At 42.6% G+C, this 277,029-nt stretch overlaps 3 protein-coding genes and 1 long non-coding RNA gene across 14 annotated transcripts; 1 reads left to right on the plus strand and 3 right to left on the minus strand.

Annotated features, from left to right (window-relative positions):
- Positions 1-426: 426 nt before the first annotated feature.
- Positions 427-32,895, minus strand: NAP1L1 (nucleosome assembly protein 1 like 1). 6 transcript variants are annotated; one of them, XM_053255769.1, is made up of 15 exons: positions 32,598-32,895; positions 24,024-24,058; positions 20,260-20,348; positions 19,596-19,698; positions 9,164-9,305; positions 8,856-8,936; positions 8,342-8,467; positions 6,668-6,739; positions 5,137-5,276; positions 4,342-4,487; positions 4,231-4,250; positions 3,214-3,336; positions 1,742-1,774; positions 1,301-1,351; positions 427-1,181 (listed from the first exon to the last, which is right to left on the minus strand). In XM_053255769.1, the coding sequence occupies exons 2-15, from the start codon at positions 24,038-24,040 to the stop codon at positions 1,146-1,148; spliced, it is 1,179 nt and encodes a 392-aa protein (XP_053111744.1). In that variant the 5' UTR covers positions 24,041-24,058; positions 32,598-32,895; the 3' UTR covers positions 427-1,145. The 6 variants fall into 6 exon arrangements, with proteins under 6 accessions (XP_053111744.1, XP_053111739.1, XP_053111741.1 ...); XM_053255764.1 differs by having other exon boundaries at positions 8,342-8,470; XM_053255766.1 differs by lacking the exon at positions 32,598-32,895 and adding an exon at positions 32,372-32,547 and having other exon boundaries at positions 8,342-8,470.
- Positions 32,896-108,547: 75,652 nt separating this feature from the next.
- OSBPL8 (oxysterol binding protein like 8) lies at positions 108,548-230,280 on the minus strand. Of its 6 annotated transcripts, none has more exons than XM_053253241.1 (24): positions 230,134-230,280; positions 209,582-209,674; positions 197,070-197,106; positions 183,676-183,813; positions 161,529-161,599; positions 159,006-159,119; positions 157,209-157,310; positions 156,171-156,374; positions 155,244-155,328; positions 152,875-153,046; positions 150,103-150,328; positions 147,521-147,705; positions 145,090-145,171; positions 144,756-144,854; positions 131,256-131,352; positions 130,851-130,949; positions 127,712-127,809; positions 122,943-123,032; positions 121,284-121,420; positions 120,139-120,324; positions 119,198-119,285; positions 117,897-117,996; positions 117,543-117,645; positions 108,548-112,694 (listed from the first exon to the last, which is right to left on the minus strand). In XM_053253241.1, exons 2-24 carry the CDS (start codon positions 209,621-209,623, stop codon positions 112,559-112,561), a joined length of 2,691 nt encoding a protein of 896 aa, XP_053109216.1. In that variant the 5' UTR covers positions 209,624-209,674; positions 230,134-230,280; the 3' UTR covers positions 108,548-112,558. The 6 variants fall into 6 exon arrangements, with proteins under 6 accessions (XP_053109216.1, XP_053109218.1, XP_053109215.1 ...); XM_053253243.1 differs by lacking the exon at positions 197,070-197,106 and adding an exon at positions 169,454-169,601 and having other exon boundaries at positions 229,933-230,275; XM_053253240.1 differs by having other exon boundaries at positions 229,933-230,272.
- Positions 230,281-233,248: 2,968 nt separating this feature from the next.
- LOC128326246 (uncharacterized) lies at positions 233,249-237,294 on the minus strand. Its single transcript, XR_008307905.1, has 3 exons — positions 237,078-237,294; positions 235,939-235,958; positions 233,249-233,905 (listed from the first exon to the last, which is right to left on the minus strand). It is a non-coding gene; the product is annotated as an uncharacterized LOC128326246 (long non-coding RNA).
- Positions 237,295-260,077: 22,783 nt separating this feature from the next.
- Positions 260,078-260,971, plus strand: LOC128327432 (mRNA turnover protein 4 homolog). Its single transcript, XM_053256232.1, has one exon. The coding sequence runs from the start codon at positions 260,078-260,080 to the stop codon at positions 260,825-260,827; it is 750 nt and encodes a 249-aa protein (XP_053112207.1). The 3' UTR covers positions 260,828-260,971.
- Positions 260,972-277,029: the final 16,058 nt, after the last annotated feature.

Genomic DNA, 277,029 nt, shown 5'->3' on the forward strand with positions numbered 1-277,029 from the left:
CAAGAGGGCTAGTGCCAGCCCAGATTACACAGCAGTGGGGGAGTGACTGGGGCCTTGGCAGGGCAGTGGGTGGGCAGCCCCCCCCAATCAGCAGCACCTCTGGCAGCAACCAAAGAAGGGGGGACCACACCCCGGGCAACTCAGTGGTGGCAGTGACCCCTCACTTCAAAAATAGTTAAGACCACTGGTCTAGCTCAAAAAAGAGACTAGAGGGAGCAGTGAAATGCTGCAATTTATGTAACATCTACTGAAATGAATGAGAGTTGTGCAACAGCATCATCATTGGAGGCATTTAGAGTAAAATAGTGCCTGTGTGGGTATTCCTGATGGACTGGGCCTCTGCTTAGAAAATATTTCCCACAGCAATTATGTCTTGCTATGATAAATTGTATAAAGGAAAGTGTGTTCACACAGGTACACAACTAATTTCTGAAAATACTAGGTTTATTCACACCCCAGTGGTAAACAACCTTAATATGTTGTGTCTGGTTTTTTTGTAGGTCACCATCACAAAATACAAAAACCTAGAGCATAAACAAGCAGACAGTAATGAACGTTCAATGTGATCTTGATGGAAATGTAACAGATTATATGGAAATAGTCAAATTCAAAAATGCATTCATCTCCTAATTAGTACGAGTCACTGCCATTTCTATAACAAAGTAATGAAGGCACAGCTAGTGCAAGCAGACGTAAACCCATTTAAACTACTGGGCTGAAATACTTTGGTTGGTTCTTCAGGAAAGGATCTTCTCTAAACAAATATTGGTCTCCATCAACAGTTCTGGTATCTTCACAGCTGCAGTCTAAGCTACATGACAACATACTTCACAAGAACCAAACTATATATTATTTTTATTTTTATTTATATATATATATATATATATATATATATATATATATATACGCGCGCAATGAATCAACTATTCATGCTTTAGGAACTTACTGCATTCTACATATTGGCAAAAAAGTACTATTAAAATGCTAGGTACAAGGAACCTACATTTTAAACTGGTTCTGTCAGTTTGTTTTAACAAAATGTTTATTAATTCTACCAAGATACAAAACATAAGGCTGTAAGTAACTAATAATTGTGTTTAGGCTATTACAGTGCAGATAATCCTCAAGGCCACATACACACTGTTTCACTGCTGCTTGCATTCTGCTGGGTTTTGATCCTTCTGTTGGGAAAGGAAAAAAAGACTCATCAGTGTGAAGGCAGCAGGTGTGCTACAAGAAACTGAAGATTACAAATAGTTTCTCTATGCATTGTCAGAGAACACACACATTGATTACTGACCTTGGGGTCATAATCGGGATCATTTTCTTCATCTGCTTCCTCTTCCCCTTCCTGAAACACACACAAAATATACAGGCAAACCTTGTTACTCACAGGGGTTCCATTCCTCACCTACTGCCATGAGAAACGAAACTGCTAGTAACAAGGCATTGAGAAAAGCAGATACATGTGTTTTAACTCTTTAGTATCCACCGAGTGTCAATTAGACACCTGCGAATACATGGAACCACAAATAGTGGTGCCACAAACAACGAGGTTCTAATGTAAAGAAAGTCTACTTCTGAATGTGCTTTATGTTGTCTAGAGGAAAGTTCTACTGATACTCCATTATCCAGGAGTATTATGTTGTTTTTACCAAAAACAAGGAACACAGCTCCCCACATCCCAAAACAATTAAGAATCTTTATTATTATTATTATTTTAAACCAGTTTTCATCTTACCTCATCGTCAGCCTCCTCACCTTCTTCATCATACTGAAAGGGGAAGAGGGAAAAAGTCATCAGTGGTACAACATCATCTAGAACCCCAGCCAACTGAGTATAGACACACCTTTCAAAGTGGTGATTCTCTTTATTTAGCAGGGCGAGAGAAACTGGTCCAATCCAGCCCCAGCACAATATCCCTCCAGTGGCTGTTGATGGTGTCTAACTTATGTTTTTGGTTTTTTTAGATCAGCTCAACTTATACCCCCCAGCTGTTTTTGGATTATAACTTCCATAATCCCCAACCACACTGGCCACAGGGATAATCCCCAGCCACAGGGATGATGGGAGTTGTCGGCCAACATTTGGAGGAGTGCCAAAGTTGAACAACCCTGTTTTAGATTGTGAGCCATTTGGGGACAGGGATCCATCTTATTTGTTTAGTTCCCTATGTAAACTGCTTTGGAAACTTTTGTAGTAAAGCGGTATATACATATTCATAGTAGTAGTAGTAGTACAGTACCCAGCAAATTAGAATTTTTATATCACAGCTGTTGCCATATGTTAATTTTCATAGACAAAGGCACTTTGTAAAGTGTAGCAATAGCAATAGCACTTACATTTTTATACCGCTTTATAGCCTGGGCTCTCTAAGCGGTTTACAATGATTTAGCATATTGCCCCCAACATTCTGGGTACTCATTTTACCGACCTCGGAAGGATGGTAGGCTGAGTCAACCTTGAGCCCCTGGTCAGGATCGAACTTGTAACCTTCTAGTTACAGGGCGGCAGTTTTACCACTGCGCCACCAGGGGCTCTTAACTTTTTAAAACATGTGTAGGAGCTTTTAACTTTTTAAAACAAGCCTTATAAGAGTTTCCTGTGCAAAACTGATCTCACTCTCCCAAAGTTTTAACCTGGAATTGAAGAGTGCTGAGTGCAGGGTGGCTGAAAAGCAATTTGGTATTTATATTTCTTTCTCACTCAGTCACTTTTGCCACTCCAGCCCTCACTATGCTTCAATCCAAATACAACTAAAACTGGCCGACACAAATCTGGTTGCATATACAAATGTTTTGAGAAGTTCCAAATCTTAAAAATGAAGTGCTGCCCATGCACTTGGTATAACATTAAGTGAAGGGCATCAGAGCACAAATCTGCTTGAAATGTGTGTTTTAACACTGCAGCTCTTTTTACTTCTAACCATTATGTTTGTTAAGAGAGAAATGCACTTTGGACATGTCATAGTCCTGGTTCCATATGTTCTAGAAATATGTCCTTCACACTGATAACTTGAAGCTAACCCCAAGCACAAATGTAACCTTATATGTGATGTGTATATAATCTAGCATTGTCAATTGCACTTCAATTCCATTATAATTAATTAATCTTAAATGCATGCAACTATGGCTTAATTTAATCCTGTAGATATGACACCACACTACAAATTCAAGACAATTTTTGAGACAGCTAACAGAAGCACAGCTTACATCATCATCATCATCTTCAATGGCTTCTCCTGTGAAATACAATACTGCTCGTGGAACTATGCGCTCCCGTAGAAAGTGACCAATTTCAAAATCTGCTGCAAGAATTGCTTCAGCATCATCATCCTGCATAAGTATATGAATTAGAAGATTTATGAATGTGTCTTTAACAACTGTTCTACCTGATTAAGAGCCAGATTTCCATAATTCGTCTGTATATTTGACACAAAGTGAGTTTGTCATCTGCAAAAAACCTTTGCCTTCCAAATATAGTGCTGAATTCTGAAGTTTTGGAGCTAGAAACAATACATTTGATTTTGGCCTGAAGACATGCAAGAATTCAAGCAACATTGTAATACAATACAAAAGGTGCATGTTTAGGAATTTTGCATATTCTACTTTCTTACATTTAACAATCAAAACCTCTTTATACTTTCTCAATCTATGAATATCTACGACTTTGTAGCTTGATTTCTCAAAGTACCTATCAGTTATTTTTGCCATAGTATCAGCCCACCATTATTATCTTATTGATCACCATAACACACTACTATAAAAATTCTGGTCACATGGAGGTAGATACCACCAATGTACACAATGATAAGCAGTAATCTCCAAGGCTGTAGTTGGTTAATTTTCATTTTTATTTACACAACTGGCCCGGCTGTTCAAGCATGATCACTTATATCTTGTTTATGTGTGGCAAACAAGATTACATTTACTGCTGAGAAGCAACCTGGTTGACCGGAGGCACATTTTAATGGAAGTACATACATAGACAGCTGAAGCCATCATGTTGACTAGTATTTAAGCTCATTTTAGCAAGATTAAAGAATTTGTGGCCTCTAGCAAACTGTTAGTTTGCTTGTTTTAATCACTGAATTCATCTCCCTCAATGAAAGCTAGACATGTATCATTTGTTACTACCTTTATTAAACATCTAGAATTTAAAATGTACAATTTATACTTTTTACGGGGTGGAGTGGGGGGAGGAGAGAAATACAAACAAAAGAAACTTACCAAGTCTCCACTTTCAGGAACTGTAAGGAAAGAATTAAGATGTTGGATTATATACTTTTGAAATTCATATTGCTATTTTACTACAATTTTAAAAAATCAAGCAACATTTACCTTCAGGAGGACTGAAAAAATTGAAGAAAGAGTCGTTGGAAACTGTTTTTGTCACTGTTCTAACTGTCCCACGCCCCTTGTGTTTTTGTTTCTTTTTGATGGTTTTCAAAGTCACATTCTTCCCCTTTTTCCAATCTATTTGGCACCTATGAGAGAACTTGAATTACTACTGAGCATGTTTTTAAACACATTGTATTTCAAAACAATATTTATAGCTTTGAGTGAAATACCCTGCTGTACAGTTAGTTTGAAATCTTCCATTACATTCAGTCCTCTGACTCCATCTTAAGCCCTCTCTATTTGGAGAAACATCCCAAAGCATCCCTTGGCTGTGCCTGCAAGTGGTGGTGTAGCAATCCTTGGCAATGCTATAACTTCTGCTGCTTATCCTGCATGCAATGTTTAACTTTTAAGATGTTTTTACTGCCCCTATTCCCAGCACAGAGAAGGTCCAAAGGAAGTCTCAAGGGTCTTCTCCTGACATACAGCTGGCCCATAGGAAAGTGTTAAGGGTAGTCTGTCACTGACGGAGGAATGACGAATAGACAAGAGGCAAATTTTATTTAATTGATTTATATATCACCTTTCCAAAGGTGGCTCAGGCTGCTTCCAGAAGCCAGGTTTACCGCTTACACATTTTAATTCCCTGCTTCAGACATCAAGAATAAGATAATCTGGTTCCAAAGCAATGTAAAAAGCCTGAGGGCTACAAATGAATTTTCAAACTAAGCACAACACCCCTTCTGTATGCAGATATCCCATTAAGGAAAGCAGTCAATCATTTTTTAAACTTACCCTGTACAACCCATAATTTCTGGTCCATCAAAGGAGAAAGGGTCTGAGTCATCAGGTTCTGATCTCATTCTATATGTTTTTGTCAGTATTTCGTTTGTGAAATATTCGTTAGGTTCAAAGTGGAATTCTAACGTGAAAGTCTTTTAAAAATGGAAAACTAAAATTAGGATTAATGATAATGATGCATCATTCAGTTATTTCTAACAGCTCAGACATCACTCTTGCCAGTAAAACACCCAAAAGTGCTCCTACATTCCTCTTCAGAATTTTATTTGTTACTTGTATGGATACTAGAAATTAAAGTTTGCCTAGACAAACATTTATTATACCTCAAAGTACAATTAACCTGTTTTGCCAGAAGAAATGTCATTTTCTGTACATCAGTTCAGTAGTCTTGGGCCCAGTTCTGACATCACACAGAATGATAGCTTAATCCAGGTTAATGGTCAACATCCAGAGCAGTGTATCACTTGCAAAAGGACATTGCACTATTACAAAATGGTTGCGCAAGCATGCTTACAGTTACATAACAGTGGCACACCTAATTTGCTTTAATGGGGACATCTACAATTCTACAACTCCCCACTGTTTAGTACAACTAAGTAACATCTTGTGCCAGTGCACATTTGCTTCCTCTGCCAACAGTTCCTTTTTTCTGGACATCAGCCGATATTCCCTAGCACTGGGCATGCAATGGGAGGTGGGGGTGAGGGGAGGATTCTATTTCCAGTTCTGACTTGGAATGTGACAGGATTTGCTGCAACGGCTGAACCTGCCAAATCATGGTTTCTTCTAAACAGAGCTCAGTAGCTGATTGTTTGTTTGCAATCTCCCTAGGACTCGCCAAGTTCTGATGTCAGGGGCAAATCTTGGCTGTTCCATGCCTGGATTCTTCCCATCCATTGTACAGGGGGAGAGGGAAAAACATCTGAGACTGGGGATGTTGCAGAGAACCAAGATTGAACCATTGTTTCCCATGGTTCCTGATCCAGCCTTGGACTACTTAATTTTTTAGAAAACCTGCACTGGTAGGATCCTCTCCACTTCAATAGAGCAATTAGCACAAGCCATATGACAATGATCAACTGCAAAGTAATGTTTCATGAGTACTTGTTCTTCACTCAGTGCTAGTGCAGCATTCATTTGAGCTTGTGGGATTGAATGACGTTAAGAATCCCAATTAATTTTAATCAAAATATTTCTGCTAAATGATGATCAACATAAAATGAACCAACTGCTACAGTCCATCGGGTATTTCTGTTTTAATAAAAATTCTATACTTCTCAATAGAAGCATTTCACATATTCAACTGGGAGTCAGAAAGGCTAGTCCTCAAATGAGAACTACATGGACATTCAATCCAACAACAAAAATTACAAAGCATATGGCTACCATAATAGTAGAGCAGACTATCAAATTTTTATATACAATTAATGCAATGAAAAGTATGTAGTGCAATGAAATGTATTCAGAAAGCATCCTTTAGCCATCTCTGTATTATTAATTTTATTCTCATCAAGGTAGAACCTACCATAGGCTGCCCAGCCTCTGAAAACTTCACTTTGATATCTTTCAAGTGTTTTAAAATAGGTTCGTCATGTTCCTTTAAAATAAAAGTACAATTAGCTTTAGTCAATGCCTTCTATGACATGTTTATTTAATACAAGTTCAAAGTAGTGTAGTACAGCAAAGAAGAGAAATACACCAGTAACCTAGAGAGCATTTGTAATTCTGTTCATATATAGATTATCAGGTGGTGACAACAATTATATATTTATTGTGAAAGTCAACATATACTTATGTAAATATAAAAAGCAGCTTATATCTAGTCTCTTGCCTAGGGTTGTAATATTTCGTGTAAATGAAGAATGGACTATAGGATATAGAGTTCAGCTCACTGAGTACTCAAGTTCTCATTTTACAGTATAATTTTTATTCCTTTTGGTTCCAAATGCAGGGTACGTAATCTGTAAGCAATGGCAGCTAAATTTAAGTCATCGAGGTTCCTTTTCCCTTGCTATGGCTTGCAGACACAAATTAAGGAAAATACATGAGTTGATTTGCATAATTACACAGAACCAAACTTTTTAGTTTAGAAAGAGTAATGAATGAGGGGACATGACAGAAGTTTATATAATTATGAACAGTACAGAGAAAGTAGAAATGAGACACAGATAAATGTCTCCCATAACAATAGGAAGAGGGCACCCAATGAAATTGATTGGAAGTAGGTAAGCAACTAGTTCACACAATGCATAGATAACCTATGGAATGAACTGCTGTGGGAAGTGATAATAGCCACTAACTTAGATAGCTTTAAATAAAGGACCAGATAAATTCAAGAAGGGTAACTTTATAAACTACTGACACAATAGCACTGGAATCACAACTACAATCTGTGAAAGAAGAGCCAATTCTATTGAGCCCTCTCTTCTGTGGATTCTAATTGTCATAAAACCAGCTGCCTGGGACATTGTGTGTGGCAGAAGTAACCTGACCCAGACATCATCATTGGCTCCACTCCTGGACTGGTTTTAGGAACAATCGTTTTTGGGGAGAGCTTGCTTTTACCTGCTGCCAAGGCCAAGGCAACAAGAACCAATATGGAGGCTGGACAACACGAGAGTGCTGGCGACATGAGATCTAGGGCAGGGGTTCCCAACCTGTGGTCTTCCAGATGTTACTAAACTATAACCATCATCCTCAGCAACAATAAATGTATCTGGGGATGATGGCAGTTGTAGCTCAGCAACATCTGGAGGACCACAGGTCGGGAACCCCTGATCTACAGTAAAAGTTATTGGCTCACTTGCTCTAAGATGGAAAATCTACATGTGCAAACTGACCAACTCTCCAACTGAAAACCACTTAATTCATATATGTTTGTAAACTGCCTTAAAAGGCCTAAATAGTGGAGACACAAGATGTAATTTACCACTGCTGGAAACAGGATGTGGGACTACATGTCTGATCCAGGAGAGCTCTTCTGTCCTCATGGTGCAGAATTTTAATACTTAGGCATGCGGAGCTGTGTGTGCCTAGTGCTAACAGGCAAGACAAGCAATCCATTATTTATGGATGCATTTCAGGAAGTGGATCATTGGGGAAACATTATGGAAATTTCAGCAGAAACATCTTAATAGTGACTAGCAGCCTTTCGATTCAGAAATATTTAACAATCATAAAAAAGGAGTTCTAACTTTACCTGAACCATATCACTGAGCAAGTCAACATTCTTGAATACAGTTAGCCAAAATTCAGGAATTCCTTTAGGGTCATCTTTTTCTTCATCCTTTTTCTCCTCTTCAAGCTTGGCCTTCTCTTTCATTTCCTCCTTGTTAAAATTAACAAGTTACTCCTAAAATTTGAGCACTGCATACTAACCAAGAGATCTGGTGCTATACTAACATTCACAATGAACAGGAAAGCCTTAAATTATATACTTCCAGATAAACTGCTGTATAGTCCTATATGTAGCTTATGCACCTTACCACTGAGAGCTACCGAGAATCCCTCCAAAGATCCAATTATTTACAACATCTGAGAAAGCTGATCCTCATAATAGGCAAAATGATATTACTCAGTAACAAATTTAGTTCTGTAAATTGCATGTTTTGTCTGCATTTGTTACTAGAATAAGTCTACTTCAGGCTATTAAAATACAGCTACACAAGCGAGTCTCTCTCTCACTGGTACTCACTGATGGTTTAGGTACTCACTGAGATTTCTTCTTCAGCATCTGTTTTCCATTCACATTCTTCTTCAGTGGGTTCATAGACTGCATTGATGATTTCACTCCTCTAGAATATTAAACAATTACTCTTTTAGGTTATCATGACTTACAAGTCAGACCTGAGCCATGTACCCATCATAAAGCAACAAAGCCCAATGATTACCAACTTATGTTTCCCAAATGCAAGTTACAGAACTGATCCGTCAAGAGATTTGTTTGTTATCTTCCACTTGTACAATACCCAATATCTGAAATTAAGCTTTCAAATATAAACAATTTAAGCACATTGATTACCTTGCCAAACAATGGCTGATAAAGAGCAGCATATTTTCTTTCCAGTTCATGAACTTCTTCATAGAACTTTGCTTCTATCTGTGCACACTTAACTTGGAGATTCTTGAGTGCATTTACACGTCTCTTAACTACTTTAGGCAAGCTGGAAAAAATTATATTGCAGTTATAAAAACAATCATATGTTATATCATTCTGAATTGAAACAGTCTCTTAAATTTATTGGATTGCACTGCTTATTTTGATTATTTAATCCAACTTCAAAGCCTAGATTGTGTCATTCACTGATCAAGAAAAAAGTGTTACTAACATTACTTATTCTTAACTAAAATTTCAGCAGTTTTAGAAGCATATACTTTATCATTCAATTTAGAACCTTAAAAGGCTAAACAATAACTTATCTTTATATAGTAGTGTATTAAGTGCACTCCGTGAATAACAACAGTTTAAGTGAATGACATGCCAGGGTACTAACTGGACTGAAAAGAGGAGTTTAAAGACAGTATGTTCTACTGAATCATTTTCCTAGAAATTAGCTGACTTTAGTGATACAATTACAGATTGTCAGACTGTTAGCACAGTTTGCTTCTGAATTCTTAGATGTTCTCTTAACTACCTAATTATTTACCCATATAGAAAACGACTCTGAATTTAAGATCTTTAAAAATAAGAGCCGAATACAGATTATGCCTGTATTTACCCAAAACAACGTTACTCTGAATTTAAGACGACCCCCACCTATGACTATATTTGAAAGTGAGTGGAATAAATTTAGAAGGTTTTGGAATAATAAGTATAGCTAGGAAAATTGGAGTGAAATTATAATATCAATAGTATAAGAAATATTATGGCTATTTTAAAGATGGTCACCTGATCAATTTTAATTGGCCCTATCTAGAAGCATGCAGTGGCTGATAACCCAATGTTAAGAGAACAACCTCCCTATACTAAGGAAAAATGGGAGTGAAATGATAATATCAATAGTATATGAAATAGTATGGCTATTTTAAAAATGATCACTTCAGCTAGCCAAGAGAAAATGACAACCAAGTAGGCTGAATAATCCTACCCCATGTATAATCCCCACCCCCACCCCACAACACTGGCTTTATAAATGGAAGCTTGGTTGGCACATTTTTAAAAATTTTTTACACAGTTTGTGTATGCTAAATATCAGGAATGATATGGTCCTGCAGTGTTATGTATTCCAAGGTGTGTATTAATGTATATTTTTTCTTAATAAAAGTTTTTTTTAGAAAAATAATAATCCCCAATTTGTAACACAAAAGAACTTGGAAAAAATGTAGTCTTTTTTCAGTAAATACATTAAGTCACCACATGGCAAAACTGAAGTAGTATTTTAGTGAGTGATGTGCAGCAATACTGATTTCAATTTGTGATATAAGGACAAATATTAAGAAGGTCAATCCTAGATGTCGGAGCATCCTTAGTGTAGCCTGGACTTTGCTTCTTTTCGTACCCGTAACCTACTAGTGGATCCTATAACAATTAAGCGACTGCAGATGTGCTGTCTATATGCCCAATTTTTAAAAGCAATTTGTTGCTTGTGGCATCTCATTCTACTCATGCAACAGAGAAGTAGTTCAGAGCAATTAGTTTTTTAGCTTTCCCAACACTGCTTTCCCCACCAATAACCGAGTGCTCAAAAGCCAGTTGCTTAAGACCTCCAGAAGCACCAATATTTGGGGAAAGCCTTTGAATTACTCCAGTGAATAGGATAATCTCATTTTAAAAAAACAAAGCATGCACATGACAGTATTACTCACTAAAAAACAACAAGTTTTACTGTGAAGATTATTTTAGATGAGCAAAGGTCCTCTGTCAACAAAGGGGTGGGGAGAAGCAATGCTTCTTGTACATAGCAACATCACTGTACATACTAGATTACATCAAAGGCAACAATCTAAGCATGCCAATTGGAAATCAATTATTTATCATGTATGGCATTTTTTATCGCATTTTTTCCATAAAAACACCTTAGGCAATGAACAAATCAATACAAGACAAAAAGGGAAACAAATCAGACAGCATAATAATTTAAAACTAATATGCAGCACTGTAATAGAACCAATTACAACAGCCACATTAAGAATGCCTTGTGGAAACACCTTTTCAGCAATAAAACAGCAAGAGGGGTTTTTTAAATCTCCTTGGAGAGAACATTTCCCAACTGTAGTTCTGCTACCAAAAAGGCCCTTAAACCCCACTGAAATCAGTGGGATACTCTATCAAACATGTTAGAATGTAATGTTTAAACTTTATCATTTCTCCTCACAGCCCTCAACAAGATTATTATTATTTATTCAATTTAGTCTGCAAGAGGCAGAATTTGCTGCTCACTTTGGTTGGTCGACATGGTCTAACCTAAGTAGTTAATGCAGGAAGGAGTCAAGAAAAACTCATTGATATCAAAACAGCTAACCACCAGAGCTAAAAAAAACCCCAAACCTCACCTTTAGGTTAAACAGATTAGGTATAGTTTGTGTTTCTAAAAGCATTTGTAACTTCTATAGCCACTGCATTTCTCACACAAAATCACACAGGACTGTACTGATAACTATTAGTCATGAATACTGAATGGATATGCAATATCCAGTCAGTTTCCAGCAATTCAATATCAGTTTTAACTCGAGTTGAGACACTATGAAGCAACGATAATCTATCAAGCAATTTCTTTACAACAGTAATTTGAGGCAGGGGTTTGCAGGCTGGGGTTAGGGTCGCATTTGTGTGCCAGGCCAAAACTGCCATTTTACACAAACTATAAACACCATTCCATTTATATTAAAAAAAGTTAAAACACAAGAAACTTTAAAAACCAAGTATTTTAATGAGACAAGAGTACTTCTTTGGCATTAGTCACTTTCTTCTTGAGTTGAAGAAATACACAGTAGCTAATTCCCCAAAGATGTGTCTCATTGATTTCTTAAGGAAACACCGATCCAAGGTGGTTGAGAACCACAGTGTTACAACGCACACAACTTAAAAGGTATGGTCTATATTCTGACCACATTGGTTCAAAAGTATGGCATTGCAATTTTTACCAGAAAAGCATGTCACAGTTGTCTGAACTTCAGTATAAGCTTTATCACCACAAAACGCCAAACACCAGAACAAGGTAACTAGTAAAATTGTATTTATTGTTCAATTTATATACTGCCTTTCATTAAAACAATCACAAGGTATCACTTACTGCAGATTTATCATGCATATGTTATTTAAGATTTTAAACAGAAAAACTGTATTTAGAGCACAAACACCTGCAGTTATTGAAAGCAGTCATATCAAATGTAGTCTAGCCCTGTGTTTCTCAACATTTTTCGAGTCATGGACTGGTACATTATTCATGTGCAGGTCCCTGGACCAGCAGTTAGTAAGCGGGTCACCCCCTTGCCCCCACCCCCAGGCACCTCCCCCCGAAAAAACCCCAATTTCAGGCAGGTCTCCGGAGCTCATTTCCAGGCAGCCCTTGCTGCTGGATATTGTTCATTGCGAGGAAGTGAAATGAATGTTATCCAGCAGCGAGGGCTGCCTAGAAATGAGCTCCAGAGAGCTCTCGGTGGTCCCCTCCCACCCAAAATGTTTTTTTGGGGGGGGGTATTAGTGATGCCTCACGGACTGGTACCCAATGCCTCGTGGACTGGCACCGGTCCACAGACCAGTGGTTGAGAAACACTGGTCTAGTCCATACCACATAATCCAAAAGATATACATTTGTCTCAGAGTACATATGAATTCAAGCAGAACAATTCAAAAATGTGTGTCAAGAAATTTATTCAAGCAAAATCCACTTCACTTCCCAAAGTTGTCTAACAGAATGCCAATATTGTAGTTAGCTCTGCAAATATTTAATAGGATGACTATGCATCTCCCAATGCACTTGCCTGAGAATCCCCTCCTCACAAACATCGCAGAATCCTACTCAGTCATTTAAAGGCTAGTTAACATACCCAAGCGCTCATTAATGGCTGCATATCAATCTGGAGGGAGGTATCGTGAAGTTCCACAAGCAGAAGTGTTAAGGTTTCAAAGAAGAAGCCACTGAAAGAGTCAGAAAACTGTTGCCCAACCCCAAGGCCAGAAATGAAAAAATGTTTCAATTTTTCAAACATCACCATTTTTTAAAGAATGATGCACAGAATGCTTTACAAGGCATAGTTTTAAATTATCACTCCGTCCACTGCTTTTAAAATGCTAACAACTATGTAATATGAAGATGTTTTAAGTAAGACAATGAAAATTATATAATTACAGTTCTAATAAGTCACCTAATGGGGCAGTGGGGAAATGACTTAATTAGTAAGCCAGAGATTGCTGGTTCAAATCCCCGCTGGTATGTTTCCCAGACTATGGGAAATGCCTATATCAAGCAGCAGCGATATAGGAAGATGCTGAATGGCATCATCTCATACTGTGTGGAAGATGGCAATGGTAAATCCCTCCTGTATTCTACCAAAGACAAAAACAGGACTCTGTGGTCGCCAGGTGTTGACACCGACTCAACAGCACACTTTACGTTACAATTCTAATCCTGTACAATGGAGTTCTATATAACTCTCAAACTCCAGGTGCATTTTGGCCTTTGCCCTTCACAGGATTCACAGTCTTCTTTACTAGAGGACCTCAGATACCAAGGCCGTTCTATGACTCCTCCTCACTTGGGAATTGTTGCCTGCTTTCCTCTGGTCTGCTGCCTCTTGAACTGGAGAGGGGAGGATATACTATCTTCATGATTCAGCCCCTGTTAATCTTGAAGATATTCTCCCACCTCAAAGTACTGCAACCACCATGTTTCACCCCTCCTACAGGGAAGCAAGCAGCTAACTGCCCTGCCTTTTCATGTGGAGTCAAAGGAAGCAGATGCTGAAAGAGGGTTGAGGAGAAACTTGAACATTTAAACTGGGTAGCTTGGAATCTGCTTCTCCTTGGTCCCTTCCCATCTTGACATTAGGATCCATACAAGTACATAAACTGCATCTTACAGACTGATCTCTAGCACTACATATACTTGTAATTATTTTCAGTATACTTATGAAATTTAAAAGTATAAATGAGATTTAATTTTTTAAAATATACGGTTATGTGTACTGTTGCACATAGTTCACTTTTTGTCTTTTAACTATGATATAAAAATAAAGTATTGCGTATATACTCATCTGGATTACTGTAATGCACTTTACCTGGGTTGCCTTTGAAGACGATCCAGAAGCTTCAGTTGGTCCAGAATGCGGCGACCCGCCTGCTTATTGGCGCTAGGAGATATTATATGACAACTCTCTTGTGGTTGCAGCACTGGTTTGCTTCCGGGTCCAATTCAAAGTGCTGCTTCTCACCTTTAAAACCCTTCAGGGCTTAACACCTGCCTACCTTCAGGACCGCCTTTCCCGGTGAATCCTGTCTCATCCTGTGAGATCTTCTCAGGTTGCCCTTCTTTCAGTCCCTGGTCTCAGAGAGGCCCATAGTACTAGGGCTAGTGGAAGGGCTTTCTCTGTTGCTGCCCATTCGCTTTGGAATTCTCTTCCCCCTCCCAGATTCAGTCTGCCTCCTCCCTTTCAGCCCTTAAAACCTCATTGAACACCTCTTTTCTGCCAGGCATTTTCACTTTAATTTTTAATTTATTTTTTAGATCTCAGATGCTGTTCTTGTTTGTACACCACCCTGAGTCTGTGGATTGGGTGGTATATTAAATCTTTTAATATATAAATATATAAAGTTTTCACCAAATCTCTCTCCTCCCCTCAATCCCTCCCCCAAAACCTACTTGTTTTCCATGGCTTCAAAATTTTCTAAAGTTGTGTCTCTAGATCAGTCCTCCTCAACTTAGCCTCCACAGCTGTTCTGGGACTACAACTCCCATAATCCCCAATCACACTGGCTAATAGCCAGGGATTATGAGAACTGAAGGCCAACATCTGCAAGAGGGCTGAAGTTGAGCAGCCCTCCCTGCTCTAGACAGAAGGCTCTGTTCTCAGCCATGAGCTGTTCAACATTTGTATAAGTGACTTAAAGACAGGAATAGAGGGGATGCTTCTCAAATTTGCTGATGACACAAAACTGGGGGATACCCAACACCTCAGAAGACAGATTGAAGATTTGAACCAATCTGGACAGGCTCCAAAACTGGGCCAAAGCCAATAAGATGAAGTTCAACAGAGACAAATCTAAAGTCCTGCACTCAGATTAGAAAAATCAGATGCACAAGACAGCTGGCTTGGCAGCAGTACACATGAAAGGGACCTACATGTTTTAATGGACAAGAAGTTGAACATGAGTCACAACAGTGCAATGCAGCAGCCAAAAGAGCCAAGGCAATCTTAGGATGCATTAACAAAGGCTGAGTGTCCCAGTGGAAAGGAATGCCCTTCATTAGAGATTTTCAATCAGAGGCTTGATGGCCATTTATCAGGCATGCTGTGGCAGTTTCCCACTTTAAGCAAGGAGGGAATTGGACTAGAAGACCTCCTAGGTTCCTTCCAAGCCTACTACTACAAATATTTATATACCACTTTCCAACAAAAGTTCCCAGTGCAGTTTACACTGAGAAATATAAATAAACAGGGTGGCTCCCTGCCCCCAAAGGGCTTTCATTATAAAAAGAATCATAAGACAGACACTAGCAACAGTCACTGGAGGGTTACTGTGCTGGGGATGGATAGAACCAGTTGTTCTCCAACTGCTAAATAAAGAGAATCACCACCTCACCATAAATAAAGAGAATCACCAAGCCTATGATTCTAATAGTATTTTAAGGCAACTTTTTAAAAAAGCATTCAACATGGTATTGTGCTATATTTTTGCTTTGGTAACTGTAGGCTTCACATTCTGAGGACAAGTCACGTAACAGCAGATAGGTCAACCAGTTGCACTCTCCAACTGCTTGCGAAGGGGCAATGACTGGCCACTAGCAAGCAGAAAGTTGCACATCTGAACAAGATTGTTTTAATTTGATAAACACAAACCTCTCATAACAAAATCCTCATGACTAGAGATAACAGTATATTTGCTCCAGAGCAAACAGTTTAAAGAACAACAAAGGGATGAAAGTGGTAAAGATAAGCCAAGCTACAGTAACAAAATCTTAGATAACTGAGAAGAAATGAGTTATACTCTGCATAGCTGCTTAAGAGACTGTTAGCAAATGCCTAGCTTATGTGAGTAAGCTAGCATGGGGGGGGGAGCAGGGGGAAGAAATGAGAGTTCTCTCAAACCAACTTAGCTGAGATGCATGTACATTCCATGCTTAAATAATCTTGCACCAAATTCAATAAAGAACTATAAGGGCAAAATATAAAGAACAAGACACAAAGGTCATCTGCAAAATATTTCAAATCAAGCAAGAATGCAAGCATTAGACCAAATTCAAACTGTTACACCCATTAATTTATCTTGCTTAGCAATGCTTCAGCTAGCATGCTAAATGAGCTTAGGGCTTGTTACTGTTCTTAAAGCAAAGATCTGACTTTTGACAACTCTCTCAAAAGATCTCTCAGTTAAAACATCATGAAACTCAGTAAGGACTTACTGATCTTGAATCAAGGACCTTGTAGATTAGCAGAGTTACTTAAATATGCTGCGAGAGAAGAGAAAGCAAGTTCACAGCAGATCCAAAGTCAACTGTGGCCTACAATTAGAAGGTGAAAAGCAAGCCACACATTGTGCGCAAGTGTGTGCAACAATACTCAATTGACTTTTTGTTCACAAAGCAGCAGGAAGAAGAAAGTGCTTAACTCTTTTCTCACCCATCATTTGTTCCAAATGACTATTATTACATTTATATCCCGCTCTTCCTCCAAGGAGCCCAGAGCGGTGTACTACATACTTGAGTTTCTCTTTCACAACAACCCTGTGAAGTAGGTTAGGCTGAGAGAGAAGTGACTGGCCCAGAGTCACCCAGCTAGTATCACGGCTGAATGGGGATTTGAACTCAGGTCTCCCCGGTCCTAGTCCAGCACTCTAACAACTACACCACGCTGGCTCTTCCTCCCCACCCCCGTTTCTTTTCCCTCTGTGGGGTACCACATGGGGGACAAAGTAGCAGTTAAGGGGCTATCTGGAGGTAGGGGTGTGCACGGAACCATATGGCCCGGTTTGAGGTCGGACCAGCCTCGAACGGAACTGGGTCAGTTCGGTCCGGCCCCCATCGAACCCCTCCCCCCGGTCCGGTCTGCGAACCTTTTTTGAAAAAATTTAAACCAAAAGTAACTTCCTGTAGCCCCTTCAAGGGGCTTGCTGCAGCCACAGAGAGGGGTGTGTGTCCGCGAAGGTTCCCTCTCCCCCCACCGGCCTCCCTCATCACCGCCGCGGCCGAGTAAACATAGTCTTTTTGGCCCTTTTGGGCCTCTGTAAAGGCGAGCCCTCGGAGAGGGCATTTGTGCATGTGTGGCGGCAGCCAAAATGGCCGTTGCTCACCTTTATGGAGGCCCGAAAGGGCCAAAATGACTACATTTACCCGGCTGATGGAGGCCGGTGGGGGGAGAGGGAACCCTTGCGGACCCTCCCCCTGCAGCTACAGCAAGCCCCCCGAAGGGGCTACAGGTAGTTACTTTTGATTTAAAATTGGAGGGGGAAATTCACGGACCTTCTGGACCGGACTGGCGGTTCGGTTCCAGTTCGGACGGACCGGGGTGTGTGTGTGTTCAATTCGATCACAAACCCCCGGACCGAACAGTCAGACCGGTTCTGCACATCCCTATCTGGAGGAGAAAAACAGCACATAGGGAAAGGATCAAGAGCACACATGTATATGTAATCACTACTACTTTACTTAAAAGTCACAGCCCTCCCAAAACTATTTCCTGAACAAAAATTCCGTCACAGCATTATCTAACATATAGTTTGTAGGGGTGTGCAGAACTGGTTCGAACTGAACAAGGTTTGATTTGAACCAGACTGGTTTAGGCTCAAACTGGACCAGAACTCCAAAAAGGGGGTCAGTTCGAGTCTGAACCAAACCTGGCCTGGTTTGAACCAGTTTGGCCTGGTTCAAGAGCTATTATGCGAAGGGGAAACTGGTGATGATCCCCCTTCACAAGCAAAGGGGATTCCTACCTCTAAAGGGGCAGGGGGTGGGCAAGAGGGTACCTTGCCGGCCCCAGCAGCCCCTCTAGTCCTGCGGGCGCCCCCCCACTAGTAAGGTATCCTCTCATAAACCCTCACCGCCCACCCTTTGAACCCCTTTAGAAGTAGGAATCCCCTTTGCTTGTAAAGGGGAATCCTCACCAGATTCCCCTTTACAAGGATAGTCCCTCGAATCATGTCAGACTGGTTCGACCACATGAACTGAACTGCCAGCCGGTTCTAACTAACCAGTTCGCAGATCAGCAGTTTGGTTTGAATGCAAACTGAACCACCAAGAACGGTTCAGTGCACACCCCTAGTAGTTTGGTTCTTGACCATGTATGCTTCTGGGGCATTAGATTTTAATTTTAATTCCATGATAATCTAGCATTTTTTCAGCATACCCATTATCCCAAGTAGTAAGACCTTTGCTCTACAGAAGTTCTATTCAAATACAAAGTGGCTTTTTTTGTTCTCCATTTTTTATATTTGTAGATGCATTTGAAAACCCATTTCTTATTTTCCATCTAAGATCAGTACACTCTAGCCAACATCCATTAGCTTCTAAATCCACTACTTACGACTGAAGCTAGTGTTACAAAAATGCTCTCCTGAAGCACTCTGTGCCATGTTAGTAATGAAGGTGCCTGCTAGAACAGCCATGACAATGTTTAGAACTCAGGCTAGGATTTACACACTGCATCGTCAACAATTTGAACTTGTAGCTGTGCACTGGCTGGAATATAAGCTAAGCCTGAACAAGGGCACTACCATACTGTGACCCAGTTAGACAACTGGATAATGACTGCATGGAGAGTGCATTTTCAGCAATATGGCCAGTTTTTGCAGCCTTCATCCCACACTACCCTTATAAAATTAATCTTAGCTGATTTAAAAGGGTTTTTTTAGGACTGTGTAGCTGCCCATCGCAAAAATCAAGAGATAAGCAAGTGTAGCAAGATAGAATGAATAATGACTGCATGGAGAGTGTTCTGCAAAGTTCAAAAGGGCAAGGAGAAAACAAGCACTCTATGATAATATGGTGTATCTCAAATACAAAAGCCATGTATAAATTCTGCAAACATGAAACAAAAAAATTCCTGGTGTCTAGACTCATTAGGCAACTTCCCTGTGATTTTATGTTCTACCCCTTTCCAATACTTAACTATATTGTGAAACATCATTTAGTTCTCTGAAGCAGATAGCTTTGCTCTGATATACCAAACTTCATTAATTTTTACCCTAAGGATCAAACCCTCTAACACAATATTCAAACACAACCACTAACTGACATAATGCAAACATTTTTAGCAAGAGGCAATATACAGCAAAAGCCCACATGCAGAGCTCACTATACCTTTCTATATATCCTGTAGGTGTTCCAACCAAGCCATCAAGTCTTTCTTGCAGGGCTGCAAGAATTTGAGGATTCTGCATCATTTGTACAGTCAGCTGACGTGCTAAATGAAACAGGAGAGTTATTTCTAACAGTATACCACCAACCTGGCATGAAACTGTTTTAGACCCAACAATGGACAAACAGATTTTTTCACCAAAATACATAGCACTGCTTGCCTAGAACACTGAAAGCAAGTTCCTAGCATAAGTCTAATGTCAGTTCTATACAACAGCACAATATGCTAGGCATTAAAAGTTTTAAGTCACCTACAGAGACAGCTCAATATACTAATTTGTTTAACATTACATTTAAAGCCAGTTTATTTGGCTGGAGTTGGGGCGGGGGGCAGGATCAATAAAATAACCAAAATCCAAGCAAGTTTACTGAAATGTTAGGTAGCAGGACTGCATTAGAATTTAACATGTGGACAATTTTGTCTAAAAATTTAAGCCAAGCAAGCATTGCATAGGGCAATCAATTTGCTGTTCTCGTTGAACTGGCTCAAGGTTAGCAATAACTTGGAAAGGCAAGTTACACCAGCAGGATTCAAGTTAAACTGAGAAAGGCACATCTTACAGAGCACAGCTTTATGAACTCAAGTCTCTGCTCACTTTGCAATTACCTTTGCTGTTGGCATCCTCTCCAGTTTCTTCATCATCTACTTCTTCAACATCTTCCATATCTTGTTGGTCAAGTTCAGCTTGTTCTTTGCTATTAAAATCCAAGCCAAACCAAGACTGAATCTCTTCAAACAAACAGTTTTAGCATGCAAGTTTAACAAGTTAACACTTTAAATATGACTTGGTAACATTCTAATTAGAAATATGACCAGAAGCTACATCTTTGAAACCAATTTCCTAACGCACAGCCCTCTTTCCCCATTGCAATGGTAGTATTATGGATATACTGATTTTTTAAGGCTCTCACAGTATAAACACATTTGCAAAAAAACAAAAGCCAGTACAATCAGAGACAAATATTCAAGATGGATAAGGCATCAGCTATGATCAGTATAGATAATACACTGAATTCTCCAGATTTCCTGTAGCCTCCTTTCCCTCCTGCTTCTGCTTAAACAGCAAGAAGTATCATTTTGGGTGGGCTAGGTACATACCTGTGATAATATTATGCAGGGAAATTGGGACAATTTTGCAATCATGTAAATGGAGGATATGTAAGTGCTATAAAGGGAAGTGTGTGTGTGGCGGGGGTGGGGGAGGATCTGCAGCTTTAAGAAAAAATTACATTTAACCAAGAAGGGAAGGGGATCTTTAGATCTCTTTTATACTGAGCCAACAGGAATGACTGGCAAGCAACAGAGATGAGACAACCTGTCAGATGTCATGGCATCAGAAGATACAACATATCTGTACTCCAACATTGCACTGCATGATGCAAATTTATAATATACAATAATATAACTGAGGACCACAGCACTACTTCTTTGGTTGGCAAGAGAGCAATACAAACATTTCAAGTGTCAGGACACACTCCAAGAATGATAAGTTATTTTGGAACCTGAAAGCTTGGACTAGTACCAAGAAGTCCAAGTTCAAATCCCCATTCAGTGACAAAACCCACCGGGTGACTCTGGGCTTATTTCTCAGCCTAACCTGCCTCACAGGGTTGTTGTGAGGATAAATATAAAGATGTACACTGCTCTGGGCTCCTTGGAGGAAGAGCAGGATGTAAATGTAAAAATAAAGATAATAATACATTTACACTTGCAAAGCTGTTTTATACTGAATCAGACCATTGGCCCACCTAGCTCAGTCTTGTCTCCATCGACTGACAGTGGCTCTCTAGAGTTTCAGACAGGGGTCTTTTCCAGCCCTACCTGGAGACGCCTGCAACCTTCTGCATGGAACAGATGTTTTCAACCCCTGAGCTAGTGTCTCTATTGTGATTTTTTTTTTTAATAGAGAATACTTCCCTTAAATACATTTCCCCACATCTTCTTTGTATTTAAAAGCCTTAGGACGTATGGAGCGAATCCCGTGGTACGTGGCACATCACACAAGATTTCCTGGCAGAGCAGAGCACAGCAGGGGAGCCAGTCTGCTGAGGAGGGAGGGAGGTCAAGGAGGAGGCGGCAGCAGCAGTGCCACTGCTAGTCGGGCGGGAGAGCGCTCGTCAGCTCCAACCGCCCGTCTCCTCACGAGGACAGCCAAGCAAGCGGCGACACGGGCAGTGAAACTAGTGCTGAGGGTGAGAATGAACTGGCCGAAAGAATGGGGGAGAACGGCTGAGGGGATGAAGACGGGGCAGGGAGAACTAGCAGCACAGATGCTCTGCACCAGGTCAGCTAGTACTTTTTAAAGTGTGTACTACCTTGCCTTTAGCATTAAAAGCAATTAACTGACATTTTTAGAAAGAGGTAAGACAACACTGTCTTCCCAATTTAGCACTATTGACCAAAACGAAAAAGGGAAGAGACAGATTCAAATGCAAGTGTACTGGCTTTAGACATATTAAGCAGCATCTCAGATGTACACTGGAACTGAAATCTGACTTATATTCTCACTGTGATAGAACAAGGGCACAAGTTCCTTGGTTTGCACTTTGTTTGCATGTCTGGGTGAACAACATGCTTTTACTTAACACCTACACTCTTTTTCACAACCAGATATGGCCAATGTTTTCCTCCTCCCACAACAACTTTTTATTATGAGTCCTTTAAGAGACAAGGACCCATATAAACAATTAAACTAATATTAGCCCAGATCTTGACAACTCCTAAGTACCAGCTCATCGTGGTGCCTAAAATTTAAGGGTGGCAACAGAGCCAGGCAAGGGGTGGACACAATCAGGTGGTCACCTTGACCCACTGGCTGCCTGAGTCAAAACAGATGCGACCAGCTTCGGCCCTCCAGCTGTTTTGTACTGCAACTCCCATCAGTCCCAGCTACAGTGGCCAAGACAGGGGCGATGGGAGTTGTACTCCAGCATCTGCAGGGGGGTGAGGGTGGGACCAAGGTTGTACAGCTCCGAGTAATAGTGATTTGTCCATGCCTCACTTGCATGCTCCACCTTCTGGTTATGTCAGTCTGGCTCAAACAGGTGAGGAGGAACAAACCACCGGCCCCCACTTTGCATACTCACTCCTCCTACTGATTGAGTCCATTCATCAGGTGCCTGAGCCAGACAGACATGGCCAGGAGAAAAGTCCACTTCCTCATGAAGTGGAGGGCATTGCTGTGGGTAAGCAGTGGAGCAGAGAGGAGTCTGGCTCTAAGAGTGAAAGGGTATTTGTCAAGGCCTGTACTGAACCCTAGGGTGGCATACAAATTTAAACAAACAGCACACGCACACATCTATGCATGCTATAAGATTCAGTATTGTTGCCACAGCATTAAGCTATGTGCAGGAGGAAAAACAGAACAACGTGTCTAATGTTTAGATTTAGATGATTTCCTTTTAGATGTGTAAAGCCAAGTCTGACTGTTGTTCCATCTAATCTACTTCAGATGACTTGGTCCTGCAGTATTAAAATCAAATATGGACAACCATAAGAACCACATACAAAACTTCTGTTCACATTACAGAAAAGGTTTCTATGGCTAGAATTAGAGTTATGCATACTCTGATTTAACATGCTGAAATTCAGGATTATTTCCCCAGACAGAGTCACACCAGGCTACCAATCACAGAAGTGCCCACCATCATGATTTGCCTCATTATTATTATTTACATTTTATATCTCGCTTTTTCTCCAAAGAGCCCAGAGCGGTGTACTACATACTTAAGTTTCTCCTCACAACAACCTTGTGAAGTAGGTTAGGCTGACAGAGAAGTGACTGGCCCAGAGTCACCCAGCAAGTTTCATGGTTGAATGGGGATTTGAACTCGGGTCTCCCCGGTCCTAGTCCAGCACTCTAACGACTACACCATGCTGGCTCTAGATTCTTAGACTAATGCTGCCGTAACCATGAGGTGTTCAGTGAGGGAGGTGAGTGATGCCCCTGGCCAGGACTTCAGGCATGCTTTGGGATGGCTGCCATCATGTACAGCCTTTGAATAGGGCTTATATGTATAGGTCCTGACATGAAGCGTACATATTTGCTCCTCCACCACATGAATACTCTTTGCTGCTCCGATTTTAGAGTGTGTTCCAGCTTTCAGACCGTAATGTACTGCCCACAAACTTACAAGCTGTTTTCATAACCATGATAGCAGGAAACCCCGCCCACCCACCCCTTTAAAGGAAAGGCAAGATTCTCAGGACACTGAAGCACATACAGGCCTGGTTATGGTTTGGGGCAGTGCTCGCAAGGTTGTGGAACAACTTTTGCTTAGCTATGACTCTTTGCAAGGCAGCACAACAGATTGTATATCACGGCAATTTTGAAAGATCCACTACTTTAGCCAAAGTTAAAACAGACTTACTTGTCAATGTCTGCCATTTTCAGACCTCAGAAAACCTTTTAAGGAAAAAAGTTATGTTTAATTAATGCTTAAGCAATAAAATGATTGTTCCAGAAAGAAGATTGCACCCTTTTGCAATGCATCTAAGAAACAGTTATGCTTTTGCTACAGCAGCAGTTCTTCAACTGCATCGTACTGTAGGCCACCTCATTTTCTTACATTACAACATGTGAGATGCGGTTTGGAAAAGCTAGTAATTTAAAATGTTGCTACACTTGCATGTTGATGCATCTCTATAATGTACTTTAATGAACACACAAGGTGAAGCATTGCTAAGTAGCGCTTAGCTCTTCCTAGGCTTGCATACAGTCTTCACTACAAGGCCATGTCATTCAAGGTACCATTATTCAGCGCTGATTCTTCCATCACAGCATCACATGCCAGACAGCTAGAATGGCTTCTGCTCAACACGGTGAGTTTAACATTCCGCTTACTCCTTACCTGGATCACTCATGTTGTGAAAATAATCACCATGCTGCCAGCAGCCTCCCCAATGATCAGTGATATGGTTGGTTTCACTTCCCCCTCTACTGTCACAAGCATGGTTATTTCCTGAGCCTCTTTGCTTTTACAGAATATTCTGGTTGTCACCTATCATGGTTGCACATTAAGGAAACCTATACCTAAAGTGCCACAGACCTAAGATTCACCATATGTACAAACAAAGTGACACGCAAGATTTTTAGGCTTTTAAGACAAAATAAACCCACCAAAGATTCTTGTATAGCAGCCATGTTACATCGAACTGAAAGGACAGAATTAAGATTAACTGTTTACATGTCCATATATCCTAGTCTGTCTGTCTAAGGCAGACTTAGGCTTTTTAACTTTTAGATGGTTATTGATTTGTTTTAAACTGTTTTTAGCATTTAATTGATTTTAATGTTTTGTTTAGCGTTTTGTTGTTGTGAAACGCCCTGAGACTTTGGTTTGAGGCGGTATAAAAATATGTTAAATAAATAAATAAATACTCGGTGAGTATTACCATTCAAGCAAGATCATGCAAAATAAAATTACTAAAGAAACCCTTTGGAAAGTATGGAAGAGGTTGTTTGAGGAACTGTGCCAAACAGATGCATTATTTTACATGTCAACTAAAAGAGTTTTCACATTATAGGCATGCTGGTGATGTATGACACACTTGGGGAAAGTTTGTGCTAGACTGAAAGGTTGTGACAAGGGGGATTAATGTGGTTTTAGAATGACATACTTAAGGAGAGTCCCTAATTGGAAAAAGTCTTCATTTAAGAGGTGCCAGCAATGGCTGACTTACTAATGCGTATTAACTATACTACATGCAGTTAATTTGAATTCATAACCTTGAAGCTTTCCTTGTTTCTTCTCGTTTAATCAAATATGTATTTTGGTAAATTCTTCTATATCTTTTTATATTATCAGTACAAGAAAAAACATCTAGGAAACCAGTACTATGATGCTAGTATCCAGACTACTGTTGCACAAGTTGTGATCTAAACATTATAATAGAGATTTCAAATATTATTCCAAACCTGTACTGTGTGCTTTGAAAGATTCCTTTCACTTGTCACTACATTTGTAATCTTCACAAGAGTATTTGTCCATTACTACTCTGCAAATTGAGATCCTAGTCAGTGCATAGCAATAGAAAAATCAATTTCCCAAATATTTTTGAATGCATTCAAAAACAAAGCTACAAATATATATCTAAGATGCATCATATATTAAAATGCAAGTGTGATATAGATTAATCAGTTACAGTGATTGTGACTATGTTAGTTGGAGAAATACTGCTATAATCTAAAAGTTCCTGTTGACAATTTGTGTGCCACCCCCATATTCCCACTGTTCAACATCAACATAGCAAGAATTATGGGAACCTCAGCTTCTTGCTTCAGCCTGGGCTGAGGAGTATGGTGGTTGTCTCAGCTATTGCACTAAGCTTTAGAGTGGGGTGTGCACAAGCCAGTGCACTTTGAACCGGGCCTGCTCAACGTGACTGTTCAATCGCAAACTGGACCAGACAGTCTGCGATCAAACCGAACCGAGCTCACGGACTGGTTTGGCAGTTCAAGGGGCAATGCTTGTATCTGGTGAGTCCTCTTTACAAGAATCTGGAACTCTCTTTATAAGAAAGGGAGTGGAAGAATCCTTGAAAAGTCTTCTAAAGGGTGGCCGGCGGGGGGGAGCAAGAGGGCACCTTTAAAAGTAGATTAAGATCCTTACCAATCTGGCAGCCACTCCCCCCTCAAACCCACCCCCTTATTCAGCCCAAGTGCGCTGCACTCCTTCCAGCAACTCACCCACATGGCATTGCAATTTTGGAATCCGTACATCCACTGGACCAGTTTACAAGCCTGCCAAACCGGTTTGACTTGGTTCAGTCAAATGGATCGGACCACCCAGTTGGTTCAACCAAACTGTTGCAGAACCACAGTCCAGTTTGAATTTGAATGGAACTGCAGAAACCAGTTCCGTGCACACCCCTATCGGAGAGTGTAGCATAACTATGACTTTCCTGATCCAGAAAGGGTCAGAAAAGAGGAAGGTGGGACTGCCAGCCCAGTTTCAAGCTGGCAGAGACCATCACAGGAATTACATGAAGCATCTAAGCTTCTCCAAAATGTGATGTACTTTCAGGGGTGACCCTTATTCCCATTTACAGCTCCAAACTTAGAGCTGCGGAAGCAAAGCAGGAGATTGATGTGAAAGGAGTGTATCTGGTTAGAAGTAGTTGAATACAACTGAGTGTAGTAATTTGAATAGTTTGTGATTTTGTAAACTTTTGAATTTTCTTATTAATGCTATTAATTGTTATTGTTTGTTAATCTGGTCTGTGACCACAATAAACATACTACTGCACCTACAACTGAGTATATAACAAATGATTGCTTATTTTTGACAGATCTATGCATTCATTAGGAACAGTGGCTTTTTTACTACTTTACTGCTATAGAAATAGTCCTTGAAGAATGCTACACCACTCCACGAAATCAACTTCCATGATTCTTTCAAAACCAGTTTCCCTGTTGTATCTATTCTACTTTTCTTTACTTAAGATCAAATCCCTCAATTTTGCATTAGAATTCTCTATGAAGTGCCTACATCCCAACACAGTAACAGCAGTGATAGTCAAGAGACCTTCATCTAAGATTCGAGAACAGCCCCCTGCTTTGCAAGAGTGGCTGGCACCAACTAGTAAGACATGCTGACAATGCCAGGCTTCACTTTGAAGTATTAATTAGTAGTGCCATCAGGCTTCACCAAGACTGTTTATGTGCAGATCCACAAATGTCAATCCCAAATTTCAAACTCAAATTTCTTAAGCAATTAAGTCTGGACAAGTAAAATATTGATATTAAAAAGATGCAGAAATGCTCTCTACTAGTGAGAATATGGGTGACAACAGATGCAATATAAGAGGCGCTCACAGTGGGTCCCTCAGGCACAGGTTCAGCACAGCTTCTCAACTGACTTGAGAGCTATGAATATCAGCTAGCTTGCATATTAGTGTTGCCACTTCCTTTATATGGGCTAGATGTCCACATTTATTATCCATTTTCTATGTAGGCATTAAATGTATATGCAGTTTTTAAAAATATAACATATGCTCTTCACTATTTATATGAAAAATGAAGATGTAACAGGGGCAAAACTGTTGCTGGAGAGTGAATGGGGAGGGGAGAAGAGGGATTTTTGGTTACATCAATCTGTCAGAAAGGCAGGACTCAGGATGAACACAAGTGACACTTCAAAAGCAGCTCTATTTTTTTTTTAAGTCGTCTGTCTTCACCCCAAATCTCTGCAAACCTCACTCACTGAAAATACAAGGCTGGCATATAAAACTGATCCTAGTAAAAGTTAATTCTTTACTCTCTGTAGTTTCCCAGTGTCAAACGGGTATGAACCAAAGTCAAACAAGATTACCGAGACTTTGGTATTGCTGGTAGCTTCATCTTGGTACAAAAGATCAGATAATTAATATAAACATGATGTTTATATTATAATATAAACAAGAGCCATTTTCATCTGACCACCTTCTTATGTAGAGGACAGAAAGAAGGCTTTTACTATGTGTTCTGTAGGTTGCAGTCAAAAAGCAGTTTAAGACAAGCCAGCCAGCTAAACAGAGAAGTGACCAAACATTTGGCACAGGATCACTAGATCCAGTTATTCAGGAAGCCTGTTCAGACATAAAATAGAGACAGAATTAAATCCTGGTTCCAGATTTCCCCAAGCCTTGGGAGAACACCCCCCCACCCCTTCCCATTCAAGTGCAAGGCTCAGAAGCATTTTATATCAGATTCTGGTTAAGATCAAGCCAGGATTGCTAGTTACATCTAACTGGCTTCTTCTTCTAACCAGAGTTAGTCAACACACCAGGATCTAGATAACATTACAGTACATCTGAACAGGCCCAAATCTATTAATGCAGCTCTTTAATACATCAAGGTTGCAGCTCTTTAATACATCAAGAATTTATAATAGCACAATAGAATGCTAAGTTGTATACAGCTTAGCCAGTGTCCCACACATTTAGTGCACTTTCCCCTGTTATTAAATTCCTGTTTTATTCTGTAGTTCCAAAATACAGTCTCTTTTCTATGCAAAGGCCTAATGATTCAGAGCTAATTAGGAACTTGCTTCATTTAAGGGTGTCCAGTTCTCCAATGGAAGACACACATAGCTTTTCAAATCAACAAAGTAGTGTGGCCTGAAGGTACCATATAGGCAGGGCAAGTTGCAAGTCGGGGTGTGCACGGAACTGGGCCAGTTCGGTCCGGCACCCCCTTAAATCCCCCTCCCGGTTCGGTGGGGATTTGCGAATTTTTAAAAAAATGTTTTTAGTAAGAAAACATACCTCCTCTGGGAGTGTTCTCCAAGAAAGCGGGGAGGGGGTGTCCGCGGAGGTTCCCTCCCACCAGCCTCCCTTTTGTCCAAAACCAGTCAGTTCCCCCCACCCACCCAGCGTGGCAGCCATTTTGGAGGCCGCTGCGCCTGTGCAACGGGTCTCTGAGTGGCCTGGGTCATGCTAGGCCATGCAGAGGCCCATTGCACAGGCGCAGCAGCCTCCAAAATGGCTGCCACGCTGGGTGGGTGGGGGGAACTGACTGGTTTTGGGCAAAAAACCGTGGTGGTACGCGGACCACAACCCCCACCTTGGAGAACACCCCCAGAAGGATAAGGTTTTTTTAAAAAGTTAAAATTTTAACAAACCTCGCAACCCCTCCCCGAATGGGCCGGGGGGCAGATCTGGTCCGGTGTCAGACCAAACAGGGGGTGGTTCAGTTCGACCCCAAACCGTCGAACCTGCTTGCACACTCCTAGTTGCAAGCACACAGAAAAAGACTTAAACAGCTCACCACAGGAACAGCGATCCGCCCAGAGTATCCCGTTTTCTCTGTCATCTCTTTAAGGCAAATGTGCATGGAAATACCCACAAGCACTTTGCCAAGCCATTACAGGAAATGGCCTTTACCCCTCCCTATACCCCAATGTACCCCCTTCCCTTGCTTTGTTATAGGGGAACTGGAGGGGGAAAATGGGAGGCACATAGGGGCTTCCCATTCCCCATTATGGTCAGGCACACTGAGAACCTGTTAACATGTGCTGGGGTGGGAAAAGGAGAGAATATTTTCTGAAGACTTATGGAGAGAGAGAGAGTTTATTCATTCGGTCATTGACCAGCAAATGACCTATGGAGATCTTTGCATTCACAGAACCTGTACCCACAGCAGAATTTCAAGCCCCAAATACTGTTAATATACACAGCATTATTTAAATACAAATTTCACCCCACAGACATCCTTAAAGACAGTGATATGTCTAATCTGAACACTAGTACTTTCAACATAGCCTCTTGACTGCTCCTGCCCTCAGAACACAGAAAAGAAGTGGTGTTTGTTTATTTATTAGATTTATGAGCCACCTTTCATAAAATTAACAAAATTAACAGCAAACACTTTCTTAGTATTTAAACCTTATATTGCTCTAACCACTCATGACCAGAAACACACATATCAAGTACATCTGCACTATCAAACCATCTCCCTGGTTGCTTAAAACTTGCAACGGGTCAAGATATTCCTCAAAGACTAGCTATACATAAGGCTGCTCAACTTTGGCCCTCCTACAAACATGGGCTTACAGCCCCCATAATCCTTGACTACTGTGGCTGGAGGTTATGGTAGTCCAAAAACAGCCAGAGGGCCAAAGCTGAACAACCCTGTGTACTGATCCAAGTTTCTGGAATGATAAAGACATGTATTCAGGTGTAACTAAACAGAAAGTAATGAATAAGGAAACTTTAAAAAAAAAAAAACACCATAAGTATACCCTTGGGGACCAGCCACAGGCGCAGCAGGGAAGCAACCTGCCTAGAGAGCAGGAGGCTGGTGGTTCAAATCCCCACTGGTCTGTTTCCCAGAATATGGAAAACTCCTATATTGGGCGGCAGCAATATAGGAAGGTGCTGAAAGCTATTATCTCACACTGCGTGGGAGAAGGCAATGGTAAACCCTTCCTGTATTCTACCAAGAAAACCACATCGCTATGTGGTCGCCAGGAGTCAACACCGACTCGAAGGCACAATCTTTCCTTTCCTTTATACCCTTGGGGAGAAGCCTGAAGTTACAAGCAGCACCCTAAATGTTAGCCCTGTGATACTTTTGCTCATTATTTGAATTGTAAAACTGTAAGCAAGATCAATTGCGTACACCTTCAAGTTCAGAGACTTAAAAATATGTGTTCAATGAGAACCCTAAGTAAACCCACATAGGACAGGCTGCAAGATAAACACAGTGGTAGCATTCAGATGCAATGTTTAACCTTGATTCTTGCATGCACAGATCCTGGCCTGCGTACTCCCTTCTCTTCCCTTTCTTCCTCCTATTACACACAATAATTGAGAATTTCTGTTCCTGGTTTAGCAGGAACATGTTGCCATGTTGTCTAAATCCAGCAAACTATGGTTTGCTGTGTTTGGGGCGAAAGTGAACTCTAGTTTGCTACCAAGCCAAAAATGAAAGATTCTAATTGTAACATGTGAGGGAGGTGAACATAAGAACAGCCCTGCTGATTGACACCCAAGGCCCATCTGATCATCTGCACCTTTGCTGGATGTTAAGCAATGTGTGCAGAAAGCAACAATGCCTTGAAGAATCTAATTGACAGAAAGCCTTTCATCTTATCATTATATTGCAGGGGTCAATAGTCTTCTATTGTCTTTTCAGACCAGATGCCCATAACACCTTTATCCCAACTTGCAACCTCCTTTTAATCTATTACTAGGTATCTCTCCCCTCCAAATACAAATTAAAAATGGTGGTATGTGCGCAACCTTCGGTCGGACACAACCCCCTCTGGCTGAAAACCCAATATTCAAAGCCGCGCTTAATTTACCACTTAAACCCCTTGCCTTGAAAACCTCTGGCTAACATAATCAAACATACTCTTCCATTTATAAAGTACAACCCACCCCAGCATCTGTAACCTAGTGTTTTTAAAGCACATTTGGAATTATTTAAAGTCACTACAACAACCCCAATGAGCAGAAGACGGTCAAGATTTGTTCTGCTTACTGAACCCTCCAAAGGAGTAACGCGTTCATTTTTATTCTCCAGAAATGCCGCTGCTATTCGCCGCCCAGCCTTTAACTCTCCGAGAGCTGTATTAACACCACGCAAAGCGAGGGAAATGGAGGCCAGCGATTGTTTATTACCTGGCAAAGGCAGCCCGAGTCCAGGGGAGGGGCGGAAAGAGCCTTTCATAAAGCTGCAGCATCAAGTCCTCGCCAAACCCATTTAGTAGATCTTGCCCCTTAACGAGAGACCCTCCCAGAGCATTTAGAGAGAGAGAAGGAGCAGCCTGAATGGACCATAAACCTTCCCGCCACAACAGCCACCTCCCAAGCCCTGCCCAGATCCAGCCCCTCCCGCGGTGTGGGGCCCTCCACGAGAGAGCCTGTCCCGAGTCCCCTCTCCTCCCCCACACCCACCCACGGCGACGTGGCTCACATATTTATCTTTCTCACAGCCTGACCGTGTTGTCGTGTCGCTCGCTGTCCTTCATGCAGCCCCAGCGGTTTATATTACACTCGAACTTGGGGGCGGCGGCGGCGGGGTAGAAAGAAGGCGGAGGCCGCCCAGCCCCACGTGCTTGTCTCTGCTTCAGCCAGCTCGAGTAGGCCAGGCCAGGCCGAGCCAGAACGGGCCGCCTGGCCAGTCTCGCCCCCAGGCAAGCGTGACTGGTGGGAGCCGGAAGCGGCCTTCTTCCCCACCTCACGCGACAACAACTCTGAGATGGGGCGGGGGGGGGGGGGCGTCAATACCCACCAGCGGAGGAGGAGCGGCCGGGGCACCGCCGGGCACTGCCTCTGCGCGCTTTCTCCGCCAGCCCGCGTCCCATGCCGACGGGGCGCAGGGATTTCCTAACCCAAAGGGCGGGGATCTCCTCCCCTCCCCCTGGACATATCAACTTATCAGCCCCAATTCACCGCCCGCCCGCCTGCCTGCCGGCCTTCCTCCTCCACCCCCTCCCCGATTCACGCGCCCCCAGTACCTGCGCGAGGCCGGGTCTCGCAGGAAGTCAGGAGGAGCGAGGCAGAAACGCCGGGCGGCTGGCGGCAAAAAGACCCAAGCTCCCGCCGCTCGCGCTCATATAGAATTAACGTCACCACGTAACACCCCACTTCTTTTCCTTCGCCCTCCTCCTCCTCGCGCGCCCCCGTTTCCAGGCAACTCCGTGCGTGCACGCTCGCGCGCGCCTTGGAAGGGTGCGCTTGCTGCCTAGTGACAAGGAACGGTCTCTCTCTTCCTCCCTTGCCGCCGCCCTAGCCCGCCAAGCAAGCGCTAGCCAACCATCAAGCCGGACTGGCAAGGCCAGGCGCGGCACGGGCAAGCCACGTGCACCTGGATTCTCGGGGACAAACCACCGCGCGCGCGCGTGTGGTGGTCGGGGAGGCGGTGGGGAAGGATGACAGTCCCGCCGCGGGTTGGAGTGGAAGAAGGCGGGCTGGCAGGTAGGGGCCGCAGGGCACCGAGCCAGGCTGGCTAATCCTGGCCTCCGACTGAGCCTCAGCACGTCCTGATCAGGGTGTGGGTGGGTGTCCACCACGAATTTGCTTATATATTAGTCTGTGCGTAAGAGACAGACGGACAGAAGGGAGAGCCAATCTCCCTTGTGCTCTCTGTTGATTGCATTACATTATTATAATATCTGAATATTCTATCAGTCATCAAATCCAAACCCTTAGATTGGGTGAGCTGCACCTGTTGAATTTCTGGTTGGGCTCATCTCTGCATAACTCAATGCCTAGCTCAAAGACCAAGGCAAAGTGTGGATGTATGGACCCTAATTTGTAAGCATAATATGCAAGACTGTACAAAGTCTTTACTATGTACATGACAGTAAAGTTAAGGTGACCACCTTAGCTCATAATTTCAATGGTTTTTAGAGCATGCATAAAAATTTTAAGTACCTTCACTTTCGTCTTAGACAAGAGGTTCTTGTTATATGTTTATACAGTACTTAGGCATGGTTACAATAACACATGCAAACTAAAGTTGTTGTGCCAAAGACTTCATGGTAAAGATAGATTTTGAGGAGAGATCTCAAGGAGGTAAGAGAGAAGGCATCACTAGGTATACTGGGAGGCAGTTCCAGGCATAAGCCACAGCATGACAAAAAGGGGTTGCTAGACAGAGCAGGAGATCCTTGATTTCTGGTGTGATAGAATTGAAAGCACAAAAGGGGGGGTGCAGTTTGGTGGCTTATATAGGGCTAGAGAAGCAGAGCAAAAAGAAGAAACAAGGCTTTGACGGACAAAGGGGTGGACGAGAGCCATCCAGAACAAGATTTCAAAGAGCTGTATGTAGTCAGAGTGACGCGAGAAAGTTGATTTATTTTGGTAACAAAATTCTTAAAAGAGTGAGGGGGCCAAGGTGAGACAGCAGAAGACAAGAGAGAAGAAAACTGTGGCAATCAAATGTTCTTACAATTAAGCCTTTTGGAAGGGCGGTATAAAAGTTTTAATAATAAATAAATAATAAATAAATAAAATTAAGTATAGCAAAATGTCTCATTTCAGACTTCTCCTAATAACCAGTAGTCTTGACCTATATGTGTAGTAAATTTCAGCCATCTGTTGCAGAAGCACGGTAACAATTTTGATATCCTTATCAGCGAGTATCTTTGAGCATATAAAGAGTGCTTTCCTTTCAAACAAGATGAAAGTGCTTATTGTAAGGGGTTGTAACTCAGGAGACATGATAGATCTTCCTATTCTAGAGGAGTTTACACTCCCCTAGAAGGATGAAGTACACAGTTTAAGGGTATTTCTGCTGCACCCAAGCCTCTCTCTGGTTTTGGAGGCAATGACCAGTAGTGCTTCCTATCAGCTTTGGTTGATACACCGACTATCTGTTTCTGGAAGAGAACCACTTCAAAACGGTATTGCGCATGCGGGTAACCTCTAGGCTTGACTATTGCAATTCACTCTTCTATAGAGTTGCCTCTTTTGTAGTTTGGAAGCTTCACAGTGCAAAATGCAGCAGCCAGGCTGGTCTCTGGAACAACCTGGGGAGACCATATTACACCCATTTTGAGAGCATTGCATTGGCTGTGGATATGTTTCTGGGCAGAATACACAGTGCTGTTAATTACCCCAAAAGCTCTAAATTGCTTAGGCCCCAGGTTCTTAAGAGAAGCCTCCTTTATACACCCCACCAATCATTAAGGTCAGCAGGGGAGGTCTGCTTACAACTACCACTGGTTTGGTCAGTGGTGACTCACTGGATCAGACCCAGCTTCCCCAGAGCTTTAGAATGCACTCCCTGCTGATGTTAGGCTTGGCTTCTTTGTTAGCTTTTAAGAGGGCCTTAAAAGCACATTTGTGCTTTAATTTATGGTAGGGCTCAACATCAGAACTAGCCTTAAATTTTAGAGCCCAGTCCTGCAATTTGTGAAGTAGTAATTACTAGTTACCATGACCATCTCTAGTAGTCATAATGATAAAAGTACTTCTGAACTGTGTTGAGTACCTTTCTGCCAACACTGAGTAATCCTGGCCAGCCTATACAAACTTGAACTTTGAGTGAAGAGTTTATAGGAAAGACAGTTGCCTTCAAGACTTCAGCTCTATAAACTCCTATTTTAGAATGTTGACTCCCTAATAGCATTTCCAGCCAAATTCAGAGAAAGGAGTTACAATCAATTCTGCATAAGAGGAATACAAAATATTTACTCTCCAAGTACACTTTTGTAACAATACAGCATATCTTATTCCTTTAAAATAATTTCATACTATTACATTTAATATTTTTCCCAACTTCCACATTTGTTTTCCACACAGTGGCTGAAATGCAGACTTACAGTGCACACACCAAATAAAATGTTGCACATGCAACAGGGAAGGAGAAATTTTTGCCTATCCTCCCTTCCCTCTTCAGCTTTCTGTCTCTCCCAAAAATATGTCCCTGAAGGTTTTGGGATCCTCAGGAAGTACGTGCTGATTTGCACACGGGTTACTTGCACACGCTAAATAAAATGTTGCACATGCAACAGAGAAGGAGCAGTTTTTGCCTATCCTCCCTTCCCTCTGCAGCCTTCTGTCTCTCCCAAAAATATATCCCTGAAGGTTTTGGGATCCTCAGGAAGTACATGCAGATGTGTACATGGATTACTTCTGGTCACTTCCAGTCTGAGGAGAGGGGGGGCAGGGAGGTACACTGACACCCCACCAGACTGGTTTTACAGAGAGTGCTGGTGGGGGAAATGTGGGGGTGGAGGTGGTAAATGCACCCTCCCCCGCCCTTAAAGTTATCCCCTCTGCCTTCGAACTGGCCCCTGCCGGTTACATGCACATCCCTAATACAAAGTATGGGAGGCCAAGTCCCTGCCCCGAGAGGCTTAGAATCCAGAAATCAGTACAGAAAGGAGAGAGAAGCGGAGGCAGGGTAACAACATATTCTGGGAAACACATCAGCGGGGATTCGAACCAACAGCCTCCTGCTCTCTAGGCTTCCCCGTTGTGCCATTAGGGGCTCTGCCGTAGCCTCACAATAAAAACCACCAGTCAAGTAATCTTGCCGTGGTTACCATTTGTGTCCACAGGGTTGCAAGTGCCTGTCCCTGTCAGGGAGAAGGAAGGATGACCAGCAGCTCTATGGGGTAGGGAATCAGTGTGGTGGGGGGTCTAGACCCAAACAATTATTCATAACCCGCACAAGTGTATTAGTTTGTTTACATAATACAAGTTGCCTTGGGAGAGACATCCCGCTGGACTGAACTGGGACTGACTAAGATATGAGTTTCAGTTCTAGATGATAAAATATTGATTGGGGGAAATGGTTGTGCAAATTTGTTTTTTCAATGTCTAGAGCACTCTGACTGAGTAAAATGGAATCAACTAAATCATACTGTGAGAAATAATGTTTACTTTGTAACAGGATCAGTAACTATATCATCTTAGTTCTGTCTGTCTGACTGCTGCTGGAACTGCAGATATTACACCACCATTATATTGAAAATAATTCATTTTAAAATCAGGTCAGTGCTGGTGAAGGAAACATAATTCAGAAACTGACAGAGTGAGTTCTTATGCACAGTTTAAATTCTGTCAAGTGACTGGAATAACTCCTCACATCTCAACTTCAATTGTTAAGCAACTGAATTTACTATTCGTTAAAAAACCTGTGTGTGTATTATAAACAAAAAGGGGGGGGCAAGGAAAAAAACATGGGTGTGACAAAAAAAATGTGTGTGACAAAAAAAAGCCCACCTAGGTTTCAGATTTGCTGTTTCATCCCAATCCTTGAACTGGAATTGGGATGCAGATAGCTTGTTTGCTCATTCAACAGCAGCAATTCCAGCTCTGGCCGTCCACCACCAATGTTCTATCAGCAAGAAAGGAAGGAAGTTGGGCAATTATTTTTTCCAAAGGAGGCCCTTGTCCCTTGCTAGTGCTGCCTGTGGAACAAGTTGTATAAACTGAGATCCAGGGTTTGAATGTTTACTAGCAGATACACAATAAACTAGGCAACTTTGGCTACATTGAAAGGAATAGCTGCTTTTCATACACTCCTATGGAGTGAAGAATATAAGAAGCTCAGTTTGAGTAGTGGGCTCTACCTGCTAACTCTGTCTTTTCCTTGGACACTTTCTACCTTCTGGGATGTGTGCTGTAAGAAGCTGCTGGATGCACAGTCTGGTAAATCAAAGATTGCATCATTTGCCTGAGGAAGGAAAAAGGACACTGCAGAAGTGAGCTTGCTTTTGTAGTTCTTATTCAGGAAAAATTCCCGTTTGATTGTGTGGAAAGTTCACCTTTTAAAACTTGCTGGATCAGTTTCTATCTTTATCCATAGCTTATCAAATGCCTCTTTTCTTTTTTGCTTGCTCTCTCGCTCTCTCTCTCTCTCTCTCTGATGTGGGAACTCTTATCGGATCATGTGCTGCTGGCATAAATTATTAATTGCTATTATAATCAAGCAGACTCTATTTTTGAAATTTGATGAATTCTCTTGCCTTTTGCTGCATTATTTTAACGATGAACTACCATGCCCAGATGAATTCTTAATACTGTAATCTCAACCTTCCAGCATCACATCTTTTGCAGGGATGGTAGAGATTGTTACGCTATTAGTCCTATTTAGATTTGTATTCTATTTACTTCTCCAGTGTAGTAAGACTATTTGCTTAGCCTGGATCTGTGGATTTATAATATACAAGCTTAGCTAAAAATATCCCTATTGCATCTTGCAGGAAGGCTCATAAATTAAAGCCAATATGAAGGTTTGATTAAAAACTCATCTTGAATAATTTTTATGCTCTGTTTCACCTAGTAAGCTACTGGTAAAGCATTTAGTCTGAAATACTGGAACTTTTCATATTTAAAAAATACTCTCAAATGGAGCTTCCTATTAAAGTGGAATTTAATTTGCCAAAGATGATAGGAAGACAAGATTACACTCTATGCTCATCCCTCCCTCTAATCTTTTACATTAAATGTAATGCTGAGCACTGTGTGCTTCCCCACTCCCAGCTTCATATCATTGGCTGCTGAGAACAGCAGGGTGCATAGCACAATGGTGCAAGTTGCACATCTTTATATATATTTATCTTAGGCATACCCATTGCTAATCCCATGTGTGGCAGCTCACGTGAAAGTTCGTGAGCAGCTAGTGATGGGGACAGGTGAGAGGGAAGAAGATGGCAGTGGTAGCTGGCCGGCAGAGAAACAAAATGGCGGTGAACAGCGGCGGCCAACTGACAGGAGAGTGGGCAGAAAACACTGGCAGTAGCGGGTGGGCGGGGGAAGTAGTGGCTGAAGATCAGGCAGGGAAAACACGGGGGGAAACGGCAGCGGAGGCTGGCTGGCTGGGGGGGATTGGTGGTGGAGGTGGGTGGGCATGGAAGGAGACCGTGATGGCAGTAGCGGGGCGGGGCGACAAACTAGAGGCGCAGATGCTTTGCCCCCAACCCAGCTAGTTGTTTTGTATTAGAGGTTCCAAGGAATAGAGTTGAAATGGGCAAACTCCCCTCAGATTTGAAACTGGCTTGGGAATTATGAACTCCTCAAAAGACGCATGCAACTAAATGGCATCCCAGAGCACAAGCTAAAAGTACTAAAGGTTGGATTTGTTTACATTACCCAAATCAGTTATTTTTAGAAGAATGAAATGCTACCAACTTTACATAAATTATATGGCCTCCACAAACTGGAAAGAGATCATTCCCTGGAGACCTGGAACCTAGTGTAAAGGACTGACAGTAGCAAACAGTATGTGAGCATCATGCCATATAGGATGTTCTCATCCTATGCCCACACAAAGGCCCATAAAGCAAAAAGTGCAAGGGGATGCTGGCACAACAATTCAACCATCCAGAGTGACACGCCAGCTCATGCAGCTGAACAGGGACTGCACCTTACTCGTGTATGCTGTACATTCCCACCGAAAGCAGTGACGTTTCCCCCCTCCGTGTTATGCTTGAATGAAATTGCTGTTATATGAAGAAATATCTTGTGCCCTGTTGAATTGTTAGAGCTTCTAGTCTGGACTGGCAGTAATATAGCTGACTGGGTGTTACTCAGCAGCCCTATCCAATGTGTCAGAAATGTCAAGGAAAGCATTTATTTCTGACTTACTGTGGCTATCAGATGCCTGTGCTGATAGCAAATACCTAGCAGAAATCTATTTTTATAGCTATGGAGAGAAGCAAAATAAGCTGGAAGCAGCCAAGCTGGTAAACACCATAGACCAATAGTTTGTCAGATTATTTGCTGGTAGCTTATCAGGTTGTTTTAAATCAAGCATACCTGCCCCTTCAACTGATAGACAGAAGAATGAGAATGAAAATATTCTCCCATATCCTGAAAGAATTTTCTTGGAGGTAATAACCATGGATTTTGATGGACATTGTTTTCTTGTAATTCTTCTACAATAGGAAGCACATACAAATAGCTGCAAGAATCATTGCACCAGTGCAACATCACAACCTGTGAGCCAATCTAGAGCTGTCAGGATGTTGTGGATGGAGCCTACTGCTAGTCATCATCTGAGGTGGTAGAGAGGCAGTGAGTTAAATTGACACCAACATGAACTACAGACATGACTAATGTTGGGGGAAATGGGAACCACAGGATAGGGGTAGGATAACGGTTGATTTACTGAACTTCTAAAGGGCTATTTGGGCATTGCAGAATCAGCTCCAGCACACACATCTGTGCACCTCATAATGTAATAAATTGGGATAATGTTCACACCTGCAACTGCAGAAGTGAGTGGAAGGTCACTTTGGCCTCTGTCACCAGCCAGAGGAATTAGGACACTCGGTAACTGCACTTCTTCTCTCCAGGCAAGAATACTAGCAAGAGGGAAATCAGCCTGATCCCAGGTGGAAATAAATACCAGTTCCAAACTCGCCAAGGAGTTATTTGCACATGGCATCATGCTTCGGGTTTAAATGTTGAGCGAAGCCACTTCGAACTACACTCATGGCATTGAGGGAAGCAGCCCCTCCCCTCTGCTCTAGGTTTTTGTTTTGAAACAAGTTCACATGGCTTGTGTGTGTATTTTCCTTCTAGCCAATGGGGCAGGGAGAAAGAGAGAGAGGTTCCTAAAAGCGATATCTGCACTCTTTAGAATGCATCCCTCTTATAATACTTATTCTACATCAGTGCCTCTCCCTATTTGCTCCAGCATTTTCAGAAAAAGTAGCTTAAAACCAGCATTTTAAAAATCCAGAAATCCATCGAGATAAGCTAGAATTCGCATCACAAAGCCCAATTTTTGTGTGGAGTGGGTCCAAGAATCTCGAAGGGACTTTTAGGTAAGTTTGGCTGGTTTGTGAACACACACACTTCTTTCTTCTGAAGGAGATTCGGGTAGAAGCCCTGTGTGTAAAGCCTCCAGGAGCATTTCCAGATGGGACTTTTAGTTTGCTTCTCCTCTGGAATGGAAGGTGTGCATTCACAAATCAGCCAGATTTACTCCAAAGTCCCTGTGAGCTAATGGGGAGTGCTCCAGACATGATTTAGGTTTTTCATTGCGCATTAGAGCGTAGCCCGATTTACGTCCGGGTTAAAGAAATCCACTTCTGGTGTCAGTTTTTTGGGGTGAACTCACAGTAAACTCATGGTAAAGCCTGCTGTCTGGAAATGCTCCAGTTCATTCTGCCATTGTCAAACTAATCTCCCTCCCCCACTACCCTTTTCTTGTATGTCTTGTCTTTTTTGTTTGCAAGCCTGAGAATAGGGCCCACTTCTCATGTGTTTATTAATATGTGTCACTGGGAGATAATATTTGCTTGGAAAATGTGGCACAATACAAGTTACTGAATATGGGATGCTATTGTAATGTTTGGGTCAGCACTTTTTGTGCTGTTGGATCACACATACACACCCCGCAGTGGATCAGATTCCTGTTTGGCAGGGCAAAACAAATAAGACTTAGCTTTCAATTAACACAATATATGCAATGCAAACATATCACTGAGGGATGGGCAAATCCCACTGGTTCCAGTATAGAAGCAATTTGGATTTACAGTACTGGGTTCTTCTTCTAGAGTTCTGCTAGCTTCTGGCTTGCTATTCTGCATCTGCAAACACATTCTGAAGAGGTGAACAATGCAATAAAGAGAAACCAAGATCACTATCTGCCTCTATTGACCCATATGATTAAAATGGCAACCTACAGTTCCCAGTATAAGTGCTTCGATTTTTCAGAATTCACCAAAGAGACAAAACAAACTATGACATCACTGACACAGGGAAGGAGATTCTGTTTTGTTTGCATCTAATGATCTTGGAGGAAGAGTTCTGTTTGCAATGAGATCCTTGATCCATCATTTAAATAAATCCCTGGTTGTGCTAGGTCTTAACCAGACTGTATCTTTCTTTGCTTCCAGTTGAGTGCTTTAGTATCAATCAGGAATCTAGCAAGCAGTCTAGGGAAAGGCATGCATTTTTTTCTCTTGGGGCCCTTTTGAGGGAAAGAGCCTGGACTATGTCATCCATTTCAGAACTAAATTAATTCAGAAGGCAAAACCCCTTGCAATTCCATTTTTCCAGCAGGAAATGATGACCAGTACAGGAGACAGAGGACATTATACATCTCGTGCTTCCTGGCAAGAAGTTATAATCCTGACCCCTGACCAGAGCACTTTCCAGACTAGACCCTGCAACAGGCTCACAACACATCTCTGAAGTGTGCTTCCACACTTACTGTGTTATGACATCGTAGTCCCGACGAAAGTGCCAGGGTGCCATTCATATGTCGGATTCCTTGTTTTGATTTAATCGCTGCGACGTAGTGCTATGATGTTGTTTATCCAGCGTAAAAAAGGTGTTGTTTTTTCAGGTTGTTAGTTTTCGCGAGACTGCTCCCCCTTCAGGTTTTACATTTTGAAAACGATTTGCCTGGACAGAGCATTTTGCCGCTTTTGAGCGGCTAGTCTGGAAAGCACCCAGGAACATCTTTTCAAGTAGAAACGAAGCCACCAGAACTGTCTCTAGCAAATCCTTTGTGTTACCACCTCTTCCTTCTAAAAGATTGTTTATTTTGCTTGGGAAGCTAATAGCTTTCTCACAAGGGAAGAATTTCTGCTCCATTGAACTCAACAAGGGAGGGGTTGGGGGACTGGGCAAGGGAGAGAGAGCATGCAGTTCACCCATTGGGTTTTTTTTAAGCTGTCTTAAAAAAATAAATAAAGGCAGAGGTTTTTTGAGAATTTCAAGAAAGCTTAAGAGAGAGGGTGGGAGGTTCAAATTGCAGCAAGGGGAGTTTACCATAATGATTAATGTAACCCAAGAATCATGTACAGTGTTTCTTTCCTATGAATGTTCCGTGATGGAGAGGAAGAAGAAATTTTCTGGTACAACATTTAGTTCAGAACTGTACTGGGACAAATCTCAAATGGTATGTACAAGAATTCATAGGGCTGCTGAGAAAAGCTGGATGGATCCAATGCTGCAAGGAGAACCATGCATATAATCCCAAGTGCATGAAAGGGAAACAGTGCCTCCGATGAAAATGCCATCCACATATGAAGAGTCTGAGTTTGGGAAGAGTTGGTGATATCCCAAATTGGACTGACCACCAGGCCTGGCTGTGGGGCGGCCATGGGGAAAATGCCTTGGGATCCTACAAGGCTGTGAGCCACCAACACACTATCACTATTATTATCTCCTGACAGCACTGGAGTAGGGGATGCAGGAGGAAGTCCCAAAGACTGTAAGGCCTGGAGGCCAATGGCAGTCCTGATCAACCCTAAGTGCACGCCCCTGACTAATTTAGTTTATTAGGCCTGTGTGAAGCTTTGGCTGAAGCGTCATACTCTATAGAGTCATCCTGGCACCATACGGAGACGACCATTCTCACCTTGCCATGCTACACTGTTGCCCGGGGCGGGGGGGGGGGACTCCATTAAGGGAAATAGAGCTATCTTGGGCCCCTGCACCATTTTTGAAAGCATGCTCAGAATGCAGGGAAATATAACCCTACCCAGCACTTTCTCTACAGCGCTCTTAAGAGAGGGCTTTGCCTCTCTTAAAGGGCCTTCTCCGTACTGAGAAAAGTGCAGTACTGCATAGAGAGTTAGCACAGTGGGAAGTAGCCCTCATATTTTTGCCAAAGTGGCCTCCAATTGAAAAATAGTGAAAATCACTGGCACAGGATTTTCTTATGTCATATCAATATGACAGAAGAATGACCAGTTAAATAACTTCAGTAAACTATATGCTTTTATCATGCTTGACACTATCAGATGACCTAAAAAGGAAACCTAGCATGTCAGATGGCCTTAAAAAAGAGATGTATATCCTTACAATTGAACTTAAATATAATAAGTAAAAAAGATGGGAACCTTGATTTTCCTCTACAGTTGTATTATAAAAAGCTCTAAGTCATAGGAACCATAGTAGGTATATTTACATTTAGCCGAGACTTTGAGCCTCAATATGAGAATGGTGATCCCATACTAATACATTGCTATCCAGCTGTGCTATTACTGCGCTAAAATGAATTCATAGTTCAGTTGCAGGTTTCTGTGTTCTTCTTTAGTGCATTAGTAATCATTATAAGAGACAAGATCTTACAATTATTATCTTGTACAATGCATTTTATTTAAAAAATAATGCAAGCCTTTCATTATAGCTGGAGTTTTCCAGCAGCTATTTGCTCATTGCCATTTCTTCCAGTAATAATATACTTACCCCCTTTTACTTATATAGTACACTCATTTCTTAAACTGTTTTTAGGCAAAAGAATATACAGAATATATTATTTTAGAATACCTCTTTCATAGGCTAATGAACAGCAATAGTAATAGTGGCTACCCTTGTTTCCAGAACCGTTCTTTGCACCTAAGCATTCTGGGAACTGGGATAAATAAGCAGAGTACAGTACAGCAAGTGCAGTCTCGCAACCAATTCTATTCTTGAATATAAAGAAAGGTAGTAAGGAAAACACACAATAATCTGAAGGAGTTCAGGAAAAAAATCATAAACGCATCACATAAATTACACATGCAGTTGTTCTAGGTGAGTAACAGGGTCCACAGCATGAAATACTTTGCAAACAGGTCTTTACAGAGTTTGTCAGTAGTTTGGCCAAGCAGCACGGACTAACCAAGAGTCCCTTTCCCTTCTAATACAACCTTACCGCACAGTAGCTGTTGCAGCCTGTTCTTTTCCTGCCACAATCCTTTAAGTTCAGAAATCTGAGACCCACCCAAAAACTGGGGAAACAGCAACATGGATAAGAGCCTTATCATTTGACCTGGGCATCCAACACTACTGGAGCAGTGTAGATAGATGTATAGGACCACAGCTCCCCTAAAAGTAATGTCAGAAGGGGCCCCAGGAAAGCCTATGGAACCTCTTAGTCATTTCAGCAGATAAATCACTTTTTCAAAGCCTCAGAATCTAAATAGGAAATAGCTTCTGATTTAGGGATCTGTTTACATACTGATGAGGTGAAACTGGCTATTTTGTTTTGGCAATGGGCTTCTGAGATCCTGAGAAGTCCTTCAAAAGTAGTGAGCAAAGAGGCTCATCAAATACAACAATTTACTAACCCTTCACGTAGTGCATTTGCACAGAAATTAACAATGAAATCATGCTCCCACAGTTTCCTGTGTCAGAAGCTTAAATGCTATGAAGAGTTTTGTGGTGTGTGTAAGACTGATAAAGTCAGGAAGGTATTATATAAGGCTAGAAACAGGGAAGCATGCTTGGGATTCTGGCAACTAGTCGCTCTGGCAGTGAACCAGGAAGGAACCAGACACAAATAGGTGTGTAGTGAAGTAGCAGGTGAATGCAAGTGACCGATGAATTTGCTCCAACAGACCTCAATTTGCAGCTGAAAGTAGAATATGCCTTGTTTATGACCTGCACCTATCCACCCTACAGAGTGTCTGGGTTTTTTATACTTCTTCTTGGTGAGTTCAAGAGCTATTTATTCCATGTGATATCTGCCTAGTTGGAGGGCAGACTAGAAATGTGAAAGGCAGGGGGCTGGAGAAAATAGTTTCCCCCTTTTTTTCTGGAAAAAGTCTGGGTTTTGCCATGGGGAAAAGAAGGGGGGGCTGTTTTTTCCCTGTCCCCCGCCCCCAGACCTTCACACAGACTCTTCTTTGTATATAACAACCCATTCTGGAGCAACAAAGCATAAGCTGCATTTTTAAAAGTAGTAGTTTCCCTCATTTATGGAAGGGCATTGTCATTTTAAAAATGAAAAAGCTTCTTGTTACTCAGTATAACATTTCTTGATCATATAGCAATATCCCTTGTTGCTTAGAGTGTCAGCACAATCAATGTTTCAATTAGGGCTGCCCCCTAATTAATGATATCTTAATCAATTAATCAAATGAGTTTTAATAACATGTCCCTGAATTTCCATACAACTAAAACAGTTTTGAAGAAAAAGGCATACTTCATTGTTTGAGATGGTGCGTGTATAGGTCACAGAAGGTACCATCTTGGATGATGCATTCCACCTTGTATAAGGGGGAAATTAATATCTCTTCAAAGACGGTACCATCAGCAGTTTTTAAGTACTTGTATTGAGAAAATTAACGTTTTAAAAGTGTGTGCCCAGTTAATTGGGGGTGTCCTTTCTAGTTGATTAGAGAAGAGTTCTAATAGATTAATCTGCTGTATGTGAGTAATTGATTAAAAGTTGCTGTATTAAATTAAATGGCTGGCATGATCTGCAGTACTGCACCACAGTAACACTCCACACTGGGCTGCTGCAGATTTTTAAGAAACCCCAACACTGTTTAGAACTAGTAATTACACAGTTTTTCCTATTGCAGCAAATGGGGGAAAGCGCAGTATTGCCATTTCCACAACTAGTTTTGAGTAGTGTTGGGCCTGCTTAGAGTCTACAGCAGCCCTGGGATGGAATGTTACAACAACATAACTGTGCATCATGTCATCCAATATCTTTAAGAAACTTATATTATGACCCTATCCATGAATAATACCTGTTGGCTGAAGACAGACAGCCTACTAAATCCGTTTCCACTGGTGGAGCCTGCAGCTATGCCAGTATAGTGAATGTACATGGCATGACACCATGATTTGCTGGCAATGGCATAACTGTTACACTGGCATAACACTGCCAACACAAAGGTAAACAATTGGCGGCATTAGGGGTATGGTGGAGAAAAGCAGTGTTTAATCAGAATCTTAGGCTCACTCAAAGGTTGGTTCTAACCCTCAAGCCAGAGTAACATTGCACTGAAAAAAAGTGGTGTACGTTAAAACACTTCCATGGAACTCAACAGAGAGTACCAGAAACTGCCTCCCTTTCCTACATAGTAGAGGATTTGAACTCATTCTGTACTCAATCATGGCACATCATATAGGTGTACTCCAACCAGGAACACATTTCTTATATCTAGACAAGTGGCATAAAGCTTCATTGATATGTCCTCATGTCTAGAGAATTTAGAGCACAGAAGTGAGAAATCTCTCTCTCTCTCTCTCTCGTCAGATTTATATACCTTATCCCAAGGTGGTTTACCAAAGCTAATACAATAAAATTTGATAAAATCACATTAAAATATTAAAATCAGTTGCACCTCACATAGGTAAGCAAGGGAGGGGGCTCGCTAGAGGGGGAGGCCATGTTTCAAAGCAAGACCTATGGCACTCATGCTTCCAAGCCCCCAAGAAAAGAAAAAGGGTTTGCAGATTACTCAAACAGCTGTGGTCACAGACTCCCCGTTTTCTTCTATGTGATTAGGAGAAATTGTATAAGACTGTTGTACAGACTGAACAATAACCCTGCACTGCCATAGGCCTCCTGAGTGCTCAGGCAACAAATGAGGTGATATAGATTACAATGATTGTTGATTAATCTATTTGTCCATATTTATTTGCACAAAGAAAAACTGGCCTGTTTCATCACTGAAAAGTTGTGTCGTTATGTCAAAGCAATCTTTGCTTTCTAATTTTTGTTAGTTTTCACAGATCCCTTACTATATGAATATGAAACCTCCAACCACTAAAGGAATGTTGTAAGGACATGCCCTTACATGTGTGTGCTTGGCTGGGCCAGTGCTCCTGCACAGATGGCAATCTGGGAATCAAAAGTCACCAAAAGGGTAACTTGACTACTAAAAACCCTCTTGATTGTGAAATATTTTTGCTGGCAAGGACTTTTAAATACAAACTTAAAGAGCTGGTCTTGTGGTAGCAAGCATGACTTGTCCCTTTACCTAAGCAGGGTCTGCCCTGGTTGTATATGAAAGGGAGACTAGAAGTGTGAGCACTGTAAGATATTCCCCTTAGGGGATGGTGCTGCTCTGGGAAGAGCAGGAGGTTTCAAGTTCCCTCCCTGGCTTCTCCAAGATAGGGCTGAGAGAGATTCCTGGCTGCAACCTTGGAGAAGCTGCTGCTAGTCTGAAGATAATACTAAGCTAGATGGACCAATGGTCCAACTCAGTATATGGTGCTTCCTATGTTCCTATGGTTTCTCTTGTTGTTCCCCAAAACCTACACCAATAGTGGATTTTTAAACCCTGATTACAAATCGGGCTACATTCTAAGGCACAGTGAAAAACCCGAATTAGCAATAGCAATAGCACTTACATTTATATACCGCTCTATAGCTGGAAGCTCTCTAAGCGGTTTACAATGATTTAGCATATTGCCCCCCAACATTCTGGGTACTCATTTTACCGACCTCGGAAGGATGGAAGGCTGAGTCAACCTTGAGCCCCTGGTCAGCATCGAACTTGTAACCTTCTGGTTACAGGGCGGCAGTTTTACCACTGCGCCACCAGGGGCTCAGGGAATTGTGTGAGAACTGCTCCCCGATAACTCTCAGGGACTCTCTAGCCGATATGAGAATGCAATCCCTCCACTCCGGAGGAGATGGAAGTTAAAGGGCTTTAAAACCACCCAACTTCCTCTGGAGGACCTGAATCATAGCTAATCAGAATCTGATTGCCTTTCCCCCCAACATACATATCTTGACTACTGAAATAAAACCACTGTCTCACCCCACCCTTGTTCAATTCCACTAGGTTAGAAATGATTACCTTCTACCTGTACCTTTTCCACCTGAAACTTTATTTTCCTGTTTTTCGGGATGTGTTTCTGAGTTAATTAATTCGTGTTCTTGTTCCTCCAACATAAAGATTAGTGAAGGGATTTAAATCTACATGAAAGGGGTTAATTATAAATCTGTGTTAGAGTAACAACAGCTCAAAGAAGAAGGAGCAAACAAGTTATACAGGACAGTGAGTTTTCCGTTAGGAGAAGTCTGGAATGCCGACATATTTCTCCACGTTACAATTTTTTGTAGTCATGTAAAATTTTATGATTAAAAAATGTAGATGGATGTTTAGGTTGCTTCTTAGCATCTCACTGACTCTTTGGGCAATTTGTCAGTATGGCTATGACACTTGTACTAACAATTCTTGAAATAACATTTCACGTAAAGCTCTGTGTAATCAATTCCATTTTGATATTTGATGTCTTGTGCTTTGTCCATGTTTTAAGATCTAAATATGATATAGGAGAAGCTATATAAGTAAACTAGTATTTTTATAGAAGCTTTATCTCTCAAGGTCTCATATATCTTTAGAACAGTATCGCTGCAGTGTTCTGATACAGCTTTTGGCTAGTCTAAATATTCAGGTGTTTGACACTCAAAGTCATCTAATTAGGGGCAATTCCCAAAGCACATGCACCTCTTATAGGGAGATGAGTTCCTGTGATTTCCTTTCAGAAGGCGTTCAGTGCATCTCAAAAACTGTATCCTGCCTTCTAGTGGTTCTAAAAAGTCCCTCTCCAAAGCACACGGAAGGTTTGATCAAAGGTCTGACCTGTGGCAAGCACAAATGAATACCAAAAACAAAAGGACAGGCTTTTGTCAACTGTAGGCACATCCCTACTAGGAACCTTCTGCAGACAAGCATGCAAACAGATGTTCTTCCCAAAGCGGCCCCATCCCCTAAGGGGAATATCTTACAGGGCCCACACATCTCCCATTCAAATGCAAACCAGGGGGGTTCCAGCTTAGCAAAGGGGGATAATTCATGCTTGCTCTGGTGCCAGCTCAGTGAGGGCCCCAGAAAGAGGGGGGGAAACCTCTCCTACCCTTCCATGCTGCTGCCCTTTTCACTGCACAAGCAACCAAAGTGTCCTATCAATTTAATGCTTCTCCGCTTATTGTTGTTGTCTACTGCTAATTTGATCAAAGTGCTTTATTGCTTCCTGCTATTTCCCTGCTTGACCCCCACCTTTGTATTTCCCAAATAAACATTTAGTTGATTATTTGCACCAGATTTTTTTGTTTGTTTATCATATTTCTATACCACCTGTTATGTACATCTCTAGGCGGTGTACACAATTTAAAATATTTAAAAGTCACAAATTAAAATACATGTCACAAATTAAAATACATGACAATAAAAACAATAGAATAAAATAGTTATTACAACAAGTTTGTAAAATTATTAAAAATTAATTCTAATTAAAAGCCTGCAAAAACAGGAGAGTCTTGAGGTTCTTCCTGAAAACAAACAGAGAAGGAGATACTCGTATTTCAGTAGGGAGCAGATTCCAAAGCCCTGGGACAGCCACAGAGAAAGCCCAGTCATAGGTTGCCACCAAACGAGGCAGTGGCATCCATAACCGGATCTCTCCAGAAGATCATAACAGGTGGGAGGGTTTATGACAAAGAAGGCACTCTCTTAACTAGCCTGGACCTAAGCCATTAAGGACTTTATAGGTAAGAACCAGCACTTTGTATTTCACCCAGAAGCATATTGGCAGCCAGTGCAGTTCTTTAAAAACAGGTGTTTTCCCAGAGACCTATCTGGCTGCCGCATTCTGTACCAATTGTAGTTTCTCAACTACGTACAAAGGCAGCCCCATGTAGAGTGCATTACAGTAGTCAAGCCTGGAGGCTACCAGCACACGTACCACTGTTTTTAGGTCATTCACCTCTAGAAATGGATGTAGCCGACATATCAGCCGAAGCTGATAAAAAGCGCTCCTGGCCACCGCCAGCCTGATAAACCAGGGAGAGCTTTGGGTCCAGGAGCACTCCCAAGCTACATACCTGATATTTCAAGTGGAGTGTAACCCCATCTAGAACAGGCAGATCTAAAACATCTCTCGGGTCCTGACCCCACACAGTCAGTACCTGCATCTTATTTGAATTCAACTTCAGTTTGGTATCCCTCATCCAGCCCATTACTGCCCCAGGCAGGCATTGAGGGAAGCTATGCCATTTCCTGATGAGGTTGGCATGGAGAAATAGATCTGGGTGTCATCAGCATATTGATAACATCGAGCACCAAACCTCCTGATGATCTCTCCCAGTGGTTTCATGTAGATATTAAAAAGGATTGGAGACAGTATGGAGCCTTGTGGAACTCCATACTTCAGCAATCACTTAGCGGAACAATAGTCTCCAATCAACACCTGTCCGAGAGGTAGGAGCAGAACCACTGTAAAACAGTGCCACCCAATCCCACCTCCCTCAGGCAGTCCAGAAGGATACCATGGTCAATGAGATCAAAAGTCGCAGAGAGATCCAAAAGAATCAGCAGAGTCACACTTCCTCTGTCGATAGCCAGTTGGAGATAATGCATCAGGAAGACCAAGGCAGTCTCAACCCCATAGCCCACACAGAAACCAGTTTGAAATGGGTCTAGATAATCTGCATCATCCAAAACTGCCTGGAGCTGAGAGGCCACCACCTGCTCAACCACCTTGCCCAGACTTGGCAAATTAGAAACAGGTCTGTAATTAGCTAACTCTGAGAGATCCAGTGTAGCTTTCTTCAAAAGCAGTCTAATAAAAGTGGTCTAATAATCCTTAAAACAAGGAGGCATCCTGCCCTCCCTCAGAGAAGCATTTATATTTACGGGACCCTCTCTGATAATATGATTATCACATGAGATAAGCCAAGTTGGGCAAGGGTCAAGAGAACAGGTTGTAGTACGCACAGTCCAAAGCAGTTTGTTCACTTCCTCAGGAGTCACAAAATGAAAATGATCCAATCAAATTCCACAATACCTCCAGGATACCTCCACAATAGATTCTGCAGAAAGGTAGAATCCAGCTCGGCCCGAATATGAAATGTTTTATCTGCAAAAAAGTTATTTAAAATGTCACAGCGAGTGACTGATGGTTCCAGGTTTAAATGGCGGGGGCGGGGGGATATGCTATTCCCCTCACAACCCTAGACAACTCAGCTGGATATGAATTTGCGGAAGCAATGTAGACAGAAAAGAATCACTTCTTTGCCACCCACACTGCCAGAGCATAGATCTTCAAATGTGCTCTGTGTTGTACCCGATCAGATTCACACCAATTCTTCCTCCACTTGCACTCTGATCATCTGCCTCGCTGTTTCAGCTCCCGTAGTTCATCCAAATACTACAGAGCTGTCTTTAAAGCTGGTCATAGGGGACACTTAGGAACTATTGTATCTACTGCTCTAGTGAGTTAATTATTCCATATTTGTACAAGAGCATCGACAGAATGATTAGCAGAGCCAACCCTAAACCCTTCCAAGGCTTCTTGGAATCCTATTGGATACAATAACCTCCTGGACAGACCAATCAAATAGGTCCTTCACCCCGGCAGAGGTGGATTGTGGCTGTAAGTTCTGCCTTAACCAGATGGTGATCCGTCCATGACAATGGGGAGATGACAGGAGTCCCCACTCTAGGAACACCTCCCTGATCAGAGCAAAAGACCAAACTGAGTGTGTGACCAGCATCATGTGTCGATCAGAGAACAATTGGGATAGGCCCACAGTCATCATAGTTGCTAAGAACTATTTATTTATTTATTTATTTGATTGATTGATTGATTGATTGATATACCGCCCTTCCAAAATGGCTCAGGGCGGTTTACAATTAAAACAAACCACTAAAACAATAAAGAGCTAAAACAAATTAAAAACAATATAACAACAATTAACAATTTAAAAACATTTTAAAACAACAATTAAACAATTACAGTGATTAAAAGCCTCAAAATTGGGTTAGAATATTAAAACAGATTTAAAAACCCTGGAAAGCCAGGCCAAACAAATACAGGCCGAACAAAAACAAAAACAGGCCAAACAACTCTTGAGGCGCCCCCGATAACCCAGTCCCAAAATGGACATTAGAGTCCCACACCACCAACCTGGGCGACTCCAATGCCAACTCAGCAAGCAGGTCCGTCAGCTCAATTAAGGACTCCTCTAATCAGTGGGGTGATTGATACACCACCAGAAGTCTCAATCTATCCCTGGTCCCTAGGCTTAGGTACACACACTCAGTATAGGCTTCATAGGGATCCTGGTAAGAGAGATTGTATTCTTATAGACCACATCCTCTCACCTGCTCTACCACAGAGTAACCCTCTGGAAGAAGCTGGGACCAAACTGGACCACTAGCCTTTCCTGATCAGGTCTCCATAATACATACCATGTCGGCTCCTTCATCCATATGTCATGGAGGGACTAAATAAATTAGTTCAATTTATTTAATAAATAAATCTATTTTGAACCAAACTGGCATTACAAAGTAATAAGATGAGGTTCGGTGGGTGGGTGGCAGGCATTGCTCTCCAAAATCCAAGAGGTGGTAGGCCAGCTGGAAGGGAAAACAGCAATTAAATTTCTGAATTCCCTTCCCCTATAATGGCCCACTGGCCCACCAACACCATATCTTCCTCGATTCCCCACAACCACTGGTATAGCCGCCCCAGGGTCATCCCCCACCTCCCCATCTCTGTTCAACCCAAAACACATACCTGTACCAGGCCTAACTTAGTTCTAGGCAAGAATGAAACATATCCCATCGAATACAAGAAAGAAGTCAATATGTGCCTTATTGACTACAGAAAAGCCTTTGATTGCATCGACCATGTCAAGTTGTGGAATATAATTAGGAAAATGGGAGTCCCAGAACATCTCATTGTTCTCAGGAGAAACCTATACATAGGACAAGAAGCCACAGTCCAGGCAGAACATGGTGAAACAGACTGTTTCCTGATTGTTGAAGGAGTAAGACAAGGCTGTATACTTTCTCCTTATTTATTCAAGTTATATGCTGAACATATACTGATGGAAGTTGGATTGGAAGATGAGTTTTTAAGTTGGTGGTTTTTAAGTTGGAGGAAGTTGAAACATCAATAACCTGCACTATGCTGATGACACCACTCTGATAGCTGAGAATGTGAATGATTTGAAAGCTCTGGTAATGAAAGTCAAGGAACACAGTGAAAAAATAGGACTATGACTAAATGTAAAGAAGACTAAACTGATGACAACAGGTAAAGCAAACAGCCTTAGACCTTAAAGGCCAAGTTGAAGACAGATAATCCTGGAGAGAATCTATGTGGTTACTAAGAGTCGATACCGACTTGACAGCACTTAATGATATCAATCATCCCATTTCCTGTCTTTGTTCTAGTGTGCACTTTCAAACATTTGAAGGGTCCTGACTACTATCTCTTATGGGCAGGAAGGACACATAGTAACGATATGAATGAATTGAAATTCTACTTGGTACGTGCTGCAGGCTCTTTAGTCCAAGAGGACTAATGAAAACTAGCTTAACGTGCACAGAGCATCTGCGTGCTAGTACTTGATTTCTCCCCTCACCCCCTGCTACAGCCCCCCTCATCTCAGAGAGATCTCCATCCTCACCTGAGCCACACTTCTCCTCCTCCTCCATCCCATTGCTTCCACTCCCCTCACCCCTATTGGTAACTCCTCCATGCTTTTACTCCATTCCCCTCACCGGCTGCAGTGTTGCTGGCACCTATTGGCCAAGCTGCAGCCCCCTATCCCTAGAGACCTCCCCACCTTCACCCAAGCCTTGCTCCTGCTCCTCCCCATAGGAGCAGCAGCAGCGGTTGACCAGGCCCTTCCTCACTACCACCATTGCTATGGCCGCTCATTTCTCTCAGGCCACTGACAGGCCCAGGCCCATCCCTTGCCTGCCTGCCTGCCTCCCTCCGCCAGTGGATTCGATAGCCCCAAACAGCAGCAGTGGTTGACTGGGCCCTTCCTTGCTGCCGCCACTGCCATGGCCACTCGGCCCCCTCAGGCCACTGATAGGCTCGGGCCCGTCTCTCACCCTTCCTTCTTTCTATCTTCCCCTCCCTTCTTTCTCTCTCTTTCTCTGTCCTCCACTCGCTCTTGTCCTCTGTCTTTCTTCCCCTCCCTTCTTTCTCTCTCTCTTTGTCTCTTTCTCTCTCCCTTCCTGAGTTAACAGATCTTGTTCATCTTGTTTCCTCATCTAATTCACACAACGGCAGCCTCCTTCTCCTGAAGGGGCTCTTTCTTCACTCACAACCCCTCTCTTCACACACTCCTGCCCATTATCCTTTTATATAGAGAGCGCCCTCTACAATCAAGAACATCTTCCGACTGGTAACAGTTGCATTCCAACTGACCTTAACCATCACAAGATCCTCCTCTCTATCTGCATATGGAATCCCCACTGCCCAATCAGGTGCTTCTGCTCATGAACTCTCGTGAGAGCTGCCACACACAGGATTAGCCACAGGTACAGCTTAGAGAATTATATATAGAGATAGATTAGTTTATGAACAACCTATGAACAACCCTATGTTGTTCAGGAGATCTGGACAGCAAACACTTATTATAGGACATCCACATTGTGATTGTGAACACAGGCAACTTGAAAAAAGAAGTAGCATCAGGTGTTCTGGTAGGCAGCAAAACCGTGTGTGCACACATACAAGCAGACAAGAGAACATAGAGAAATAGTGGACTGGAAAGTGGGGAAAGAGAGCAGTGGATACAGGAGGAGGATGTGGGGTGGAAAGAGTCAAGATTGTTGAAGAGCAGTGGATACTTAATTTTTCAGTAACTGAAAAATCATTTATGGGAGATGGAGGGAGGGAGGGAGGGAGGGAGGGAGGGAGACTTTGTCCATTATTCTGAAGGAATATTAACTGAAGGGCGAAGGATATGCTATTTCAACCCCTATGAAGGGACAGAAGTTTACAAGTGAAAGTTAAGAATTTTTAAACACTGAAGAAGACTGATTCACAGTCAAAATGTGTTTGCCAAATGATACAAGACTGATTGGACCCCTTTTGGATTTCATCTTCCATTTTGATTTCACATTGGCAATTGCATGGTGATATTTATCCACACTTGTTCCACGAGTTTATAGCATAATACTTCGGATATGAACTATTGGATATATTCTTGGATTTGATCTCTTCAGCTAGTCACACAGTGGACATTTTTATGAGACTTTTGTTGCCAGCTCTGCTGTTTTGCGGGCTCCCAGAAGCCTCACTGCTTGTGTCTGGGACCACAGGCTTGTAGTTCCCACTCTTAAGATGCTCAGGAGCCTCATGGGATCATGGGCTCCCCACTTGTTGGCATATGGGGACAGCTCACTTAGCAGGCAGTGGGATGATCGCCCACAGATTCACCAGCTACCAAGTGAATTGAAAGGGGATTAGCCTCACGTCTCCCTATGTTGGGAATGTCTAAGCAGACCTGGAGTTAGCTTTTGAGTTAACTCCAAGGTCTCTCTGTCCAAAGATTGACCCTTCTACTTCCCCCTCCTCTGTGGTTGCCTCAAACAAGCTAACATTAATCACCTCAGCAGGAAAGCAGATAAGGCATTGTGAAGGCTACTCTGTTTCCCATCACAAAAGAGTTAAGTGGGCAATAGGAACTCAGGAGATGCACTCATTAAAATTACTGATTGGTTTGACAGATACCATCCTTGCATGTCCATTCAGTCAATTTACATACAGGTTGTTCTTGACCATTCACACCATTGTGTTATACACAAGCACAGCAAACAAAGACAATGGATCCTTTTGAGATCCACCAGATTCCCTTCTCAGGAAGGAGGATCAGCTGGTATTTTGCCTCAGGGTATATTTTGGGCTATAATTGGTCCTGGTTTCATGAACCAGTGTGCTTCATTTGGTCTTTACACCATGGAGCCACGCACTGTTTCAGCGATTGACCTAACACCAGCCATGATACCAGGCCGCGTCTTGCTTTTCATGCCATTCCCGCTCTCGGCCTCCAGATCAGCCTTCTCTGCTGGCCCAATCTGTCCAGCACACTGTGCTGCTACAAGAAGCTGCATTTGGTTCTCTGCTGCTGCCTCCTAGTTCCATCTCTGAGGAAAGAGATCCTTTGATTGTGCCTGAGCCATGCGGGTCCAATCGCCACTAAATGGAAGGACAAAGGTTGTATGATAACCACTGCACCCCTCTGGGCTCTTCCTATCTCTGCTTCTTCTTAAATCCCACACCCGTTTCTCTGAACCTTCTTTCTCTAGCCAGCCTGGAGTTCATTTAATTCAGACACCAAGCTAAATTGCCTCTTTGCAAGTATCTGATTAATCTTTATAACATATGTTTATAACATATCTTTATAACATATGTTTAGTAGTAATATTGCTTTAATCAACTCTCCTATTCCACTGTACCCCTAAACCCTCAAATAAAACCTTACTTTATTTTGAACTTCAACCCTTCTGTCAGTTCATTTCCCCGGGACCAGAATTTTGCACAAATTTATTCTGATGTGGGACTGCTCCACTTTAGCTCTCTAATTCCCCCACACAAGCCCCAATGCATTTAGGGGTGTTCGCCAATCACCCCGAAGCAGTTCCATTAACACTTTATTTACCTTGCATGAAACCAGTCATATTATATGGACATATTACATTAATTTAGAAAAATCATATTTAATGGAGTCAGGACACTTCTTTATTGTATGATACATTGTTTTTATCACTATTATATTACATATCAGTAATATATTATTGGGTTCTTATTGGCATTCTTATTTGTCCTGAGCCACAGGTTTAGATTCCCCCCTCCCCTCATAACCCACTAGACTTTTTAATAACTGTAATGGGAGAGGTGTTCACCAAAAACACGAGCCAGCTTTTTCTGTCTCTTAACACTTCAGTGTTTAGTGAGGTGGGCAGATCATTGTGGGATTTGTAGAAAATGTTCAATAAATGCTTCAGGTAAATCCCACAAAAGCACCATTTAATTAAGTGATTTAAGCCAGTCATATCATTAAAAGAAGTTTGCTTTATATTTTAAGCAGATATTAAATATTTAATGCTTAAGACCCAAACATGTAATCCCTCATTACACAAACACTGCCTTTAGTTACTCAGATATTAAAATTTAATTTTAGTATAAAATCCTTCATTATTCATCTGCAAAGAGATATTTGCTTAATTAGAGAGAGCTGGTGCAGTCACAGCAAGTTTTAAAAATTCATCTGAACCAAAGATTTTCAGAATATCTAACATTAAAGGTCTTCACACGATCTACTGGGCGTGTGGGCGGGCGGGCAGGAGGCGGAGGGGAAGGCAGGGTTCCACCTACCTTCCCCCCAGACGATAAGACAAAAGTTGCCTGGAGCACAGACTGTGCCAAGCTGCGTGGATCTCCAGAGGTCGAGATGACGTGTCTCGGCCTCTGGGAATCCCATAATGCACTGTGCACTGAGTGTGGTGCATTGGGGGATTCCCCCATCAGACAGGTGCTCTAGGTGACTGTCTCTGTGTGATTCACTCGCACACAGCAAGCAGCAAGCGATGCAAGCAGCCCAGGCACACACACAATCCCAGCAGCCGGATTAAGGGTGCACACTCGTGCTCTTAACCTCGGCCAAGAGCTGGGCTATGGAGCCAGGTTTGGTGTTGTGGCAGAGCCAGGATCTGCATGGATCCCAGCGGTTCTCACGGGATCCACGTGGATCCCTGGGCTTAGCTGTTCATGAGAACAGTCATTATTACTTCCATTTATAAGCAACACAGCGAGATCAGGGTTCAGACTGTGTCTGAAGCCTGAGCCCTACATGAGGGATTATGAGGAGCCCATGGCTCCTTTCTTGGTTCCTTAGCATTACTTCCTTGGTCAAGGCAGTTGAAGGGAGCACCACTGGCACACGATGGCAGCTGGGGGTGGGTGGGGGGCAGACCGCGCCAAAACAGGAAGTTGTGGTGAGCGGTGGAGGAGCAGGTATGGACCTGCTCTCCTCCCTTTTAAAGGTGCCCGGGCTGTGCTGCGGCTCACTAATCAAAGCATGATTCATGCACATCCCTAACTACAATTACCTCATATATTCATACAACATCAACAGTGCTTGGGAGGACCAAAGAGTGAGTTGTTGCCCAACTGGTGAGCTCCCCTCCCTCAGGGGCCCAGGGACATTTGTCCCCTCCCCCCGTTCATTATAACTGTGCCCTTGATCACACTCAGAGCTTCCCCACACAAATGATAGCCAATTAAGTGGACTGGCATGTGAAGAAGCTTTGAGTGTGATGCCACATATTACAACTAAATGTCACTAGGAAAACATGGAGAGGAAATGTGGCATTGTAGTGGTCACACATTTGTCATAATGTGTAGTTTGTACTTGATCAACATGAGAAAAGAGAGTTGAATGTGCCACTTTTCTGTCTCATGCAGGAGCCCTGCACAGGCGCACTGCTGGCACCTTCCAGGATTTGGACAACCCTTCTTACCAAGGGAAGCCACCAAATGGTGCAGTAGGGACGCATCTTTTCTAGGGAGCAAGAGGCTGACAGTTTGAATCCCCACTGGTATGTTTCCCAGACTATGGGAAACACCTATATTGGGCAGCAGCGATACAGGAAGGTGTTGAAAGGCATCATCTCATACTGCGTGGGAGGAGGCAATGGTAAAACCCTCCTTTATTCTACCAAGAAAACCACATGGCTCTGTGGTCACCAGGAGTCGACACCGACTCGACAGCACAATCTTTCCTTTCCTTGCCAAGGGAATAGAGAGACAGAATCAAGGGTAGCTCAAAACATTCACAGTATTGCCTTGGATGTCACTGGGTACTTCCAAATGACAACCAAAAAAGCAACCTAGAAAGAAATCCAATTTAACATAAATGGCACATCTGTGATGTATTGTGTATTAGAAGCCACCAGTTATGATGACTTTTCTTTTGCTGCCCCGAGACTCTGGAATGCACTCCCTGCTGAAATAATAGACTCCCCATCTCTGACAACATTTTAAAAGTCCTTAAAGACTTGTTTCTTCACCCAAGCTTTTTAACTTGATTGTGGTTTTAAATTATTTTAAGGCTTTCATTTCTGATGGTCTACAAATTTAATAAACAAGCAGACAAATAAAAATAATGATCTAAGTGGGAAGAGCTCTTTGAGGCTTTTTTTTTGGGGGGGGGGAGGCTTTGCTTCTACCCATCAGCCCAAGTCCTAAACAACCAGTGGCTTTATTAGGGCAACCTGGTCAACTCCTCCTTAAGTTTATATGGATGGAATAAAGTAAGGTGGTGGTGGTTGGCGGGGGGAGATCCTCACGGTTTCAGTGTGAATTAGGTGTGTCCAAAAAAATACTACACATTATCCTTGCAAATGCAAACATGACATGAAGTTCCCCACTAATTTGCTTTGAACTGCTGCCACTATTATTTCCATTTGTATGTTTTGTTGCCATGCCTAGTACCTGGCTAGCTTAATTGCATTATCTGTCAACTGTGGTGCTACGCACATGCCACCACAGAGACAGCAAATTTCAAAAGCTACTGGACTCTTGTGCTCAGATTACTGAAGAAAGTGGACAGGGCAGCTTTCCTTTCATAGAAAGGTGCTAGAAAAGTCAAAACAGAAACAAACTACCCCCACCCCAAATAACGTCCTCCATAAACAAAACATTTCTATAACTTACTGCATGAAATGCAAAATGTCCCCTATCTTCTCTCCACCTCTCTTTTCTGTCAAAAGCAATAAGAAGAGTAGAAATTATATGGACACCAGAAACTACTATATCAAGTGTGATATGAAAAAGCAAACAAGACAACAGTGTATTTGACTAGACTATAATAAAGAGAAGGGCTGACACATGTTATACATCATAGATTTAGCAAATACACCTTATTTAGCATATACCTGCTTGTACCTTGTAATGTGAAACAGACACAAGATTCAGTACACATACCATTGGCCTTGGGTTCCTGCAGCGAGTTTTCATGTGTTTTTCTGTGGTGAAATTAGCATGCTATTACTTGCTATACAAAAGGTCAGACTGCACATGATGCAAGAGTGCTAGGGTCAAAGCTTCCAACCTCTTTTCCTTCCATTGTGGTAAGCCATGGAGAGAGAGAGAGAGAGAGAGAGAGAGAGAGAGAGAGAGAGAGAATTGCATCCGTGGAGTGATGCAGGGACTAACACCTTTGCCCTGGGCCATTTCCCTAACTTAAGTCCTTCCTCGTGCTCTACTTGTCCTTGTTCCCCTCCACAGCTGATTGCAGCTCCTGGGGGGTGGGGGCAGAATCCATGCATGAGTGGGGAGATGGAAGCATTCCTTCCTTCCTCATCTTTCCCACCAGAAGTAGCTTCCCCCCATCTAAATGGGCTGTGAGGCTACCATTACACGCACGCACCTGCATGTCACATATAATTTGGGACATGGTCATGGTGATACAGCATACATCTGTAAAATGTCCATGCATCTGCTGAAGAACTATTTCCTAGCAGTCTAAAGGTGAAAGAGATTCTGATATGAATGAGATAATTGGTCCTACCCTGTGCTTCTATGCTTTACTGACAAGTAAACTGTGCCATCAAGTCGATTTCAACTCCTGGCGCCCACAGAGCCCTGTGGTTTTCTTTTGGTAGAATACAGGAGGGGTTTACCATTGCCTCCTCCCGTGCAGTATGAGATGATGCCTTTCAGCATCTTCCTATATCACTGCTGCCCAATATAGTACCAGTGGGGATTCGAACCGGCAACATTCTGCTTGTTAGTCAAGCATTTCCCCACAGTTTTATTTACATATTTTTTTAAGTTGAGGAGGGAGTGTCAAGGCTGCACTGTTGGCTGCAGTTGCTAGATGGTGCAAGGTTTAAAGCCAGGACCAGGAGATTCAGGCACTCAGTTGGGGATCAGGCAGTAAACCTGTAGCCAAAAGTCCAGAACTCACCAGAGGTCAAATAAGCCAAGGCAGACCAATGCACCAGAAACAAGGAGACATCGAGGCAAGGCGCCTGCCTCAGGGAGAATGCTTCTTATACTCTTCCTGCTGTAGGTGTAGCCAGTGGTTGAGCCTACAGTGTGGAGCTTACCTAGAGCAACAAACAGCAGCAACATGCCAGCTAGAAAATGAGACAGGGAGAGGGTTGAGGAGGTCTGGAGAGCTCTGCATTCCCAGGAAACCATGAACAAGGCAATTGAGCATTTTGGACAGACTATTGTGTACATGGTGATATGAAGCATCTTTTTGCCATCCACTCTTAATTCCTGGGGTTTTCGAAAAGATAAATGTTATTAATGTTTAGAGACAGTATACCACACTGGTTTGGGAAAGAAATGTGTCACAAGTTCAACTGATTCTTCTGGAAAGCCCGAAGTCTCTGGCGAGCACCTTTCCAGGTTGGTGATTCTCTTTATTTAGCAGGGGGAGAGCAACTGGCCCTATCCATCCCCAGCACAGCATCCCTGCAGTGGCTGTTGCTGGTGTCTATCTTATGTTTCTTGTTTAGACTGTGAGCCCTTTGGGGACAGGGGGCCATTATATATATATATATATATATATATATATATATATATATATATATATATATATATATATACACACACACATACATACACACATATATACATATATATACATATATACACACACACACACACTACTTTGGGAACTTGTTGAAAAGTGGTAGATAAATATTTGTTATTTCATTAACTATTCATTAAATGGGCTTCCATAGCCATCTCTATATGTCATGAGTTTGGGAGTTGAGTTGGTGAAAAGAGAAACGAGCCTAGCTCCTCTGCTAGAAACTGAAGTCTGCAGCCCCACAGTTTGAGAATCATGGTGACTCTGTAATGGATGTCAAAGGGGAAGCCAAGCCCTCATTCCTTTTATTAGGGCTACTCTGCTGAGGTTTCTGAAATAGTCCTTGTACCATACAGAAAACTGCTGGGTTTTATATGTTTTAAAAGGCCTCTTGTATCACCAGAATTATGAAGAGCTCTGCAAAATCATTACGCGTTAATCTTACTTTTATCTCCTTGAAAATGCATTTAGCATGAAAGGCTGTACCAGCTGCACAGTTCCTCTTCCAACTGTTAACATTAAAAGATTCTGACAGGGCCCTGTCATGGTCGCAGTTCAGCCTGCAGCATTTTCAGCAGCCACTTCCTCTGTGGATTCTTGTGAAAAATACGCAAAGCTTTTTTGGTACAGAAAATCGGAGTTGCTCCATTAACAGTGGAAGTCTTATGCCAATATTGCACAATGCAGATTTGGCTTCATGGAGCTAAGTACATCAAAAGAAGTTCTTATTCTCAACCCCCCCCCCCTTATTCAGAAGTCTATAAATAGTGTAGTGTATCAGGTGTGAGCAACAGAATACAGCATGTGATGGGCACACTTTCTCTTTTTTACAAGTCGGGGTTTGGGTTTTGTTGGTAGGCAGAAGGGCGGGGGGGGGGGGGCGGGGAAGGAAAGCTTTTTCCTCACATTTGTTAATCGGAAGAACTGCAGTGTCAATGAATGTCTCTTTATGGTCAATAACCACAACTGAGCTATATTGAGAATTTCCCTAAGCTGTTTATTTTCCATTTTTAAATTTAGTAATAGTAACAAAGAGGAGCTCTTTCTAATATATACTACAATTCTGATAGTATTTATTCCTAATGTTTACTTCTTATGAGGTCCTGCAGAATCATAGATGAGAGGTCGAGAAAAAGAGATTTCTAATATGCCGAGCGTGCATGAAAAGCAGATTATGCTCTGTTCATGTTATTGCAGCTGCCAAGGAAATATCCCAGTTTTATTCCTTTTAATTTTAACCTCACATATTGCAAATAAAGCCAACAGCTTGTTACTCAGCCTATCATACGCTGCAGTCCCTCTTGTTTTAAGTGACAGGACTTATGTAATAATTGAAACAAATTCACAAAGGCAAATAGCAAAATAGCAAAGAGAAGGTTTTTATTTGCTTGAATTATCATATTTAATTGAATCACATTGTTAGGATCTGCCATAGACTTCAGAATCTCACAAGACAGCACATTCTCATATAACATTTCTACAGATGTAAAAGTGTGTGACTGCCCTGCAGAATAAATTCCAGATGGGCCAGAGTGCCCATGCATTGTCTGATTATAGTGCAATCAGAAGTTGAAATTTCTTGCTACCTCTGTGTCCACTGTAAGGCTAGACTGAAACATTTAGAGAAGGAGAGCGTGCTTACATATTGCATAAGCAACCTCTGCTGCACAGCAATAGCTCTGGAAATTAATGTTCAGTGTGGGTGGCGTGTCATGACAACAGCTCCACAGATCACCAGGTCTCTCCTCCTGTATTAGCATTTCCTCAAATCTCAGGAGCAAACACCCCATTGGCCAGCTTTTATTTGAAAAGCAGCTTCAGCAGGGTGCAATTTTGAGCACAGGATAAGCAGAGAGGAATAGAGTTTAACCCTTTCCCACCAGCAACATCACGAAAGAAGAAGCATTCCAAGACAGAACAGAGGATTACGTAAAGCAAAATCATCACATGGCAGACATGTTCCTTTACTATCTCAGCAAAGCTCTAGATGGAGGCATAGCTGATCTGAGTCGCAGCTGCTCTGGCTGACAGTGGCACACACATTCCAAAAAATAATTGGCACACCGTAAAATAAAGTGTGTAAAACATTTCAAGTGTGAGTGTGCAGGTGTCTGTTTTGCCATTACTACATGCATTGAGAAGCTGATCTGGTGTTGACTTCCCTAACCATGTTAACTGTGGCAAAATGGAAATTATTCATGCTTTTTGCTAAATGGAGTTATCCAAAGAGTCTTGAAATCACACCCACATCATCAATATGTACTTTTGATACATTTCTTCTTAAGGATTTCACTTTAGGGTGTGTCTGTATAGGAAATTTCTAGGCCTGCCTTACTTATTGTGATTTTAAGTGGTCAGGATAATACTTCTTGTCACAGGAAGACAAGATAACAAGGATGGAGAAGCAACGGAAATACGATTTGAAGACTACACTCACAGAGTGTGTGTGACTGAATCGCTTCTCTTAGGTCAAAGGAAAGAAACGTTCTCAATATGAGATAATGCACACTGTTCCGTTCTCAGCACTGGATTAATGGTCACCTTGAAATCACCACAGATGCAAATAGCTCAATTTTTCTTCATTGCAGGAACAGTAGGTGTCTCTCATTCACTCAGATCAATCTTTGCAACTGATCCAGTTCCTGAGTCACTGTTTCTGATACCAAGTGGCATCTATACGGCTTTCAAAAACTTTTGCTTTGTTTGTCAAAATAATGCTGGCCAACTATCCTTCAGCTGGTCAATCCCTTTTGAAAACCTGGTGCAACTCAAGATAAAAATGCTTCTGGCTTCCTGATGAACTGAGGTACAGTGTTAGTCAGTCAGTCAGTCAGTCAAAAAGATAATTTAATTGGCTTTGTCCAAGCAGTAGCAATCTCTTTGCAGATACAACATAGGGATCTAAGTTAGGAACATAGGAACATAGGAAACTGCCATATACTGAGTCAGACCATTGGTCTATCTAGCTCAGTATTGTCTTCACAGACTGGCTGCAGCTTCTTCAGGGTTACAGGTGGGAATCTCTCTCAGCCCTATCTTGGAGAAGCCAGGGAGGGAACTTGAAACCTTCTGCATTTCCTAGAGCGGCTCCATCCCCTGAGAGCAATATCTTACAGTGCTCACATAACACATCTAGTCTCCCATTCAGATGCAACCAGGGCAGACCCTGCTTAGCTATGGGGACAAGTCATGCTTGCTACCACAAGACCAGCTCTCCTCTCAAATGTCAAGTTGTGACCTTGACCATTATATTTTCATTCCAAAGTGTTTCTGCCAACTGGGTGATCTTTATTTTCAAGTATGATTTCAGTATTGTAATGAATTTGGAATTATGATTATGAATATTAGCTAGCCAACCTTTTTCTTAGAAAAATCACTGGCTGATAGTCTAGAAGGTCTGTGGATTTCAGTATAGTAATGAATGTGGGATTATGATTATGAATGCTAACTGGCCAATTTTTTCCCCCCTTAGTAAGATCACTGGCTGATCGCCCAGAAGGTATGTGGATGTCTGAACTGTGAGTGGCTCAGAAATATCCTGACTGAGGGCTGGGGCAGATCTTATCTATGGGCAAAATGGACGGTGCTCATCTTTAATCTCTCAGTCATATTGTCTCTGCCTCCATTTTGTGTGTCTACTGCCTCCCTCTGTTGTTCCCTGCTGCTCTTGCCTGCAGCCTGCTGCTTCGTTAAGAGTTGTGAGTTGGACAATGGTAGAACCAACCTCAAAGAACAAATGAAAAGCTCCAGATCTTCTAAAATATTAATATAAATAAGGCAGGAGCCAATAAGCATGCTTACTTTTGTTTTGTTTGTAAAGTGTGTGGTCCTAGGACAGCCCTATAAACCAGTCAGAAAGGGACTATGCTGATTGGCTCCTCAGGCAGCCAATCAGAATGTCTAGAGGGTGGGGAAGTATTTTTCTTTTAGCTACTCAGAAGAATCCAATCACCATTCTGGTCAGAGAGCAGGTAGCCAGGTTGGCTCCTGGTAAGTCTGATCTTTTGCTGGCTTCTTTGTGTTTGTAGAGGAGGAGTGCAACCTCTGTTTTCTCTCCCTTGTTCTCTAATCTGATGTGTATGCAAAGCACTATGGCCCATTCCCAAAATGACATGCCATAAAACACTGGAAGGAACAGCTAACTATAAGACTGGGCTAATTAGATTAGAAGCCGTCATAAGAAGACGTTATTTTAGTGCATATGAATGGATTTCTGAGTCCAAACTGCTTTTCAAATAATTGCAGAAGTGGCTTTCCATGTGGATGTGGTTAGAGAAGGAATGGATATTCTGTCGGAAGAAAAATAATTTTAAAAATGCATTTGCTCTGCAGAGAGCTAACCAGGTTTTTCTCTGGTTTGTGACCAGTATCTGCAAAGTTAATATGTCTACTGGGGGTTATGGTTCATTGGGAAAGGATTAAGGAAGTTATCTCTATTTTTTTAAAAAAACAAAAACCCACAACATTTGTTGCTTGCTAGGATGAACACCCAGGCTAAGTGGTGGGCACCCAAGACAGGCAGAGAGTGGCACCCAGCTGTTCAGCAGGCATGGCATAGCGAGAGGGTGTCCCTATGCATCTTTGCTTCCCATGGTGTCCTCTAAGTTACAAGAGATGGTTCATAGCTGCAGCAAGCATCATTGAAAAACCTGTGGTTTTTCTCTCATTTGTGTATGCATTTTTTTAAATAGGCAGGCAGAGCTGACCTTGTAACTTCAGAATGCATTTGTTCTCCAATTTTGTAACTGGTCTCTGCTTTACCCGTGGCTTATATAGATTTATATACTTTTACATGTATAACCTGTGCTTTCTCCAAGAAGCCAAGGGTGGTGCACATGGTTACATTTATCCTCCCAACAGCCCTATGAGGAACATTATGCTGAGAGTTAAATGACTGTCCCAGAGTCACCTGGTGAATTTCATGACTGAATGAGGATTTGAAGTTGGATTTCCCCCATCTAGTCAAGCACACTAACCACTGTACCACTCTAGTTCAGAGTTTGTTTGTCGTTTGTAATATTCATTTTTAAAATAATCATGCAGACGGAGCTGCCCTGGTGAGTTCAAAATGCATTTACTCTCCACAGAAGCAGCCTTTTGTAGCTGATCTGGGCTTTTCTTGTGGCTTGTACAGTTCTTTTCCTGTGTGTATGTATGCTTGTGTTTTGATCTTGCTGCTTTAGTTACAAATTTACACACTACTGTAGCCCTGTTAATCATTATAAAGAAACTGATGTTTTCCATATTTCTCTGTATCTCTGCTGATGAAAAATATTGAGATTTGTATACGTGTGTGTGTTCATTACACACTCAATAGCTAAAAATTTACACATTGCCAGTTATTGCTAAGGCACCTGCCTAGACTTGGCTCCACCTCTGCAGCTACCCACAGTTGGCTCCACCTCTCACTACCTGTGGCTCCACCCATCACCTGCCCTGCCTTTATTGTTGTTGTTGTTGTTATTAATTCGATTTCTATATCGCCCTTCCAAAAATGGCTCAGGGCAGCTTACACAGAAAAATAATAAATGAATAAGATGGATCCCTGTCCCCAAAAGGCCCACAATCGAAAAAGAAACACAAGATAGACACCTGTCCCCAAAGGGCCCACAATCTAAAAAGAAACACAAGATAGATACCAGTAACAGTCACTGGAAGTACTATGCTGGGGGTGGATAGGGCCAGTTACTCTCCCCCTGCTAAATAAAGAGAATCACCATGTTAAAAGGTGCCTCTTTGCCAAGTTAGCAGGGGTGTCCCCCTGCCTTGTGTCCCCTTCCCCCACACCCAGTCCCAGGAAACATCAGCCACCACTGGCAGTGGGAGCTCCATACAAAACTGGTAAAATGGCACATATCCATGTCCACTTGAGGGGAGAAGTTGATGGAAGATGATTCCCTTCCACACATGTGTGGGTAAATGAAAAAAAGCAGAAGTTTGGAAAACAGGCACTTCTACACAGAGGCTGTTTTGGAGAGGCTGGAATAAGAAGCTGGTCAGAGATCTGTAGCACTTTAGAGTGTAGGTGTTTTCCTCTGGGGATCTTGTGTAACTTGTTGCTGCTTATAAGAGTGCTTGCTTTATACAGTAAAGGTAAAGTGTGCTGTCAAGTTAATTTCGACTCCTGGCATCCACAGAGCCCTGTGGTTTTCTTTGGTAGAATACAGGAGGGGTTTACCATTGCCGCCTCCTGTTCAGTGTGAGGTGATGCCTTTCAGCATCTTCCTATAGCACTGTTGCCCGGTATAGGTGTATCCCATAGTCTAGAAAACATACCAATGGAGAACAGGCAACCTTCTGCTTGTTAGTCAAGCATTTCCCCACTGCGCCACTTAAGGTGGTCACTTTGTACAGTGCCTCCAACTAATGCTCAGCCTTTACATTTGCAGATAAATCAATATTACACAGAACCCATAAGCCTCCACTGACTTCTCCATCAAAGGAAGCCAGAATTATTTAATATTTTATTTGTTTGATTTATATCCTCTTTTTTCTATAAGAAAGGCATACACATGTTTTTAGTAGTCCTCCTGCTCTCAATGGGTCCACAATCTTTCAAACAAAGTTCTTCTCAAAGGGCCAAATGGGAAATGGTCCTCCTCAGGCTGATAGAGGTGTCTATGAGGTCTGTCGGACTGCACCCCCCTGCTGCAGTCTGGTGTCTAGCTGCAGGAGCACACAGTTCTTCTTCAGGGGGTGGGGGGCAGATGGCAGTTGGTGGCATAGCAGCCATGAAACTTCTCACCTCTCGGAGAAGCAGGGAGTGCATGCAATAGTATAAAACCCATTTCATTCAATTGCACATTTTGGTAAACCCTTTGAAAAGGATGTCAAATCTGCTGTGGCTGACTCTAATTCCAACTTGACCATTTCTTCCTCTGCTATAAACATTGCCCAGGTGGCTTCCTTATCTCCATCCTTTACACAAGACATGCAATACATAATGTTCTGTTGTTCATTAATCTCTATTCCTGTTTCTGCTGCATGTACTTTAATGTGGCTGTCCAGGCTCTTTTTTCTTTTACATTTTATTCTGTCTGGCAGACTTATACACTGCTTATCTATCTATATATATAATTCTCCTGGGTGTGCCTTGGAATGTGCGTCCCAGCACCCAGCTGATTGGCTGGACAGCAGATGGGCCTGATTGGCTGAGGTGCACCCAGGAGGATTGGTCACCGTGGCAGCGGCAGGCCTGGCCACAGAGGCCAGAGGCAGCGCCAGGCCCAGCCCAGCTGCAGAGGCAAGGCCCCGGGGGGGGGGAGTGAGGGGGGGGGAGAAGTGGTGGTGGGGAGGAGAGGCGGCTGGGCCTGGAAGTGGAGACTGGGGCAGAAGGTGGGGGGGGAGAGGTAACCGCCAGCCCCAAAGAGCACACAGATGCTCTGTGCGGGGTCGGCTAGTATATACTATTTTTTGTTACAGCACTAAGCACTCTTGGGTTGTTTGAGTGATAAGGGCAGCAATTTAACTACAGGGCTTCATTTCCTTTGGATGAAAGAGAGAGCACTGGAGACTGACAGTGCCTTGTCATCAGATCTTTACAAATGAACAAGCAGAACGTATTGGAATAAGCTAAGCAGGGGCATAGCTAGGGGAGCTTGGTCCCGTGTTCACCCCTCTCCCTCGCAGCCCCTCGGAGTGGAGGAGATGATGAAGAAAATAGGGAGGGGTGGAGCTGGGGGCCCTCAGGAGCTCGGGGGCCCAGGTTCTTTGAACCCATCTACTCAATTATAGCTACACCCCTGGAATAAAGCTCTTAAAAGCAGGGAGTGCAATCACAAATCCCACATCAAGTTCGCAAAGCGATCAACTGTATCCCAACTGTGTTTCAGTTTGAACGAACTCCAGCTATAAACTCCTAACCTCCAGACATCAAATTCAAACTACAACAAAACTGTTTCTCTCCTCCTCCTCACACTAGGTGGAAGGTGTTACCTTCCAGTGGCTGGGAAAGGATTCCCAGCCATCAAGGAACATTAATATTATTTTGTTAAAGATCATCTATTAGTTGCACCATGATTGGCTATCATGCTCACTGTGAATGGTCTAAAGTCATAAAAATATTTTGGAAATGGCAGTCCATTATTTTATACCCTCTTTTGCCACAGTGACAACACTTTTCTTTTGATTGCTTTGTTTCTTTGACGTGGAGCGAAGAATATCTTGTGTGTAGGGTTTTCAATCCTGCCATTGCTTAAAACTCCAGTGACTCATGGATGGCAGTTTCCATGGGCATAACGATCTCTGTGACTTCCTTAAAGATGAGAATAAATTGTATCTGAAGGCATTTCTGAAACGTTTCACATCCAAGACCACAAACCAGATCATTTGTATGGTTACCTACCACTGCAGCATTCTGTCAGTCTCTGGAGTGCAGTCAGCTCCTTATACCATGCAGCAAGAGTTGTTGGAGCCAGAACAACATCTGTGCACAGTTGACCTGCAGTAGTGGTTGTTGTTATTATTATTATTTTACATTTATATCCCACTCTTCCTCCAAGGAGCCCAGAGCGGAGTACTACATACTTCGGTTTCTCCTCACAACAACCCTGTGAAGTAGGTTAGGCTGAGAGAGAAGTGACTGGCCCAGAGTCATCCAGCTAGTATCATGGCTGAATGGGGATTTGAACTCAGGTCTCCCTGGTCCTAGTCCAGCACTCTAGCCACTACACCACGCTGGCTCTCTCTAGGGCTTCACCTTTTTATCTTCAGGAGGTTAATATCTGGTCATTTCATGTGCCCTACAAATTGTTCCGGTTTCTATACCACCTGAGGCTTGTGAGCTGAGGTCCAGCTTTTATAGCCTATTCCTTTCCAAGCCTGCAACACTGCACCCAACTCAACCATTTGCACTGAGCAGCTCCATTTACTAAGATCTTTTAATAAAGCAACGGCACTGCAACAGTGTGTGAGCCAAAAAACACAATACACTAAATGTGTAGTTTGGTCCTGAATGTTTATACCAACCACGAGGAATCAGATTCAGGACTGTAGTTCGTAGGGAGAGCGTATTTAACCCTTTTCTGCCATACCACAGTCCGAATATGAGCCCTAGGAGGAAAGCTTCCTTTGGTGGCAATGGATGCTTCCTTTAAGGGGCTAATAGCAGCTTCAAAAGACTGATTTTCATTGGGACTGCATTACATCCTCTGTCCCAATCATAATATGCCACTGTCCCAATCATGATCAGTCCCCATTGTGGATGTTATTTGCACGTTAAAAATATAAACAAACAAACAGAGCCAAACTACACATTACATTAAATGTGTAGTTTGTTGCCCCACTTAAGTCTGTTAATCCTATTTAATGGATTCTGGAGACAGACACAGCTCTGAGGTAACTGATAGTTTATTAGGAAGACACAATGCTTGTTGGTCTGCTTGTGCAGTCTGAGCTACAATGCAGACAGACAACCTTGAGCCCTCTAGAGGTTTGACATGGAACATACAAAACAAATGCTCCAATGGGGAAACCTGCATTTTATCTAGGACCATCAGCTGATTTTAACCAATTAATCAAGTAATTAGATCAAGTTTATATTTTTGCAAAACTTCCTCAAAAACATTTCCTCAAAAATTTCTACAATTTAATCCCTAAGTACAACCTCTGATTATTGGAAGAAAATGCTTTCTTTAATAATTTTTTTCCATCAAATATTGGAATCTGGAATATTCCACATTCCACCCTGAGCAAAAATTGTATAAAACATGTTCAAAGTAGAGCAGATTCCAGATTTTAAAAATATCAGTGTTGATTTCAACTCAGCATGGTCACCATACTGAATGTGAACTCTAGAAAGAGAACATGGAGAGCCAGTGTGGTGTAGTGGTTAGAGTGCTGGACTAGGACCGGGGAGACCTGAGTTCAAATCCCCATTCAGCCATGAAACTAGCTGGGCGACTCTGGGCCAGTCACTTGTCTCTCAGCCTAACCTACTTCACAGGGTTGTTGTGAGGAGAAACCTAAGTATGTAGTACACCGCTCTGGGCTCCTTAGAGGAAGAGCGGGATATAAAATGTAAAATAATAATAATAATAAATAATAATAACACGTCAACAGTTCATGCCTCTAAGAAGATCACAATCAGTTTTAATTAGTACAGGTGAGATGGAATTATACATCCAATATCATATACAAAGCCAATGAAGAAAAATGTTACCAGTACTAAGTCACCCTTAACCAGCCTTTTTTGGATACGGATATGGGTTGCTATCAAGCTGGCAAAGAGGTGTGGTGTTCTTGCCCCTAGTGCAAATCTGTGAATACAGAGGCTCTGCTATAAAGTAGGACACATCTGCAATCATGACTCTGCTTTTTGTTGTCAAAGTGGTTGTTTTGCTTTCAACTTGATGGATGTGAAAGTAGATGAAACTTTACTGATTCATCTTCTTGAGAGCAGTAAGACTGATGGGCCAAGTTGCTTGCTGATACTTAACTGATTAGCCTATTTTCCCTCCATGCTGCAAACTGTTCCTTTGATTTAAAAATACAGCATTCTTATAGTTGACATCTGCCAGAAAGTCCTTGCTACAAAAGCTGAAAGCATTCTCCAAAGAGTTGTCTGCATAAGAGCATGAGCAATAATAGTGCTTTGAAGTCAATTCACACAATTCATCCTCTAGAACAGTATGGATCAAAAGCTAAATCCAAGAGCTTTGCTATAGCCTGTTTCAAAATATCTTGTGCCTTTGGATCAATTTTATGTTCTGTAACAGCCCCTGTCCTCTGTGATCCACCCCCAATAGCAAGACTTATTAAGCACAATTTATTAATGATTGTCAGCAGTGATATAGCACTTTGTGTCTTTGAATTTACATACATATTTCTATACATTTTACTACAACTTCATAGGGTAAGTCCACATTATTATCCCACATTGCAGATTCATAGCTGGGTACTGAAAGATGCCCAACATTCTCTCATAGCGATGACCACCACCACCACCACCACCCCCCCACACACCAAGCAAATGGTGGGATTGCTTAGGTCTCAAATAGGAAACAACTAATTAAAGGGACCAAAGTGGCCAGACGATACCAGGAAATGATTAACTAATGGGTCAGGGGGAAGTCTTAACAGCATGTTGCTATTACTAATCCATTCTGGACAGGTTGTGCTACAATAGCATTTAAAGTAAGAAAAATCACCAGAAGTCAGGTCTTTAAAAAGACAAGACAACAGGGAAAGCATGGGATTACAACTACTTAGCAGCAATGTCATTTGGATTCTCCATCATAACTGAGTGAACAAATGATGCTAATTCCAGAGAAAATGACTAGTATGGAAACAGTCGAGGAACACTGTTCATAAGCATGACATTTACTTAACGATTTTAGAGCTTATAGTTATAATCCATGTCTTTTAGACTCTCCAGACATGATTACGGTCATGTGCTTTAATGTGCGTCCTTGCCCTTGAAATCTGCTCAGAGGCTTCAGCTATGCCAGCCTAGCTTCAAATAGAGTGGATAGAAGCAGCATATTAGATTACAGTTGTTTTCTGGGCACTGTTTTGATTTTAACCTATAAGCTCCACAATGCACCCTCCTCAATAGATATTCATCATGTATCTCAGTTCCATTCCCTTTATTTCAAAGTGATCATTACAGTAAGGAGAGGGTAGCCTCTTGGTAGCACCCTCCATGTGCTAAATCTAAATGGAGGATAGAGTGTTTTCAGTATCCATTCCCCTGCTTTCCATTTCTAAGCATATCTGAAAGTAATGCAAAATTATCCTCTGTTTCCTATCTACCTGGCTAAACTATACAGCTATACTTCTGTGATCCATACTAGAGTAGTTCACGCACGAACAGTAAGAGGGTAGGTCAAGAGTCCTACCCAGCTTTGGGAACTGTGCATGGTCCCAATTTTCAATTGTGAGTTAGTAAACGACTAGGAAGGAGGAGGGAGGAGGGAGAGAAAAAATCCCAAACCCCAGAAAAATGCATTAATGCCCCAGAAAATGCAAGAAAATACCTTCATTGGATAGCATGGGTCATGAAACATCATAGAACTAGGAAAAGACTAGAGTCACACCAACATAAGACATTAATATTCTTGAAAACTGCAAGCTGTTTCACTAGTATTTTCTAAAAGTGAATGGTAAACAATGGTAATGCTCCTTTCATTAGCAGCTTGGATGAAGTCATCTCAAGAAGATGTGGAAATTCTCTCTTCTGATATCTTCAAGAAGAGATTGAACGTAAGCACACCGAAGGACAAATGACAATACATTTGTCATTTGTCATTATGTGTAGGATATATTAAAGAGGTAGTAAAGATATGCTGCATTACTAACAGCAATGACTTAGGCCTGATTCAAAGGTTTTCTTTGCAGATTGGTTGTGGTCAGAAACCTAAACTACACAGAGAGGTCATTAACATGACCCGGGTGGGGTGGGGTGGGGTGGGGGGTGCGGGCAGGGGGAGGAAGGCTGGTTAAACTCACCTTCTCCCCAGACAACAGCTATAAAGTTGCTGGGAGCATGGACCCAGGCTGCGAGGTACAGCACAGAGCTCCAGAAGCTGGGACAACATGTCCCGGTCTCCAGAGATCCCATAATGCACCACGTGACATGTGCGATGCATTGGAGGATTCCCCAAGACAGGTGCTCTAGGCACCCATCTCTGTCCGCTGAGGCTGAACATAGCCCCAGTGAACACACGATCCCAGAACTTGAGTGAAGGGCTCATTTGAGCCCTTAACCCTGGCTAAGATCCGGGTTTAAAAGACCTGATCCCAGCAGTTCTCACGTGCAGCCTAACCCAAGTTGGGCTTCCCTAGCCTGGGTTAGGGTGTATGTGAGAATAGCCTCAGAGCATTGCCCTATTGGGTCTCAGGGTCTTGTCTTAAGACAGCCACCTTGCTGAAGCTAAGAAGGTTTGGGTCTAGCCAGTGCCTTGATAGGAGACTGCCTTGGAACCCCATTTATGTAACCTTGAGTTTCCAAATGGAAGAAAGAAGGATATAAATATAATAAATATAAACACTGAGGTTGTGAGAAGCAATGCCATACTTGCAGAAATGCTCTTTTGAGTTTGGTTGTGTTGAGGTAGTCAAAGACAGTCTGAACCACATGGGCATTGCTTCAGTTTAGGAGCTAACTATGCAGTACAGCAGATGCATTTTTGAGGTTCCCCCTTCTCCATCAATGGCACTAGAATAATGCATTAATGGACTTTGGGTATATTGAATCTTACCTCAGTGCAGGGAATTCAATTAGATGGTTTTGGAGGTCTTTTCCAAACTTAACTTTGCAACCACTGCTAAATTAGGTATTTTCTTTGCTGCAGAGTGGAAACAGGAATCGCCTTTCTGCTGGGTCAGGTAAGTGAAACAATTACAATAACGCTTATCTTGCGGAAAAGTTTCACTTGTCCTCGGGAGCAACAAGGTGATAAGAAACTAAACCTGGACATGAGGTCATAGGAATACAATTTATATAATTTACATTGATGGTTGAAGAAACATCATATGACAAGAGGACATTCACAATTCCTATCAGGCTAATGCTCAATCAATATGGTCTTTAAAATAAGAGAATGTGCAGTAAAAACATTTTTAAAAAACAAAAAAAGGTTATTGAGGATGCATTCCTTGTAAACAGTCTTGGCAGTAGAATAAATTTCAAGAACTTGGAAGTTTTCACTAACGCAGCAAGAGAAACAGTTTTTGCTTTCCTGTGTATTTTACCCTAACTGTTTTTAACAAGTGTTTTTGAAATAGCAACTCTCTTACTGAGGAAGGTAGAAGCTGAAACAACTAAGCAGTTTTAAAGCTCTCTCTGTTTGTTTGTTCATTCGCTTCTTTATGTATCTTCCTCATTTGGTAACTGAGAAAGAATCTATTATGTATTTTGAAGAATTTATTTGTTTATGCAAAATGAAGTCATACTTCCTGATGACCTACAGACACCAAATTTTCCATACCTAATCCTGGCACTGAAATTAGCTGAATGCACTACTTTGCATGTTGGAATATGCTCAGGGATTTTTTTTTTAATTTTAAGGCAGCTTTTTTGAGCTGCCTTCTACTGAGTCAGACCATTGGTCCATCTAGCTCAGTATTGTCTCTTCTACACAGACTGGCAGCGGCTTCTCCAAGGTTGCAGGCAGGAATTGCTCTCAACCCTATCTTGGAGATGCCAGGGAGGGAACCTGGATTCTTCCCAAGGGCAATGTCTTACAGTGCCCACATGTAGTCTCCCATTCAAATGCAACCAGGGTGGACGCTGCTTAGGACAATTCATGCTTGCCACCACAAGACCAGCTCTCCTCCCTGTTTTTTTAAGAAATACTGAATATCACATTTCCTGATGACCTAAAGATACCAATTTATTTTTGTGTATGGATGAACTTACATTAGCTGGCTGCACTGCTTTTTACACCAGTATGTGCACAGTGAAATTTTAAATATTTTTTTTGAAGCTTTATGAAGAAATTCTGTATCATACCTACCAAATACCTACAGATACCAGATCTGCATGAATACTCCTGCCTCTTATACTAGCTGAACGCAATACATTTTTACACTGGAATATGCTTGATAATAATTTAAATAATTGGGAGAGGTGTTAGCAGAAATTCTGAATTAATAATCCTTTTTAAGTGTTATTGTTCTAAACAGAATTCTAACACTCAATAACCAGTTCAATAATTCCAAAACAACATAATGTTCAAGAAAAGCAGATTTTTCTCATATACAAAATTTACTGTGATTCAAACTTACCATATATGGCCATTATATAGTAAATGAATGATGTTTAAAGTTGAAATCCTACTAATTTCAAATGAAATTTGAAATTTACTTCCCTTTTGCAAGCATATTAATAAAAAATCATATTACATATATTCAATTCCTTGAACTTCCCTAGAAGTGTAACCTATGCTAAATGCCTTTGCCCGGTCAATGACAGGCCTCATCTACTAGTAATTTTATAAACCTTGCTGCTTTGCTTTTCCTTCTACATCATTGCCCCTGCTGAGGCCCACACAAGCCCTACTTGGATACCCTCAGTCTCAGGCCATGAATACTTATGATTTAATCTGCCTGTTATACTACCACATACCAAAGAATTGGTATGTGCTGGTACCAAAGAATTACCCAGAATGGAGAGAAACATACAGTGTGCCATAAAGTTGGCAGTATTCTATTAAACCAGCATTTGCATTCCGAGAGAACGAGAGCGCGCAAGCGCACTACGGAACAATAAAAACAAAGGAAAACAAAGCCTTTGTCAACATCTCTCAGCTGTATCTGGGGAATTAGCTCAAGTGGTAAAGAACTTGCTTTCAATGCAAGAGGCAAGAGAACTGATGCCCACATTGTCAATGCCTGGCTCCAGAGTATTCCTATGGCTTTTTCTTCTAATCTGTAGAGGTTTACCTATGAGGGGCAACTGGACTGATGCTCATATTCTCCATGTGCAGCTTTGGGTTGCCAGCTTTGCCTGAATCTATTCCTGGAGTGCCCCCACCCCCTGCAGCCGCAGTGTTTTTCACAATATCAAGCCACTGAAATCTCCAGAACTTCTTTCAATAGCGGCCACCAGGCTATCAGTGTTGATTCTTTCCTGGAGACCTCAGGTCAATCCTGGAGGACTGGCAACCATAGCGCAGCTCTGTGCTCCAAACAAGAAACCCCACGCACAAATGAAAAAGCACATTTGCTATCAAGGTTGCTTAAACCTGCAGCCTTGGCATGATTAGTAGCAGCAGCACAATGCTCTGACCAACAGGAAAGGAGGAGATGAGTGCATATGGAACAGGGAACGGGTAAGGCATGACTGTGCAGGCTTCTTGTGAGAGTGTTCCTGGGGCCCTGAGCAGTTTTATATCACCCCCTGCTGCAACTCGATTCGCTCTTTACATTTCCTGACTTCTGCTGAGCTAGTAGATGCAATTGCATCCTCTGAGCATCTGCAATGGCAGCAATGAACCACAGCGGAGAGCATACCAACAGCTCCCTCCTCTGGCAACCCACAGAGCAGAGAGTACAGCTCCTGGGTCCTGGTGCTTCTATTGACAGACAGTGACTTTTAGAAGGGATGCTCTTCCTTGTAGTACTGCAAATCTGCTCCCTCTTGCCAGCTGCAAAAAGCACATGGTGCTCCATACACGATATTTATGCATTTTGAACTGGCATGCAAAAGAATGTCTGCTACACAAAAGTGCGAAATCAAGTGGGAACAGAGTTTTACACCCCCAATATTTTTTGCAGTGTGGGGACTGCTGATTTATATTTTGACAGCTAATGCTAACCATTAAACTTATTAGAGCCATTAAAAATATGGTCTCCCTGCTTTTTTCCTATTGTAGGCATGTTCTTATCCTTTGATGAGCTTCATTGTAGTGTGTGTGTGTGTGTGTGTGTGTGTGTGTATCTACTACATGAAATGTAGGGGGACTCTATAGAAGAGATAGATTGCATTGTGGCTTGTTTTACAAATGCATGTTAAACTAATATAGCTCAGTTTCTTTGATGTTCCAGTCTAAGATCACTACTACTACTACTACCTACTACGACTACGACTACTACTATTACTACTACTCAAGCTATTCTCTGGGCTTTTAAAGCATTTAAACCAGAGATGTCAAAACTGTCATTCAGAAATTTCACTCATCACAATTCATTTAATTGCTCTCATAATCTTACACATCTTTCATTTGCATTGGTCCCTCTAGATTTTACTAAACTTCACCTTAGTCAATATTCAGCAGGAACTCTGGATGTTGGAACTCTAACCTGAATCTACCTATAGCTTACCCAGAATGGGATGAGAAAAGGTAGTCCAGAATATAAATGTTACGGTGTAAGGAGCCTTGAAAACAAACCCCTTGGTTGGACAGCCTTAAGGCTGGAAATGAAAACTACCTGGCTGCACAAAAAGTTTTTATGTTTTGTGCATTTCCCCCCTTAATATACTTTACATAAAAGGATGATGATGATGATGATGTATACACTATCTTTCCGTAGACCATCCCACTCAAATTGCAGGCCTATACCTGGTCCAGCTACCCAACATGTTACTAGGGTTTTGCTAGAACTCTACACACAGGGCAGCAAAGAATAAAGCTGTGAACGAGCTAGATACATTTGTTCAAAGCATTAATGCTTACAGAAGAGTTAAGTTACAGTGTGCCCCGGTGTTGAATATACCTTAGCTTGGACAGCTTGGATAGACCACAACTTGAACAAACAAGACAGTCTTAAGGCTGGAAACCAAATACTCAGCTGGCTGTTCAACCACATTGGACTATAGAGAGCTTGTCATTCTAAAGTTCTCAAGGGGTCACGTAGGAAATGCAACATTTTAAGTATTAAGTATTTAAGAAGTAAAGAGACATCTATCTGTCATTTTAATCTCTGCAGGGCAATAAATAGTGGCACAGGGAAGCTCAGAGTACTACTGGACACATCAAAGCTATAGTGAGCTACACATAGTGGGCTGGTTCTGATGTCACATGGAACCACAGTTAAGCCGGGCTTCTCATGACATCTCTGAGCCTTAGGAGTGTACACTCACCACTCTCATCCCTGAGAAGACACCCACTTCCGCTCTAGGGTATGATAAGCCAAGATCAGTCAAGACATCTGAACTCACTGATCTTGGGTTATCCTAGCAGACTTACTTCATAAAAGCCAAGATCTGTACCCAAGGTTTGATGTAAGTAACAGATATCTGATTATTTGTAGTAAGTAGGCTAGAATAAATTGAGACTGGTAGGTTTAGATGTCATAACCAATCTAAGTTTACGGCAACCTAGAGTGGAAGTGGCCATTTATATGTGGATGGGGCGGGGAGTAAGTTGCACGCTTCCAAGGCTCAGGCTCAAAGATATTATGTGGAGCCTGGTTTTAACCAAGTTTTCATATAACCAGAGTTAGATAGCAAAATGTTTTGGGCCTCCCTATTTCTGTGCCTTAAAGGAAGAAACGATAATCTGTACTTTTGTTGTTGATATGATATGAATATCCCCAGCGGTCAGACAGAAGACGTACAGTGAAGGGTATATCCCTCATGAAATCATCCTCCGTGCCTGGAGAGGGGATGACTGCTTCTGTGAAATGCCACTGATCTGTTCTTGGCATTCGTTTTCACGTCCTTATAGTCCCTTTATCAATTAAACAGAGTCCCAGTGGCTGAGTTCAGATGCAACACAAAACGATGGTTTGAGCTTCCAGATGTACAACAGGCAAACCAAGGTATGGAGCTGCTTTTCCCTGTTTCCCGTCTGCTCAGATTTCAGCTTCATAAATTCAATCCTGTCTCCATGGTGCAGCAGCCTCGAGGCAAAACAACTCCCATATCCATGGTGCAGCAGTCCACTTGAGGCAGAGCAATGGCTCCCGCTATAGTTTTTTTTTGACAGTTTGTGATTACAAACATAGCAGCAAACCACAAACAGCGGCTAAGCATAAAATGAGCTTGCAAATCATCTTCAAACTGTGATAACAGATCCTGGTTTGTTAGCCCTAAGCAAGCCATAATTTGTGGGCAGGGTCAGGTTCAACACTAAAAAAACTATACTTTTAGCTAAAGAAACCAGGGTTTTGTATTACATCTGAACCCAGCACCATTGATTGTGTTCTTCTGAGTCTACTACAAGAGTGGCCCTCTCACGAGGTCAGGTGAGGCAGTCACCTCAGGCGGCAGATTATTGGGGCATGGCAGGGCAGCAAGCTTCCTCCCCTTCACCATTGGAGCAATGTGTGTCTCTTCTCACACTCCTTGCAAAGCTTCCAAGGAGCCCAAGAAGAGGAGACTGCTAGCAACCTTCCCTCCTCCCTGTGCCCATGCACGTTGAAAGCTTACACAGGTTGGTTTTGAAAGGGGGCTGGCCCTCACCAAGATGTGGGCCAAGGCAACAGTTTGTGCCTCACCACAATACTTGGGCCACCACTGGTGTATTGTCTTCTCAGTCCTTTCAATAAAAACAAGTAAGAGGTGTTGCCAAAGAGCAAAAAGTTGCTATGTGAGGAAGATCTTTCTATTGTGTAGGGATGTATGAGATAAGCCAATTTCCATGATAACTCCCTGCCCAAGTACAAAAAGGAGCATTTTACAATTATTTTTGGCTGGGCAAAGCAATTAGCTTCTGCTCAAGGAAGTTGTGCAGGATTCCTATCTAATGACCCAAGGTTGCTGCAGCTCCAAAAGCCCTACTGAACACAATGGGAGTGGCTTCTGAGTAAACATGCACAGGATTCCTCTGATAAGAACCTTATTGTGTAGCAATCCATTTATTCATTATGTTTCCAGATTATAGCAGGGAGAAAAATACACACACCCTATTCAGCTGAAATTAAGGGATAAAGATGACAGTCATTGGCTAGGCTAAAGTGGGGAAAATATGTTTAGACAATATATTTCATTATTTATATATTTAACATATTTTTATACCACCCAAAACTTGCCTCTCTGGGTGGTTAGTATTTATTGCTTAGGTTAACTGTTGTAAGCACTGAAAAACTATTTGAGCACTTCATAATAATGACCAAAAAGCCCATCCCTTCACTAGAAATCTAGCAGTTTAGTTTAAATTCCTCACATTAGCTTTACCAAACAGAAGCTCTTTCACTCAGCAATATAGGTAGCTAGTGCTTAGGCAGTGAAATGGATGCCTCATACATTAATTAAGCAATATAAAATCAGAGCAGGCTGGATGGCTTTGGAGATGCATTCCCCTGGAACTTGTCTTACATCCTATCCAATTATTAGCATTTCAAAGCTGCTGATTCCCCTTTTTAGTTCCATTGGAGAAGTTTTCTGTATATTTATCTTCTCCACTCTGCAGCTGCAGAACCTGCCTCTTCAGTTGTTGGTGGCAGCAACAATACTTCCTAAACTGGAATTGGAAAACATATTTGTTCTTTAAAAATGGCTTTATGTTCTCACAGATATTATGTATCTGTGAGGGGTGAGGGGGCGGATTGCAGGGAGTGATAATGGTGCCCACATGGAAATACCCTCCTAGCCATGGTTTGGAGGATTAGGAACAAACAGACCCTGGGCTTGAACACTGTCCTCCACACATGAGGGGAGAAGATATTTTCAGTTCTGGTTTCCAATAAACCGTAGTTACCCCTTTTTCCAAATATGGGGAAGTGTGGTTTGTTAATTCCTGGTTATATTCCTGGTTTGATATCCTGGTTTGTCAACAAACTATGGTTTGTACAAACCAGTTTCTTGTATTTGCATGAAATAGGAAACTGTGATTTGTTGTAAACTTTGACTGGAAGCTTCTTATCCTCTTCCTTGGGTGCAAAGGAGAAGGGAAGAGAAGGATGGAACAGGGCTGTCCAAAGCGGGGCTAAGGAGCAGCCACCTACGACTCCATGCTTGTGGGGGCCCGGCACTGCAGCACATCAACAGATATTGATTCAAAAAGGGGGCTCTACTAACTAATTTTGCTTTGGGCCCCTGCACAAACTAGATAGCCCTGCAATGGAGAATGTGAATCTCAGCTTTTGCTTGTAGTTCCTGAAATAACAAACCACTAGCTTAACCCTGCAGAGCATATGCACACCAGTACTTGATTGCTCCCACCACAGCCCCCTCAGAGTTCTCTCCACCCTCACCTGAGCCTCGTTCCTGCTCCTTCCCTCAGGAGTAGAAGCAGTTGTTGACTGGGCCTTTCCTCACTGCAGCCGCCAGCATGGCCGCTTGTTCCCCTCAGGATGCTGACAGGCTCAGGCCCTACCTGCCTCCCTCCACCAATGGCCTCTGTAGCTCCAAGCAACGGCAACAGTTGACCGGGCCCTTTCTTGCTGCTGCTGCCATGGCCACTCATTCCCCTCGGGCCTCTGACAGGCCCAGGCCTGTCCCCTGCCCTTCCTTCTTTTACTCTTCCCCTCCAGAGGTGTACCTAGGTAATTTTGGAGCTTGGGCCTAAAGGCCTTTAGAGGCCCCCCACCCCCACCCGCAAATTAAGCTTCATCATGCTCAGCCAGGCAACCACATCACCCGGGACAGACTAAAGAGGATTTGGGGGGCTTCAGGGGCTGTGGAGGCCCTGGACTTTGGTCCAGAAGTCCAGGGCTAAGAGTGCCACCGTTCACCTCCCTTGTTTTTCTCTCTTCTCTACTCACTCTTCCCCAGTTTGTTCCCCTCCCTTCTTTCTTTTTCCTTCTCTTCCTTCCTGAGTTAACAGATCTTGTTCATCTTGTTTCCTCATCTAATTCACACAGTGGCAGCCTCCTTCTCCTGAAGGGGCTCTTTCCTCCCTCACAACCCTTCTCTTCGCAGATCCCTGCTATCTATCTATCTATCTATCTATCCACTGCATTCTAAATGACCTTAACCATCACAGGCTCCTCCTCTTCCCTATCTGCATATGGAATTCTCCCTGCCCAATCACCATGGTGCTCCTGCTCTTTTACTTCTGATTGGTAAAGCACTGTGTGGGTGGGGCTTACCACACACCATTTGCCACAGACCACCTAAGCCTTTTATATATATATACTAGCTGACCGTCTGTGTCCCTAGTTCTCCCTGACTCTTCCCCCCTTCAGCTCCTCCTCTATCTGCGCCCCTACTTCTACCTTACTCTTCCTCCATTTCAGGGCTCAGCCATTTCTCTTCCCATCCCTTCAGCCACTCTCTCTCGCTGCCCTCTCTGCTGGCAGCACTCACCCTCCTCGCGAGGAGGCCAGCAGCCTGATTTTCACTGCCTGCTCGGCCACTCACAATGGCATCTCCTCCACGCCCGCCCGCTCTTGTCCTCCTCAGCAGGAGCCCAGAGGCCCGTTTGCTTTGCCGTTTGAAGTGGCGTCACCGTGTTCTCCTCGACCTCTCCCGCCTCCCTCTCCCCATCAGCTCTTGTTCTCCTTGCAAGGAGGCCAGTGGCCCCATTTTCGCCGCATGCTCGACAGCATGCAATGGCAGCGCTTCCTTCCCCTTGGTCTCTTTCCTTCCTTTCTCAGCAGCTCTCTTTCCCACTTTCCCATCAGGGTCTGCCACCGTCCTCCTTCTCAGGGCAGCGGTCCTCCCATAATCCGTAGAGTAATTGGGGTGGCAGGATACCTCCCTGCCGCCCCTTCCCCGACGTTGCTTGAAATCCCAGGAGTCCTTTGTGTGCACGCGCACGTCACAGAGACGTGCGTGACGCGTGCGCGCGCAAAGGACTCCTGGGATTTCAAGCAACGTTGGGGAAGGGGCGGCAGGGAGGTGTCCTGCCGCCCCAATTACTCTACGGATTACGGGCGCCAGAGCGGGAAAGTGGCGGGAGGGGTAAGTAAACCCTCCCGTCGCTCTTAAAGGGAACCCCCCCCCAGTGCCGGACCACAGTTGGCGGTTCCGTGCACACCCCTACTGGCACTTTATGTTTCAGCCCTCCACAAACTCCTCCCCAGTCCCCAAATTCCCTGCTTCAGGACCCCAGCCGGCAAACTCCCTGGCTTTCCAAAGCGGCCGCCCGCACTCCTCTCCCGCTGCTGCCTTCTCACTTTCCAAACTCTCGTGTGCTGTCAGCCAATCGCCTCCCCCCTCTGTCAGCCAATTGCCTCCTTTCTGCCACGTCCCCATGCATGGCCAATCTTGGAGGGAGGGAGGGAGAGAGGGAGAGAGAGAGAGAGAGAGAGAGAGACTAGCAGACCTGGCGCATAGCATCTGCGCTGCTAGTTTGTCGCTGCACTTTCCTTCCCCTCCTCTCACCTTTTCCTCCCCACCCGCCAGGAGCACTTTCCTTCCCCGCCAGGTGCAGCGTGGCTCTGCTGCCAGCCCAGCCAGGCTCCTTTTGGCGGTGCGGCTCTACCACCCACCTGCCCTCACCTTTCCTTCTCTACCCACCCTTTCCTTCCTCACCAGTCACAGCACAGCTCTGCCTCCCGCCACCGCAACCTTCTGGGCCAGTTTGCTCTCCCTCGGGTCTCCCTCCACCTCTTTATTATTATTAATATTACATTATTTTATTACATTTTATATCCCGCTCTTCCTCCAAGGAGCCCAGAGCAGTGTACTACATACTTAGGTTTCTCCTCACAGCAACCCTGTGAAGTAGGTTAGGCTGAGAGACAAGTGACTGGCCCAGAGTCACCCAGCTAGTATCATGGCTGAATGGGGATTTGAACTTGGGTCTCTCTGGTCCTAGTCCAGCACTCTAACCACTACACCACACTGGCTCTTGCTTGCTTCTCCTCCTGCCTCCGTCTCACTGGCCGCTGCTGCCCCCTCAGCAACCTTCTGGGTCAGTTTGCTCTCCCTCAGGTCTCCCTCCACCTCTTGCTTGCTTCTCTTCCTGCCTCCATCTCAATCGCCACTGCTGCCCCCCCCGCCCCCCACAACCTCCTGGGCCAGTTTGCTTATCCCATCGAGAGTTCCTTGCGAGAGTTCCTCCCCCCGTGGCTCTCACGAGATTTCCCCGACACATTCCCCTTCATCCACATATGGACTGTCTTAGTTAAATAAATATATTGGAAAAGACAGATAGAATAGAAGATAGAAGATAGATAGATTGCCATCAGGAGAGCTGGTCTTAATTTAGCAAACATGACTTATCCCCTTTGTTAATCAGAGTCCACCCTGGTTTGTATTTGAATGGGAGATGACATGTGAGCACTGTAAGATATTCCCTTTAGCAGATGGGGCCACTCTAGGAAGAGCAACAGCATGCTTGCATGCAGAAGGTTCCAAGTTCCCTCTCTGGCACCTCCAAGATAGGACAAGATTTTTTATAGGACAAGATTTTTTTATTGAACCAACAAACTACCAAAGCATACAGTACGTTGCCAAAGCACAATTATATACAAAGTGGTTGTTTGTACATGATATATCTACAAAGATTTACACACAAGGATTTGGAAACCCACAAGGTTATGAAGTACAAGTATTTTTCAGCCCGTTAATTTAACGGGCGCTAGTCTGCGCCCTCAACTGCCGCCTCCTCCCACCCGGGCCCACCGCCTCCTTCGGCCAGGGCCGGCGCCATCCGGGGATGCCGCCGGCCTCCCCGGCCGAGCCAGGCCCCCCGCCACCTCAGGCCCCCTGCCACCTCAGGGCTCCCTTGCCCTCCCCGCGGCCGGTCCAGTTCCACGGCCGCCACCTCTGGGCTTCCTGCGGCAGCCACCGCCGCCAGCGGGCCCAGTCTCCCTGCCGCAGCCGCAGCGTGCTCTCTGGCCAAGGCCGCGGCTCCGCCACCTCCTTGGCCGGCTTCCCCTGCCGTCTCCTCCCCCCTGCCCGGCTTCGGCAGTGGCCGGGCTGGTCCCACTGCTGCCGCCTCTGCCCTTCCCGGTCCCCACTTCTCCTGCTCCCAGACCGGGAGCCAACATGGCTGCCATGTCCCTGTGGCCGTATCTTTCACAGTCGTTCTGGGCATGCGCTCCACACATGCCCAGAATGGCCGAGAAAGACACGGGCAGGGACACGGGCGCACACCTTACCACTTTATTATAGAGGATATGCAGGTAGAACTGTAACTCGGGGGTGGGGGATTTCAAGGCACATCAGGTAATCGGGGGGAGGGGTTACGTCCAACGTCCATTTCCACAATTTGTCCCATTGCTGTTTAGAAGAGATACTCTTGTCTTTTTGCACATAACCATACAAACTTTTCCAGAAGAGATTTACTGTCTCATCTGCGTGAACCTCTTGGTCGCGTCTTCCCTCCCTATTCCTATGCAGGAGCATTGCATAAATGACATACAGGTTTACTAACCTGATTACGAGAAGGGGAACGTTCCAATTCCCTAGTATGAGGGCACCCGTTCCGTCCTGTTTCCTTGAAGGTTTCTTTCTGGGACCTCGAAAGGAGGTTCTATCGCTCAAACCCGAGGTTAGTTCTTCCCAAGTCTGTTTTTCCTGTGAGAGACTCCTGCCAGTAACCTTGGATAAGCTGCTACCAGTCTGCGTAGTTCACAATACTGAGCTTATGATGTTTAGCTCACAATACTGAGCTAGATGGACCAGTGGTCTTACTCAGTATTAAGGCAGCTTCCTATGTACCTAAGTCAGAGACAGCTTCAAAAATTTACCTTTTTAACAATTCTCTTATCTATCTATCAAATTTGTAGACCTCCCCAAACTTTAGTCTCTGGGCAGTTTGCAACACCATAAAACACGTAAAAACACAGAAAGTAAAAACCTTAAAATAATTTAAAACCACAGTCAACTTAAAAGGCTTGGGTGAAGAAACAAGTCTTTAGGTACTTTTAGAAAGTTGTCAGAGATGGGGAGGCTCTTATCTTGGCAGGGAGCACATTCCAGAGTCTCGGAGCAGCAACAAGAGGACCTGTCCCTGTGTGTGCAGATGAACTTCTCCGAATGATCTCAATGGGCAATGGGGCTCATGGTGAAGAATACATTCTCTTAAATACCCAGGGCCTAAGCTGTTTAGGGCTTTATAGGTTATAAGCAGCACTTTGTATTTTGTCCAGAAACTTATTGGCAGCCAGTGTAGTTCATATAGTATAGGAGTGATATGGTCTCTTCAAGATGACCCAGAGACCAGCCTGGCTGCTACATTCTGTACCAACTGCAGTTTCCGTACTACATCCAAAGGCAACCTCACATAGAGTGCATTGCAGTAGTCAAGTCTCAAGTCTGGAGGCTTTTAAATATGGTATATTGCTTCTCATCTTATCACTCTTATAGGCTTTTTTGGAAAAGGGAAAAAAAAGGCATCTCTCACTCAGTATTAAATGGCGTGCTTGTGATTTTACTAAACATTAGTGCTTTTCCCCCTCCCTGAACTGAACAGGGGGTTGGACTAGAAGGCCTCCAAAGTCCTTTCCACAGGATTTCTAAAATGATAGAAATGGATCATTGATATTCAACTGATAACCCAAAGGATGTGCCCTGACAGAAACTTGCTACATGTCCAGTTTTAAGTGCAACTTAAAACCTAAGAACTACTGAGTCTCCTGTCTAACCCACACAGGAAGAAAGATACCTCGCTTGTACATTTTAGTCATTTTGCTTTTGTTTGCCTGTAAACTGTCCTGCTCTTTAAAAAAACACCCTAGATTTTGATCTAGTTTTACCTTGATCTGGGCTAGAAACTTGCTCTTTTCTGCCTTCCCACTTAGCCCACTCCAGCTTACATGCTCTTTAATAGATGTTAAGACTATGATTAGAGTTCCCCCTGGTTTTAAATAGAACCGAGCAGATTTTTAAAATTAGTTTTGTCTCATAGGAGACCAGTGGCGGCTCTACCAAGGAATTTTAATAAAGTTGGGGGAGGTCTAGGTCAGGAAACCCTCTTCCGGTACGCCACAGTTGGTTATAACAAGCAATTGGAAGATGTCTAATAGACAGACTGAGTATTCAGGGTTAGCTAATAAAGGTTTACAAGAGCCATGCACAAAAATAAACTGACCATCTATGTATCTCCAAGAAAACATGAATGTACACACTAAATTTGAAAATACTTATTACTGGAAGCACTTCTTTCAGGACATAATCATTCAGGGTCCCCCTGCATGGGTCAGCTGGAGAGTGTTATCATACAACAACTTGCCAGTGAACAGATATTGCTCTGACTTTGTAATAAGTATATAGCAGCTTTGGGGGGGTGGGGGTGGGGGAAACATCCAGTTGTGATAGAGTGAGTTTGCTAGCCAAAAATCTGGAGGAAGGCAGAACATATGCACGTGCTGAAGACAGTCCAAGACAAGGGCTTCCTGATTATTAGCAAAAATTAGGCCACAGCTTTTTCAAAGCTCAGAATTCTTTTCAGAATTGCAGCAGTCTTACATAACAATGAAGATCACACCACAAACCCGAAGAGGAAATTCTAAAACATTGCCATTAGTGTATCACACCATCATTATATGACGTGATTTCACTTTCAGTTGCTGATCCTAATCCTTTTATGATCATTCCATTTACATTCATCATTCAATTTAATACCTAGCAAATATTGAACCTTTTCATCTCTGTTCTCAAAATCATAATGGATATTTGTTTTTGTATTCTGCATTAGGCTTTTGTGCCTCATTGTTTGAGATGTGTGTTGCTTGCCTGGGTATTGTATTGTTTGCTATACTATTGCAAATCCTGTGCTTTAGAACTGGTAACTGGGCCACATATGTTTGTTAATTGCTACTAATTCCCATTTGAAACATTGTGTGTTAAATTCATCATAAGCTTAATCGCCAGAATAAAAATTATTTTAAAAACCCACAATTCTGAGGTGCTCAGGTTATTTTTTACACAGCTATTATTTGGTTGCAATCCTAACAAGTCTATGCACACTTACCTGGGATTAAGTGCCATTGAACTCAGTTGAACTTACTTCTGTGGAAGCATGTGTAGATTGTGCTGTTACTGTAGCTTCCTACAATAAATAATTGGGGTGTGTGGCTTCTTGTTGTTTTAAAATCTTATATGAAAACAAGATTCCAACCCTTCCCCCAGGATATCCCCAAGAACGGCTATCCAAGAAGAAGACAAGACTGTTGGAGCTAGGACCCTGGCAGCATCAGCTCTCAGCTGCAATGTCTCATAGTGACCACTGGGGGAGTTTAGGGTCATGGATAAGTGCTGGACTCCTCCCCTCTTTGTTCTTCCAGTGTTAGTCTCCATCTTGTCTCTTCAGAGATGGCTGTTTGTTTTGGTCTCTCTTTTCAGCCATGAGCTACAGCTGAAATTAAGATGCAGGCTTTTTCACATTTGTTTGTAACCTTTTCTTTAAATAAATCCTTATAGTTCTTCAATAGTAAAGAACTGTCTCAAGACCTCTTGCTTTGCTGCTTTCTCACCAAATTGGTTTTTCTTTGCTATTTGGGGACTGAACTGCCATTCTTCTCCTACAATGACAATAACCACATTAACCTACATATTGTATGTGACAAAGTCAGTTTAACATTTGAGACAAGATAATGAGATGAAAGAAGACAATAATTAAGTGGACCAATGAAAAGCATATTTTACAGGAACTGGCATAACTTAAGATTCATACTTAATTCAGTAGACAAAAGAATGCCGTCCTTTGGCTGGCAAAGTTTCATGTCTAACCAGTTTCTTGGCAAGACCAATGCAACAGTTTTTCCATCCTCACCAGTCCCACAGTTGTAAATACATAGTTATAGTTGGATGCTTTCCATTTCCCTTGTACAAGTATTGAGCACACTGCACTAACCAAGGAGATAATTACGTTTAAGAAATAAATGATGCAAGAAGTCAAGGAAGGTATTAAAAATGCCACCCAAGGAATAAGATAAATGGGTTGCAGAGGCACTGAGAGGGAGAGAACAAACCACTATCCTGTCCTGGGCCTGCAGACTGTAGGGGCCTACTGCTGACACCCCCTTGACCTTCTGTGATTCACTTCTCTTTCCCCCTTCCTATGATGCAGCAGCAGTTGGTCAGCTTCCCTGTCCTACTTTCGGAAGAGGAAATCAATAAAGGAGAAAACAAGTTCTGGTGTTCTCTACCTGGAATGTCCAAGTACTTTTCTTCTTCATTGACTTCCTCTTCCAAAGATGAGAAGTGCCAGAGCAGTTGTTCTCCTGACTGATTTGAGTAGTGAGGATTTCTACCTGCTTAGATATGGGTTGGGTTTTAAGCCACTATGGAACCTATGTGGTGAATTTTAAGTGCACTCAACACTTTCCTATACATAGAGAATGAGATCTGATATCTTTTGTGCCCTGTAGAAGGTAGCCTTCTACAGATTTCAAAGACATGGGATACCTCTGACCTCATCCCAGGAGCTAACATTTACCATATTTACTCAAATAGAAGACAACTCTTAATTTAAGATGACCCCCTTAAAAATAGAGGCTAATAGCTGTATTTACCTGAACTGTAACGATATATACAGTGGGTATTGAAAACAATCACCCCTTTTGATAGACCTTAAATTCTGGTTCCCTTACATCCTGAAATGAAAACACAAAGAAAATTCCCTTCACCAGCTGTACTTATCCAATGCAACCTATAACACCCAACTGAAAAACATCACAATTACAGTCCAGAAAAAGTGTCAGAAATAAAAAACAAGAATTACTGAGATTGAAAAAGGATCACCCCCCCCAATGTCAATATTTTGTTGAACCACCTTTTGCTTTAATAACAGCCTTGAGTCTGTTGGGATACTTCTCTATCAACCTTGCACATCTAGACGGAGCAATATTTGCCCACTCCTCCATACAGAACTGTTCAAGTTCGGTCACATTGGATGGTAGGTGTTGGTGGACTGCTATCTTCAAATCTCCCCACAGATTTTCTATGGGATTTAGGTCTGGGCTCTGACTGGGCCACATGAGGACGTTCACTTTTTTCTCCTTCAGCCACTGTGTGGTCAATTTTGCTGTGTGCTTCGGATCGTTGTCATGTTGAAAGGTGAATCTTCTGCCCATCCTCAACTGTCTGGCAGAGGGTAGCAGGTTTTCTTCCAGAATCTGATGGTATTTTGCCCCATCCATTTTTCCTTCTACCCTAACGAGAGCCCCAGTCCCTGAGGCAGAGAAACACCCCCACAACAGGATGCTGCCACCTCCATGCTTCACTGTAGGTATGGTGTGTTGTGGATGGTGAGCTGCGTTGGATTTACGCCAGGTGTACTGTTTGGTGTTGAGGCCAAATAGTTCAATCTTGGTCTCATCTGACCATAAGACCTTTTTCCATTTGGCATCAGAATCTTCAAGGTGCCTTCTGGCAAAGCTCAAATGAGCTTTAATGTGGCCTTTCTTGAGAAGTGGCTTTCTCCTTGCGACCCTCCCGAACAAGCCACATTTTTTCCACAACACACCATACCTACAGTGAAGCATGGAGGTGGCAGCATCCTGTTGTGGGGGTGTTTCTCTGCCTCAGGGACTGGGGCTCTCGTTAGGGTAGAAGGAAAAATGGATGGGGCAAAATACCATCAGATTCTGGAAGAAAACCTGCTACCCTCTGCCAGACAGTTGAGGATGGGCAGAAGATTCACCTTTCAACATGACAACGATCCGAAGCACACAGCAAAATTGACCACACAGTGGCTGAAGGAGAAAAAAGTGAACGTCCTCATGTGGCCCAGTCAGAGCCCAGACCTAAATCCCATAGAAAATCTGTGGGGAGATTTGAAGATAGCAGTCCACCAACACCTACCATCCAATGTGACCGAACTTGAACAGTTCTGTATGGAGGAATGGGCAAATATTGCTCCGTCTAGATGTGCAAGGTTGATAGAGAAGTATCCCAACAGACTCAAGGCTGTTATTAAAGCAAAAGGTGGTTCAACAAAATATTGACATTGGGGGGGGGTGATCCTTTTTCAATCTCAGTAATTCTTGTTTTTTGTTTCTGACACTTTTTCTGGACTGTAATTGTGATGTTTTTCAGTTGGATGTTATAGGTTGCATTGGATAAGTACAGCTGGTGAAAGGAATTTTCTTTGTGTTTTCATTTCAGGATGTAAGGGAACCAGAATTTAAGGTCTATCAAAGGGGGTGATTCTTTTCTATACCCACTATACCTATACAGTTATATATAACTGTATTTACCTGAAAGGAACAGAATTCTGAATTTAAAAGATTCTATCATCAAAGAACTTGGAAACCGCCTGGTTTCCTCCAAAACCAGCTGCTTTGGGAGGAAACTGATTATCTAGACCCATTTCAAACTGGCTTTAGAACAGGCTATGGGGTTGAGACAGCCTTGGTCGGCCTGATGGATGACCTTTACCGGGGAATCGACAGAGAGAGTGTGACTCTGTTGGTCCTCTTGGATCTCTCGGTGGCGTTCGATACCATCGACCACAGTATCCTTCTGGGTCACCTGGGGGAGTTGGGAATAGGGGGCACTGATCTGCAGTGATTCCGTTCCTATCTCTTGGGTAGATCCCAGATGGTGGAGCTTGGTGACAGTCGCTCCTCAAAGCAGGAGCCCTTATATGGAGTCCCTCAGGGCTCCATTCTGTCGCCAATGCTTTTCAATATCTACATGAAACTGCTGGGTAAGGTCATCAGGAGATTTGGTGCTGGATGTTATCAGTATGCTGATGACACCCAAATCTATTTCTCCCTCCCTTCTTCAGGAAATGGCACTCACTCTCTAAATGCCTGCCTACAGGCAGTAATGGGCTGGAAGAGGGATAACAAATTGAAGCTGAATCCAAGCAAGATGGAGGTGCTCATTGTGGGGGCTCAGAATCTGAGGAGTGAGTTAGATCTTCCTGTGCTGGATGGGGTTACACTCCCCCAGAAGGAGTAGGTGCACAGCTTGGGAGTACTCCTGGACCCAGGCCTCACCTGGTATCTCAGGTGGAGGCCATGGCCAGGAGTGCTTTCTACCAGCTTCAGCTGATTAGACAGCTGCGCCCATTCCTTGAGGAGGATGACCTCAAAACAGTAATGCACCAGCTGGTAACCTCCCGGCTTGACTATTGCAATGCGCTCTGTGTGGGGCTACCTTTGTACGTAAGTTTGGAAACTTCAATTAGTTCAGAATGCGGCAGCCAGATTGGTCTCTGGGGTAACCCGGAGAGGCCATATTACGCCTATTTTGAAACAACTGCACTGGCTGCCGATATGTTTCCGGGCAAAATACAAAGTGCTGGTTATTACCTTTACAGTGCTGAACGGCTTAGGCCCGAGTTACCTTAGAGAGCGTCTTCTTCTGCATGATCCCCACCGCACATTAAGGTCATCCTGAGGAGGTTCGTCTCCAGTTACCACCAGCTCGTCTGGTGGCGACTCGGAGGCAGGCCTTCTCTATAGCTGCTCTGGGGCTGTGGAATGCACTCCCTGCGGAAATGCGCAATTTGAATTCTCTATTAGCCTTCAGGAGAGCCCTTAAAACGTATTTTTTTGGCCTGGCTTTCCAGGGTTTTAAAATCTGTTTTAATATTCTAACCCGATGTGGGGGCTTTTAATCACTGTAATTGTTTAATTGTTGTTTTAAAATGTTTTAAAATTGTTAATTGTTGTTATATTGTTTTAAATTTGTTTTAGCTCTTTATTGTTTTAGTGGTTTGTTTTAATTGTAAACTGCCCTGAGCCATTTTGGAAGGGCGGTATACAAATCAAATCAAATCAAATCAAATCAAATCAAATCAAATCAAATCAAAAAATAAATAATAAAAAACCTAGGTTTAAATTCAGGTAAATATAGCATAACTTAGTTTTCATTGCTCTAAAATGACAGGGATAAGTCCTGTTACTTTAACATGACTAAAATAAACATTAGCATCTCCTTGTGACCCAGCTAGCCCCCATTAATCTTATCAGTCTTTAGTGGGTCTATCTTTGTGCTCTCAGACTTTGTACAGATGCTTATCTCGATGAAGCAATGGAAATCATTTTCCATTTACTGGTACCATGTTCCTAGCCTGCATCTTGCCTCAGTAACTCAAATAACTGTGCAAGGAAGAAGATGGTGAGTCTTGTTTCAGGGCAATATCCTTGCTCGGAGTCGGGTGGGGGGGGAATCCTGCTTGCTACTTTACTTTTACTGTTAGCATTATAGCTCTAGTGCACATTATGTTCAGTAAAAACAGTTTTTAATAAATAGGGAATGAGCTTGAAATGGTGCAGCAGTGCTGTGAGATAGCTTGTTTTTCTTGTTTTAAAAGAGCCATGGATATGTACATGCATTAATCCCCTCTGTCTGCAGAGGTTTTCATTTATTTCAGACTAAAGGCACTCTCCTTTGGCATCTATTTGCAGGAAATACGTTATGTTCCCTATGTGTTAAATAAATAAATAAATAAATGCACACGTGTTAAATAAATACATATTTGTCAGGTGAGCCTTAGCTACCCAATACCCACATTCCTGAGCAGCCTACAGTTATGAAAGGGAAGCCCTGATCTCCCTCGCTTATCATCCACAGTGTTTTGTTCTGTCACATTTGGTTATTAAAAATTCATAATACTTATATAACATATCATTGGGGTTTTTTTTGCCGCTGTTTTGAACACACAGAATTGGAATTACTGCAACTGGATGAAGCAAAGCAGACGTGTGTTCTTGCTTCATTTCCACAGATATTTATTCTGCTTGCATTAAGCTCATAGCATTTGATTTTCCACAATCTGACTGCAGATTTTTGGATTTGAGGGTATAAGGGAACTTAATTGCTCATCTCAGAACAAAGATGGCAAATGTAACTGCAATTGTTTACGTTTCAAAATAATTGTGAATGGAGTGGAGACTATAACAGATGGGAATGTTCCTTCTGGGTGCATGTTTGTACCAGATAGTCTGTTACAGCTTGTTCTGAATTGCCTAGATTTTGAGAGCTGCTTACTAGTAATTGTTCTAGTGAAGGCAAAGAAACAAGTAAGATGCTATATGAAAAAGAGGAGATCAGGCTAATGAATTTGCTATGCGTATGCGAGGGTAGAGAAGAAGAATAAATGATAGCTTAGAAAGGCAGAAAGAAGGATATATTTAAAGAGGATGAGAATTTTCCAAAGGGAGTTTGTTCTCGTTCTCTCCCTCCCTCAAAAAAGTAGAGCTTTTTGGACAGCATAGGTTTCCTTTGTCCAGAAACAAAATAAAATCATCTATATAATCTTTTTCTGTGTGTCTAGTCAATTTTTTTAAAAAGATAATACCAGTGAGAGCAGTGGTCCCTCTAATTTTTTCATCTCTGTGCAGAATGAGTTTTGTTCTGGGCAGCAGTATTAAGGCAGTGTGTGCGAAACTGCATTCAGAATGGGGCATTCCTGATTCAACCTGAGCAGGATCTAAATTGAACTGAGCGGACATCCAAAAACTTGTGAGCGCATGCACGTGCGCACGCCTTAGAGGGAACAGTGAGTGAGAGGGACCCTGAATTAACGCTGTGGTGTGAAGCTAGGTGTGTGTTATACGTTAAAGCTTCTTGTTCTAAACTGATCTAAATTATTCCTTGAAGTAGCTATTTGTTCCGTAGAGGGAACATACAGTTGCCAGATTATTCCCAGGCCTTTCCGTTACAGGAGAACCTCCGTATTTGCTGGGATTCCATTCTCCACTACTACTGCAGAACTGCGAATACAGAGGCGCTGAGCTAATGGAAATGCGAGTGTTAGGTTCCAGGTGGTCAGGAAAATTGCCAAAGAAGGGTAAAATGGCCCTTTAAATGCAGGGGGAAGTGGCCTACCATGCTTCATGGGTCCCCAGTAGTGCCCCCAAATAGTAAAAAATTGGCCGAAAACTGTGGGTTTCCCCCGGTTTTTTGTTGTTGTTTTCAAAGAAGCCATTTTGAGGCTCCTGATCTCAAAATGGTGGCTGGAAATGACCTATGAGGTCATTTCCAGCCACTCCTGAACCGTGGATATGTGAGGTTAAACCTTTTTAAAGCCATTTCCCCTGCGTATATCAAGGTTGTGTGTCAATTACCCAACAATGTAATAAGCGAGACTGCAGATACTGAATCCGCAATTAACGAGGCTCTCCTGTACTTTTCTGTGTTGCAGTGGAAATGTCCATATGTTGCCTTATTACAGTCACCAGCGTTTTAAACACTTGTATCACCTCCCTAGCAAAATTAAATTTGAAAGCTAATAAAATATTAGTTGCCACTTTCAGTAGTTTGTGAATTCTATGTAGTTAAAAGACAGAGTTTGTGTTGATGTCTGAGAATTCTGCTTTTGTAAAACTAACCTACAACATAAACAGGAGATAATATACAATTACAAAATTTATAGTTGATTTTGGTGGACTCCCTTATAGTGGATTGTAGCAACTCTGAATAGAAATGAGGAGGCTGGTAAAAATGGGTATGGCAATGTTCCTATAACAGAACTAAATCATGTTCATCTTTCCTTTGCTGTGGCCATGTTAACAATATACTCTTCTTGCTAATATGGACATGTACATGGAAACATGACCTAGAAATGAGTAAGCCCTTGCATAATGAGCAGAGCTATTTTTGTTTACCCTAAAGTTAACCCTAGAGAATGTATCCCTGCTGTTTCTCTAGTTCCTGCACTCAGTTTCATTGCCCAATATTAGCTGTGTTGGTTGTTGCTGACTTCTGTATGCACACATTCATTCTTGACCTTTTGGTTCCATGCCTGCAAAGCAAGGCAAACTTTGCCCCTTTGTTTCAAGATAGAGAAACAGGCCATACCGTAAGGATTAGTATATTGACCACTAGAGTTACAAAAACACTGCTTTTCCTTGAAAGCAGGGCAAAACAATGGAATCCTCTATGCAGTTCCAAAGGGGAAGGGGCATCTGAGTTGCATAAAATGGAAAATTCCACCAGCTAATTTTCCTATAATCTCTGCATTATGATGGGGGGTGGGGAGTGAATGCCTCCCTTCCATGGAATTTCCTCAAAAGCCCTTCTGGTGTTTGAACATGGAAACCATACTGGGGCACTAAGGCTCAAACACTACTAAGCAAAGGGGCTGGGCTCAAATTTCACCAACTGATGAACTACTTATGCTGTGAAGGGAGGGAGATGCTGCACACTGGGAGCCAGGTCCCTTCAGTGTTGTGCAAGATACAGCATTGTGGGCAGAAATTGTTTGGTTTGGTTTTGCTTCACCTTTTTTCCTCCTCAGCAGTAAAACTCTGAGGCTATTCTCATGAATAGCCAAGACCAGGCTAAGGCAGCCAAGCCGGGGCTTGGCTGCCCGTAAGAACCACCAGGAGGAACGCAGCTTCCGGCGGCAAATTCACCTATGGAGCCCTAGTGAGTGTTCCCTTAACCACATTTCCGTGATCATGTGCCAGGACTGGCTGCTTTCAGCTTGTGCTGAAGCACTGATGGGCGCCTGCCCGTCATGGGGGGTGGGGGTCCCCCACAATGCACCACTCACCTGTGTGGTGCATTGTGGGATCTCCAGGGGTCAGGATTAGGGGTGTGCAGAAAACCAGCTGGCCCAGTTCGAGTCAAAATCAAACTTAAACTGGACCAGTTTGGTTCTGCACCCCTCGAACCACCCCCGGTTCGGCTTGGGGAGGGTTCACCAATATTTTTCTTATTTTAAATTTGTTTTGTACTTGTTCCCCCCAGGAGGCTTCTCTGAGGCTGCGGGGTGTGTGTGTGTGTGTTCCCTGGAGGTCCACCCCCCACTGGCCTCCGTTATGGCTTAAATTGCCTGGTTCAGGTGGTCTTTGGCCCTTTCTGGGCCTTTCCCCCATCATGGTGGCTATTTTAGAGGCCGCTGCGCATGTGCAACGGGCCCCTGCTGGCCAGGTCATGACCTGGCCAGCAAGGGCTCATTGTGTATACACAGCAGCCTCCAAAATGGCAACCACGATGGGGGAAAGGCCCAGAAAGGGCCAAAGACCACCTGAACCAGGCAATTTAAGCCATAACGGAGGCCAGGGGCGGGGACCTCCAGGGAACACCCCCTCGCAGCCTCGGAGAAGCCCCCTGGAGGGATTACATATCTCCCCCCCCCCAAATGTGAATCCTCCCAAACAGCCAGTGGGGGTTTCGTCCAATTTCAAGCCAAACTGGTGGGCATGGGGAGGTTCGGCTTGACATTGAGCCATCAAACTGAAACAGTTCAAAGATGAACATGTTTGCACATCCCTAGCTGGGATGCATTGACCTATGGAGCTTAGCACTGCAGGGATGCAGCGCTGCTCGTCTGGGAGCACTTTTCGCACTCCCAACAGAAGCACTTGGTCTGGGGGAAGGTCATTTTACCAAGCCTTCCCCCCGCACTTGTTTGCCACTTCGCCCGCCTGGTCGTGAGAATGACCTCTCTACCTTTGAGAGGCACTATCACTAGAGGAGGCAAGAAATGTTAAGGGCAATCTTGAGCCAATCCAGGCATCACGTCCCTCCAGCTGTCACCCGCAGATGGGCTGCAATGGTAGCCTTCAGTGAAACGTAGACAAGGCTGAAAGTAAGATTTAATATGGTTTCTTTCAAAAAGGCAAACTTCAGGGTGAATAGATCCAATGTTTGAGGTTGGATTCTGCAGCTCAGTGAGCATGGAAGCTTGTCTTGAAGCCAGCTGGTATACTTGGGTCCCACAAAGACTGATACCTCAGATGTGAAAATGAGTCAGGCAGGCTCCAGCTTAAGTATACACAAGCTTTTATTTGCTGCTTAACAACTGTTTTTAAAATAGAAACCCTATACAAATATCAATGGCCCTACTATTATCCCTTGGTTAAATCCACATTTGATATACAATAAAAAATAACAAACATTTGCTGGATGCAAGGACTAGCTGTGCATTTCTCCAACAGGAGCAAGATTCTCATGGCTGCACTGAAATACACTGGGACAATCAAAACATAGTTCATAAAGTCTTTCAAAGAGACATTTGTTTCCTCAAACACCAGCTTGCTGCTTGGCTGGTACACACAATGCTTTTTTACACTGATCAACTTCCAAGTCATCCTTCTCAGCCTTTTAATGCCAGCAGCCATTAATATCAACCATAACATTCTTGCTGCTCACCACTAACAGAAACAGAACAGAACAGAAACCACTAACGGATATTTACACCACATCAATTCTAACTTTGAAATTTTTGCCCAGATCCAGAGATTAAGGTAATGGTGAGTTCGAGGTACAGCTGAGAAAAGGCATTGTTTTCCTGTGTGCATCAGATGGTTTTGGAAAGGTAGCAGAACATTAGCAACATACAGACATGCTTGATAATTGGCATGGTTTTGCATAATAGGGCAGATAGTAATGTAAAAGCAAAGTGGATCTTACTTTTAAGGGAGCTTGATTTGTCCAGTTATCTTCATATTGCAGTGAAGTGACATGGACTTATCCATTCCAGCTATTTGTATTGGTGCATAGTGGTTACAGCACAAACTTAGAACTTGTGTTCTTTATTGCTACTGTGGTTTATAGACATTGGTTATGTTTAAATGTATGGATCAGCTGGGAACTTTTTATCATATGTGGTGGACATGTAGCAAAGCTCAGAAATTCTGGAAGATGCATAGTAGGATGCAACAAATTTTAAACACAGACTTTTGTTTTTTAACAGAAATTTTAATATTATATATCACCAAACCTTATATTTCTGCAGCATATACGGAGTTGTCTTTATACATGATAACTGCTGCTAGCATTCTTTATGCCTCTAACTGGAAAATACATACCATTCTAATATTAGAGGAATGGCATATTAAACTCTGGGAATATGCATCAATGGCAAAGATTACTTCATATATAAAGAATAAGTCAGCAGATAAATTTGAACATATTTGGGAACCATTTGTACGATACAATTTGTCACAAGGTCAGATACCTCAACTGCGATTTGGATTCTCAACAACAAATATTTATATACTGCTTTTCAACAAAAGTATCCAAAGCGGTTTACATAAATAATAAATAAATAAGATGGATTCTTCTTGCAAACAAGTTCGTGGGAAGTTTTTAATTTTATTAATGATTATTTTTGATCCCTAAGTTGTTTAAACATTTTTAATTGAAGGCTAACAGATTAAATCAAAATGAGAGCAGACAGAACAAGGTGATACGATAGAGAGTTGAAATCCTGGCTGATATATATGACATATAGGATATGAGTTATTGCATGTGTGTATTTCCCCCCCTATTTTTCCCTTTCTGTAATTTTCTTTCTTAATTAAATAAAAAAAATTGGAAGTAGACATTGATTATGTTCCACTGGTTCATTCCCATCCATTCCCATTGCTTCAGCCAGAAACTCACAAGCTGAAGTCAGTTTTTGTAAGCTTCTGAAGTACTGCCATTTTCTGTTAGATAGGACTGAGTACACAAGATCATGGTGGTACTCATGATAATGGTATGAAAGCCAGAGAAATACTTCTGTAGAAGTTTTGTGTGTGCCTGTGCTGGCTCTTTTTAAAGCGTGCTGTCAAGTCAATTTTGACTCCTGGCCCCACAGAGCCCTGTGGTTTTCTTTGGTAGAATACAGGAGGGGTTTACCATTGCCTCCTCCAGCGTAGTATGGCCTTTCAGCATCTTCCTATATCGCTGCTGCCGAATATAGGTGTTTTCCCATAGTATGGGAAACATACCAGCAGAGATTCGAACCGGCAACCTTCTGCTTTTTAGTCAAGCATTTCCCCACTGCATCACTTAAGGTGGTCTGCTGGCTCTTTACCTATCATTAATGCAAAAATTACAACACATTTTGTTTTCAATAATAGGGTCCCAGCTATAGGTCACACACTTAAAACACTTAGAACACTATTCTAAGAAATATACTCCCCAACAAAATACAGCTGCACATGTATTATGCACAGCTTTTGATCTTCAGATTTGGTTCACAATGCTATTATTTTAAACATCTGCCATGGCATGTTGAATGCTCTATGGAAAAGCGCAAGCATGTTCCAAAATAACACTATACACTGTCCCAGAGATGAATTAGAGAATGGTACTGATGAAAGAAAACCACATGGCTCTGTGGTCACCAGAAGTCGACACCAACTCGACGGCACAACAACTGATGGGCACCAGGAAGAGTTGCCAACTGTCCCATATTGTGTGGGATGTCCCTATTTCCTGGGGAGAAATGCCCGTCCCATTCGGGATGCAATTGATCCCGCTTTTTGACTGTTTTTACTTTCTTTGTTTCTTGTTGTGGAGGAAAGAGCTCTGCCTGCCTCCCAAACTATGACAGGTGAGGTCGGGGGCGGAGTGGGTTGGAGGCAGGCAGGAGAGATGGCAGCGAAGGAGCTCCTCACTCATGTGTAGAGACCTGAAATCAGCCCAGTCGACCTCATTTGGAAGGAAGATGGGCACGAGTGAGGAGCTTTTTCACCGCTGTCTCTCCTGCCTGCTTCCAGCCCGCCAGACTCCAGCGTGCCCACCCCGACCTCATCGTTCATAGTTTGGGAGGCAGGCAGAGGTCTCACTGCCATCCCTGATCCGCTGCCGCCCCGCAGCAGCAGCCACCCACCACCACCAGCCTTGCCAGGTAAGCGTGCCTGGCAACTGGCAGCCTGGCTGTGCCCTTGCCACATGGAGCCTGGTCTTGGCCCTGCCCCCAAGACTCCCTTTGTGTTCCGAATTCAGCCAAGGTAATGTTGGCAACCCTGGCACCAGGTCTTGTCAAAACCAATGCAAACATTTATTTAAACAGCGAGCAGAAGAGACTGGCAAAAGTTTGCTACAATGATTTCTCTGATTTCACTGTGACTATTGTCCCCAAATCGAAATAGTGAAATTCTTATGGCCCTGCAGAGAAGATAGTTCCCCTACTGACAGGCACTCTAAAATGGATATGCCCCACTCTTGTTTGCTAATTAACAATTTCCTGTTGCTTCACACATATATATTGATGTCATTGTCCTGCATGCATTTCATTACAGTTTCTGTTCTTTTTACAGCCAGACTGAAGCAGCATGATGCAAGTTTTGACAAATTCTACACCTATAATTTAACATCAGAAAGAGGAGAGTAGACATAATCTGCTACAACTAGCACTTCTCACCATCATCTGAAGGACAACACACAGGAAAGTCTTTGTAAAGAACAAGAGTGTCTTGAACTTTAAATAGGAAAACATAACAGTAATATGCAATTTGTAGTAGAAACTACAGTCCAGCTGGGAAATGTTTGGCTTTTATTTTCTATTTTCTCACAAAAATGAGCTTCTAAAGCCAAACCCAGATATTTGCAGAGACCTAGGTCTCTGCCAAACAGCTGCACAAAGCCTGGGAGGGGTTAGGTGGGTGTAATTTGTTGCAGAGAACTGGGAGATGAGAGGGAGTGCTTCCCCCCTGCAGTCCTGTCTCCCTTAGCTGTACTTTCTGAGTAGCTGCCATGCCTCCCTGGAATTCTGGATTTCACCAAGATTTCAAGCATCTCACCCAGATTGCTTAGCCCACCCGGATTCGCTGGATTCCAGCATTTTTAAAAAAGGTAAGCTCTAGCCCATTTAGAAGCGGAGTTATGGAGCAAAACGTGCAGTCACTATTCTGGCTGAAGAGATGAAGAGCACATGAGGCTAGGTGGGAGGGTTTCACTTTCACAAGCACAGTAATCCCCTGAGGAATGTTGCCTTGTTTGTTATCAGCAGAGGATCTTTTTTGAGAGGTTAGCTTGCTTTTGATGTGAATCACTACTTGCCTACCAGGCTGTGTATTGTAATATTTAAGGAATTTCTTGGCTTTACGTTCAATGCATGCCTACTTAGAAGTAAGCATCATTGGTTTCAATCTGATCTCTCAAATAAGTGTGTACAGAACTGCAGCCTTAATTAAAAAGCTGTGCTTTTTGTTGTTGTTGTTCTATTGCTGCTGTTAATATGTCAAGGAAAATGGTCAGGCAAAGATAACTTCCCCTACTACTGTTGGTAAATATCCAGAGCAAATACAAATCAACTGGAAAATAAATCTGCTAATTTGCATATGCAAAATTATTTTCAAGCCAATTTACATAATATGCAAATCAGGCATCCTGATTTAGAAAGCCAGAATATGGCAACCCTATTCCTGAGAAGGAGTTCTGGATGCGTATTTGCTGTGAAACAGGGAGAAGTGGCTGGAGGAGGAAATTACTGGAAGAGCAGCAGGCAGGGAAAGGGTTAACACTACCTTCCCAGCTGCCACTTCTCTGCTGAATATCATGCTTTCTCCATGCCACCTTCTGGCTTTTCAGTGGAGAACCTAGCTCCCTGACCCCCAAGCAGTTCCAGCATCACATGGGCTTCATTTTGTCTCACATATCTGCCTTACAAACAGAAAAGACCTGGAAAGGGGAAAAATCTAGGTCCTGAGCACTGTTCCCTCTAAGGCGTATGCACATGCATGCACTCACAAGTTTTCTGATGTCTGCTCAGTTCATTTTAGATCCCGCTCAGATTGAATTAGGAAGGCCCCACTCTGAATGCATGTGTGCACACAGTGCCTTGATACTGCCGCCCAGAAACAAAACTCATTCCACACAGAGATGAAGAAAATTAGGAGGGACCAGTGGTCCTGAGGCACCATGTAGTCTAGAATGTGTCTTTGTATAATTACAAGAAAGTGGCAAATACAATAATATACGCTTTCAGCTCAAATACAGCAGGTATCTGGAAGTAACATACTTCTGGGAGAATGGACCCAAAAAGTATTGCACACCTACATATATTCTAGACCAAACTATATTTGCACTCACACCACATATTATAGTGTCTGTGCAGGTTGTTAAGATGTTCATGAGGTGATCTGGAAACACTTCCATTTCACAAAGCGTCTTGGGTTGTGGCAACCAGAGAAACATAGTTTGCAATAAGGTCATCTTTTCCCTTCCCAAATAACGAGTTCTTTCAGGGATTAATAGGCCATATTTCCAGAGCCTCTTCTCAAGGGTGAGACAGCTATGGTACATGGTAGGCAAGAGCGACTCAGCCTCTACGCACATGCAGCCAGAGCATCATGCCCTTGGGCAACCACAAAGCAAACCCACCCATCTGGAAGACAGAAAGGAGATTTCTAGACGACATGATAGTTCATCACTCTTGAGTACCAGCATCTTCTCCCTTTAGAAATTAACTACTGGTTGTTTGTTTTGTTTTTTGCCTCAACAGAGGAGGCAAGAGAACAGCATCAGTAGCCAGCCAGCCACCACTCTCCGTGGAGCGGTTACATCGCATACGGGCTGCCGGCAAAGCTACAGCCCCAAAGGGACTGGAGCACTGTTTTTATTTCATACGCCTCCTTTTTCTTGTAATGATTTGTTATAACTTGAAAAGTCAGGACAAAACCGTTAATTAAAACAACAAACCAACAGAGAGGCGGAAGCCGAGGACTTCCTCCCACTCCCCTTTAGCGAAGAGAGTCGCGGTGTTCATTCATCCCGCCCTCCAAGCTCCTCCTCGGCTCTATCAACCAAAGGGAGGCCGCGCCTCCTGCCCGGGTGGAAAAGGAACGAGCACAAGACCCATAGATATAAAAAAGGAAGGCTAGACCAACATAACATTAAGGGCTTCCGGGTTACATTGAACGCCATTTTTTTGTTTTCCTCAAAGTGCCAGTGACAAGAGAGTCTCTAGAAAATACTGGGGAAATCCAGGCTTTGTACAGTTGTGACTGGGCAACTGTGCGGCCATCCCGGGGGAAAAAGCTGCTCGACTCAGCTATTATTTCGTGTGAGTAACTTATTTCGTGTGAATAACCAATTTTAAATTTTTTAATTCTACAAGACCAGAAGGCGTCAGTATGCACGTTAATGGAGCAAAATGCAGCTCAGCGTGTGATGGGGCGGGAAGGAACCTGAAAGGTCAACTGAAGGGATATTTTTTATGTGGAGGATTTTTGGAAATCCAAACTATATTTCCATATGAAATAAAAACGCAGTTGGAAAATACTTAAAACTTCTGCTTGCCTCTGAAGTGCTCCGCTGTCCTTTCCTCCTACACTCGCTCCCAACACACAGCCCTTCTGCTTCAGGATGGAATGCTATAGCGCAGGATGTTTCCATTGTTTTCTATGAGCACTTTTCACTTCCGCCCGTGGGGGTAGGGACTGGAGGACGGGAAGGGGTGGGGAGGAGACGTCAAAGGAACTAGGGAGTTTCTGCAGGTGATGGTTGCTTGTTTTATATTCTCTCTCTCTCTCTCTCATGAGAGCGAAGAGCTTGGGCTAGGGAAAAGGCTACGGTTTTAATCGTTTTCTAGCATGGCTTTCGGCTTCTGGTTGAAGTCGATCTTGGCAATGGCATCCTCCAAAAGCGGGAAAAGAATGGAGAAGATTAAAAAGAATCAATGTGTTTTTTAAAAGTTTAACAAGAAGCATTAGAGGCTCCCTTTCGTTGCAGTGCTTTAGAACACTCAAAGCAAAAAACAAACAAACTTGGGTATAACTTTTTTCCTGGAAGGGGTGGGCTCCTCTGTTTTGAGAAGCCTTATGAGATGCACAAGTTCAGCAAGATGGTTCACTTGTTGTCACTTGCTATTTTCTACATATTCTGAATGCACAGGAGTAGCAGAATCTTTTTTGTAATGTTTTGAAAGCATCATATCCACAGTGAAGAGCAGAAAATAGCCTGCAAATGGTCCAGCGTGCGAAATACTACATACAGCTCTGGTGCTTTGCAAATGCTGTGCACCGTGTAGAAATTCAACAGGTGCAGAGTGCCCCTTGTAGAGATAAACCAACGTGAAATGCTTCTTTTACTGACTTTCTGCTCAACAGGCAGCCTTTTGAAAGCATTACAGTATTATCCATAATACCAAAGCATTTTCCAATGAAGTCCTCGAGAGCCCTTGCAGCCTAAAATCTCCAGTTCTGACTGATAATACACTGTCTTAATTATCTGTTCACAAGTTAGTATTTTAAATTCTGTTCATTAGCTAACATTACTGGATTCCGAAGCAATTACGATCATGGAGTTTTCAAAATGCTTATTATTTGCAAACGAAACAAACTCATATACTGAATTATCAGCTCTCACCTTTTTCGCATTCCTCAGCAATCCAAGTGGCATTTGCTTTTTAAACAAGCAGGCCCATAATTCTATTCCAGGAGTCTATGAAGGGGACAGCCCACCTTAAGTCATGCAGCAGGGAAATGCTTGACTATCAAGCAGAAGGGTGCCAGTTCGAATCCCTGCTGGTACTATATCGGGCAGCAGTGATATAAGAAGATGCTGAAACACATCATCTCATACTGCGCGGGAGGAGGCAATGGTAAACCCCTCCTGTATTCTACCAAAGAAAACCAAAGGGCTCTGTGGGTACCAGGAGTCTAAATTGACTTGACGGCACACTTTACCTTACCTCTATGAAGAGACAGGCTAGAGCACTGCACTGAAAGGGAACCTCTCTCACCCTACCACTTTTTGCTCTTACGCAGACCCCTTTTATTTTTACCACTCCTCTTACGCTGCAGATGAGCTGCAACCGGGGACCAGAAGTAATAAAACATGTCGAGCGCTCACTTTTAAATATTTATTCGGGGCCAAGAAGGTGGCGTTTTGCTGCTGTTCCGACAGGTGCTTTTCTTTGTCACACAAACTGATGGACTGTATTGGGCAGTCTTCGAGAATCTTTCTCGGAGCCTGGGGTCAAAGATTAGAAAGGAATTAATGGTGCAGGTGAAAGAAGGGGCAGGATTGTCCTGACCTACCCAGAACTAGCCCCCTAATGAGGCACAGTGAGCTGGCTAGTGAAAGTCTGCTACTTTTCTATTATCTACTGGCCTGACTGCTCCACCCTACATGATGGGTTTCCTGTTGTCTCTTTTCAAGAGGCAGAGAGTAGAAACAGACGCTGCCACTACCAAGGAAGAAGATGGGGGTGGAGGAGAATCCACATGTGCCACCGGGACTAGGGAGGGAAGAAATGAGGGAGATGGTGCACGGCCTTTTCTTCAGGGCAGAATAGTTCATCAGGTCACCTTTGGTGCTGGCAAGGTTTGGGCCAGGCCTACGTGGAGAAATATCAGATTTTACTAAAGACAGCGCCAATGTCAGGAGTCAGCATAGTTGGGCAGCTGGTAAAAGTCCTCAGGAAGGCCCACTGCTGATCACCCAAGACCATCTCTGCACTCTTCCCATAGCCTTCATGTGGTGGTGGAGAGATTCTCAGAGCCCATGATAGCACAGGGGTCCCTGAAACCTGGAGTTAGCCCTGACCAGCAGATGTTCTCCCCCAATACATGAGATATTCAAAAAGAACTCAAGTTCTTATCAAACTTATATCTTATTTTGTTTGAAAAAGGCTAGGTTGAACTTTTCAGCATTTAGAAGTTTAGAAGAGCAACAGAATGGAGCCCATGGCTTCTGCAGGTGAAACTCGGAAAATTAGAATATCGTGCAAAAGTCCATTAATTTCAGTAATGCAAATTAAAAGGTGAAACTGATATATGAGACAGACGCATTACATGCAAAGCGAGATAAGTCAAGCCTTAATTTGCTATAATTGTGATGATCATGGCGTACAGCTCATGAAAACCCCAAATCCACAATCCCAGAAAATTAGAATATTACATGGAACCAAGAAGACAAGGATTGAAGAATAGAACAATATCGGACCTCTGAAAAAGTATACGCATGCATATGTATTCAGTACTTGGTTTGGGCCCCTTTTGCAGCAATTACTGCCTCAATGCGGCGTTGCATGGATGCTATCAGCCTGTGGCACTGATGAGGTATTATGGAAGACCAGGATGCTTCATTAGCGGCCTTCAGCAATTCTGCATTGTTTTGGTCTCATGTCTCTCATCCTTCTCTTGGCAATGCCCCATAGATTCTCTATGGGGTCAGGTCAGGCGAGTTTGCTGGCCAATCAAGCACAGTACACTGTATACTTTTCAGAGGTCCGATATTGTTCTGTTCTTCAATCCTTGTCTTCTTGGTTCCATGTAATATTCTAATTTTCTGAGATTGTGGATTTGGGGTTTTCATGAGCTGTATACCATGATCATCACAATTATAACAAATTAAGGCTTGACTTATCTCGCTTTGCATGTAATGCGTCTGTCTCATATATCAGTTTCACCTTTTAATTTGCATTACTGAAATTAATGGACTTTTGCACGATATTCTAATTTTCCGAGTTTCACCTGTATATATAGTTACTGTATACACTGGGTCTGGGCCAGAAAGGGCCTAAGATGGCAATTTTAATCAGTTGGTATTTGCTACAAAATGGAGGGGAATTCTGTTTGGATTTGGGGCTGTGAATTCAAAAGCCTCAGCTCCATTCCTAATTTGACATATCAGCAGTGGATTACATTGCAGGGCTGTTGCAAGTCTCTCTCTCAGACTCAAACTACCCCCACCCCTGCAACCTGACATGGGATAGTAGACTATTATTTGAGCATGTCTGTGCTCAATCACAGCTATTTCTCCATTGATTCCTGTCTACATCTAGAGGAACATTATAAAATGCTGCTCTGTTTTGAACGAGGAAGTGGCTTAATCCTCCTCTCTGAAATTTTACCTCTTATCTACCTTTCAGCAGAGTGTGGTTCAATGTTACGTGGGCAAAACTAAAGCGGAACAAGCTGCTCATAGCCCATCTGATCTATGAACCTTGTGCCCTCCAGTCTCAGTAGCCAGTTTATCAATGTGGACTGTTCAAAGAGTGGAGAGATGTTTTATATGTAACAGTTTCAGCATACCAACAACTCAACTTATGTTCTTGATCAGTTCTTTATTCTATTTCTTTAATTGTACAAAACTATTGACCAGTGGTATAGTTTTAAATTTACAAATGGCCTTTAAAACAAGCTGTTCAACGTGGCTGTACACTTAAGCATGCAACACACAATTACCAGTTCTTTTAGAGGAATTACTTGTTTCTCTTATCACACTGCAGGCAGCATGATTTAAACACAAAAACAAATGAACCCAGTGCAATAATATTAATGCTATTTTACATGATATGCAGAAACAAAACTTACAGGAATAGACTGTCCTATCTATATATTAAGTACATTCACATTCATATTTTGTCATAACGTCTGGCTTTCCTTACATTGTTTGCATTGGATTAAACACTGGTCCTATCAGCTTTAGTACAACGCCCCATTTTCAGTTTAAAAAATGCTTAACAGTATAAAAATTCAAGCAATTGTTAAAAGTAAAAAACAAACAAACAGGAAATAGAGAGAATAAAAAATGACCTAGTGGGAATTATGAACTTCAGAAACTAGAAGAATGTGAACAAGGAGTTCAAGAATAGTAGAAGGCTATACATTTAAAAAGTGCTTTCCAAATTTTAGCCAAAGTTTAAATATACTACATGTGCTTCTTGGTTCACACAAGGAGACAGTTTGATTAGCAGGGTTTTCCCACCTCACTCACAGATTCCATTTGAAGTTATATAATTATTTGTCTTTTGAATCTCATTTTTTGTTCCCCAAAATTTTTTTCTTAGGTTTTTTTTTTTAACCCATGAAAACAAAATTGAAGCCAAAATAATCTGTCTGTGATGTTCTAGTTTTATTATGGCTATTTTTGTAGTATCACAAACAAAACATTGCAGCTTCATTGTACAAGAGTGCACACTCCAAACTTTGGAGATTGTTAGATCCAGCCATTATAGTCACTGAAAAAAACCTGATGTGTTCTACAATTATACCATATCTTTTAGGAAATGTTTGGATGAAGATTAATATTGGAAACAGCTTCCATGAAGATTTATGAATAGATATGGCACAAACTTGGACAATATCTTTATATACATATAAATACATAACACACACCCCCTCATCTCTGTGTGAACTCCATCAAGGCACTGTTACAATACTCAAGTATCTGATGGCCTACTTTCAAAAGATGCCCAAAAACTGAGGATACAGTAGAATTATAATAGTAGTTCTTATAAGAGTACAGCAGTTAAGTATTCTATTTACAACAGGATAAAAACCATGAAGCAACAGCCATTAAAGCAAATGACTACAATCAAGGTAAATGAGACAAATGTATTTAACTCTCATTCCATTGCTTTAACATTGAATTGGAAAGAAGATTTTCCCCGAAGGCACAGGAGGACAGTGAACTGTAAAAATCATTTGAAACATTGTACAGGTTAGCTGTCAGAACCAACTTTTCATGGAAAAACAAGCATGCTGTACACTTATAAGGAACGCTTAGTAGTTAAAAACTAACCTAAGATGTGAAATAGAAGAAACCCTGCATATTGCCATAACTATTTACTACTCTACACACTACACATTTAGTTTCCTTTTAGGTATTATGTTAATAGTTAACATGGCATATTAAATGCTTATAGTGCATTTCTTTTAAACAAACAGCCAGAAACATGGCAACAACAAGAAATTTGAGTATTTTCTTCTTATATACAAAGGAAAACATACATAATCAAGTGAGAAAGCAAGTGCTCGGTTTTAAATACTACAAATTAGCAGGGAGGCCAGTGCCCTCGCATTTCTACAAACTGTACAATCACAGTTTTTTTCTTTAAATAACTCTGTGCAGAAAACAGTCACTCGAAAGAATTTAAGGTCATAAAACACATGGCTAAATATCACATATGAAGAAACATTTAATAAACAAGGCCCGTAATCAACCAGATCATATAAAAAGGTAATCAGGCAACCAATTCCTTTGTTCTGCTCACATAAGGAGTCATATAAAGGAGCAAAGGAGGAATTTAGGCTTTAAGTGCTGTGCTTTTCTGTATTTGAGACAGAAGATTGGACAGCTGTGATTTAATGTTGTCACAGAAGTTGTATTTCCTATTTAAGGTAGCCACAGGTACTTAAGAAACACCTGAAAAAGAAGTAATCAAATACATTTTCCTAGCTCAATCTCACACAAGAAATGCACAAACAAAACCAAACAACAAGCAAACACAGGAAAAGTCTGATATAAATGTGCATTAGCAGACAGGGTCAAAGCCAACTGAAAACAAGGTAAATGTAACAGTTTTGACCAATGCGGACTGCACTATGAATAGCTGATTTTCCAAGTGCTTACAAATAAATATAAATCACCATATAATCTTTTCATTGTATAGCTCTGTTGGTGCTACTGTCACGATAGATCTTTCACAGACTCGTATACATCAATATCCCAGCCAATCTGCAATGCACATGGATCATGGCTACATAGACATTTGCTACAACCAAGTTAAAATTCTTCTTAAGAACTCCAGCACTTCAGAAACTTTGTAATACCCATGGAGATGGGCAGGGGGAAGTTGTTCTGTGTATCTGAGATAATCTTTGTTTTTTAAAGACTTGGCAAGGAGTTCACAAGGCAGAATAAAGGGTAAGACTGAAAGACTAAAGATATGCAGATATTAATCAGATAGACATGTCCAGCTAAATATTATTTATTTGTATGCAGGTAGCTCCTTTTGCTTTAGTTATTTGGGCTGCATAAAAACAAAAAATTAAACCATCAGCTGCTAAACACAGTATTAATCCTAAACTGACCAACTATGTATTATGTCTTAGTGAGAGGGCTTTTGTGTGCTGTAACACAATATTGATAAGAGGATTTGAGTTCCTGATATTTTGCATTTTGCCATGCATCTTAAATTAGTACTATACATACCACAACATAAGAACTTCTCTGGGAGCTTAATTCTGAAGGAATCCAATAAGATTTGCTCAGCGTGTTATTTCACTTAAAGAATCATAGCAAATCTATATTTTAAACAGAAATTAAGCACAGACTAGTGTGCTAATATTTTGGGCACCTAAAACAGGCAGAAGCAGCAAATTAACTGGCTTTAGGAAACCACTGTTCAAAAAAGGAGTTTGCTATCCAAACCTGTAAAAAATGACATAACTATCCAGGCATAATTGCAACCAGATGACCACAATGGTCCTGATAAGCCAAATGTCCAGCAATAATGTAGTTTTTTAAAAAATCATGTTTGATTAGTACCCCAAGAATACAATCTAGGAAGCCCCATCATCTAGCAGGATAGCCCCATCCTCCCACACTTTATCCAAGAGTTTCTGAAATTGAATTGATCAACACACAAACTATCTGTGCACTTTGTAGAACTGTTGCCCTGATGTTTCTCCTTAACTCTAGTACTACCAATGGAAGTCAGTTTTCATAAATTAAGGAAAACTACATCTACCATCACTGAAATGTTCTAGAGTTAATGAAATGTTGATGGACTAATAGCACAATGTCTTTTAATGGCAGTGAAAGGTTGAATAGTTTATTCTTTGTACAATTATTAATGTTTAAAGTTAACATCAATGTATGTCTCCTAATGAATTAAGATTACAGTACCCAGTAAACTTTAAACAAGTCTTGGGTTAAAATTCATTTTTTTTACTAACATGACCAATGGGGATTATATGGTTATAATGAAAATATATGTTTTTGAAATTCCAGCCTGACATATTATGTACTGGTATTTATCACTGCAGTCTACAACACATTGGAATATGCAAGGCAGTTATCCGGCATGTGAAAGATGCAAAGAGAAAGGTACTGGCACATATGCATTGTCCATGTCATCTGGCTAGGACGGAATATAACAGACATTGCTCCATGTGAGCACAAGTGTTTGAGGCAAAGGCCTAAAGTCTTATCCTCTGGGCGCTTCTCTTTTATATAATATTGCATTATTTGAAGTCAAGCCAAGCTTAAAATATGGTCCCACGAAGAATATAATCATTTCAGTTCAAATATTCTTCTGTCCAGGCATTCTATTTAAACCAATAATTGATGAAAAGCTGTAGGAGAATCATCAGCAAAATGAAGACATAGTGCTTGAACTGAAAGAAACTATTATCTTGAGTCGGTGAGCTTGAGGTCATTCGAGTTCGTAAAGCCATCATGTCCCTACAACATATAAGAGTGAATAAGGCAAGTTTATGGATTTTGATATCGCCACGACAGAAACTACCAAAAAACCCCCAAAACATGACTGTTAGAGCAAAGTTTGTTTCAAATTCTGGAGAAAGTACTACTATGGTTTTGGTGCTAATGCACTGGTTTCCGCCAGCCTGACAAGACGCAGTGGAAACCTTGTGGATTAATCCTCAAGTTACATACCTAGGAGCTCACTTCAAGTTGGTGCCAACGTGTGGGCCCTGACTCCTACAAGCACCTAAAGAAAGAGACTTTGGAATTTCTGCTCCCAAGTACTCTTAGCAAAATGATACATGTTTGGCTATTTTGGATTTGAGTGAAGCAAAGGCAGCACTGATGACACTGGGGATTTGACCAAAGGAATTGATGACACATACATGGTGGACTGCACATTTATTTGAAAGACTAAAATAAGAGGATTACATCCGGACTAAAGTTGTGCATACCAAATTTTATTTATCTATCATATTTAAATACCACCTGATATGTGTATTCTAGGCAGTGTACAGAGTTTAACACAAATATAAAACAAAGTAAAAATAATTTAAAACAATAAAAAGTTTAAATAATTTCATGGGATAAAAACAAGCCATTTAAAATTTTTGCATCTCCCAAAAATAAAGGTCCTTGAGCATCCCACAACCTTCGACAACGTACGTTTGGGAGGCACAGAGTGGAAATAGGCAAGAATCACCCCTCTTCCATTGTACTCATGACCTATTTGGCACACACAATGTTAGTCTGGATGTCAGCCAAATTTTTTTTTGGCTGTGAAGCTTTAGTCATTTTAATCAGCTCAAGCTTTAATAACTTTAATAACTAATTTAATAACTTTAATATCTAATAATAACTAATAACTTTAATAACTAATAAACAAGTCATTTTAGTTCAGCTCAAGCTTTAATAACTTAACAGGTTATTAAACCTGTTAATAACCTGTGTGCTAAGGGCACTCATTTGTTTTGGTTATTATATGCTATTGTAACATGTAATGAGGATAGAAAATATTAAAGTTCACATTTCCTTCTAACAATGAACAGTAGCTTTCATTTATTAAGTTGTCACTGCAGGAAGCCAAAGCACTATCTCACAAAGGATCAATTACCAAATTCACCATTTCCATTTTCTCCAACGCAAACTTTTTTTTATCCCATCTTTTTGTTCTCTTCTTTAAATGAACCTTCACGTAAAGGTACAAGTATTCACATTTGAAAACCATACCAGTATCTGGTAGAAAAACTAGCATCCTATTGTGCATTTAAGACACTGTTCAGAATATTTCTGGTCCACAATGCAAAATGACTTCAGTAGGGTTTGAGTGCACCTCACTGGAAAGTGAGGGTTCAGTTATAGTTATATCCCACACTTTCATAGATCTAATTTATCACAGCTAGAGCCACTATGACACTTAAATAACAACTACTTAAACAACAAATTCATTTCAGTCCTGCAAGTCTAATTAGGGCTAGAAGCCTAGCAGAGGAGAGGAAGAGCCCATCTGCTTCCCATCCAGTGCTGCTCAGTGTGAGAAACTGAGTGAGTGCTGTTGGCTCCTTCTGCTCCTGCCACCTGCCTGCTCCTGCTTCCCTTGTGAGGCTGTGACCTGCTGCCTCTGTGAACATCTGTGGGGATTGTGTGCAGGACTGGGACCAGGGGTGAGTTCCTGGGATTACTTGCCCAGCTCTGGGCCTTTATAGGAACACTGCCTGTGGTGGCAGATTTGTTCAGGGTTGTGAAGGGGCTAATGTGAGCCCCTTTTCCCTTGAATCAGTACTTGGAACCAACAATTACTCGCTGTGACCTTTTTAATGAGTTTCTTGTGGACAAAATTTCTCGTATTCAGGCTATCTTAGATTCAAACTCCACAATTATTACAGAGTCTGATGCTGAGGTGTCCAGCAGATCCTCTTATATGACGACTCTGGATCAATTTCAGTTTGAAAATCTTGAGGATGTGGACAAGTTGCTTGGAATGGTGAGGCCTACCACCTGCCTTCTTGATCCTTGCCCAACACGGCTTATACTATCTGGCAGAAAGGCTGTTGTAGAGGGCCCAGGTAGATATTATAAATGCTTTTCCGAGGGAGGGCAGGATGCCTCCTTGTCTTAAGGAAGCAATCATTAGACTGCTCCTGAAGAAGCCTGCCTTGGATCCCTCAGAGTTAAGCAACTACAGGCCTGTCTCCAACCTTCCATGGCTGGGTATGATGAATGAGAAGGTGGTGGCCTCCTAGTTCCAGGCAGTCTTGGAGGAAACTGATTATCTAGACCCATTTCAAACTTGCTTTCTGAGGGGCTATGGGGTGGAGACTGCCTTGGTGGGCTGATGGATGATCTCCAATTGGGAATTGACAGAGGGAGTGTGACTCTGTTGGTCCTTTTGGATCTCTTGATGGCTTTCAATACTATTGACCATAGTATCCTTCTGGAACATCTGAGGGGATTGGAGACAGGAGGCATTGATTTGCAGTGGTTCCACTCCTACCTCACGGGCAGATTCCAGATGCCTCTTGGAGATTGTTGCTCTTCAAAATCTGAACTTTCGTATGGTGTCCCCTCAGGGCTCCATATTGTCTCTGATGTTGTTTAACATCTACATGAAACCACTGGGAGAGATCATCAGGAGATTTGGTGCAGGGTGTTATCAATCTCCATGTCAACATCTCCGGGAGAAGGCATAACTTCCCTAAATGCCTGCCTGAAGGCAGTAAAGGGCTGGATGAGGGGTAACAAACTGAGGCTGAATCCTGATAAGATGGAGGTACTTATTGTGCGGGGTCGGGAGATGATATTGATCTGCCAGTTCTGGATGGGGTCACACTCCCACAGAAGGAACAGGTACGCAGTCTGGGGGTGCTTCTGGATCCGAACCTCTTCCTGGTGTCCCAGGTTGAGGCGGTAGCTAGAGGTGCTTTTTGTCAGCTTCATCTGATATGCCAGCTGTCCCAGTTTCTTGAGATGGATGACCTCAAAATGGTGGTACATATGCTGGTAATCTCTAGGCTGGATTACTGCAATGCGCTCTGTGTGGGGCTGCAGTCTGGAAACTGCAGTTGGTTCAGAATGTGGCAGCCAGGTTGGTCTCTGGGTCATCTAGGAGAGCCCATATTATTCCTGCATTGAAAGAACGCACTGGCTGCTGATAAGTTTCCGGGCAAAACACAAGGTGCTGGTTATTACTTATAAAGCCCTAAACAGCTTAGGCCCTGAGTATTTAAGAGAACGTCTTCTTTGCCATGAGCCCCACTGCCTGTTAAGATCATCTGGAGAGGTTCGTCTACAGTTGCCACTGGCTCGTCTGGTGACTACTCTGAAACGGGCCTTCTCCATTGCTGCCCCTGGACTTTGGAATGCGCTCCCTGTTGAAATAAGAGCCTCCCCATCTCTGGCAACTTTTAAAAAAGCACTGAAGACACATTTATTCACCCAGGCTTTTAATTCGATTCATAGTTTTAATTTTTAATGTTTGTTTTAAATTATTTTATTTTTAAATGATTTTAATTGTAAACTGCCCAGAGACACAAGTTTTGGGTGGTATAAAAATATGCTAAATAATTACACACCAGGCTTGGGGGGCAAAGATTAGCCCAATTATGTACACCTATCACATATGTCAGTAACTGCCCTGTTTCCACTAGCCTCTCTACCAGTTAGGAGGACTCACTGAACCACATGCTAACTTGGCAAAGAGGCACCTTTTAATGTGGTGATTCTCTTTATTTAGCAGGGGGAGAGTAACTGGCCCTATCCACCCCCAGCACAGTACCTCCAATGACTGTTGCTGGTGTCTATCTTACGTTTTTTTTTAGATGGTGAGCCCTTTGGGGACAGGGATCCATCTTATTTATTTATTTATTATTTCTGTGTGTAAACCACCCGGAGCCATTTTTGGGAGGACAGTATAGAAACCGGATGAATGAATGTTCTGCAAACTACTGTCATCAGGCACTCTTCTTTTGGAAAGTGGGGTAAGATGCATTTTATTTATCTGCTGTAAAAAAGTAGTAATTTTTTGTGTGGCTTTTGCCATTTCCCAATAAACCATGTGGTGTACTGAGAGGAGAGCTGGTAGCAAGCATGATTTGTCCCTTTAGTTAAGCAGAGTCCACTCTGTTTGCATATGGATGGGTGACTTGATGTGTGAGCACCATAAGATATTCCCCCCAGGGGATAGAGTCGCTCTGGAAAGAGCAGAAGGTTCCAAGTTCGATGCTCCCTCCTTGGCATCTCCAAGATAGGGCTGAGAGAGATTCCTGCCTGCAACCTTGGAGAAGCCGCTACCAGTCTGTGAAGGCAATACTGAGCTAGATAGACCAATGGTCTGACTATATGGCAGCTTCCTATGTTCCTATGTACTCGCTGTAAAATTCCAGAAAGAAAACCACTAAGATGATAAATGGAGCAGAAGAATAAAAGGCATTTCAACGCATCAGTTTACACATAAAATCCTAATGGCACCTTTGCATTATTCATTGTAAATCAGTTTGAGCCATGTCTCTAGTCACATGTGGGTGGGACACTTTGGATATATTGTCCACACTAGTCCCTTGTTCTCTTATTGAGCCCTGCTCTTTGTTTTGAATGAAGACACAATGAGGCCAATTAATTCCTGGCCCATTCCACAACAAAACTCGTCAGATAAAAGTTCAGAAATTGAGATGCCTTCTTCATAGCAACTGCTCATGCCTTACTAATGGAAGTCTGATTCAAACCTTTAGAACTCTTATTTATTCAGTGTCCAATTTATGTATAAATAAGTAGTGAGGGTTTAAAAAAAATTATGATTAAGAAAAAAGATACATTTGAAAAACAGACTACCTTCGAATGTCTTCCTGGGTCTCCCTTATAGATTCAATGGCACTTTGCAGTTCACCAAGATCCAGCATCTTCTTACGGATTCTTGTATTGTGTTTGAGTTGTGCTTCAAAAGTAAATTCAAATATGAAGTGTTAATCAAACCAAAAGGCAAATTTACTTTATTTTATCAAAGAATCAGGCAATTTTGCTTTGTTTTCTTTTTCATGCCAGAACAAGAAGTTGTATCTGATTCTAAAATAAATTTATTATCCTACAACATCTTAGTCTAAAGGAGAAGAAAATAAAGGCATGTGTCTACTATTTAGTATTAAATGTAACAGAAACAGAAACATGAATAGATATAGCACAATTTACCTTCACTTCCAGAAGAGTCCTGATTATCAGGTTCTGGTGAGGAAAAGCCACACTCCCCTTTCTTTGACTTAGCAGACCTCTTTATTTTTGCAACATTAACCTGTAATTCATAAAGTAGTAACACTTATTTGCTCAGAAATGATAAAAGGTATGCTGTAGTACAACAGCACAAAATAATTAAGACAATCTGCTTTCTTGTGTGAAATGCCAAGAAAGCAAAGTGACATCCCAGGAAGGAGTGAAGGATTTACAAAGTTGATTCCACCCCACCCCAGGGGCATAGAACCTGGACCGCCAATGGTAGGGGCCGCTGAAGCCCCCAGGAGGACATGGCTCGGGCTTCGGAAGAGCCCCGAACACCCCCATGCCAAGGCTACTAAGAGCCCCGAGCGAGCACTTGCCCTTCCTTTTCAGGCAGCGTTTGCTGCCTGAAAGCATCTATTCCCCTTTATTCTTCCTCCAGAGAGGGAGAGAAAGGGAGAACAGATGCTTTCATGCAGCAAGTGCTGCATGAAATGACTGGGAAGGGCTCGCGTGGACACTTCGGAGCTTGAGGCCACGGCCCCTTTGCACGTCACACACAAAGGGGACGTGGCCTTGAGCTCCTAAGAGCCCGAGTGAGCCATTCCATCATTTCAGGCAGTGCTTGCTGCCTGAAAGCATCTGTTCTCCCTTTCCCATGCTTTCAGGAAAGAAACGCTGCCTGAAAAGGATGGGAAAGCGCTTGCTCATGGGCGGAGAGGGGATTTATCTCGGGGCTCAGGCATGCCCTGTGCGCGTGACGTCAGAGGGGCCGCCGGGCGGGGCCGGACTCAGGCAGCCACTCTGCTAGCTCCGCACCTGCCTTACCCCCACTCCAGAGAAACAATACAGTAATGTTACTTCTTTGATTCTGTTACAGAATTGTGTCTTCTCTGCATATTAAAGAAATATGACTGCTGTTAAGATTTCATCAGTACCAAGCTAACTGACCAAAGATGACAATTTTTAAGCTTCAATCTTATCTTTAGTCCTTTCTATCCCATCTTATATTGTAAAAGTAAAGTGTTTTGTCGAGTTGGTGTCTATTCCTGGCGACCACAGAGCCCTGTGGTTGTATTTGGTAGAATACAGGAGGGGTTTACCATTGCCATCTCCCACGCAGTATGAGATTATATATTTCAGCACCTTTCTATATTGCTGCTGCCCGATATAGGTGTTTCCCATAGTCTGGGAAACATACCAGGGGGATTCAAACTGGCAACTTCTGGCTCATTGTATTTGACAAAAAAAAACCCAACCCAAATCCCACAAAAGCATACCATTGGTGTCCTGTGTCTGACTTTTGTCTGGATGGTACCATCTTTTTCAAACTGTATCATATCATTCAAAGGATCCCATGGTCTTGTGCTGTGGGCAGAGACAGAACCAGTTAGAAAGAACAATTCAAGAGAGTAGTCCCAACACTTCAATCTTGTTATCTCCAGAAAAGCATATTTAGAACCTTTCAAAATGAAGAATTTCATGCAAAAAAATCCCCATGATTGACACATGTCAAACAGTCTTGTGTGTGCGTGTGTGTGTGGACTATGATTTGAAGGGTTTTTTTTTCCAGATATGAATATAGCCTCAGTACCCCTTCTCCATCAAACAGAAATAGATGTGGGGGAAATGTCTCAGTCCTTGACAATGGTTTGGGAAAAGAAAATAATCTGATCCATTTTTTTGCAAGGTCCTTCCTTCCCTTTCTCTTATATTTTTTAAAATCAATTTTCATTTTCCCTTCCCATCTCTGTTTCTCCCCCGCCCAGCTGCCCCCAGCATCCCGGCCACCAATTAGAAATAGTTTGGGAGATGCTCACAGGTTGGGATGGCAGAATTCTTACATTCTTGTGAGTTAAGTTGCTATTTGTGCCATCAAGAATTCATGTGTTTAAAAATAATGTGGACGTCACAGGGTGCGTGTATGTGTGAGATGATGATGCTTAACTGGGGTGGGTGGGGTGGGGTGGGGTTCCAAAGGCCTTTAGATTCAGGCTCCAAAATCACCTAGGCACCCCTGGTTCATCCCCATGGAATTCAGCAAGGCTGATCAGATATGTTGTTCGGACAGACCCCAAAGCTAGTTTCTTCAAGGCATTTTATGGTATTGAAATTATGAAAACATTCACACAATCCAGTGAAGAGTTTGTGTAATATGTGACAAGCTTTTTCAAAATAGTTTGCTGGTGTCTTAAGTAGAAGAAAAGACTCCAAGACTCACTCTGCATATCTGTAACTCCACTCTCCCGGGACTGCATCTTGATCAAAGAGTTTGCATACCCATTCCTCATCCTGGGCTTTCCTTTCTTTGGCAGCCTTTCTCTGAGCTTCTTCCAAAATACATTTCTCCTGAGTTGCTTCTGCTTGGTCTTTGTTGTTTATAGCTCGGGTCACATGTTGCCAGAGTCTAGCAGATAAGTGTAATAAGGACATGGGAACATTAGAAGCTGGTCAAGAGAAGGGATCCAGAAATTTAGGCTTAGCTTTCTAACTAGCTATTTGTGATCACCACCAATCCTCTCTCTTCCCTCAGATTCTTTTCTCACACATAGGCAGAGGGCTTAGGAAAGAAGTAGGTCTTTTGTAATTTGCACTGGGATATGGAGATAGTAAGCAAAAATGGGGGCCCTCTGTGATTCCTGCTTTTTCTTACCATCTCAAAAATGGCAGTGAAAATTAGACCTCTGGGGAGATCTGTGTGGTGCTGTATATCCAGCTTGCCAGAGCATTGGGGGCACGCACCACTGGCAAGCTGGCAAGTAGATTTGTAGATGCCTGGTCAGGAGACATTTATCATAACTCTTTCTGTAGCATCATCAAAACAACCAGACCTATTTTTAAAGTGTACAATTGCATATTAACATTATTTTGTTTCCCTATGTTTAGATTTCTCTCTTAAGGATGTGCACAGAACCGGCTCCCTTCAAGCCAATGTGGGGTGGGGGTGGCCTGCGACGTGCGCACAGCACTTCCAGTCATGAAACAACAGGGTGGCAAGGAGGTACGCTGCCACCCCACCAGACTATTTATACAAAGAGCGCCAGAGGGGGATGTGCACCCTCCCCCGTCCTTAAAGCCACCCCCGCGTTTGAACCGGTTCAAATGCGGGGGTTCCAAACCTGTTCAGTGTTCTAAGAATAGAACACTGAACAGGTTCGTGCACATCCCTATTCTCTCTTCGGTTCATACACAGAAGTTGCTCAAGTTCCTGCATTATGTTGCCAGGCTACATTTATGGCATGTTTTCCACTCCTCCATGTCCTCCCACTCTTGCCCCTCAGCCATTAGCCTATTCAATTCCTTCATTCTGTCCTTCCCCGCTTGCTAATATTAATCTATAAGAACACAGGCTTAGAGTGAACTTACTTTTCTGATTCAAAGTCACCTTGCTCTTCAAATCTCACCGTGTATCTTCTTAATCTGTGCTGTCTGATCTCAGGTGTTGGATTCCAGAATGTCTCTGAAACATCTGTCTTTTTGTCCCTAATAATAACTTCACTGTCCTGTAATGTTCAACATATTAGATTACTTTAGTAACCAAAACACAAACAATTTAGCAAAGTCAAGAAGAACAGAGAGTCTTTTGGAAAGTCAGTTTTTGCAACCAAGGGGTTTCTTATGCCAGTTTGGCACACATGATGAGGACAACTGAAAGTCACTACTAAAAATAGATCTCCTTATTTCAGTAATAAGAGCTTGATTTAATGGTATCAATCCATTCACTTCCAGTCAGGTTTTGACTTTTGGTAAAACTTTGTAGTTTCCAAATGTTTTGCTAAGTGATTTATCAGTTAAATTTGGTGTTCATCAAAGACCTTCTAATCAGTTCCAACCTCTAGAAATACAACTCACCAATGATGCAACCAGAAGATTACTGAGACTCATTTCTGGTTCTTACCATACCACTTGGAGATCACTGATGAACATATGCTATGTGATGCATTTAACTGGAACACATAACTAGTTATAAGTTTGTAAGCACAGATTTCAGTTGGGCATTCCCGAAACCTGAACTGTTACTGTGATGTAACCAGTTCTATCAAATTCTGCCAATTCTACCAAAGAAAACTTAAAAGAGTCCATTCATTGTTGAAAAGACAGACCAGTGATCAGTATTTTTAAGCATTCTTCTCTTGGAGCCAAGGAAGGGAATGTTCAACATCACTAAGTGGCCGTAGCTGTTTGGGTTGAGACTGGAATGATCCCTTTCTGCAAGAGCAATTGTAGGCTGGGATAACTACAAGCTGTTCTTTGGAAGTGAATTCTCACTAGCCACCAATGATTTAATGAATGATAAATACATGCTTCACACACAGCCCTTCACACAGTATTTTTACCACTTTTTGCTACAAAGCAGTTTACAAATATTAGCATATAAAATGACAAGAAATCAATATATAGAAGAAAAATGTAAGGAATAGACATAAACAGCAAACTAAAACCAGTTAAAAACCAGTCAAGATGTAAATATCACAACTTAAAAGCCAGTCAAAATAAGGTGTTTAAGGCTAACTTAAAAGCAGACAATGTGGAGATCTATCAAAGACTCTTGGACAAGGAATTCCATTGGTGCGGCATCACTACAGAGAAGGCCTGTCCCAAAATTGAGTTAGCAGCAGACCAGAGAGCAGGAATTGTTAGGATAATCTAGGAGTTTGAATGGGTTTGTGTGTTGCAGACAGTATTTAAGCTAACTTGGGCAAAATCTGCATGGGGCTTTAAAGGTAACCACTAGCACCCTGAATTGGGCCCAGAAATGAACTGGTAGTCAGTACAATTGCTGTGGAACAGATGTAATACAACACCTGACTTACATATGTTAACAATGTAGCATCTGCATTTTGTGCCAGCTGAAGTATTTTGGTCATGTCTTTGAAAATCTGTAGTGGAACATTTGATCTGGTCAGGGATTGTGAGATCAGAGTGATCAGAGTGGGGTTAGTGCCAAAGCTGTACCATGGTTAATGGCATTATATTAAAAATTTAACAGTTGATATACATTAGAAAATAAAATATGCTACTCACCCAATGGCCTTCCAGAGTAGCTAGAACTTCTTTGCCCAGTTTAATTTTCCCCATTATTTGATTAACACTGTCATTGTTGCCCAAAAATGGCTATTAAAGAAAAGAGAATGAAATTTCAGAAAACTGAACAGTCAGTAGCTTTACAAAAACACTAGAAGCTGCTATGAGATGTCTGGTGTGTGATCTTAAAGCATTTAAAACACAGTGCCATCATTTCTCAAGAGCTAAGTAAAATCACACAAAAGTCTCCTTCCTATCTGAAGAAAATAAAGCATCAAACACTATGCTGCAATTGCTCTCTTCAGGAAAGTAAAGCAAGACACCATGAGTTCTTGTGTAAATTCACGCTGCACTTTCTGCAAGCTACAAGCATATTCGATTTAGTCATTATTACACAGTCATTACAAGACCACCCCCGACCCTACACCACCTTGACATTTGATTTCAGCCAGGCCAGACTGTCATGCAGACTAGAGCTTATGCCTTGAAGGTTAGCTTCCATATTCAGGCATGTGAGATTATCACATACACAGAGGCTTATGCCTGCAGCCTGGGAAAGGTGGAAAGTAAACCCAGTGCTCTTGAATTTTTAATGAAGAAAATTGCTAGCCCAACAAGTAAAGGTCTTGGAACTGACCCCGTCCTAATGGAATCAGAATGACTCCTAACCACTGACTGAGCTGGAATATGCAGAACCCTGTCATGTTTGCACCTATGTCCAATAATGGTGACTCATAACTTGGTTCTCACAACCCTCAATACCAGATTTTAGCATATTTTATTGGTTTGATTTATATCCAATTGGCTCACAGCCCCTTACAGCATTTTTTAAAAAACAATCCTGCCCCTAAGGGGCTTACTCTATCTATCTATCTATCTATATAAATAAATAAAAATTCTTCCCAGACAGTGAGAAACAGTTAGTCCTTCCCAAGCAAATGGATGGGCATTGCTGCTTTGCCTCATCCCTTGCTGCAGCCTCAGGAAATGGCTGCAGGAAGACTCCATTCTTCAGAACGGAGCAAACAGATGACAGGTGGTCCTCCTCAGGCTGATGGAGAGTCCTTGATGGTAACTCATCCTCTGCTGCAGCCTCCCAAATCTGCCCACCCATCTTTTGTTACTTGGAAAGCCTCTCTTCAGAAACCACCCTGGCCTTTATTTTATCTTGTCTAAGCTCCTATAATTGACCCAAGCCCTCAGAGCCTCATGCTCTTCAAAACATGGGACTGCTGGCAGACTCACTACCCAGTAATACCCTGGAAACTCCCAACAGCATCTGCCTCTGCACTCTCTCCCTACTCCCCAGAACCAATTTGTGGCCTATGCCATGCACAAACCCAACTTTGAACCTGGAGCTCCCGGATGTCAGCTTGTTAGTTGGGCACTGTGTCAAGGCTGTCCTTGAACTCCTGTTGGAATGCCAGCTCTTGTACTCTCTCTGCTTCCTGAACCAGACTTGTGGCACATACCATGCACAAATGCCACTGAACTCATTGACAGCCCAGAACCCACATGCTTTGGACCCCCTTGGAAGCAGTGCCAGCCTGGCAGTCTCAGGCACACTTTCTCCCAGTGAAGGCCTTATGGTGGTGTAGAAGCCAGAACTCCAAGTGCAAGAGCCATCATTCCCTCTTCAGCACTTTCAAGTTTGTTGGTTTGGTGCTAGTCAAGCTGGACCCGCTCTACTGGAAGAAGAGCTGCCAGCCTCCCTGGCTGGTCAGAGTTGGTGGCAGAAGGGAAAAGTTTATTTACTACCTGTAATTCCCCCAGAATTGACTTGGTATCTCTGCTGCAGACATGCAAATTAGGTGCACATGTTTGTAAGACTATCTGAGCACATGTGGTAACAACTTGTGGTTTCAATGAACAGATTTCCCAACTACTATGTCTTTCTGCTGCAGAGTTTCTAAATAAATGCTATATGCAACTACTGTTTATGAGTAAGCACATACAGGTTATTAATTACCCAATTATTTACTTTGTGGAGAGTCAACTTTTTAAATCAGATCGTTTCTAAATACTGGGGGCATATACTAAGGATGTGCAATTGGATTTGTGTGCAAATCAATTTGTGCCAAATTGGGGGCGATTTGTAGATTCGACTGTGCACTGAATTGCACCTTAAATGAAAGGGCTGATTTGAGCTCGAATCAAATCAGCCCTGATTCTGTGTTTATTGATTCGTGCTATTTGAGCAGCCATTTTGGTGGGTTTCCCCCCCTGGCTTTTCTCACACTGGCTCTTGAATGGCTTGAGATCTCCTTGCTTCTTGGTTGCCTTGTTATCCAAATCACGTGTTGGCATGGGAAACTGTGTCCCCATTGGCTGCGGGGGAAGGAGGAACATTTTTGGAGAAAATTTCAAAATGTATTCAAAGGGACTGGGAGGAAGAAGTGCTCTTACATCAGCAGAAGAAAAATGAATCAAGAAAGGTTTGATTTTGTGGTTTCTTTTCATTCCCAGTGTTGGGGACACCCTGACCACAACATCATTCAACCCAGAGCTACCAACTCAAAATTATATGGAACCCAGGCCTGTGTCTGATTCCATTTTATTAAAGAATCCATTAATGCCTGAATTCAGATGACCTAACTAGTGCATGACACCCAGATCTCATGACTGACTCTGCTAACTGCTCTGTGAAGAAAGAGGCAATCCAGCATTGTATTCTCAGTGTTTGTGAATGGGTACTCAACAGAAACACAAAGGCCAGGCCTGAGCTTTCCAAATGCTAAAATTTAACTCACTATTGGATAATGTCTAGAAGAAGTGAGGAGCTGAGCTCCCATCTCCCCTTGCAAGAATCCTTGTCAATGATTGCTCTGCTATGCCCAAAGGGGATACTCAATTGCTGTCTATAGAAATTCCACTCTAGGTAGATGCACACAAAGAAAACACCTATAGATTTAATGCTGATTTTATTAACACCTTATGGGATGAGGCACCAGAAATCTGGGGACAAGAGAAGATGCCCATTTGCAGCTCAGAGATCCAGATTTGTTTTGGGCAAAACAGAACGTCCCCTTCCCTAAACAGCAGCTAACAGAAGGTGGGATTCAGATCTCCCTGGACTGAGCTAATATCCTGAATAATTAAAAGACAATATCCAGATGGTAACAGCAAATTGTCACCTTTTTGGGACCCAGGAAGGATGAGGACATTTTGAATAAACTCTATGGAGATCAAAGGGAGAAGCAACTACAAAAATGGAGCCAGCCAAACAGAGAGTGAACAATCTTGCCTAACAAGCATACTTGCTCAAGAGCCACCCCAGAGTTCGCTGCTAAAGCTGCAGGGCAACAAGCAGGAACTCTGTCCATGGACAAGAACTGTCTGTGACTTCTGCTACGAAGTGAGAAGTCAAGACTTCCCCAGCCTTGGTGCTCGCTCTCTGCCTCTCTCTGATCAAACTGCCTGCTTGACCAGCCTGCTTGACTGCTATAAGCTTGCATTGCTCCCAAGCTTCTGTCTCCAGCTACAGCATCACAGCTCTCAAGCCTCTGACCCTGGTAATATGCTGCTTCCACAAGCCTTGGATCCCTCCATCTTTCCCCCTTCTTCTCCTCCTCCCTCTTCCCTCTACTAATTCCTAATCTCCCCAAACGATGCCATTCCACAACCTTCCTTAACCCCCCCCCATTTTCCATCTATATCTGAATTATATTAGGCGCTAGGAAGATTTAATACACACACACACACACACACACGATAGCATGGCAGCGCCCCCGGGGGTGGTGAGTTGCTGGTATGGTTGAAATGATGTAGTAACACTGATAGATGATTGTTTTAATATACAGTTAGAAGCCCCCTGAATACCATCCTAGGGGTTGTTTGTTACTTGAGCCAGAACCTAGGCAGGTTCGGTTCGAGCTGGATCGATTTCTAGCCCTGTGAAACTGGCCTGTTTGATGTATGCTAGCTCGGAGCATATTAATATAACGAATCAGGCTTGGTCACACAATCCCTACTTGCCTTTGTCAGTCTGAGAGATCCTAGCAAAAACCAGATAGTTATTACGCAGGAAGTAATAGTACTATAACTATCTGGTTTTGCTGGATCTCAGACTGACAAAGGCAGTAGGGATGTGTGAGCTGATTCGAATTTAAACCAGCTCAACATCAAACAGGCCCAGTTCAAGGGCTTGAAATCGATCCAGCCTCGAACCGAACCTGCCCTGGTTTGGCTCAAACCAAACACCCCTGGCTGGTTTGGGGGTTCTAACTGTTTTAAAAAATATTTGTTTATTTATTTAAACAAACTCACCACCCCCGGGGGCGCTGCCATGGTGTGTGTGTGTGTGTGTGTGTGTGTGAGTGTGTGTGTGTGTGTGTGTGTGTGTGTGTGTGTGAGAGAGAGAGAGAGAGAGAGAGAGAGAGAGAGAGAGAATATTTCCCGAGGGTCCTCCTCACCTCCACTGGGATCCTATAAGATTTTTTGGGAAAGTTTAAAAATTGCCAACTTGCCCGTTTATTTTGTAGGTTGAATAGTAGGTAGCACCCATCATGTCCTACCAACCAATCCACTTACATGTCCTTAGAACCTATACGTGGGGGTATTTCGAGTCCCCCATTGTCCCCTATGGGCGAATTGTAAATTTTTGATTTGTTGAACTGGCCCCAGTTCGACAAATCAATTTGATTTTTTGTGATTCAATTCAAGGTCGAACTGAATTGCAAAAAATGATTTGTGCACACCTCTAAAATATACCATATCTACCCATTGTTGAAGCATAAATCCTCTAGAGCCTACAAAGAGATACAACTAACCTTTAGTTTGAATTCAAGTGCTGCACTATATCCAGTTTTTTCACATTTGATGCCAACTGTTCCCCCAAGCTCTAAAGTCATTGTGCCATACAGAATTCCTGTAAGAAAACACAGAATTAGCTTTATTTCTTGATGTAGTGGTATAACTTTTCCTTCAGCTCTACATATAACTGAACACTACATACAAGTCTAAATCTTTTATCAAAATTCAAGAAAGCAGGGGAAATCCACAGACTCCACTCAGTCCTATTTAAGAGGGCTTTGTCTATAATAAGGTCAAGTAGCTCTCAAGCAAGGACTGTAAACATCAAAATATTATATATATACATAAATTAGAAGCTCTATGTACAGGAGAAAATCTTACAAAAATTAAAGAAATCCAGGGGTTGCCTTCTGCTGAAATCTCATAGATTCCAGCCTTTGGCTAGAGCCTTCATTTTGATCAGTGTCGTGGAAAACATTACTCCAAAAAAAAAAAAAAAAAAGTCTTCTGATAACCGATTTATTCTATTTCTTGGTCCCCTCTACTTTCTTTCTTTCTTTCATTTATTCATTCATTTAATGGATTTTTATACCGCCCCAAACCAAAGCCTCGGGGCAGCTCACAATAATATATTTCCTATATAAATATATATTTTCAGATATGTCTAACTACTGTATGTAGAACTGTCTCCTCCTTTTGACCTGTTCTGCTGAGATTTCTAAGATGAACTGAGAAAGCCTTCTATGTGCAAACACTTACTAATTGGGCAAAAAAGTACCCTTTTAAAGGAGTAGCTTTCATATTTAGCAGGGGAAGAGAAAATGTCCCTATTCAGTCCAACACAGCATCTTTCTATCTAGTGGCTGTTGTATAGATTTATTTGCTTGATCCCTTCTGGGACAGGAAATAATTTTCTCAATGCTTTTGCTATGTAAATGACTTTGTAAAACAGTTTTTCTTAATGAGTGGAACAATAATAATAATAGTTCCATCTGTGTGCATACTTCAGAGTGTTACATAGCAATTTTTCTTCTCTTGGAGACTCAAAACACAGTCTCTTTAAGAACAGGTGCAAACAATTTGGAGGGGCTTTTATGGCTACAAGTAGGCTTTTGAATTGCGAATTAAGGGTTTAGCATCTCTGAAACATCATCTGTACCCATTAGTCGCTCTTATAAGAAATACAGGATACAACTGAAGGAAGAGGTGGCCTTAGTGCAACATAGTTATATAATTATTGAAGAATTTTTTGGAGCTCAGAAGAAGGTTTCAAAGTCTAAATTCATTTCAAATTTCAAGATTTCGGCTCAGATTCAAATGCTTTATATGAAAGAAGTGATTCTTTATATGAAAAACATATCTGCCAAATAAGCAAAATATCAGAATCCCCACAAAACAGGGCAGTTTGGGTGAATGAAGGGTCAAGCTTTGGTTATGTTAACACAAGACTGATACATGGTTCTTCCCAATAAGGCTGATCTTGTGAATATGTAGATGAGAGGAGAAGAGGGAAGAAGTGAGTCTTCCTCTTCAAGTGGAATATACTGGACATCGGGTTTGAGCAATGGTTGTTGGTTTTTGTCTGGTTCCAGAAAAAGTGGGACTAGCCTGAATCCTGGATAGGATAGATTATGAAGGAACTGGGTCTGCAGCAACTACATCATTTTTCTTCAAGGACATAGTTGGTTACAATGGTACCTTACTCTTCTTGGAAAGCTTAGGTAGTACTACTGATGTTGAGGCAATCAGGCCCAATGGAATTTGGAGATGACTGTGTGAAGAGTCATACCCCTTGGGTTTGGTGGAGGCTTAGTCAGTTTCAAGGATGAGCTCAGAATTGCTGGCACCAATAAGTCAGGTTGCTGCTGCTGATGTTCCCTTGATTGCACCGTAGTAAAATGTAAAGCCGAAACAAGAACCTTGGACTGAGATCTTGCACTTTGTTCTTTCTGAGAGGACAGCTTATGGGTGGCCATTATAGCTTTTCCCACAGAAGCGCCGTTAGATGTGAGGAGTACTTTCTATGGGCCTACTTAATGAATTTGAAGTAGTGTTGACCATTTCTATCTTATGTCTTTCACCAAGACACAAAAGGCGCTCCTCATGCCCATCAGACATGATAGCTTCCTGCCACATATAGTACACTTTTAAAAGTTTATCTTTTTGGTTGTAATCCAGAGCCAAAAAGAAACGGGGTCATCAAATTTGCTAGGGACACCTCAATGGCGTAGTTTGTGATCATGCCATCCACCCCGATTCAAGATGGCATATGCATACATGTTCGAGGTGCAAGTGGACTAACTTGTGGATTGTCTAACTGATATGGACCAAATTTAGTCCAGTTGTAGGGATAATGAAATGAAAGTAGGCAGATTAGTTCTTACTAGAACTTTATTATTATTATTGAGGTAAAGCAAAAAGAGAAAGGCCGCAACAAAATTATTGTTGCAGTGGTTAAAGAACTGTGGGAAAGGAGCACTCTGCATAGACTAAGATATAAAACTGCATAGATATAAAATGTAAAATAAATAAATAAATAAATAAATAAGTAAGTAAGTAAGTAAGTAAGTAAGGGTGATGCTGGGCATGGGGTTCCTGCTAAAAATGATCTGTGGCAAAGTTCTGGAAGGTTCCTGGAGCTTCGCACAGGAACAGATGCCTATTGGTATAAATGGCACAGAAGAAGCAGTGAAAGTTAAAGTTATTCATTACAAAGAAATGTATTTTCATGTTCTGAAGCCTATTAATATGGCTGTTGCCATATTAGACTATGACAACCAATAGCTGAATAAAGTGGAAAACTTCTAAAAGACACAGTAAAAACAAAAATAAATTCAGAGCAAACAGGAAAATCCCTTAATCCTCTTGTTTAGATAAAAAAAGAGATCAAGTGGGGGTAAAGTTAAAGTAAAGTGTGCCGTCAAGTCTGGGAAACATACCAGTGGGGAGTCAAACCTCTGGCTTGCTAGTCAAGCCATTTCCCTGCTGCACCAAACCCATTTCCGTGTGTAAGGAAAGGACTCCTATCCATACTTATTGCTAGACAAACTGATTCAGGCTGCACTTCTCATTTGAATGACCAGAATCTCTCCATGCAACCAGTTTATAAGAAGCTGTGTGTGGTATTCCTAATTTCTAAATTGAAAAATCCAGTACCTTTACAATGTGCATATGGCATGCTCATTAAATATTCCTCTCCTCTATTTAGGAACATCAGGCGACCTTCACCATCCAAGATGGCAGATAATGAATTTCCTGGAAGACAAGAAAACTAAATTAGTCAGTTTAAGGAAACATGTCCAAAAAAAAAAAAAAAAAAGCAGAAGATTTACCGGACTGAATAAACTCCTTATAGGAAGTTTTATGTAATGCCGATTAATATGAAATAATTAAATTGTATCACTCCATTTGAAGTGGGAAAGCTATTTCAATTTTCATCCATGCATTTATCAAATGATTCTTAATTCCTAAACACACTTATTCCACAAAAATAATGTATTAAATGTACATGAATTATTATTGTAAATATATATTTTAAAAAAAACACTATTAAAAGCTTACCATAAAACTTGGATTTGGCCAAAATATTACCACTAAGGCAAAATCCATCCTTTCGATTGCTTACATAGAAGGCAGATATTGGAGGATGATGAGATACCTGTTGGAAGCAATACAGTTCAATTATAAGCAGATTGTAAAAGTGAGGCGCAGTAAAAGTGCAGAAGAAAAACAGGTTGCTCACCTGTAACATGATCTGGTAGAGATCGGTCGACATCCGTAAGAATGGGTACTGCATCTGCGCAGGACCCTTGCGGTAGAATGCCGCAGCTTGAAGAGGTGACCGAGCCCCCGCCTCCACACCCACAGCATGCAATTTAAAGGCAGGCTGGGTGCCATGTTCTTCAGTTCTTGGACAACCGCCGTGGAGGACGATCATCTGGAATCAGGCAAGTTCATCATCGAAGAATAGAGCGCACACATATAGTGTAGCACTACTGCAGAGCGGTGGTTTGGGAGGATTTTATGGATGTCGACGGATCTCGACCAGATCATACATTACAGGTGAGCAACCTATTTATCTGAATCAAGATCCGTCGAGAATAAGAATAGGTGTTTAGCTAGCTCCCAATGGAGGAGAGTGCAGTAGTAGCTATTTTAACACCCCATTCAAAATGCTTCTCCCGAAGCTTGCCTTGGCAGCAAAGCACATATCTATGGCATAATGCCTGATGAAAGCTAACTCAGTAGACCAAGTTGCAGCTTTACAGATGTCAGTGAAGCTTTTCAGATGTGCAGCTGAAGAAGCGTAGACATGGGTAGAGTGGGTCTTGATTGCTTGTGGTTTCACATTCTGTGACTTGTAGGTCAGCATAACGAGTTCAACTAACCATCTGAACATTCTTTGTCTTGAAATGCAGGAGCCTTTCACAGAGCCCTTGAATGCTACAAACATACGTTTGGTGGATCTAAAGTTCTTAGTGTGATCCAGGTAATATAAAAGCGCTCTTCACGCATCCAAGGAATGCATCACATGTCCTAAAGATGTAGACAGGTCCCTGAAGAATGTTGGGAGAACAATGTCTTGGTTGAGGTGGAAGTCAGACACCACCTTGGGTAAAAGGTTTGGGTCCATACACATTAGCACTTTATCGGGATAGATCAGGCCTGTACAACATAAGGGCCAGGGGCTGGATCCGGCCCACAGGGACTATTTTACTGTCCCCCAGGTATTCTGCAGCAACACAGGAGCTGGAAACTGCCTTATAGTGCCATCCTGTGCATGTTTACTCAGAAATATGTTCCATGGTGCACCCAGTGAGGCTTACTCCAATGCCTAGGATTGCAGCCTAAAAGCAACAGAGACATAGGGAAAGGAGATGGTTTGGGGCTGACATACACTCCAGGAGTCCCACTTAGCAGGGAGAGGTCCTATTTTCTGGCCACTATTCTTGGTTAAACTATGGGTCCCTTGACAGGGGGAACAGATACACAAGTAACTAATCATATTTTTAATTTTAATGTAATAATGTGCTATAAATTTACCTAGGCCCCTGCATGCCAAGTTGTGAATAGTTCCAGCCCACCAAGACATTTGAGTTGTGCAGCCCTTGGATAGATCCTGGTGTATGGTGAATCAATCCACAATGCTGTCATTTCAATAACACACTTAGCTGTAGTAACGGCAAGCAGGAAGGCAGTTTTCAAAGTCAGTAGCTTGACAGCAAAGTCACTAGCAGTTTTCAAAGTCAGTAGTTTGATGGATGCAGAACTCACTAGTTCAAATGGGGTCTTGGTTAAAGCTGAAAGGACCAAGGATATGCTCCACAGTTCTACAGGAGTGTGAATGGGTAGACAGAAGTTCATGAGGTCTTTCAGGAAAGTCTCACTATCTGGGTGTGAAAAAAGTCTTCCCATCACAGCCTGGATGTTTTGAAGAGAGTGCTGCTAGATGCACTTTCATTAGCCAAGTCCTGAGATTTTAGATCAGTCAGGTAGAGAAGTACACCCTTGATTGTAGCCCGCTTAGGCAGAAAACCATGCATTCTTGCATAAGATTTGAATTGTAGCCATTTGCTAAGATAATTCCATTGGAATTTGGCAAATACCCTGGGGGCGGTAGAAAGCCCAAAGGGTATGACTGTGTACTTAGGCCCTGGGTATTTAAGAGAGTGTCTTCTCCGCTATGAGCCCCACCGCCCATTGAGGTCACTTGAGGAGGTCCGTCTCCACTTGCCGCCAACTCGTTTGGTGGCTACACAGAGACAGGCCTTCTCGGTTGCTGCCCCGAGATTGTGGAATGCGCTCCCTGCTGAGATACGATCCTCCCCATCTCTGGCATTTTTCAAAAAACACCTGAAAACACATCTCTTCAACCAGGCTTTCTCAGCTTTTTAAAACTTGTTTTTAAATTCTTCTGATTATTTAATTGTTTTACGATATTTTTAATTGTTAATTATTTTTATGCTTTATAATTTGTTTTAATTATTAATTGATTTTAATGGTGTTTTAATGTAAACTGCCCTGCGCTTTTTGGAAAGGTGGTATAAAAGTTTTAATAAAATAAATAACTAAATAAATAAATAAATACTAGAACACTTCACTTCCTACTACAAATCTCATATTTTCTGGTTTGTGTCCTGATGCCAATGTGGAAATATGAGTCTTTGACATCCAGCGTCACAAGCCAGTTCTCCTGATAGAGAAGAGGCAAGATCTCTTGTAAAGCCGCTCCTCACCCATTCACTGTGTTAGCAGGGACATGGGATAAATTGGGGGCAGAGTCGTGGGCCTGGCCCAAGAGACTGTCATGCGGGCTGCCATTTTAGTCCCCCAGCACATGATGCCAGTGGACCAATCACGTGCAAGGAGCGGCTGCATAAGCAGTCGGCTCCATTGTTCTGTCTTTTAGTTGCTCTATATATAGGCAGGCACCTTCCCGCCCGCCCCTGGACTCAGTGAGAGATATTCCGGTCGCCACTGATGCCAAGTAGGAATTTTTTGGGTCTCAACTGATTGGCTCATGTTGAGGCCTTTTTTCGCCTACTTCTCACTGATTTTGTTAAGGCAGTCCCTGGGATTAATTGGTCACTTTGAGGATGAATGCGGGTCAGGGTAGGTTAATTGACATTGGTGTTGGGCTGGAAGACCGTTATGTTGAGTGGGAATATGGAGAAAGGCTTGGTGATCTCGTGACTCTCAGGCTGGATCCGCTCCCACTCAGATGCATGCCAGTGAACGCATCTCAGTGCCTCGCGACCTGGGTTGAGGGGGGCTGGCATGCATCCCCTCGACAAGGGTAACCTCATGGTAGATAAGAGGTTCAGACTGGGTACCGAGCCAAATCAAAGCCTGGTCCTTTGCACTCCTGTGGGCATACCTCCTATGAGATTGACCCACATAGGGGATACCTGCACTTTAGTTATGATTCCTCGTTGCAAGCTTTGTAAATGTTAAATAAAGTGGTGCTAGGTTTTTCCAACTACGCGTGTCCTGTTGTTATTTGGGCCTGGGTTTGCAATGCTATCATGCGGAATTTTTGCAAATGGACCGATTTGTTCAGGTGGCATAGATCCATGATGGGCCGAATCCCACCATCCCTCTTTGAGATCACAAAGAAGCAGGAGTAAAAACCCTCCTGCCTGTGTACCCACTGCACCGGGGCGATAGCAACCTTTGTTAACAGATCCTTCACTTTTTCCAGTAATGCTTGGGAAGATTGAGTGAACCGCATTCCTGAAAACTTGGGGGTCATCTTGAATTCTATGTCGTATCCTAAAGTTATCGTCTTCAGGACTCAGCAGTCCGATGTTATGTGGTCCCACACAAGGGGCATGGCGTACCAGCTTGGTGTTGGACGCTGGTAAAGGTATAGGTTTCATGACACTGGTGTTGTCCTTCACATGCCAAGATGTTAACACACCTGGTGGCAGGAAGGAAGAGGAGTGTAGTGGTGAAAGCAGGTAGTCCTGAACCTCAAAGATGCTTTTGAGGCTCTACTTGCTTTATATGCTGGGACTGATTAGAGTTCCCTTTGCTCTGATAAGTACGCTTATGGTAAGGATGATATTGTTTCCTAAGTCACAGCACTCTTGCTGTCTGAAAGCAGGTTTCTGTCTTGCATAAAAGCGATATTTGGAGCTGTAGGAAGAGGTTGAAGTTGAGGAGATGAAAGTTTTTGCAGCAAACTGACTTTTTCATTCGCTCCATAGTGGAGTCTGTGTCCTCACTGAAGAGGCCCTTACCATCAAAGGCAAGCCCTCATTTTTTTCCTTTCATGTCACCCTGATGGTTAGTGGAGCGAAGCCAGGAGTGTCTCCTCAGAGAGATTGCAGTTGTCAAGGAACATGATCCTGACTTGGCCAGGTATTTGGTAGCACTCAACTGTTGGCGAGTAAGTGCCGCTGATTTATTCAGTGACTGTCAGAATGTTCTCTTAAATTCCTCCAGGGAGAGTATGTCCAAATCATTCTGAAGAGCCTCCCATAAGCCATGGTTATATCTAGCTGTGTGCAAGCTGAATAGTTTGCAATCTTCACCAGAGCCCCTGGTGGTGCAGTGGTAAAACTGCTGCCCTGTAACCAGAAGGTTACAAGTTCGATCCTGACCAGGGGCTCAAGGTTGACTCAGCCTTCCATCCTTCCGAGGTCGGTAAAATGAGTACCCAGAATGTTGGGGGCAATATGCTAAATCATTGTAAACCGCTTAGAGAGCTCCGGCTATAGAGCGGTATATAAATGTAAGTGCTATTGCTATTGCTATTAATGGACAGGCACGAGGTGGATTTTCCTCCCCAAAATGTCAATTTCTTTCCCCTCCTTGTCCGCAGGTTTAGTATGGTGATGACCTTTCTTCAAAGAGGAGGTGACGCAGTCGATTACCAGGGAATTGGGCAGGATGCTTTAGGAGGTACTCATTGTTTTTCTCCTGAATCAGATATAAGCTTTCTAGATGCTTAAAGGTGGGGGTTGAAGTATGGATCACCTCTCATGCACATTTAGCAGCCCTGAAAATGACTGGGAGTACTGGGAGAGCTACAGGCTGAGATGATGAGATTTTATCATGAAGTTATAAACAGGATCATCTACAGTGGTCAGTTCTGACTTGAGATTGAGCCCTGGAGCAGCTGCCATCTCTCTGACGTGATGATGATATGCCTTCATTTCCTCATTAGGCGAGACATGCATAGTTAGAGGTACATCAGCAGAAGGATCAGCCACGTCTTCCATATCATCAGGATTGGACTCGAAGTCAGAGGAACCATGATAATCAGATGGTGAGTGAGTCTGAAGGTGGTACGTACATCTGTGTCTCAACGGTAGCTTTTTCACGTGGCACGGAAACAGGTAGTGTTTGTGTTCCAATATCCACGTTCTTGAAAACAGTCTGTGTGGCTGCATCAACCAAGCATTTCACAGGTGGCCAGGCAACTGTCTGTATAGGAACTGAAAAACGTTGTACAGTAGGTTTAACCGGTAGGGCCGGACCATCACCACCAGCCAGGGTTTGCACAGTGCAAATAGGAGTCACAGCAGATGCCAGTGGTAGGTAAGACTTTGATTGTGAGGATCTCCAGGGTTGGTCCTCTTGCAAATCATAAGGAAAACCAGGATACCTGGTTCTCGGTTACAGATGCGAGTGCCGTTCCCATGGTCGCCGAATGCAAGAAGTCACACAAGTGCCAGGAAGAGGGGCCTGCGAAATGGGCTGCAAATAGAGCACATGGTGGAGAAATACACTGTTCGAATGATTAAGCTGTAACTGATTCTTTAGTAGCACCTCCCTTCTTTAAATATGGATGCCGAAGGAGTGCTTGAATTAAGAGTCTAGTATAGAAAGCAAGGTGTGGGCAGTGGTGGGATCCAAATTCACGTCCCTGTCTTCTTCTTCACTTTATGTTTGTATCAGGGCTTGGCATCGTGGAGTCACCAATCTCGATGCTGACAGTACAGGTGTATTTAAGGTTGATATCAGAATTTGTGCACTTGTTGTCGATGGAAGGTACATAGATACCTATGGAGACTCCTGACATCAATCAGGTGGTGTCGACTGAGCTGAGGAGTTGGCCAATGTGGGCTCTGGAGATAGGGAGCGGGCCCTCGGTGTCAAAGAGCGATTGACATTGAGAGGTTCTTTTGTTGCCTGCGTCTCCTCCCTCAACTTTGAGGTCCTTGATGACGAGCAGTGGCAGTCAGTCTCAACACTGGTAGTTGAGGATTTCGTTCTTAGTAGATTGGATGGGGACAATGTCCTTTCCTTCATCAAGTCTACTGTCCTAGACTTCTTAGGGCATGTAGGAGATGAATTAGCTTCTGATTTTGATCATTTGTCTTTCGACCTTGAATGCCCTGGTGTCGAAGCAGGAATCAACTTCGAAGGAGATTTTGAACTTTTGAAAGTGGTCAAGGTCATGATCGACATCGAAGGTTTTGACAGTTTCAAGGAAGTTGATGTTGAAGCCGTACAGCGAGGTTCGCCTGGTGCTTAACACCTTAAGGCCTTTAACAGAGCGGCTAAACATCTCATCATAAAAGGCAGAATGAAGGCTCAAAGCTTGATTTTTCCATGTCTGCTTAGAGAATGACAAGCATACTTTACAAGCCGAGACACTGTGCTCCTCTCCTGAGCAGATTAGACACAGATCATGGAGATCTTTCAAGGGAAGCTTGGCATTACAGCCCGTGCACCTCTTGAAACTCCGTTTTTCCTCATCCATTTTAGGGATATCCAAAATCGTAGTCCAAGTCTGTTCCTAAGTCAAAATAATGCCAACAAAGTCCAGAAGCCGTTCCAAATTAAATACAGAGATAAACAGTCCAGGTCCCCCCACCCCCTTTTAAACAGATTAACTCTTATGAAGAACTTTTACCGATGAGGAGCAACAGCCTAAGGACTAAATGCAATGGCAGTCAGAAAAGAACTGAAGAACATGGCGTCCAGCCCGCCTTTAAATAGCATGCTGTGGGCGTGGAGGTGGGGCTCAGTCACCTCAAAGGGCTGTGGCATTCTTCCGCAAGGGTCCTGCACAGGCATAGTACCCATTCTTACGCATCTCAATCCAGATCTAACTGAAAGTTCACATTGATTTAAGTGACTGCTCTGTTTAATGGAATATATGGTAAATTACACACACCAAATTAGTATTGATTAAACATATGTCATCAGCATAATTAAGCTGCAGGATTTATTAGAAACTTCCAAATGCTAAGTATTTGGCTAGAAAATTACTTCATTATTTAAAAAGTAATAGTCATAGATTGCACTTTGTTACAATACACATGTGCTTAACCCACCTCTCCATTTCTGGCTCCAGTTTTATGCCTGGACTGAGCTAAATTTTTTCTTTAATAATTGCTTGTTACTTTGGCCTTGAATTAGCCCTTTATTTAAAATTCCTGTTAAAACAACCAGTTGCATATATTGGACATATATCAAGATACCAAAACCAATTCAGAGCTACTCCCCTTGTTTAGTTTTATGTGGTCTTCCAAAATGGACCCTGGACTACCTTGAAAATCACTGTAATTATTAGGCACTCAGTTTTCCTCTGAAAGACAGAACCTAGTATTACTTTGACTAGCTACTTAAACAATTAAGTAACCTACTAAACCTAGTAGCCTAACCTACTTCACAGGTTTGTTGTGAGGAGAAATCTAAGTATGTAGTACAGCGCTCTGGGCTCCTTCAAGGAAGAGTGGGATATAAAATGTAAAATAAATAAATTTTACAAGAACCTACATTCATAAAGAAATACTCGATCCTCTTATTATACTGCAACACAGTACTGTATTAAAAAGCTTGGTGAACCTTGAATTGGATTTTGATTTTTAATTTAGTTTTATTTGGGTGTGTGTTTCAAAACGGCTTTTAAATACATGCCTATTACTTAAGCAACTCCTGCTGAATGCTTGTTAAAAAAAGTACTTGCTTAACACTGAATTAGTGCTTCAGAATAAAAACTGTACCAACCAGAGTTTGGAAGTGTAAACCTTACTTGTAGCAAGTTGCATCTGGCAACAGACTAGAGAAATCTATTTTTGAGAGGGACTGCATGCAAAAGATAGAGAGTTGCATCCAGCACATGAGACAGCTTCAGCAGCTCATATCAGTGGCTGTGGCCAAACCACTCTATCCGTATCTTCCATGTGCAGGAAGAAGAAAAGGGAACTGCAAGGAATCCCATTTCCATTTTTTTACACTTGGGTTGTAATGTGTGCTGACAATATTCAATTTAAATAAGAGTTGTGGGATGATCGAGTTCTGAGAGACAAGCTGAATCCCAATCAGTTCATGGAGTTCATTCAATCAGAGCTTTTGTAGGGTGGGGCAGTTTACTGAGCTGTCTTTTTCAGAGAAAATGCTGCACCTCTGTAGGTGGCAGCAGCAATTCTAGCAGCTCAAGAGCTGCTGTTGTCTTGACTGCTGCCATTTCACTGCCTGGAATACAACAGGAGATTACACTATGTCACAATGCAGTGTCATTCTGGAGGAGGAAAAATGGTGGTTAGCAGCAGCCAGCTACTGGGAAGGGCAGCAACACTGCTGATGCCACCACAAAAAACACACAGAATTTTAGGTGAAAGACAAGATAGGTGGGGAAGCTGCGTGTCCCTCCACCACATTTCACAGAGCTTTTGTGTGTGCATCTTTCACCACCGGCAAAAGGGGCAGCAAAAAAATGGGGGTGATGATGATAGATAAGCACTAGTTGTATCATGCAAAGTAGTACAAGAACTTAGTGCAAATGTATGTCACTTCTGGCCACAAGCCTCATGCTGATAATGGAAGTTTGGAAACCACTTCTTTTTCATACTCAGAAGGAGCAGATTCCCCAGGAAGTGAACACGACCTACTCATAAGTCAACTTAAATAAGACAATCTTTAGAGCCCGGATTTAGAAAAACGGAACCCATCTGAACCAACAACCTGCCATTCATCCCAAGTCTTCATAAACATAAAATTTGCTGAAAGGTAGTGCTAACAGTTCAATGTCCACAATGCCACAAATGAGGTCTGTTAAATCTGTGCCACCAGTAATGGGATAGGACCAGCTTGCACAGTGAAGTTTCTTGGGAAAGCATGTTTGATGAATTCTATATACATTTACTCATGAGATGATCCCAACAGACATCCATGTGAGAATGTAACTTCAGTATGCAACACGTTCCACCTGCAATATGCAGCTAGTAACTGGCTGTGTGGGGTGGGGGGAGGTAATTAGCCCTATAGCTATATTTCTGCACTAAAGGAAACCTTTCTGCATCGTGGGTAGATGGGGTAAGATTCTGGGGCAAGCTGAATATTCTTAGCAACTGCTCTTTTTCATGTTTTCTGTTCCATATCAAAAAGTCCCCCAAGATTAAAATAATGATCGCTATAACTCACCTGAAGCCCCTGAAATAGGACAGGATAACTACACAGGTTACTTACCTGTAACTTTGGTTCTTCTAGTGGTCATCTGTCCTTTTACACCAATGGGCTATGCGCCTGCACAGAGACCTTGTTGGAACCTAACAAGCTCAATTTTCCTGATTTAGGCTGCGCCACTCCACATCCCTTCAGTCATGGAGTCCGCCTTCAGTAGACCCAGTGGGGAGGATGGGAGGGCATGTAAAAGGACAGATGACCACTAGAAGAACCAACGTTACAGGTAAGCAACCTGTAGTTCTTCGACATGGTCTCCGTCTTTTACACCAATGGGCACATAACAAGCTAGCACCCAAGGTGGAGGGAACAAACAGAAACAAGGATGCACTCTGTAAGAAGTATTTATTTCAAAGAAGCAAAGTGCATCAACTGAAAATAGACTGCAGGACAGTCCTGCCAAACCTAGCATCATTCCGTGCCCTGGCATCAATGGCATAATGATGAATAAAGGAATGGGGCGAAGCCCAAGTAGCTGCTTGACAGACAGTGTCCAAAGGGACCACACAATCAAAGGCAACAGAGGCTGCCATGGACCAAACTGAGTGTGCCTTAATGGTCGCAGGCAATTATTTATGTGCCAAATTGTAGCAAAGTTCAATAGTAGAAACAATCCACCTAGACAAGGATTGAGCAGAAACTTGCAAGCCGTTGCGAGGCCCATCATACAGAACAAACAGAGAAGGAGTTTTCCTCCACTCTGCTGACCTCTGGACATAGAAGGACAATGCCCTCCGAACATCCAAACGATGCAGCCTGTGCTCTGCATCAGATGAAGGGTTTTGAAAAAATACAGACAAGGTGAGTGGTAGGGAACGATGAAAGGTAGAAACTACCTTTGGAAGGAATTGAACATATGGTCGGAGTACAACCTTATCTTTATGAAACTGCTGGTACGGCAGATCAACCCTCAGGGCCCGCAGTTCAATCACTCTCCTAGCGGAGATGATCATCACTAAGAAGGCAACCTTCCATGTCAGGAGACGAGTGTCAATCCAAGCCAAAGGCTCAAAAGGCGGTTGCAGCAAATCAACTAGAACCACAGACAAATCCCAAGCCGGTGACATAACAGGGTCATCCGGTAAAACATGCAATAAACTCTTCAGAAAACTCTTTACCAGTGGGTCTTTGAACCAGGAAATCCGAGTGGCAGACGAATGCGCCACAATGGCCGCCAAATGTACTCAGAGAGAAGAGCTTCAAACCAGACTCTTCCAAAGATAACAGATAGGTACAAACATTTTGAACAGATGGATTAAGAACATCAAACCCAATTTGAGTAGCCAATGTACAGAAATGAGTCCATTTATGTCCATACGACTTCCTCGTTGAGGGCTTTCTAGCCGCAAGCAGAATGTCTGAGTCTCACTGGGAAGTCGGTAGGATCTTCCAGGCAGTCAGGTGCAGGGACTGGATGTCTGGATGGAGCACCCAGAGCGGTCACCCCTAGTTTGCAAAGAACCTTTGGTATGAGGGGGGAATGGCAGAAACAGGTAAAGGAGGGGGCCTTTCCAGGACAGGACGAAAGCATTGCCCAGAGAGCCCTCCCCTGGAACAATAGAGGGCACACTGAGCATTGTCTGGATGCAAAGACATCCAGAACCAGAGCACCCCACGTTGCTAATGTGTCCAGGAGTTCACCCTGGTTCAAAGTCCACTTGTGGGAAACTGTTTTTAGTCTGCTCAGCATGTCCACCTGGACATTCAGGTTCCCTTGGATGTAGACGGCATGAGGCGTCACTGCATGTGCTACACACCAATGCCACAGGTTTAACGAAAGGAGCAGGAGGCTCCTCGAGGTTGTGCTTCCCTGCCGATTGATATAGGCTTTCACGGTCGTACTGTCGGTTTGAACAGTCACCAAACAACCTGAAATTATGGGTAAGAAGCCCCTTAGGGCATGGAATATGACCAACAGTTCCTAGTAATTGATGTGCAGACCCCTCTGTCAACGTGCAATGGCCGATCAGGCGATAATCGCCTAAATGAGCACTACCATCCTAGCTCCAATATGTTGGTCGTAATCACCCAGCATGGAGGAGAGACCTGGAAGGGAGTGCCAAGCTCCAAATGACTAATCTTGACCCACCAAGCCGTGGCTTCCCACACCATTCGAGGAGGCATGCCCTCCAACTGAGCGGAGTCCCGAAGGGGATCGAACACATCCAGGAACCATTTCTGAATGATGCGCATCCGAAGGTGCGCATGTGGAAGCATGTATGTCATGGCAGTCATATGGCCTAACAGACGCTGCACTAAGTGCATGGTCTGTGGCCCTCTGGCCAGGAAAGCGGAGGCCAGCTGTACAAGTGTTCCCATGTAGAGAGTTTGTCCTCTACATATGTGGAAGCTCGTGCAGAGACACGGTATCGATCAGCATATGAAGGTCCACATCAATCCCAATCTCTCCCGTATCTGTACTTGGAGGAGTGTTCCTTCGAGTCCCAATGCGCTCTCTGATACCTGCGGAGGGGCTGTTTCACACGGCGCAAGGGAGACAAATGACATCTAGGCAGCCAGGTCGCATTCGCAGCAAGTTTGTCCAGCGAATAAGGTTCATAGTCTGATGTAGCATAGTTTCGTTCGTTGGCCGCTACCGAGAGTTCCTGTCCCGTGAAGGTACATAGGAAGCTGCCATATACTGAGTCAGACCATTGGTCTATCTAGCTCAGTATTGTCTTCACAGACTGGCAGCGGCTTCTCCAAGGTTGCAGGCAGGAATCTCTCTCAGCCCTATCTCGGAGAAGCCAGGGAGGGAACTTGGAACCTTCTGCTCTTCCCAGAGCGGCTTCATCCCCTGAGGGGAATATCTTGCAGTGCTCACACATCAAGTCTCCTATTCAGATGCAACCAGGGCAGACCTTGCTTAGCTATGGGGACAAGTCATGCTTGCTACCACAAGACCAGCTCTCCTCTCCTCCAGTCAGGGGTCTGGCTGGGAGGCATCGAAGCCAACAGAAAACTAGTAGGAAGGCGAGGGTCTGTAGAACTTGGTATCGGAGGAACCGGTACCATAGCTGGGAGGCTTTCCAACACCTGGTCAACAACTGCTGAGCCAAGCCCCGAAGACGCCAATTTCTGCTTCTTAACCAACAGAGCCTCTGAAGAAGAGACTAGCGGGGGCTTCTTCTTCTTGGGGATAGGCAGAAGGTGTTGCCCTGCCGGCAGATGCAGAATTAGCATCGGCTGCTCCTTTTTCTTCTTCAGCAGTACCAAAGGGAGGTCCGGTACTGAAGGTAAAGTGCACTTAGGCATGTCCTCCAGCAGCACAGAAGGGGCCAAAACCATGGATAGGTCTGAGGCAGGTGTCGATGATACTGGTACCTAAGTTGGGAGTTTTGGCACCGGAGGAGCAGAGTCCAAGCGTTCTGAATGCACCAAAGAAGCCATTTTAAACAACTGCTTTAACAACAAGGCCTCTGAAGAACGGAGGGTCAAATCCCACAGGGCAGCGCGCAAGCGAGAAGCCCTATTCTTTTGAGCCTGCTTCGTAAACATCTGGCAATGAATACAGGTCTAGACAATGTGGGATTCTCCCAGACATTCGGTATTAATATCAGGGAAAGGGATCTTAGATCCACAGCAAACACATTTCTTAAAGTTCTTTGTGCCCAGCATAGAAAACTTCCTGGCTAGGATCAGAACCAACAAAGACTGCGGGGTGGGTGGTGGTGTAAAAAAAAAAAAAAGAACTTCAAAAAAAACACACACTACTGCATGAAGTAAAGAAAAACAACAGGCATGAACAGGGAAAACAGGAGAAAAACCAACAAGAGGATTCAAGAATAGTCCTACTTGTTGCCAAGTCGAAGATTCCACGTTGTCTACTGAAGCGCGGACAACAGAGACTGAAGGGATGTGGAGTGGCGCAGCCACATATAGTGGCTGGGGGCGGGGTTCTTGCCTAAATCTGGATAATTGAGCTGGTTAGGTTCCGACAAGGTCTCTGCACAGGAGCATAGCCCATTGGTGTAAAAGACAGAGACCACGTCAAAGTAGTAAAATGAAACACATATCCTAACCGGAAATATTATGATACTATGATGGCTTCTCAGTTTGGTGACCTTGTTCAATCTTTTGATTTGCTTACAACTAATAGCATTTCTACTGAAAATACTTAATTCACATCTTTGGTAATACCTGTTCCGCAATATAATACGTCTTGCTATTCGTCTTTGGATGAATCCACATGCAACGGAAGGTCTCACCAAGTATAGGATTGTAGGGTTTTTTAAGTCCCTGAAGATAAGGACAGACAATTTTAAACACACAGAAAATACAACATCCCAATTCTAAAAACCAGGGGCTAATAATTTCCAATGCAAAAGTATTCCCAGGGATCCACAATGAGACCCCTAAAGCGACATTTTTTCCTTAGGATAAAAAGATAAACTTCAGCTTTCATTTCAAAATGAAATCCAAATTACCTTAAAAAAACAAAACAATATGAAACCGAAAGGTGTGGGCAAAGTACCTTTGGCTTTTTGTAGAATCCTGACAAATACCATTTCACAACTTGTTTCATACGGTTGTAAGCATTCTCTTCAAGGGCGGCTCTAAAAAAGGAAGAAAACGATTTCCAGATTGGTCATGTAAATTAAATTAAGGTGAAGATGGAAGCTTTTAATCTTTGTTTTAACCAACTGAGCCTACCATATACAGCTTCAACTTTCATTCATTTTTGGACACACTGCTGGAAAATGCACAGGAAATTTAAACCAAACCCTAGTTTTAAAGATATTGGCTGACATTTAGAGCAAGGAAATTCCAGTGCAGTGACAGGAGCATACTAACAGAACTTCCAGGCTAAATGCACCAGGGAAGGGGTGATTTCTGATTATCTTTCCTTCAGGAATCCCTCTGTGCCACTTGAAAACATGACCTTGATTGTACAAAGCCTCTCAAATGCATGGTAGAGATAGGAAATGTATTGCTGTACCTGCATTCAACATGTGTACCTGTTGTACACTGTACACAGATGTAACAAGTGTCCAATATAACATCTGAACAGGGCTACATCGTCTAATGCTACTAGAACTACTGTGGAAGCAGATGCTTGAGTATATACTTATGTGGTATATAGTTCATTTGGATAATAATATTTATTTTTGTTAGATTTTTGGGTTGACTTTGCACAACCAGCCACAACTAACAACTAGAGGTTGGATCCCAAGTCTTGTCCTTGTTTCTAAAAATTGGGTTGCTTTATAGTCACTGATGACTTATGACCCGAGACCTGGGGAACTGGTTTGGCAGCTGATGCAGAGAGGCATAGATGAGCTGAGATCAAGCTCAGAGGTGACTGATTCATGCAAGAGGTATCAGAAGTCACTGTATCAGAGACTTGTAGAGTGTGCTCCCACAGGGAAGTTCACAGGTGGGAGGAGCAGTACTGTACCTGAATGCTTACTCTGTGAACATTTGAAACTGAGAACAAGAATCAATATTATGAATCTAAGGCAACAACTGGATCTATTACTAGTGGGACACCTGCTGCCACATCTGACCTGCAGCATTTTTTAAAAGCAAGATCTGCTGTGTTATAGACACATGCGATGGGAAATGAAGAGACAACCAGATGAAACAAACACAGGTGGGTAAATCTAAGGGGCGGGGGAACAGCAAAGTCTCAGCTAGTAAAAGAAGGGTGAAGGACTTACAAATTTTGCTTTTACAGAGTTTTCCATGATGTCATTCACATGATGATTAAAAATTAGTAAGCAAGATGGTGTTTATCCCACCCCAAAGCATGTGCAACAGGGCGGGGGATCTTGCTTTGAGGAGAGAGAAAGTTCCAGCTCCTAGGCTTTAGTTATACAAAGTGTCTGGTCTACTCAAGTGCAGAACCTATGTGTGCACAAATACCACAAAAAAGAATGTGTGTGCCCCAGTGACTAATTCAACATTAAAAATTGACAGATTTGCATATATGAGTTATGCTACTTATATCTATGCTAAAATTTGAGACCAATTAAAACATTTCTTAAGATGAACATTATCTTAATGAATAGAACTTTTTCTATGGAGAAGATCCAAGAAATGCATCAAATATTCCGGATTTAACCATAATCTACACATGGTGCATCTATTCTCCACTAAGAAAAACAAAGCTTAAGAAATTGGGTTGCCAAATACCCTACTTAAATATGAGAGCAGTATTTTATTTGTACAGTCAAACATGCCCAATTCTCAGTTGCATGCATAGTTCTATTGGTTCTCACATTTGGTATGGCTTACCCTCTATAGATACTTCCCAGTTTCTTTATACTTTTACACAAAATCCTTCCATTACCTTCAGCTGCTCAGATAAAACTAGTCAATGTATAAAAGCTCTACCATTAAGTTTAGAAGACAATTTATGGACTTTTTTTAAAAAGCAGGATTTGAATTTACTATTCCCCACCCCCCCACCCCCATTAAAAACTTGGCCTCCTAAGCAGTAGAGCAAAATCCAGAGGCTTCATTAGAGGTATAAACAGTCTGGTTGTTATTTAAAATAAGGTTTTAGCAGTCATGAAAACACACAAGAAATAAAACAGTTACCCTTCAGTACCTGTTCCACAGTACTCTTACTTCCCCTCCCTTCAAATACACAAATTGTTCCCTCCCCAATACTCTGCAAGTCCACCCCATTTCCTCCAAGAATATCAGAAAGCTTGACATTGCAAAGAATATGCTCAGCATTAGGCATATGTTTTCTCACAATATCGGGATTTCTTTGGCAAAGAATTCTAGAGACAAGAGACATATTGGGAGACCGTCTCTTTTCATTACTCAAAGGAAGTCCACCACCAGAGGGCAAACTGACCCATCATTCAACCTCTTTTTGAAAAGCTTGCACAAGTATGTTAAACAAGAAAATACTGTTATAATGAATTTAGTTTAAGAAATAAGATCAAACTCACTCAGATAAGAAGTCAGCATGATAGTAGTAATCGGACAGTTTGTCCAAGAATGAACGAGTTTCCAAAATAAATGTAGGTAGCACCACCTTGGAGAGGTCCATTCCTGGGCGTACTTGTTTTAAGAGGGTCCAGATCAAACTCTTGTTCTCTTCTGACACAGTTTCTGTTTGAGCAGCTTCTCCTGCCTTCAACAAAGACAGTAACAGTGAATGGCGGAAGAGAAAAGGTACACTTACTCTTCCATGGACCCATGCTCCAAGGGTCCATGTTTGCAGAAGACTGGGTTTAGAGCAAAATAGCTCAATACTTTGCCCATATCTATGTATGATTTATTTCGGCCATTCCCCTTCTTTGGTGTAGGTCAAGTTCAGACAAATTTTACTTCCTCTGTTTCTGAGCCCACATTATTGCACTTGCCTTACCCACCTACTGTGTATTTTAGAAGCAGCACTTCAACTGATGCAACCTTGGAAATGGGGAACAAAATTGAACAGTTTCTTCCTACTGCAGATTTTTTTAAAAACAACACCAACATGCTTGGACAAGGGTCAATGAACAACTTGATCCAATTCACAAAATGCACACTTAGGAAAAGTGGTCTACATAAATCCTAGTACCAGGCTGAAGTTCAGAGGTAGTCTGCAACAGACTACATCATCTAGCTCAAGCACAAGAGACATATTCTGTTTTTGGCTTGATCACTGTATCTGGCCATGTTCTTGCCACTTGTGGTTCCAAATTAGTCTCCATTCACATGTTGGTCAGCTCAAGTCAAATAGCTCCAGACTAGAGATGTGAAGGCCCGGGGGGGGGGGGGAGGAATCCTAAACAATAGGAAAATCCTTTGGGTTCTCCCCCCCCCCCACCGCCCCCTAAGACAGAAAAATTGTGAAGGTTGGGTAAACTAAAACACAATTGTGATTTTTAAGAAAGATGCATGAAATGCTCTACAGGGCCACTGTTCCCTTTAAGGCGTGCGCATATGAGCACACGGACACATTTTCTGATGTCCGCTCAGTTAATTTTAGATCCTGCTCAGATTGAATCAGGAGGGCCCCACTCTGACTGCATGTGCGCACATACTGCCTGGATACTGCCGCCCAGAACAAAACTCATTTCGCATACAGATGAAAAAAATTAGAGAGAACACTGTACAGAGCATGATTTTAAACTATTATTTCACAACTCTCACATTCCAGATGCATTTCCATCCTCAGAGAGGATACTAGAAGAAGGTACAGATCTAGGGCCCTTTATTGCTTCTGAATTGTTGCTTGCCTCACTCTCTGATCTGGAGAATGATGGAGATAACTGTTCTCCTGACTTGGCCCTGGTTCTGGTTGCCTCTAGTAAGTTTTAGACAGGATTTATTATTTGTTTCTAGACCTTCAAACCCGATTTGAGCATAAGCAAGTAAGAGAAATGTGTTCAACATTAGACGGAATGCAATGCTTCAAACTACTTTCAGTTCTCTTAAATATGACTGCCTTTACTGATTACTTTTTAGGACATTATTGTAATAATAATGGAACAATATTATTGTAAATAATTACAACAGAGAAAGATCAAAAATTGAGTTAATTCTCCTTCTCATCTAGAATAGACAATGCTAAGGAAAGCTTTCTTATTTTATATAATACAAGTTAGCTTTTATTTACTATGGTTTTCAACTCTCCTTCCTTAATTTCCAACTGGCAAATACATGTCCAGATTTCTCAAGCTGCAGCAGCTTGTAGTTTGATCTCTAGCACTACATATTTGTAATTGTTTCTTATACTCATGGCATACCTTAGTTTTATTATTTAAAAAGGCAAATCTTATCTGCCAAGCTCTACATAATTTTGTACATTTTGTGTCTAACCAAGTAAAGGGAGTTTAAATATGGTACAAAATTATGTCTTGTCTATAATTCAACTTTTTGCAAAAGTTGCATACCCCTGCAATAGAAAAAGCTTGGTTCCCCCCTCCCATCAGGCTTCAACATTTCCAGAAATCTTCTCTGTCTACACTAGGCCAGATTCAGCTGTTAGCATTTTTATTTCCAATCAACTACTTTCTATAACTCTCTCAGCCTCACCTGCCACATCTCCCTGGCTAGGTTCTAACAGTTATTTCTGTTCTTTTATGGGCCCCTTTATGTTTAGAGGCATCCTAAAATCATCTTATCCATCAGCTAATAAGAACAGCAGAAAAAAGAATGTGGAGTTACAGAGGTAAACACACCTTTGCAATTCAAATTTGTCAAGACAACACTGGCTGCACTCAGACAATAATGAGTCCCATGTGCTCATATGCTCCCTCCACTCCCAGCTGCAGCATAATCCTTTAATTCCTGGTTTGATTAAACCACAGTTGGCCCACAAAGCAGGATCAAACTCTGGTTGCAGACAAACTATGGTTTAAGCATCAGGAATTAATTCACAAAGCTGTGCGTGCAAGGAAAGGAAGGGGCCTACACAAGCTCAGGGTTCATTCCTGATCTTCCAAACAGCTACTGTTAAACCTATAAATGGATGGCTTATATTTCAAACTATTACTGGAAATAGGGTAGCTACTGTGTATAGAAACCACTTTTTTTTTACCTCTCCAAGTTCTTCATGAACCTCTTCCAAGTAAGTGGTTTCTTTGACAGGATCAGGTTCAGGGTCAATGTATGAATCATCCTGTCGCTCCGATGTGTCAGTGTCACTTTCTCCCAAGCCATCATTGTCCGACTCATCATGATCATGATCATTTTCTTTATCAGATTTATCAGAATACATATCTGGATCTTTATAATTATGCCTTTCGATTTCACCGTCATTTAACCTAAGAGGAAGAGAGAGGACAGAAACAGGTTTTCCACTGTGGTTTTTTGTTCCTTACTTAATACAACTTACTGAAATCAGAAACTGTAGCGATTACTACTACATACTGCTTTCTAAGCTGTCGTTTAGTTTAGTTCAATTTCAGGCAAAATTAAGCCAAGTTTAACAACTGTTAAGTCCACTGATTTTATTAGACAGATCTGAGGATACTAAACTTAGTGGGACTTAAGCTTTTTAATTTAACTGGGTCACATCCTGAGTTTTAACTTAAGTAAGTTAACTTTCAAATTTTATAATCTGTTTATGTCTCACCATGACTTTAGCATCTACATGAATAAATATGCAGCGCACACACACACACACACACACACACACACACAATTACTTACACATATGGGTAGTGATTTAGCTAAAAGGTCTGAGAATGAACTTTGGTATTAAAAAAAATAGAACATTTTTCCTAAATGCGTGAGTAACAAAGTACATTTAATGAAATCAGTACAATAATTTCCCTTTGGATTACAGTAATCATGGTGTGTGGCTTTTAGTAGTTCAAGACATTAGTAAATAGGGTCATTGTGACACAGTTCTAACTCAGCCAATCACCACTCTCTAAGCTTGTTGCTACTGAAATTGCATTGACTGGAACAATTGAGTGAACTCAAGTGGACTGTAAGTATCTCAAGAGTTTGCATTCATAAGTAATGTTATCACCATTTTGCCTGCAAGTTAACTAGCTCCATAGCCTGAGGCATGTTCACTGTTCACTTCAGCAATTAGGTTTCTTGAGAATCCCACACAAAGTAGCAGGCATTTAATCTTTTTTCAGTAATTTCATTTCCAAAACTAAGTTTAAAGAAGGCAGGCACTATCAGAATTTTGTCCACGTTTCTAATTAGAGGAAAGTAAAAGAACCTACTATTTTTAAGTCACCCATATAGTTATCACACCCAGCCTAATGGGAGTTAAGGGGATCAACTTGGAAGCTGTTGCTTCTCTTACATGGATTGTTATATCTAAGGATGTGTTCAAGTGATTATGTGGAGTAATGAGAAAAGCTTCCCCATACTGCTGCTGTGGCACCAGCCCTGTTCATTTTGTTTTTCCTGATCCATATACAAATCATGGTGGTGACATGGATTAGGATTATTAACCGTTTGTGATCTAGCAAGTTCTCTCCTACGTGCACTACAAAGTGATAAGTAAAAATTCTGTTCAACAAGCATAAGATCAGCAATAATTCATGGCAGGGGCATAACTATAATAGGGCAAGGGGAGACAGTTGTTTGGGGGCACAATGCCTTGGAGGGGCCCCCCAGAAGCAAGTCACATGACTGACTCCCCCAGTCGTGCACCCACCCGGGCTTCCTTCAGTTGTATTCATCCTCTGAAATTGATGTGAGTGTTAAGACCTGGAGCTACCAGAACATCATGTCTTTTTCTAGTACCATTAAATGACTTGCATTGTCCACAATTTACATAACCATAACTTCATGAGCTGAGCTTCAGTGGGGGCGGGGGGAGGAATTTTAAAATCTTGTCTCTGGGCCCACTCCAACCTTGCTACGCCCCTGATTCATGGTGGTGGTAAAGTGGCAGAGGGAGGAACAAGACTTGTTCTGTTCATCCAAGCCTTTCATCCAGCCTGCAAGGGCCCTTTAAAAATTGGAGAAGCTGCTGCTAGTCTGTGAAGATAATACTGAGCTAGATAAACCAATGGTCTGACTCAGTATATGGCTGCTTCCTATGTTCCTAAGTAGAGACTTGTAGGGTCCACTGGTTCATGGCAAGTGCAAAGATTAGGAAAAAGTCTCCATCAAGCCTGTCTCTTCCAAAAGTAGAAGTTAACACACGTCTACACAAGCATGCATACATTCACAAACATTCATGAGCACAATCACATCCACATATTCAAGCTAAACAGGAAATAACTAAATGAATCAGATTGACTAAGTGGAGGAAGGGACATAAAAGCCTGAAGCTAGCTTATGTGAAGCTATATTACAGTTTAACTTCATAAGAACAGCCCTGCTGGATCAGGCCCAAGGCCCATCTAGTCCAGCACCCTGCTTCACACAGTAGCCCACCAGATGCCTCTAGAGAAGCCCACTGGCAAGAGTTGAGGGCATGCCCTCTCTCAGAAGTACTGCTACTTCCCTGCAACTGGTATTTAGAGGCATCTTGCCGCTGAGGCTGGAGGTGGGCTATAGCCTCCATGAGAACAGAGAGGAGAATAAACCTGCCTCCTGTTTGGTGTTACATGTGAACAGGCTCACTGACAGTATTTGGCTGCCAGCATATCATCATAAAATTTAATTTGCCTCAGAGATTAGAGAGAAAAATAAGAACCACATAGTTGGCCTTTAAAAGGTGAAACTCTATAGATACCCTTCTCCCACTCCCCACCCCCTGCGAAGTAAACTAATGATAGTCAAGGAAAAACTGGGAGTGGGGGAGTGGGAATCACACAAACAATTGAAACTTTACTCTTAATTGGCTTCAGAATTTCTTTTCCCTATAAAAATATTAAACATTTGCCCGACTTACGGGAAGCTTTCACTACTATGCACGTTGTTTGCACGCAGTAGACCATAGAACGACACATGTGCACCATCTGTTGAGGAGTTGAGATCATGCTCTTTACCTTCTCTGATCATTGTACGCTTGAGCAAACCTGAACATTTCAAAGCTAGCTCCAGCGCATCCATCCAACACCTACCTAAAAAGAAATACATTTTAGTAGTAAAATACCCAATATTGATTTCACATTTGATATGGGACAGTAGAGGGTGCACTTCAGATGCTTTATTTTTAAAGCACTGAATTGTGTTGAACTGAGAGACAGTGTAACACGTATACAAGATCAGGAAAGATGCCTTGTGGTCTTCAACATTCTTTTTAAAGATCTCTTTTACAGACTGATTCAAACTAGCTTTACTCAAGACCTATTTACTTTAACAGGACTTCCTTTCAGGTAAGCATGTTTTGAACTGGCAGTTTTAGTCTCAGATATATTAAAAAACGAGACAGTGTTACTTCCAACAGGGATTTCCAGATGATGTTGACTACAACTCCCATAATTCCCAAGCAAAAGGTATTGCAGCTGGGGATTCTGGGGATTGTAGTTGTCAATATCTGGGAATCCCTGTTAGAGGGAACACTGGAGACAATGGTTACCTTTTCAAATTAGTGCTGCTTTTATAAACATCTCTGCGCCATCCCTTGTTCCAGAATTCAGCAACTAGAACCTTTATACATTTTTAAAAAAATATATAGAACTTTTCCCCCGTAACTCACACCGTATCCAGATACAATACATCTTCAAGCCTTTCAGTGGTGGCCTACTTGTTTTGTTTCGTGGGGATGGAACTGAAGCTCAGTGGCAGAGCATCTACTTTGCATGCAGAAGGCCCCAAGTTCAATTCCTGCCACCTCCAGGAAGGACTGGGAGGGACTCCTGTCTGAAACCTCTGCCAGTCAGTATAGCTAATTCAGAGCTAGGTGGACCAATGATCTGATTCAGTATGAAGCTGCTTCCTATGACCCTAATTAAAAGTGGAACCCAGGGTAATACAATATAAACACCACCTAGAGATGTACATATCAGGCATTATAGAAAGACAGATAAATAAATTCATACATATAATATCGTATAATGTATAACAGTGATCTGCTTAGGTCATTCTGGAAGAGTTTGGCAAGCAAGAATGGTTATTTTAAGACAACACTTAAGACTGAAATCTAAAGCACTGCCTCAAACTTCTGCACATACACCTGAGCCCTTAAACTTTTTAATGCAGCCTCCCCAGAACCCTTAAACTGTTCATAGATGTTTTGGTACCATAAAACTGTCAACTGTGAAGGCAAATGATACTGTAATAAAACCAAGAGCCCGTTCAAACATCATGCAGAACCATGGTTAAATCTTGGTTCTGTCCAACATCTCCTAGCCTTGCAAGTGCACACTCCGTCATTATCTGTCCACATGCCAGTCGGAAGAATGCTACTTCATACTGTAGTTAGAAACAAACCAATATCAGTCATTACAGTCAAACCAATCTTTATTTATTCTAATCAAGTTGTCTGCAGCACACTAAGGTTTGAAATGGGGTTCAGATCACAGTTTATATCAAATGCTTTTGTCAGTACAACTCATCTTGATTTGTTTCCAACCATAGTCAGAAGATTGTGGGGTGGGAAACACACACATTCCCAAATCTCAAATCTGTCAGAACGCAATTGTGGTTCTGCATGGTAACTTAATTGTGCCTTGGTCCCCTAAATGACATCCCCTGAGCTTTCCAAAGAACAAGCACATTATATGTGTAATAAATATTTAAACTGTTTTTTAAACCTGGGAGTTAGGGGCAGGGGGAGGGGGAATTAGGCTTCTCTGGGACCACTTTTAGGAGAAGACAAATAAAAAGTGCACTCTGGATCTCAGCTTAAGCTTTCTATAGCTGAAATTATTTAAGTAAAGAGCCCCCACATATTACATTATATTTTTATAGCCAACTTCTTTTTGCCATACTGTGAATAACAAGAGCATAAAAAGGTGTGGGAGAGGCAGAAAAATCTGGACTGTAAACCAAACTAATGGTGTTGCCTTTAAATATATATATTTCCAGAAATAAATTTCCATCGTTTTTAAAGAAACATTTAGATTTGTTGTGCCACACCTCTCATTTTCAACTTAAAATACATTTTTGGAATTTGAGAATGGTGGCTCATGAAGGAGTTTCCCCCTGCTTCTTTATTTAAACCATAGTATAGCATTTAGCAGAACGTGAAATAATGGTTATACTATGTATACATTATTTAACACTCACATTTCATTCATTAGTGGCATAAGCTTCAAGATCACTCAAAAGAACTATAAACAATTCCTTTCAAAAAACACAAACATTATTATTTACCATCGGATTCTGAGGCTGCTCGGATGATCAAGTAACTGCTGGGTAATGGCTGTGTTATTGAGCCAACGGCTTCACCTTTAGGACCCTGAAAATACAGGCAATAGATACAAGAGTATTAGGCTACCTCGAATCCAATATTTTCATGAATTATCTAGGATAGAAAAAACAGGCAGATTGTCTTTCAGCCAGCAGTAACTAACAAAGCCAACTCACTGGGGACAAGTCTAATCTTTTATCAGAATCTGTGCTTTATAATTTTCAATTATGGCTCCCATTTCTCAACTCAGTTTCAGAAATGGGAGCCTGTATTAAAAATAAATGCCTTCAGTACAACCTTCCATCCTTCCCGTGGTATTCACAGCTTCCTCCATGCAGTGAAGAGTGCCTACTAAATATAACAAGAACTCCAATGCCTTGGAAGAGAATGTACTCTTCACTGAGAATGTAGTTATCAATCTTGTTTTCCCATACACAGTTTGCATAGAAAGGATCACACAGGAGATACTATACTAGCCTTACTGTGCAAAATGTGTATAATCAAGAGAGAGAATGAACACAGATTAATCTAGCAGTATCTATAACCTGACAAGAGTGGATGCATGGCCATTCATATACAATGTTCCCTTCTTGTTACTCTCTCTAATTCAATGTACCCTCTGGCTTCCATAGGAACCTAGGCAACAGAACAGTACTACATGTCCATATCAGGTCAGACCTAGCCTTTGCAACTTTTTTAGAATGAATGACAAATAGCAGTTGCATTTGGAGATGACAGAAAATCAGCCAAAGAGAAAGCTGTTAGGCAAATCTATGACAACTGAGCATAGTTTGAGATCATCAATATTTAACCACACACAAAAAGGTTTTACGTATCACTGGTGTAACATTCTACTCAGCACTGCCTGCATTAAGAACACATTCACTTACCTTAACAGCCCAGATGGACTGTTCCAAAGGATGGAAAAGTTTGAAACAAAATCCATCCTTTTTCGAAGGCCGCTCAATGAGTTCACAAGCGTTCAAAAGTACTGTTCCCACCCACTGGCCATTTTTAGGAGTTTTGTAGATAAGCAACACCCCTGGTTTCAACACACACCAAAGTTTGGTCCAGCTTTTTAGTGTGCCACGAATCTAAATAGGAAAAGAGAGAGGTATTTTCTTAAAAATAAAGGTGATTTACATTTAAGTCCCACTCTGCTTTTTCCCAAGCACAGAAGACCAGTCCTATTGTATATTTAGGGACCTGTCAAACAACTGACTATCATAGGATTATCCATGGCCAAAACACAACTTTCTAATATATAAATAAATATAAATATATAAATATATATATATGTCTGTCTGTCTGTCTAATCTACAGATATCAAATTTATTATGTAGACAGATTGGGGATGGGTGTAGTTCAGTGGTAGAGCATCTGTTTTGCATTCAAAAAGTCCTAGGTTCAAACCCTGGCATCTCCAGGTAGGGACAGCATCTCCTTAGAGAGCCACTGCCTGTCAGTGTAGACAATACTGAGCTAGATGGACCAACGTTCTAACATAGTTCAAGGCAGCTTCCTGTGCTCAGATTTCATTTCAGAGAAAAACCAAGACTTAACTGGGGCACACATGAAGAGTGGGACAAGTGACCAAGAAGGGACCTGCATTAAAATAAAAGAGTACACTAATATATTCCGTTTGCTTTTACTAGAGGAATCATTGTCACATTTTATTTAATACAAAGTGATCCTCATGCCAATTAGTCAGTGCAGACAGATGCAGTCATCGCAACTGTAGTAAAGCAGAAGCTAGGTATCGCTCTTAGTTTCTTGCACTTCACATACTGAGCCTCTGGGATATAATTAAGCAATTCTCTGCTAGTGGAAAACATTAAATCAGCAGCCAAGTAGGATTTTAATTCTTTTCTATTCTGGTAGATCAACAGCAGCTACAACTTTCACTCATGTTACATACAGATTCTGACCTTCAACCAGTCAGCCATAACAATAACAGATGGGTCTGTGATTGTGCTAAGTAACTCTTTTGTGGCTCTTTTCTTCTCTTCTCTGTAATTCTTCTTCTGAACCTGTAAAGAAATGAATAGAGTAATACATGAATGGAAAGATGTTTCATGATTCAACATGATGTTTCATGATTTCTCAAGGTCACTGCCTTGAGAAAGCAAATGTCAAAATCAAAACTTCTGCAAGATGCCTACCTTTGTAAAAAAAAAAAAAGGGTTTAGGATGGTTGTCTAATGTAAGCATTATTTGGCATAAGGTAAGACTCCGCTTCTGATTTAATCAATGCAATATAAAAAGGGAAGAGGCTTCTTCACCTGGGTTAACAACAACACCTCTTACCAAAATAGAGAAGGTGATTGCCATTGTGTACCACCAAGTACTTAAGAGTCCAAGTTACTGTCATCGGACTAACTTAGATCATTGTAGCCCTATGCATTGCTTTCTAAATGTCATGCAAAAGAGGTCTATAAAACTGGGTAAATTGTATATCCCTATAGCAATTTGCACTGGTTTAAATAAGTATATAATTCTACCTCTTTTGTATTGTCTATGCATTGTCAGAGACTTTAAATTTATTTTCTACCTATCATTAGCATTAGCAGTAAATCTAAAATCCCTTATTAAAATTATATACAACCCAAGTTAGAAAAATAGTCATTTCTAGCAATCTTTAGACTGACAAAATTTTCATCCTTACAAAAAAGTGGGAAAGTTCATCCATAGGTTTACCACCTCAGTAAGAACTAGGCCTTTATGGAAGACAAAACATAGTTATTACTTCTAATAGAAACTCTGGTGATTGAGAACCTGGAGTCAATTAAATGAAAGCAAGGCAGTAGTTTCTACATATTCAGGGAGTACACAAAGTACATATGTTTATAAATTTTAAGAAAAATAAATGCCGCCGCCGCCTCCTCAATAGATCAGTGAGCTTCAAGAACCTTATGGGAAATTTAGGACATAGAGCAGTTGAAACACAAAGTTATGGGAACAGTTAAACTATTAAAAAAAGGATGGGAAAAATGGAATTCATCTGCTCCAACTCCTAAAAGCTTGTAGCAAAAATCCAGGCGAGTGATTAGAATTGGGGGAGTATATAACATGAGATTAACACGTTCCCGATACAGGAAGATTTCAGGAGGACCAAAAAGGGAAAAAAAGATACCTTTTCCCTTCCCCATTTTCTAGTAACCTCCCCATCCCAGCTCTATATCAATAAAATGCCCATGTTCTGAGTTGGCAACCCAACTGTCTTTCTATTAGTACCTGATCCTCTAGAGCTATACAACACAGCAAAGGAAGGCCTTATGCGAGTAGGAAGGGGAAACATCCCCCCCCCCAGAGTTTCCTTTCCCTTCCCCACCTTCTGAAACTCTCCTCTTCCCCCCACAAGGCCTGTACAGCACACCAAGAATCCCATTTTAGGCTGGTTGGAGCCATGAACAGGTTCATTCTTCATGGGGTTGGGGATACACTGAAACATTTTGTTGCAAGTCACGTGTGTAGCCTGTTTTGCACATGTTCCATATTCTAAAATGATAGAATCAGCATACTGGACAAACACACTGCATCCTGTAGTTATTTTTCTAGATAAAAATATAAACAACATTGCCCAAATAGCGGCAAACCTTGCAACATCTTATTGTTTTTTTAAAGCTCTAACCTACTTCATATTTAGCTTCAGAGTCCACTGAAAGGTGTACTGCATTGTCATGAGTCTAGAAATAGTAGGTATGTTTATTAGGGAACCAACTGACCTTAAGAGACTCCTTCTTTGTGAGTTTGGTGGCAGAAGAGGTGGTGGTGGTGGTGGTGGCAGCAGCAGCAGCGGCAATGTCCTTCTCAGAGCCATTATACAGCTTAGATTCTGACTAAAAGTATACGTATACAAGAGACAGTAATGAAGTTCAACTAGTTCTCTTTCAGGCAAGCTCCAATCCAGTAAAATACAGAAAATAATTCCATGTTGCAGCTCTCTTTAAATGTTATATTGATGTTGCTTCATTTGATAAAGACAGACCAAAATAACTTGCAAATAAATCCTTAAGGAAATGCTTCAAGTGCTTAGCTTGTTTTGCCAACACCTTAGCAGTTACTTAGTTTGAAGGACAGGGCTCAAAACCTGATGAAACAAACCAACTGAGCTTTACAAATGCAACAGAAAACAACTTTATCTTGCCAAATGACTCTTTAAAGACTTTAAAAAAGTATTTAAAGACATCTGTTCAGCCAGGCTTTTAATTAAATATTGTTTTAATAGTTTTAAAATATTATTTTAAAAAATTTAAATTGTAATGTTTTAATTTTTTGTTCTTTTGTTTTAACTGTTTTACGTTTTCTGTTTTTACTTTGTTGTAAACCACCAAGAGACCTAAGTTTTGGGTGGTATAAAAATGTGTTAAATGACTAAATAAATGCTACTACTGCACTTACCCCCTGCCCCATCAAGAAAAATATGGGAATCCTCCAGACTAATATTAGATCTGCTTCCTGAATGTGTACAGGTGCCTCTCTCACACACCACCACAGTTTGCTTCTCCATGCTTCTAAAGATCCATAAATTCACCTCACTTAAACAGTTTAGCTGCTATACCAGCTAAAATAATTCCTTATTAAGTCAGTTAAAACTGTGTGCTGGTGAGATATCACATAATATAAATAAAAAGGTCTTCAAAAGGTCTAAAAATTGTGTGTTTATATTTGTTGCCCAACTGGTGGAAAAAAACTGGATGAAAAGAGTAGATTGACCTTGTAAAGTTGCAGAGCTGTAACACAGCAGTCTATCACGTATCACTGTTTGATATTATAACCAAGTTTACTCACTAGGAACTCCTCAGTAAGCATCTGATATCGACTAAAAATAATCTTTGGATGGGTTACAAGGTATTTGTTTCCCTGTGCACCAATGCACAAGTTTGATTGACAAGACCTGATTAACAGCAAGATGTCTTGGAACCAACTATGTGCTAACTGGACTTAAGGCTAACTTTTTTCCAAAACCTATTTTACACATTTAAGTATTTAAAACAGATGGCTCCTGCTATTTTGATGCGCTATTCCAACACAGGCATCCATACATCAAAGCTCCAATTTATCAAGCCTCTGTATAGGCAAGCACAAGCTATATCAGCGCCAAAGCAAGTAGCAGAGAACCCTTGGGCAAAACCCTAGAATTGGGGTGCTAACGTATTGGGAATGCAGGTTGATATGCAAAGACAGGGCATCAGGGAAATCCAAATGGCCCCCTGCTCGTTGTCCCCAATAGTGCTTGGTATTGGGAAATCTAATCCAACTTTTCTCAGCTAATGAGATGGTGCCTCATTGGCTTTTCCAGTGCTGACATGTCAGGAGGTGGGGCATCTGGAAAATTAAAATAGCCCCATGCACTGGAGGATGTCTGCTGCTGCCCACTATTATTTGAAGTTTGTCAGGCAGCAGGACCTGATTGAGAAGCTTACCAGGAAGTGGTGGGCAACAGCAAGCATCATCCTCTTCTTCAGGAGTCTGCTGGCAAGCCCTTAGACATGGGCCCTTGAACTCCACCCCAATTTGACTAGCCCCTTCCTGAACTTTATTCTCTTTTCTAAACAGTAGTACATATGTCCAGTGATGCTTCAGCAGTCGCTTCTAGACAATCCAAAAAGAAGTTTCACTGCAGCATTATAGTAAGCGGGGAGGGGGGAGATATTGATAAATGAAGCACCACTGCATACACAGACCTTTCAGCATGCTTTTCAAATCTGAGAAAGTTCTGTACATGCAGTGGTGCTTCATTTACCAAGTCAAGTTGACTTAATAGTCTCGATTCAGCTGAAGCTTCGCACAACCTTATAGCGGAAGATCTTATGTAATTTTAAGTTACTATCATGGGTTCGCAAGTTGCCATCTCCATCACAAGTGAACTGGATAATCTCCCACTTTCTGATGGGGAGGGCATCCTGAGCAAGCAACATGGTGCAAATCTCTTGCATTCCATTTATTCTGCTGCTGCACATTTCTCTCACTGAGAAACTGGAAATTGGCCCAGAAACTTCCTTCAGTGGTGGGCCTTCTGCTGGGCTGTGGCCTTGACAGCTACCCAGCATGCTGACCCTGGAGAACACAGTAGTATTAAGAAGCACTGGACTTGAACATACTTTAATATTGAATGTACAAATAATAATTTTAAGTGTGTCATACTTTTAACTTAGTATACACTGAAGTACAACAATATTACAGTGCCCAAATTCATTTAAGAGTAACCAACTCAATTATGCTGCATACTGGAATCTCGTGCTTACCTTGCTTTTTGACATTGACTGTGCAGAATCATCTTTACTTTGTGATGCATCATCCTTCCCTTTGTCAAAACCTAAGGGGAGAAATCATAGCTGCAGCAATCCAGCAATACACCAGCCCCCTTAAATTGGAAGTATGTTGAGAACTGAAGTAAAATTTCATTTTCTCATCAAATAGAATTCCAGTATTATTACAATTAGAAAACCAGAAGCTTTTATTCCCACCCTTTTAATCTTTTACTGTGGCTGGTTAAAATTCCAGTGCTTAATCAGTGGTAATTAACTGTCAACATTCCAAATAGTCTTTATTAATAATACTTTTTCTTTCTTACCTCTGGAAACTCAAAAGTACCTCAGTTTCTCATATAAAACCAAAATATGCAGTCACCAGCAGAATGTAGCACAACAAAACATTTAGGAGAGGTGCACACTTAGAGGTGCAAAGCGTTTAAATCCAGAGGCAAATTAGGATAGATTGACCATCATATGCAACACACTAAACCTGAATATGTAGATTCAAACTTACTTCATCCTTGCCACAAAAAGTATACCTGATGAAGACTGCATTCAAAATGCGTATGTTTTCTTAAAATTTAGGGCCTGAATGACTCTAATAAATTCTTATTCTAAATGTTTCTACTCCTACAGGACATCACAAGATGGAGGAGCAGAATCATGCATGCTAGCCTCACCTTCAAAGCTGGTGCAAAAGTCTGAGCAGAGCCAACGTATGTGCTCAGGCTGTGTACACAGACTAGGAACTCTAAAAAAACAACCCCTCAAGATTTCCAGTCCAAAGTCTATACATTACAGCTTTTATTTATTTAATTAAATATTTTTTATTTAAAAAGCAAGCAAAGCTTGTTATATCATATGCAGTTCTACACTCATCTCTTCTTTGGAAGTTGACCATTATAATATGTCAAAGCTTATGAAAATATTACCCTAGACCTAGTGAGGGACAGGAATCCATGGAGCGGTGGGAGGGAGCAGAATTGCAGCTTCTGACTACCACTCCCAACAAACTCGAGAAAGGGAGGGAGGAGGGAGCTATCTTGATATCTCCACATGAATTAATGGAGATTGTTGGGAGTGGTGGAGTCAGCAGCTGCAATTCTGCTCCCTCCCACCACTCCATGGATTCCTGTCCTTCAGTAGGTCTGGAGTAATATTTTCATAAGCTTTGACATATTATAATAGTCAACTTCCAAAGAACAGATGTGTAGGAGAGAGAACTGCACATATAACCGAAGCTTTGTATCATTTTTGTGCCTCAGTCATTTCCCGAGCCAGAACAAGAGAGTCACTTGTTCCTTAATATCTCTTCTCTTCAAGAGAGAACTTGAGGCAACTACTGCAGCAGAAACAAGCTAGATGAATGCTTCGTTTCCCCCTCACAAATACAGGTCCTTTCTCTGAATCACAGCCAGGATGGCAGGCTCTTTAGAAGACTGAGGTGCTCATGGCTGAATATTCATTTGAACCCCGCATCTCCTCTTTTCCTTTCAGCTGGAGTATAATGTCCATCAGTGATGATGTGCAATGAATAGGGCAATTTCACCAAAGACCTATAAAAAAATTATATAAACACCATGCATACACACTTGTTTGATCTACATTTAACTGTGTGGGATATACATTTACCGATACAAATTTCTACACTGCAGTTTCTTGAAAAACAAACTATGCACATCTAGAATATTTATCTTCAGCAAGTTGCAGAAAAACAAAAGGCAACCACCACATACAAATAAATTTATGATACAAAGAAGGCAAAACAAAACAGACTCAGTGTTAGGAATCGAGTTTATGAGCAGCAATCTGATAATTAACTGCTTAATAAGAGACTCTTTACAATTAACATGCAATGCAAAGCTCTCACTCAAGAAGTTGACTGCATTTAACTTTTAGCTGAAAATTGAATATGCTCATGTACCGAGACATAATGCACTACAGAAGGCAGTTAATTCATGTAATCATTTCCTTGAATTTACTCATGTTTTCTTCGTCCTGATTTCAGCACTAGACTAAACCATTACATTTCCAGCCCTAGTTTGGGTTCAGTTGTCACTGATGCTGTTGTGTTCCAGTACTGACGCAGGACAATAAAGAGTTCAATCAGTAGGCAGCTGAGCTTTAAGTCAAATTTCAAAACTATTAAAAACCTTTCTAGATTACATTGCTAATTTTTATGTACAAGTGATTAATATACGGTGTCACAGACTACTGGTATTAGATGGCTAACATATTAGACAGAAAAGTCTACGACACATACAGGAAGCCGGTGCATTAGAGGCTTATTAACAGAAAAGGAAGTCAGGAAAAAGTATACTGATCCTGTAAAATTACTTGATAATGGGAAATATTAAGTGATATGAAAAAGAATTAAACAGTAACTGTCCATTTGCTCACTCAATCTATCCATTCGGGACAGTGATCACTATCCAGTGATCCAAGACCTCATCACTCCAGTGGCCTGTGAAGCCACCTATCTCAGAGTGGGACATTAGCAGATGAATACATCCTGTACTGCCAGGCACCCAACAGCACTAACCACAACAAACATTCCATAACTGAACTCACTGTTTTAATTAATCACTGTGCATTTGCTGACTTTCAAGTTCAAAAGGGGGGGGGGGGAAATCTCCAACAGCCAGCGTGGTATAGCAGCTAGAGTGCTGGACTAGGACCGGGGAGACCCGAGTTCAAATCTCCATTCAGCCATGAGACTTGCTGGGTGACTCTGGGCCAGTCACTTCTCTCTCAGCCCAACCTACTTCACAGGGTTGTTGTGAAGAGAAGCCTAAGTATGTAGTACACTGCTCTGGGCTCCTTGGAGGAAGAGCGGGATATAAAATGTAGTAGTAGTAGTAGTAGTAGTAGTAATAATGAATAATTCCCTCAGTGAGCACTGGGGGAGAGGGGCAGAAATCCTACCCCCTTCTCCCTTTCTTTGCCATGCTGTTTATCTTCAGAGTTTCCTCTCTAGTGTGGCCTCAGAGCAGCATCTGATATGCAGGCTGTTTTCCAGTCCTTGAAGAAGTAAAATCAAAATGAATTTTTTTGGGGGGGAAAACCCTGAACACTGGGCTTGATGTCCTCCTGAATCATTTTTTTTGGGGGGGGGAGCAGTGAAGGTACTACCACATTTGTTTTAGTCAAATCATTATTGTTAACTAGTAACTTAATCTTTTTTTTAAAAAAAAATCAATCAATGTGATCTTCATATAATGATTCTTTCAGACCCTCTTCTGGTTCAGGACAACAGGGTTTGTCAAATTTGTCACATATTGCTTTCTTGATCCTAAATCGTTAGCCAACAAAATTATACCTGTTAAGATCGCTAATCTAAATTAGCAAACTACTTTAGCTTTCAATTATGTTGATGTCTCCATAAAAAGAATAATGCAATGACCACAGCCAGGTGTGGAGGAGTCAGACCTGCACATCTTAGATCTGCCTTAAGAAATCATGCAATATTATTTCAGCAAAACATCTAGCACTGAGGCAGAAACAACCCCGTTTTTTCATCCTGTATGTCCTAAAAAAATGCTACATTTCTGAGACCAATCTTTGAATCTCTGTCTGCAATATTTAGCAAGCGCAGAGGCAGAAGGCACAGGAAAGAGGCAGAACTAATTTGATTCCCAGGTGCTATGAATTCACCTATGGGTAACCTTAAAGCAATCTTGTGTTTGCACAGCTTATCCCTAACTGACAGAGTTCTCAAAGACCTTGAATAAACCAGAGACTAGCATACTGCATATATCCCAAGTCTATAAAGAAACCAGATCACATTTAGCATGCCCCCTTCTATCTGAAACTGGTAAAATATAAACACTTTGCTTCCAATCCATACCCATTTAGATTAAAGTCAATGCAGGTCAGGCCGCTCAAAGTCCTGGAGGTTGAACATTCATTTGAGGCTCCTTCTCATGTGCCATATGTCAATGTTGAGGTGGACTCTGTCCATGTGCAAAGCCTGGGATAATTGTTCTCTCCCTTTTCTCTGGGTGGGTGGGTTTAGAATAATACATTTAGATCAGTTTGCTTGAAATCTGTAGGACTCAGTAAGGGGTCAAGCAATGTTGGCTCTGTTCAACAGCGAAACCATTTTTTTAAACTCATCAAACTATATTGGTACAGTACATTGCTTGTCCGGATTTTTTTCACTTGTCACAGACTAGTGGATTTCCCATCACAGGATATCAATGAAAACAAGACAATTATATGGCCAGAAAATATTTTTGAATTTCAAATAGGTGTCGACTATAGAGAATTCACCTGTTCAGATTTAGTAAAAACCTCTAGATTCAAGAGGAGAGCTGGTTTTGTGGTAGCAAGCATGACTTGTCCCCTTAGCTAAGCAGGGTCCACCCTGGTTGATAATGGAGACCACATGTGAGTGCTTTAAGATATTCCCCTGAGGTGATGGAGCCGCTCTGGAAAGAGCAGAAGGTTTCAAGTTCCCTCCCTGGCTTCTCCAAGAAAGGACTGAGAGAAATTCCTGCCTGAAACCGTGGAGAAACCACTGCCAGTCTGTGTAGACAATACTGAGCTAGATAGACCAATGTTCCGACTTAGTATATGGCAGCTTCCTATGTTCCTACTCTACCCTTTATAACGAGCAAATAAGTGAGCAAATAAGATCACATACACAAACTGTTAAAAACATGGACCAAAGGCCAACTACTGACCTATTAGAATAGCATGGAATTTAAAATAATGGATACCATGTGGTTTTTTGAAATAAGTTGAAAAAGGATATTTCTTTCTTACACTGGGTACTAAAGTCCTGAAAACCTTATCCGGTAAATTTATTTGGCATTTCATCATGAGTTGCCCACATACTTAAGTATATCTTCATATGAGGGCTATAACTAGCCTTCCAAAAATGCAACAGAGATTCTCAGAAAGCTCATATCTACGTAAACACCATATTCTACATTTTTACTGAAGTCCTGCAGAATCATAACATACGCAAAGCCCAATATACAAGCTTAGAAACTATAGTATACACATTATATGATACAGTGATAAGTTCACTTCATACAAGTTTCAAATAAGAACCAGGGCTGCAATCCATGTAAATTTACTACTGAGCAAGCAATTTTCACTCAAAGCTGGAACTTCCTTCGAAGTGTTCACTGCTGCAGTTCAATTCCTGAAGAGACCCCTCTTTGCAAAACCAGTTTGCTTCTTTGGCAGTAGGGACTGCAGGAGCAAAACTGGAGCTCCAAATATACGTGTTATTTTCTGTGGTTCAAACCACGTTTTAGGCAAAGAATTCTGCTAACTGGACCAAGAGGCATTTAAAAGGGTGCATAGCAGGGAGAAAACAATTGTCTTCAGGACAGTGTCCCTCCAGTGGCAACTTCTGGTGTCTCCAGTTTCTTTTTAGATTGTAGTCCCTTTTGGAAAATAGAGCTATTTTCGTTATGTAAACTGCCTTGGGAATTTGTTCGTTATTGTTGAAAAGGAGTATATGAATATTCATATTGCCACCATCACACACATGCTGCTAAGCTGTTTCCCTGTTAATATGTAATCTTAAAAAGTATCTCATATTAATGCTTCCATACCCCCATAAATGGCAACCAGTGACTCCTCATGAGTGACTCCTTTTGCATTTCAGCCAAGCAAAGTGGCAAGTGCTTAGACACAATCTCTCTATATAATTCTCCTGGGTGTGCCTTGGAATGTGTGTCCCAGGCTAGGCAGCGGATGCGCCTGATTGGCTGAGGCGCACTCAGGAGGATTGGTTGCCGCAGTGGCGGCAGGCCTGGCCGCAGAGGCCAGAGGTGGTGGCGGGCCTGGCCTGGACGTGGAGGCAAGGCCCAGGAGGGGGGAAAGAAAGTGGGGGGGGGAGAAGTGGCGGTGGGGAGAAGAGGCGGCTGGGCCTGGAAGCGGAGACTGGAGCAGAATGTGGTGGGGGAAAAGAGGTAACCGCTGGCCTCAAAGAGCACACAGATGCTCTGTGCGGGGTCGGCTAGTACTCTACTAATATGGCCATTACATAAAAACGCAAAGAAAATGCTCTTTTACAATAATATCAGTTACCAAACATCGTAACTGATATTAACACATACAGTTGCCTAATCCTTTACTTCAACTATTTGCATTTGAATCTCCTGCTCAAGGCTTTATCAGCTGAGTGCCAGGAGCTTTCATTAACTGCTCTAGATTTCAGTACTGGAAAAATACTCAGGTGTGCCAAGAACATAACATACAATATTTACAGTGCCAGCACTTAGTATAGTTCATCTCTAGATCTGCCATGTTGGAGAACAAGATTTCCAGTGCACTCTGATAGTTGTGTTCCCTTTAAAAAAATGAGGTAGCAATATCAAAGTTTGATGATAACCAAGAGGTCTTCTGAGCAAGTAAAAATGGGAAGTATATAGGAAATAGTGGCCCACATGGTATATTGGCTTACACTTATGTTGCCAATTGGCCCACACTACTGCGGGTGTCTAAGGAAGCTCAGATGGTCTTGTGCATGAGCACAAACACCTAAAGTTGTACACCAAAACTTCAGGAGCATAACTTCCACTGGAAACAATGTAAGTTGAGCTAAAGTGTGGGCACATACCTTTAAGTATTTGTGCAAGATAGCTGGCACTTCCTTAGATGTACACACAGTGAGGGCCAATTAGAAACACTAATGGAAGCCTACACTACATTTGGGCCTGAGCAGGGTCGGATTGGGGGCACTGAGAGCGCGGTGGAGTGTATGTTGGAAGGGTGCAGGGTTTTGAGCAGAATGGGTGCTTAAGGGTGGGAGTACTGCTGCAGAGTGCAGCGGGGCACAAGGGCACCCTGCAGGTGGGACACACCAGGAATATGCCCTGTTGCCATGTGGGCCAGTACAAGCCTGAGCCCGAGTAAAGTTTATCTCCTTACTAACTCAGAACTTTGCAGTAACTGATTATAACTGCAGGGAAACAAGTGAAGCAAATCCATTTGCCATTTTCCTTTGTTGTGCAAATTTATATTGTTTCCACCAAAAAAAACATAAACACAGGGATTATTTCTTCTAATTTATAAAAAAAACTGACAGTATATATATGTTGTCAAACTACATACCAAAATAGAAAGAGTAGGTACATTAAAATCTATTTAGTTAAAGTTATAAAAGGGTGCCTTTCCCTGCAACAATTATAATTTTTAATAAAAACGTTTACTTTTTCTATTTGCATTTCTTGAGACCAATTAAATCTACTTGGACTGATACCAACTATAGACATGACACCACATATAACATGCTGATTAAGAGTACTGTATGAAGATTAATGACAAAACATTGATTTTACATAACCTCATTACATTTTTAAAATTGATTTATACAATCAAAGGGCTAGAAAAGTCCTAAATATGATCTACTCCAAATTTCAGAAGTGCTGGTACTTAGCAGAACATAGCAACTATGTTCCATTTACTTGAAAAATATTTTGTTGGCTATTCATGTGTGCTGAAGGGACTTTCAATGGCCAACAAGAACAGAACACTACTCCTATTCAGTCAAGTATCTTCCTAATAATAAAATACAATCATTTTTCTCAAACTAGAACAGGCCAGACACATTTCTGCAGAGCTTAAAGAAGATGCACTCTGAAACATGCACACCCCTCCCCCAACCAGGAAGAAACTATTGGTCAGCATCCAGACAAAGTCCCAATGGAATTAATGAGACTTGGTGAGTCAATGGTGCTTATTTATGACTAACACATAGTCTGGTTGCTATCCATAATTTCAAATCTTGTTACTTTTCCTTTGACTGCATGTACGCACGCGTAATACCAGTGGAGCTTCTTCAGAAGAAAGTCTTCATAGTTTTTTGTTTTAAAGAGGCAGTGTTTGGGAAAGCCTTCACAAGAAGAATTGAGTTTGCAACAACATACAGCACAAGAAAGCTAGACAAAACAAACCTCGAAAGACTGGTAGAAATTCATTGTATCCTCCGAATGAAGCATTCCGGACAAGTTTTCGACCATCAGCTCGTGGATGTAACGAAACCCCAGCACATGAAGAAAACCTACGCCGCAGTGGACCCTCTTCCTTCATGAGTTAGATGTTCTGTATAATGATTATTGTCATTCAGAAGGCTGGTTGAAATAGGAATGTTGCAAAGAGGCTTTCCTCTAACATTCAGATTAGCTACATGCAAGAGAGAGAAAGAGCCACAGATCAAGTGCTACGTGCACATTAGAATGAAAAGATACACCTGAGGCCGGGAAGTTGGCCATAAAGCCAAGAGATGTTTATAAATTCATTTCAAGTTGCTGCCATTTCTCCACAACTGGCATTTCATATTTCTTTCAGTGTGCCTCAAGACAAGCTGTTACTCTCATTGTTTTGCAGGCACCAGACAACTGTCATGACAATGTATATCACAATGGAGGAGTTAACTCCTGCCTAATTATTCAAGCCCAACATTAATGCATACAGAACAACCAGAGAGCCAACATGGCATATTTCTAAAACCAGATATCACCACAAAAATGAAGACTACTAGAGAAGGGATTCCTTATTTTATTATCGGATCTTGACTGGGTAGCATTTACCAGAAGAAACTGCTGTGAATTCAAAATCCACATAGATCCTCTGAAAGAAATTTGTTTTGTTTCTGAATGCAATATTACTGGAGTATTAATCATGTATTTTAAAGTCACATTTTAATAAGACTGCTACCAACTCAAATGTAATTGAAATTATCACCAAATGTTAGGTGTTTGCCAAAGTCATTAGAAGCTTCCTAGCTTTTGGCATTAATATAGTGCCAAAAAACCAACAAAATTTTTATTGATGACTTCACTTTTAATAAGCTAAAAGCTCTATGAGAGGGGGCTTTTTTTCCATTAAGTATTTTGATTTTCTTTCAATATGCAGATATAACATTAAAAAACAAGCTACCATGTTTGCTTAATGTAACACCAATGGTCAATAAACCAAACAAGTCACCTTTTAAGCCCAACAGGTAACAAAACTGGACCAGAATGTGTTCTGAAAACTTCATTCTGAATTATCGAAGTATCTACCTGCTTCACCAGCATATCATGCAAATTATTCACTTCCTTAATTAGGTATCCATTTATCCTGATTTCTATTCCAAGCAATTAACTTTACACAGAAAATCAGTTTGAAAAAGCATCCCCTCCCAAACTTGTTTTTTTCTTTTTGACTGGGCATTACTTCTAGATTCTTGTGGCCAAAGGCAAAAAAGGAACACATTTCACCAGAATTCACAACATGAATATCAACTAAAAAACTAAGAGCTTAGCCCAGTAGAAACAAACTGAGAAAGATATTTCCTATATCAACCTGATCCACAACCCAGCTAAAGTTTGCAGATTTCAGCCTCTTTAGACTCACAAAACTGAATGACTTAGTTCCCACTATTTATTCTACACAGAGGGGAACTTTGAGGTAAAAAGAGCTTTTGATTTAAATCTGGTGACTTGTAGGCTGAAGTCCTACTATACAAGCTTCTAGTATTATTCTTTTGGGCTATAGATGCTTTTCATTACTAAATACCAAGTGTTCTGAAGCAACACAGAACACAAGCCGCTTAAAAGGCTCATCCTGTCAGGTTATACAGAAGGATTGGAGCTCAGCCTCCCTGATTCAATTCCTGGTTGGAAAAACAAAGTAGAAACAGGATGTTGTCAAAGCTCCCCAGCAACATCCTGTGCTCAGATTGTTTTGCTCCTGCTCTCTGGTTCTCATTTGTATGCATGCACATGGGCATGGACTGGAGCACTACCAGCCAGAAAATGGGAACTGGGACTTACGATTGAGCTCACTTCCCATACATGCAATCTGTTGTAGCATTTTTACCACAGCGACTGTCCTAGTGTTCCAGTTTGAATGAGAGAGAAAATATGTTGTCTAGGAAAAAGTACTAATTGCAGTTTCACAGTTTTTATAAATGATGTACACTACATACACAGTCCTATTTACAAGAATCTGGGGCAGAGCTAGTTGTTACAAGGGAAGTGCAAGACACCCTGGTAACACTACCATGGAGGGGAGGGGCGCTTGCAGGGAGGAAAAAAGTTAGTGGAGGGGAATGCTTAACCCTTCTCCATCCATCAGTTCCACTCTATACATCACCCCCCCCCACACACACCATTTTTAACATTTATGTATTCTCCAGCCAGGCTCTGAAACTAGAAATTCGTCAAGACGACAGGAGCAATGGCCTGGCAGAAAACTCACAAGAGAGCACTGGCAGGAATGGGAGACGTTGAACACCTCTTGCCCACTAAGAACATTGTAAGTGCCCACTGCTCTATACTGTATTTATTTATTTATTTATTTTATTTGTTTAAAATATTTCTATACCACCCAAAACTTGAGTCTCTGGGTGGTTTTGTTATTTGGCAAATACATGTTTATTAATGAAACACATAAGCACACTCAGGAAGGTTGTGTATATAATCTGTGTCAGATAGATATAGCAACTCAAAATACAGGATAAACGGATTAACATTATCCATTGTGCACCCAATAACATTTTAATAGCTGATGTTTTTAGTTCAGCTATCTACAAGAAGTATTTGATAAGACAACATACCATTATTCAGTTATGCAATTTGAACTGATATTTTGTACTAGAGAATTGATCCTTTTGCTGTAATATGCAATATCTACTTTAGCTTCCTTCCCACAGATCATTTGTACTGGAGATTACAAACTAATCCTTGTTCCTGGAGCACCTCTCTGCTTAAAAGTGGTCTCTGAACACTAGTGATTTGGCACATGGCTTGAGAAGGCAGTGCAATTTCACACAGACCTAACTGAGGTAGTACTGGTATGAACTCCAGACTACTGGTATGAATTCTCATGAGGGAGTGCTCAGTCATGGAGAGGGAACTATATATACCTACACACACACACACACACACACACACACACAAAACTATCTTGTCAGGACCAAGTCTAGGGTAGAACCCTTCTTTGCAAAATCTAGGGATTATTTTAAATGTACAATATATTTCTTCTTTTAACAAGACTTTTGTTTTAATCACCTCAGATACAAAACTGAATGGGGAACACTATTCCTCCAACTTAGTATTGTTTATAGAGGTCTGAAATAATAGTGCATTTTCATATTTCAGTTTCCATCACCAGAAGAGAGGTTTCATATCAGCCATTCCATCTACTCCCTAGATGTCCCAAATCTCTTACCATTTCCTAATGTTCCTATAGCCTCTGTTTTCCTTCCAAGTCTGCCAGTTCATAACCGTTGCTCCCAAAATACATCCCATTTCCTGTCATGCTCATCTTCCTCTTTCCTCTTGTCTTTATTGATGCCCCCTTCCCTCACTCTAACTGTCACACTCTCCTCCTTTGCATGCCCTATATCAAGGAGAGCAGAAGGAACCAAGCACAACTTGATTCAGTTCATAACACACTCTTATTCAGATGTTGGGGCTCTCTTTGGAGTCCTTTCACTACAAAGTATACTGAGCCACAGCAGTTTCCTATCATTGTGGTCTTCAGAAAAGATTGAAATCCACAGCACATTATTGTTGGCAAAGATCCCTGCTTGCTTCTTTGCTATTTTCTTGCTGTTAATTTGTATTACTCAATTGATATTCAGTCGAATGCTAAATGAACCCCACAACAATCATAAAGCTATTGCACAGAGAGATTCTATCACAGTGTATTTTTAAAATGCTGGGATTTGAAGAAACATTGCATGTAAAGAATTACTTACTAATATTGATTGGCTTCATATAATAAACACTAGTTGCAATAAACACTAAATGAAACTGTCTTAAAATAAACAGAACCATGAACAGTGGCTCTGAAGCAGATACCACACCTACAGTCAGGAAAAAAATACTTCTTTTGCTGCTGTGGCAATACTAGACCGTACATCTAGTATTTCGGCTGAAATGGCTCTCCCCAAAAAGCAATCTATAGAAGCTATTCTGTGTGTGTTAGGGTGGCAGTGTTTGTTTATGGACTCAAGACACGTCAAGATTAATTTAACTAGGCAGAAATGCTACATAATCAAGGCTACCTGAAAGAAAACCTGTAAACAGCTTCACATTACCTACATGAATCTGCACATGTGGTCCTCCTCACCAATTTTATTTGTCAAGCTAACAGTAAGTGCTGCTAGTAGCTACCAAGTTACAGCTGCATAACAGGTGATTTAGCCAACAGATTGCTTAGCCCAACATATTCCTCTCCTATGAAAATCAACATAATCTTTATAAGTATACTTGCCTTCAGAGATGTGTCCAATTCACAGACTGGCAATCCAAACAAATTTATATTACAAGAATGGTGAAATGAACTAATATTCCTATGTGGTCATCTGACAGAATCAAAGTAGGCTCAATTTATGCTGAAGCACAATTTCTTTCAGCACATCAAGTTACAGCTCGAGCACTTTTTATAAAAGCAGCCTGCAGCTTGTTACAGGAGATCCACAGTGCTAACCGCTCTGTTTTGCAGCTCCTCCCACACACTTGTTGACTACTCAAGTTTCATTTATTTTAGCCCAAGCAAGACCTCTGATTTACTAAGGACAACAGATTAGGTTCAAGTGGGTCACTCCGTCCAAGTTTTTGTTCAAAGAATGCTTTTGAAAGACATTTTAAAATTTGTATTAACACCACAATAAGCCTTAAGACTATAAGCCCGTGCTTACACTATTTCCAGGGTGAATGAATGAAGGGAGAGCAAAATCAGAGTGGCAGGCTCTGCCCCCAATCTACATGAGCACGTACACACTATGCAGGCATTCAACGGAATGCACACAGTGCCTCCTCTACACGTGTTCACCCTGCACATGACATGAGAATAGGGCTGTGTGTGTCTCCAAGTACCATCTGAGGATATGTTACAGCCAACTTGTAGGATTGACAACTGATTAGGAACCAACCCTATGCATACTGCCTTGAGCCCCACGGTGCAAGAAAAGATAGGATATAAAAGTAACAAAACATGGATTGTTTAAAATATATTCTAAGTAAGTAGCAACTCTTCAGAATAGTTCTTTAAATTGTTGTGTTAAATACAGAACCAGAGAGACCACCACTCAGTTTAGAAATAAACGCCATGACCAAATAAGCCACTAAATACGAAAGGATTTAGATACTTATTACATGAGGAGCAATATGCCAATTATAGTTCATATTTGGAGGTGTTTCATGGACACCCAAACCACTCTGTATGTTCAAAACACTACACACACACTGCTTACAACAGCTCTATAAGACAGACCAGGATTGTCCCCATATTGGAAATGGGGGGACAATCCAGAGCATGTAGCTTGCTTCAGGAAGCTCACAAGTTCACAGAAAAGAAGAGATTTCAACCAGAGACTTCTCAATTCACATGTCTGTCTCAGTCACTATACAAAAGCTCTACTCTTGTAACAGACATATGGCATTAAGTAAGCCTGCTAACTTCCAAATATGATTGGCATCAACACTTCATTTTTAACACTTAGGACACACTTTATGTTCATCAACACTGAGAAAATAAGACAACCTATTCACCAATGAATATTAGGAGTGGTCATAGTTTGCAGTAGTAGGATGCCAAACTGAGCTGCAGAACCTTAGAGACTAACTTTCTTGTTGGGGCATGAATTCTTTGTATGTATACATTTTGTGTATGTGTCTATTGGGCATGCCCAGTTTCCAACTGCAAAAGCTCATTTGATATTCAACACTTGCAAAGAAAGTTCACCGAGCACAAATACAAGCAAACCTGTGCATAATGAACCCCATCTACATGAAATGTTTTGGTGAAACATAGCATTGTGTGTGTTTTTTAATGGGTTTGTAAACTGTGCAGAGAATGAAGGGCAACCAGTGTTTTAAACTGTTCATGCTTTTACAGCCACTGAAATGGGGCTTAAGGGAAAAGCTGGCAGCTAGCATTTTAAAGATTACCTAAAAAGAACAAAAACAAGCTAATATGTTTAATAAACCTAGAAGGCATTTTCTAACTTAGGAAGAGGTGACAGCCAACAAACTGGATGGCTTTAAGAGAGGTTTGGATAACTTCATGGAGGAGAGGTCTATCAACGGCTACTAGTCGGAGGGCTACAGGCCACCTCCAGCCTCAGAGGCAGGATGCCTCTGAATACCAGTTGCAGGGGAGTAACAGCAGGAGAGAGGGCATGCCCTCAACTCCTGCCTGTAGACTTCCAGCGGCATCTGGTGGGCCACTGTGTGAAACAGGATGCTGGATTAGATGGACCATGGGCCTGATCCAGTAGGGCTGTTCTTATAAAGATATGCAATGGGCAAATACTTTAAAAGGAAATCTGCATTTTTTCAAGCACAAATTTCATGAGTGTGTCTACTTGAATCTCTTTAAAGCATAAGAGGACATAGCACCAGATTATTTACAAGTGGTTAGCCAGACATAACATACAGCTCCTAGCTTCTATGTGATCACAATGAGTTAACTGGTAATCTGGACACATTATTCACTTCAGTATTTATTCTGGCAAAAGATCTAAATGACATTTCCTTGGTCTCAAAATCCAATAACCTTAGTGTTGGCATTAAACGTCGTTAAATAATTTGGCACAGCTACACTAATCAACTGAAAGGCCTTTGAAAAATAAAGAAATACAGCAAAATTATGACCATAATCCTGTCAAAGACCTGTTTGAAGAAAGGTACTGTACAAACTCCATTTCTCTGGGAGCCCAGAGACTATAAGTTCCTTGATCTATAGGTTTTTTGTTTTTGTTTTTTAACGATGGGCTTGTTCATTTATTATTTGATTGCAACAATTCTACCCACAGTGAAGTCATGAGCATTCTTTTCAGATAGAAAAGCAGAATACATTCTACTTGAGAAGCTATATAGTCAGTGACAGTTCAGAGAGATAACTTATACATAGTGGTTGCAAGATCACCTTCCCATATTTATTATTATTAAAAATTTTATACTGCCCTTCCAAAAGGCTCGGGGTGGTGTACATTAAAACACCATTAAAATCAATTAACAAAACAAAAATTATAAACTACATAAAATAATAATTAACAATTAAAATATCATAAAACACCAATTAGATAACCAAAACAATTTAAAAACAAGTTTTTAAAAGCTGAGAAAGCTTGGTTAAAGAGATGCATTTTCAGTAGTTTCTTAAAAATTGCCAGAGATGGGGAGGCTCGTATCTTATTAGGGAGCGCATTCCACAATCTTGGGGCAGCAGCTGAGAAGGCCTGTCTCTGTGTAGCCACCAAACGAGTTGGCGGCAACTGGAGACGGACCTCCTCAGATGACCTCAATGGGCGGTGGGGCTTGTACTGAAGAAGACGTTCTCTTAAAACCCCCGGGCCTAAGCCGTTTAGGGCTTTGTAAGTTATAACTAGCACTTTGGTTTTTGCCTGGAAACTAGGGGTGTGCACGGAACTGCCGAACTGCAGTCCGGCACTGGGGTGGGGGTTGCTTTAAGAGTGGGGGGAGCGTTTACCTACCCTTCCCACCGCTTTCCCCCTCTGTCGCCCGTAGTTTTTCTAGTAATTGGGGTGGCAGGATACCTCCCTGCCGCCCCTTCCCCCGTTTCGCTTGAAGAAGCTCCCAGAAGTCTTCTGCACACACACGCACATCGTGCACCCGCTTCACGTCTCTGTGATGTGCGTGTGCGCAGAAGACTTCTGGGAGCATCTTCAAGCGAAACGGGGGAAGGGGCGGCAGGGAGGTATCCTGCCGCCCCAGTTACTAGAAAAACTACGGGTGACGGAGGGGGAAAGTGGCGCAAGGGGTAAGTAAATCCTCCCCATGCTCTTAAAGCAACCCCCCACCCAAATCGCCTGAACCCCAAACCGCCCAGGTCCAGAGGCCTTTAGAATGGCCTCCGGACCGGTCTGGGCACACCACTACCGGAAACCTATTGGCAGCCAGTGTAGCTCCATCAACAGAGGAGTAACGTGGTCTCTCCGAGATGACCAGAAACCAACCTGGCTGCCGCATTCTGAACCAACTGAAGTTTCCGGACTATGTATAAAGGCAGCCCCACGTAGAGTGCATTACAGAAGTCCAGTCTGGAGGTTACCAACAAATGTACCACTGTTTTGAGGTCACTGATCTCAAGAAACGGGCGCAGCTGGTGTATCAGACGAAGCTGATAAAAAGCACCCCTGGCCACAGCCTCAACCTGAGAAACCAGGGAGAGATGTGAATCCAGAAGTACTCCCAGACTGCGAGCCTGTTCCTTTTGGGGAAGTGTGACCTCATCTAGAACAGGCAGATCAAAATCATCTCTAGAGTTCTGACCCCGCACAATAAGTACCTCCATCTTATCTGGATTCAGCTTCAGTTTATTCTCCCTCATCCAGCCCATTACTGCTTCCAGGCAGGCATTTAGGGAGCATATGCCAACTCCTGAAGAGGTTGACATGGAGAAGTAGATCTGGGTGTCAGCAGCGTACTGGTAACACCCAGCTCCAAATCTCCTGATGATCTCTCCCAGCGGTTTGATGTAGATGTTAAAAAGCATTGGAAAAAGTATGGAACTTTGAGGGACACCATACTCAGATTTTGAAGAGCAACAATCTCCAATCAACACCATCTGAAATCTGTCTGAGAGGTAGGAGCGGAACCACTGTAAAACAGTGCCTCCCACCCCCAACATTCTCAGACGTTCCAGAAGGATAGTATGGTCGATAGTATCGAAAGCTGCCGAGAGATCCAAAAGGACCAACAGAGTCACACTTCCTCTGTCAATTCCCAATTGGAGATCACCCATCAGGCCGACCAAGGCAGTCTCCACCTCATAGCCCGAAAACCAGTTTGAAATGGGTCCAGATAATCAGTTTCATCAAAGACCGACTGGAGCTGAGAGGCCAACACACTCTCAATTATCTTGCCCAACCATGGGAGACTGGAAACAGGCCTATAATTGCTCAACTCTGAGGGGTCTAATGCAGGCTTCTTTAGAAGTGGTCTAATAATTGCCTCCTTAAGACAAGGAGGCATCCTGCCTTCCCTCAGAGAGGCATTTATAATTTCCACCAGGCCAACTACAACAGTCTCCCTGCTAGACTGAACAAGCCATGTTGGACAAGGGTCAAGAGAACAGGTGGTAGGCTTCATCGCTCAAAGCAGCTTGTCCACATCCTCAGGAGTCACAAACTGAAACTGATCCAGTCGAATCACATAAGAGGAATAGTTGGACACTTCCAGTTCAGACATCAAATTAATTGTGGAGTCTCTATCTAAGTCGGCCCGAATCTGAGAAATTTTATCTGCAAAAAATTCTTTAAACACATTGCAGCGGGTAACTGATGATTCCAAATTCTGGTTCGGGGGGGGGGGGGCAGATACTAGTCCCCTCACAACCCTGAACTCCTCCGCTGGACGTGAACTTGCAGAGGCAATATGGGCAGAAAAGAACTGCTTCTTTGCCGCACGTATTGCCTGAGCATAGATCTTTAGATGTGCTCCCTGTTGTAATCTGTCAGATTCGAGTAGAGTCTTTCTCCACTTGCGCTCCAGTCGCCTACCTTGCCGCTTCAGCCCCCGTAGATCTTCCGTATACCAAGGGGTCAATTTTGAAGCGGGTCAGAGGGGATACTTAGGAGCAATCGTGTCTACTGCCCTGGAGAGCAAGTTGTTCCAATTCTAAACCAGGGAAGAAGCACACATAATAGAGTAGGAGATTTGATTTAGTTCTAAAACAGTAGAAGGTTAACTTCTGTTTTCCAAGTATGCCAATATGTTGGCCAGCTTTAACATACAGATGGCCTACAGGAATAATTAAGAATGGCTTGCAGGTGATTCACATGTTTTGAATGTGGTAAGCTGCCATTAGTTAAAATAACACTATACTCAGTAAGCTACATGTCCCACTTAAATGTCTTAGACAATAATTGGCAGTTGTGTAGCTGCAATCTCAATTAAATGTTAAGACATACTGCAACATCCTAATTGAAGCTAACCAAAGTACATGATGTAATCTAAGACCATGAAACATCTTCTAATGCTCTCCACAGCAAACCACGGATGCAGCAGTGAAATCTACCCAATGAGTAACATTTAATAGAAGGATGGCTATGCCCCCGAGGACTGGGAGAAGTTGAAGATGTTACCAATTATGTATTATATGGTCGTTACAAAGATACAAGCACTGGATATCTATCTGACCCAAATGGCTGAACGGTCTACAAAATCTATATATTTAATTTTCCTGAGTGCGCTTTTAGAATGTGCGTCCCAGCACACAGCTCACTGGCTGGGCGGTGGAGGCGCCTGATAGGCTCAGGCGGCGGTGAGGCCGGGCTGCACCAAAAAACAGGAGTGGCAGCCGGGTCGCAGCAAGCCAGTGGGTCATGGAGGCGGCGAGGTGAAGAGGTGGCTGAGCCACCAGGAAGAGGATACAGCCCAGGAGAGGACAGGCCAGCTTTAAAGCCAGCCAGAAACTGCAGGCGGGGAGGTGGGGGGAAGGATCAGCCCGGGTGGGAAACGCCAGCCCCAAATACTGCACAGATGTTCTGTGTGGGGTCGGCTAATTCAATAGAGATTTTGCTGAACAACACTAATAAGATAGCGTCTTAAACTACTCACAGGGGGTCCAATTAAGTTTTGATCACAAATAGTGAACAAGCTATTAGACTGCAGAGTTGGTGATAATGATAGATAGTTTTTAAGGAAATTTTTATTTGATATGCATAGCCATAGGCCATTGCACCCAATCAAGAGTTTGTTTTAATTTGTTATGGATAGGTGGACCATACTATACTAGCATTGCGTTCATGGAATACATTCACCATCTCCACACACACTAGCAATGGAACACAGGAACAAGATTCTCACTGATGTGAGTAGCAGCACAACTTTTTATCTTCCCAAATGATTAACTGTACCTTCAAACACTTATACACTGCCATTGCATAGACTCAGGAGCGTCTGGCTCACACATATTACACTCCACTAAATTGTAACTATGACCACGTTAAGTGGTGCAGCGGGGAAATGTTTGACTAACAAGCAGGTGGTTGATGGTTCGAATCCCCACTGCTACTATATCGGGCATCAGTGATATAGGAAGATGCTAAAAGGCATCATTTCATACTGCGTGGGGAGGCAATGGTAAACCCCTCCTGTATTCTACCAAGACAACTATAGGGCTCTGTGTGCACCAGGAGTTGAAATCGACCCAATGGCACACTTTAACACTTCAAACTGTAACTGGGTTGATACTATGAGTAAAATGCATGATGTAGCATCCGAACTGGCTGTTCTGAACACAGTAAATAAAAATGCATGAATTTAAAAATATTTTAAAACTGAATTTATTGGTTTTTATTTCATATTTGGCAATTTTCTAAAATTTACTCATAACCAGGATTTTTTTAAAAGAGAAGAATACACATTGAAATAACACTGCATTTTATGTCCGATATTTCATTCTCACACTAGCGATGACTTCTATAAGCAGGGAGTGGTCCCTCCCAGTTTCCCAGGTTCTCCTCCTAGAGCTACCTGCAATGCAGTCCATGCCAGTGCTAAAGGTCCCTTAAACTTTTGGCAGTGGCTTTTTGGGAAGCTTGGGTGAGTACAAGGGGAGGTGGCAGTGCTTGAAGTTGCTTCTGTGAAGCCTCAGTCACACAAGCCCCTAGTCTGGATGCTAGCCTAGGAATTCTACCCTCCCATTGCAGCTCTCCACACTACGTCACACATGTTGATCCTGAGGGGCACAATGACCTTCAGGAGCATCTTTTTAGGGAGGGGGGAGGAGGGGCCACAGTGGGGAGGAGGGGCAGGAGAGATCTCTTACGTGAGCTTTGTCCCACTTAGGCAAGCCTGGATTCAACCCAATGTCTGAAGTATCAAAATACTTCTTTTCAGAATTTTCGACATTGAAGACCAAATTAAAAACTCATCACAAGTTGAAGCTTATGAGAAACTGACCAAAAGAACAAATCTATGTTTAATATATACCAAATATTATTATAGGTTGATATAAACTTGTAAATATATATTGTAAGATATATAGAATAAAACCTTAAGAGTGATAGCCAGCTTTAAACAGTTCACTTGTGTGATTCTGTAACACCCTACAATGTACTTGATTGTAAGAAAGGGCTAATCTTTACTTCCTCTTCTCTGAAATGAAGTCCTCTGAATAAGCTGACCATGTTTCTCTGATATGTCTCAAGTTTGTGAGACTCCTTCCACATGGCTGTAAGTCAGAGGACTCTATAAGGAGAGGAGAGGAGAGGAGAGCTGGTCTTGTGGTAGCAAACATGACTTGTCCCCATAGCCAAGCAGGGTCTGCCCTGGTTGCATCTGAATGGGAGACTTGATGTGTGAGCACTGCAAGATATTCCCCTCAGGGGATGAAGCCGCTCTGGGAAGAGCATAAGGTTTCAAGTTCCCTCCCTGGCTTCTCCAAGATAGGGCTGAGAGAGATTCCTGCCTGAAACCTTGGAGAAGCCACTGCCAGTCTGTGAAGACAATACTGAGCTAGATAGACCAATGGTCTGACTCAGTATATGGCAGTTTCCTATGTTCCTATGTTAGTAGCCATGTAACCTCTCCACGTTCGCTAGCAGCTTCTACGGGCTTTGGAGTCTCACAGAACCAGCATCTGTGATCCTCTGATTGGCAGGGTGCTGCACAGAATATAAGCCACAGTCTATAAAAAAATAACACCAATTTATTCAGCACTTCATGAAACGACTTGATTAGACAAAACAGGTCCTTGTCCAAGGACTTGCAATCTAAACAATGGGGAGACACAAAGTGAGGAGATAGGAAAGGAAAAAAACGGCATCAAGTAGATAAATTGGGCAAAATGCACTCATAAAAGTCTCTTCACAGCTTAAGTCTCATTACAGTTTGCAAGAAAAACTGAACCAACAATATTTGGCAGTTGAAAGTTCACCCAAATTCTTCCATATTCTTGATAGTTGCTAATATTTTATTTTACCAGGAAAACTAATATCTCTGCTACAGGCAATGGGTAGTACAGAACATTTTGCCAATAGCTGAAGCCAGGGCTTTTCCTCTCTGAGTCCATCATCATATTGAAAAGAAGATGGAATGAGACTTTCTCTACGCCAGGCAAAGTTCTACTGTGATTTAAAGTTATTAAACACTGCTACATACAAAACAAGGATATTGTTTCCCAAACCATATTACTTGAATTTCCAGTATATGTTCATGGAATGCTTAGAACATTAATGATGTAGATGTATTCCAATTGATTCTCAGTAATGATAAAATACAAGTTTGTCTGCCAAATTATTCTAATTGTTTCCCGAAAGAATCTCAACAGTGGAAAACATTCATAAGCAGCAAAAGATTGGGGTGGGTGTGGAGAGGAGTTAGTGCAAAGACACACATTCCCAGTTAAATTTCCTCAGCCTACTAGAAGTGTCTCTTAGCAAACATTTTAATAATGGAAAAACAATTGTACAATAATGAAATAAAAATACTCATACAACAACTATACACATATTAAATTATAATGATGCAACTTGAAAAAGCAGACTTAAAGAAGTTACACACAATTGCAAAGGACCCAAAAAGCTACTTGAGGCACACCCAAACGTTATCACACGCTAGTTTTACTTTAGACTTTCTAACAAAGAATGTATTAATATGAAATTGATCACATTGGATCAAGTGCTGTAGTAACTACAGGTAGCCCTCTTTATCCATGGTCCCGGCACCCGCGGTTTCACATTTTTTGCGGTTCTGTCATAGGGACCCAGTTTCTTCATTCACAGGGTGAAAATAGGATTATTTTTGCCTATCATTCTCAAGTGGCCAGAAATGACTTCTGATGTCATTCCTGCTGCCATTTTGTTGTGCTGAGCCATTTTGTGGCTCTTTTCTGCAACAAAAGAAACACCCTCAAAAAAAGAACAAAAATCTGAGGATTTGGAAATTTTAGGGGCATACCTGGAGAGCTGAAGAGCAAGGTACTGTGCTTATTTCTGCTGCCCCTGCATTTTGTTGTGATTTTCAGCACACTTCAGTGTGCTTAAGAGCCTAACCCTATAATCCCCATAGGGTTAAGCTCTCCTTATTAGCAGTTTTGTTATCAATGGAAATAGGTGGGAACAGAACCCCCATGAATAAAGAGGGCCTCCAATATTCCAGACTGGAATATCTGGTTTGTCATTCTATTAATATAATGGGATGCTTCTTACCCTGGCCATGGGCGGTTCCCGGACTGAATGAAGGCGGATGTAGCTCTTTGGTTGGAGTAAGATAGCCTTCTTTCCCCGGACGCTGGCTCATCTTTCCTGGAGTCAGAGCATGAGATTCATCATTGTTTGTTATCACAGCTGGAAAACAAAGAGGAGTTGCCTCAGCATAGAAGCTTACGCTTTCAAAAATAAAAGCTAGGACAAGCCCCCACCCCCTTCAGGCTCAGCCAATGCAACTGTTGACCAGGGATATGTCGATCACGCATACAAGGCATGTACTGTATGCTTTATGCATGAGCTCAGTTCCTCATTTTTCTCTTATAGACAAGGGAAACTTCTGTAGGACAGAGAGACTTATTCCATTCAAAATGCACCATGTACGCCTTCCCCTCAAAGCATTCCATGGGTAAGGAGCTGCAAGTCTCTTCCAGTGCCAATAAGATAACATGGGAGCCACTGCAGCTCCATCACCTTCTGATAATACCAGAAGACCTAGGCCAGGTGGCAAGAGCCCAAATTGCGGCTACTTCCAGCCCTGTCCCAATTCCAAGGAATTCCAAAACAAGGTTGGCATGGAAAGCAGACATGTCGTAGGGGCTTCCCACATGGCCTGGTATCTTGCAACATTAGCAGCACAGAATAGGCATGGGCTGCCCTGGTTTACATTCCGCCAAGGCAGGCCTGCACAACTTAAGGTCCAGAGGCTGAATTCGGCCTGCATGGACTTTTTTTTGGCTAGCCCACATGCAGAACTATCCTATAATACAAGGGGCAGTCTATACGCACAGGTGTTCCCTGTATATATTTGAGCCCCAAATGAAAAAAGGGGGGGAGATTAAACTAGGGGTTTTGTAGGTACAAGTATCATGTAACGACTAGGTTTGCCTCGTTCCAGTTGTTATATTTTGCTTTTGGGATAGATGTAGGGCATTAGCCCGACTTGGTTAAGCAATAAGTGATTTTTTATAGCCAGTGTGGTGCAGTGGTTCAAATGTTGGACTGGGGCCAGGGATAACCGAATTAAAATCTCCATTCAGTCATGAAACTCACTGGGTGACTCTGGGCCAGTCACTTATCTCTCAGCCTAACCTATCTTAAGGGGTTGTTGTGGGGATAAACATAACCATGTATGTCGCTCTGGGAGGAAGAACAGGATATAAATGTAAAAATAAATATCCTGAAGCAACAGCAAGAGAGCCTTGAAGAGCTCTTCGTCTGCCCCACTGAGAGAATGAGCAGCAGTGGCTCAATGCAATTGGCTGCTTGAATCCAGACATCCTCTGCTCCTGGGCCAGAACCTACTGACACCGGCAGTCTTTCCCCTTGCCCTTCCCCCGATGCCAGAACGCTACCCCCCACACTTGCATTAATATTTTTAGTAATAAATGTTGATGTAACAATTAGTGTGCTGAAATCTGACTCTGACCCATGCACACCCAGCAATAGCTGGTTTCAGCCCACTGGGGAAATAGAGTTTTGCTACCCCTGTGCTAAGGTGATGTCAGAAAAGTAATTTAGTTCTTCATATAATTCCAAATCTGCAAACGTCTCTGAAGTTTAAACCAGGCAAACGAACTGTATCTCAGAAATTTCTTAGCACAGCATTGTAAAGCCCTGCTAATAGCCCAAATAACATTTTCTATTACCTTCAGGTCAGAACTTGCCAGTGTTGAATTTTGACAGTTTAAAGGACTTTGTACCTACCACAACTAAAGAGGACAGCAATGTGCACATTCAATAGTCTGCTTTCTCCCTAGAACCTTTTGATTAACAGTCCAATACTAGAATCTTCTAGCATTTAGATCCAGAACAAAAATGATATAGAATTTTACTGAAAGTAAAACAGACAAAAAGCATTACATTGTTCTGATGGAACACTACTTCACTACCAGTTATTTCAGTGGCTGACTTTCCTACTTCTCATCTTTCACACTGTCACAGTGCCCTCTAGAGACTCTGATATGGAACTGCAAGTTCTCTCTTGTTCAACATTATTATTTATCAATAATATTAAACACTACTTTTCAACAAAACAGTATCAAAACTGTTTACAGAACAAAAATAAAAATTACCTTATTCTGTGCTTCATAAACACCACAACCTCAATCATAGAAAATACCATCATTCCTCCAAAGACACCCTATACAGATCGCAGCTTCCATACAGGGAAGAAAAAGGTAGTTGAGACTTCGGATAATATAATTTTAATGTTGGAAGGGACCTAGGAGGTCTTCTATAAGGATGTGCATGAACCACGATTCAAACACAGATTGGGAGCAGGGCCTGGGAGCTTTAAGAAAGCAAGCAGGTCTTTACCTGCTCTCCACTGCCCCATTCAGCTTCCTGCTGGGGCAGCGCATGTCCCGACAAGATGGTGTTGCTGACCACACAAATGGTGCCCGCGCATGTGCAGACACCATGTGCGTGCTGGTGCCATGCCGGGATTCTTGGGACACATGCCACCCCAGGAGGAAGCTGCATGGGGCAGAAAGCAGGTAAAAACCTGCTCTCCTCTTTCTTAAAACTCCTGGGCTCCACTCCCAAATTGTGCTTAAACCACAGTTCGTTTACATCCCTAGTCTTCTAGTCCAATCCCCAACCCCCTGCTCAGTGTAGGAACTACTACAGCTTATCTTTAAAGCTCTCAACTACCTACTAAGATGAAAAGCAGTCTCCGAATACCAACATTTGTACAAGTGCCAGCCTTTAGCACTGGTCTAGAACTATGGTTCTCCCTTCTTTCTTCTATGGGTGCTAAGACAGGGGGCAGCCGTTATGAAAGGGACTAGGAAGAAAGTAAGACAGATCTGTATCCCTACCTGAATTCCTTTTATCAATCAGCTTCAGCTCAATAAAGTAGAAGTGAAAGAAACATAAAGAATTGCTTTGCTAGTTAAAACCAAGATCTGTAAAAGCCCACCTTTTCTTTCCAGCCAGAGAGATGCCTCTAGAAGCTCAAACACAAGGTGTGGAAGTTGATGACTGTTCACTAATATTTGTCTGGTATTCAAAATGGTGTACTCCCTCTGAAGATGCAGAATCTGTAAGCTAATGTCTCATGGAGACTCTGCTCCATGAATTTGTCTAATCCTTTTTAAAGCATGTAACAGAAAGATAAGCAAGTGCAGCTGAACTGCCTCTCCTGATAACATGGAGTTGGTGGGGGGAAGGGGGAATGAAGTGACAGTAATGCATTAATGCTTTCCTGCTCTTGCACTGCTCCACTGTCTGCCACTTGCAGGTGTGGGGAACTACTAGTGCAATAATGCTGCACCACAGTTTTCTTCAGCTACACATTAACAGGGAAATGCAAGTTTGAAAGCCACACATCTCCCTGCATCATATAGCCGACTTTCTAGGCAATCAATTCCCAAACTATTTAGCCTCTCCTTGCAGGAAGATACTACAAACCCTTGGTAGCTTTAGTTACCTCTTTCTAATCTAGCAAGCCTCTCTTTACATTCAGTAAACAGAACAAGGTTTCAAATATGATTAGACCACAAATCTGTGTTATACTTGCTGTTCTGTGCTGAAGGGAGAGACAAAAACGGAAAAATTCTGAAATAAGCTAAAAATGTGTTTTTTCAGTCCTGCTTTTTAACTCAGTGTAGAAAGAATACATTCTTTCCCCAGTTGTCTCAACATGAGACTGCCAATATCACTCCAGGAAACTTAGTGTTAGTGCATGCAAATAGCACGTTTGGTAAAAACGTGTTGCAGGAGAGGACACAGCATCACATTATATTTAGAGAAAGGCCATAGCTCAGATCCAATCTCCAGTATCTCCAGGTAGGGCTGGAAAAGACCCATATGAAACCCTGGAGAACTGCTGCCAGTCAGCAGAGACCATATTTAACTAAATGGACCAATGGTCTGACAAAGTGTGCACATGCTGGGGCACTAGCCGAGAACAAAACCCCGCAAATACTGAGGTTTTCTTGTACTACATTATTAGTGAAATATTTAGAACTTGAACACAGTAAGTTTTACAGGCTCTAGCTGGGAAGTAAAAAGCTAATTTAGATGTGCCCAAGAATTGGGCACATCTAGTATGATTTACATTTTTTCCTTTAGACTGCAGAACGTATTTTTTCATATCAAAACTGCTTTGGGAAATTCCATCAGTTTCACAAGTGTTTTGCCATGTGGTGTGCAGTAGCGTTGACATTTAAGAAGCAAAAGCTCAAACATACCTCTTTGGGCACATTGAACTAGTTATGTGGCTGTTTGGTTCTTGGAGCCTACAGATGATACCTTAAGACAAAATTACCAATACTAATGTATAACCTTGCTAACTATAGTTAACATGTTTCAGTTAGGTAGAGAGAAGAACATTCAGCACAATAGTTAGTGTCGGCTATCAGAGAACACTTTAACAGTCTCTTAACAGTGCAGTCTTCCCACAGGAGTAGCTGAACATCACTCATTTATAGTACCAAGAAAGAAAAAATGAGAGCTGTCAGCATCTTCCCATTACTCCCAATATCTTTTTATTTTGACTATAGCATTCTCTAAACTAGACCACCACACTAAAAACTTTTGGTTTATAGCCATTTCAGATTGGAGCATTGGTTACTCACCATGAAGGCTTCTTCTGGTTGCTGCGGTCAAGGCCACCTCTACAGGTTATCCTCGTCACGTGCTCCAAAGGCAGGACTTATTATAATTAGCCAAAAGGAAAGACCCGGGCTGAGGAGGATGATCCCACCCAGTTCTTACAAGCCTAGTAGAAATGCAGCAGAAGAGTAATACAACCAGAAAAACACAAACAGTGAGAAGACAGATCCTTGGTGTACAAGGTTGCAGGTGGCGGCAGTATGCCACGCTGAGAAGGGTCTCCCCCAGACGCAGTCCAGAACAGAACAGGTGGGTCGAGATGGCCTTGACTGCAGCAACCAGAAAAAGCCTTCACGGTGAGTAACCAATGCTCCATTCTCAGTTACTGGGGTCAAGGCCATCTCTATGGGACATACCAAAGCTGTATGTCTCGCGGGAGGGACTGGACTAGATTAATCCTGGGGGAGAATGCTCTGAAGGAAACTTGGGCAAAATGCTGCCTGGGCAGAGGCAAAGGTGTCCAGCTTGTAGTACTGTGTGAATGTCGATGGATTTTTCTAAGTTGCAGCCTTGCATATTTCACGCAGAGGAGCATTAGTAGAGAACATGGCGGATGCTGCCGCTGCTCGAGTGGAATGAGCTGTGATCCTGGCTGGGGGTCGCAGTTGCTAGGATTCATATGCCAAAACGATGCAAGCTCTAATCCATCTAGCAATATTAGCCGAGGTGACCGCCCCACCCATGGAGACCGGTAGGTAGGAAACAAACATAGACTCAGACTTCCTGAAAGAAGCAGTACTCTTTATATATGTTCTAAGGCAACGTTGGATGTCCAGCTTATGCCACAGCTTTTCTTGGGCATGTACGGGGCGTGGACAAAAGGTGGGCAGGAACACGTCCTGGGAGAGATGGAATTGCGACAGGACCTTAGGTCTGAAGATGGGATCCGGGATAAGGTGCACGGAGTCCTCCAAAAACACACAGAATGACTTGTGAACATACAGTGCCTGTAGATCCAACACCCGTCTGGTGGTCGTGACAGCTACCAAGAAGGCTAGCTTGAAGGAAAGCATTTTAAGACATATAGATTTGATAAGTTTGAACAGAGTCCGTTGCAGAGCTCTAAGAACAGTGTGTAACTCCCAGGAGGGAAAACGGTGAGAGGTTGGTGGCAATAGTAGCGTCGCTCCACGGAGGAGACACTTAAGGAGGAGATGGACGAGTATAGACCTACGAGAGTAGCCAGCAATCAAACTGACTAGCAACACTACTTGTCTCTTCAAAGTGTTGGGTTTGAGCCCCTTATCCAGGCCCTCCTGGAAGAACTGTAGAAGGTGGGTCATAGAGGTTGTACCCCTCTTGATGTGATGGCGAGCGGACCAGCGCAGGAATGCCCTCCACGTGCAATGGTATATTCTGTTAGTGGAGTCTCGGCAGGAGGCTAGAATAGTATTGGTGACCTTATGAGGGAGACCTTCCTCAATTAGGATCCTCCGCTCAGTCTCCACGCAGCTAGCTGAAACCAACCAGGATCTGGGTGGTTTACTGGTCCCTGCAATAGGAGGTCCGGGGATACCGGGGGGTGCCAAGTTTCCACGATACTGAGATAGAGCAGCTGGGCAAACCAGTGGCAATGAGACCAGTGAGGCGCCACCAGTATCACTTCGACCCTCAAGTTCCTGATGCGTCTGAGGAGGCGCACTAGAAGAGGAACAGGCGGAAACACATAAAGGACTCCCGGAGGCCAAGTTGCGGAGAGGGCATTGGTGTCCTCTGCGGTCGTGCATGGAAACCTCGAGATGAACCTCGGGAGCTTTGTGTTGAGAGAAACCTCGAGATGAACCTCAGGAGCTTTGTGTTGAGAGGGGCTGCAAAGAGGTCGACCTCCGGAGTCTCTCACCTGCATGCCAACTGACTGAAAACGCGGGGGTGTAGATACCACTCGCCCGGGAGTAGGTCCTTTCAACTGAGCCAGTCTGCCAGAGAATTGAGGTCATCCTTGACATGATACGCTGTTATGGAGAGAAGGTGTTCCTCCACCCACGTGAGTAAAAGAGGGTCGTCTCCTGGTGTAGTGACCTGGATCGGGTGCCGCCCCGCCTATTCACATGGACTTTTGCCGTTGTATTGTCTGTCTTCACGAGGACATCCTTTCCCTGAACTATGTCCTGGAAGCTGATGTGAGCTAAGTGAATGGCCCTCAGCTCCATCCAGTTGATGGAATGCCTCCACTCTTAAGGAGACCATCGACCCTGCGCAACGTGCTGGAGGCAGTGGGTTCCCCATCCCCTGGTGCTGACATCCGTGGTTACTATCAGGCATGGATAGTCCGTGTATCACTTGACATTCAGGATGTTCTGGGGCACTAAACACCAGCAGAGGGAGTGTCGCACCGGTGAAGGGAAGATCATCATAACTGGCTTCTTTAGAGAGATGGCCATTTGGTGAGGCAGGAGGAACCACTGGAGAGTTCGAAGATGGAACTGGGCCCATGGGACTGAGTCGAGGGTGGCCAACATGAGACCCAAGATCCTCGTGAGAGACATCAAGGGCACTCCATGAGAGCTCAGTGCCTGTCAGATTTCTGAAGTCAGGAGTAGAAATCTGTCATGTGGGAGGAATAAACAGTCTTGCTGAGTGTCGATAACCACTCCCAGATGACGTAGGCGATTTACGGACACTAGTTGGCTTTTTTGAACGTTGATAACAAAGCCGTGGTGTTGTAGAGTGAGTAGGGTAGACTGCAGATCGGAGTGAGCTAGATCTTCGGAGTGAGATTGCAGAAGGAAGTCGTCTAAGTACGCAAATGCCCTGATCCCCTGCAGGCGGAGGGACACTAGCAGAGGGGCCAGTACCTTTGTGAATATCCTGGGGGCTGAGAAGAGCCCAAATGGCAGGGCGGTGTATTGATAATCGACCCCTGCATATTTGAATCGCAGGAGGGATCTGCTGTCTTGGTGGATCGGAATATGAAGGTACGCCTCATTCAAGTCCACTGATGAAAGAACATAGGAACATAGGAAACTGCCATATACTGAGTCAGACCATTGGTCTATCTAGCTCAGTATTGTCTTCACAGACTGGCAGCGGCTTCTCCAAGGTTGCAGGCAGGAATCTCTCTCAGCCCTATCTTGGAGAAACCAGGGAGGGAACTTGAAACCTTCTGCTCTTCCCAGAGCGGCTTCATCCCCTGAGGGGAATATCTTACAGTGCTCACACATCAAGTCTCCCATTCATATGCAACCAGGGCAGACCCTGCTTAGCTATGGGGACAAGTCATGCTTGCTACCACAAGACCAGCTCTCCTCTCCGTGAGACCAGCTCTCCTCTCCGTTGACCAGGGATTCCGTGATGGCTCTGAGTGCTTCCATCTGAAGTCTGCTGTACCGTACCCACTTGTTTAAAATTTTTAGGTCCAGCACTGCTCGGAAGGAGCCACCCCGCTTTGGTACTGTGAACAGAAAAGAGTAAACGCCCCTCCCCACCTGGTCCTGAGGAACCCACCCTACCACTTGGATATCCACGAGGTGTTGAATGGCGTGGGTCAGGTTTGAGTGCTTGGTAGAAGAGTTTGAGCACAGGGTTGGAAGGAATCTGGGGGGGGAGGGCCGTTCAACTCTATTCTGCAGCTGTGTTCGATCAGAATGAGGACCCATTTGTCTGTCATGGACTGCTCCCAGGCATGTAGAAAGAAGGAAAGGCGGCTTCCCAGGAGCGCCTGACCCGAGTCACGACTGTTGCTTGGTTTGTTTTGCCTGAGAGGAAGGCTGTCTGTTTCCTGAATTCCTGGAGGAGAAACGCTGCCGGTTCCAGGTACCTGGCTGAGGCTTGAAGTCCCGATCCCAGGGCTTGAAAGAGGAACAAAAGGGCCGAAAGGACTGGAAAGACTGTCTAAATGCTGGCTTGTCCTGTTTGCGGGGTGCAGAGGGCATAGTCTTCCGCTTGTCGCTGGATCCAACAAGGACCTCCTGGAGGGCAGCCTCCCCGAAAAGCTTTTTGTCACAGTAGGGGACCGCCGATAGGTTAGCTCCTGAGGTGGCATCAGCTTGCCCGCTCTTTAGCCATAAGTGCCTCCTTCCTACGACCGATGCGGCAGAAGCCCTTGAAGAGAATCTTATGGCATTGAGTGTGGCATCTGCCACAAAAGCCTGGGCCTTCTGCAGCTTGACCAACTGCTGTCTGAGGCGGATAGGATCCGTCTGGGTGTCTGCAAGGAGGTCATCGATCCAGAGGGGACTGGCCCTGGCCGCCACAGAGGTGGCTGCCAAAGCTCTAGTAGCAAAGGAGGAGTTGTCATGTATGTGCTTCAGAGCCATTTCTGCTTTCTTGTCAGACGGATCCTTGAGGGATGCTTCGCCGTCCCGAGGTAGTAGGGAATTTGACACCAGTTGGGCCACTGGCACATCTGTATTTGAAGTCTCCAGAAGAGATGCTGGTTCCTGTTGAAGAGTATAGAAACGCGTCGCCGCTGCCATGGACTTACGGACCAAGGTTGGTAAAGCCCACTCTTCCCTAATGCTCTCAATGAAGCAGTCAGGTAAGGAAAGAAGCATGTCTTTTGGCTTTGCCCTGGGAAAAACTAGATCACCCTTAGGGGAAGGAGTAGAGTCAGGTAGTAGCTTGGATTGAAGGCCTATAGTTGTAAGGATCTTTGTCATTAAAGGATTGAAGTCCTTTGATACAAACAAGCGTTGAGAAACATTAGACAGTTCAGGCCCTTCACCCCCTGACCATTCACCCTCCTCCTTATCTCTAGGGGTGGTAGGCATCTGTGCCTCCTCCCCTGACTCCATCTGGACCTTCTCCATAGCATAGTCTCTACCAGAGGTCATAGGCCTAGCATACTGTAATGGAAAAGCGGGTTTGCGCTTTAAGGGGTCTGGATCCCCAGAGTCCTGATTGGCTAGTTGAGAGGAATGAACCCTGGTGGCCTGAGGGGATGAGGACTTAGATTTTTTGGAGGAAGCTAGAGTGCTTCTTTTTCTTTTTTGGGTGATGGAGAGGGGGGGCTAGATTCAGAAGAATCCTCAGATGAGGAAGAGTTCCTTTTTCTCTTTTTAGACCGCTTTTTGGGGTTCATCTGTTAAAAGGTGTCCACCATTGTGTTTTTGAGCCATGCCTGCCATTCTGGAGGCATAGAGACAGGCAAGGCAGTAAACGGCAGTCCCGAGGTCGAGGTACCCCCCCCCACACACACACACTTGGGCAGAGCTCACCATGTTCTGAGGAGTCAGTGCTGTAGGGGCCTCCGCAGGAACAATCGCAGTTTTGGCAGGCTTTTCGGCACGAGTGCCATCTTGGATAGCTGGGGAAGGCGCAGCTTCCATGGAAGCCTCTAATAACACTCTGCCGCTGCAGTAGCGTTTGGGCCATTGGGCGCCTGGCTGCCAAGTTACTGTGTAGAACCCGGGGGAAGAAGGGCTCCGCTGTCTCACCCAGGTCGGAGGAGGCTTGTTTTGCTGCTGCTGAGCATGCTCCAGTGCCCAAGGGCAGGAGGTGCGCCGCAGTTGAAGCCGGCTCCCTTTTGGACGACTGTCCAGTAGCCCAAGGGGCGGAGGAGGAAGAGATGAACCAGGCGCTCTGGTGCCTCTTGGAAAGTCCTTTCCAGGCTTCCCTGCAGGACTGCAGATATTCAAACGCGTTCCTGGTAGCTCTATACAGGGGGGACAAGGGCGGGGAGAGAAGCGGGGAAGCAAAGCGGAGGAAAAACAATCTTTTTACCCCCCAGGAAAGGAGAGCAGAGAAGCAAGGGAACACTAGGCACAAGAATAGCTGAGAATTAAGGAAAGGTTGTGGAAGAAAATGCTGGACAACAGAGAGAGACAAAAAGCCTGCCTGGAGCTACGCAAGACTGGGCGGGGTCATCCTTCTCAGCCTGGGTCTTTCCTTTTGGCTAATTATAATAAGTCCTGCCCTTGGAGCACATGACAAGGATAACCCGTAGAGATGGCCTTGACCCCAGCAACCAAGAACAAATTGTTCACAAATGTAAGGAATAACCGTGTGTGTGTGTGTTGTTGTTGCATATAGACACAAGCTAGCTGCACCTCTAGGTCAAGGCTTGCTTTTTGAAAAGGCTAGTCCCATAAGGAGAGGAGAAAAAATTAGCAAGCAGTTACTCCATGCAACCAAATTTAATAATCTTGGATTTTAAAGGCACCGCTTCCTGAATTAACTTGAAAAGCGTCTGCTGAAAACATTACTGAAATATGTTGCTACCCCCACCTCTACCTCCGGAGGAAAACCACTACTTGTTCCCTTATGTTGCTCTACAGGCAAAAACTAGATTTCTAGCATTGTCACAAGCTTCATGCATCACTTTCATAATCTGTGACAGTAAGATTTTTAATTTTGCATTTGAACTAAAAAATAGTTTTGAAAACAAATACATTGTCTTGGTTTTAGATATTATTTATTTATTATTAATTTGCTTGTTTGTTTTCATACCGCCCGACTCCGAAGGCTCTAGGCGATTCACAAAAACACACAAGGAAAAAAACCCCACAAACTATGAAATACAGCAATTTAAACATTTAAAACATTCAGAGAGCCTGGCTTAAAAAATGTGTCTTAAGGGCTCTTTTGAAGGCTGGCAAAGATGTTAAACCACAAATGTCTATAGGGAGTTCATTCCATAGCTCAGGAGCGACTACGGAGAAGGCCCACTCCTGAGTCACCACCAGACGAGCCGGACCTCTCTCAATGATCTCAATGTATGGTGGATATCATGCAGAAGGTTGCACTCTCCTAGGTAACCCGGTCCTAAGCCATTCAAGGCTTTAAAGATAATCACCAGCACTTTGTATTTTGCCCGGAAACCTATTGATAGCCAATGCAACTGCTGTAAAACAGGCATAATATGGTCTCTCCAAGACACCCCAGGGACCAATCTAGTCACTGCATTTGAACCAACTGAAGTTTCCAAACTACATACAAAAGGCTGCTCTACACAGAACGCATTGCAGTAGTCAAGCCTATAGGTTACCAGAGAGTGTACCACAGTTCTGAGATCACTATCTTCAAGGAACAGACACAGCTGTTGTATCAACTGAAGTTGACAGAAAGTGCTCCTAGCCATAGCTTCAACCTGAGAAACCAGAATGAGGCCTGGGCCCAGAAGCACTCCCAAGCTACATACCTGTTCCTGCAGGATGTGTGCAACCCCATCCAGAAGAGGAATATCTATCATGATCCTCGAAGTATGACCCCTTACCATGACCACCTCCATTTTGCTTGGATTCAGTTTCAATTTATTCTTCCTCATCCTGTCCATTACTGCCTGTAGCAAGGCATTTAGTGGGGTTATGCCATTTCCTGATGACAATGTCATGAAGAAATCGATTTGGGTGTCATCAGCATATTGATAACACCCAGCTCCAAATCTCCTGATGATCTCACCCAGCAGTTTCATGTAGATGTTGAAAAGCATCAGAGATAGAATGGAGCCCTGAGGGACACCATGCAATAGCTTGTTTCAGAGAACAACTATCTCCGAGCGACACCATCTGGAATCTACTTGAGAGATAGGAACAGAGCCACTGCAAAGCAGTGCCACCTATTCCCAAATCCCCCAGACAATCCAGAAAGATACCATGGTTGATAGTATCGAAAGCCACAGAAAGGTCCAAAATATGCACATACGTTTCACAGCAGGTACCATTTTAGAAGTGGCTTTCCTTCCTTTGTGATGGGAGGACTATTTCCTTTTAGGGGACTGACACCCACTGATTTTTAAGTATTTATACCTCAACTGCTTAGTATCTAAAAAGGTCTTCCTGATTAACTGATCTAAAGATTTTTAATCTAGCTGATTTAATTGCCTAAATATTACAGCTCTACATTAACGTCAAGGTGCAATTGACACTAATGGTTGATACGACACACAAGTCAACACCAGTGTTCCCTATCAGCTGGCACAGCTGCACGTTGAAGCATGTTCTAGTGGTGTTGCACAACTACTTAAAGCAGTGCACCTGCACTTGCCATTTCCATTGTTTCCAGTGTAAGTGTGTGCACGCGCTGTTTTAAGTAGTTGCACAACTGTGCTGCTGTGCAACACCACCAACCTTGCCTTTTATGTGTGCAAGAGCTCCAGCCAAATGGGAATGCAGGCATTGCCATGCTCCTCATGTCAGCCATCATTGCTCAGTTAACCCCTGCTAACTGAGCAAGGAGACACCTTTGAAAGTGGTGATTCTCTTATATTTAGCGGGGAAGAGCAACTGGCCCTATCCAGCCATATCACAGCATCCCTCCAGTGGCTGTTGCCGGTGTCTGCCTTATGTTTATTTTTAGACAGTTAGCCCTTTGGGGACAGGGGGCCATCTTATTTAGGTATTTATTTTTCTACGTAAACCGCTTTGAGAACTTTGGTTGAAGAGCGGTATATAAATATTCATAATAGTAATAATAAATATTCATAGTATCATTCAGAACCCAGCATACCACTTATAATAGATTCGGACCTGGCTTTGTAGCAGAAACAGTCTTCAGAATGAAAGCTTAGAGTGAATATAAAGTATGTAGAACACACAGTGGCTAGTTGTACCAATTCTCAACAAAAACTAGTTTTCCAGCATTCAAAAAGGTAACACAACCTCCCTAAAACAACCAAGACCACTGCCTCATCATTTATGTGTTCCTGGAGAAAGTACTGGTTTTTTAAATTACACACAGAGCCATGTTTTCTCAGCTATTTCTTCCTGTTACTTTAGATTATGGAATTTATTTCCAAATGTTCAATATTTTCTAGTGTCAGTCTGTGATGTTAACAAGCCAAGCTCTAGCCTTGCAAGAATGCATCTCATTACATGCTGTAGCAGAAATCATTCACTTACTTGAGGGTCCCTGGCAGTCTTTGATCTCCCCATGATGCTGAGGTGTGGTGCAATCCAGTATGCAGAACAGCAAACAAAAAAAAGGTCCAGGCCAAAAAAGTGGGTGAGTGGGGGAGAAGAAAGGCAAGAACACAGCGGAGGAGGCAGCCACAACAAAAGGAAAGAAAGGAAACAGCACGTTAGTTTGTAACTAAAAATGCAACACACACATCAATCCTGATGACAGAAATTTATAGCTCCAAAAATAGAGGAACTGAAGCAAAACAACAACTTGCACAGGCAAGTGAGAAAAGATCGTTATTAGCTTTCCTACAGTTAGTGAATGGCAAGATTCCTTCCAAAAGCATAAGCATTTTTAATTAATTAATTTATTTATATATCACATATTATGAAGAACCAAACTCCAGTCATTAGCTGGGACACTAAAGTCAGGCATGTTTTTTAAAAACTTCAAGGTTAATATGAAATCTAGTAACAGCAGCATTAATGTTATTGACACACAGGTAAAAATCAAGCACTTTATCTGTCAGCCCAACAGTATAGTGGTTAAGTAAGGGTTGCTATACAAATTATCTACATCAGACAAAGAGGGAAGAATGGAAACTTATAAATTATGGAACAGACTCAGAAGACTACAAAATATTGTAAAATGTACTACAGAATGGATTTAGCAGGAAAAAATATTGAGTAAAATCCACAGTTATCCTTCATGTGGAACAAAAGACCAAGACTTTATTCCAGAGTAAGCACTCCTATTGCAGACCAAGGGCAACTGTGCATGCTACTCATTAGATAAAAGAAATGCTGTGCTTTAGAAATATTATGTAATATATAATATTGTTTTAGTAATCTTTAGTTTGTTATTAAATCATTATTGCCATGCTTTATATTTACATAAACATGTGTAACCCTTGCCCAAACAGTGAGGTCAAACTGACCCAGAGAAGTGGAAAGAAAATTGATAGTTTCATTTCTATCTTCCACAACCCCATACTCCTTGCATTCCTCAATCTGAAGAAGCTGAACTGCCCCGTGATGTTTATGCCCCTCATATTTTTTTTTAAATGACAGAGTACTTTTCTGATAGTATCTATTTTCATTAAAATAAAAATTGCAAGTACTGTGCACCTAGGGTGCCAGGCCTAGAGTCCTCCAAAATGCTGATAAGTGATTTCTGTCTATAGAAGTTTTAGCAGAACCTGTTATTTCCCAATTGTGAGAAAGGAACACACAGAACTTTTCTACGTTCTCTTAAATGTCATTTTTGCATATGTATGAAATTAGCATTACAGAGACTTGTGAGTGGGGAGAAAAGGGGGGAGAGAGAAAAAAATCTACCCAAAGAGAGAAAAAAATCTTTGTATGAACCGTCAAAACTGAGCATTCCCCACCCGCATCATAACTATTAACAGAGTTCATGACAAACAATACTTACCACTTAAGCATTTGGGGTCATTTTGACCCCCTTTTGCTTGCTCACTGGATATTTGCTAAATATTGACAGCCAAATACACAGATCTTAACAGGTGCCCAGAATTACTGGCACTTCTCAATCGCAAAATGCCAGTTTTCTAAATATCTGTAAAAGATTCACACATCTAGGCAAAGAATTGGTGGAGTCTTGTCAAGGCAGAACAAAAAGATTGCCTGTAGCTATCTTACACTGCCAACAACCTTTGAAGGCATCCCAGAAAAAACACAGATAAAAATAAACACTGGTTCGAATTGATTGGACGAGACGGCACAGCAGGTCACATGCATTTTTGTAAAATGCAGGAATTGTGCGATTGAGTAGCATGTGCTTTGCATGCAAATCTTAAAATTTGCCAGTTGTTACACTGTACTCACTCTTGATAATTATTACCCTGTTGTAGTTCCGTCAACCACGGTTTGCAAACATGGTGGTGGTGGTGTTTTTTTAAGTGTGGGGTCAATTGGACCCGAAAACCTTTAGCTAACCATTGCTGCTATTAAGCTATTCAACTCCCACTCTTTGCTCATATATGCAAATATTGTAATATTTGTGTATAAATTATTGTATCTGAAGTAACAGTAAGGTAAAGTGTGCCATCAAGTCGATTTCGATTCCTGGCACCCACAGAGCCTTGTGGTTTTCTTTTGGTAGAATACACGAGGGGTTTACTATTGCCAAGTAGTCTTCCCAAAAACATTCCATAAGCCTACAGAAATACTCTAGTCTTAGTTTAAATATCCCAAGCATTAATCTTTACTAAAAGAAGTTACAAAATGCTTCTTGCCGACTCAAGGACAGATTTCAAACCCAGGTCTTCAGCCAGTGATAGTGATCTACAGTTTGGTCATTGTAGGGCCAAAAGCAGCCACTAGATAAGAGTTACCTCCAATCTGAAATGTGTTACACCAACAATATCAACACCATTTTTTCTTAATATTTTTTAAGAGGAGGAGATGAGGGCAAGACATATACATATATACACACGCACACATCTTTTAAAAATTATAATAATCCGATGGGAATGGATCCTATGCTGCCGCTAAGTAGTTAACACATTAAGGTTTGAAGAGGCTGAAGACCATTGGTTATTAGAGAACCTATATCTTACATTGTTTATTTTGGACATCCGGTTTATTATGGAACGTGTTTTGATGCTTACAAGCAAGTTATTGGGAAGGGGCTTTGAGACAGCCTGACGTTAACATGAAACATTTGACAGTAATAAAGGTTTATTTATTATGCATTTTATTTTAATAAAAGTATGAGGAAATTTTACTTTACAGTTATGCTGTATTTTTATTATTATTAATCTATCACATTTTTAGGCTGCCAGGAATAGGTGTCTCAGATATTTACAAAAAATAAAATAAAACCAGTTAAAATCAAGTAATAAAGACAGTTTAAAATAATTTTAATGTAGCAGTAACAATAAGACCAACCTGCAGGTGGTCAAAGGCTTGATGAAAGAAATGGGTCTTCAATCTTAAATTATTTTGTTAAATAACTCTTATTGAACAAAATAACAAAGTTGAAGGGACATAAAATAGCATAGCAGAGGTGAAGTTATCCAGCACTGTTACCAACTATTTGTTAAGTTTGTAAGTAGAATTAAATCCACTTGTTATCTCATTTGAGGAGAGAGGAGGAAAGAGAGAAGAATACTATCTTAAAAACAGATGACTCAAGTGAGTTGTAAAAGCAACCACTATAATATTGCCAGTACTTACATGATTAAATTGGACAGCACAAGAGTCTAGCCACTAACACCTCAACAAGCCTGAACAATGGAACAAAAGCCAGCAAGAGAAACACTGAAGCAGGAAAGCTGAGTGAAACAATAAAAGCTGATCATCCAAGATTATTGTAAATGTAAACTAGCATGTAAATATTTCAGCACTGCATAGTTAATCACTTTCAAGGAGCTTCTAAGCAACAGGACAGTGCAGAAGCCTACTGATGTCTCCTTCTGTTCACAAAAAGAACATCTCTCTATATTGACTTCTGTACATATTTAACATTTAGCTTGAAAAAACTAAGAGATACTGTACTGTATGTACAATTTGACATACAGAAGTCAAGTTTCATTGTAACACAGGCCAGTGTTTCCCAATCTTCCTCCCAGGCCCCAAAGCAAACTTATGGAAGAAAAATTGAGGTACACTGCCCCCTGCAAGAACCTTTTCTTCTTTTTAGCAAAACAGTCATAAGATTATTTACCCACCCTCCTGGTACAATAACGGAGTTTAGATGCCCAGCTTTGCAGCCGACTCACTCCTTTATGTATCAGGAACGGGGTATCTCCTGTGCACTATGGGGCAACTCTGCTCCAAACAGGGATGCACTTTGCAGCTGACTCATTCCTTCATGCCTGGGAAGAAGATATATCCTTCCCCGTGCATTATGGGGTGAATCAGCTGAAAAAGCAGGGAAGCAAGTAAGTCAGTGTTGCATACATTAGCCAGTTTCCCACAGCACAATAGTTTGCTGCACCAACTGGCTGGAAAAACTGATGTAGACTACAAGTAAGTATTTTTAAACTGAATTTTCCAAACCATTATAATTTAGCAGTTTACCAACAAACTTCACAGAACAAAGATAGTTGTGCAAAAACTGAGACTGTCTTGTACGCTAGTCATGTACCATGCTTCTTAAGTTTAGCCATTTCTCTCTCTTATTTATACAGAAGTCTCACGTGGACTAGCGAGCCAAGGAGACATACATATCTATCCATTGTGAAGGACAGAACAAACAAGTCCCCTCACAAGGGGAACACATATGTTTTAGACTTTGGCTCACTGAACTTAATCTAGTAATACAGACATAATTATTTTTAGACTAGATTTAGTCATAAGTTTTTTCTTTTTATTTTTTAATATACACTTTCCAACTTTCATCATGGTTCAAGCAAAGCAGCCAGATTTTCAAAAAGGAAAACTGCAGTTCATCCTGAGTAAACCTGCACAGTGGAACAGATAGTATAGAGCAATTAAATTTATTTAAAAGCTCCCACCAGCCAAAGGCATTACAACAATACAGGAACCATTTTAAGATCATAGGAATAATACATTAACTGTAACATTTTATTTATGTCTTAGATCAGCAAAACAGAAGACAGTAAACACAATAAACTCCACTCAGCTGGCACAAATACAGAACAATCTGCTATTGTGAATGTTGTTACTATACCCACATTCTCAGTTGTTACCAAAATTTGGAGGTTCTCCCACAGTGAATTCTACAGGCTTCCATGCAAAATTTAGCAACATTATATATCAAGACTGAATTCTGGTTAGCCAAAAGATGACATACATAAAATACGTCCTGGTGTATTCACTAAAATAGGAAATATAAAATGTTTTATGAAGATCACAGCGGAAAGAACATAACAAGACATGCCTCACTGTTTCAACTGATCCAGTGCCACAAGGGCATATTCGATCTGCATATGGGATTTCCTGAAATCCTCCCTCAAGCAGCACAGAAGGGAAGACACGGAACCGCATCAAAGTAAACACTCTCTGGTGTTTGGCTACAGTAGGCGTAGTAAAACAAGCAGGTAGTATATCATCATTTGGCCTCCTTGGGCTAATACAATCTGGAGCCAAGCCTAAATTATTCTGCTATTCAGTGTTGCCCAAGGGTCAACCTAGTTTACTCATATCCCAGCACAGTCAAGGGGGAAATCCATATGCCTGAAGTTTTTCTACTACGGCCAATTTCCAGACTGGCTAAAGTCAGTGGGGTGAGACCAAAAGGGAGAGAAGATCAGCTTCAACCAAAAGTTAAAGATTATAATGCATGCCTTAGTCTCCATCTTCGTTTACCCAGATTCAAACTGCAGGACCACATTTGGTACACAGCAGAGCACCTGTAAGATTGCTCTCAAAAGGTTTGTTTGTATGACCTCCATCAGATTAAAATTAGAATATGGCCCCAGCTGAGTTCCATACAGAAACTGAGAGAGATTTAGCCTCAAATAATTTGATGGCTGTGGGAACGCGGTGACTTCTGGCTCAATAAAACCTCAAACTGGCTTCAGCACTTCTTTGGGCATCTGTACTGCATATTCACCTTGGGCCCTCTGCCTACCGGTTGCATGGAAGACCACTCCACTCCCAGGTATTTAAAGCACACAACTTGTGCTATTGTTAGTTTAATAATGTACCAGTTATATGACTTTGGTCTTTTGGCAAACACTACAATCTTGGTTTTATTACAATCAATCAATCGTCACTCTTCCTTGCAGGACATGGTAAGGGCTTGTAAAGCCCTCCTAAGCCCAATAGGTGTTTGAGATAAAAGAGTCGCATCATCTGCGCAGAGCAATATTGAAATGCGTTTATCTGTGAATTTAGGGGTGGTGGAATTCCGATCAAAAAATGCAACTAAGGAATTGATATACAAGTTAAACAAAACGAGTTAAACAATACATTCCTGCCTAATTCCCTTTTGTGTAGGTACAGGATCAGTGAGTTACCCTTGCATGTTACATATCTTTTGTATATATGTATTATCATAAAATCTGTATATAAGAAGGGGGACTGTCTATCAAAGAGACCTTAATTTTTTTCCGTAATTGCCCCCGAGAGATAGGTTTCCTAGTCTAATCAAACTTGTAATTTCCAGTATAAAAGCCTGGCATATAACTTGCTAACAACACTCAGGAGGCTAATTGAACTGTAACTGGATGGGTCCTCCTTCCAACCCTTTTCCACCTACATTATTTAAGGAAAATTAGCTTATGGAGATCTCCTGGCATTCTGTGCCCCCATCAACATTGCAATGCCTGAACCAATATGAACCAATTTGGGTACAGTTGTAGGGAGACCTTAATGACATAGTTTATGATGATGTCATCCACCCCAATTCAAGATGGTGGACACAGGAACATTTGAGGAGCAAGTGGGCTAACTTGTGAACTGCCTAACCAGTTTGACCAAATTTAATCCAGTTGTAGGGGCAGTGTAAGAAAAGTATGCAGATTGGTTCTTGTTGAAGAACTTCTTGTTGAAGATTCAAATAATAGCCAGGCCTCAATCCTAGGGGAAATGCCAACTGTATATCACAATTCATAGCTACCAAGCCAAACAAAGACATTAAGCATATCTGTGACCAGCAATTTAAATATTTTGCTAAGTGGTGTATGTTAAAAATAATAATAATTGTCAGCCTTGTTACAAGTATGTCATATTAAAAATACAAATGCTTGTATTAGATTCAGATAAGCAAGGTGAATTTAAGCAATACAAAACAAGAGGAAAAGTGTGTTTAGTAGATATTATGGGCACACAATTAAGTATGATTTTACTATGAAAACAGTAAATAGAGGATGGTTTGGGAGAAGGGAAATTAAGGAACAAGGTTTGCTCAGCTCAAGTCCAAAAGCTATTCTGTCAGCAAGTTCATAATTTAAACATTTGTGTCCACCATGGAACTTTTAAACTGCATGGTATACTACATTATTTTAATAACATTTTAACATTATTTGTTAGGAATTCAGATGACCGAATGTAACAAGCCATAAGGCTGGAAGTACATTGTAATAACAGCTGGTAAAAAAAAATAAAAAAATACCAAGCTTGTCTGGTGGGAGCAAGCATGACATGTCCCCTTAGCTAAGCAGGGTCCACCCTGGTTGCATATGAAAGGGTGACTAGAAGTGTGAGCACTGTAAGATATTCCCCTTAGGGGATGGAGCCGCTCTGGGAAGAGCAAGAAGGTTCCAAGTTCTCTCCCTGGCATATCCAAGATAGGGCTGAGAGAGATTCCTGCCTGCAACCTTGGAGAAGCTGCTGCCGGTCTGTGTAGACACTACTGAGCTAGATGGATCAATGGCCTGAATCAATATCTGGCAGCTTCCTATGTTCCTAGGCTGCTAAATCTTATGAGTAGTAGCAAATCCAATCTGGCTGGTACTTTAAGAACTTTATAGGCTGCCAGTTTGTTTCTGGGTTCAATTCAAAGTGTTGTTTTTTAATCTTTAAAGCCCCAGAAGCCTTGGAACATAAATACCTGGTCTTCTGTCCCAGATTAACCTTTCTGGCCATTAAGGTCTTCTTCAGAGGCCCTGCTCAGAGTGCCTTCACTTTCTGAGTTGAGGTGGGTGGCAACAATCAACTAGGCTTTCTCTGTAGTGGCACCACAGCTCTGGGAACTCCATCCCCCTCTAACCATCAAGCTCAATCTCAGTTAATTATTGGGGGGGGGGGCAACTCAGGTTACTGCCCCCCCTTTAGCATTAAATAGGTTTGCTGCTGCTGCCAAACCAAAGTTAGTTGGTTTAAAATCAGTTTAAACCTTATATTGATGGTTTAATTTGATGGTTTTGTATTATCAGTTACCCTGGGAATCCTCATAATTAAGAAGCAGGATATTTATATTTTACAAAAGTAAACTGCTGTGCTTCTAGGTATGCAAACAGACAGTTATCCTATTAAGATTCCTGGTATACTTAGGGATAAAAAAAAAAGAGGAATGAACCCCTTACTCCATCATTAGATGTGGGCATTTTACCTTCCACAAGGCAGACTATCATGCCCTTCTCCACAACAGCAGATCTGTAAGATGAAGCTAGTTTCTAACTTTCTACATAGTATTGCTGTATCAGGACAAGAATGTATAATGCATATTTATTATGTATTAGATTGTATTTCTATACCACCCGATATAGGAAACTCCAGGCGGTATACAAATTTAATTATAATACACTAATATATTGCTGATTGCTAACAGAGCATGTGGATAGGCAATGCCTCTACAAGCTCTTATTAATGGTTGTGGGGCAACTGGAGCAGGTTGCGAGGGACAAGGCATGCCCAAAAATGTTATTTTCGAGTGGGAAGCCTGAGCTCTCCCAGAACAAAAAACCACCCCTATAGAAGCAGAAATTGCATATGCTTTGTAGTCATGGAATATTCAAACCATGATTCTCTTCCTCCAGACAACCAACAGGGCACATCCAGTAGCACTGGAAGCTTGGGAAGAGCAAGTTGAGAGAAAAACTGTGAGAAGAGTGAGGGAGGCAGCAAGAAAGGAAAACAACTGACAGTTATGGATGTAACTTTATAATGCCTGGCAGTGCACATGGACTACCAACCTCAACCTTTAGTTACTGTGAGCTACCAATGCTGGCAGTTGTATGCATTCCCTTTCTCCTGCCTCCTGTTTGCTTACACATTGTTGCCTACAAAAATCACCAGAGTCAGATATTTAGCTCTAGTTTACCAGAACCAGTAACTTTTGACCTTCCAAGCCCTTTAGTTTAGAGTTGTAAGAGGGAGACCCCAAGACCCCAGGACTTTGAAGCCACAAATGGCATTGATTCAATCCCAACAACTGTTCTTAGCTCTTTGAGCCTGAGGGACATTATCTCCGATTGGTTCGAAGGGTAACTTTGGCTCTGCTGCTCTAATCTGGTTTGGTGAAGTTGTATCTCTTTTCCCCAAGCAATTCCCTCTCCTTCTGCTGAACTGCAACCAGTCCTGTTTGTTCCTCCTTGATTAAGCTGCCTTGTAACCTATTAAGTGTTCCTGCGAGTTAGGCCGGTAAGGCTAAAAGTCGATTTGCAAGTTTTTGCTTTCTTATACGCAGATTTTTTCCTCTACTACAATCTATGTTCCTAAATAAAGTTGTTGTTTTTAACTGTATGGGATTCATGGTGTGTTTGAATGCTCTGAAGGGAGTTTATCCTTCCATGTGTCTGTTTGGCTCTCACAGTTTTTCCTGAAATCCAAAATAAAGAGGAATGTTTGCTATGTCTTCCCAACCTATGCAAATGAGAAGGCTAGAGACTGCCGATTCCCAATGAACAAGTCCTCCTCAATGTGGTCTTTAGGGTGGTGTTAAGCAGGAGGCTGGGAACCAAGTAAATGAGTAATCTGGAGAGGCTGGGGATGAACAACATTGGATTGGTCCTCTCCCCACCAAGATCCTCACCTCACCATCTAGTAGCCATTTGTTTGTGGCATGTTGTTGTTGTTATTTCAATTTAAAACAGTGCAGAATGGAACATAATTATAATATTGATAGTATTTTAAAATCAACATTTGTTTAATGTAAACACTACCTAAATAGACATGAACTTGGTTAATATCTTGCCTGTGCTGTAGTATAGAAAGTAGCTGTAAAGTAAAGTTGTGCCCTTGGGTCAGTGACGCATCCTGGAGACCACAGAGCCCTGTGGTTGTCTTTGGTAGAATACAGGAGGGGTTTACCACTGCCATCTCCCTCACAGTATGAGATGATGCCTTTCAGCATCTTCCTATATCACTACTGCCCGAAATAGATACCAGCAGGGATTCGAACCATCAACTTCTTGCTCCCTAGGCAAGTTACTTCCTTGCTGTGCCAGTAGTTGTGCAATGGCATTAAAAAGGAATAAGTCTGGTAGAATTGTGTGGAACTTCACAAAATTATTGTTTTGAGTCACATGGTGGAAAATTTACTGGTGCACCACCAAAGCAGTCACCCTACACCCATAAAAAGTTGGTGTTAACTGTTATACAAGACACATGCAATATAAAAGAGAGGGAGAAATGCCAAACACAAAAGCAAAGAGTGGATGTCCTTTAAAGCACACAGACATATTTGCAAAAAGAAACGGAGGGTGGGGGATACTATACCAAAGAACACAATTCTGACAAGACCCTGCCAACCCTACATTGCTGCCTAACAATGCACTATTCTGTCCATTCCTCAACACCATATCAGATTTTAGATTTGATACATTTTTGTTGTAGATTCCACTTGTAGTATATTAACATTGAACTCCAGTATTAAGCAGGAAAATACACTAGTTGTGCAAAATTGCAAAGTTCTCAATTTCATAAATTCTCCTTTGAAAAAAATAATCACCCTTAGGCCAATATGATCTTTTAAAGAAGATAACAGAGTAGTGAAGCAGGAACCTTCACAGGAGCTCTAGAGCAGCAACAGACACTTAGATTTCAAGCAATTTCAAAAAGAGTTGCAACAGAACCTGGTTCCATACCTGTATATGCAAGCACTCTCCTTCGTAGGATCACCAAGTTGGCAATGTGCAAGAACCAGACTAGATGTTACTTTTAAAGCATGTGCTATGCAGTTTTGTGCTCATTTTTGCTTTGTTAAATTGTGTGTGTTGGAAAGGGTGTAATTTGGATCAGGACCATGACAGAAGCAAAGGTAAACTCCCCCTCTGCTGTCTTGAACTAGATCGGGGTAGTGGCACACATGGCTATTTAACAAAACAAAACAAAACCCCGGCACAATCCTGATCTGGCCTTATCTAACTCCTGCACTACAGCAGCTCATGAAAGCTGCCAAAGCAACTTAATGCTATACAGCCAAAACAATTTCGACATTTATTTATCTATCAAGTTTAAAGAACAAATGCAATAAGGAACCATTTTCCTACTCACTAAGATTTAACATTTTATAGTTTCACAGGTCTGCAAAGCTTGCAACTCACCAAGCCAAAACCCATTCCTCCAGCCATGTATTGTGACCTGTCAGATACCCGACAACCATTTTTGCAATCTCAAGGCAGGGAGCAAAACTAGAGGGTTTACTGAGCCCTTGGCAAGCTGTTCTACGGCTCATTTAAGCTGAATGGGTCACAAGTTGTTTGGGCCAATAATAAAGATTATCTCATAGTAAGAAATAAATAATCTCTTATTTTTTTGTTCTTCTGTTACTTCTCTTAGGAAGACATCCAACAAAATAAATACTTAAGACAGATTTCTAGTTGTCAATCCCAGTTGGAGAGCCACAGTTGCCTACCCCTGGTCTAGAGTCCCTTGAAAATTTATCAGAGACTATTTAGAACCATTCTGTCTTTCACCTATAAGTCTACTGCAATATTACATCCTCATAGCTAAATTATATTTAGATCTTAAGTTCCTCTTTATTTTGCCTGTGTGTGTTACTGAGAATGAGAAAGTCCTGATCTCAGTGAACATTTTAGTCAAGGATGTGTGAGCTATTTCAGAGTAATTAGTGAAAACAAAATCAATTTGAATCAGATTGTTCTAGCAGCAGAAAGCAATTCAAAGGCATACCCAGGAAGATGCCTTAGACCATTAGTTCATCTGGCTCAATATTGTCCACATTGACAGGTAGTGGCTTCTTCAAGGCTTCAGGCATGAGTCTTTCCCAGTTCTACCTGGAGATCAGTGTTCCCTCTAAGGCATACACTCACTTATAAGTTTTTTGATGTCCACTCAGTTAATTTTAGATCCCCATCATGAAGGCCCTACTCTGAATGTATCACACAATGCCTTGATACTGCCGCCCAGAACAAAACTCATCCCACACAGAGATGCAAACAGTTAGAGGCACGCTAGTCTCGATGTCTGCCTTCAACTTCCAAGTACAATTTTAGGATTGCATTGAATGACATATTCTGTTAACCAGATCAAGTATTTGTTTCTAAAATTCCCACAGTACATGGCCAGAAAGTATTAGAAAAGGCAGTGTGAGGAGACTGAAAATACCAGCAATTATCGCATATACATTTCAGTCTATGAATAGCAATAAGACTATATTTACTAAACAAATTCTTTCAAGTTAACATTAATCATGTTGCATGCAACACCTGTTCATATCAAGGACAATTCTTCTCAGGAAATACTAGGCCTAATGTCTCTCATCTCCGCCGATAGCTGAATTACATCCTATCTAATTTTTGGTGTGTTCATTTCTGGAAATACTCACTACCGAAAGGATTTATAACAGTTGGATAATACTGTAATCCTGACGAACTCATTGGTTTTAATGCTAGAGCACCATTACTTCACTTTCAAGACCATGCTTCAAAGTCTGCCATATATAAAAACCCACAACATTACACAGAATAAATATATCTGAGATAGTAATAAAAATGCATGTCAATTTAGTCTGAAGTTAGAAACCAAAGTGTTTATAAAGGAAACATCCACCATTTTAGCTACTACTTCAAAAATAAGGGCTATAACTATATCCTTCATTAGATTGGATATGAAGTTGGTCTCTATTTTAGATTCTTCAATTGCCAACCAACACATATACATGAATTACTCACTGATGCTCTATCAGGTTCGCCTTCAAACAAAGCAGTCTCCATGCTGAAACAGAGCTTGTCTAACTTTCATTTAGATTTCTTCCATTTTGTAATCTGTGAAGAAAACAAATATACAATGAGTTTCTGAACAGTAACTAAATTAGCCTTGAAAAGCAACAGAGTAAAAGTAAGAGTTGGTATTTGCTGCCAATACAATTTGTTTTTAAAAAGTTAAAAGCGTATTTTCAGCAAAGATACTATTGCCCGGGTCAGCAAAGAAAAAAAGAGAAGAGAAAGGAGGTATGTTTTATGCAGTAAGTCTAAAAGTCGAATTAACATGTGGTTTACCATTCAATAATAGTCTTTGAAGCAAACTGAAAATATAATTTGATGTGATTTATATCAATACAAAAGGCTACAATAAAAGGGTGAGATTAGCTGGTTATACGATAAAAGAGTTGTCAAACCTATGATGCAGCAAGCTAGATTCAATTTCAATTCATTTTATTTACTTTTACCAGACCCCAAGCAGTATAAGAGGTTGCTGCCACAAGAAGAACACAAACACAGTAAGAGCAAAGAGAAGCTTTCACTTGATATTGGTAACCAGCTAGTTTTGAGGTGACAACTTTGTACAAAAACAGCCCTGCATGCAAGGCATGGAGGTCATTATACTGAAATTTTCCATTTAGATCAGGGTTGCATAAATTCAGTCCTCCAGCTGTTGTTGGACTATAACTCCCATCATCCACAGGCATGGTAGCCAACCATCAATTATGATGGGAACTGTAGTCCAGCATTAGCTGGAAGGTCAAAGTCGTGCAGTCTTGGTTTGGTTGAACATAAGGAGCAGAGGAATAGAAAGCATAACACAGATAAAACTATGTTTTGTGTTTAAATATTGGTAACATGGGCAGATCTACTATTTTGCAGCTGCATGCAAACACCACAGGGCACCAGGACAGCCATCAATGCCACTACACCACTAATTAATGTATAGTTAGCATCTTATCTATATTTCTGCCATGCTCTAAATTTAGGAACTAAAATAATCTCCCTGACTTATGTGAACAAATCTCATATAAATCAAATGTGTGGAAAGTTCCGTATCATTTCATCACCAACAGTGCCAACTGAGTTTTAAACATCCTGTTTACTGAACTGAACAACTGAGCTATGTGACCTCCTGTCACATGAAAGACAGACTCCAACTACTGTGGCATCCCCCAAATACACTGTTCTAGATTTAAGCAGCATTACCTAAACACCATAGGTCGACAGTAGCTAGTGTTTGAAAAAAGCACACTGTTTCTCAGCTTTATTTTAAGAGCTAAAAGGAAAAAGGTTTGCTAACAACAGTCGAAGGATCTAGCATCAGATAACTTTTGAGGTCAAAGAATTATGATGGTACATACCAAAAGGAAATGTTTCTTCCACTGTGGTTGTTTAGATGCACACCCACCCCACCCCCCATCGAAACCTTTTTGCATCAATATATTTGAGAAATGACAAGAAAAAAGGATCACATCTTTTTAGTCAACGATCCAAACCTATGAATATCCATTTGTAGGTAACAGCCACCCACTGTCTAGGTTCAATGAACCTTATTTTTTAACTGTGCATTATGAACACTTACCTGAGAGCAAGCCCCATGGGACCTAATATAATTTACTTCTGAGATAATATGCACAATATTGCACTGGAAAAAGAGCACCCCAGATGCTAGGCATTAACCAGAAGTGCAGCTAGGTAATTTCAGGCTCTGGACATAAAGGATCCTGTAGAGAGTGTAGGAGAAGAATCAAAAGGGAAAAGGAAGGAGAAAATGGATTTGTTGCTGAATAAACCTCTCTTGTGCGGCGGGGGGGGGGGGGTTGACCACATGGCACCACTGAATTTTTGTTTTAAAGGGAAGGGGCTTTTTATCCAACCTCACATGGCCCCAAAGCACTCTTATTACAGTGAAAACCTATGCATGTCTACTCAGAAGTAAGTCCCTTTGAGTTCAGTGGGACTCATTCCCACTAAGTATTATCGGATCCAAGCCTTAACCAACTTTAAGTCTCTGTATAGATGTGCCCTGTAGAATAACCCCTTTTAGACATTTGAAGGTGGTGGACAGATTTTGTCCCTCATTGATTTTGTTCAATTATAGTTACACCCCTACATGCGTAACTAGTACCCCCGCAGGTTCTTCTTTTTTTGACTAAAACAGTGGATGAATGCTGATGGATTAATTTTGTGATCTGTAATGATGATGATGGGATAATCTGCAAAGTTGCCCTCAATTGTGGTGACCACTGGCTTATGGTAAAGCCCTGGATTTCTGAGGGTTTTTTTGGGGGGGTCCCCCATAGCAGGGGTATTCAACTGTGGTCCTCCAGCTATTTTTGGCCTGTAACTCCCATCACCCCCCATCGCAATGGTGATGGGAGTTGTAGGCCCAAAACAGCAAGAGGGTCACAGCTGGACACCCCTGCCCTACTCTCCTGCCACCCCTTCCATTCCCAGAGTGTCTTGCAAATACTGCTGCACCTTCTTTCTGGTTGCCTTCAACATGGTTGTTCAGAACCAAGGGCAGCTTCTGCTGCTTTAGGTCTTCTTGGGCAACGGGGAGGGGAGGACAGTGGGTGGGACTTGGGCACAAAAGAGGTGTGCCACTGGGTTTGACTTGCAGCCTCTTTGTCCATTTGGGTTCCTGGAGGGAGGGACGCGAAAGGGACGCTGGCTGCTCTCTCCATGGCAGCACTCTTTTACAGGATTCAGCATGTTAAGACTGAAGCCTTTCACTCTGAATGCAGGGCACTAGTGGCGAAGACAAACTGCAGGGGCTTGGAAGTTGGAACTGGGTTGTGCAGAGCCATAATCACCACCCCACAGCAACAACTCTGAAGAAGCCAGTCCCTGTCCCCACACCTTCTTCACCGCTCTGCTGCTGCTATCGGCATCCTGCCTCCAGATCACTGTTCCCTCTAACAAGGATTCCCAGATGTTGTTCACTACAACTCCCAGCTGCAGTGGCTTTTGGCTGGGGATTCTGGGAGCTGCAGTCAACAACATCTGGGAATCCCTGTTAAGAGGGAACACTGCTCCATACTGTTTCCCTAGACCCAAACCCGAGACAAGGCCCAACTCTGTTCACCCCAGCTGCTTTTCACTTGGAAAGGTTGGGAGAGCCCTGCAGCAGTGAGCAGGAGGGAGGCAAGGAGGTGTGCTGCCTCTGGGGAGGCACGCAGCAGCCGCCTCACAGCACAACCCGTGCACTGTGGTACGGTGCAGGAGAGGAAGTAGAGGAGGGGTGTGTGGCAAGAAGCTCCTGTACTGTTTACACATGTGCTGGGCTGACTCAAGGGCTGCATGCAGCCACTGCCTCTCAGACAGACTTTCTCACAGTGCAATGCAGGAGGGCACTGAAAGTAGAGATGGGAGTATGGCAAGGAGGCCCGCTGGCTCTGGGGATACAATCGTTGCCTCTTGGAGTGACTGCCCCTCTGTTCTGTTATTTATAGCCAGCTCTGCCAGGATGGGAATGGGAAGAGATCCCATCGGGAGTGCTGATGGAGACTTAACTGATGGAGGCCCTACTGAAAGTAGGAGTGAGGCCCATAAGTCAATTTGCCAAATGGGAGAGCATGATGATGTTACAACAGTGAGCATACAAGTTGCTGCCACAAGCACATGCAGCTCTGTCTGTTGCTGTAAATCTACAGCAGTTCAGAGTACACCTATATTGCAAGATACACATTTGATCTTATACCCACCACTCCACACTCCTTATGCAAAAGGGAAGAGCAAGGGGTGATGTTGTTTATAGTCTGAAGGCTTTCTCCAAGCACATATGAAAGCTACCAAGAAATATATTCAAGCTTCACAGTGCTTCAGAGTGTAAAAAAATCGAATACAGTACATGCATGGTTGGGAATGTCAAATAAAAGGGCTCTAAAGTAGTCATTTCACAGGTTATATAATATCACATATTTTGTCTCCTAAAGAGGAAAGTCCTGTAGGATAAGAATTCAGGAATATAAATGTTTAAAATAAAGACAGTACTAAAAAAACAACAGTTATTCAAATTCATCTGAATATGCTCTATTAGCCATTTACTTATCAAAATGAATGTTCAACAAGGTTAACACAAGCTTATAAACACACACTACTGTGCTCACCCATCCAACAGATGGACATTTATATAGTATTTTCCTCATGCAGCAAATTAGGCTTAAGTGAGATGAAAACTAAGCAAGCAACACCTCCAACGCTTTCAACATGCAGCTACCACCTGCTTCTAACTACAGTTTATAATTAACCTTCCTAACTGTTCAACCCTTAAATACAACTCTACACATAAAAATGTGAAGCTGTCAATGCATACTGCATCTTGGGGCAGGTGAAGAGGAACAGATCTCTGAGACCCTTCCCCATCCCAATCCCCAATAAAACAGTAAATATCTCATTTGTCAAGTGAAGATTGCAGTACTATTTAGAAAAAACTGTGGAGTTAATGAAGTCTCCAAAACTTGCACTGTCATCTCATCTATTTAATACTAAAGACTGCATAAATACACTGCCTTCCACAGGCACCAAGATCAAATATAAAAGCGTTACTTCCTCCTGCTCTTTCATTCACAATGTTCTATATATTTTATTTGAGTAAGTAGCACAATATCCAAATTTATTTTTGAAACTAAGCTGCTGCTTAGGCATATATTTAGAAAACTGAACAAATAAAAGCTGGATAGATTGATGATAAACTGCTTTATTTAAACCATTGATTCCACTTCCCTTTGTGCAATTCATGCAACTGTTTGCTTATCTAAGGCATTTGCTGCAGATCACCGTTTATAAGCAAAGCATATTATTTTAGTATACAGAATAATAAAGGCCTTTACTCTAGGGCAACCAGTTTATATTGAATGAACCCCACCCTAAGTACTAGGAGCATGCTAAAGGAAGAGATGGGATTCCTCTCACCCCACTCCTCCTCCAACAGCAGCAATACATTAAAGTTAAAAATTTAATCTCATTTGGTAGCATATAAGATTATCTGGGATGCTGACCCAAGCAAAGAGCCTAGAGAGCTGTCCAATCCAAGTCATGTTGCATCAATCTGAACTTCCAAAGTAGAATTATGGCATGTAGTTGAGATGGGTCAAACTAAAAAGGTTACCTTTCCCCAGCCCAACATGTTAAAAGTCATAAGATGTTGCCAAACAGACAGCTATTTAAAGTCAAAGACCCGTGTTTATAGTTGGATCCACATTATGCAGCAGTTTACCCAAAACTATTTCCACTAAACACTAAAATTTCTTAATTCAGACAAGAGATAGTAAATAGTCCAGGGGCTCCCAGATGCACACTCACCAGCAGCAAACATTTCTCTTTAACTTGGAAAAATTATACAAAGGAGAGGACCAGAGGCTCCTGTTGTGATGAGATTCAGGGCTTATATACAGACTAGTGCAATACTGCTGTGTTAGCACAGGGAGATTGTATAAAGAAAGTACATTCTGTTCCAGACTAGTTCTTGTGCTAGTGAAAGGGTCATGCAGCTTGTGTGTGTCCTCCTGAAGAGTATCTTCCACTACCAGTTGTGCAACATTGCAGAGCACCACAACTCTGCGCAGTGCCACAAACTTCTTATATTAGTGCAACTTCTCTCCTTGTGCTAGAGCAACACTACTCTGATGTCAGCCAGAGATTCTTGGAAGAGGCAATACTTCTCTCTTTGCTTAAGAACACTTCTAAAATCCAGCACAATACTACAGACAATGTAGATGGTCAATAGAAATTATTTTGTCATCACATTAAAACATAGGCTGTGGGCATTTTATACAGCAATTGTTGGTAAAAACCTTATTTTCTGTTTGGGCTCCATCCATACATAAACATTAAGGCTGTCTGCAGATTTGCCTTTGCCTTAGAAAACAAACAGGCAGAGGGATATGTATTCATTTATGCAAATAGTTTGTACTGTACTTCACGAAGTGTTATTTGCTTCACCCATTCTTGCAAAGCACGAAGTTCCCATACAAACTGTCAGCTCCAAATATCTATCAGTCATAAAATTATTTTGCCATCACATTAAAACACAGGCTGTGGGCATTTTATACAGCAATTGTTGGTAAAAACCTTATTTTCTGTTTGGGCTCCAAGACGAGCTGGTGGCAACTGCAGACAGACCTCTCCTGATGATCTCAATAGGTGGTGGGGTTCACGATGAAGACGACCTTCTTTTAAATACCCAGGGCCCAAGCTGTTTAGGGCTTTATAGTTTATAACCAGCACCTTGCATTTCACCCGGCACTTATCAGCAGCCAGTATAGCTCTTTCAATACAGGAGTGATATGGTCTCTCTGAGATGACTTGGAGACCAACCTGGCTACCACATTCTGAACTAGCTGTAGTTTCCGGACTACATACAGAAGCAGCTCCATACCGAACACATTACAGTAATCCAGTCTGGAGGTTACCAGAATATGTACCACTGTCCTAAGGTTGTTTATCTCAAGAAACGGACACAACTGGTGTATCAGCCAAAGGTGACAGAAGACACCTCTGGCCACTGCCTCGACCTGGGACACCAGGGAGAGGCAGAACAGGCAGATAAAACTCATCTCCCGAGTTTCGACCCCACACCATAAGTACCTCCATCTTATCTGGATTCAGTCTCATTTTGTTATCCCTCATTCAGCCCATCACCGCCTCCAGGCAGGCATTTAGGGAGGTTATGCCTTCTCCTGATGAGGTTGATATGGAGAAATAGATTTGGGTGCCATCAGCATACTGATAGCACCCTGCACCAAGTCTCCTGATAGTCTCTCCCAGCAGTTTCATATAGATGTTAAACAACATTGGAGACAATATGGAACCCTGAGGGACACCATACAAAAGTTCAGATTTTGAAGAACATCAGTCTCCAAGGGACACCATATGGAATCTATCTGAAAGGTAGGAGCAGAACCACTGCAAAGCAGTGCCTCCCACTCCCAACCCCCTCAGACACTCCAGAAGGATACTATGGTCAATAGTCTCGAAAGCTGCTGAGAGACCCAAAAGGACCAACAGAGTCACACTCCCTCTGTCAATTTCCAATTGGAGACCATCCAACAGGCCAACCACTGCAGTCTCCACCCCATACCCCGCCCAAAAGCCAGTCTAAAGTGGGCCTAGATCATCAATTTCCTCCAAGACAAGAATACAAGCAAGACGGAGGTGCTCATTGTGGGGGCTCAGAATCTGAGGTGTGAGTTAGATCTTACTGTGCTGGATGGGGTTACACTCCCCCAGAAGGAACAGGTGTGCAGCTTGGGAGTACTCCTGGACCCAGGCCTCACCCTGGTATCTCAGGTGGAGGCCATGGCCAGGAGTGCTTTCTATCAGCTTCGGCTGATTCAACAGCTGCGCCCATTCCTTGAAGAGGATGACTTCAAAACAGTGGTGCATCAGCTGGCAACCTCCCGGCTTGACTATTGCAATACGCTCTACATGGAGCTGCCTTTGTACATAGTCCAGAAACTTCAGTTAGTTCAGAATGCAGCAGCCAGATTGGTCTATGGGGCAACCTGGAGAGTCCATATTATGCCTGTCTTGAAACAATTACACTGGCTGCTGATATGTTTCGGGACAAAATACAAAGTGCTGGTTATTACCTTTAAAGCCCTGAACGTCTTGGGTCCGAGATATCTTAGAGAGCGCCTTCTTTTACATGATCCCCACCGCACGTTAAGGTCATCTGAGGAGGTCTGTCTCCAGTTACCACCGGTTTGTTTGGTGGCGACTCAGAGGCGGGCCTTCTCTGTGGCTGCTCCCGGGCTGTGGAATGCACTCCCAGCAGAAATTCGTAATCTTAATTCCTTACTGATCTTCAAGGGAGCCCTAAAAACCCATCTGTTTGGCCTGGGCTTTCAGAGTTTTTAATTCGTTTTAATTGTTTTAATCCTAACCTGGTTTTCAGGGTTTTAATTGTTATGATAGTTTAATTGTTTTTAAGATGTTTTTTAATTGGTGTTAATATTTATATCTCTGTTTTAATTGTTATTGGTTTTAATGGTTTCTGTTTTTAATTGTAAACTGCCCTGAGCCTTTTCGGAAGGGCGGTATAAAAAAATCAAATAAATAAATAAATAAATAAATAAATAAATAAATAAATAAATAAATAAATAAGACAGACAGTCTGGAGCTAGGGGGCCACCGCCCTCTCAATTATTAGAGAGCAATGCCTTACAAATCTATCAAACAGCTTGGAGGTTAACATTAAAATGTGGATAGGACTGATCTAGTCAGGAAGTCAAATTCTGACCAATTACCAAAAACTAGCTTGTGGCTTCAGCACTCAGCATAGCTTACTGTACACTGCACTTCCAAATAACTGCCAAAGTTAGTTTTCACACCATAACATATATGGCCAGTGCTACTTCATGAGAAAGGCCACCTAATGGCACAGTGGGGAAATGCTTAACTAACAAGCAGAAGGTTGCTGGTTCAAATCCCTGCTGGTAGGTTTCCCAGACTATGGTAAACACCTATATCGGGCAGCAGCAATATAGGAAGATGCTGAAAGGCATCATCTCATACTGCACGGGAGGAAGCAATGGTAAACCCCTCCTGTATTCTACCAAAGAAAACCACAAGGCTCTGGAGTCAAAATTGACTTGATGACACACTTTACCTTTACTTCATGAGAGACCAAAGACGTTTAAGATGCCTCACTCCACTGGCTTGTACCCTAGCTTTAGTGAGCAGTGGGTCTACCCATAGAACAGGGTTTTGTTGCCTCTCCCTTCCCTACTGCAGATTCCTATGCACCCAACATAAAGCAGTTCCTAGGGCTTGGGAGAACAACATGGCATGTAGCACAGGTGGCTGCAGCAGGAAGAAAAGTTAACTGGCAAAATCAGAGAAACCCTCCCCTACGTGAGTGCAAGTGCTTTCTCCTCCCACAATCTCTCATTTGGATCCAAGCTGTTATCTATCATAAATAAGATTAACATCAGAACTTACAAGTTTTCCCAAAACACAGATAATATTAAATTATGTCACCCCTTTGAGTCACACAGAACTGGAAATGAGAATTCCAATAATTCGATACTACCCCTATATAGTCTTGGGCCTCTCTGGAATTATTAAAACCCCAGCCTTTTTCTTTATCCAGATAAGTAGGAACATAAGAAACAAGACACTGTGTGTCAGCTGGGCAAGGAATAAGCAAAGAGTACCAAGTCACATACAGCAGTTTTGTGACTATGCTAGACATCTGTACGGAAAGCTTTTAACTAGACTGATTCTGAAGACATTCTAGCAGCAGAGAAGCCAGGCTTTAGAGCCAGCCATTCTCCAGTGTCCCAGGCTCTAATTCTGCAACTTTTGGTGGAAAAACGTATCTCAGGCTCCAAAACAGCTCTTTATGCTGTGTCTGCCAACTTCAAGTTCGCATTCAACCTTATATTTAGGAAGAAGCTGTGGTATACTGCAAACTGCAAGTTTCTATGATTGATCACCATTTGCTCCTCCATTTACATAATTTATATCAGAATTCTTGTTTGAAGTTAAGGTGTAATGCTGGAGGTCATCTTTCTAAAGCAATTTCAACCTTTAGAGGCATTAAACAGTGCTATATTTTTTTAATATATTCTTTCTTTACTTATCTAGTTAACTGATTTTCAACCACTTAAATTGGCTTCTAAACATGTTACGGTTCTTCTTTAAGTGGATGACACTGTAATTTTATCTCAAATTCCAATTGGGCTGAGAAGGGCACTTAATAGTTCCCAGGCTTTCCGGATTAGTTACACCAAAATGAAGGTTATGGGGTTTGCAAAGCACCGAAGACACTGGCCTGGTCCATTGATCAATGCAAGATAGAACAAGTCAGGTGCTTTAAATATTCTTAAAGCATTTGGGTATTCACTCCTCTGGTAGCCATAAGGCCCAACTAGAGTACGTGCCACAAAATGCACGGAAGTCTACAGCAGCTATTTTGGCCTTTTTCCATTTTAGAGGTGCCCATTTTATTCCCACAGCAATTAGGCTGTTTGAATCTAAAGCCTTGGCACAACTTCTATATGGTACTCAACTTGAACAATACCCTAATGCCTTTGTGTTGGAAGTGGTGCAGTCCAAGTTTCTAAGAAAGTTGTTCCAAGTAGCCTATAGTGTCCCTAAAGTGGTCCTCTGAGTAAAGGTTGGGTTACCTAGGGCAGAATCTAAAATATGGCTTAGTATATTCAAATTCTGGCTTAAGGTAATTTTTTTACCCTTTGGGGTTGACTCAGTTGATGCTAGTCAATACTTTCACCTCTAAATGGGTATACACACTTGAAAAGAAGTTGTGTATCTAAGGTTTCTCACCTCAGGTATTAATAGCAATGGGCTTTGATCAAACCCAGTTGGTGCTTTGTTAAACACTCTCAGATACAGAGTGACAGAACAATAGAAGCCTTATTTCTAAGTGAGTACTGTTAGGAAACCAATTTTTGAATACAAGACTAGCTAGGTATCTGAATCTCCTTATGACAGCAAAATATCAGTGGGTATTTATCCAGGTATGCTTTAATGCTCTGCATACTGCAGTTCTTGTAGGTAGATTTAATAAAGTTCCATTTGATGAGTGTTTTGTCATCAAAACATGGAATTGGGAACTATTGAAACGACAGCCCATGCATTACTTTATTTTAGCTTCTATAGGGATATCTGTAGTGTGACTATATCTCCATTTTTAGAAAACTTGGGTCGTTGTGATGAATTTTATACCCAATATCTTCTTTCAGATTATGATGGTGATTTCTTATTCAGTTCCTAACTTTTGTCGTATAGCTAGTAGAATCCGCAAGGATATGACATCTAATTGAATAGCTAACTATTATCATCTACTGAAGTACATCATAAATTGTGATAGGACCCCCTCCACACATATGCATTTTTATATTTGTATATTCATTTTATGTATTCAGTGACTTTGTAAATTATGTACTCTGTATTATTTATGTGTATGGGTTTGTTTGGTTTTTTAAAAAATATATTTCCTCTGGTGACCAAAAATAAAGTCAGTTGTTGTTTGTTGTGGCAATATTGCTATAATCAAAATATTCCAAAGGGGCACCTAACAGACCATTACATTTGTTCAAGTATTCCTATGTAACACACTCTCAAGATGCCAATCCTAAGGATTCCACTAACTAGTTATCAATATCCAGTGGAGAATGAGATTTCTAAGCCCACAAATTTAGTGATTAAGGCAGCAAACAGACATTTCAAAAACAAAACATGATTTTCCTCTAATAAGAACACCATATCTTCCTAACATACCTTGAGTTAAAAAAAACAAAACCCACCAAACTAAATACTGTCTCCCAAAACACTGCTCATCCTATTTCAGACTGGAAGGCAAACCACTCCACATCTCTCTTACTTTTAAAAGCGGGGGGAGGGGGGACGACCCAATCAGGGAGCGGTTTCTGAAGTCCAAAAAGCGGAAATGCTAAATGGGCTGCAAGGCAAATAATAGGAAACAAAAGAGCGCAAGAACCAAGAACTACCTTACTAGATCAGAACAGGGAGCCATCTAGCCATGATCCCGCCCTTAGGGTCTGTTCTTAAAACTCATTTGTTTAGAGAGGCTTTTTAACATTTTTCAGTACAGTCTGATGGGTTTTTTAATTGGGTCAGTTTTAATTTGTTCTGTTTTTAATTGTATACTGCTTTTATTGTGGTAAACCACCAGGAGCAGTATTGTACTGGAGGGATGGGATATAAATATTTTAAGTAAATAAATCTAGTCCACACTCTGTTGTCCCACAGGAGCCAGTCAAGTGCCTCAGGATGCTCACAAAGTAGACAGCCACTCATTAATGTTTGTCCACAGTATCTGGTATTCAACGGTATATTGTCTCTGAAAATGAAGGTTTCACTTTAGAAGTTGGAGCTAGTAGCTACTTATAGCTCAAGATTCTCTAAGGTTCAGCATTGCTACCTTTGGGAGCACAAATCAGCCTGGGAGTTGAATCATGAACATCTTGCACAGAAGCGAGCATACCCTTAGGCCTTTTCTTAAGTAATCTGAACACACTGTAGATAAACTCAAAAGAATCTGAATAACCTTTCGCCCAGCTTGCCCCTGAAAATGTGTAGCTGTGGGCAAAATAGTGAGAAACTTGTAAACTTTACAATTCCTCCCTAAGAGAAAGTGAATACCATTGTGTAAAAAACAGTGGTGCACATGGAATGCTAGCTCTCTCTTAATAACCATGCCTAAGATCACCCTCTGACCACGGTCAGACTTAATGCAGAACCCAAGGTTCGTGCAACCTCCCTCAGCCCCAAGAATGCATGCTCCCCTCTCCCATCCCTATGCATATGCCTCCTTCCTTTGCAAGCTAGGATCTGCCATGATTGGTGGGCCTAGATGTCTGGATCAATCTCAGCATTTCCTAACCTACAAAGTAGGGATGCACACAGGAATGGAGGCAGGGGAAGACATGCACTCTTCAGGTTGAGGTAGGCTGCATGACCCTCAGGTATTGTGTTAAAGCTGAATTCACCTTCTCCTTTCTTCCTACCCTGGTCAAGGATTACAATAGCACCAATATTACTCAAAGTTTTTAATCAGGATGTAAAACTGGTTAGCAATCCGTGGTTAGTGTTAATCATTGATATATCACCACCAGTGTGTGGTGTAAAGTTGTTTCAACTTTACAATACTTGTGGTGGGAAGGGAGACTCCGCTAGACAGCTGCTGACACATGGGCTAGAAGAGTTGGCAGCAACTATGGTGATTCAGGCTCACATTGTCATTGAGAGTGGTAGTCTTGGCGGCAGCAGCAGCTGATACTGCCTCCAAAGTTGTTGAGGATTCTGCTGACTCATCCATCCAGGATGCGCCTCCTACCACTCTACTGCTCCTTCTCCTCCAGGCTCAATTGCTGGACTGTGATAGCAAGAGGGAGAGGGCCCAGCCAATGTCAAGGCCACACATAGCTTCCTGCCCGTCCCCCTTTCTTCCCCATCTAACTGTTGCCGAGGAGGAGGAGACGGAGACAGAGCTGCCCAGTGGTCTCCCTTCCACCGAAGGAAAGTAAGTGAGAAAGCAGCAAAAGGGACTGGGAAGGAAATGGGTGGCAACTTCCAATTCTCCAATATCAATAACTCTGCTGCATCTCTGCGTGACTGTGACTGACATACCACCAGCTCTGACAGCATCACGGGGGTGGGGGTGGGATAGGGTGCCTGGCCTTGGTTCTGGAACCAAACTTCCATTTATAACACTGTTTCCTATCAGAAAATAGATTCTAAGTTAAGACATTTCAACTTAAAGTAACATTTTCCAGGAAGTAATTGTGTCCTAAGTCTGAGGACTTCATGTATTGCTTTACATGGGGTTAGAAAGCACCACTGCCTTGGATTTATAAAACTCTAGAAGCCACTAAATAGCACAGTGGGGAAATGGCTTGACTAAAAGGCCAGAAGTTTCCGGTTCGAATCCCCACTGGTATGTTTCCCAAACACCTGTATCGGGCAGCAGCAATATAGGAAGATGCTGAAAGGCATCATCTCATACTGCATGGGAGGAGGCAATGGTAAACCCCTCCTGTATTCTACCAAAGACAACCATGGGGCTCTGTGGTAGCCAGGAGTTGACACCAACTAGACAGTACACTTTACTTTAGTCAGCAACAAGTTTTGTACAAGGACCTTTGTACAAGGGGTTTGGATAACTTCATGGAGGAGAGGTCTATCAACGGCTAATTGGAGGGATATAGGCCAACTCCAGCCTCAGAGGCAGGATGCCTATGAATACCAGTTGCATGCAAGATTTTTTAGCTACTACAATGTGTATTATAACACTAAGCATGATAAATTTATTTTTAGATATATATTATTTCATCTCTTGTTTATGCAGGTTTCAAACCATCAACTGTCCACAACTCAGCTGTCAAAAAAGTTTAACCATCTCCACTAGTGATCTGTTTCTACAATATTATGTTTTACTATATTTTGTGACACGCTATACATGATGAATCAATCAGTAATTTAAATAGTAGTATAGAAACACATAGTAAAGAAGCTACAGCAAGAGGACCACTTCCAATATGGTGCCATGGCTAAGATTGTGGAGAGAGGCCGTGCTTAAGCTACCCTCACAATCTGATGTGTGGCAACAGGCTATACAATATTAGGGCCTTCTCCATGGTGGCACCCTAACTCTGCATAAGGAGGTCAATTTGACCAATTCCCTTTTATCTTTCAGAAAGTTGAAAAAATTCAAGGTGGCCTCTGGTTGTTGAGCTTTGAGCTTATTTTTACAAACTGCTGGTTTTGATTTGTATTTGGTAGGTTGAGATTTATTTATTTTATACTGCCCTAACCCAAGTTTTCTATTTTATTTGTTTTATTCTTTCTATAAGCTGCTGCAAAAACCCTTTTGATTAGTTGACAGGGTTTAAATCAACAAGATAATTTAGTTTGGCATAATATAATATTCCAGAATATTTCAGAGCTATCAGTCTGCACATTTTCAAAGGTTGTGATTTGGCTCTTAAATCTGAATTGCACACTTACAAACTGATGTTTTTCATATGCCAAAGATAACAACAAGCTTTCCTGTTGCATATGAATCTGCATAGCTGAGGAAAATTACTGCAAACTGCTTGATAAGATATTGCCTCATATTTAAATATAACTTTTCTACTCAATACTTTACCTCAGTACATTGAAATTTGTTCCACACCAAGTCGTCTTCATATGATAAAACCACAAAAATATATCACTGGTGGTGGATTTTTTAAAAAAACCCACCTAAAACTTCAAACACATCTGCTAACCATCAGTAAGTCAATCAATTCAAACAGTTTCCAAAGGTAATGAGCCACCCACCAGAGACTAACTCTGAGAAAAATAATTATTTCTACTGCTGATTTGAACTGAATCATCCAGGAAGGGTAGTGAACAAGCAAGTCCGAGGCACTGCATTCTTTCTCCTCCTGGTTGCGTCCATCCACCGCCTGTCTCAGCCAGATGGATGTGACAGAAGAATGAGTCTGCCCCCACCTTGCTTGCTCACTCATCCCCTTGGGCCGTGTCTGTCCACCCCTTCCTCCTGAGTCAGATGGACATGACCAGGTGGAGGAGTAAGCAAGCAAGGTAGGGGCAAACAAGTGAGGGAGTAGGGAGTTGCTGTGGCCGAGCAGCAAGTCTGCCGCCTCCATGGCTCAGAGAGAAGTCTGGGAAGAGAGCTGGTCTTGTGGTAGCAAGCATGACTTGTCCCCTTAAGCTAAGCAGGATCCGCCCTGGTTGCATACAAAACGGAGACTAGAAGTGTGAGCGCTGTAAGATATTCCCCTTAGGGGATGGAGCCGCTCTGGGAAGAACATCTAGGCTCCAAGTTCCTTCCCTGGCATCTCCAAGATAGGGCTGAGAGAGATTCCTGCCTGCAACTTTGGAGAAGCCGCTGCCAGTCTGTGTATACAATACTGAGCGAGATGGACCTATGCTCTGACTCAGTATATGGCAGCTTCCTATGTTCGTCTGTAAACATTTAGAATGGTTCTTAGAGCCAAACAGAATTGGACAATGCCTTTAATGAATCTGGAAGAAACTTAAGATTTCTGCAAAAATTGTTAGAATCAGAACTGAGTTGACACCTGAAAAAATAGAACAGAGTCAGTTCTATTCTATTGTGAGGACAGAATCCTCACAAGCAACTAAAACCCATTTTGGGACTTCCAAGCATATGTTCTACACAGGCCAGAAAATCTGAAACTAGATGCAACAAGTACGATCTTAGAGGGAGAAAAAACAATGGAGACACAAGAAATCCAATTAGGACAATGAATGCACAATTCCAATGGAGCTCCTGCCAGCCAAATGCTCTGCAAGCTAGCACATAACTCTGCATATGAAAAAAGAAGAAGGAACAGAATAATTGCAAACGTGTAATTTGTCATACTTTGTCATCAAAGATACAGAACTGTAAAGTGTGCAATCTTAGATACAACTTTAAATACAGAAGTGGATTTTCTTCTCAGATTTTAGCAGTTCCTTTTCTCAACCAGAAGTATCTTGAATATTTCACTGGTGGCAAACGTGAAGAGTATATGATAGGACCCAATTTAACACACACACAAAATTATGAAAATTAGTGCATGTTTGGATGAAGCTGCAGTTGAACTTAAATAAGCAGCACACTGTTCAACCACTTTCTAAAGATACTGCCTGTATCTTTGGAGGTTATGCGTACCCCTTAGTTGGATATTTTAACATTGTTAATTATAATCTTAACTCTTAATTTTATTTATATTTGTTATATTGATATTGTTATTTGTATTCTTATGTTCTCTTTTCTGGTCAATGACTGTAATAAAACTGAACTGAAGATACTGCCTGTTAGCAAAACTATCCAATATTTATTTTTGATTTAGAGCTTTATTCTTCAGAGAGCAGAGATCTCAGTAGCATACTCCTAATAATAATAATCTTTATTACGGTCGTTGACCAGCACAAGTTGTAAAACAGTAATACTATACAGTAAATGCAATATAAGGAAAGTGTTGCAGTATTACGGAGATTAAAATTGATGTAGCATTAAGACTGAGGGGGAGGGAATCTAAAAATACAAAATTTTAAAACATGATATAAGGATACTCCTAGGATTTCACAAGAAGAAAGCAGCAAGGAGCGCAAAGAAAATTGCAGCAGTCATGCAACACACATTTTCCTGTGGAATGACAAGCCTTCGTAGTATTTTGATAGTCTTTTTTTTTTCCTTTCCTAAAGGAGACTGAAAGTTATCTGTTAAGAAACCAAAATAATTTTTACAGGACTTTTCTAATGGAATGATAGGATTCTAAGAAGCACTCTACAACTATAATTTATCTACTTTTTAAATTGGCATTTTGGATATCTGTGATGAACCCCAGAAATAAAGGTATAATGGATCAAGCTGTTGTCACCAGACATAATAGCCAACCTCAAGTTCATCCTAACATATTAAAGAACCGTAACATGGAGAAATAAACTGAGGAAATAAGAACAATTGGTGATCATATCGCAGGCTAAATAGCACTCAAATATGCAAAATTTACACAAGTTTTGCCAACTATCATATCTAATTATGCTAAATGGTAACAGTCCTAACTGAAAAATGGCAGGTTAGTGGGGAAAATACCTTAGTGATATACAACGAAAGATGAAATCATACGAACAATCATCGTCATTAAACAAAGAGTATACAGGAATGATACAAAGCACACCTTCAATGGGGGGAAAAGAACATTCATACTCACACAGCAGGGGAGACATAGCTCTTTCTGACACCTAGTTATAGAATACCTGGGTGGTCACAGAAATTGGACACTCAGACATACGCAACCCCCTCATTTTCCATTCTCCTTTTACGATCTTATGACGAGTACCATGAATGTCTGAAAGCGAGTAATACGTTGAAATATTCAACAATGTCTGCAAGGTCTTAAATGTCTTACAGAAAATTGCAAGATAGATGAAGCAGTATTTTTTATTGGATCAATTGGTTTTGATATGCAAGCATTCCAGCTTCAAATAATTACTAGACAGAAGGTAAGCAAATCTAAGTCTCAGGTACATAAAAAGCAGGATAAATTGCATATGCAACACATAGGGATGTGCACGGAAACGGCGACTGCCAGTTCCAAGGTGAGGGGGATAACTTTAAAGACTGGTGTGTGTGCTCTCCCCGCCGCCACATTTCCCCCACCAGCGCTGTTCTCAAAAACAGTCCCGCTGGGGCAGCAGTGCACTTCCTTGTGGTCCCAGTGCGTCATGGACCGGAAATGGCTGCTGCACATGCGCACACATGTAGCGGCCACTTCCGTTCTGCAACGCACCGGGGTGGCAAGGAGGTATGCTGCCGCCCCCGCGGGACCATTTTTGAGAACAGCACTGGCCGGAGAAATGTGTGTGTGTGGGGGGTACACACCGCAGTCCTTAATGTTATCTCCCCCCAACCTTCAAACCAACTGAATCGCCAATCTTTTGAACCAGTTCAGAGGCCCATAAAGGGCCTCCGGACCTGTTCTGTGCACATTCCTAGTAACATGTTTAAGTCACTTCAGAATGTGCTTTGTGGTAAAATCATCATCATCATCATCTACTTTTCACATTCATTTTGTACGTCTCCTGGATGCTAGTACAGCCTACAGGAAAACTAGCTATTCTCCAACACAAGACAGCAATCAACCCCACAAACAGTCTAGAGCAGGGGTTCTCAATGTTGGGTCCTCAGATGTTATTGGACTTCAGCTCGCATAATCCCCAGCCCCAGTGGCCTTTGGTTGGGGATTATGGGAGTTGAAGTCCAATAACATCTGAGGACCCAACGTTGAGAATCCCTGGTCTAGAGGATAAACAAGTTATTATGAGCCACCTAGAACTACCTGCATTTCACAAATAAACAGTGAGTCAGCAACGAAGGGAAAATTAACAGTTGTTCAGAGGATCTCAATGCTCATAGCTTGCCAAAATCACTACTAGTAGTGGTATTTCCGAAACTGAAGAGTTCCAGTTCTCTTCTCCCAACTCCCTATTAAATCAATTATCCTTTCCAATTCCCCTACAAATATTCATCATATCCAAATTCCTTTCCCCATTCCCTATTAAACACTGCTCCATCTTGTTCCTTTCATCTGTCTTGGCTCATCTTTTAACAAAATCTCTGCATCAGTTACTGTCCCAGAGAAGGGCAGTCTCCAAACAAAAGACTATAGTGAGCCTCTAACACTACCACAGTCCTGCCTGAAGAACAAGTTGTCTCAAGTTAATGCTAGTCTAATTCAAGCCTGTCTAAAGAGCCTGTGCAAATGGAGACTTGTTCATTACCCAGACAACAGGTGTACATGCATGTATGTGTTAATCACTTGGCAGAACACATGCTGGACCCACACAAAATTATTTTCTTCTTCACTTCCAGGGAGTATAGAAAACAGGCTTAACTTAATGAGCACTGTGGTAATATCAGCATCTGAGTGGTGAGGCATTCAAACAGTCCAGTAGTAGTACCTACCAGAGTGTGTAAGCTTGGGCTAGGCCTCAGAAAGCTCCCAACGTCACCAGCCCCTAATGCAGGCCTTGGTAAGGAACTCTTGAATAGCAATCCCCCTCTGACCATCCTACAACTCATTTCCAAAACCTCAGATATTCCACAACCCACACATTCCATTCTCTTCTGGAGTCAACACATGGATGCCACTAAAGGAAAGGGGAAGGTGGAGAGAATGCCTTTGACTCTGCATGTCTACGATACCATTTACAAAACTAAGGCTATGGTTCTTTGTCTCATTTGGAAGCAAGCTCCACTGATATTAATGGCATTAGCTTCCAGGTAAGTTTGTTACTGAATCAGGATACACACAAAATGCATCCATAATTATCTCAGAACACACATATACTTCTCTGCAGAGTAAACAATCTGCCACCATACAGGAAGAGACTCACAGTAAACAACTAACCAATCCACTTACATTGCAGAGGGCTGACTAACAGAGAAGTGGGGGGGGGGAGTACTGTCAAGTTTATGTGAAGTTATGAGACTGCCAATTATATCAGGTGTTGAAAATGACAGCAAAAGGGAGATACTCTGTTTGCAGAGACTTGGAACAACCCATGACTTTCCACTGGCCACAGTTACTTGCTTAAACCCCTTGCTGCACCTTTCACATTCTCATCTACTTTGTCATATGCTCTTTCCCCAATAGCCCTAGAATGGGGCAGAGTCACTGGCTCCCCTGTGTTACAGCAAGTGTGGGGGGGAACTGCATGCACACAGTATGATGACCTGCGTTTAAAGGAAACCCAGAAAATGTAAAGCTGTGTTAGGACCAAATATATTCATGACACAGATTCACATTAGGTATAGCACAATAGTTTTTCGTTTGTGGGTGGTACTCGAAGGGGGACATGAATAGTTGACCACCAAGCAGACTGTGATAGAAGCGCCCCCCCCCGCTCCATCTACTCACGTGGGAGGAATAAGAATATAATGAAACACACTCCAAAAGGCAATACATTTCACCATCACGGGCCACAACAGCTCCAACTTTGTTGTGGACGATGATCACGTTAATAATCGTAGCAGCGGGGGGGGGGGAGAAGTCCCTTTGACTCGGACGGCACTGATGAAAACCTGGCATAAGCAAGAACCGTGCCCAAGGTCACACACACCACAGTGCCCAAGGAAAGACCCCCTCCCCCCCAAAAAACCCGTTTGGGTGGAGATTCTCCACCGCCTCCGCGCATCCTCCGTACGGCCAGCAGCGCCCATGGGACAAGGGCTCCCGCCACGCAGCTCGCTCGGGCAACTCTCACCCTCCCGCCTGCGACGCCAGATGGTAGCCGAGCCCCCTTACCTCTCCCAAGGCTCCCCGCCGGGCAAGGGGGCGCACTGGCCCTCCGTCCCCGGACCCGCCACCTCCGGAAAGGGGCAGGGCCAGAGCAACACAAGGTGCGCGAGGAGAGCAGGCAGGCTCGAGTGGAGAGAAGCCCCGCTCTTGGCGCTCTTGCCGCTGCTGCTACCGCTGCTGGTGGTGGTGCGCGCGCCCCTTGCTCACTCGCTGCCGTTGCAGATCCCAGTCGCCGCTTGATTCTCTCATCAACAGCCGCCGCGCCGCTGCCTCTTTGGCTTCTCCCAGACTCCGCGAGCCTTCTCCGGAGGGAGGGGAGGAGGTTTCACGCGCAACCACACCCCTCTGGAAGTCACGTCATAGGGGATCCTTCGCACGGGGTGGAAGCACTGGCTGTGGCGCCGCCCTCTGCCTTGCCGCGTGATTCTTGCAGAGCTGCAAGCAGGGGGCCTCTGAGGCGCCGCGCCCTGCTCTCTTTCTCTTTCCACGCCCTCGCTGCGTACAGTGTCCTGGAAGTGGCATAGCCCATCCCGTCGCTGCCTTCATACTAGAGCGCTGCTTCCAACGCGTAATGGAAAGAGCAATCCACCAGCGCCACAGCAATAGCTCGGGATGACAGATCACAAGCCTTTGAAATCTTGCCGCAGTCCTCGCTGCCTGGGAGACCTTTCTCCACAATAGCCCAATATACTTTCAAAGAAGGCAATCAAGACGCTCACAGTCTCTCTAGCGTCTGTGAACAATGGGTGGAATGCGCCATCCGTTCCATTCTGTGGCATGCTGGGATGTTCTGGAATAAGGAGTTGAACACCTCCTTCGTAATCATTTCTTAAATCGGCACCCACTCTTTGTTCCTTTAAAACACAGTTCCTTATAGAAGATTTCGTTAATATAAACAAATTTTCACCAAGTCATTCTGGTCTAAAAATACTTTTAATTTTCCCTAGATCTGGCTCTAAGTATAAATGGTGTAGTTTATCCGTCTAGTTACTATTTACAGTATAGCCAAAACTGCTACCAGATTTCCTCCTACTCCGTTAACTGGCTTACACTGTACAACCTGATCCCCCACACCCACCCAAGAAACTGTAGTCAAACATCAATTCCTTCCATCTGTCAGACATCCACATTATTGTTGTAAGTAGGCTCGGACTAGCCCACAGGGCATATTCCCGGTACGCCCCACCCATGCAGCGCCCCTGTGCCTCAACTCCCACCCTTAATTACCTATTCTGCTCAAAACTCAGTGCCCTCCCCACATACATTCCACTGCCCTCTCAGTGCCCCCAGTCCGGCCCTGGTTGTAAGCAACCTCTGGATATATGAGATATTTTATATCTAGGCTTTTATATAACTTAATACCACTTGAATGGGTATATGGATGTCTCTAGATGCTTAATGGGTGTAGGTGCACCTAATTTAATAGGATGAGGCTGTACATTAACATTGATAACTGAGGCCTACAACTACTGGATACACACACCTGTTAAACAATTTAGTCACTGGAATGCAGCCAGTGAAAGAGAAGCAAGCTGAATTTTTGTAGCCGGCTGCCAAGAAGGGGTGAGGGCAGGCCTTGCTAGATATTGAAAAAGTCCAGGGCCTAGGTCCTCAGAACCTGACTCAGGCCCACAGCTCTCCCTGTCCCCACCTTTATTAATTAACCCTTTGCATATTCCCCCAAAGGAATCCAACACTCCCAGTTTTTGAAGCCATTAATCAACAGTAGGCCCTTATGATTTATGTATGTATTTATTTAGCAAATTTATTGACTACTTGATTTCCTTAGACTTGAGGTGGTTTACATAAATTAAAACAACAACAACGAAGACAAGAAAAGAAGGGGAGGGAGAAAAAGGAAAGGAAAGGAAAGGAAAAAATAAAAAGAACCACCACACACACACACACACAAAACTAAATGCCTGCCAAAATAGATAGGTTTCCAGGAGCTTCTTAAAGGACAGAAGGGAGGGAACATTACGAATCTCAGGAGGCAGAGTGTTCCATATGAATGGGGCTGCAACAGAGAAGACCCTTCCACAAGCCCGGGCCCCACGTACCTCCCCTTGGCCCAGAACTCTGAGAAGGCCCACCTGAGACAACCTCACAGGGTGGGTTGAAGTTGGATGGGAGAGGTGGTCCTGAAGGTACCCAGGCACCAAACCCTGAAGGATTTTATAGGTGATAACCAGCACCTTGAATTGGACCCGGAAGTGAACTGGCAACCAATGCAGCAACCTCAGCAAAGGTGAAACATAATCATATTTTCTGCTGCCCATAAGCAGCTGGGCCGCGGCATTTTGGGCCAGCTGAAGCTTCCGAGTCATCTTCAAAGGCAACCCCAGGTAGAGAGCATTGCAGTAGTCCAACTGAGAGGTTAAGGGCATGAGTTACAGTTGCCAGGGCTTGCCGGTCAAGGTAAGGCCACAGTTGGCGCACCAGATTAAGCTGGGCAAAGGCTCCCCTGGCTATGACTTCTACCTGCTGTGTTGTGTGTGTTATCTGGTGTGTCATGTTGTGTGTTGTGTTATCCAGGGACATGGCTAGTTTTGTGGCCAGGGACATGGTGTTTTGTGGCCAGGGACATGGCTAGGATCCAATTAGGACTGGGTCTCTGCCTGGCCCATAGTACTTGCTTTACTTTTTTCAAATTTTCCTCCCCTTTGCAATCCATCACTGCCCACAGTAGCCTTTGCCACTGCATTTTAGTATCTCAGCCCTCAAACACTACCTCTTTTGGGCAATGGCTTTGCCACCAGGTAATTTTTTTAAATGGAGGTTCTTTGCGGGGCGTGATTAACAGTACTTTTAATAAGGGGTTAGGGCTACCTAACTCCTTCTCTTAGGCTATCATAATTGACCACTCCTCATTAAGCATGGCAGCTGGGTTGCTGCTGGGTACAGTGGTCTCCCCCCGCCCCCCGCTCCATTGAGCACAGCAGCTGGGTTGCTCCTAGTGCACTTTTGGAGGAAGCATCAGCACCACCTGCACTTAAAAAACACACACTCTACAACTGTTCTTAAAACAAGCTGCCATTCTTTAAATGGAGGCTGTCATTCTCATGTCACAAATAAAAAAGCCAATAAAATAAATACAATCCTAGGTGTGCCTGATGTGGTGGTGCACCCACTGGCCCCACACTGGCTACATGTGTTAATGGAACTGTTCTGGAACGCTGGCGGAACATTCTGAGACTACTTTGGGCTTGTGTGGGGAATTAGTGAGACTGGAGTGAACAGTCCATTACAGTGTCAATTTGTGCAAAGCTTTGGTCTGGTCTGGAAATAAAGACTTGAGAGAGGAGGAATATGGTACAATCAGATGTATTTAAGGATCATTGGGGTACAGGAAATGAACAATAGGCAGGTGATGAAAGGCAATAAAAACTTGACTTATCAGTTAGAGATTCACAAAGAGGCATTTTAACTTAAAGGTCTGAATTACAATTAAATCAGCTTAAGGCTTGCCAGAGAGAGGGGACCTGGAGTGCAGAGTTTAGACTTAGGAGGAAGAGAAGGGAGGGAAGGAGAGAGTTCATTCATTCAACACATTTATATACCGCCCAAAACCTGTATCTCTGGGCAGTGTACAATAAAAACAATACAAATTAAACAAAATTACAATGATTAAAACATTAAAGTAATTTAAAACCAAGCATTACAAGCATTAATTAGACATTAAAAGTATTAGTAATACCTATAATCTGTTGGTGTGTCAGTCACACTTGCAGGATGGGCTGCGCTGGGGTACTTCAATCAATCAATCATTCATTTTTATGGTCACAGACCAGCGAAGCTGGGGTTCTTCTTTCCAGGAACCAAGCAGAAGGACAGGATGGAGAAGAGGGAAGTGTTGCCACTCGCAAACCAGGGAACCAGAAAAGCAACTAGTTCCAGGGAGAATCCAGGGGTGGTCATTTCTCTAAGGCAGTCAAGCATGGTGCATGATTTGGATCTGGAGACAGGTCCAAACCTGAGACTGGAAGTGAATATGGAGCAATAGCTTGAGCAATAGCTGTGGCAGATGGAATAGCCAAAGCCAAATTTCACAATTGAATGGGGTTTGGGATTGAGCCAGCATAGCATAGTGGTTAGAGTTGGACTAAGACTAGGAAGACCCGAGTTCAAATCCCCATTCAACCATGAAACTCACTGGGTGACTCTGAGCCAGTCATGTATCTCTCAGCCTAAGCTACCTCACAGGGTTGTTGGGAGGATAAAAATAACCATGTTCCTCTGAGCTCCTCAGAGGAAAAGCGGGATATAAATGTAAATAATAAATAAGTAAATAGGCAAAAACATGCCTTCGGGCCAAACACAGGTCATACCTCCTGGCTGCAGGGATTGACATCCGTGGTTAACAAAAGAATACACATTGTATGATTCAATCGCAAGTGTGCGCAGTCTTGACGAACAATAAAGTGGAATGGTTTGAAAAACCAATATGGGATAGGGTAAGTGGGAGAGCTCAAAACTTATCTTGTGTAGGAAGACCTTCCAGGTGGGAAGATTGGAAATCTTTTCAAACTAAGGAGCCTCTTCCTCTGGTCCTGCCAGACCCTTAATGCTGGGATAGTGAGGTGGGAGTGTTACAGCCTTATCTGAATTCCCATTGAGGTGGTGGTGATGATGATGATGATGATGATGATGATGATGATGATGATGATGATGAAGAATTCGATTTCTATAACGCCCTTCCAAAAATGGCTCAGGGCGGTTCACACAGAGAAATAACAAATAAATAAGATGGATCCCTGTCCCCAAAGGGCTCACAATATAAAAGAAACATAAGGTAGACACCAGCAACAGTCACTGGAGGTACTGTGCTGTGGCTGGGTACGGCCAGTTACTCTCCCCCTGCTAAATAAAGAGAATCACCACGTTAAAAGGTGCCTCTTTGCCAAGTTAGTAGGGAAGATTAGTGAGACTAACCCTTGGTGCCAACAAAAAGAGGAGTTTTATTCTTCTCTTGCTCAATAGTTCTCCTTTACTCGCATCTACTCTGTGTTGTGCAGGTATGTAGCTATAATTGAGTGGATGGGTTCAAAGAACCTGGGGCCCTAAGTTCCTGAGGGCCCCCCAGCTCCACCCTCTCTGTTTTTTTCATTATCTCCCTCACTCCGAGGGACCAACGGGGAGAGGGGTGATAAAGGGCCCCTTCTCCCCAACTATGCCCCTGGTGTTGTGAATAGAGAGGGGCATGGGGGAATCACCTTGCAGTTGTCTTTCATACTTGACTTGAGGTTACCCACCCCATGCAGCTTGTTCGAAGTGACTAACTTGAGAGTTTGCCAAATATGGGCATGTGGAGGGCTTGCAATCCTGTGAGTCCAGGTAGCCAAGATGGAGACTGCAAGCCTGCAGTTCCAAATCATATAGAGGGGTGCTGCTTATAGCCCCCAAACATGCTGTTCTCAAACACACGGCTGGTGGGGGGGCGGCTAGTCTGAGTAAGCTGGTTTCCTAATAACCAGCTTACAAATATTACAGGGGAGGGAAACGGTGAGAGGGGTTCTTCACATGCAGCAGAATGAGGCAGAAATACTGTACCATACCAAACTGTTATAGGGGATTATATATTTTAATGTTTCCTTACACAAATAAATAAATCCTGCTAATAAAATAATTGCACAGCTGGGAAATATGTAGGCTAGAATCAGTTTCCCTCTCTGATGTGTTATTTTTGCTTTTGCCGATAGATTTTTATATAGGGAAGCATTAAAAATGTGATTTCTAGCTTATAGACAGAAGTGGTACAGTGCACTCTGCCATCTCAAAACTCTACCTCCAGTCCTCATTCTACTGCATGTATAGATAGGCTTAAGTTACTTGTGCTTCAGGTGTAACAGGCAAAACAGAGTCTGTGTATCATGTATAGGGTAGCCAAGTACAAAGAAGACATTCTTTGCCAAAAAAAGACCAAAAGGACACAAATTTGCATAAAGTTTGCACATGTTAATTTATATGTATAGTTGTAAATTTAGAAATAAGATAATTTGAAATACAACTCACCATCATGAGGAAGCCTATGACTAGGTAGGGTGGGCAGATGAACATCGCCAAAAAGGAGGACAAAAGAGAACAAATCTGCATGAAACTGCATATGCTCATTGATATATAGAGATGCAAATTTAGAAAGGATTATTATAATTTAAATGTAAATAATATACACAAGAGAACACAATATACACCACATTTAGTGCAGTCTTGCTAAATCCATTATGCGCAGGACAGCATAGATGGTTCTTCTCCACCATCACCCCGATTTTATCCTTCCAACAACCCTGTGAGGTATGTTAAGCTGAAAGGTAGTGAGATGGCCAGGGTCACTCATTGAGCTTCATGGCTCCTAAGAATTTGAAAGTTGTGTTTTCCTGGGTTCCAATGTGCCCTTCTCCACACCCTCACAAAACCTTTTAGTATGAAATTTAGTATGAAATTTAGTATGAAGAAGACACTGACATTTGTTAAATACTAGCATTTTAAAATAAATATATTGTTTTCTTTAAATTTTGTTTTTAAAAATATTTACATAGAACAATTGAGGAAGCTTGAAGAGAGGGAGGGAGAAGGATTTGGGAAATAGAAGGACGTGTTCATGTAAATTGAACTACTTCTAAATATTAAATACACCATCTCAAAACAATATCAATTTGACTCTCAGTACAAAAAACATCCCTGTCCATTAAGTTCATCAATTAACTGTGCAATCCCTGCATGTTTACTTAAAATAAGATCTGCTGAGTTACAGGGGGCTGGGGCTCTCTCATTTAAGTCAACACAACTTCATAGCTCCGCTTCAGTTCAGTCACTACATTCCCTTTGGAAATTCAAGAAGTTTCTCCAGCTTAAGCCCCTTTGATGTAGGCTGATGCTTTTACATTTTATAAGTCGATATGTTGGCGATGCAATGCACATATTAACTCCAACTCTGAACAAAAAGACCTTTTATTGCGCAAAAAAATAAAAATGAAAAGCTGGTAAACATAGTAACACACCATTCTCAGTTAAATAAACAAATGAGCACAGATGAAAACCTCCTCTGTTCCCCAGCTGTTAAATTCCTTAGACGGGATAACACTCTGTTCCATGACTGGTGGAGAGATAATAAGCGAGGGGGTGGGGGTGGGGGGAGAGAAAAGGGGAATTACCTGATTCTGCTCAGAGGCTAATAAACTTTATGGCGTCAGCCAACGCCTCCCATGCATTAATGTCAAGTCTCAGTTTCTCTATAAATAATGCTTCCTTGATTTTCCTTCTGAGTAGGTTCCTCTCAATCCCCAAAATAGTTATTTTAGTAGACACCATTTGGCCTTCATGCTTAATCCTCATGTGCATTTTATAAGGCTATGGGAGCTGAAGAGGGTCATACTGCTTGCAAATCAATGTGAGCTCCCATGGTGGCCGGAATGGAATATCACAGGTCACCTGATTGCCACCCAAATCACCTGATTGTTGCGCTTTATTGGAAACTAGTATTTTTAAGCCCGTTATGATAACGGGCGCTAGCTTTCTATCCCGTCTTTTCTGTCTCTCTCTCTCTTTTTCTGTCTCTTTTTTTCCCCCTTGTCCCCTCTCTCTTTTTGGTTTTTGTTGTTGTTGTTGTTGTCTCTGTTTTTGTTCTTCCTTATTTTGCTTTTACTTTTGGGGTGTGTGTGTGTGTGGATGAATAATGGCCAAAATGGCCCATGAGAAGGTGGCCGCCCCCGCCTATCGCCCTCCCGCGCACCCAGCTGCCGGAGCCCACCTTACCCGCTCCAGCCCGAAGGAGAAGAGAGGAACTCGGGAACAGAGTTACTCTCTGTGTTAAGCTGCTGCCCATACTGTCGCAATGGACGCAATAGGCGTCCTTTGCGTCCATAGCGGCAGTTTGAGCAGTGACTTAGCACAGAGAGGAGCTCTGCTCGTGAGCTCCTCTCTTTTCCCTCGGGCTGGAGCGGGTAAGGTGGTCTTCGGCAGCTGGGTGGGTGGGAGGGCGATAGGCGGGGGCGGCGACCTTCTCATGGGCCATTTTGGCCCTTAATCTTTTTGGGGGAGGAGTGGGGAAGGTGATTTTGGGCAGCTGGGAGGGCGGGTGAGCAGGCGGCGGCAGCGGCTGTGAGCGGGTGGGGGCCTCGTTGGCGGCTTCGCCGCCACCTCGCCCAGCTTCCCTGTCCCCCGTCTCGGTCTTCCCCCGCCACCATTGCCCTCGCCTTTTTCAGGGCGGCCGCTTCTGGTTGCCTCGGCCTCCTCTCACTGTGCCGCAGCTCATGGCCGAGGCGGCCACTTTCCCCCACCGCCACACACCGGCTAATGGCCGCCCATGGCTGTGGGACACTGGTGTCTGCGGTCCTGTGTCCCTTGGGCTCAATGGCCACCCGTGGCTGTGGGACACTGGTGTCTGAGGTCCTGTGTCCCTTGGGCTCTTCTGGGCCTGCGCTTCGCGCAGGCCCAGAACAGCCCAGGGAGGCAGGGACGCAGATCCCCAACGTTCCAAAGCCACGGCCACTCACTTAGCCTTTTATTATATAGGATGATCCAATATTGGACCAGCCATTCAGATGCCAGATTGTCCAGTTTAAAAGAGGACACATGGCCACGTAGTCATGTAGATGATGTGCATGTAGATGATGCCCACAGCTAGATGATGTGCATTCCAAGCTGGGAAAGACATACAACTTTGCCCTCACATGTTACAGAGGAAGCATCCTCTCCCACAACATGTTGTAAAACAGCCCTGAGAAGCAAGAGAGCAGGAGTGGATAGGTGAGGATTAGTATTTAACTAGTCCTTTTCATGCCCTCTTAAGAATCGCCAATACATTATATACATAGTGCACTTCGGAATCCAAACGCCACTCATTAAGTCTTGATCTTTGATACATGCAGCATGTGCTTTCAAGTAGAACCTTAATTATACTACACTGTGAGCACCTTCTGGAAGTATTAGTTCTCCTTAGTTAGCACAGCCTTTACCAAGAACTGAAAAAATACAGTATACTTTGCAGTTTGCTTGATGCCTGTTGTTGCAGATAATAAAAAAACAGAATATTGTAAATGTTTTTGTCATTCAGACAAGCTTTCTAGCTCAGCAACCTTTTCAATAAGTGTTTTCTGCTTTGCCTCAGTAATATGACAGCAGCACTAGCTATTAACCTAGTGAAGCTCTATTGAAGCACTAAGACTTCTTTATCATAGCCTAATGTTTTGTTGACATAGTTCTGTTCCTTAATTACTTTAAGTATTCATTCATTCATTCATTCATTCATTCATTCATTATATTTATATACTGCTTTTCAATGTAAGTTCACAGAGAAGTTTACATAGAAAAAGAAATGAGAATTCCCTATCCCAAAAGGGTTCACACAATCTAAAAAGAAACACAAAGTGGACGCCAGTAGACACTAGCAACAGCTGTTGGAAAGATGCATTGCTGGTTTTTGATAGGGACAGGTGCTCTCCCTCTGACAAATATAAAATAGCAAAAGGATACAGCCTTTTCTACCTGCATCATCATCATATATTTTTAATTCTGTCACTATAAAGCCCTGCAAATAAGACTGTTATATACCAAAGAAGCTTTTGCCAAGAGTCATCTATTACATATCAGCTACAAGATGATTATTGAACAATTGTAACAAGATTTGAATTTAATTCTTTCACAAGCTTCTTACCAAACAGCAGCTTTGCTCCCTAGCACTGGGGGCTCTAGCTTCTGAGCTCTGAGTGGAAGAAGATGATAAATTAATTCAGCTTTCCTGCACTAGTGTTTTATGGGTGCGACTTGATTTTCTTCCTTCTCTTTGTTTCTGTGAAATTGTGATTCTGCTTTCCCAAGCAGGTGGGTGTAGATCGTAAGTACACAAGTATCAGGATTGCTAAATCAATTCAAGGGCTCTGAAAAGGTTTTTAAGAGGAGAGTTGGACAGATCTGCTTCCCACATATTAGGCTAGTTCACACAATCCTCATCCGGGTAGGAGGAGCCGCCAGCCAGGGTAGGAGAGCTGGGCATGCTCTGATCCACAGTTGTGTGAACTCAGAAAGTAAGGCAGGAGAGAGAAGAGTGATTATGTGTGAGGCAGGAACTGTGTAGGGCAGTTTTTAATCCACCCGTGAATTAAAGGGTGAAGAGATGAAATGTGGGTAGGGTTCTCTCAACCTATAGAGCCCCTGCCTCCCACACAATCACTCTCCCCTCTTCCTACCTTGCTTTCTGAGTTCACATGACCATGGATTGGGAGGGTGCCCACCTCTCCAACTACCCTGACTGGCGGCTCCCCTACACAGATGAAAACCAGTTTATTCTGTTGTCTTACTGCACCAAAGCAGTTTTAATATGGGGAGAGGAGCCAATTAGCTATAGATAGTTAGGATGCATTCCAATCGTATTCCTTGGGGAATATTACAAACAAAATGATTTTTTAAATATTTTAAAACTAATAAGTCAATGAAAGAGGTGTTATTTGTTTTAATAATTTTATGGTTTAGCTTTGTTTAATCAACATACATATCATTAAGCTGCTTACGTGTTGGTGAAGGGTGTATTCTACTTTCATCTAGTCACTTATCTGATAGAAATGCTAGTCTTCTAATTGCTAAACAATGTTTATGAAACTTCACTGGAGATCTAAATGCTTGAATATGCTCAAATGAAACTGATTAGCCCAAAAGTAAGCTATGAGTTGGTATGGTTAAAATCTAAACATAGAATGGACTTCTGCTGCATTGAATGCATTCATATGCATTCATTTTGTCACAAATTATTCTCCAGCATGGCAATACTGGATGATGTAGCTTTGAAAAATTAGATGCAGAAAGAATCCAACAACAACTTTGAAAAGAATTACTCATAGTAGGGGAAGAGTAAGATTTGGTCTGTGTGGCTTAACACTAATTACATTAGAGAACTGGGTGTTGTGGTTTCTCCCTTGTTTCATCAGCATGGAAGTCTTGCAAAACCACAGTATAATAACTGCAGTTGCACTTTCTGGCTACACATCAGAACTTAAAATGTCAAAGTCTTATACGTTTTCCAAAGTTACTAGATTTGCAGATGGAGATTAGTGGGTAGAACGTTGGAGATTGGTTGAAGAGAGCTGGTCTTGTGGTAGCAAGCATGACTTGTCCCCTTAGCTAAGTAGGGTCCACCCTGGTTGAATATGAATGGGAGACTTGATGTGTGAGTACTGTAAGATATTCCCCTCAGGGGATGGAGCCACTCTGGGAAGAGTAGAAGGTTCCAAGTTCCCTCCCTGGCTTCTCCAAGAAAGGGCTGAGAGAGATTCCTGCCTGCAACCTTGGAGAAGCTGCTGCCAGTCTGTGAAGACAATACTGAGCTAGATGGACCTATGCAGAGGCGGATTAACGTAGTAGCAAATGTAGCATTTACTATGGACCCCGCGTTTTTAAGGGCCCCACATGTCCGACTTCCAACTGGGAATTAAAGTTAAAACTTTACCTGTTTTATTTGGTCCATGTTAGATAAAATATCCCTTTTCTGCTAAATGTGCCTTTTAAGAGAAGGCCCAGCACAGCATCTGTCCAGTGGCTGTTGCTGGTGCCTACTACATTTTTTCTTTTTAGAGAGTGAGCCCTTTGAAGATAGAGAAGCATCTATCTATTTTTCTATATAAACCACTTTGAGAATTTTGATTGAAAAACGGTATATAAATGTTCACTGTTGTTGTAGTAAGTGTGAGTTTGTGGCTTGGTCTCCCATACTCCAAAATATAGCAAATGAAAACATTGAATCACTTTACTATGCAAGTAAATAATGTATGTTTTAATATTTATGTGCATTTTTTAAATTTAGGGCCCCTTTATAACATATGCTACAGGCCCCGCGGTAGCTTAATCCGGCCCTGGACCTATGGTCTGACTCAGTATATGGCTGCTTCCTATCCAGCTCCAGATGTCATCGACCTTTTGCACCAATAACCCTAATGACCACTAGGGGCATTGGGAGTAGCGATAGTCAGAGTGTCCTCCTCTTTCATGTTTATATCTATGCCTCTTTGACCTCTTCAATTGATAGAGTGCACTCAGGAACTTCCCGGGAGTGACTTTTCTTCTTCTTCTTCTTCTTCTTCTTCTTCTTCTTCTTCTTCTTCTTCTTCTTCTTCTTCTTCTTCTTCTTCTTCTTCTTCTTCTTCCCAGAATGCTTCTGGCTCTCTCTCTGAGCACCATGTAGCCAGTCATTAGATATATATGTTTTGCTATCATTATGGACTTCTGATTAAAGTAGATTAGTTTAACATTACATGAATCTCCATGCTTATCATTTACAAGCTGTTGCCCCTGAGACCCTGTTAACTTCTGCTGTAATGGGAGTGAGTTAGCTCCAGAAATACTCTGCTATATAAGTAATTACCCACCAAAACAGAAGACAGGCTTTTTACATGCATGAGACCATGCATTGTCTCATTCCATTCACCCTATGGCTAGCAGCTGTCTGACCACTGTGAAATGCAGGGAGAGGACTTCTTATTCCATCCAAATGAGCTGTTGTCAGTCAATAAACTAGCAGTCAATAAACTAGCAGTCAAGAAAATAAACAGCTTTCCAGGCTTCCAAGCAGGGGTCTGAGAAGACAGGGGTTAGACTTTCTAAATGCAAAAGATGGACTTTCCCATTGAGCTGCAGCCTTTCCTCTATACAGCTGTGGGCCAATCATTCTATTACTTAGTTTAACCTACCTTGCAGGGGTGTTGTTAGGATAAAATTGGAGAGGAGCGAACCATATATGCTCCTTGATGGCTAAAAATCTATATTATTAATTCTCCAAGACGGACTATGCGTGGGGACATGGCAGAAAGGAGGCGATTGGCTGACAGAGGGGGAGGAGGTGATTGGCTGACAGAGGGGGAGAGAGTTCCGGAGCAGCAGGGAGTTTTGTGTGGTGGCTGGAAAGCAGTTTGACAGTTGGCTCAAGGGCACTGTGAAGTGGCAGGGAGCTCAGAGGCTGAGGGAGGCTTTGGGAGCTGGACAGTTGGCTCTGGGGGCTGTGGGCAGCAGATGGTTGGCTAAGCTGCATCGTGAAGCGCCAGGGAGCTCGGAGGCTGTCAGGCGAGCGAGTGACAGTCCCTGGCAGCGGCAGGGGGAAGCAAGGACTGTGAGACAGAGATAGAAAGATGGAGGACAGAGAGAGAGAGAGAATTGTGGGGGTGGCGAGTGTGAGTTGCGGGAGTGGTGAGAGCGAGCTAGTGAGTTGCGAGGGCGGCAAGAGCGAGCGAGCGAGTTGTGGGGGTGGCGAGAATGAGCGAGAGAGTTGCCGGGGGCGAGAGCGAGCGAGAGAGTTGCCGGGGGCGAGAGCGAGCGAGAGAGTTGCCGGGGGCGAGAGCGAGCGAGAGAGTTGCCGGGGGCGAGAGCGAGCGAGAGAGTTGCCGGGGGCGAGAGCGAGCGAGAGAGTTGCGGGGGGGCCAGAGTGTTGTGGGGTATGGCAAGAGAGTTGTGGGGGTGGCGAGAGAGTTGTGGGGGTGGCGAAAGCGAGCAAGAGAGTTGTGGGGGGTGGCGAGAGCAAGCAAGAGAGTTGTGGGGGGATGCCACAGGCTCAATGCATGACTGCACAGATGCTCTGTGCAAGGTCTAGTACTAATTTATTTTAAAAACACAAACTTGGGCCTGCTGCATTTTTGCTTATGTTGAGGCTTCTGACTGATATTATTTTGCCATGTTTGCAAGTTCTGTGTTTTTATTGTTTTGTGTTATTAATATGTGTTATTATTTTAAAAGCTACACTCCTGTGGGTGCTATATGAACAGTAAGGCAGTTGGCAGAAAATCATAGGAATATGGCCTCTATATGCTTTCTTGGAGATCCCAGTTCAAGTTAATTGTATAGAGAAGTTGAATAGAGGTATCCTTTCTGATCTTCCACTGCACAGAATCTGTCACCGGTTCTGGTATGTTTGAGCAATCCTATGCACATATTGCAAGGAATAAACTGCTATTGTAGAGTTTTATTTATTTAGTGCATTTTTATACCACCCTAACAAAACTTAAAATCAATTAAATATTAAAAACAGCTTAAAACAAATCAATAAATAATCCAAAATTTAAAAAGTTACAAAGTTAAAAAGCTAAAAGGCCTGGGTAAAAAGATAAGTCTTTAAACACTTTTTAAAAGCTGCTAGAGATGGGGAGATTCTTATTCCCACGGGAAGCACGTTCCAAAGTCTCAGGGTGGCAACAGAGAAGGCCCGTCCCTGGGTGGCCACCAAACGACATGAAGGTAGCCATAGACGAGCCTCCCCTGATGAATGCAGTGGACGATGGGGATCATGCAGAAGAAGACGCTCTCCTAAGTACCGTGGGCCTAAGCTGTTTAGGGCTTTATAGGTTACAACCAGCACTTTGTATTTTGCCCGGAAACTTATTGGCAGCCAGTGCAACTCCTGTAACATAGGAGTAATATGCTCTCTTCGAGATGACCCGGAGACCAACCTGGCTGCCACATTTTGTACTAATTGCAGTTTCCGGACTATGTACAAAGGCAGCCCCACATAGAGCGCATTGCAGTAATCAAGTCTGGAGGTTACTAACAAGTGTACTACTGTTTTGAGATCATGAACCTCAAGAAACGGACTCAGCTGGCATATCAACCGAAGCTGATAGAAAGCGCTTCTGGCCACTGCCTCAACCTGGGGAACCAGGGAAAGGTGTGGATCCAGAAGCCCTCCCAAACTGCATACCTGTTCCTTCTGAGAAATTGTGACCCCATCTAGAACAGGTAGATCAATATCGCTTCCCGAGTGATGACCCCGCACAATAAGTACCTCCGTCTTGTCTGGATTCAGTCTCAATTTGTTTTCCCTCATCCAGCCCATTACTGCTTCCAAGCAGGAATTCAGGGAGGATATTCGTTCTCCTGATAGCAATAGCAATAGCACTTACATTTATATACTGCTCTATAGCCGGAGCTCTCTAAGCGGTTTACAATGATTTAGCATATTGCCCCCAACATTCTGGGTACTCATTTTACCGCCCTCGGAAGGATGGAAGGCTGAGTCAACCTTGAGCCCCTGGTCAGGATCGAACTTGTAACCTTCTGGTTATGGGGCGGCAGTTTTACCACTGTGCCACCAGGGGCTCCTGATGGTGTTGACATGGAGAAATAGCTTTGGGTGTCATCAGCATACTGATAACACCCAGCACCAAATCTCCGGATGATCTCTCCCAACGGTTTCATGTAGATATTAAATAGCATTGGAGACAGTATGGAGCCCGGAGGGACCCCATATGAAAGCTCAGATTTTGAAGAGCAACAGTCTCCAAGCAACACCATCTGGGATCTGCCAGAAAGGTAGGAGCGGAACCACTGCAAAGCAGTACCTCCCACCCCCAACTCTCTCAGACGTTCCAGAAGGATACTATGGTCGCCAAGAGATCCAAAAGGACCAACAGAGTCACACTTCCTCTGTCAAGTCCCAATTGGAGATCATCCATCAGGCCGACCAAGGCAGTCTCCACCCCATAGCCCGGCCGAAACCCAGTTTGAAATGGGTCTAGATAGTCAGTTTCCTCCAAGACTGCCTGGAGCTGGGAGGCCACCACCCTCTCAATCACCTTGCCCAACCAGGGGAGGTTGGAGAGAGGCCTGTAGCTACTAAACTCCGAGGGGTCCAAGGCAGGCTTCTTAAGAATAGGTCTAATAATTGCCTCCTTTAAACAAGGAGGCATCCTGCCCTCTCTCAGAGAGCTATTGATAATTGCCACCAGGCTCTCCACAACAACCCCCTTGCCAGATAGTATAAGCCACGTTGGGCAAGCATCAAGCAGACAGGTGATAGGACGCACCGTTCCGAGCAGCTTGTCCACATCCTCAGGAGTCACAAACTGAAATTGATCCAGCCTAACCACACAAGAGGAGTTGCTGGATACCTCTGCATTTGACACTGCGATAACTGCGGAGTCTAAATCTAGATCTAGATCTAGATCGACCCGAATACGAGAGACTTTGTCCACAATAAACTCATTACAAGCGTCACAGTGGGCAACTGATGGTTCCAAATTCGAATTCAGGGGAGCAAGGGGCCCTACTAGACCCCTCACAACCCTGAATAGCTCCACTGGACGAGAGCCTGCGGAAGCAATACGGGCAGAAAAGAAACACTTCTTTGCTGCATGTATAGCCAGAGCATAGATCTTTAAATGTGCTCTGTGTTGCAATCTGTCGGCTTCTAGTCGAGTCTTCCTCCACTTGCGCTCCAGTCGTCTACCTTGCCGCTTCAGCTCCCGCAGATCTTCCGTATACCAAGGAGCCATTTTTGAAGTGGGTCAGAGAGGACACTTAGGAGCAATAATGTCTACTGCCCTGGTGAGCTGATTATTCCAATTCTCCACCAGGGCATCGACCGGATCACCAGCAGGGCCAACATTAAATCCTTCCAAGGCTTCTTGGAATCCTATTGGATCCAATAACCTTTTTGGACGGACCATTCTAATAGGTCCCTCACCCCTGCAGAGGTGGGACACAACTGTGAATCCAACCTTAACCAGATGGTGGTCCGTCCATGACAATGGGGAAATCACAGGAGTCCCCACCCATGGAACACCACCCTGATCAGAATGAAAGATCAGATCAAGAGTATGACCAGCAACATGTGTCAGTCCAGAGACCACTTGGGATAGGCCCATAGTTGTCATGGCTGCTATGAACTCCTGAGCTGCACGAGACAACCCAGTCCTGAAGTGGATACTGAAGTCCCCCAGCACCATAAGCCTGGGGGACTCCAACGCCAAACCTGAAACCAAGTCCGCGAGCTCAGTTAGGGACTCTGATAGGCAGCGGGGTGATCGGTACACCAACAGAAGTCCCAATCTATCCCTGGTCCCCAAACATACGTACACACATTCAATATGATCAGACACTCTGATAGGGATCCTGGTAAGGGAGATATTATCCTTAAAGACCACAGCTACCCCACCTCCCCACCCACACTCCCTTAACTGCTCCTCTACAGAGTACCCTGGAGAGAGGAGCCGGGCCCAAACTGGGCCCCCAGCCTCTCCCAACCAAGTTTCTGTGATACACACCAGGTCAGCCCCTTCATCCCTGATCAAATCATGGATTATTTCAGATTTGTTTTGGACTGACCTGGCATTACAAAGAAGCAAGGCAGGGTTCTGTGGGTTGTTGGCACTGCTCCCCAAGGTCAAAGAGCTGGCAGGGCAGCCAGAAGGGGAAACAGCTATTAAGTTTCTGATTTCCCTTCCCCTGCAACGGCCTGCTGACCTGCCAACGTAACTTCTATTCCCCACCACCACTGGAATAGCTGCACCGAGACCAGTGGACATGCCCTCCCATATACCCATCTCCAGACAGACTCCAAAACATTCAAGATAAATCTTACCCAAGCCTTATCTCAGCCACCCCCCCAACCCTAAAAAGGATAAACCAAGGGGGTAGCCCTCGCCCTCGTTGCTCCCCGAAGTGGCTCCCCAAAGGTGCGACCCCCTTCGGTGGTGGCCCCTTCGGTGGTGGTCACGCCGCCACTGGCAGTCTCCTATGTAGCCCAGGGGTGGGCAGAAGAAAGCCCAGGACCCCAGTCCTGCCAACACTCAGCTGCAACAGGGCTGGCAGGCAGAAGTCCCACAGGCAGGCAGCAGCAGATGACAAACAGCAGAACAGCAGAGGAGCCACACCCAGCACCCAGCACAGGCTCTCACCCTGTGCCTCTTGCTGGTGGATGGTCTTCTTCCTCTGCTGGGAAGGGGGAACAGGCAGCAGGCAGTTTTAGAGGTTTTGCTGGCAATCAGCCAGACTTCATTCAATCTAATTTCCAAATTACTTTATTAATTGGACATTCTCTGTTTCTTATTAAGAACAATGCATTTTATCATGATGCATCTTTTAAAATCTAAAATCCTTGACTTGTTTTGACTTGAATGCTGCAGAATGTAAAAGCTGTGGTTTGGTTATCAGTATTTTTCATGATAACAAGTAACTAGGGATGTGCAAACTGGCTTGATCTCGAGCTGGTTCGAGCTTGAATCGGTTCGGTTTGGGGGGGGGTTCTGTTGTGGCTGCGGGGGAGTCTCCGGCAGGTCCCCCTCCCCCCGCTGGCTCCCTCGATTCTCCAGTGGCCCATTTTGGGTCTGTTTTGGCCCTGTTTGCATGCATGGTGGGCATTTTTGGGCTGCCATGCATGCTAGCAGGCCATTTGCATGATGTCCATCATTACCCAGTCACACAAATGGCCTGTGAGCATGCATGGTGGCCCAAAAAATAGCCACTGCACAAGCAAACAGCACCAAAATGACCCCGAAATGGGCCAAGCCGGCACTGGTGTCATGGCTCAGACTTCTGACTCAGAAGAGTCAGAGCAGGAACGGGAGGATTCGCCTGCTAGTGAGGGCTCAGAGGCATAGCAACAGGATTTGGCAGGGAGACCAGACTCTGTAGCTGAGGATTCGGAACAGCTGCCAGACATGAATCCTGAGGAGGAGGAGGCTGGGATTTCACCTGTCTTGAGAAGACATCTCAAGAGGAAAGCTCAGTGGGAGACACGCAGGCGCAGGAGATCACAAGAGAGGAAGCAGACGTGCTGACTCAGGGAAGCCTGATTGGCTGCTGGTTCTCTTGAGCCATATATATTTAGCAGTCTGTGAATTACTTAGATGCTGTTAGCAACTTTCGCTGACTGCAGACCGTGTTCTATTTTGAATTCCCAACTTTTCCGAGTTCCAGTTTGCCCTTGTTCTGTGCTTTCCTGCTCTGTTCTGTTAATTCCTTGTTCTAGTGTCCTTCGTTCTTTTCATTCCTTGATCTGTGTTTTCTTTTCAGTTATTACTCAGTTATTGTTAGAGCGGGGTACCTACAGTAGTTCAGTTCAGGGGACTTGATTCATTTACTATTTTCTTTGTGAGCCTTTTGTTTTCCTTCATGCAGCTTCGCTGCTATTTTCTTTTAACTCACAGGGGAAGTGCTGAAGGGGGTTGTAAATCCTCTTGGGTTAGCCGAGCTAACAGATTTACGACAGGAGGCCAGTGTGGGGAGGGGGCTACCAGAGGACCCCCCCTGCAGTCACAACAGCACCCCCAAGGCCACTGAAGCCCTCAGCAGTGGCAAGCTGATCCTTCTTTTGACAAAATTTAATGGTATTAGGCACCCCTGAACCAGACCCTAACTGGTTCAAATTCGAACTGAATTTGGGAGGGGAGATTTGGGGGGGGGGGACTTGTTCGGAATTGAACCAAACCGGTTTTGTGCACATCCCTACCAGAAACCAGTCTTTGAAATTCCCAGTTGCCCCCTGCAGGGCATTGAAAAAAATCACACCCACAATGAATTAACTTAGGATACGGTATTTACTACAATGATTTTATCAAAAATTATAATCCCATTTGCCTAAATTTTATTGATGTCAATAGAATGTAAGCATGTCTGATTTTCTATAACTTACAGTAGTGTCAGTGCTTGTGAAGAACCTGAATAATGGGAATAAGGTCATAACTCAGTGGTATATCATCAACTTTGTATGCAGACGGTGCCAGGTTCAATCCCTGACATTTCCAGGTAGGACTGGGAAAGGCTCCTACCGGAAACCTTGGAGAGCTACTGTCAGTCAGTCTAGACAATGCTGAGCTGGTTAGACCACTGGTCTGACTCAGTAGAAAGACATCAAAAAAGAATCCAAAAACTATATACTATTGATTGATTGATTGAGTTGATTTGATTTCTATACCACCCTTCCATGGTGATGATATTAAACCTACTAGTGGTTTAATATCAACATAATAAAACTGGATGGTTAGAAATTATCCAGACCAGGTTGTATATAATAAATCCAATTCAAAACATCTATATACTCTAATAAAATAGATGAAAAATGATCAATAAAATTTAAATAAAATAGTCTCTATGTATCCAGTTGAAAAGATAGAATCCAGTAGTTCATGCCAAAATATGGGAGAAGGGTTGACAGATGTTCCAAAGTAGTCCCAATGTTGCATTGTGGTTGAGAAATAAAGGGTCCAATCTTGATTCCCCCAGTTTCTAATCAATCAGTCCAAACATGTTTTGACTAGAATTGCTACTGTCTTTATCAGTGGCAATTACCTGTATAAGATTTTTTGCTTCTACAGGTAGTCTCCAATCCCACCATGGGGTTTGAACTGCTCTAGTTTCTCCCTACAAAGAGAACAACTAGCAGTATCTGGTAATTGTAATTGTAACACCAAATCCTATACTTCTCCAGACTTCTTTTTTAAAAAGCCTTGGATTGCACCCTAAATTGCAATTATGAGAGAGCATGAGCAGAGCCTTATTCGTACTTCACTACACTTCCAACAGATAATATTTCACTCTTGCAGCAGGTTATTCATTTGAGAACCTTGATGAGTAGAAATATTTGGCAGCAAAGTTGCTGAGTGCACCTTCTTCTCCTGCTGTTCAACGCATACAAAGTTGATCCACAGCCTATGCTTTAAAGCCTGTTTTTTCAGAGTTTTGATACCACTGTTGAGCTGTACTGTAAAGGGACATCTGATGATGTTGATAACTAACATCTGCATCTCTGTTTACCTATAACAATGGAATCTTGATAGTAATGAGTTGTGGCTTATGCTTAGTAATAATATGCTGTGTTGAGCTTGATAGGCTTTAAGCCTGCCGTATTACTGTTGAAATTTCTATGAATCAGATTGCAGCCGTGGTTAGAAAGAGAGTTGTGGGTGCAACCTATACATCAGCTGTGCTGGCTGGGTGGCTTAGGATGTGTGGAAGTCCCCTGTGTTAGCATAGCAGTACTGCATGTCTCTTCTGAAGAAGTGGCTGAATCCAATTACTCCAGCCCTCAAGAATCTGGAGGTTGGTTACTGGGCCCAAGGATTCAGGACAGTGCCTGATAACTGATGGAGTCTCCCCTAGGTCAGTGTCTGAGCAAACCCTGGCAATGGGTTAGTAAGTTCTCCACTCTCTGGTCACTCAGGCTCCAGTGAGAGAAAGAGGGGATGCCTCTTAAGTGACTGCTGCCATTCTAAATGAGGCAGTTAGATAGGAAGATGGGGCAAAAATACTAGCAAAACAACAAAGGGGATGGAGTGGTCACCAGTGTTCTCTCTAATATTTTTTCATCTGTGTGCAGAACAAGTTTTGTTCTGGGCAGCAGTATCAAGGCACACATGTGCATTCAGAGTGGGACCCCTCTAATTCAACCTGAGCAGGGTTTAAAACTGACTGAGCAGACATCAAAAAACATGTGAGTGCGCACACACGTGCATGCATTAGAGGGAACCCTAGTGGTTACATAAACTGGAAGAGGGTATACAAAAGACTGACTGACCAATGCAGGAGCTAGCCCTTTGGCCTATACACCACTCCTGCTGATTGGCTCTAACATTGCACTTCCACAGGCGTTGCTGTGGGGAAGAGTACTCTCAGTGGGAGATCACATCCAAGGTTTGAACCAAAACCTGCAAGTAGCGCCTATGCCGCTCCACAGTGCTAGGGTTCATCATGAAAACCTCTCAGTCCTTGTATGTATGACTTTGTTTGTGGGGTTGGAGGATAACAATGCCATTTTTCCTGTGCTGCTGTGCTACTGTCTCTTGCCCTGCTTGCTCCTCCTCTTTTGCTCCTCACACAAACCTTTAAAAAAAACACCCATCTTGAAGCCTCTAGAGGCTGCCTTAATTAAAGCCAGCATAACATGTTCCCTGTGGCCTGATTCGGAATCAGTTTCTGAGAACACAGAAGTGGCCTCACCTTGCTGCACCATACAGTAATCTAAGCTGGATATCACTATGGTATGAATTACCACGATTAGGCAGGGCATACCTGGCACACCAGCCCAGGAAGGTGAAATATTATCTTAGCCGATGCCTCCACCTGGATGTCCAGGAGCAGCACCAGGTCCAAGAGCATGCCCGCACTGTGAGCCTGAGTAGTCAGTGAAAACAGAACCCTATCCAAGATGGAGATGGAAATATCATTCAAGGGTCAGCCATATACCTAACCAGCAGTACTCCCATCTTGTCTGCACTGAGTTTCTTGGTTCACCCTCATTCAGCCCATCACTAATTTAAGACACCTACTGAGAAGTTCCACTGCCTTCCTAGGATTAGATGGCAAGAAGAGATAGGGCTAAGTATCACCAACATGCCGATGACACTACATCCAAATCTCTGGATGACATTGCCCATCCATTTTGTGTGATTACTGAATAGCATGAGAGACAAGATAAAATGTTGTGGTACCCCACAAGCCAACTGTCATGAAGCAGAACAGCAATCACACCACCACATTCTCTGGTCTACTCTCCATGTAGGACCAGAACTACAAGAGACTGCCCAAGTCCCATTATGTAAAGTGCCCCAGAGGGCTACCATAAAGATTCCAAAAGCTGCCCTCCCTGTACATTTTCCAGCTCAGATCATCCACCAGAGCAAACAAGGCAGTATATGGCCGCAACTGCTTGAAATTCCAGATGGAAAAGAATCTATATCATCAGTATCCAATAATTTGTGGAGTTTGAATAGCCAAAACCTATTGCAATAGCTTACCTAAGTAGGGAAGATTGGAGACTGATATAGTTCTTTAAATGATCTAAATCAAGTGAGGGCTTTTTAGGAGTGGTCACACTATAACCTCCATTAAGGCTGTATAGACCACCTCCTCCATCAAGGAAGCATTTGTTGTCTTCACTACCCAAGTGACCAGCTCCCTTTGGCGGATCTAATTAACCAGGATAAATATTGATCTGTAAGACTAGTTGTGGGTCTCACCTCTCAAGAATGTTGTCCACATCATCGAGTTGCAAAAAAATGAAAGGTATCCAAAGTAACAGGGCAAGTGGAAACTTCAGTCACATCCATATCCATATCTGCAATTAATATGGCATCCAGGTCAGAAAAGATATAAGCAATCTGATCAACAAAAAGTGCAAAGCAAATTGATGACAAGACAACTGAACTCCCCCTATGGGCCTAATCTTTCAGAACAATTCTGCTGTACAGCACTGTGTGGATTCAATGGTGGAGAACGCAGGACCGTTTTAAGCACACTGCCGGCAGGGGACACGCGGGGGTGGTGGTGGTAAGAGCACGCTCCACGATCCTTAAAGGAACCCTAGCCCCCGGGTTCGAACCGGCTCGAACACTGATTCCCAAACCAGTTTGGCATTCTAGGAATAGAATGCCGAACTGGTTTGTGCACATCCCTACTGTGACATGCACCACTTTCTTCTTGTTTGGGGTCTGGGCACTTGAGAAACCAAAGTGGACATTCCTGCCTGACTAGCTGCTGCAATTAGAAACTGGAGGGAGACAGGGGTGGGTGGGGACAGAGCATGCTGTGGTGGGGGGAGAAGGAGGAAAGCAAGCCAGAGACCTAGGAGATGGCCCCGGCTCACTTGACTTTTGCTCAGGGAGCTGTGTTGTCTGCCAAGAACTGGCGCACTAGGTGATTGTCTAGGTCATTTAGTGGATGGTCTGCCTAGTGGATGGGCTGGCCCTGATAATTATGGACAAATATAACCTTATCAGGGGTATCCCATAACAGCAAGCTGAATTGAACATCAAAAAGCATGATTAGAATCATTGGTCCACATGATGCACAAGGCAATACTGGTGATCTTGCTCGACCAGTGCTACTCTGAATTCAGAAGTCAGCCTCAGACGTGTTCTACATGAGAAGGGATTGCTTTGGATATAACCGTGTTTCACCAAAAATAAGACAGTGTCTTATATTAATTTTAGCCCCAAAAAATGCACTAGGGCAATTAGCGGTACATCAGAAATTACTGCTAGGTCTTACTTTTGGGGAAACAGGGAAGTAGCACTGCACAAGTGCTTTCAATAATTGTGCAACTGTGGGGCGTAACGATAGGGGGAGCAGGCAGGGCACGTGCCCTGGGCACCACCCCGGCAGGTCACGTGGGGTGGCGCCAAAAAGTAGCTTCCCCCCGCCCCCCCTGGATCGCCCGCCGAGTGTGGCGGCAGGCGTGCGGCAATTTGGCAGTGGCGGGCGGCTGCGGCGGGTCGCCCGCCGAGTGCGGCGGCGGCTGGTGGCTGGCGGTGATGGGCTGTAGCGTGGCCCGAGCGGCGGCGGATCACCCGCCAAGGAGTGCAGGCAGAGTGACGCCGAGCCTGCCTTCTGGCCTGAACTGCGCAGGTGCGCCTGCACAGTTGGGAAGCGACGCCAGGCCAGAAGGCAGGCTCGGCGTCGCTCTGCCTGCCCTCCTCGGCGGGCGATCCGCCGCCGCCGCTCGGGCCACGCTACAGCTTGCCGCCAGCCACCAGCCACCGCCGCAATCGGCAGGCGACCCGCCGCCGCCAAATTGCCGCCGCACGCATGCCGCACTCGACGGGTGACCCGCCACCGCCGAATCGCCGCCACCACCGGTGATCTGCCGCCTGGGGGGTGCCGCCGCGCCCTCACAGGTATGTGGGGGCAGGGGGCGCCATTTCAGGGTCAGAGCTTGCCCTGGGCGCCGTTCCCCCCCCGATACTCCACTGTCTGCAACACCAGTGAGGCTGGCTCAAGAACACTGACTTTGCCTGTCCATCATGTAGAACATTGTTTTCAGTTGTCCCATTTACTCCATGTTGCTATGGTGCTTTGGTGTTTTTTATTACTGGTCATGGCACTTTTGATCTGCATGGTGACTTGCAGAGGATGTTTTTGCCAATGGGGCAGATCTTCAGCGTAAATTCTGAAACTGATACTAAAATTAATAAACAGTGGCCCACAGTGCTGGGACTTGAATGATCCATACAGACGTTGGACACTAAGTTTACACATTGTTACAGTTAAGTTAATTACCTAGAAAAGTAATGCAACATGAGCCAAGAAAATGTTATTTTGAGCTCCTGTTGGCTTAATGTTTGGGAACAGTAAAATGCCAACAGGGACTGGCAGATTGCCTTAAACTGACTTCTCTAAGTCTCAAGGGTTCTTAAACTTATTATCCAAGATTACCCTAATCTTGAGATGTCAGATTAAACTTGGGTCTTTTCAGGTTGTGAGCCCTTTGGGGACAGGGAACCATCTTGTTTGTTTATTATGTATTTTTCTGTGTAAACTTCTTTGAGAACTTTTGTTGAAAAGTGGTATATAAATATTCATAGTAATCATAGCAGCAGTAGTAGTAATTTCATACATTTAAACATGTGCCCTACCATGAGCTTCCTTATGTTAATGACTTCCCTTTCAATCATGTTGTGATAGGTCAAATCAATTTAACTACAGTGACCATATATATGTTCTTCTGAGCAGTACTATTTTGTGCGTTGCGATATCTAGGAGTACAGCTCACTGTTAAAGCACATTGAAATATGTGGTACAGCACAATTTCTTACAAGTGACAGTGATAATAGATTATTGGATGGCAAATTAGTCTAATCAATGAGGTGTTCAACAGCACTGCTGGAGTCTGTGCAGTTGTCACCTGACATTTTTATCTATGTAGTTGCTAGTTCAGGATCTGTCTTACTCTTCTGCATCTCATTAATTTATTGACCCAAGCAAGGTATTGCCATTGAGTTGCCCCCACATGGCCCACTGTGGAAGATAATTCTCCAGCTTCTTGCCTGCACTAGAGTTTAGATTTAGTCATTCTTTTCCAAAGGGCATTTCCTTGATGACCAACTCGATGGTAGGCCATTAACATGCCGTCTTGTAAAATGCAATAAAAGAGTGGATTTTAGAATTTTAGAATTGTTATCCGGTGTGAGAGTGACCACCTCCCGGGGGAATTACTCCTAAATTTTGATACTTTACCTAAATTGGATGTGATTTGTACCCCCACTTCTGATCTGGAGGTTTGTCCCTCTCGGGTGAGATGGTCGGATAGTTTGGGTGCTAGGGTGGACTCCTTACTGACGTCTCGTAACATTGATATGCTTCGCTCAGTTATACTATCTGGTGGTTGTGAACTTGGGCCAGACTTTTTAAGATCTTATGACAAAATAATACAGACCCTACAACCTATTCTTACTCGGCCAAAGCCTGGGGGAGCTGGTGGGATCTCAAAAAGCTCCCATGGGTGGTTTGATGAGGAGTGTTACAAAGCTAAACACCAACTTACTGCTGCCCTTTTGGTCCACAGAACTACTCTGACCTCTACCTCATTGGCTGAGGCGATGGATAGGAAGAAAGCTTATAAACTTCTTATAAAGCGCAAAAAGAGCGAAGCAGTTATGGCTGACTGGAATCAATTAATTATGGCAGCTAAAGCTAGAAACTCTGCAGTCTTCTGGAGACTGATTACCTGTCAGTTACGATGCAATTCTATTCTTTTTGATTATGTAATCCCCCCATTAGTTTGGGAGCAACATTTCACGAAGTTATTCCAAAAGGAGGACGATTTAGTCTTCCATTTAACAGACATTTCGGCTCCATCATCAGACTGGCCTCCGGTGTCATGCAGTGAAATCAATGCTCTTATTACCCAGTTGAAATCAGGCAAAGCCCCAGGTATTGACCATATTACCGCAGAGATACTTAAGAGTAACATGGCTTGGTGGTCTCCTGTTTTAGCTTCCCTATTCACTTTTATAGACCGAACCACTCAGATCCCGAGTGATTGGGGCATAGCAATCATTATTCCTATCTACAAAAAGGGAGATAGGAGACTCCCAGAGAACTATCGCCCAATTAGTTTACTTAGTACTATTGCTAAACTCTATGCTAGGCATCTGTATGGCAAATTGGTGGATTGGTGCGATAGAGAAAATATTCTATCGGATGAGCAATTTGGATTTAGAGCGGATCGATCAGTTTTGGATCCGGCTTTAATCCTTCAACATCTTGTTGGGAAATATGTGCTTGCTCATAAGGCTGCTCTTTTTGCCGCCTTTATCGATTTTAGGGCTGCATTTGACCTGATCCCGCGTGATAAATTATGGTCTAAGCTGTCTGAATCCACAATTGATCGTCATCTTCTATGCCTCATTCGCAAGCTTCATAATAATTCTAGGATCAGAGTTCGTTGTTCTAGAGTTGGGCATCTTACTAAGGAAGTACTGGTATCTAGAGGAGTTAGACAGGGATGCATTTTGGCTCCCTTGCTGTTTAACCTATATATTAATTCATTGATCGCTCACTTGAATCAACTGCATCACCATCCACCTAAGTTAGGCACAAGACATTTGTCCATTTTGCTTTATGCTGATGATGCGGTAATTTTATCTAGAACTCAAGTGGGTTTAAGGAGAGCTATGCGTGCCCTTGATGATTATTGTAAGTTGAATCTGCTGGAAGTTAATTGTTCCAAAACTAAAATTGTGGTATTTGCAAGACGTCCTATTTTACATCGCTGGTTTTTTAATGGAGTCCAACTTGAACAAGTGAAACAATTCAAATATCTCGGGATTGTTTTTTCTGCTACTGGATCACGACTACTGCACAGAGATTATGTTATCCAGAGTGGAAGAAGAAGTGCTAATTTGATCCAGTCCTTTTTCCGCTCTAGAGGTGCTCAGTATGTCCCAGCAGCCATCAAACTATTTAATGCAAAGGTAAGGGCTCAACTACTGTATGGTGTTCAGTTGGGGCTATACTCCAATTTCGAGAAAGTTGAGGCAATACAATCAACCTTTCTGAAAAACATCTTTCAAGTACCTGGCTGTGTGCCCAGAGTAGTGCTGCGCCTTGAGGCAGGATTGATTAAAGTTGAAGCCTGGGCATGGCTTTTCATTTTGAGCTATTGGCTCAAATTGATGTTTAGGCCTATTGGTATTGTCTCATTGATTTTTCAAGATTCTTATCGCTCAGCCTGGTTGGAAGCTATTGAAGCGAGATTGCAGTACTATGGATTTTCACCTGCAGCCATCCTTAGTTTGCCTTATGAGGAGGCTAGGGGCAGACTTAAGGAAAGGATTCTCGATATGGAATCTCAGATTGACAGGAGTTTAATTCCTAGGGGTGTTTTCCTGAATGTCGAAACTGTAAGCTATTCCCCAGCCAGATATGTATCTCTTCTTACAGTACCTAAATTTCGTAGGGCTTTAACTTTGGCCCGTTGTAACGCCTTGAATACAGCTGTGCTGCAGGGGAGATTCCAAAATATTCCTTATCATTGCCGTGTTTGTCCGTGTGGATCGGGAGAAGTTGAGACGACGGCTCATGTTCTTTTGTATTGCCAATTTTACAGTGATATTAGGAAGAAATACATTTCACCTCAACTTATCCTGTTTCCAGGATTAACTGAAACTGATTATTTAAATTTAATTTTAAAGGATTGTAAAGAGGAGAACTTACTCAATGTTGCTAAATTCTGTTATATTTGTGGTGTTATTCGGAATGAAGTTGTTAATTCTAAATGATTTTATTTTTGTAATTCTGGCCATTGGCTGTATTAATAAAGACTGACTGACTGCCTCCTCTCCCCAAGCCACTGTTTTGCTCTTAGCTCTGATTGGATTACCTCTAGTTTCTAGTAAAAAGAAAATAGATCCCACAGGTCTGAAGCCTACCTATCCCTGCCATATTCTACTGAGCATGCTTAGTGAGCATGCTTCGTTTTGCAGCTTCAAAACATTCTAGGATGATATGACCCATAACCAATTACTGAAATTGTAGTCAAATCCAACTGTGTAAGTCAGGATTTTAGGTTGGGCTATTTTTAGGTAATATATAAATTACTCAAACTCCTAGGGCAATTTCTATCCATCTCTAGATTGACTATGGAAGTTTCTTGAAAACCCAGGATTTATAGATGGTTTTTGGGACATGTTCTTTACACACGTCTTTCTTTTCATTGGGATCTTATTATTAGACATCAGACAAAGTTTTTTCAATTATAGACACCTATAAACTTATCAAATGTCTTCAAATCTGCACAGCTTTACAGATCCATTGGGGAGGAGATAATTCAAGTGAAGATGGAAATTTCCATAGTTTTTCTAGAGGCTATGCTGCAGGGAAAGATAATACCTCCTTAGCTGTCTTGAACTATATGTTTCAAGAATAACAACTTATCTTGCATTTACAGTATCTATCCCTTTGGGCAGAAAGAAAGCACTACAAAAAACTCTTTTGCAGACAGCATAAATTATTGCTTCACACCCTCTGATTTCATGCAGCAGAATACACATCATCAGCTATCATGATAATGAGGAAATAAAGAAGAATAACATCATCTCTAACAGAAACACCTTAGGAAGTGCTGGCTAATAAAATAGAAATTAAGTGCATGTGGGATCTTGCAAAGATGTGAGATTCAGTTTTCATTCCTATATGCAATTTTGACAAGGTAAAGCCATGATGAGATTGTTATTGCAAGTGGTAAAAATATGTTCTTAAGACTGTGGGATAATCATTTTCATTGATAAATGGAGCATGAGCAACTAGAGCAGGGAGAGGCAATGTGTGGCTCTCCAGCTGTTGAACTACAACTCCCATGATCCCCAACTGTAATAAATTGTGGATGATCAGTTGATCACTCTCATAATGATCAGCTCCTTTGTGGTGAATGAGAGTAGCTGCAGCTGCACTGCTTGTGTGACTACTCATCCTAGACAGTGTTGGGGCTGCCTTATGCATCTGCAGCAGCTCCAGTGTGGTTTGCACTATCACAGGAATGCTGTGCATCATGTCAGCCATTGCTATTAATGAGACTCATAACCTTTTCTATGAACAGTATAAAGATTATGAACATTTCTTGGCTTACAGTTTAGCAGTGGCCAGAATGGAAATTGCATGCCACTGGAAAAACCCAGTATTACTCTCAATAGAACAATGGTATGCATTCCTGTGGAACATTGCACTGATGGACAATTTAATACAACTTCAAATTTATTGGGGGACACCAGATTGTTTTATAAACCTTTGGTATATTATTATCTAATATACAAACAAACATTTGAATGTCTGTAATGGTACCAGGAGAAATGTTGCATTTTGGAGGAATGTTCTTTCTAAAATAAGAATGACACCTCTATATTACAATCCCACCTATTTTTTGTGTCCAATAACTATCCCCTGCAATGCTCTTATTGTACTGTTATTGCATTTTTGTTTGTGAAACTATTTTATTGATGTTTATATATTTTTTTTATTTGAAAAAATGTTAACTGGATCAGTAAATTTTAAAAAAAGATACAGGACCTATCTGCAAGCTTTGAATCTTATAGATATAACACAAAAGGGGAGGAGGAAGTGAAGGGGAGAGAAAAAGCAAATAAATAAATTCAGGTGTCAAAACTTTCAAGTCACATGATGATTAAGTGAAATGACCAATGAGGAGACAGTTCTGGGAAAGTCTAAGCGGGATAAGAAGGTTTCCTTGACAAAGACCACCAAGAAAGGCTTGGAAGTCAAGCAGAACTTGATAGGAGAGCTCCGGAAATGTGTGGACACCTACAAACGCCTCTTTATTTTTTCTTTCACCAACGTACGAAACAACAGACTGAAGGATATTCGCAATGCCTGGAAACACAGCCGAATATTCTTTGGAAAAAACAAAGTTATGATGGTGGCATTGGGACGGAGCCCAACTGATGAATATAAAGATAACTTACACCAGGTCAGTAAGCATCTGCGGGGAGAGGTTGGTCTTCTCTTTACTAGTCGCACCAAAGATGAAGTTCTAGATTGGTTTTCAAAGTTTAAAGAATCCGACTTTGCCCGGGCTGGAAACAAAGCCACCCTCACCGTCGGCCTGGATATGGGGCCGTTGGAGCAGTTTCCACACTCCATGGAGCCTCAGTTGCGGCAGCTGGGATTGCCGACGGCGCTGAAGAAAGGAGTGGTGACATTAATCTCAGATTACGAGGTCTGCAAAGAGGGGGACGTCCTGACCCCTGAACAAGCTCGCATCCTGAAACTCTTTGGCTACAAAATGGCGGACTTCAAGGTGACCATCAGAAGCGTGTGGCATGCAGAGACGGGCGACTTCGAGCAGCTGGTGGAAGGCACCAAGGACAGTGCGGAAGGGATGGAGGAGGAGGAGAAAGATGATGATGAGAGTGAGGAGGACTAGGCCGAAGAAATACTTGGAAAGATGGGAACTATGCACCCCAAAGGGGGTACTCTGGGAATCACGCAGCTCTCTCTTCCTAGTTTGCACAGGACTCAGCCAATGAACTAGAGACTCTTATTTATCTGAGGACAAACTTTATAAATGCATTAACATGCCGTCTTGTAAAAGGTGGCTGCAGCTGCATGCAATAAAAGAGTGGATTTGGAGGTGGCATGTGGGAGGAGAGGTGGAAAATGTTAAATGTATGGTGGAATTGTTGGGGCATATGAAAGGTGTACTGGGAAACTTGCAATTACTGCATACAGGTAAAGTGTGCCATCAAGTAGGTTTCGACTCCAGGCGACCACAGAGCCCTGTGGTTGTCTTTGGTAGAAGACAGAAGGGGTTTACCATTGCCATCTCCTGTGCAGTATGAGATGATGCATTTCAGCAGTGGCGGACTGGCCAGGGTGTCAGCTTGCCCGATGGCAAGTGGGCCCCCTTAAACATTAGACAATATGAAAAGGAATTGTTAGATGAATTGGAAGCAGAAACAATTATTGACAGATTCACACAATCATCTAGTGAACTCAAACGAATGCTCTTAATATAGTGGACTGCTTGAAATATGCTTTTGAAGTTAACTACCTGTTAATGAGTAAAATGTTCAGTAGAAGCAAACTATTTAAAAATATCCACCATTTATTTTTAAAAAATTTAAAATGAAAAATTCAATTATAACAATCTGTACTGTATACTGCCAGTAATATGTACAATATATGTACACTGTAATTACTAAAATATATATATTTATTTTGCAAAAATTTTAATTGTACCTTTTTTCCACTTACGTATTTTTGAAAATTTTATTTATTTATTATAAAATGTAAATGATAGCCTTATAGTTGTGGGTGGGCCCCCTTTGTCTCCTGGCAACCAATATTTTTAGACCCAGTCCTCCACTGCGTTTCAGCATCTTCCTATATCGCTGCTGCCTAAAATAGGTGTACCAGCGGGGATTTGAACCGGCAACCTCTTGCTTGATAGTGAAGCATTTCCCTGCTGAGCCATTAGAGGCTAATTACGGCATACTGCATCAGGGGCGTAACAAGGTTGGAGTGGGCCCAGAGTCAGGATTTTAAAATGCCCCCCCCCCCGAAGCTCAGCTTATGAAGTAAAGGAATCTTAAATGAGACTGAATAGTGGTAACAAAAAGCATATATATATATATATATATATATATATATATATATATATATAAAAATTTGTATATATATATATTTGTAAATTGTGGACGATGCAAGTCATTTAATGGTACTAGAGAAAGACATGCTGTTCTGGTAGCTCCAGGTCTTAACACTCACATCAATTTCAGAGGACGAAAACAACGGAAGGAAGCCCGGGCGGGTGTGTGGCTGGGGGAGTCAGTCATGTGACTTGCCTCTGGGGAGCCCCCAAGGAAGTGGGCCCCGAGACAACTGTCTCCCCTTGCCCTATTATGCAGGACATGTCCAACCAGCTTGGCATTTCTAAAGAAAAATAAAATAAAAGAACAACACATGCTTCACAGTTCTCACTTAGACTTTCTGGGTTGCAAAACAACTTGAACATAAGTGCGTTTATGAATGAATGAATAAATACAATACAATATAATATTGTTTGTTCCAGAAGTTTTTGTAATTTTCTGCCATGAAACAAGCCACTTATAGGACTTTTTAGATATATATTTTTTAATGTCAGCAAATTTTCCAATCTGTTTCAAATTAAATATTCAGAGACTTCTCAGTCTCCCTCCCCACCCCCCACCATATCAAAGCCCTACAGCAAGCAAGCAGACCCTTATATATTTGGCGGGGGGGGGTAACCACAAAAAGGAATTAACATTTTACCTCCATTACGGGCAAAGGCTGGGCTGGCCGGCCTGGGCAGAGCTAGAGAACTGTGGTGGGTAAGGGCAGCCAGCGCTGGCCACTCTGCCTGCCTCCTGCCTCCTTCCTTCCTTCCTTCCTGGATGGCCGGCCAGGGGGACAAGCAGGAGAGAGGGCGAACAGGGCAAGGGGGACTGGCTGAGTGAGGGACCTTAGGGCTGGGCAATGGGGAGTCATGTGACATGTCTCTGGGGGGCCCTCAAGGCAGTGGGGCCCCCAGACAACTGTCTCCCCTTGCCCGATCGTAGTTCCGCCCATGAGCGGTGTGGTTTAAGGAGTGTATCGGCTTAGGGTGGTGCTTACTAGCATGCTCCTGTTGATACTGTAACCACACATAGTGTGGACAGTTACAGAGAGCTATAGTCATTTGGACCACTTCTGCTTTGGGACAAATAGCAGCTTCAGTTGAGCTCTCCCTACCTTCACTTTCTTTTTTTTTCTTCCCTTCAACTCTGTTCGAGTTGACTTGGTCTTTCCCCTTTCTGTCTGTCTGTTTGTTTGTTTGTTTAGTCAACCACTGCTCTTGCAGTCTGGAGTATTCTCCCCCCGCTCCCAATTATTCCTCTAGAGAGAACAATAAATAAATAAATAGACACACACCACCATACATAGAGACTGCCCTCCACCCTCCATGATGCACACAATTGGGAAGTCTCTCCTTATATTAGTTCTTGTACCAGGTAGGAATTGTGCAGGACTAGATCACTATGATCCATATCAGGTCCTTCCAGATGACAATAAATTGCACAAGTTCAGAGCACATCTTACGGACTGTATTCATGCTCCTGTAGGCTTCTGTGCTCCAACCTATTAAAATCTTATTCTCTGGCCACATACTGATGAGAGACCGTGCTTGATTGTTGCAGTGCCACTGCTGGCCATCGCTTGCATTCTGAGAAGAACCTGCTCCCTTTTAAACTCTGCTTTTGTGGCAGCTGCTGGTTCTTTCAGAACGCAAGTGCTGGACAGCATGTGGTGGTGCAAAAACCACATCAGGTCTTCCATCAGTATGTGACTAGAGAGTAAGATCCTGACAGGAAGGTGTGCAGTAGTCTGTGGGAGCATTGTGGACTGTCACTAAGATGGTGCTTTGAACTTGTGCGGAAGCTTTCAGCATTGCTCAGTTCATCGCCAGGAAGGACCCAAAGAGAGAATGGCTGCAAGCAAATGGACTGAATCCTGACAAGTAATGATGATTGGCAGGCCATGTGATTGGAGGGTGCTTATGATTCTGATCATGGATGGAGTTTGCTCCCCTCCCTTAGTTTCATACCTTGGGGTATTCCTGGATGATCACATCCAAGTCTAAATACCTGTGAAAGCATTGTAAGGCCTGCCTGTCTGGGGTGGCCTCTGGAGCTCAAGGTTAAATTTCAAAAGGGAGAGGACATTTCAGTAAATTTTTAAAAAATTACTTTCTCTTTCTGTGAGGTTTATGTTTTGGTTGTCTGTCCTAAGCCTTCTGAATAGGGTTGGCTCTAAATGCACATAAAGAATATTCTAGAAGAGTGATGAGAAGACTGTATTTCCCCCCTGCCCCTTCTGGAGATGCCAAAAATCTAGTTACTATATAAACAGAACCATATCCTTCAGTGCTGGAGTACATTATTACTGACAGTTGCTTGTGGTTCTCACAAGGGGATGAAAGCAAAAGACTACAAACAGATGTATGGTATATGGTGCTTTCCCCATGGAAATCCCAAGCCACAATGCTCTGTTGCCCCTTTTGCTCACTGAGCATTGATCTGTAAAGTTCACAGCTAAGTTTGGTGCCAATTCACATATCAATTTCCCTGATAATGCCAAAGGATAGATTAAAAACAAAACAAAAAAACTTGGCGTCACTAAGCCCAGACTTTCTTTTACTGATTTTATCCAGCTAGAGTCTGACGGCAATCTGATAGGAATCATCAGAAGTCAATTAGAAAATAAGCCATTAGCTCTGAAGAACTCCTGCTTGGAGACTTCTACTTTTTCACATAGCAGTTAACAAAGTAAATTGCTGGCAATGTTCCTTCATTATTATTATTATTTTAATGTAGTGTGGGATTTCACAACAAGGCAATAACTATGTTGTTGTTATTGCCTGGATCAGTAATAAATAACCTTACTCATTTTAAAATATGTTTAAGGGGGTCTTTTAATCATTCAACCAGCAGTTTTAGCCGGTATTTTTCCTACACCACATGATGTCCTTTAAATGATGTCTCTACTGTGTGGAGAGGCTGTGTGCTATTTTAATCAATAGCAGCCTGTATTGCTGGTATGAATTAAAACCTGCTTCTTCAGGCTGTATTGATACTAGTGCTGAACTTGTGTGAAGTTCAGTTTCCAGTCTGAAAATGACAGTTTTGGGGAGGCAAAAGGGTTTGCGGGGGGGGGGACTACCCTACCTTTCATGCTCTCATGCATTCTTTCATATTTGTTCACAGTCATTGTTTCCTTGGTCTGCTGCTGCTTCAATGCTCTGCCCCACTCTTTCTTTCTGATATTTAGCTCTACATATATCTGTATGTATATTCAGTAACCCAAAAAACTTTGGTTTAAAATGCGAGTTAAGCTGCTTTACATTTTCACTTGTGCCTTAAAAAGAAAAGAAATTGCAAGTTAAGATGCCCATCTTAACTTCTGCACCATATAAGCTGTAAAGACTTTGTACAGTCTGGTATATGGTGATGGCTTTAGAAATGAGGTTCCATGAACCCACACTTTGCCTTGATCAGAGATGCGTCAGGCAGAGATTTATCAGGGGCATCTCTAGGAAGTGATAAGGGAAACTGCACCTGTTAAATGTCTGCCTGAATGCATCCCTCCCCAGCCCAATGTCCAACTGAAAGATCAAGGCAAAATGTGGGTGCCGTTTCACACACACAGGCAAGCATGCTCATGCACGCATCATGCATGGATCCAGGGGCATCATGCATCAGAGCCCCTGGTGGCGCAGTGGTAAAACTGCCGCCCTGTAACCAGAAGGTTACAAGTTCGATCCTGACCAGGGGCTCAAGGTTGACTCAGCCTTCCATCCTTCCGAGGTCGGTAAAATGAGTACCCAGAATGTTGGGGGCAATATGCTAAATCATTGTAAACCGCTTAGAGAGCTCCGGCTATAGAGCGGTATATAAATGTAAGTGCTATTGCTATTGCTATGCACACACCTCCCCCGTTCCGGGGCACTTCACATCCCAGCACCCGGCCAGCCAGAGTTCCCTGCTCCATCCTCAGGGCTCAGATGGCCTCCATGCATAGAGGCCATAAGAACCCTGGGTGCAGAAGTCCAAACAGCCGGTAGGGAAGGCCAGCTGGGGCTGGGGCGCACACCCAAACAGGTGAGGAATGCACTCCTGAACAGAACGGCAGGCAGGAGTGGGAGAGTTCCCTGCTGGCTGCCCCACCCCCAGGGCTCAGATGGTCTCCATGCATTTAAGGAGTCCACACATGCACGGAGGCCATCAGCGCCCTGGGGGCAGAGGCCAGGGCAGCTGGCAAGGGACGCCGGCTTGCCAGGCCGGGGCCTGGGGTGAGCAGTGGGCAGGCGGGAGCACGACAGCAGGGTTGGGGCAGCAGAACACAGCAGTGGGCAGGAGCAACAGCCAGCAGCAGCACAGCAGGCAGCAGGGTCGGGGCAGAGTTGGGGCGGTGAGTCAGCTGCCATGTTTATTGTGGGCAGTGCTGTGGGCACTGTAAACTCAAATCTGTAACTGCACATACTCTGTTGGCACTAAAAATGCATTTTTCTGCCCAACTTTGCGGATCAATTGTAAAATAAGAATCAATTGAGTCCCGGGGGATATACAAAAGGCATAAAGTCTAAAGGCTGAAACCATGCAAATGGACTACAAAATCATTTAAATAGTACTCCCTCAGACCGAAAAAATGTCGCCAACCCTTTAAACCCCTATTCAAAAGAGAAGAACTTTAAACTGCTCTATCTAAGCCATTTTTCAACAGATCTTCAGCACATCTTCAGGAGAGGTGTCTCTTGTCACCTACTGGGTGTTTCCTGATGGCTAGGCAAATTAGACAAATGATTTTAATTTTTTTAAGCAATAGAATATTCAGGGCTGATAATGGTGGAAAGCTGAAAACACTCTCCAGGTTAACTATATGCATTTTAACTCTGGTGAACACAACATAGGAACATAGAAAGCTGCCATATACTGAGTCAGACCATTGGTCTATCTAGCTCAGTATTGTCTTCACAGACTGGCAGCGGCTTCTCCAAGACTGCAGGCAGGAATCTCTCTCAGCCCTATCTTGGAGATTCTAGTTCCTTGGAGATTCCAGGGAGAGAACTTGGAACCTAGATGCTCTTTCCAGAGTGGCTCCATCCCCTATGGGGAATGAATATCTTACAGTGTTCACACATCAAGTTTCCCATTCATAGGCAACCAGGGTGCACCCAGCTTAGCTAAGGGGACAGGTCATGCTTGCTACCACAAGTCCAGCTCTCCTCTCACAAGTCATCAGACTTTCTAATTACTACAATAGAGACGCCACCAGATGCAGTGAAAATGGAAACAAGAGAGAACTTTTGGATCCATGCACTCAGGACAATAGCTCCAGAAGTAGGAATGTGCACAAACCTGTTCGGAGGCCCTTTTACAGGCCTCCGAACAGGTTTGAACACCGATGTGTGTGTGTGTGTGTGTGTGTGTTTGAAGCTTGAACTGGGGGTGCCACTTTAAGGGTGGGGGAGGGTGCACTTACCCTTCCCCCCGCTTTCCCCCCGCCGGTGCTCATTTTCCATAAAAGCCTTCATTGCAGCAGTGTACCTCCCTGGCACCCCTTCCCCCTCTTTGGCCGGAAGTGGCCGGAAGTGGCTAGAAGTGGCTGGAAGTACTGGGTGCGCATGTCACATGTGCACGCCCGCCCGTCTGGCATGCACCTGTTTTTCAGTGAGCGCCGGCAGGGGAAATGCAGCGTGTGTGTGTGTAAGTGCACCCTCCCCGCCTTTAAAGTTATCCCCCACACCATCGAACCGGCCCCCGCTATTTCCGTGCACATCCCTAGTATGTTTATGTGTACACATACACACACAAACACACACATACATGTGCATTAGAAAAGGCTTCTTCACAATCTGATCCTCTTAGCCAGTCAGGGATTATGTAGTGAACATAAGAAGAGACTTGCTGGATCAGGCCCAAAGCCTATCTAGTAGTCAAGCATCCTGTTTCCTACAGTGGCCCACCAGATGAAGGCATGACCTCTCCTCTTCTTTGTGACTGCTGTCAGGCATGCTGAGAGAAAAAAGAAGAACTTCGTGTTTTGGTAACACCACCAAAAGGGTTGGTTACACTCATACAACCCCCAAGTAGTGCTCCTTACTCATACTGAGTCACTGGGCACTCGCCAGCACAGCCCCTCCTCAGTACGTGGCTCATCATCATCGGCTTGTCCATTCTTAAATAGACCCTTAAATAGATTCCAGCAAATCTCTCAAGATCTCCAGCAAATCTTGTGAAATGAGAATCTGACCCCAAGATTTCACGAGAGTCCCCGGAAACCTTGGAGACCTTGACCTCACTCAGAAACCTGGCTGCTGTTCCCTGTGTGGGCCATCCTTGGCCTGGGCTGACTATGGCGGCACTGCCGCTGCCCTCAAGTCCAGGGGCGTATCTAGGGGTAGGGCAGGCAGGGCACGTGCCCCGGGCGCCACTTGAAGGGGGGTGCCATTTTTCTAATTTTTTTTTAAATGGCTGCTGAAAACAAAATGGCCACCGCACATGCTCAAATGGCCTCTGTGAGGCCCTAGGCCATGCCAGGCCTCGCAGAGGCCATTTGAGCATGCACATTCGCCATTTTGTTTTCAGTGGCCATTTAAAAAAAAAAAATTTTTTTTAAGGCCACCGCACATGCTGAAATGGTCCCTGCGAGGCCCTAGAGGCCAGAGAGGGGAGGGGAAACCTTTGCAGACCCCCCCACAGCCTTTAGGAAGCCCCCTGAAGGGGCTACAGGTAATTTATTTTAATTAATTTTTTTTAAAAAAATTAATATAACATAAGTCACTGTACACATATTCAGTTTGGCACTATGTACAGAGAATCAGATGGGTGTCAAATGTTTGGACAGGGGGCGCAATTTCAGTGCTTGCCCTAGGCACTATTTTCCCTAGATACGCCTCTGCTCAAGTCGGGATGCCGGTGGTGTGTGCAGCTACAGCACGATGGCCGGGCTCTCCCTGATGTTGGAGTAAGTTCCCCTATTTTCTCTGCCCTGTGCCTGCCGTGTCATTGGAAGATTGCCTCTGAACCTGGAAGTAGCCTATAGTCATCAGGACTAGTCGTCATTGATAGACTACTAGTCTAATGATGTCATTGCGCTACATAGTCAGTCAGATATGGCTATGCGATTATGATAATACTGAATGCAAATGAAACTCTCCACTGCCCTTACTCTGAATGAGGAGAGGGAGAGGAGAGGAACATATTGCTATTGCTCCATCAATTGGACCCAAACTTCCTGTCTTCCACAATTTCCTTGTGGTTTCATTGCTCACCAGTGCTATGTAGTGAGGCTTTCATCCTGATCCAGCCATAGTCAGCAGTAGTTATGCATGACTAATTGGGGTTGAAAGTGGATATGAGTGCATATGCCAGTTTTGATGTCGACTGACACCCAGACTAATGTTGCACATGCTGAATAATGTTCATTAGGCCTATTTACTGTAGGACTAGGGCCCTAAATACAAAAATGGTGCCATAAAGGCTGGTGGATCTTTGGTGCCTAAGTGTAAAAGGAATTTCACACAGTACATTTAATGGGCAATTCGGATGACAATTGGATAAGATGAAGGCAAATGTTCCCAGAATCTCATCCCTCTAGCAATATTCAGCTTTAGAAAAGTGTCAAGGAGAAATGTGTTGATATAAGAATAACAAATGTGGGCTTTTAAAATAGCCCTGCTAACGGTTCTCTCTGACCTGTCATATAAATCACAAATGCCATCTAAATGTTGCAGGGTGAGCCCTCCAATTTGGCAGACTAAATGTGCCCACCTCAGATGTCAGTTCGGAGATACCATTAAAAGAACAGCAAACTATCCATTATTTGCTTTATTATTATATTTGTACAAAACCCAGAATGTCTTGGTCTGCCTCTAGTATACTGTCCTTTTCAGTATGCTGTATATTAAGAAACAGCAGGGAAGCCCAGTCCAGATTTCAAGCAGCAAATGTAGCAAACGAAACCATCAAGATATTGCTTGAATCATCATTCTGCTGCTCCTTTCACTACAAAAGGAAATATCTTAATTTTGTTACCCTCTGCACTTTTTGCCTTTTAGGCAAGGTGGAAGAATTAATCCCCTCCTTGTGGTTGGATGGAGATGATAACAAGAAGTAGCCTCCCAACTAACAGATATATCTCTGTCAACCGGTTTTGCTGACAGTCCATTTGTGTGGGGAAACCCCCTTCTGTAGTTGCTTGCTTAGATAAACAACATATTGCTAGCTACAGAAGGTATCTGGTTATTTATTAGAGTTTTTGCAGTGGAGAAAGATTTCCCTGCCATTCTAGATGCATTTTTGTTGTTGGCACAGAAGTCTGTAAGTATCCTCCTGAATAAAGTCCAAAATGATAATGGGCTGTGTTAGTGGGACTCTGATGTTCAGAGAACTGAAGCATATATTTTTCAGTTAGCCATTCTTTTAAACCAATGAAATCATAATTTGTTGGGAATATTACCCCCATAGTATTAATTTTATTTACATATTTAACACATTTTTCCTCAAGTGCATTTGATAATTAAGAATGCTATTAAAACAGGAGTCAAAATATAATGTATAGATACCCTATCCAGTTGCTATGGCAGATGGCTGGCACACTTAGTCAAAGCACCAATCACCCACATAAATGACACATTCAGGTGGGAAATGGGTTATAATCCTAATTTTGATCATTTCTAGACAGCGTGGGCTAGCAAAATGTTAATGGGGAGTGAAAAGCTGTCATCATCATGTATAAACAACAACAACAGGGTCTCAAAACCCAAGCAACAGAAAGTAGTTTGAACGCCATGAAGTAACAGCGGGGAAGCATCCTGCCTAGAGAGCAGGAGGCTGTTGGTTCGAATCCCCGCTGGTGTGTTTCTCAGAATATGGGAAACTCCTATATCAGGCGGCAATGATATAAGAAGGTGCTGAAAGGCATCATCTCATACTGTGCAGGAGATGGCAATGGTAAACCCCTCCTGTATTCTACCAAGAAAACTACATGGCTCTGGGGTCGCCACGAGTCGACACCGACTCAACTGCACAACCGTTTCTTTCCTTTTTCCATTAGCAATGACGTCAGAAAGCTCCCTATAACAGTATTAACACTACTTTATTCATTCATTCAGTTCAAATATTTGTATGCTGCCATTCTTCACATGTGGATTCATTGCCATTTACAACTATGACTTTAATGGACTCAAGTTATTAATCATATTTATTATGTTATCTATATATCACTCCATTTGTTGGATAACTTTTTTCCATTTGTGAGGCAAGTAGGGCACCTCTTGTAAAAAGAACCCCAAACTTTTTAAGAAGGAACACTTTCCACTGCTACAATTAGTAAAACTGGAGGAGCTTGATTCACTACAAAACCAGCCAAACCAATGCTGAAAAACTACATGAAAAGAACTAAAAGTTTGATGCACAAAAGAAGCTACTGAGATTCATGGTATTAATTAACAGAGCAGTCTGTGCAAAATTGCAACAAAAAACCAAGACTGGAAGTGTAGTGCTTCACAGAGGAGTGATGTTCTAACTAGTCAACTTTAATATATGTGATGATAATTCCTGCAAGCATATTAAAATATATGTTAAATCTAAAAAAAATGGCCATGGGATGTGTTTCTTTTCCTTCCCCACCCCCGCTCTGCCCTGCCGCCGCATGGCACTATACAGCCTATCTTCACAGTGTCATTCCCCTTAAAATTTGAACACCTCTCCTAATTTTAATCCCTGGGACAATCACTGAAGGAGAGGGCTAAGGAACTGAAAATCCAAGGCTGTAGGGAGAACATAGTAAAGCTTCGAGTTGCCTTAGGCATGGTCCACATTAGTGTACAAACACCTGTTCAGTTTGGTCTCTCAGCTTTTCTGTATTGTATAGATTCGAGCCTTTAAAACAGCTTAGTCACTACTGCCCACTTGTGTATTTGGACGTGAAGAATGTTGTTAATTGTTGCCTGTCAGAAGTTTAAAAAACATTGCTTGCAGGCAAATCTGAAAAGAACAATATTGGAATGAACTCCTTCATGGAATTCTCTCTCTATTGATTTCTATTCCCATTTTTAATCTTGGTTTCATAAAATATTATTTAAATAATAGCCTGCTAAGACTATTTAGTATTATGACAAGTTGCAGAAAAGAACATATACAGCCTTATGCAGTGTGATATGTAGTTCATGCTTTTTTTAAGATTGCTGTAATCATTCTTGTTTTGCATTTTTTTAATTGCATGGATGAGTATATTTTCTTATTGTGTTAGTCTGTTTCTATATAATGTGACATCCTGGCTAAAGTACATGCTGGATAACATCTTAAATGTGGAATGGGGCGGGGCCATTTTAGCTGATCTGTGCTGCTTGCCTTTTGCTATAGCTTCTGGTTTAAAACATACTCCTCTTTCACCTTTATGCTCTGTATAGTCCCACCCGGCCCCAGGCACAGATAATTGTGGCTAAGTAGTTCTTTTGGGATGACTCTAGTGACATGGCTCTGACACTAGGTGTGTGTGGGTGTGGGTGTGGGTGTAGAGGACATTGTGCCTACTATTTTCTGCACTCACCTGGGTCTCAGGTAAGGGAGAGGAGAGAAGAGGGAAGGGAAAGGTTGAGTGAGGGGAACTGAATGTGGAAACTTGACAGATTTCTGACACAAATCAACCAAACCCAACATTTTGGGAGGGTTATATTGGTGCTTTTGGCAATTTCCCTGCCAGGTCAGATTGAATACAGCAGTTTTGCACACGCACACAGGCCTAGCTGCTATTCATTCATTTCTCAGCCTCATTGTTCATCATCACCTATACAAATAGGAATAGGATCTGGTTGCCTTTAACTAGGTCTCTGTGCAGCTCTGCTGGCCAGTTGGAGAGTTTTTTCTGTTACAATCCCTAATCTGAAGTAACTCTGATATAGATTCATGTGTATGAATCTTATGTAAGCCACCCTTAGCCATTTTTGGAAGGGCAGTATATTAAATAATTAATTAAATAAAAAAATAAGTGCTGGCTATCCCAGTATATGGCCCATGAGCTGCAGTCGTTAATTGGCTCCAGAGCCTAAGGGTACAGACAGAGGGAAAGCTTGAGAAAGAGCCCTCAATTTTTATTTTTATTTATGGCGGCGGGGAGGGGGGAAGAATACACTTTGGGCAGAGAAAAATATATTGTGGGGGTTGGAGATATGGGTGATGATGTTTATCAGCACGGAGTTCAGTAAAATGAAGGGTGGACTCCTCAGATGTTTAGGGTAGGAGCCACTATTTGTACCTGGCTCTGCTCCATTTTCCCAACCATGATTTTGTACCACTTGGAGGACATCTGGGTTCTAGTGAAAAACAAAATAGGTTTGCCCTGAAGTTAAATGTATGCTGGCTAGTTTATATTTTAGTTTGTCCTAATAAAAAAAGATTACCCTACTTTGCCCTGCCCCCTTTCCCTAATGGACCGACACAACCACCTACAGTTTTTTAGATAAAATATTTTTGTATGCATTGCAGCAGTCCAGCAGATGGCAGGCCACCCTCAGTAACACTCAACCTACACAGTAAAGAATTCTCCTCAGTGTCAATAATTTAAGGGGTTTTCATCTTTCCTTACACAATTTAGACAGTTCTGTTATCTCCCTAAACATTCAAGAACACACACTGGGGAGTCCTGATGCATGTTTATTGCATTGTTAGGAATATGTCTGCCTTTCACACTGTATGTATATATTGAGAGGAAATGCTGGTGGAACATCAGTATAGCTGTCAACACAATTTCCATATAAAGCTTGAAGCAGTTCCTACTCATAACATTTGTTTGTTTTGAAATATTTATACCCTGCCCCTCCAGTACACTACTGTTCAGGGCAGCTCACAACATTAATAAACAAAGATACAATGTAAAATAAAAGATTAATAAAGTTAAAAGACCAAGCTAAAACCACATTTAAAATTACAGTTTTCTTTAAAAGTTTCAGATTAAAAATTATTAATAAAAAGGTAAAAACTGGAAACTATAGCACAATACCCATCTCTTTAATACTGTGGTATTAACACCACAATTAACTTCCTTTGCAAACCACTTTTTCCTTCCATGCAGTACTAGAAAACTGCAGTAATGACTAGTGAAAGCACATCTTTGGATTGCAGAAAATAAGCACTGACCTTGTTCAAATGAAATTCGACTTTGTGAAAGGAAAGACTGCACCTTAAGTTGTATTAGGAAGGAAGGAAGGCCTTTCTTCCAGCCCTCTGGTTTTGTAGCAAGTGTATCTGAACAGAGGGTGGTCTGGATAGCTAGAGCAGTGTGCTTGTGACTATTAATTACAGGCAGAGGCATATCTAGAGAAATAGTGCCTAGGGCAAGCACTGAAATTGCTCCCCCGTCCAAACATCTGACACCCATCTTTCAGATAACTTTACCATAGTATCAGCTCAAAAATACAAGTCAAGCTAATTACTCTTTTAATATTTCAAGAACTATTTAGCAGTGGATGTAGCCAGACCAAAAAATGATGGAAAACTACAAACTTCAGTATGCTGGGGTTCATTAAATACCCAAATATTATTTGGAGGTGTAATTGGAAAACTAAACATAAGTGCCTGTCTAATTGTCTACTATGCATTGTAGCATCACTATTACATATGTTTTTTAAGCAAATGGAGAATTTGGCTTTTCCCAGATACTCTGAAAATAATTAAAGGATATGCAGAGTAAACTGTGTCACTGCTTGGAATATATTCTAGTATTTCAGAAAGACAGTTAAAATGAGAGAAAGATAGCAAGAAACTCTCAATGTCTCAAAGACAAACTCACCATTAATTGCCATATTATTAAGACATCACATTTAACTCACTTACCACAAGAAACAAAGTAAGAGCAAATGAATACAATCCTAGTTCATAAGTTTCAGCTCAGTATTCACAAGCCCTGATTCTCTGTACATATTGCCAAACTGAATATGTGTACAGTGACTTATATAACATTAATTTTTTTTTAAAAGTACCTGTAGCCCCTTTGGGGGGCTTCCTAAAGGCTGGGGGGGTGGTCTGCAAAGGTTCCCCCTCCCCTGCCGGCCTCTTAATTCACCGCCACAGCCTGTCACGGGCTGATTTTCGGGCCTGTTTGGGCCTGCAAAGATTGGTGTGATGGCCATTTTGGAGGCCACTACGCATGCTCAAATGGCCTCTGCAAGGCCTGGCAAGGCCTAGGGCCTCGCAGGGACCATATGAGCATGTGTGGTGGCCATTTTTAAAAATAATTTTTTAAAAAATGGCCGCCAAAAACAAAATGGCCACTGTGCATGCTCAAATGGCCTCTGTGAGGCCTGACATGGCCTAGGGCCTTGCAGAGGCCATTTGAGCATGTGTGGTGGCCATTTTGTTTTCAGTGGCCATTTTTTAAAAAAAATTCATTTTAAAAAATGGCACCCCCCTTCAAGTGGCACCCGGGGCACGTGCCCTGCCTGCGCTACGCTAGATACCCCCCTGATTACAGGCAATAGTGGGAGAGGAGTGTGTGCCGTAATCTCCTTCTTGGGAGCTTCCCAGAGGCTTCTGGTTGGCCACTGTGGGAAACAGGACACTGTACTAGATAAACCTTTGGACTGACCCAGCAGGAGTCTTCTTATGCTCTTGAAGAGCAGGCAGAAATCCAGTCACAGGATACAGTGACCCTTGCAAGCCACAAGTCAGCACTCTTGACAAGTGACCCCTGCAAGCCAAGAATCAGTACTTTTGACTTAATGAATTGAAGGAAAAAAGAGAGGCATGAACAGACTCAAGGTAAGTTTGGACCCAAGTCATTGTGGCTTGCATCCAAACTTACCACTGTGCTTGCAGATCATTCCATTCACAACAGGAGAGTCACACTCACATAAGAGCCCCTACTGTGAACACAGCTTTCCTTCTGCAGGCTTCTGGGAGGCCAGCAGTTCATTTTGGGACCAAAACATTGTTTAAAGATTTCTACAAAGCCTGGTTAGTTGCTGATGTGCTGCCATGGAAACATGGTAGGCTGGATCTGTGGATAGAGTGGAGATCAAGGCTGTTGAGAGGGAAAAACTGCTGGCTGGCAATTGTGTGTCTGCAAGGATGGGAGTGAGGACTGTGCAGACCACCTCAGATGCTAGGTAGGTTTGGTCAGGCCTGCAATAATGTAACCATCTGCATTAAAACTAAATGCTGTAAGCTTCCCAGAGAACAATTTGTTATGGGGTGGTTAAGAAATAAAAGTTTATTTATTGTTAATCATCCATCATCATCATCATCATCGTCGTCGTGTTTAATCTTTAAGCAAAAGATTAAGAATATTTAATCCTTAAGATTTATTTAAATCTTATTAATGTTTATTCATATCTGATAGAAAAACCCATTGCTTTCACGCATTGTAAAATATGTAGTTGCACAATTAATAATATCTATGGTCAATGGAAATGACCATCAGGAAATATATTTTATTTGACTTATTTAGTTTTCTATTTATATCACAGTATTTGGCCTTTCACAAAGCCTGAAGGTGGTTTATGTTAAAACCAACAATATTAAATACAATATTGCATGAAATCACCATAAAATCACTACAATAAAATTAGAACTATGGGAGTGCATGAAATACTTCGTGCAGATCCCAGCGGGTGGGGATGGGTGCCTTTAAAAGGAAGCAGGCAGGTCCTACCTGGTCTTCCTGCAAGCCAACAACAGCATGCCGGCCCTGGCTCATGCACCGATGCCATCTGTGTGCCAATGCCGTGCGAGAGCTGCTGGGAGCAGAATCCTGGCAGGAAGGAGCCAGCAGCTTTCACGAAGGAGCTTTCAGAAGGGCAGTGGCACGATGGGGCAGCGCGGGGTATGGGAGGCTTGCAGGAGGGGCAGGTAGGACCTGCCTGCCTCCTTCTAAAGGCACCCCTCACCCCGCGTTGAAACGTTTCGGCCGCAGGGAGTCGATTCATTACGGTGCCTCTTCAAAGAGGTGCCAAAATGATTCAGCCACATCCCTAATTAAGACATTAGTAAAACCACATTTAAACAGCACAAGCTGCAGCAGTGTACACACATTAAACATGGGTTGCTGTGACAATGTCAGCCTGGGATA

This window comes from Hemicordylus capensis, chromosome 5, assembly GCF_027244095.1.
Source record: "Hemicordylus capensis ecotype Gifberg chromosome 5, rHemCap1.1.pri, whole genome shotgun sequence".
Taxonomy (NCBI): Eukaryota; Metazoa; Chordata; class Lepidosauria; order Squamata; family Cordylidae; genus Hemicordylus; species Hemicordylus capensis.

Excerpts from the sequence above, each read along its gene's own strand:
- NAP1L1 (XM_053255764.1), bottom strand. Across the intron at positions 5,277-6,667 it reads CAGAGGCTGGGCAGCCTATG|ACTTTCACGTTAGAATTCCA; the intron begins GTAGGTTCTACC and ends CATTTTTAAAAG. Across the intron at positions 1,352-1,741 it reads GTGAGGAGGCTGACGATGAG|GAAGGGGAAGAGGAAGCAGA; the intron begins GTAAGATGAAAA and ends TGTGTGTTTCAG.
- OSBPL8 (XM_053253241.1), bottom strand. The coding sequence starts at position 209,623 with ATGGAGACTGCTTTGTTTGAAGGCGAACCTGATAGAGCATCA. Across the intron at positions 127,810-130,850 it reads GCCATATGCACATTGTAAAG|GAATTCTGTATGGCACAATG; the intron begins GTACTGGATTTT and ends GTTTTCTTACAG. Across the intron at positions 120,325-121,283 it reads GGTGACTTTGAATCAGAAAA|ACTCTGGCAACATGTGACCC; the intron begins GTAAGTTCACTC and ends CTTATCTGCTAG.
- LOC128327432 (XM_053256232.1), top strand. The coding sequence starts at position 260,078 with ATGACCAATGAGGAGACAGTTCTGGGAAAGTCTAAGCGGGATAAGAAG.